Source organism: Acomys minous (genome assembly GCF_964271855.1).
Source record: "Acomys minous genome assembly, chromosome: 15".
NCBI classification, from domain to species: domain Eukaryota; kingdom Metazoa; phylum Chordata; class Mammalia; order Rodentia; family Muridae; genus Acomys; species Acomys minous.
In genome coordinates, this window is record NC_140497.1 from 63495339 (window position 1) to 63783696 (window position 288358).

Consider the following 288358-nt stretch of genomic DNA (forward strand, 5'->3'; position numbering starts at 1 on the left):
TTGTTTTGAAATATCTTTAAATTTTGTCCATAAATTAAAGAAAGAAAGAATAAAACAAAAGACAGTTGTAGATCACCAAGTTTGTTGTTTTGTTTGGTATTCATCTGTGGGTGTGATCCACTTTCCTTAGGAAAAAAAATTAAACTCCATTCATATGAACATCATTTCACTTGAGTGAAGAAAATTAAGTAGTTATAAAACTATGTCATAAACTAATATATTTAAAAGAAAAGACAAAAGGAAAACTCCCTGCATCTTTTAGTAGCAATTTCATCATGCTCTAAGGAAAAGATAGTTCTGGTCATGTACTTCAAAAGGAACAAAAATCAAAATTGTTGAATATTGGAAGAGTAATTTTTATTCCTCACAAAGGATTGAAATGTAGCATCTGTGGTTGGAGAGCTGTGGAATTCTTTCCAGGGATCTAACCTGTTAGGCTATATGAGGAGACAATATTATGAAGAGAACGGACTAGCTTGCTTGTGCTTTAATCTTATTAACAGATCATTTTATCAAACAACAACTTCTAACTAATCTGTCAATAATTATAATACAGATGACAGTCAGACAATTTTCCCTAGTTAGGTGGAATTATTTGATATAACAGAATTTTGCCTTTAAGATATCAAAGGACATTGAAGACACTTATTTGATTCTTTTTTAGAATGTGGTGCAACTATATAAATTGTATAAATAAAATACTCATGTTTAAATGTGATGGATCAGTAGTCACAGAATGATTTACAATAGTTTAAGAACAGTTACTATAATAATCATACAGACTACTTTAGAAGAGTCCATCTCAATGATAAGCAGATAAATTTAGCATTAAGTGACTGAATTCCTATAATATCCTCAATGATGAGATTGTAGGAGTTTCATTCTGGAAGGTAAATTGAAGACAGCTACTTAATCCTCCAACTGATATACCGTTACTTAAAAAATATTAGGTAAAGTTCTCTAGAAGAGAAGCAATAGAATGCACATATATGTATTATAAAAATATTGATTATATTATGTACTTAAAAAGTACTGTGTTGTCCAAGAGAGGCCATCTACTCATTGGAGTCACAGGATGCATCAATAGTCTCCAAGTTTAGTCTACGAAGCTGATGCGTCAGTAATGCATGTAGCATTTAGAACTCTGGAAGCTTCCTGTAGTGGGTAGTATTAAAACTATGTTTGGGAGTCAAAGAAGCAAGGGTCTCATATACTCAAGATTATCAGTATCTTCAGTATGTACACATTCAAAATGAGTTAGAAGTGGATAGAGTACAGAGGCCACTGTAGCTATGGTAGAAAGGAGATAGTCTACAACTTGAGCTAGCAGCAGAAATTGACAGTCATCAATAATTTAATATTTTTATCAGATATGCAAAATGAAAACTTAATGAGACATGAAGATTTTCTTCAAGCTTGCAGTTTAGCTATTAAGACTACATCTGTGGCAAGTTCATATCTTCTGTGAGGGCCGGAGAGGGCCTTGCATTAAGCCTAAGGTGATGCCTGAGAGTTAGTGTGGGAGATAGGTTCCTGGTAATGGCAGGACTGTGACATACCTACTAATAACTTTTCAGTCATGTAGTGGAGCTGGCCCAAGCGAGAGGCCATATTGCAAGTGGAGGAGCTACAAAAGTGGGGCTGGACAAGATATTTGTAGACCAGATTATGCCAGCACAAGGCACAGATACTGTGATACTGAATAGTCAGTTTCAGGATTATGAATTTACCCTGACATGTTTTGATCTTCTTTGTTGTCATGATACTGTCTTTCCTTACTATCCTTTTTTTCCTTTTGAAATTGTGATATTTATATTGTACATGCATGCACATGTGTGTGTGCATATGCATGTGGTTTTCATTTCACTGAATCTTTTTTTTTACTTTATTAATTTATTCTTGTTACATCTCAATGGTTATCCCATCCCTTGTATCCTCCCATTCCTCCCTCCCTCCCATTTTCCCCTTATTCCCCTCCCCTATGACTGTTCCTGAGGGGGATTTCCTCCCCCTCTATATGTTCATAGGGTATCAAGTCTCTTCTTGGTAACCTACTGTCCTTCCTCTGAGTGCCACCAGGTCTCCCCCTCCAGGGGACATGGTCAAAGGTGAGGCACCAGAGTATGTGAGAAAGTAATATCCCACTCTCCACTCTACTGTGGAGAGTGTTCTGTCCATTGTCTAGATCTGGGTAGGGGTTTAAGGTTTACCGCCTGTATTGTCCTTGGCTGGTGCCTTAGTTTGAGCAGGACCCCCTGGGCCCAAATCTGCCTATCATAATGTTCTACTTGTAGGGAGAATGGCAAAGTAGAAGGGTCCAGAGGGTCCTAGAAGCCTACAAGTAGAACATTTCACTGAATCTTACAGAGATTGTTTTGAATCTCTGCAGCAGGTTACCAGGATCAGACCTGATAGGCTGTGTTCATAGGGTGGAGGAGGAGGTGCCATTCTGTCACATTCCTAGGGATGGGAAATAGTGTTAGAGAGAGATAGAGGGGGGAATGGGAGGATACAAGTGAGGGGATAACAATTGAGATTCAATCTGAATAAATCAATGAAATAATAAAAAAAAGAAAGGACTACGGAATTTGAGATTTTTATCAATCTAAGCACTCTTAAGAATCTGAACTCTTAGACATTGACATTATGTGTTATTTAAAGTTTGCTTTATGAAATTAACACGAGACTCTAGGGGCCAGTGGAATATTACAACATTGTGGTCAAAGAAAATCAGTTGAGCACCAGCATTCATTTATCTCTGTGTTGCCCTGTATGGCGTGACAGGTACCTCACTGACTCATGATGGGTGATAGCTGTTACGAAGTCCTCAGCCAAATGAACTCTTACTTTCTTAAGTTGCTTTTTTTTTTTCAGGAATTTTGTCATGACAATTAGCAAAGTAACCAACACACCACCCTTTGGCTTTTAATCATTGTACATGGCTCCACCAATCTTCTTACTGTTATGTTCTTATTTTGGACCAAATTGGACTAGCCGTAGGAGAGGAAGCCAGATGTTACCTCAGTGTAACAGCTAAATGTGAACAATGGTGAATAGCAAAAATTTCGATTCTCCTATCACTCTGGTATTCGAAAGAAGTAACCATGGTTATGGCCATGGGATGAGGAGGCGTGAGTGTCATGCTTTGAGTATAAATCAAATTCCAAAAAACTGTGTGCATATAGCCCCAGCAATGTAATAAACAAATATAAATCATTTTATTAATTGCAATCTTTGGGACTTTAGAACATTACACATTCACAAAATTTACTGTAATTATTTCTATTTATTTGTTATTTTTGTTATTTGTTTTTCCTGAGTGCAGAAATTTAGGTAGGATATTACTCTAACTGTGGCTCATTTTTATATATTTGGCCCTTAGCAGTTATTCTTGAATAATACCACACACTGTGTGCCTCAGTCTTTCAAGTCTATTTATTTCTAATTTTTATTTCTCATAGGATACGTTATATGTTTAAATTCCAGAATTTCTGTTGTGGAAACTAAAGGAATCAACATAGCTTATACTTGATATGTTTCTTTCCATTGAGACTTCAAAATACCTCTTTTTTTGGTCGAAGAGTACTTAATTAAGTTGAATCTGGACTGCTTATTGATCCAGGGACATACATTTTTATAGGAGTGGTAGGCATCAACCTGCTGTCTTTCTTTTGTGTATCTGAATATGAATATTAATTTACACCATTTCTATAGGCTTATGTCTTATTATCTTATTACTCTGATATTATATTGAATTCACAATTTCCTCAATGTACCCCCCCTTTCCACCTGTTTTGCAGACATGTGACGGAAACAGTTCTGAAGCTGCCATAGGCATTCTCGATGCAGTGACAATTTACATTTCTTCAAAGAAAGCGTACACAGGTGGGATAATTCACAGACCCTTGACTAGTAAGATACACCCATGGGTATGTAGTAATTCAAATAACAGTCACAGGGAAAATAAAACTTCACTTTTGAATTAAAGGTAACTAGTCTACATGTTTTGAAATTTTTAATCAGGTATTTACCTTTTAATTAAAATAGAACAGTAAACTTTGATTATTACCAAATATTTGTTACTCCCAGGTATAATTCACACACCCATAGCACAGTAATTCTCCATTTTTCTATAATTTAAATATCATTTTTACTGTGTTGATCCTCCCTATCCATGAGCATGGGGCATCTTTCCATCTTCTGATATCTTCTTCAATTTCTTTTTTTTCAGAGACTTGAAGTTTTTTTTTAATCCAGGCATTTTATTTGCTTCGTTAGAGTTACACCAAGATACTTTAAATTATTTGTCGCTATTGTGGGTATTGTTTTCTAATTTCTTTTTTAGCCTGTTTGTCATTTGTATACAGGACGATTTTTTTTTAGTTAATTTTGTATCTAGCCATTTTCATAAAAGTGTTTATTAGATGTAGGAGTTCTCTAGTAGAATTCCGAGGTCACTTATGTATACTATCATCATCTACAAATAGCAATACTTTGATTTCTTCTTTTCTGGATTTTTATCCCCTGATCTCCTTTAGCTGGCTTATTGTTCTGGCTAGTCCTTTGAGTACCATATTGAAGATACATGGAGATGGTGGACAGCTTTGTGTATTTTCTGATTTTAGTGGAATTGCTCTAAGTTTCTCTCTATTTGACTTGATGTTGGATATAGGCTTGCTGTATGTTGCCTGTATTGTGTTTTGGGATGTGCGTCACAACCCTGCAGAACTTTGGCTCCAGCTTCTGAGGCATCATTATTTTTAGAACCATACTAATTTTTTTCTGAATATATGAGCAATCAAATAGCATCTTTATATTTTGTTGTAATTTTATTATCAAAATTGTAAACCAATTAAAATTTATTATACTAAAATATTGATATGTATGTTGGGGAGTTGGTCTGGTACTCTCTATACTTACTGCTAAATTCTGGGCCCCAAGATCTGCTTGCATCCTAGAAGAGTGCGTTGTCACATACTCTGAGCATTGTTGTGTGGACTTTGCTCCCCACTTATATCTAAGTGCTTCATAAAAAAAGCCTGACAGCCTGTAGCTGGAGCTTCCGTACTTAAGCTTGAGGGCTGAGGTAGGGACGATGGAGGAGAGAAGAAAGGAGAAGATTTGACAGAGTACTTCAAACTGAGGAGTTGACCTGACAGACCAGAAACAGCCCTAGCAGGTTCAATATGGAAAAGAACTTGGGGCGTGTGTCTGTAAGAAGCCAGAGTAGCTTAAAAAAATAATATAAAGTACATCTGCTAGTTATTGAACATAGAGCTTATTAATACTAATACAATAAGTCTCTCTCTCATTTACTTGGTAGGTAGAGTGGGTGGCTAAATTCCCCCAGATATAAATTAGCCTTTGCATATGTATAAATGGCTGATATTTAATGAATAATGATCTTTTAAAATATAATGTGAGCCAGGCACGGTGGCGCACGCCTTTTATCCCAGCACTCGGGAGGCAGAGGCAGGCGGATTGCTGTGAGTTCTAGGCCAGCCTGGTCTACAAAGCGAGTCCAGGACAGCCAAGGCTACACAGAGAGACCCTGTCTCGAAAAACAAACAAACAAAAACAAAACAAAACAAAAAATATAATGTGGCAATATATATGCATATACACATTTAAATGTACATAGTTACATGTTAGACACACCACATTTGAGATACAAAAATAAAATGGCAACAAATTGTGAAGATATAGAAATCTAGATCAATGGATGAGGAGGGCTAGGAAAGCATAAAGAGCAGTAACAGTACTCTAAAACCCATCAATTTGTACAGGGAATTGTTATTAATATTTTGAAACTAAAACAGTAGTATTTATTTATTATGTTTATTATAAAGATATTCAAGCTTCTATTAAATGTTCTGAATATTTAACATTAATCACATATAAACTAATAATAATAATATAAAGAAATAAAATGTTTAGCATCTTAAGAAACACATGAGCTCATAATAAGTTAATATAATTAACATTTATCATTCTCATTTCATCATTATGGTAATTTCATATAAATAAATTTACTCCCAAGTAATATTTCAATGATTAAATGACTTGGTTACAAGATTACATAATTCCATAACCATTGAGCATAGAACTCATGAAAACATACTTGTAATATATTTACTTATAAAATATATTTACTTATAAAAAATTGAAAATATTTAGATTGAAGTGTAGGGCTTCTGCAAGATGCAGCTATTCCACTCCTTGAAATATACCCAGAAGATGCTCCAGCACACAACAAGAAAATTTGTTCAACCATATTCATAGCAGCCTTATTCATAATAGTCAGAACATGGAAACAGCATAAATGCCCCTCAGTAGAAAAATGGATAAAGAAACTGTGGTACATTTACACTATGGAATACTACTCAGCTATTAAAAACAAGGAATTTCTGAAATTTGTGGACAAATGGATTGAGCTAGAAATGATCATAATGAGTGAGTTAACCCAGAAGCAGAAAGACTCAAATGGTATATACTCACTTATATCTGCATACTAACCCAAGGGGCATGTCCCATGAAAGTCTTCACTAACCAGGAAACTGGAACAGAGGGGAGGACATCCTATTGGGACTCTAAATGAGAGAAGCATGGGAGAATGGCAAAGTTGAAGGATCCAGAGGATCCTAGAATCTTACAAAAAGAACATTATGATAGACAGATTTGGGCCCAGGGGTCCCGCTGAAACTATGGCACAAGCCAAGGACAATACAGGTGGTAAACTTCAAACCCCTACCTGGATCTAGCCAATGGACAGGACATTCTCCACAGTTGAGTGGAGAGTGGGGTATGACTTTCACACATACTCTGGTGCCTCATATTTGACCAAGTCCCCTGAATGAGGAGACCTGGTGGCCTCAGAGGAAGGATAGCAGGCCACCAAGAAGAGACTTGATACCCTATGAGCATATATAGGGGAAGGAAGTCCCCCTCAGTCACAGTCATAGGGGAGGGGAGTAAGGGCAAAATGGGAGGGAGAGAGGAATGGGAGGATACAAGGGAGGGGATAACCGTCGAGATGTAATATGAATACATTAATAAAATTAAAAATATATTTAGACTGAAGTTCTATGAAAATTCTCAAAACAAGCAAAACCAAAAAGAATTATAAAAAATTAAAATGGTTCCTTGGGCTATAAGAAATTTGAATTAATATGGTATTTTTTATTTCTATGACTAATGCAATATTTGCAGAGTACTCTTTCCATATTGACCCCCAAAATGAAGCATTTAGTTACATGAGTAATGAAAGGGATGGGCATTTCAAATAGTATTCCCAATATGATACAGCTAATAATGGGACAGAGCAATTTTGGTCATATGTATACAGTAAACTTGGTTTTTTATATCAAGCATGTCCAGTTTTAGTCCACATTTTATGATAATTTAAAATATAAATACTATCTATATTATAATTACTGTCTACGTTTTAAACTCTTCTATTATAATTTAACTTTTAGTCGCAGCAAACCTAACATTCCAATTTTGCCCTTGTTCTATAACATGCGTTCAGACATCAAATTCTATGAGAAAGACAGTGTAGGAAATGTCACCTTCATAGAGAGTAATAATAAATAAATCCTGAGGTTCAGAAGGTGTGGATGAAATCCTTTCATGCTGAAACCTTCAGCCACAGCTGGATGGACTTGGGATCTTTCCCATCGATGCCTGTGTGCTGGCTGATCTGCTTTATATAGTAAACTCCTGAATTTGCCTTGAACCTTGTATTCTCAGTTCTGCTTCCTTATCCGTACAAGAACATTTTAATTTCCCTTGAGAACTAAGGTTTCTGAATTCTGCTCCAAGTTTTCAGGTGGGAAAAGAGGAATGGAAGCATAAAAGAAGCTTGTTTTTTATCTCACGCCATATTTGGTGTAATTCTGGAGTAATAGTGGATGGAATTGCTAGGTTTATGTTCAAGGTTGAATAGAAATTTTCTTCTCTCCTGTTCACTTTGCTCATTAGAAAGTTTTTCAATTTCTCTTTCTCCCATACAAATTGCTCATTAGACAACCTAACTTTCTACAGTCTCATACCAGCTAAATTTCTATCCTACTAGGACTTCGATTCTCAGTGTTTGCACAAGGGAAAAATATACTCACATAGCTGAATAGAGTCAAATAACTATGTTTTTTTTCGAATAAAGGGTGACAATTTTTTAGTAAGTGTCCGTTTTTAATTATTACACACCTATATTGTTAGTTATGCTTGTGACAAGCGTCACTTTTTAGTGATATCATGCTTCTTATAATCAATGTTATATATTTTTTGTGATTAATTCAGTAACTACACATTCTTAAAATTTAAAGTGTTTATATAATAGTTTTGGAGAGTATAATAAAAATAAATGTAATAGTTGATAGTATTTTGGTGTAGGAGAATTTGAAATGTAGTAGGTTAGGTACTTTACTAAAAATACAAAATTATTCAGTTACAAAATGTTGAGGACAATGAAGCTTAATTCAAATATAACTTATCCTAAATTATCTATTCTAATATATTGAAGATATATGTGTTTTTATTCAATAGACTGTATGATAAACACTGTTTATGAATTATATCATTTTTGTGAAGTTATTAGGAATGATGAAAATACATATTTTATTAGTCATAGTGAATGAATAAGGGGCCCATGATATTTTACATATACATTTATATTATTACACATATATACAATAAACTACTTACAGCAAGAAGAACCAGGAAACAATCAGGAATTATTTATATATGTTACATTCATATCATTTTGTCTATTTGTATTGGGCAGCCTTGAAGAAAACATCTTTCTTGTCTTGGTGAGTCTACAACTCTGAATGTAGATCAATATCTATCATATCTCATCTCTATCAACCTAAGCACTTCTATCTACACCTAAAAACATCTTAACCCCTAAACAACTAAGCTTAATTGTAAATTTAAATTTTCTGTTCTTCAACTCCATCAGAGACTTGAGAAAAAAATAAAATTAATTATCCAATTAAACAGAAAGTACAAGTTAACAGTTCCAAAATTAGAAAATGACAGAGACAGTTTGCTGTCTAGAGAGTCACCCAAAACTCTCTAAAATGTTAAAGCCCACTGGAAGAGAACTTTTAAAGACAAAAAAGAAATTACCTGACACAGAACCATATTAATTGAAGCTTAGTTATTTGTTTGTTTGTTGTTGTTTTACTATGATGTTGTGCATATATTTTGATAAAAAGAATGTGAATATTCAAAAGTCCTACTACTGACATTTCAATTTGTTCCTCAGAGCATTCAATTCTCCTTATCTTTTATTAGTTTCAGGGGTGTTTGCTTACTTCCCTATCTAAACTCAACACTTCTTTCTCACTTCATTGTTAATTCAGTGGTCTACTTAAACTGTTCTGCCCATCTTGTGTATTTGAATGAACATTATTCTCATTTTTTGATATCATAGACATTTGTGCACAGCTGTTACAAAAGAGCCTATGGTTGTGCAAACGTGTACCCTGTATAAAAGAGAATATGAATATCACCTTTATTTTGTGGCTTTCTTTCCCAATTTAGTTTTGTCTTCCCAAACCAAATCTTGTGCTAAAATCTAGATTATAATAAAATGTGTACTGTATGTGGTATCAATGTTACTAGCTTACTAAAATTTTCTAGCATAAAAACCTGTCAGACAATTATTTGGAGGTATAAAGAAGTTATAAAATTTGGTGCTATATATTCTCTAGATGACTATGGACTATTAAAAGGCTGTAAGATACACTAAGTATGGCGTTCTCCTAATATAATATCCATAGCACCAACATCTTCCCTAAAATAGAAGAAGTCAGGAAAACACAAGTAATTTCTATTTTAACAGTAACGGGTGCCATTTGCTTAAGGAAACATAATAAAAATGATTGCAGAGAATACTAATAACTATTTTTTGAACACTTAATACGTGGGATATAAGAAATTTTATTCCTGTGTGATATAAAAAGCCTGATGAAATCAAGTGCTGCTCAATGTGAGCAGGAGAGAGGCAGGTTAAAGACATGGGAAGAAGGACCATGGTTCCTTTGAGACTATCCTGCTTCTCCATCATGAGTTCATGGATATCTAGATATGAGACAGCATTTCTCTCAAAAAGGATAAGAAAAAAGACCAAATTAGTGTAAAAATTTAATTAGAAACAAGAAAACTCTTTATACTGAAGCTAGTTAGTCTTAAAGTTTGTTAGGACCTATTAGAGCCTAGCTGTTCCTTTTTCCATTGCTGTATAGTGTTGAATGGTTTTCTACAAGAAAACAGTGGATATGATCAAAACATACGGCTTACAATTCTCAAAGGACTAATAACATGTGTTTTTAAAAAGTGTATGAAAACCAAAGGCTTCAGATCATTTTTTAAATTTAGAGATTTATGTCTTTATATATTCTTATTCTTTCTGACTCCTCTACCTATGGGAAAATATTCTGGTAAGAAAATAGTGCATCAGCATACAAATTTTTCTTTGCAATATTGGGGCATTAGAACTCTGCTATAAATGGAAATAGGTTTTCTGTGGAGCATCTAGCTAGACGCAAAGATCTTGTTAACTGAAGAGAGAAAAAAAAAACCCTGACATGCATGGCATTCCATTTGCTAAAGCATTCACCTATATTTTCCTGCTGTGAGATTAAGTAAAAAGGAGAAAAGAAGCTTCACCTCTGAGCCTTAGGATCTATAAAAACCTTCTCTTTTCCCCAGTATCTAAAAGTCATGCAAATGTGTGTTTTTGAAGATTAGCATGAACAAAAATTTGAACATCCCTAAGATGATCATTGCAATGCTGGCTTTCAATTTTCTCCATGGATTGTCCTAAGAAAATATCACAAAAAATAAAGGAAAAAATAATGTCACAGAGATGAATCATAGCTAATAAGAGATTAAAATTTCAACTTAGTTCTCATTATGTCCTATTTCAGCAGTATATTCTTAGTAGTGTTATCTATATTTCACTGGCACTTAGCATGAGGGTATTTACGTACTGGAGATATGTTATCAAAGATAATCAAAAGCCATTTCTCCTGAAATGCTGTTTTAATGGCCTTTTCTCTTACTATAAGAGGTATGAGTGAAGAACTAATTTCGTGTGAAGTGAACAGTTTCACTTTGGCTCATGAATACCTTAGGAGACTGAAAGTACAAGGTAAGGACAGTGATATCAGCTTGGCTTCAATGGCAGGATAGTCCATGGGACAGTACAGAGGACCAATTTCTGCACCATCACATAGTAAAAGAATTCTAAGTAGAGGTAAGTAGAGATTAGAGGGAGCAAAGTGCTCTATGAAAGTTAGCATCCTGAGAAGTCATCCTGCACACAAGTCATCGGTGCCTCCAAATGAGCAAATCATCCTTTTTTTTCTCCTTTATTAATTTATTCTTGTTACATCTCAATGGTTATCCCATCCCTTGTATCCTCCCATTCTTCCCTCCCTCCTATTTTCCCCTTATTCCCCTCCCCTATGACTGTTCCTGAGGGGGATTACCTACCCCTGTATATGGTCATATGCTGCAAATCATCCCTTAACAGGCCCATTCATCTCTCAAATACCTCTCCCCCCAGAAAAAAAAAAAAGAGTAACTAATAGCAGTGTGGGTTTTAGTCAGAACAAGTGACTGCACACAGCAAGGAAAACAGAATAAGAAGTATGTGTTAACTTATGTTGCCTATGACTAGAGTAAAGAACTACTCTTTCAATACAATATAAAAATAAGCTATACTCACGTTCTCGTTTTTCTTCTGTCTGTGTGTTTATCATTGAATCCATTTTCATCTTCAGATCTTGAACAGATTTTTTTATTTCTTCCATCTGGTTGTTTGCATTTTCCTGAAATTTGTCCAGTTCCACTCTATGTGCTTCTTTTATGTCTCTCACCTGTTTGGGTTCCTGCATTTGATTACGAATTTTATTTGTATTTATTTTATTTGTTTTATTTATTTATTTATTTATTTATTTATTTATTTATTTATTTATTTTATTTGTTTCCTCCATTATCATCCTCATTACCAAGGCACTCAGAGGAAGGACAGCAGATTACCAGGAATTTTATTTGTATTTATTTTATTTGTTTTATTTATTTATTTATTTATTTATTTATTTATTTATTTATTTATTTTATTTTATTTGTTTCCTCCATTATCATCCTCATTACCAAGGCACTCAGAGGAAGGACAGCAGATTACCAGGAAGAGACAGGATACCCTATGAGCATATACAGGGGCAGGAAATCCCCCTCAGGAACTGTCATAGGGGAGGGGAATAAGGGGAAAATGGGAGCGAGGGAAGAATGGGAGGAGACAAGGGATGGGATAACCATTGAGATGTAACAAGAACAAATTAATAAAATAATATATATCTTGGAAAAAATAAACTATACTAAAAGTGATACTTTAATCTTTTGAACAGAAAGAGCCGATTACTTAGGTTGTATAACAATACACAGAACTCTCAGAAAATGAGATGGGGAAATATCCCAACAAAAACTGAGATCCAATGAACTTTAAGGAAGCCTATAGTTTGATTTGTCATCTGCTCTTGCTTCTAAGGTCCCAGATACATACCTTCATCTCCTCCACTAAGAATCAGGCTCAGCAGTTGTGATGCTGTCACTTTCTTCTACCTCATTTATTCAGTTATTTTGAGAGGTGATAATTTCCACAAGGAGGAAGACAAATGACTGTCACATGTCCATTACAAAAAGAATAAAATAAAATAAAGCAGAAAGAAAATATATTTTGTTTGAAGAAATGAATAGATTTTGGAAAGTTTCTATTCTATTTGGACATAAGCCACAGAACATTCTTTTTTACAAATGCCCATAGAAAACAATGACAGTGTGAAATGTATGTCTATTCGCAGATCCAAAAATTCTCCAAACAAGGTAATATTTTTAATCAAGAACTGTAATTCTTTCTCTGTGAATATTTCATTGAAAATAATCAGCCATTAATAATGGCATCATCCGTAACCATTGTAAGTCGTGCAACCTCATTCCTAAAGATACAAGTTTAAACAAGCATACATATTTTGGTATATGATCATAAAAAGATCTTTAAAAACTATCTAGTTCATGTATGAAAGATATGTGTAAGCAGCTCCTGCTGGGATCTTGTCAAGAGCCTCTTTATGTGGCAACACAGCTCATTAGCCTGGATATAAGAGTATGGGAATATGTTTTGCAATATGAAAGGTGAGTCAGGGAATGATCTAGGATCCCTGATATTTGCTGTTTGTTGCCTTATATATAAAGGAAACAACAAATCAAGGAAGAAAGGGTTCATTTGTATTAGATTTCCATCATTTTGAGGAAATCAAAGCATAAACTTAAGCAGCCATCACATCACATCTACAGTCAAGTGTGGGCTTGGATCATTTTAAAGCCTACTTTATTTGGGGTTACATTAATGTTTCTACCTTCCTTTCACCCACCTACCTTAAATAGAAGAAAAAGGGGGTAAATAGGGACAGTGGGAGCAGACCATTTTAGACCCAATTCCTTAGGGTGATTTCACTCTTTGTCATCAGGATTTCAACATCAAAAATAGCAACAGGAACAGCAGCTACAGGAGCAACCACAGAGTCAGTAACTTCTTCGAAGTGTCTTCCTCTCTAGGAGGTTCTCAATGTTAACAGCCAAGCAAGGAAAAGTGACGCAAAACCACAGCCCCCAGTTTTGGCTCCATATTTATCTCCTTTCAGAGTCTAAGCCAGAATGTTTATAACTGGCAAAGACTTTGTCCCCACATGAGTCAGTTCTCTTTCTAGAGGACAAACATCATGTACTGTGTCACAACTCTGTTTCTAGTGGGATGATGTCACATACACTCACACAAGTCTGTTTCACATCCCACATTTGGGTTCAAGACAAAAACATTTACATCTTCTAGAGACAAGAGCAGAGAGAAAAAAGTGCACATGCATTTGTTTTCTGCATGCTCAGCAAGAATTGTTCACTCCTACACAGCAGAACTGGTTTGGAAATTTGTACAGTATCTCTAGTTTTCATGGAGAAGAACAATCACGGTAATTTAAAAATAAATATTGACAATTTAAACATTCCTTTCATTTCTAACACTATTAGACTTTCAATTTGTAACTACATTAGCATGAAAACGATGGTTAAAATATGCCAAGTAAAGACATTGATTCTAAATAAATATTTTGAGATCAGGTATGTAGACTCCTCTAGAGCACCTCTTATTGTACAAGATTGTTTTAGCTATTCTAGGTTTTTTGTTTTTCCATATGAAGTTCAGAATTGAACTTTCAATGTCTTTAAAAAATTGTGTAGGTGTTTTGATAGGGATTGCATTGAATCTGTAGATTGCTTTTGGTAGGATGGCCTTTTTTACTATGTTAATTCTCCCGATCCATGAGCAAGGAAGATCATTCCATCTTCTCATGTCATCTTCAATCTATTTCTTTAGAAAATTTTTTCAAACAACAAGTCCTTCACTTGCTTAGTTAGAGTAACTCCTAAGTATTTTATATTGCTTGTGGCTAATGTGAAGGGTGTGATTTTCCTAATTTCTTCCTCTGCAAGCTTGTCATTTGTATATAGGAAGGCTAGAGACTTTTTTGAGTTAATTTTGTATCTAGCCAATTTGCTGAAGGTGTTTATCAGCCGTAGGAGTTCTCTGGTGGAATTTTGAGGGTCACTTATGTAGACTATCATATCATCTGCAAATAGGGATAATTTGACTCCCTCCTTTCCCATTTGAATACCCTTGATCTCCTTTTGTTGTCTTATTGCTCTGGCTAGAAATTCGAGTACTATATTGAAGAGATATGGAGAGAGTGGGCAGCCTTGCCTTGTTCCTGATTTTAGAGGAATTTCCTTGAGTATCTCACCATTTACTTTGATTTTGGCTATTGGCTTCCTATATATAGCCTTTATTATGTTGAGGAAAGTGCCTTGTATTCCCGATCTCTCTAAAACTTTAAACATGAATCGGTGTTGGATTTTATCAAATGCTTTCTCTGCATCTAAAGAGATGATCATGTGGTTTTTTATTTTCAGTTTGTTTATATGGTGGATTACATTGATGGATTTCCATATATTAAACCATCCCTGCATGCCTGGAATGAAGCCTACTTGGTCATGATGAATGATATCTTTGATGTGTTCTTGTATTCGTTTTGGAAGTATTTTATTTAGTATTTTTGCATTGATGCTCATAAGAGAAATTGGTCTGAAATTCTCTTTCTTTGTTGAGTCTTTGTGAGGTTTAGGTATCAATGAGACTATGGCCTCATAGAATGAATTTGGTAATGTTCCATCCCTTTCTAATTCCTTCCAAACTGAAAGTCTTCTATTTTCCTACTACTTAAATACACTGTGTCAGAAACTTCAACACTGCCTGTGGTTTTATATATTCTAAACAGAAAGAATGCCTTACTTTCTAAGAATATCCATATCAGTATATAACTCGAGGTTATTTTTTAATTTATTGCCAATTATGTTATTAAAACAACAAATGTCTAAACAAGGAAATAGCAGTTGGCATAATTTTAACTCTATATTTCATTTACAGTTTATTAGGATGGTTATACTCATGTATTCACTAGCTTTAGTGAGCCCTGGAAACCAGATACATGTGCCATTATAGCAGACAAGAGGGCATATTGGAGGAAGGGAGGCAGGGCAAACTATGATTGAGATGTGCTATATGAAAGTAAAACCTGTTTTCAATATTCAAAATAGAGAGAGGAAGAGGACAAATTAAAAACGTAGAAGATAGGATAATTCTTCCATAACATCAAGGAGTTCTAGCTGTGGTTCGGCTCTCTAAATATGAAAAGTGAATTCCGTGATAAAATGTTGGAACTTTAGTAAATAGATCAAATGTGTCACAATAGACCATGGTGCTATTGGAAGTGAGATACATTCATTTCAAAAGCCAGGAGTCACTGAGGTAGAAATCACTGGAATCGTAGGTTTCCTTGAGCATTTCTCTTACTTTCTGAGACAGGGACGTATATGAATATGAAGGGTTGTTTTAGGTAGGTCAGTTTTTTTTTTTACCATCACCTGTTTTGTCAAATATACTATGAATGGTTTGCAGAAGTTATCCCTTGTTGGTATTTAGAAAACCCAAGCCAAGCAGTCAATTAAACATGGAAACTCATTTATGCCCTGGCATTGGGAAAAAAAAAAACCTTCATTCAGGAGGCTGCCAATATTTAAAGTAACAATTATGACTTCAAAAGAAACAAAAAATTTTACTTTTCAAATAAACGCCTAAATAGAAATGTGCCTACAGGGTTTACAGAGCAGGAGACAGATCTGGTACCAGGGGATGAATCTCTGTTTACCGTATTCACATGGCCAGAGCTCAGAGAACCTTTAGGGAACTGGACTAGGCACAGCTTCCCAGTGTGCTTGGTCTAAATGCTCCCTGTTTTTTGTTAATGGGGAACTTCACTTAATGTCTTTAGCTCAATTGTTTTTTAAATCAAATGAAAACAGTATAACATATATAGCTTACAAAAATATTCACTTGTGTATATTTAATAGTAAAACTTATCTTTTAAGGAGTTAATCTTAAATATCATGACGTTACATTTTTGAAAATTAAAAACAAATCGTAAATAAAATACTTACCAATATGGATCACTTTCTATTTAAACATATTGGGCTTTATCTATACAATCTTTAATTGTCAGATCAATAGTGCAAGGTGGCTATTAATGCAAAAATGTTATGAAATAAATGTTGCATCTAAAATGATTAAATCATTTGCATATATAAGTCTATAAAATGCTAGACAGGGAACACTTTAACATTATAAAGTCCACTAATACTATGTTCCCCTTCTGTCTATCATTATGATGTTCTTCTCTTCCCTAAAAGATCTCTTTGTAAGTAAACCATGCTAACAGCAACTCATATATACAAGATTTCTTAAGGTTTACTCTAATAAATTTCCCCTTTAAAAAAAAAGCACAATTAGGAGCCTCCATATGGGAAAATAAGCACACATTTTAAAAAATTATTTATTCTTTTAAATAATTTAAAATGTTCTAACCTTAAATATCTTTTAAGCAGGAACATATGCCTTGGGCAAGTTATCAAAGTGTCGCAGGCAGATTTTGAATCCTAATACTTGGTAAATTGTTTTCCTGAGTAAAGTTGCCCAGCTAGGGTAATGACAATTTGTCAGAACTTTCTCTAAGAAGTTAGACAGTAGAGCAAACGCCATAATAATTTCAGCTGAATGCATGTTAGATTCATTAAGTATAATAGTCCTTGAATTTATAGGTGCTAGAATATATATATATATATATATATATATATATATATATATATATATATATATATATATGATCAAGACTTAAAACTCCATTTCTCCAATGCCTATATTTTTTTTTGCACAATCTCTGGTATATCTTCGAATGTGATTTATAATCCTGTTGTCTTTCAGAAGAAATTTCTCGTATATAGATAACTATAACAATATTTATAACAATATTTGTACCCACAGATATAATATGTAAGAGTTATATGAATATCATGTGCTAAAGTTAGAACTAGAAGAAGTGAACACAGAATATGTTACTGTTTCTATAATTTTTTTTGTTCTTTGTATACCATGGAAAACCAACAAATGTATTTTGTTAAGAAAAAATACTTGTTGAATTCCTTCATCTTCATGTAGATTGCTTCATAGTTAGATGGGATTATTTACTCAACTACATTCATAGTAGTTTTAGTGGTAATAGCCAGAATCTGGAAACAATCTAGATGTCCCTCAGTCTAAGAATGGATAAAGAAACTGTAGTACATTTATGTAAGCAAATTGATGGACTAGAAATGATTATCCTGAATGAAGTAACCCAGACCCAGAAAACAAGCATGGTATATAATCACTTAGAAGTGGATATTTGCCCAAAAAGATCTCCTCTGAGAGACTCATCTCATCAGGGGAATGGCCAGATAGTGGGACTCAAAACTGGACTCTGTGCAGAGTGATGAGAGTTGGAGGAAAGAGTTTGTGGATGGAAGGTCCAAGAGTAAGCAGGAGCTCCACTGGGATGTTCTCAAGGCCTACAGGTCCTGCACAAACTGTTGCACCAGCAAATGACAATACATGCAAACATCCAAGACCCCCTGTTCAGATTCAGCCAATGGACAGCTGATTCTCCACATTGGGTCAGGGGTGGGGTGACTTCTGCTGAACCTCTGACATTCAATTTGGTCACCATGATTTGGTCATTGCCTCTAGGCAAGATGGCCTTGACGGCACACAGAGGAAGAGGATACAGGCTATCCTGAAGAGACCTAATAGGCTGTGGCCAAGCAGTGGGATAGGAGTAAGAGGTCTAGGGGAAGGGAATAGGGCAAAAGAGGAAGGGAGGGTGGGAACAGGAAGATAAGGGTATGCAGTTAACAATCGGGATGTAATATGAATACATTATAATTAAATTAAAAAGTGGCCCACTCAAAAAAAGTTTATGCTAAATTACAAATTGTTCCATAATATATGGTTCATCTAACCATTTGTGGTCTGCTAGGCTTTGGGTAACATTATCTACACTGATATCCTTCTTACAGCCAGAACTATAATGACTTCATATTATAAATAATTTATTTGCATATTATTCTTAGTTCAAGAGCTGTTTCTGTTATTCAGCTTCTCTATTAAACTTTCTTTCTATGGTATTGTTCATAGAGGCATTCTGTTTAATCTATCCTTTATTCTAAGAAAGAAAGAGGCAAAAAAACAGTATTAGCTGTTACATACTATTTTAAATTACTTAAAATATTACAGTGTATATCGAAGGTTACCACAATAGCTACTTTTTCTACATACAATATAATTTTGTAAGTCTTCCAGTGCACATTTTGTGGCTTACAATGACCTTGTACAAAATGATTTTTTCCTTGGAAAAATAAAATTTAACAAAAATTCTACACTGAGGTAGCAAACCACAAATATATTTCTATATTAGAAATGTCCACACAAACATTTGACATTTTTTACTTGACATAATTCATATAATGTTTTCATTATTAAGTTATAGATTTTTTTAAAATCATAGTAAGAAAAACAAATAATATGATGCATAAGAGAGGAACAAAAGTTATAGCAAACAACAAAACTTTTATCCCAAACAATGTGGATAGTGAGGAAGAACACCCGAGTTTGTCTAAACTTCACACATGCACTTTGGAATGCATATATCCACATTCATACCCACATACATTACAATATACATACAGAATAAAAATAAATCTGTCATAGGAAAACTTAATATTTGAACTTAAAATGCTTTATAAAGCTGGCTATTTGACCATATTTACCCCAGACAACGCTGTAGCACAAATTACAAAGTCAATTACATAAAAACTGAGTTAAAGTAATTTTACAATGGAACTATTCTTCAGATCAAAATAAGAGTACATTTATTATCAAATGAGTACTATTGGGTGATCTGTTATTTTGCATTTTTGGACTTAGAATAGACAACATCAAAATCATTGTCGTGAAAAATGATCATCAGACTAGTGAGAAAATTACTAATGATTCAAAAATGTTGGTAGATAAAGTCATCATGTGTCTGTAATCTTAATCTCTGTTCAGAGACCACCTATGAAATATAACACAATTTTTATATCAGTCTATACATCCTAATTTTTATCCTAATGTTTTATATGTTTGAAATTTATGAATTGCCTTACTTATTATTGAATAGTTATACCTAAAAGAATATAAATGAATTCTTCAGTATTTCTGTACTGTTTATTTCTGTGTTCAGTGACAGTCCTTGAATGTCTCACAACAGCAGATGGTAAGGGACAATGTTGGTTAAGGTGTCATGCTTGCAATGCCTGGTGGCATCCTCTACAAATCAAGATTTCAAGATTACATGTCACTCCTGATACTCTGAGACCTTATGGTACTCAAAGTTCCATGAAATTTAAAAGAAGTCATCCATGTAATGACACCAGCCTGGTGTTATTAATATCATATATTGTAGGATGGAATTTTCCACTCAAGCATTCTGAACTGGAGTCCACCTGGTAGTACTCTGACCTCTACCAGATGTATCTGGTGCAAAGTTACATGTTAGCTTCTAAAATTGTTGGCCTGTTTATTTCTCTCACAGGGCAAAATAGGGCAGTGAATCCTGCTAATACTTGCAATGTTGATTTGCTCTACCACAGGTCCCTTGAGAGGCTCAACCCTTCTAATAGACTGCTAAATGTTGAAATTGAGAAAGCATTTATTCCAAGTTTGTTCACTCTGACTTGTGAAATAATTCACCAAATTGTTATATAAACATAATATTAGAACTATTGTTAATTTTATATTTCTTTTCTGGAACAGTCTTGAGAGTTCTTACCTGTTCCTCATCACTATTGTTAATGGTCCACTTTCAGTCTTGCATTGTATGCTTTATGATATACACAGTCGTACCACTAACAACAACAACAACAGCAACAACAAGAAACTATTGTAGAGTTTCCCTTATTTTTGTAAAAGTAATTATCTATTTCATCATTAAGAATATACTATAATTGCATCTTTTTCCCTTCAGCTGTCTTTCTCTATACCCTTCCATACTCTCCCTCTTCCTTAATAGCATGAAAGGAAAAAGGCCCCTGACTCTGCCTGAGAATATTTCAATCCATCCCTAGTCTGAGTCAAGAAACTCTATTGGAATCTTATAAGAAGACACAATTCCACTGTTCGCATTAAGAAAGAATCCTGTAGCTGGGCGTGGTGGTGCATGCCTTTAATCCCAGGGCTCTGGAGGCAGAGGCAGGCGGATCGCTGTGAGTTCGAGGCCAGCCTCTTCTACAAAGTGAGTCCAGGATAGTCAAGGCCACACAGAGAAACCCTATCTTGAAAAACCAAAAAAGAAAAAAAAAAAAAGAAAAAAAAAAAAAAAGGAAGAAAGAATCATGCTTTATCACTTCAGTCATTTGAAAGGCCAAGAAATAGGGTGGAAGATGGAGAGTGAATGGAGAAAAAATGAGATCAAAATTATACCAATAGAATCCTGAAGTGAAAAAGGCTGAAAATAATCAAGATTTAAAGTCATCCTTATTATTAAGTAGCTACTGTGTTTTTTTTCCACAGGTTTTAGTTTTCTACTTAATAGTGTAACTCAGTTTTACACCTATACACTCTCTCTCTCTCTCTCTCTCTCTCTCTCTCTCTCATTTATCTATTTATTTAATTTTGAGACATGGATTCTCTGCGTTGTGCAAGCTGTCCTGGAATTCACTCTGTAGACCAGATTGGCCTCGAACTCACAGAGATCTACCTGCCTTGGCTCCTGAGTGCTGCCATTAAAGGCATGAACCACCATTGCCCAGCTCATTTTCCTATCATTTTGAAAAATTGATGGAGGTCTTGTTTTTTGTTTGTTTGTTTTGCTTTGTGGCTTAATATTTTAGTTCTTAACACAATGTCATTGTGTGGTATTTGCTTAAATCATGGCTGTTAAATGAAGAGTAGCATTGTACATGTTAGACATTTTCCAAAAGAGCTAAAGCTCAAATCTGAGACTACATGAGACATGACCTGTAAATATCTACAAACATCAGTCACTTTCTCCTAGGGTGCCTGACAATTGTGTTCAATATTTCATTCTAGAGAACAAAATCTATTTGCTTTTTATGATGATACATACTTTGTTATTTTTACATATTTTCATGCCATTTTCTACTTTTATTATACTTATATTGATCAAATTAAATCTATTCTGACAATGAATTATTTTGTGCTTTAAAAAAAGGTGTCTGCCTTGTCTCAAAAAAACCAAAAACAAATAAAAAAGGTGTGTCTATATATATGCCTTACAGTATGTAAAGCCTATCCATGTAAGTATTTAAAATAATCTAGGAGAAGCATTATACTAAAATATTACCTCCAAGATATTTGTCCATCTTGACATTTAAATTATTTTATAAAATTTAAGCCAAAAATTAAGATAAGCATACAAATCTGCTGCTACATGATTTGCCATGGCAAAAGTAATTTTAGCGTGCCACTTATAATGTGATATTTAATACTCAAGGCCAATGAGGAAACATATAAATTTATGTTGGATTGCATATTGTACTTCTATCTGACACTCATGAAATCTTCCAACTGGCCTGTAATATCTAATGGGTATGAATAGTAGCCAGAATATTTTTTCAGTATTAAACTATTAATATATAATATAACCTAAACATATCTATAGGCAGGGGATAAACTAGAAAAAAATCACTGCTTTAACACATTCATCATATTGCAAATTTACTTCTCACTACACTGTATTCATTTATGGGTGTTTATGTGTGAACTTGCATGTGCACACACACATGTATGCACAAGACATGTGCTGTTTAGAAGACAACTTCTAGGAATCAGTTTTTTATGTGTGTCATATAGGTCTTAGGCATGTAACTTAATTTTTTAAGTTCAGCATATGAGCCTTCTCATGGAACCAAATATTGTTCATTCTGAAAGAGTTGCAAGCTATATAATTTATAACTTATAACAATGAAACCTTATATCACAATGCAAATGAAAGATATCCTCTAGAAAAGCAGTTGTATTACATGAAAAAAAGATCATGACATTGTAAATATATAAACAAATAGATTGCTAATTTTATACAAAATGAGAGAAGTGGCTGGGGTTGTCTGTGAAAGACATATACAAGATAAAACCTTTCAATGGTGCATTTTTCCAAAGCTCCACATCAGATAAGGAAATATTGGCAGTCTATGGCTGCTAGAAAGAATCTGCCTTCTTCAGAGACACAGACTCTTCTAGGGTTTCCAGTGAATGACCTTGTACTCACAGACGTTGGAGCAGCACTAAATGAACTCATGTATTACAAAACACATGAAGACATGGAAACATATTGGAGAAAGTGTTCAAGAGGATTGGAGGAGGAGGTAGGTAATACCTGTGATTATAATCATGATATATGGCTATGAAATTAACAAAGAATAAGTAAATAAAAGGAAAGACGATAGGAGAAGCTTTAAAATTCAGTAAGAAGTCATTTCCAGTTCTGAAACTATGAAATATTTCTGACATATAGCAATTTTAGTGAAAGTTGAAGAATTTGAAAAACATCCCACTACTATTTGACAACCTTGAAGAATGAACTCTATTATCTATCCTACCTTGGTGAATACAAAGTTCTGACCCTAAATTACTTTCTATCATAACTTACATTTATCAACATAAAATTATCTTTTTAGACCTTAAAACAATTTTCTTAAGTCCTAAACAAATTAGGCTTAACTGCAAGAGTATAACTACCTAGTATTTAACCCCATCAGAGAATTGAAAATGATACATAGTATATAAATTACCAGGAAGTACAGAGCAAGCAGCTTCCAAAACTATGGAAATGACAGAAACAACTGGTCACCTTGACAGTCACCGAAGATTCCGCTATAATGTTGGAGCATCCATCTCTTCAGCCTACCGGCCCAGAATATCTGATAGATTTTTTTTGTAAAGCAGGAATTATGAAGGACAGAGCTTGGCAATTGATGTTCTTTGTGTCCTGCTTGGCCACAGCTTGGCAAGCATATTATCAGTAGTTGAATCAAGGGTAGTTTCTTGCCCTGTGGCAGGCAGCTTGGCACATTTGAGGCAAACTCCATAGAGAGGTTCTTTGATGCTTTCCTTGAAGTAGTATTAGGATGCTACCATGAGCTCATATGTGTCATTGTTAAAAAGCCTTTTTGTTATTAAAACAACTGTAGAGGAATGCTAATTGAGAACATGGCTGTTCAGGCAAGAGATCCAAAGATCTTCTAGGTTTCTGTGATCCAGCTGGAATACAAACACACCTTTAATGTAGGAGCCAGAAGCAAATAGATCCAAGTTCAAGGCCAGCCTGGTATAGAGCAAGTATCAGGTAAAAAAAACTTTAGGTCCAGGCATGGTGGTACATATATTTAATCCCAAATGAAGGTAAAGTTAGTTTGTAAAGGAAGTACCCATGTTTGAAAGTGATATCTAATTGATTGGCAGAGAAGATTTGACAGAATAATATATGCACAACTCTCATGATAAGAGAGAGAGGAAATGCAAACTACATAAAAAGCAGTTTTACAGAGGGAAGGCAGTTTTACTAGAACAGTGACTGAGGGGCAGGCTGTGAAGAGAAAACTCAGGTGAAGAAGGAGTCATCAAAGAACTGAGAAGAGGCCAGAAGTTTAGAGCAGATTGATGAGTTAGTTTGAGGCCAAGCAGAGCAATTCCAGGCTGAGAGAGAGAAGTCAGATTAAATAAGTCAGCTAGGAGAAAAGTTTGAACCAGAACAGTTGAGTTGAACAAGCCAGCCCAGAGCTCAGGAAGAACAAGTAAGGGTGATTGGATTAATCAGTAAGTCTCAGAGCCTGAAAACTTTCTAAGCCTAGGTTAGATTTTTACAAAGACTAGAGCTTCCAGGACTAGGCCTCAGCCAGCAGAAGGAGAAAGTGAGCCTCCCAGATGACAATTGATACAGAAGAATAAAATTACTTCTACAAACATGCTTAAATGCCATATTCTATGGATTTCTGAGATTGTTGGAGACCATTTATTTATCACAGTATATTTGAACAGTCAAAGGTTACTTGTCTCTAGCTACTAACTTAGAAAACACCTATAATTACTAGACTAGTACCCAATAAAACCACAAGTTTGATTGAATTAGCATTAATTTACATTTATTAATTATCCTAAACAGTTTATGATCATAACTTTTTTTTAATTTTTATTAATTTATTCTTGTTACATCTCAATGGTTATCCCATCCCTTGTATCCTCCCATTCTTCCCTCCCTCCCATTTTCCCCTTATTCCCCTCCCCTATGACTATTCCTGAGGGGGATTACCTCCCCCTGTATATGCTCATAGGGTATCAAGTCTCTTCTTGGTAACCTGCTATCCTTCCTCTGAGTGCCACCAGGTCTGCCCCTCCATGGGACATGGTCAAATATGAGGCACCAGAGTTCATGTGAAAGTCATACCCCACTCTCCACTCAACTGTGGAGAATGTTCTGTCCATTGGCTAGATCTGCGTAGGATTATAACATGATGTTGCATTTTTAAGGATCACATAAGTACAATACCTTAAAAGTGTTAATACATAGTATATTGCAATCAAAATATAACCTTTATTTTGGATCAATATAAAAAGATTTATAAGAGTAGATTTAAAAATGTACCATTTTATATTATTCCTATGTCTTTTCTATATGCTCCTTTCTTATTTTTATACCTTCTCCACTCTTTTCCCCTAGAACTACTTAGGAGAGAAAGGAGGATAGAGGAAAGAAAAAGAGGGAAGAAATCTATGAATCTAACCTCCTATACTTTGTTTCTTTTCTGACGGAGACCATTAATAACATGCAACCAACATACCTAAAACAAAGATAAACATCCATCAACCGCTAAATGTCTAAAAACCACTCACTCCACATCTTAAGAATGAGAGTTATTCTCTGAAAATTGAATCTTGCTGTTTTGGGGGACACAGTTTCCTTTTGGGGGGCCCAAGAAATTAGAAAAGGGTCAAATCTTAAGAATTCTCACTGTAACATTTGCTGTCCAGTCTCTATATACTGTGAAAGTGGAGGCTTAACTGACATCCTGATTGGAACAGTCTCTGAAGCTAGACCATCTTAGCTAGCCATTTTGAAGTTGTTCTGCACGCAGATTTTTGAGGAAACAATTATTGAGACAGTCTGTGAGTCTAAATCCCTGATCAGCTCATGTTGTCTTCTCTGGTGTCTGGTCTTTTCTCTTCAGATGTTTCATGTGTTTATTATATTCCTTAGGTGGATGCTTTATTCTCCTGGAAAGATAAAAACAAAACTGTGCGCCAGCCTTAAGGGGGAGGGGCTTTCTTTTCCTTGGCAGATTATATCTTATCTAGGGCAATAGAAAAAGTATTATCTCTCAATTGAAACAAAAAACACATTTTGAAAATTTGAAATTAATTATAGATTTAAGTATATTTATTTTTAGATTATAAGAACATTGACTTTGAATTTCAGCTTGGCTTTTGCAAGTGACTTTAACATTTAAATCATAATAATTCTTATGTGCTTGTCTTTTCCTCTCAAGTGTTGGGATAAAAGGCATGTGGCCTCCAAGTGCTGGGATTAAAAATGTGAGCCACTACCACCCAGTTCAATGTAACTCTAAATTTAGAAAACAACTGACTTATAGAGCTCTGCCTGTCTCTGCTCGGAATAAAGTCATGGACTACCACAGCCCTGCTCAAATATTTTATCTTATCTTCAGACTATTCCAACTCTTAAGAGATTTACAAAACAAGTTTGAACTGCAAATACCCTTTGAATTTACTTACAACATTTTAAGTCTTTTAACTTCGTTTTCTTATACCAAACAACAAAAATATCCTTTTTATTTTGGAAGAAAACTCAAACCCTTTTGTCCAAAATGGTGTGGTCTACATGACAATCTTTAATCTAACATTCCAACAAGGAATTAAGACACATGGCTTATGAAATTCCATTTTTCATTTCACACCAGGAAGGCTAGTGTGACATTGGTAAATTATCATTAGACAATATTAATTTTTATGCTTAGTTGAACTTATTAAATGCAGGACAGTTGGTACCTTTGAAAGACCAACATATTTCATGTAACCTGAACAGTATGTGAATGTTCTTGATAATATCTTTTAATATTTTTTCAGAAGCATTTTTTATTTTATGCTTTTTTTCTGAAATTGGAGGAATGGTAATCTCTGGTTTCCATTGCCAGAACAAATCACACACCCATAATTTCATGGCTATATAAAGCCATATATAGCTTTAATTTTCCTATTTGGCCTTGTGGCCAAATACACTCAACCTATCTTGCATTTTGTTTTATCAGAGAAAAAGTGTACTCTTCTCCTTTTTCCAAACCTACTTTACTTGAGGTTCTTTAATGCATATACCTCACTTCCAACCCACCTACCCTAGATGGGAGAAAAATAGGTTAATGCAAACAGAAGTAGTTCCTTGAACTACTTGAATTGAGTTGAATTCAGTTCCTTGGAGCAATTCCCCTGGCATAGTCAGCAGGATTTCAGCTGACTTGCAGTTCCTCCAAAGTTGCTTCTGAAACCTGGAACAGCAGTCAGAGCCTGGAGCCTTGAAGCCTTCGCTGGGGCAGTTCTCTCTAGGAGAGTCCTGAAATGGGGCAATGAACAGCCAAACAATACCAAGACTCAAAAAGCCCCCAGCCTCCTGTTTTGGGCATACATACCCAAAATCCTCTCAGAGTCTGTACTAGGATGTCTTTCAGCTGGCAAAAACCAAGCCCCCCGCCATGAAGCGGTTCACCTTCTAGGTGGATAAAAATCACCTGTTCTCTCACAAGTATGTTCCACATCCTATACTTGGAATAAAAACAAAAACATGTTTACAGTCACTACAAAAAAGTTTCAATCACTAGAAGATGAATATTTACCTCCTGAAGAGGCCAATTTAGATGTCAATATTTAGGTAAAATTGTTACATCTGCTCCTCTGTTTACTAAACATGAACTTTCTTTTATTTTTAATTTTTATTTTTTAATATATTTTATTAATTTATTCATATTACATCTCAATTGTTATCCCATCCCTTGTATCATCCCATTCCTCTCTCTTTCCCATTTTCTTTTACTCTCCTCCCCTATGACTGTGACTGAGAGGGACCTCCTCCCCCTTATATGCTCATAGGGTATCAAGTCTTTTCTCGGTAGCCTGCTATCCTTCCTCTGAGTGCCACCAGGTCTCCTCATCCAGGGGACATGGTCAAATATAGGTAACCAGAGGGTTCCACAAACTTACAAGAAGAGCTTATGACAGGCAGATCTGGGCCCAGGGGTTCTGCTCAAACTATGGCACTAGCCAAGAACAATATGTGCAGTAAACTTCAAACCCCATCAAGATCTAGCCAATGGACAGGACATTCTCCACAGCTGAGTGGAGAGTGGGGTCTGACTTTAAACCTGAAATTCCAATGTCATTTATTTGTAGTCTCAGCTTCAGTCTATGATCATTTATAGCAGTTTACCAGAATAGTTGTTTTAAGGTCCCTTCTGAATTATTTGTACTATTTACTGAAGCTATTCTTTCCTTGATTACATACAGAGCATGTTTTTAACCACCGGCATTGAATTTTTAATTGCTCTGTGGATGATTGTTTTTCCTGATACCAATGGAACAACTGAATAAAAATTGAAATGGGGGCCTGCAGGAGCTCCGAGGCAGCATATGCAGACTACAAAGGGTTACCCGGTCTATCCCTTGTTGATATGCATTAGTCAAATGCCAGACTTTACCATACCTTTTGTATGTTCCAGAAGGCTGGGACCTACTTTGTGAATTATTTCCTATGGTGTGCATTCATCATGTGATTGCTTCCTTAAATCTTCTCAAATCTAATATGTTAATGAGACTCCGTTTAAGTTCTCCATAATCTTAGGGGTACTTATTTTTTCCTGGTATGTCTTGTATAGTAACTGGGTAAACTAAGATTGGTTTTCTAATAACCTTGGGCAGCCCCCTTTCAACCTCATTATTTCATGGCATCATAGGCTCTTATGTAAGGTCTTTTTAAGGCTTGTCTTAATTCCTCTGTAAACTCTGTCTAAGGCTTGCAATTTATTAACAGACTTTACATTTTCTTTTTCCTGTACTTCTGAAGCATTTTCCTTTGAGTGGGTACAGAAAGCAACTGTCCCTATAAAGGATAAAATATAAAATGCCAAAATAGTAATAATCATAATCACTATTGAGACAATCATAGTTAAGCCATTTAACTTTTCATGTTCTGTTTCTATTTTCAAGTCATCTAAAGCAACACTATACAGGTTTCTAGTATCTTCTAGTATGGTCCTTCTGACCTGTAGATCTGTAATGCTCTCCTTGAAGAGTTTCCCCATGAATTACCAAATCAGATGGCTTCACAGATGGTCTGCAGCTGGAGCGATCTCTCTGTTCATGGGGTCTTGCCATGTATTGGAATCTCAAAATGTTGTTATAAAAAAGTGAAAATCCCAAACATTTCATTTTACCAATAAAGGTTCAGGAACCAGGCAGGTGCTGAGATAAAAGCCTACTAGCTCAGAAATGCAAAGAAAGCACCCAGCTGACCTTCCTACTCCACTGACATCCCAGAAGGAAAAATAGCCTTCTCCTTCTCCACACTTTTAAATACCGTTCAGGTCAATGTTCCTATCTGTTTAATTCCAGTGAGCTGTTTGCTTGCTCTGCCTCTTGACCTAGGGTTAACTTTATCCTTTTATTTATTTATTTTTTCATTTTTTATTATTTATTTACTTTATTAATTTATTCAGATTACATCTTAATTGTTATCCCATCACTTGTATCATCCTACTCCTCCCTCCCTCCAGTTTTCACCCTATTTAATCCTGTTTACAGAAAGCTCTTGGATTAAAGGTATGTGACAGGGCTGAAGCATACCACAAGTATTTATTTACAATTAACAGAAAGCCCTTCTGTTAAAGTTGTGTGTTAGGGCTGAATCAACCAAACAAGAAAGAGTTTTTATTTTGGGGTTTGTGTGTGTGTATGTGTGTTTGTTTGTTTTTTAATTCTCAGTCTTAGGGTACACAATGGTATAAAATATTCTGCAACAGAAGGGAGATTTACTCATAATTAAAGACCAAAAATGTAAAAATAAAAATAAAAACTTTGAATTCAGGTAGCATTCAGTAAAACATTCTTTCTTTAGTATATGGAATATACTCCTGTATGTCTGTTTCATAAACATAATACATTCAGTTACTGAAAACAAATATTGATAATATCTATTTCTATAAATTTGTCTATTTTTTCACATGATATACTGGTATGCTGTATATATATATATATATATATATATATATATATATATATATTAGAATAGGAAACAAATATAGATAATGGCATGAGTATAGATAAATGTTTATCAGTGTGTACAAAATTTAAGTTATATACCTTGAACTTACCTATTTTGATTACATTTATTCAGGTCTCATTTAAATATGTGTATTTCTTTTTTAAGGTGATTATTGTTTTACTGAAAAATCGATGTCTAGGTATTTTATAATTGCTTTAATTTTGTTAAAATATGAATACTGTTTTGGAAATATTATTAATTATAAAAGATACAAGAAGTTGAGTGTAATTTTAAAATAAAGGTTTTTGTATAAAAACAATAAATATAAACAAGTATTTAAATGCTTGTACGTTCCCTGAAGTCAAATGCATGCTTCTGCTCTGTCCTACATTTCCTATTTACATTTGACTTTTTTTGCTTGTTTGTTAGGTTAGATTTTTCAACCATTACTTCTCTGTGTAGCCTTGGCTGTCCTTGACAGGCTTTGTAGACTAGGCTAATGTCAAACTCACATAGATCCACCTGTTTCTGCCTCCCTGAGTGCTGGGATTTCAGGTGTGTGCTACCATGCCCAGCTATACTTTAATATTGTACCTATTAGTCTTGACATGGCTTACATGAGAGGCAAATGTTTGTACTGTTTTAAATTTAACACCGCAATGTAATTGAGAAAATCATTTCAATCACCATTGTATTAAAAACTTCTGTAAGCTCTATAGCTGTTCTTTCTACAGATAAATTTAAAATATTTTATTTACCCCCTCCTCACAGTGAAGAAAATACAAGTTGGAAAGGAATGGAAGGTAAAATACACAATATCATCACATATGAAACACAAGTCATGTTATTTTGTGTTACAGAAACAATCCAACTGAAATGTTACAATATTACATTCATGAATCATTACTTTTTTTTTCTGCTTAGAGCCACAGACCAAAAACTTAGAATATTGTTTAAGTCTTTACTTTTGCCATTTTTATAGTCCTCGTTCAGTTATTCTAGCTTTTTATGGTGTATTTTTTGAATCTACATTATTACTTCTTTTTTCAATGATCATCTCTGCTTGCTTAGGGTATCTTTTTGAGAAACGTTTTGTTTCAATATTCTCCTTAATACTGTCCAGTTTCTCCTGTATCTTATCATAGTAAAACTGAAATAAAATAAACCCACTATCACTTCATTACTAAACATTATTTCATTTTATTTGTCTCCCCTTTTCCCAATGAATGCTTACATAACCGCAATGATTTAGATTGTACATGGCCCGTGCATGCTTTCTTTTGCTCCATTAGTTGTAATATCTCATCGAATACAGGAAGGACTAAACTTTCACTACTTATTCTTTGTGTTTCAAAGAAAGTTCTTGGGTAGGAAGCCTAATCATATTCTGAACTTGAAACAAAGTGTTCTGTATTTTGCTGAGGCCAGAACTGTTACATGGAAATAGGAGGTATGAGGTGTTGGCACCTGAAATTCAAGAAGAGTTTTCTGTAGTCATATACATAATATATTTGTAGAACTATTACAGTTAGATTAACTATTTTAGTTAGATTAACACCATTTGTTGAAGAAGCTATCATTTTTCCATTATATCGTTTTGGCTTCTTTGTCAAACATCAAGTGTTCATAGGTGTGTGGGTTTATTTCAGGGTTTTAGATTCAATTCCATTGATTAACCAGTGTGTTCCTATGCCAATACCATGATTGGTTTTTTTTGTTTGTTTTTGTTTTACTGTTCCTCTGTAATACAGCTTGAAATCAGAGATGGAGATACCTCTGAAAGTTCTTTTATTGTATAAGATTGTAATGCCCAGACCAAAGTCCACCCAAGGAGGTGACATGGGCCTGGCCCATGGAGATCAGCGAAGCCTCTGTCTAAATACCCTACATACCCTATGCACTCTCCAAGGATGCCACTTTTGAGGACTGGTAGTCAATAACTGATAATAACCTAGTTGGCAGGCCAAGTTAAGACAGACACAGTCTATTATACTGGGGGTCCCTGAGGTGGAGTCGACAAGACCAGAGCAAAAGAACTCGGGTTCCCACTGAGTCACAAAACCAACAACAAAAGGGCGAATACGTAGGAGGAAGGAGACCTACTGTAAGATTCTAATCGGGAGAATCTATATCAGGACACCAAATGAAAGAAACAGAGACCGGGTGGATGCAAAAATCAAGACGTTTATTGTTCCAGTACGCTGGGGTCAGCCTCCATACAGGAGTGAGGCGACCCTGAACAGAAGAATTTTAGGGTTTTTATAGTGTGAGGCTGGGCAGATTTTGGTCACAGTTCCTGGAGGGGAGGAGTAGGTGAAGCTGTGGAAACTTCACAGTTCCTTAGGCAGGTTGGGTGGAGACTGAGTCTCCTGGGAAGTTGTTTTATCTCAGCTAATCGCTCCAGTGGAGTTTCTGGAAACTGCTAACAGGTTTAGTTTATGGCAGTGTGTGGCCATTCCCAGAAGGCAGGAAGAAGTGGAAGTCACCTGGAAGACGAGTTCTTACAGAACATTCACAGACCATGGCATTAATTGCAGAATATAGATTACATATAGAATATGGCATTAATTTTGCCCCTACACTGCCTTGAGTAGGAACAAGGCTCACCTGGCAACATGCATGCAGAAAGAAGCCTTCATGTAGAGGGGGGCTGAGACCTACCTGGACCTGCCTGGGCATGCCCAGAGACTGATTCACCAGAGTCTGGTGATGTCACATTGGGAACCAAGGAGGATAAGCCTCAGCTGCAGCTTGCAGTTTGGAAGCAAATGGGACCCTGGGAGGGAGCATATAAAGGCATATCCTATTTCAGCAATAGATGAGTCTGCTTTTTCCTCTTGCATGAAAGAGAGAGAGAGAGAGAGAGAGAGAGAGAGAGAGAGAGAGAGAGAGAGAGAGATTGTTTTTAGCTCTTCTGTTTTTTTGTCTTGTTTTGTTTTGTTTCATATGAAGTTGAGAATTGCTCTTTCAAAGTCTGTAAACTATTTTGTGGGCATTTTGCATTGAATCAATAGATGGCTTTGGTAAGATGGCCATTTTTACTATGTTAATCCTACTGATCCATGAGCATAGAGGATCTTTCCATCTTCTGATATCTTCTTCAATTTCTTTCTTCAGAGACTTGAACTTTTTATCATAAAGGTTGTTCCCTTGCTTGGTTAGAGCTGTCTTTGAGTCTGCTAACTACCACTGGGTCACATTCTCCTAGCTGGGATGCTGTGTCACTCTCAGGTAGGAGAGGATATGCTTAGTCCTGCAGTGACTTGAGATACCAGGATGGATTGGTACCAATTGAGGACCTTCTGGTCTCTGGAAGAAGGAGAAGAGGGAATTTGAGTAGTGGGGTGAAGGGGGTAGGACTTGGAGGAGAGGAGGGAGGGAGCTCAGATTGAAATGTAAAGTGATTAAGTAAATAAAAAAGGGGAGGGAAAAAAGAATTACTAATTTCATTTTTCTCAGTACTCATGTTACATCATGTGACTGTATGTTTAATTCACACTGAACACTTTTCCTCCCTTGCATATTTCCTCCCTTATTCTCCTGATCTTACAAAAACAAACAAACAAACCCAAAATCAGATATTCAGACCACACACTAGGTAATCCTTCTTGTAAGCTACAGGTATAATTGGGTCCATTACACATTTATGTGTCTCTACCAAAGCACATGTTTTATAAAATTCTAAACATTATTCGAGTATTTCACCTTTAAATTCCATAAGAATATCACCTCATTATGCTGTCTAGAATATGAATATTAGACAGTGGGTCAATGTTATTTAAATTAGTAATGATTACTAAGACTTTGTAATTTTATAAAACATTTTGTTTGATTTGCATCTCATAGCAGTAATGAAGAAAAGAGATAATGAATCAACATTTTGTGTATATTTAGTACTAAAATTATAAAGAAATTGGTCTGAAATGAATGCAGAGTTATGAGATAATCTCTGAAGTGTCATAAATGATGACATCATGGAAAAAGCCAATATATAAAGTTAAGTGGAATTGCAAATAAATATGGATCATGATTTTTAAAAGACTGAGATATTTAAAGTCTATCTGGGGCTCTATGTGAGTCCACAATACAGTTTATGGCCATCTGTTCATTTCTCACTTTATTCCTAGGCTATCAATAGATTACAGCTAGGAGTTACTACTTCTATATGAATCTTAGTATGAAAGCTTTACATAATTAAAAATGATAGAACTGGGACAGAATGCTAAACACAAACAGAAGGATAAAGAGACATCTGGCATAATTAACAGTGAATAAACCAGGTTTAACTAGCCTGAGTACAAAGAACACTGAAGCATCATGAAAAAAAATTGTTCAGAGATAATTCTTCTGATATATAACTTAAAATATTTATCTTAAAATGTTTCTATTCAATTGCATCTTTATTAATTGGGACATTTCCATAAAATGAGGCATTTGGTTTTTAAATTTTGTCAGCCCCTGCTGTTTATTTCTCAGTTGAAGGCATAATCCTCTGAGTGTGACACTGAAATTGGCTTATGGAGAGATGATTATAATGTATATTCAGAGAATTGTGACTTCAGGTGAGAAATAAGCAGCAGGAACAGATGAACTCTTACCAACAGAAAACTATTTTCATGTAAATATCCCCACAGTGATAGAAAGATGAGGAAGAGAATTACTAAACACAGAGAGCTTACAAAAATATTATTTCACATTGATTGGATTTCCATGTTTCCTGTAGAAGAACAATCACAAGGATTTTAGAAATGTATTCATGTGCACCTATAAATACCATTACATGACTTCCCCAAGAGAAATTATACTCACTTATATCTATTACTTGGTGAAGCCGACTAACAGATGACATACCAGGAGTGTTGTTCGTACAAAACAGAGGTAGATGCATTTCTATAGATTAAAAATATAGAATTTGAGAAAAACAGTGATTCAGAAAAGGAGATGCTTGATATATACGTGAATGACATATATGCATAGACTTGATATTTTGTAGAACCCTGGTATATTTTAAGAAGGAGAAAACAACAAATAGAAGGCTTAGTCATCTCATCAAAGTATCGTTGCATATGCTGTGCAAATTAAGACAATGAGCAATCTATGCAGAATAGAGCATAATAATGGCAACCATTGAAAAACAATCTTTTTTAATTTGAAAATAAATGGTTTATTATACAATACATTCTAATAACTGCTTCCTCATTCTTAATATCTTGCAAATCCTCCCATTTCCCTGCCCTGACAATTCCTTTTTGTATTTAGAAAACAAAGAAGAAAATGATAAAAAGAATAAAATAGCATAACCACACAACCCCTTAATACATACACAAAGTAAATAAAAATAAGAATACAAAATAATAAACTACAACACAAAAGCAAAATAAAAAAAATTTAAAAGCCCAATAAAATGATATGAGATTAAAAAAAAATCAACAGAAATAGCATTGAGTTTATTTTGTTATGGGCATCTACAGCTGGGCGTGGAAGTTATGCTTACATGTGATTAATATACCCCCAGACTCCATTGGAGAATATTGATTTTCTTTTTCAAGCGGATGTCATTTTGAGATATTTTCTTGTTTAAGAATGGGAACAGGTTTCTATTTTCTAGTCGAGCCCTGAGTCCCTACCTTGCTTAAAACTTTGAAGGCCCTGTTCATGTTGCTACAGTCTTTGAGAGTTCATTTTTGCATTAGTCCTTATGGCTCTGGAAGACACTGTTTATTTGGTACCCTTTAATTGTATGGTTTTTATAAACTTTCCACTTCATCTTCAATATAACTCCCTTCTCCCTGATAGGAGATGTTTAATGTAGACATCCCACTTAGGAATGGGTGCTCAAAAGTCTTTCACACTGCACATTATTCAGTTGTGGACCTCTGTGTTAATTCTCATCTATTGGAATAAGATCCCTCTCTGATGTTTACTGAGCAAGGTCCTGCTTTAAGGATATAGTAGAATGTCATTAGGAGTCATTTTTTCTTGCAATATTCCTTTATAATTAAAATAGAATTTGATTTTCTCCTATACCAATGGTCTATCTTGTATCAGGTCCTTAGTCACCAGAGCAGGGCCAATCATTGGTCCTGCCTCATGCGGTGGAATTGAATCCTATCAGAAACCAGTTATTTACTTCTCTCACAGTTTGCTTCTATTGCACCAGCGTATAATCCAGAGTGGTGACAATTGCAGGTAGCAGGTTTTATAGCAAGGCTGCTGGCCATATTCTAGAATTATGAACACTAGTCAGTAGGGAAAGTTGTAGTCAGTCACCAGCTAGGCTATTCCATTTTAAATATTATATGTAATTATTGCTTTCTTTTTTTTTAATTTTAATTAATCTTTGCCTTTTTAAAAAATTTTTTCTCCTTTATTAATTTATTCTTGTTACATCTCAATGGTTATCCCATCCCTTGTATCCTCCCATTCTTCCCTCCCTCCCATTTTCCCCTTATTCTTCTCCCCTATGACTGTTCCTGAGGGGGATTATCTCCCCCTGTATATGCTCATAGGGTATCAAGTCTCTTCTTGGTAACCTGCTGTCCTTCCTCTGAGTGCCACCAGGTCTCCCCCTCCAGGGGACATGGTCAAAGGTGAGGCACCAGAGTATGTGAGAAAGTCATACCCCACTCTCCACTCTACTGTGGAGAGTGTTCTGTCCATTGTCTAGATCTGGGTAGGGGTTTAAGGTTTACTGCCTGTATTGTCCTTGGCTGGTGCCTTAGTTTGAGCAGGACCCCTGTGCCCAAATCTGCCTATCATAATGTTCTACTTGTAGGCTTCTAGGACCCTCTGGATCCTTCTACTTTGCCATTCTCCCATGATTCTCTCATCTAGAGTCCCACTAGAATGTCCTCCCCTCTGTCTCAGTTTCCTGGTAAGTGAAGGCTTTCGTGGGACATGCCCCTTGGGCTAATATGCAGATATAAGTGAGTATATACCATTTGAGTCTTTCTGCTTCTGGGTTAACTCACTCATTATGATCATTTCTAGCTCAATCCATTTATCCACAAATTTCGGGAATTCCTTGTTTTTAATAGCTGAGTAGTATTCCATAGTGTATATGTACCACAGTTTCTTTATCCATTCTTCTACTGAGGGACACTTAGGCTGTTTCCAAGTTCTGGCTATTATGAATAAGGCTGCTATGAACATGGTTGAGCAAATTCTCTTGTTGTGTGCTGGAGCATCTTCTGGGTGTATTCCAAGGAGTGGACTAGCTGGGTCTTGAGGAAGCCCTATTCCCATTTTTCTGAGATAGCAATAGAACATAACTATCAGTTTGTGAACAGCAAGAAAAAAGCCTTAGAACTGGCTTGCATTACTTGGAGGATTTCATAGGGCCTCTTTGGGCAACCACTTAATATACTAAATGTAATCAATTCTTTGGAAGGGAGTGTAGGAAGAAGTTTGTATTTTTCTTTCGATATTAATCAATACAGTAAATTATTAAGAGACTAGTTTCCTTTAGCCCGATAGTTCCTCAATAACTGACACAGAGAGACTATGACTTATTTTTATAGACTATAAGCACGGTGATGGGCAGATTCTGAGCTACCCTAATCCTAATACCCCTAAAATTCACATAAAAACCATTTCTGATGCCCCCAAGGCAGCGTCTGTGACACCAGTCTGTTTCTATAGCCATGTGCACAGCTATCCTCCCAGAGTACACAAACACCTATGTCTGCTTCCTGTTTCCTGGCAAAAGGTCATTCTCTCTTTCCTTCCCAGAGATCCTTTCTCCCTACCAGGAAGTCCTGCCTTCCACTTTCTGTCCTTCTGCCCAGCTGATTGGCCAATCAGTTCCTTATTGACAACTGCTACATCCATACAAGACATTCCTCCACGCTTGAGGTTTCACTGGATATTGAAAGATGCTTATTGGGACCATGTCTTCCCCATTATTTCATGACTTTATGTCAATTTCTTTTATATATGTATTATTTTAAGAATAATAAAACTAAACAGAGACACAAAACTAAACAGAGAATTCCTAACAAAGGAATATCAAGTGACCAAGAAACACTTAAAGAAATGCTCAATGCCTCTAGTCATCAGGGAAATGTAATCAAAATGAATTATGAGATTTCATCTTACACCTATCAGAATGGCTAAGATAAAAAAACTCAAGCATACATTGGCAATGATCTGGAAAGAGGGAAACACTCCTCCATTCCTTCCTGGTAGGAGTGCAAACTTGTACAATCACTTTAGAAATTAATCTGGCAATTTCTAAGGCAATTGGGAAAGGTGTTCCCACAAGAGCCAGTATAACACTAACTGGGAATGTACCTGAAAGTTGCTCCACGACACAAGAACACGTGTTCAACTACATTCATAACAGTCAGAATCTGGAAACAACCTAGATGACTCTCAGCCGATGAATGGATAAAGAAACCATGGTCCATTTACACAATTAAAACAGCTATTAAAAAGAAGGAATTCTTTAAATTTGCAGGCAAATGGATAGAACTAGAAAGATCATCTTGAGTGAAGTAACCCAGACCCATAAAGACATGATGGTATACACTCATGTATAAGCATATATTAGCCACATAATACAGGATAACCACACAATACACAGACCTAAGGAAGCTAATAACAAGGAGGACCCTAAGGAGAATGCATAATTATCATTCAGAAGGGCAAATAGAATAGACACCAGAAGTGCTTTAAGAGAAAGAATAGGAAGGGAAACGACCATAAAGTTCTTCTGAGAGACCTCACCCAGCAGTGGATTGAAGCAGATGCTGAGACTCACAGCCAAACTTTGGGGTGGGACACAGGGATTTTTATGGAAAAGTTGGGGTGGGCAGAGGGGACAGGAGCTCCAGAAGGAGTCCAATGGATTCAACAAATCTAGTCAGATGGGGGCGGTGCTGCAGAGACTGATGCAGCAACCAAGGACCATGCACAGTAAGAACCTAGACTCTGCTCAGATGTAGTCGATGGGCAGCACAATCTCCTCGTGGGGCTCACAATATGGGGAGTAAGGACATCCATCTGACATGTGTGGTGCCCACACTTTTTTTTTTGTAAACATTTTTATTGTGTTTATATTTAACATATACATTTTTTTAATTTTTTCTCCTTTATTAATTTATTCTTGTTACATCTCAATAGTTATCCCATCCCTTGTATCCTCCCATTCTTCCCTCCCTCCCATTTTCTCCTTATTCTTCTCCCCTATGACTGTTCCTGAGGGGGATTACCTCCCCCTGTATATGCCCACACTTTGATCACCTCCTCCTGGTGGTACAGCCTTGCCAGGCCACAGAAGAAGAGGATACAGCAAGTCCAGGTGAGACTTGATAGGCTAAGTTCAGATGATAGGGGAGGAGGGCTTCCCCTTTCTGAGGACTATGGAATGGGGGAGGGGGGATAAGGGAGTGAGGGTAGGACTGGTGGAGCATGGATGGAGGAGGCTACAAATGAGATATAAGTGAACAAATTGAAAATTAAAAAAAAAAAAAGAAGCTTCTTCTCCAGTAAAAAGGATCCTGTAACTTTTCAACTAGCCCTCCTGTAACTTGTCCCTTCCCACATTCCTCTTTATTACTCCCTTTTGTGCCCCTCCCTTGTTAATCCTACATTATCAGTTTCCCTGCCCCCTCTCTCTGTGGCTAGCGTTACCGTCTCATCAGCAAGAACGACGCTGCACACACAAACAGGATCCTTCTGCAGTAAAGCTTTAATGCCTCTTGAGAGGAAGAGCATAAGCTTACAACACAAAAAACGGAGACAGAGAGAGCAAACAGCAGAAACCCCTCCCTTATATAGGAAACTGTCCTCCGCTTAGGACGTGTCAGTCCCCGATTGGCTGTTGCTCATCGGGCGAGATGATGCCACGGGAGAGGCAGAGCACAACGAGTGGAAAATCCCTTCGCACATGCGCAGATTAGTTGTTTGTCAGCATGGGACACAGGATGTCAGCGCCATCTTGTAATGGCGAATGTGGGCGCGGCTTCCCACATCTCCCCCTTTTCTTTTTATTAAGAAGCAATAAGACACCCAATAGGGAGAGTGGAGACAGAGGTCAAATCCCCAAGCAAAATATCAGGCCTGCATACACAACTCTCCCCTAAGCTCTTCACTCGGAGAGGTCATAGCCTGGCCCTGTGCCGTTTTTCTGGGGGAAGGACACTGGGGCACGCAACCTTCATGCAAGATGACATGCCTCCCTAGAATTAGCTCATTTATGCCGCAGAGCCATTCTACTGCAATGCTTCGCTATGCAACTCTCCAGGACTGCTGAAGCTTACTCACTCTACCTCGTGCAATGAGATGAGACTCTGAGGGTGCAAGAGCTGAGCAGCCAGCGACTTATTGCTTAAGCATGGTTAACCATATATCAGGGGAGGTCCCAGACTCTAAAGCAGCAAGTGCTTGGGTGATAACCACCTTGTCTCTTCTTGTTTGAGCCCTGAGTTTACAGACCAACCATAGGGTCAACACTAATCCACAGCAGATTACAGCTCAAAACAACCCAACCCCAACCCATTCTTTAAAGAAGAAGGCTGAGGATATCCACGACAAGAATCCCTCAGTAAGTGACAGATCCAGCCGTGGGGAATTGACTTGAATGATAGGAGTCCGCAATTCTCTTAAGGTCTGTTCAAACTCCGCTGTCCAGTTCTGTAAAATAAACTGAGAGAGACTCTTTGACAGATTAGCTTCTTTAGTGAAATTTTCATATTGAACCGAGGTAACACATAATCCAGGGAATTTTTGTTCACAGCCCAGTTGGGCCAGTTAAAACCACTTGTTGGCGCCGGACCGTCCAGCGGAAATAAGAAGCCAACAACCAGACTTCTTCTCGAGATCTTTACTCAGGATTAAGCTCAGTGGGAATGGCCCCGAAGAAGGGAAGGGCCAAACTTAAGTACAACTCAAGGGCCAATCAGCTCATGCCAGGTGTCACCTCCTCATAGGTCCGCGTCAGAGCAGGACTGCGCATCATCAGATCACCAGTTACCCTTGCACAGCCTTTTGCCATATAAGGACTTGTTTATCTTAGAGAGCGCTCGCCGTCGGGATGGCGGAAACCTGCGCCTTGTTAAGGCATGGCACATCACAGCTCTCCACAGTCCCCCCTGTTTTATTTTGTAAGAGCAGGATGAAACGGGTGAGAGTAGAGGTCTGATCTCCAGAGGGCACTGATGTATGACCATCCATAACCCAGGTTATTCACCTTGATCATGTGCGGAACCAGCCCTGAAGTTTGGCCACTGATGTACAACAGAACTCAGCTAGGGGCTCGGCCCCAGCCTAGCTCTGGACCCGACCGACACCTTTTTCTGGAGGTGGGATTTTGGGTGTCAGCCCACATGCAATCAGACGTGCTCTCCAGGAAGCCATTAACTGCAAACAATGTGCCTCCTGTGCAGTGCTTTGCCTTGCACCCCGAACGTGACGAGGATCAGGACTTAAAGGCCGCCAGCCAAGCCTGAGGGGACTGTCCAGCCTCAATAGCATAGAAGGCTTGTGCAATTAGGGCACGGTCTCTGTTTCGGGATATGACCAAGCACCGAAGGAACACAAGGCAGAGGAAGCTGATAATCAGAAGGGCCATAGCTAAAGCCCCGATACCTGCCCACTCCTTAAGATGATGCATAGCTTGTTGAATCCAAGAGGCAAGGCCTTCAGCGGTGGTAATGTCCACTGGAGTGGAATTCACAGTGACAATGGCGAGGCGCAGATCTCTTAGGGTATGTTCAAACTCTGCGGACCAGTTCCCCTGGAGATAAGCTGAAAGACTCTTAGACAAATTAGCAGCACGTGTAAAATTGTTATATGGCACAGATGTAATGCATAACCCTGACATTTCCATTTGCATCCGAGCTGAACCACCTGTTAGAAGTTTCAAAAAAGTCAGATGTATTCCAGCTGAAAGTAGCATTACCAAATGCTCCTCCATTAATCATGGCCATTGGTGTTGGCATCCTCAAACACTGGGAAGGTGGCACGAGCCTGTTTCCAAACCTCTGGGCACAGAGACTGATAGTTCCCCTGTGGTGCTGATAAAGGTGAAGTGTCCGCATAAGGCGGCGGTGCCAGTTCCGAGGCACACCAAGATGGCGGATTATCTCGTTCGGGCATGGCCTCTTCCGCCTTCTTCCTCCTCGTACCCTCCTCATGCTATTTCTACGCGAGCGACTCCATTTTTAGCATGAGTCTCTCAAGTCTTTAGTTTTCAGCAGCCCTTTCTGAGTCACCCTGATCAGACATGACGAAGAGTTTCCCACTTTTAAAGGGTCTCAGAACGTCCCCCGCTTTACCGCGGACTGAAAAACTTGTCTAATTGTAGTCTGTGAAATCTGAGCATAAGCTCCCCAATGGTAATTTACCTGATTTGCAGTAAATTGACCTTGACCTGTTAGCAAATCAAAGGTCCAATCCCTCTGTTCAGGGGTAAGTGCAAGGACATTGGCCCGAGCCTGTGTTTGAGCGGCCTCAAACCACAGGGCTCTCCATTCCATATATTGGCCCATATCTGGAAGTGCGGTCTTGGCCACCATCTGCCAATCAGAAGGAGTTAGGGTACCAGTGCCAATTCTTTCTAACATTACCAGGGTGAAATTTGCATTAACCCCATATTTGCGAACAGATTCAGCCAAGTCCTTTATTAGATTGAACTACACTGGTGCATGGACTCGACCCCCATTCTCTGTTTCAAACACAGGAAAAAAATTATGTAATTTTTTACGAATCTTTTCCAGCCAGAAGGAAAATCCAGACTGCAGTTCGTAGGGTGGAGGACCAGTGGGTACCACCCTGCGAGATAAATTGAGGGAGGGTTGTTTATTACCCTCTCGTTCGTCTAGGTGGTATCTCTCTTCCTCATACCTGACTGCCTCTTCCTCTAATTCGGCTTCTTCCTCCGAATCAGGAGTCTCATTGTCAGAGGAATTAAAGCTTGTAGAGCTATCAATATTCAATGCCTCAAGATCCTTTAAAGGATAAAACCTTTGCGATATTTTTCTCGGTGGTAAACTAGGTCCTGAGGGGGGTTGCACTCCTTTTACAGGAGGGTCCTGAGCTTTTTTCTTTTTACGGGCATTCTTCTTCCCGCCCGCTTTTTTCTTTTTACGGGCATTCTTCTTCCCGCCCGCTTTTTTCTTTTTACGGGCATTCTTCTTCCAGCCCGCACCCAACCTCTCACTACGTTCGGTTTCTGACATGCTATCCTGAACTTCTAGGGCGACCTGTCCTTCATCTACTGCCCTCTTGACAATTACGGCAGTAAACATTACAGCTAGAATCAGCCCAAGAATTTCAGAAATATGCATACCTCTCCGAACTTACCAACCCTGCAGTTCTGAATCCTCCCTGTAGTCAGGGGCTCTCCGAAGGTGCTGACGATGGTGTGGTCTTCCCGGGTTTCGGCACCATATGTGGCTAGTGTTACCGTCTCGCCAGCAAGAACGACGCTGCACACACAAACAGGATCCTTCTGCAGTAAAGCTTTAATGCCTCTTGAGAGGAAGAGCATAAGCTTACAACACGAAAAACGGAGACAGAGAGAGCAAACAGCAGAAACCCCTCCCTTATATAGGAAACTGTCCTCCGCTTAGGACGTGTCAGTCCCCGATTGGCTGTTGCTCATCGGGCGAGATGATGCCACGGGAGAGGCAGAGCACAACGAGTGGAAAATCCCTTCGCATATGCGCAGATTAGTTGTTTGTCAGCATGGGACACAGGATGTCAGCGCCATCTTGTAATGGCGAATGTGGGCGCGGCTTCCCACATCTCTCCAAAACAATATATTCCTCGGGACTTAGGCCCCTCTACAGTTACTCATTACTCTATATCCTATATTTGTGCTTATACAGATTGTAGCATGCATATCTAAAGCTTAACAGGTAACAGACTATATATAAGAGAAAATAAACAATATTGTCTTCAGTGATCTGGGTTCCTTCAGGATTTTTTCCTAGTTCTATCCAGATACTTATGATTTTTATAATTTTGTTTCTTTTATCAGATGTATAGTATTCCATTGTGTAAATGTGTCACATTTTCCTTATCAATTTATCTGTTGTTGGACATCTAGGGTGTTTCCATTTTTTCTTGCTATTTTGAATAGAGCATCAGTGAACACATATGAGCAAATGCCTTTATAATAGAATGTAAGGATCTTTGGTATATGCCTACAAGCAGTATAGCTAGATCTTGAGATAGATCTATTCAACACTCTCCTAAGAAATCACTAGAAAGATTTTCATAGTGGCTGTACACATTTTTGACCTCCACCAGTAATGAATGATTGTTCTTACCCCAAATCCTCATCAGCTTGAGCTTTATTTGTATTTAATGAAGCCTCTCTAGAGTTTTATTTAGTGGGTCTCTGGATCTAGAAGAAGGTACTGGGCCTCTTGGTGAAGCACAGCTTTTCCTGACTCTGCAACATGTGGTGGGGCAGCGGGGCCTTGATCTTGGAGTCATGGAACTGCTTGACAGCTAGCCTGCAGCCCTTGCCAGATGCACTCTCCTCAACCTTCATGGTCTGGATGGAGTGCCCACGGGCGCGGTGCTGGGCACCCATGTTCTGGTAGCATTGTGTGACTGGCGAGAGAGGTGGTTAAGTCCCGGTACTCTCGGTACATGTTGTGTGTGCCACTGTGGGAATCGCAGCACAGCCAGATGTTCATGTTCTTTACACGAAGCGGTGATTTCTGAAACACCTGCCCGCAGTACCCTATCTCCCCAGACAACTTCTTCATCTTCTTTACCTGTGACATGAAATACCAGAGGCGGGACTTGGCCACCACATGTTTGGGCGCAAAGGTGCGCACTCGGTACAGAGGTGGCATATGGCACTTCAGGGTGGGCGAGCAGTGTCCCACCACCTTGTACTCCTGAATCGTGCCCGACGCCTTCATGGCGATCTATCCTGCTTTGCCACCACTCACAAAAGGAGGTCGAGCTTCATTTTGTATATTGACATTAACCATTTTGACTTGTATAAGATGAAATATTAAGTAGTTTTTACTTGGATTTCCCTGATGATGAATGATGTTGGAAAATTTTTAAGTGATTCTCAGACATTTGTGTTTCATTATTTGAAAATTTCCTGCTTAGTTTTATTTACATTTTTACTGTAATTATATTTTCTTGATGTCTTTTTCCTTTTTAAAAAGATATTTATATATGTTATATATTAACTTTCTAACATACTTGTAATTGATAAGACATTTTCCAGTTCTGTATCCTGATCCTTAGTCTAAATGCTGCCATTATCACACAGGTGCCTTTCAATTCCTTGAGGCCTCACTTATTAATTGCTGCTCCTAGTGCCTCTGATTTCATTGCCTTATTCAGAAGGCTTTGTGTGTGTGTGAGTGGTGTGTGTGTGTGTGTGTGTGTGTGTGTGTGTGTGTGTGTTTGTCTTTCACTTCTCCCAGATTCCGAGTATCCATCTTCACTCTTATGCTGAAGTTCTTGATCCATTTATAGTTGATGAATCTCTCTGTACCCCGTTTGACCAGAACCACTTGTTGAAGTTGCTATCTTTATCCAGTGTTCATGTTTGAATTCTTTGTCAAAAATCAGATTTCTATAGGAGAGTAGACATATGTCTAAATTTTCTTTAGATTCTATTGACCATTGTGTCTATATTTAGACAATACCAAGCAGATTGTATTATTGAAAGGTTTGTAGTACAGCATGAAATTAGGAATGATAATGCCTTTGACAGTTCTTTTATTATTGAGACTCTTTTTTTTAACCTATTCTGTATATTTGTGTTTATATATAACACTTAAAATTACCATTTTAAGCTCTATGAAGAATTTTGTGGACTTTTTATGGGGATTATGTTGAATCCCTATATTGATGTTGGAAGGTGACTAATGTTAGTCTATTAATCCTATTGATCCATGAGCATGGGAGATCTTTCTGTATTATTATATCTCCTTTAAATTCTACCTTAAAGGTCTTAAAGTCTTTACCATACACTCTATCTCTTGTTTCATTAGAGTTATACCAAGATATTATTAATGCTTTGTGAAATGTATTGTTTTTTGGATTTCTTTCTTACTCCATTTGTTAGATGCATATAAGAAAGCTACTGCTTTTTTGCATGTTAACTTGGTGTTCTGTTGAACTTGTTGAACTGTTCTACACTTGTTGAAAGTGTAGAAACTTCAGTTGTAGAAGCTTGCTGGTGAGGATTTTAGGGTACTTTATGTATAAAATCATGGAATATGCAAATCAAGACATCTTGATTTTTTATTTTTCTACTTATATCCCATTGATTGTGTTATCACTCTAGCTAAGACTGAAGTAGCATATTAAAAGTGTATAGAGAAAGTGGACATCATTGTTTTATTCCTGATTTTAGTGGAAATAATTCAAATTTATCTTCCTTTTGGTTGATGTTGACTATCACCATACTGTAAGTTGCCTTTATTATGTTTAGGTATGTCCCTGTAGCTCTAGTCACTTCTGTCTTTTACTAATAAAAGGATGTTGGCTTTGAGATGGTCATCTGATATTGGACTTTTAGTCTGCTTATTTATTGAATACATTTTTCAGTTTATGTATTTTGAACAATGCCAACATCTATTGGAAGAAGCCTTCTTGATCATGGTGGATAAACTTTTATATACTATGGATAAAGGTTGGAAATCATTTTTTGAGAATTTTGCATTTATATTCATGAGATATTGCTCTGTAATTTCCTATGTTTTAGATATCAAGGTAACCATGCCCTCATAAAAGGAATCATACAATGATCCTTCATCTTCTATTTTGCGGAATGGTTGTGGGAGTGTTGACTGGTAGAATTCTGTACTGACTAAAATCTGTACCTGAGTGTTTTAGGTTACAAAGCTTTTAATTACTGCTTCTCTTTGAGTGGGGCCTACAAGTGTATTTTTATTGCTTACATGTTCTTGATTTAACTTTGGTAGGCCTTATATATCAGTAAATGTATCCATTTCTTTTCAGTTATCCAGTTTAGTGTAGTATGGGTTCTTTTACCATATCTTTATAAATGAGTATGTCTTCCGTGTCTACTGTGCTATCTTACAGTTTGGCTCTTATTTTATTAATTTGTATTTTCTGTGTCTTTTAGTTAATTTAGCTAAGAGTTTTGGGTTTTTTCTTAAGAAACAACATTTTTTTTTTTTAATACATTTTTATTAATTTATACATATTACATCTCAGTTGTTAGCCCATCCCATGTATCCTCCCATCCCTCCCTTCCTCCCACTTCCCCCCCCTACTCCCCTCCCCTATGTCTGTGTCTGAGGGGGATCTCCTCCCCCTGAATATGCTCATACGGTATCAAGTCTCTCCTTGGTGACCTATTATCTTTCCTCTGAGTGCCACCAGGCATCTCCATCCAAGGGATATGATCAAATATGGGGCACCAGAGTTTGTGTGAGAGTTAGATCTTCTTCTCCACTCAACAGTGGAGAATGTCCATCGGCTAGTCCGGGTAGGGGTTCAAGGTTTTTACTGCCTATTTTTTCCTTGGCTGTTGCCACAGTTTGCGGAGGACCCCAGGGCCCAGACTCGCCTGTAGTTTTCCAGGACCCACTGGATCCTTCCATTTCCTCTTTCTCCCAGGCTTCTCACACCTAAAGATTCAATAGGATGTCCTCCCCTCTTACCCATTATTCTGGTAGGTACAGTTTTTCATGGGGACGTACACCTTGGGCTAGTGTCTCGATATAAGTGAGTATATACCATTTAGCTCTTTTTGCTTCTGTGTGAACTCACTCATTATGACAATTTCTAGTTCAATCCATTTGTCCACAAATTTTGGAAATTCCTTGTTTTTAATAGCTGAGTAGTATTCCATAGTGTAAATGTACCACAGTTTCTTTATCCATTCTTCTGTTGAGGGACACGTAGGTTGTTTCCAAGTTCTGGCTATTATGAATAAGGCAGCTATGAACATGGTTGAGCATATGTCCCTGTTGTGTGGTAGTACATCCTCTGGGTATATTCCAAGGAGTGGAATAGCTGGGTCTTGAGGAAGCCCTATTCCCATTTTTCTGAGAAAGCACCAGATAGCTTTCCAAAGTGGTTGTACTAGTTTGCATTCCCACCAGCAATGCAGGAGTGTTCCTCTTTCTCCACACCCTCGCCAGCATGAGGTGTCAGTTGAGTTATTGATCTTAGCCATTCTGATGGGTGTAAGATGGAATCTCAGTGTCGTTTTGATTTGCATTTCTCTGATGACTAAGGAGGTCGAGCATTTCTTTAAGTGTTTCTCAGCCATTTGATATTCCTCTGTTGAGAATTCTCTGTTTAGCTCTGCGCCCCATTTCTCTATTGGGTTATTTGGTTTGGTGGTGTTTAATTTCTTAAGTTCTTTATATATTTTGGATATTAGACCTTTGTCAGATGAAGAGTCGGTGATGATCTTTTCCCAGTCTGTAGGCTGTCGCTTTGTTCTCTTGACAGTGTCACCAGCCTTACAGAAGCTTCTCAGCCTCATGAGGTCCCATTTATTAATTGTTGATGTTAAGGCCTGGGCTGTTGGTGTTCTGTTCAGGAAGTTGTCTCCTGTGCCTATGAGTTCCAGACTCTTCCCCACTTTTTCCTCTAACTGGGTTAATGTCTGTGGTTTTAAGTTGAGGTCTTTAATCCACTTGGACTTGAGTTTTGTGCATGGTGACAAATAGGGGTCTAATTGCATTTTTCTACATGTAGACATCCAGTTAGACCAGCACCATTTGTTGAAGATGCTGTCGTTTTTCCATTGAATGGATTTGGCTTCTTTGTCGAAAATCAGGTGAGCAAATGTGTGTGGATTCATCTCTGGGTCTTCAGTTCGATTCCATTGATCCACTAGCCTATTGCTGTGCCAGTACCATGCTGTTTTAATTACTGTTGCTCTATAGTACAGCTTGAGATCAGGTATGGAGATTCCTCCAGCGGATCTTTTATTGTAAAGGATTGTTTTTGCTATTCTGGGCTTTTTGTTTCTCCATATGAAGTTGAGAATTGTTCTTTCAATATCTACAAAATATTTAGTAGGTATTCTGATAGGGATTGCATTGAATCTGTAAATTGCTTTTGGTAAGATGGCCATTTTTACTATGTTGATTCTTCCAATCCACGAACATGGTAGATCCCGCCATCTTCTGATGTCATTTTCAATCTCTTTCTTCAGAGGTTTAAAGTTTTTTTCAAATAAATCCTTCACTTGCTTGGTTAGGGTTATTCCTAGATATTTTATATTGCTTGTGGCTATCGTGAAGGGAGTAATTTTTCTAATTTCTTCCTCTGCCTGTTTGTCATTTGTATATAGGAAAGCTACTGACTTTTTTGAGTTTATTTTGTATCCTGCCAATTTGCTGAAGGTGTTTATCAGCTGTAGGAGTTCTCTGGTGGAATTTTGGGGGTCACTTATATACACTATCATATCATCTGCAAATAGGGATAATTTTACTTCTTCCTTTCCCATTTGGATCCCCTTGATCTCCTTTTGATGTCTTATTGCTCTGGCTAGAACTTCAAGAACTATATTAAAGAGGTATGGGGAAAGTGGGCAGCCTTGTCTGGTCCCTGATTTTAGAGGGATTTCCTTGAGTATCTCTCCATTTAATTTAATGTTGGCTATTGGTTTGCTATATATAGCCTTTATTGTGTTTAGAAAAGTGCCTTGTATTCCCGATCTCTCCAGAACTTTAAACATAAATGGGTGTTGGATTTTGTCAAATGCTTTTTCTGCATCTAAAGAGATGATCATATGGTTTTTCTCTTTCAGTTTGTTTATATGGTGGATTACATTGATGGATTTCCGTATGTTAAACCATCCCTGCATTCCTGGAATGAAGCCTACCTGGTCATGGTGAATGATGTCTTTGATATGCTGTTGTATTCGCTTTGCGAGTATTTTGTTGAGTATTTTTGCATCAATGTTCATAAGAGAAATTGGTCTGAAATTCTCTTTTTTTGTTGGGTCTTTGTGGGGTTTAGGTATCAATGTGACTGTGGCCTCATAAAAGGAGTTTGGTAATATTCCATCCATTTCTATCTTTCGGAATAGCTTGAATAGTATCGGTATTAGCTCCTCTTTGAAGGACTGGTAGAATTCTGCGCTGAAACCATCTGGCCCTGGGCTTTTTTTGGTTGGAAGACTATCAATGGTTGCTTCTATTTCTATAGGCGAAATAGGGCTATTTAATTTGTTTATCTGGTCTTGGTTCAATTTTGGTAAATGGAATCGGTCGAGAAATTTGTCCATTTCCCTTAAATTTTCAAATTTTGTGGCATAAATGTCTTTGAAGTAGGTCCTTACGATTCTTTGTATTTCTTCGGTGTCTGTTGTTATGTCTCCCTTTTCATTTCTGATTTTGTTAATTTGGATAGCTTTTCTTTGTCTTTTAGTTAGATTGGCTAACGGTTTGTCTATCTTGTTAATTTTCTCAAAGAACCAGCTCTTGGTTTTGTTGATTCTTTGGATTGTTGTCTTTGTTTCTAATTTATTGATTTCAGCTCTGAGTTTGATTATTTCCAGGCGTCTACTCCTCTTGGGTGTTTCTGCTTCTTTTTTTTCTAGGGCTTCCAGATGTGTTGTTAGGTTGTTTATGTGGGATGACTCCATTTTCTTTTTAAAGGCACTTAGTGCTATGAATTTTCCTCTTAGCACTGCTTTCAATGTGTCCCACAAATTTGGGTATGTTGTTCCATCATTTTCATTGAATTTCAGGAAGTCTTTTATTTCTTCCCTTATTTCTTCCGTGACCCATGTGTCATTAAGTAGAAAGTTGTTTAGTTTCCACGTGTTGGTATGCTTTTTGTTATTTCTATTGTTGTTGAAGTCCAGCCTTAGACCATGGTGATCTGATAAGATACAAGGTATTATTTCAATCTTCTTGTATCTGTTGAGGTTTGCTTCGTGACCAACTATGTGATCAATTTTAGAGAACGTTCCATGGGGTGCTGAGAAAAAGGTATACTCCTTTGCGTTTGGGTGGAAAGTTCTGTAGATATCTGTTAGATCCATTTGATTCATGACATTGGTTAATGAAGTTATTTCCCGGCTTAGTTTTGAAATCAAAGTCCTATCCTTGAGTGAAAGTGGGGTGTTGAAGTCTCCCACTATTAATGTGTGGGTATCGATGAATGGGGCAAGCTTTGTTAATAACTCTTTTACAAATGTCGGAGCCCTTGTATTCGGAGCATAGATGTTCAAAATCGTGATGTTTTCCTGGTTGACTTTACCTTTGACAAGTATGAAGTGACCATCCTTGTCCCTTTTGACTAATTTTGGTTGAAAGTCTATTTTATTAGATATTAGAATAGCTACCCCAGCTTGTTTCTTGTGACCATTTGCTTGGAATATTTTTCCCCAACCTTTCACTCTGAGGCAATGTCTGTCCTTGTGGTTGAGATGTAGAAACAACATTTTTATATTGATTATTTGTATAGTTATATTTGTTTTTTTTTATCTTTTATTTCAGTCTTTAGTTTAATTATTCTATGCCACCTACTGTTTGTTATGTGTTATTTCTTCTTCTTCTTCTTCTTCTTCTTCTTCTTCTTCTTCTTCTTCTTCTTCTTTTTCTTCTTCATAAAAGTGTCTTTTATTCAGAAGACATAGTTATCTTGAAGGCTTATTGTCTTCATCTGCTCACCTAGGTCTAGCTATGGAAGCTCCTAGCCTCATACAATATAATCTAGACTGAGAATGTTTTCAGCTTCTGTTTTCTGATGAAGAAGCTAACCCTTTCTAGTTCTTCCTGAAATCTGGCTGGCTGGTTCAACATAGCTGTTCTAGATCAAACTCCTCTCCAATCTGAATAACACAAATTGGCTTCTCAAAGCTTCTAGATGAATTGCTCTGCTTGAGCTCAAACTAACTCTAGAAATCCGTTTTAATCCTTCTAAATCTTTGGTTCATTCTGTCTTCACTTGTGTCTAGCTTGTCCTCTCTTCAACTTGTCTCTGTAAAATTCTCCCCTCCTCTCTTTCTCCTCACCACTTTCTCCCTGTCACCACCCCTCCCTAACCTCCCACCCCCCACTGCTGTTCTCCTAAGTCCTCTCTCTTTCCTCTGTCCTCTTGTAAGAGTTTGACATATTCTATTCTGTCAAGTCATTCTTTGCTTTATCACTGCCTATCAATTATATATTATTTTCAAACATTGCTGCATCTTTCTACGAACTAATTTTACCTTCATTATTTAGGATTAAACATGTTTGTTAAGGACATGTCTGCATTCCAGTTAGATCTCATGGACATATAAGGTCTTTGCTTGTGATCAGAACAGCCAGCCATGTTGCTGGATAAAAATTCCTATATACTTCCTTTTTTAAAAAGAGCTTTTAGTTGATACTGATCTAAACGTCTTCAAAAATATCTGAGACATTGTTTATTTCTGTAACGAAATGGAAGAATAGATATTTCAGGAAAAAATGATGTTATTTTTCTTTTAAATAAAGAGATTTTAGGTGTGTTGTTTTGTTATTAAAATTTGATATCTCAAACTTTTCCAAAAAATATATAGTCTAATGGTGGTATGACGTTGCCTCATAGAGCTACCCTCATTATAATTTATAGGTTTGATAGCATTGTTTTCCTTATTACTAGATTCTAAGAAGTATTTCTTAATTCATGTCTTGTCCTAATTTTATTCAGCACTGTAATGTTTAATCCAAGACTTTGTACACCTTTTCTTGTTTCTGTTCTTGTTGATATCCAGCTTAAATAATGATGGTAAATGAGGATGCAACACATCATATCTATTTTCTTATATCTGGGGGTATAAGCCTTGCATTGTGGGCTAGTACATGGTTAGTTTTGGAGGTTTTATTAGCTTGGCAAAAGGTATGTTATTTGGGTTTGGGGAAAGTGTTTGTAAGTATTTAATAGGTTGTTTTGATTGATGATGTTATTTAACTTCAACATTTCTTATTAGGTTTGGTTGAAAAGAACTGTTTACCAGGGTATGAAAATTACTCACCATCACAAGGTGATAGTAACTTGGTTACCCGGTATATGGAAAATAATGTTTAGTGTTGTAATACTCCTTTAATGAGTATTTCCAACCTTCCCTATCTCTTCTGATTAGTTTTAGGTCTATTTTATCAGATATTTAAATACTATACGTTCCTGCTTTTTGCTGGGAATATCTCTTTCCATCCTTTTATCCTGAGGTAATGTGTATACTTTATGGTAAAGTGTGTTTTTTGGATTCAGCATAAAAATAGATCGTATGCTCTAATCTATTCTATTTGTTTTTTTCTTTTTATTGGGGTTTTAGGATATTAATATTAAGAGTTATTGTCTAGGGGTTTATTGATTCCTGTTATTTGTTGTTATGGTATGTTTTCCTCCTTTTTTGATTTGTCCATCTGTGATTAATTATGCCTTTCATTTTGGGGGGTTTGGGTAACTTTCTTAAATTGAACATTTTTTTCTAGCATTTCTGCAGAATTGGATTGGTAGACCAATGCATTTAAACTTGGTTTATTTATAAAGATTTTATCACCATCTATTGTGATTAATATTTTTACTCAGTGTGTAGTTTGAGATGACATCTGTGATCTCTTGTGAATGGCTTTTAGGTGCTGTTGGGATGGTGAGTGCTATTTTAATAGTTAGCCTTTATATGATATTTGATATTTTTCACTTACAGATTTTATTATTTTTCTGTACATTTATTGTCTTGATTATATATGTTATAAAGATTTTCTTTTCTCACTGTACCTATTTGGTGTTCTGTATGGCTTTAAGGTTAGGGAACATGTTTTTGTATGATTTTGTTGAAAAAAATTATCTGTGTCTTTGTCCTAGGTTTCTTCTCCTTCCTCTACTCTTCTTATTTATGCAGATTTGCTGCACATCTTAAACCTCATTTTAAGGATCCAATGTTTTCTTTGAGTGAATTATTCATTTCTTCTACTTTTTCTCCAGTGACTATGGTTATTTCTTGTGTTGAATTCTGCTGGGGAGACTTACCTTTCAGGCCCTTGTTGAGTTCCTAAATATTTAATTTTCAGTTCTACTGCAGTTTGTGTTTCTTTAATGAATATTTTTTTTTGGTAAAGACTACTTTTATGTCATTCATATATTGTTTTCTTTTTTCCATTTCTTGGTACTCCTTTCAAATGCCCTGTTTCATTCCACTATTTGTGTTTTGTACATATTTTTATTAAATAATTTTTTCATATCCTCTTTAATGTCCTTGTGCTGGAATTCTTATACTTTCTTGTTTTGTGGTTTAGTTATGTGACAATCTTCATGGCCTTTTTAGTTAGTTATGTGACAATCCTCATGGACTTTTTAGTTAGTTTCCTTGTTGTTAATGTTTGTGACATTTGTGTTGGTGTCTAGGCATCTGAAATATAGATGATTGCAGTAATTTTATCTGTTTATAAATCTTGTCTCTGTTGAGTGTCTGATTTATCTCTTTGTTTCTGGTACCATCTCTGGACATTAGGAAAGTGTGTTGGCTACAGGTTGCCCAGTACACAGTGTTTCTGAAGGTTAGTAGGTATTAGAAGTGAACCTTGGGGTTCACCACCACCAAGGGGTGGGATACCATTCGAGCTAGAGGTGTGGTGTTATGATGGGCTCCTGCTAGTATATTGTAGTAAGACAAAGAATAATCTGGAGAGACAGAGAGAAAAGAGCTGAAGAAATCATGGGTACCTGCCAACTGTTGGAGCCTCCAGTGAATAGAGTTGATGTAGGATAGCACCAGCAACTAGTTCATCACAGGATTTATGTGGGAATGGAGATATCATGATGGAGGACAGGAAAACAACGAGAATCACCTACCTCAGCCCCACCATACCAGTATGACCACTTGGCATTTCATGGATAAAGCGTTTCTCAGCATTGGTAGATTACACGATGTAGAATGGGCTGCAAGGGATTGGCAAGACAGCTAGAGCCAGGAAGAGAGCCAAACCTACAGCAGAGTACAGCAGAGTCCTCAGGTCACGGAAGTAGGACTGGAGAAGAAAACCTATGAGAAGATGGCTACCTGCCTGAGTAGAATCAATAAAATGTGAGACACAAAATATAAAGACAATTTTAACTTGTTATATTTTAGTTTGTATATAACATCTTCAGAAAATATAAAAGCAAGGAGCTTCAGTATTGTTAATAAATGTGAAACATCACTACTCCCTGGCTAAATCCATTGTTGTTTGATTTGAACCCAAAGGTTAAATTCAAACATTAAACTTTGATAATTATTACAATGAAATGCCATGGGTTAGATTCTAATTTAGAATCTAAGAACATAACACTTAAAACCAGTCTTCTGTTCTTGTGTTCTACACACATGTCAGATAGAATAGTTAAATAGATTTTCCAAAGAGTTTTGGAAGCAAAGGTAGAGAGAATATACACACCCTAGATTCAAGATCTACTCATTCTTCCACCCCTGGCTTATTTGGTTTATAAAATCAATACAATATTGAAAAATAATAAATTCTAAAAGAAATTGAAAGAAAGCACATTATAAAGGTGTAGAGGAGACAAAGAAGAGTGTGATCTGCATATTCAGTGCTTCAATAAAAATATTCTCTGTACTCTTATATTTTTGGTTGTGAACCTAGCCTTTTAAGGCTGTGAAATCAATTTGGCTCTGGCACTCTCTTAGAGAACTGAGAATAATGCTACCTCAAGATCCAGCTATACAACTCCTTGGCAAATACCTGAAAGATGTACCACCATAAAGCCAGGACATTTGATCAACTATGTTCATAACAGCCTTATTTGTAATAGCCAGAACCTGAAAACAACATAGATGTCCTTCAATTGAAGAATGGATAAACAACATAGATGTCCTTCAATTGAAGAATGGATAAAGAAACTATGGTACATTTAAACAATAAAATACTACTCATCTATCAAAAACAAGGAAATCTCAAAATTTGCAGGCAAATGGATGGAACTAGAAACAATTTTCCTAAGTGAGGTAACCCAGACCTGAAAATATGGACATGGTATATACTCATTTATAATTTACTATAGCCCAACATAGATGTCCTCTGAGAGAGTCCACCCAATGGTGGATTAGGACCAATACTGGGACTGGTAGCTGGACTCTGGGCAAAGCGCTGTGAGTTGTATGGAAGAATTAGAGGATGTAAGGATGGTGGGGGCATTGTTAGGAGTTTCACAAAGAGACTATCAAGGCAGGAGGATATGGACCCAGGGGACCCTGCACAAACTGATGCACAAAGTACCTTGCAAGCAGGGAACCTATATTCTGCATTCAGACAGAGTCGACGGACAACCCATTCTCCATGTGGGGAAGTGGGGGCTAGATCAGGAGACTGCCTCTGACATGAACTCTGCTGCCTGTGAGAGAGGCCTCTGTTCCTTGGCAGAGAGGCCCTGTGGAAACACAGTGGAAGGGGATGCAGCCTATCCATATGAGACCTGATAGGCAGTGGTCAAAAGGTGGGGGAGGAGGATCCCACCTCTCAGAGTTCTAGGGGAGAGGAATAGGGCAGAAGAGGGAGGGTGGGTGGGAACAGGAAGATAAGAGCCAGGGGAATACAATCAGGATGTAATGTGAATAAAGTATAATTTAAAATTGAAAAAAAAACTCTTTAAATGGATTGAAAAGAAAACGAAACAGGAGAAAATTAGCTGGACTCAATGATAAAGGCTAGAAAGAGATATTGTACAATACAATGTATTTTGTGCTGAATTAAACGCAACCCAATGGTGGCTTTGGAAATAATATGTGTCTAACGTTTTGTCTTATCATTATGATGTCTTTAATACTACTGTTGAGTAATCAGGGAGTACATTATGGACAAATCTACATGTGTACTGATCATTGAGAAGCTAAATCTGGTCTAAAGGATTACAAAACTATAATAACAGTGAAGATTATGACATCATTACTGTTTTGAGAACATGAAACAGAATAAATAGTCATATCTTTGACATCCATATCTGAACTATAGTTTATATTTTAACAAAATAAACAATACAATAAATTTTCCACATACTTGATTTAATTCAGGGACTTTGTCTTAACCTTGTTAAAAATAGAAATACAATCCTATGGAAAACATTGTTTACATTTTATCTTTAAAACAACAACAAAGTAAAGCCAAAGCATAAAAATGCTAAAATGTGGAGAGCCACAGATCGCAGCACCCCCTGCTGCTTCCTCAGCCCAATGCGCCCTTGAGTGAGCCCCTTATGCACATGCCTGAAGGCATAGTGTGAGGTGGCGTGATCCACACGCACTAACCAAGAGCGACAACGTGGCAGTCTCTGATAGGACCAGGCACACTAGAAAGGTTCTGTGGGAGCTTTTCCCGGGGTCACTCCAGTAGTCAAGGTTCCTGAATAAACTGTTGCAAGAAGAGTTCCTGGTGTTGGTGTCTTTCCTGCTGGTCGGGGGTGGCATCGGCACTAAAATGTAATTCATGATAAAAATTCTACATATTTTAAAATCTATGTTTTGCTTTAAATATTGCAGACAAATTCCTGAATCTTTTATTTAGTATACTTTTAAGGTCATATAAAGTTTCATGAATAGAATTGAGTGGGTTAGGGTTATTTTGAGAGGATCTTTCATACCCAGAACCTGCAGAAGAGTACAGAAGTTATCATGTTTTCTTTGATGCTAGCTGAGCACTCCCAAAATATGATTCTCTCTCTTTATAACTCACACCAACTTGGTCTTGATATAATCAATAGATTGACTATCATATAATCCAGGATATCTCTCTGTTTCTATCTAATTCTTTCAATCTGTTTCTTTGTCTATCTTAGATTATAAAATTGCAGTAATTAACCTTTGTGAATGTAATACATTTGGAATATGGCAGTTGGAAATAAAAATAAAAGCTTAGAAAATAAAAGCCTTGGATGTCATGATATTTACCTGACTTCATGAGGACCAGTAAGGCAATCAATGTTGGAACCTTGTTTACTCTTCAAGTTCTGCTTTTCACATAGGCAGTTTCGCACATTCCTTTGGGTTATATAATATAATAGTAGAAGCATAGAACTGAATTTTATACATCTACTCCTGGGATTAGCAATAGTGCTTTTAAACAAGAAACTTATGCATTTCACAGTCAATAAATATCGTTGTGGTAATTTCTGTGTTGACATTATAATGAAATTTATTGTATTCATAAAAGCATACACAGTATAATATATCCAAATATTTTAATACATTAATATTTATATATAATTACTATTTGTTTATTATATGTCAGAATTACTCAGGTTAAACTGTCTCTTGGTATACAGAATTTCTGGTTCATTATAACCTAATGTGGAACAACTTGACATACAGTCTAGCCTTGATGGAAATTCCCTTACATAGTGCATGAGAATGTATGTACAGCTGTTGTGGCTTTTCCCACAGTTCTTTCTTCTCACCTAATTATCTGAAGAGTTTTGAAATCTTGACGAATGAATACTAAAAAAGATTAAATGTAGACTTATGAATTTCCTATATTTTTCAACATAATGAGAAAATAAAAACCATCCTTTTTTAGAATGAGGCTATTAGAACATAAATCATGCTTCTATCAGCCTGTAGTCAAGGACATAAAGTGGCTACAAACATGACTAATAACCTTTTTTCTGAGAAGTGATTATTTATGCTGTCATTACCACCTCTGTTTCTAACTCAGTCCCCTTCATTCAAAGTAAAAGTAACTACTGGCAGTCACATTTTCTGTATTTTTAGCAGCATGTGAAGGAAGAACTGAGTCTTGTTTCTCTAACTGCTCCAAAAGTGGACAAATGACACTTAATATCCAAGTTTTCTACCTTTTACTCGATAAAGCAGTCCACTTTCCAATTCTATAGATTCTCCATTGCTTTTAAACTAAACAAACTCATCTTGGTTATATGAAAATGTTTCTTATCATTGATAATTAGTAGATATAAATAATTTGAATGTGAAGATTAAAGGGTCTTTAGAGTATAAATTATATAGTTATGTCTTGTGCTAACAGTATGTAAGCATTTTGCAGGTAAAATATGTAGAGATTTTGGTAGAATAAAGGTAGCAGATTTTTCTAAGATCAAGTTTTCATATTATTTAGCATTAATATGAATCAGAATTGTCCTATTACTCATATATTTTAAATCCCTTCAAAGAACCTATTTATAACTATTATCTCATTGGTCTTATAAAGTACTAACACATTGGACAGTGGCATTAGATGTACAATATAGTGTTTACAGATTCCTGTGACATAGATCACATTGCATTTGGGGCTGAAATCAACAATTCATTGTTTATCTTTTTTGTTATTTTAGACACATGCTTCTCTAGTATAGACATTGAACTGCACGAAGGAGAGATTTAGATTTCTGCTCTAAATAAATATATGTCCCCCATTATTCATAAAATATTTAACTGATAAAATAAATGGGATTTTTGCATCTTTCTGGAGAAGAATGAACTTTTTAAGTATTTTGCTTCCCTGTCAGAATTCTGTGAAAGAATACTAGAAACACAATTTAAGATCAGCTACTTTAAGAACACATTGTAAGACCATAAAAACAGATCCATAACCTCAAATTATGTTAACTGTACATTAAGGGAAATGCACAAATCGCAAGATATAATGAAATGTCAGTGTTTGAGTCTTCTCTCTTCAGGTTTAATACCCAGTCTCTTGTGATTTCACATAAAATGTTCTAGCATCTCACCTTATTGCTAGGAAGAACAATTGATTGGCTTACAATATTTATTAGAACATTACTCATGAACATTAGCACCAAACTGGAAGCAGATAATGCTTCCTTTACACAAGTGTGACAAGCTTATGTAAGTAAAATGTACAGGTGCTGATATAAATATAAGTGTGACTCAAACTCCTGAACATCTTTGCTTTATGCACATTTACCAGAAAAAAAAAACTTTAGAGGTATGTATATTCCATTAGTTTTTTTTTTTAAACTTAGTTGTGGCGGCTGAGCCATCGTGGTACCGAGTCGAGGGCAAGGGACTGCGGATTTAACTCATACACACACACACACACACACACACACACACACACACACACACACACACTAACACAGCCGGTCCTTCGTGCTAAGAGAGCAGCAGCAGCAGCAGCAGCCGTGGCAGTGGTTTATTCTCCTCTCCAGAGTTCCAAAGAGCCTTCTTATAGGCAGCCAAACAAGAATCCTCCTCCCAGGTGAAATCCCTCAAGAGGTAATCACACATAGGAGGAAAAGTCTCAAGGAAGGGAGGGGTGCATTCTCAGAGCAGTAAACATGACTAGCTAACCAAGATAAACACAGACCTGGAAGCTGCTAGAAACAGGACATGAAACAGCAAGACAGGCAGGTAGGCCAGTTGGGCCTGGTTCCTACACTTAGTGTCATTTTGATAAATTTTCAATAAGAGGTAACAAAAAAGGAGTAAAAGAGGAAGTTTTCCATGTATAAATTAAGAGGGTAAAATAACACTTGAAGTATTGACAAGTGGCTGCACCATAAATACAACACTGTTATCTCTGTATATCAGCCTTATTAGAGTCACGTGCACATACTTCAGCTCCCAGCTACTTACATCAGTTTTCTAGGTGTCTTGGGCAAGGTTCTATAAATTTGTTACAAAAACAAACCTGATTTTTCCACATTGTTTGCTTCTAATCATTCTGCCATTCAATAAGAAGAAATCTTCCCCATTGCAATAATATCCTTTTTGACTATACATTTCCCAAGCAAGTGAAAACCACCAACTTTCCCTTTCTATTGTCCAAAAGGGATCAGGACCACACAAAGAACTGAGTATGGTAATGTGTGCTGACAGAACAGTCTTCAAAGTTGTTCTGACTTTCTTTTGAACATTATAATGTGATTACTATGACTTATCTTCAATATAATATAACTCAAAACTCAAATAACAGGTACTCCTGCAATGATAATTTCAATATATGAAAATCAGAACTGGCTGTGTCAAATTTTACCATCATTTAATCTAAGAATAGCTTCACTATTCAAGTATTTGTGTAAGAGTAAAATAATTGGACATGAAATGCTTACACATAGTATTTGTGCAATACTGTTATATAATTTGGCCCAACAATCTCACTTTTCTTTCTCTCTTTCTTTCATCTAATAGCATGTTAAATGTGTTAATTTTTGTTTTAATTACCTACTTGTTTGTTATTGCTCACTATCCCTAAGGTAGTCCATCTTCCACAACGGTTGTATTTACTCTTCTTAACTTAAATCACACTATGTAGTAGAGACAGGTATTCTATAATTCAACCAAAGTTGAACCTCAGTTGTAAAAATCAACCTAAGTCATTAAAATTATTATTAATAAATACTAAATTGTTAATAAAATTATTAGTAATAAATAAGTAGGGACTCGGTCAGGATGCTTTTTTGCTCATTTAGAATAGAGCAATGAATAATATGAAGGTTCTTCCTTTAGATTTAATACTCATATATAATATTCATAATAGGTTTATCAAATTAGAAGTATCTTCCCTTTTAGAAGACACACATAAGTGTGGAAGAAGGAAGTCAGGAAGAAGAATTATGAAAGTAGGATATGAATAAGATAGAAGTGGATGAGCAGGAAGTCAATATACAGAAACTACTCACAGGAAGTGAATAAGCAGGAAATGGGTAGGCAGGAAGTGAATAAGCAGGAAGTTGGCAAGCAGTCGATGAGGAGCAAGTGATTTTGATAACATGATGGATTCGTTATATGTATCTGCCTTGAAAGTAACATTTCAAGATGTTCATGTTTTACCAAGGACTGTCTTTTTAGGTTATTCATGTCTATCAAACATCATTCAGGTTGGTTTGTGAGGCTTCCTGTTGCTTCCTCAGGGAAGACTGATGTAATATCTCACATTTTTGGCAGAATATTTTTATAAAATTATTCCTCCACTTTGATACGGCAGCATCAACAAAATAATATCCAAGTTAAAGTAACTAGTCGTCATTTTATAACATACAGTACTCTACATTACTAAAGAAAAGTTATTCCATTGGTTGACTGCACAAATAGTTTTGTTTCCTTCTCATTCCATATGATGGCATATACCTACGGTTATTTTGAACTTCAGTATGATGCACTCATTTTCGTTTGCCTTTCTGTATTTGATGAGGCCTATTTGATATCAAGACTACCCAAGCCAAAGTGATTACAATCAATTCAAAAGATGTGTTTTGATTGCGATAAATAGATCAAATGTCATTAACATTGAAGCCAGAGCACTGAGTCTACTATTATTTCTTCATTTACTTTTTATAGGATTTTAAACATTCAGGTTAATCATAATTAAACACACCCATAAAGACATAGCTTCATGGGAATAAAATGTAAGAAATAATGAAAATTTATAATAATGAAACCATATACTGTTATAAGAGAGGAAGAAAATAGCTATCTGAAGAAGACAACATGAATCTGTCATACATTTGCTGCTAAAGCCTTTTACAAGTGTCTCCCATAAGCCCATCTCTCACCCTTAACATCTTAAATTTATCATTCCTTTTCATTCTCTTAGCTTGAATTTTAATAGATAACGTGAATTAATATGCATATCTGTGAGAATCTTCTGGAAAAATATTAAAATATATAATTCTTGCTTTATGTATAGAAAGTCAAAATTTCTCTCATATTAAAATTTATGACTATTTACAAAACAAAGTTCACTTAAATAATATATCTTATAATTACATTAAAAAGGAAATGATTTTCTTTTTTTAATTTTTAAATTTTATTTTATTAATTTATTCTTATTACATCTCAATGACTATCCCATCCCTTGTATCCTCCCATTCCTCCCTCCCTCCCATTTTCCCCTTACTCCCCTCCCCTATGACTGTGACTGAGGGGGACTTTAAATTTTTAGTACCATATCTGAATTTTAACAGAGAAGCAAACGCTGTTGGAATTTATATGGTTTAGTCAGCTGAAGATGTAAGTGAATCATATTGAAAATCTCTAATATACACTCACATTGATGCTTCAAATTTTTCTTAATTCTTATATTGATGTATCCATGCATATGATCACACATAAGTTCTATTTAAATACTATTTTGTTTCAAGTTTATAATATTACAAGTTAAAAAATACCTTTTTGGTTCAAGGCATATTTCTAAACTTGGTTCTATTTTATGTACCTTTTTGAAATGGAAAATTACGTAAATGTGAAAAATTTTTAATGTGTAGAAATGTAAGAAAGTTTGTTCTGTATGCTGTGTTAAGATAGATTGTCTGTAAAATGTTATGAAAACATGACCATCTTTTCAATAACTTCTGTAAGATTCTCAGAATTATAAAAGTGCTGGATAGACTGTTAACCGCAAGCACAGGAAAAGAGCAAATGTCCATGTCATGTCCTTTATCTTCAATAAAATATTTCCTTCATGCTCAGGAATGTATTTCATAATAGAAATTATTTCTCTTTCCTGAAACACTTCAGCATAAACTCACTGCTCCAAAGTTAAACAGCAAGAGCCTCACTGGGCTCAAAGACATGCCGTTGTCTGCCTTGTGGTTCTAGCTCACATCACACCCTCTGTCATTTCCTTGGATTCCATTTCCACAGTGGTATATATACCTCACCATTCAGCCCTGAACCCCAGCTTTTTTTTTTCTTCTTCAAAGTCCACTTTACACAAGTAATTCTGACTTTTCTTGGAAATCACACATTAATCATTAATTATTTAGGGAACTGTCCCCATTAAACATTACTAAATACATCCATTCATTACACACGTCACAGATCTTTATCTCTTTTGTGTTAAGTACATCAACTAGTGGTTTTCACTTATTTGCATATTTTGTTTAAGTTCTTCCTACTCTCCTGTCAATATGAGAATATAAACTTTTATAGTTTTGAGTACTAGAGAATTGTTCAATAAAATTAATTAATGAAACAGGTTAAACCTGATTTTAATATAGGTGGATCCCCCCTCTCTCTCTGTATGTGTGTGTATGTATGATGAATCAGAGACCATTATATTTACACAAAATGTTTTTCATTAAAGAAATTAAAAGTACAAGTTAATAAAGGAAAATAGTTTAGCTAGTTGAATAGCATCTCTAGGAAATACTGTGTTACTGCTTTCATAGCTGAGAAATTTATTGTGTTTTCAATGCCAAAATATAAAACATAAAAGGACAAAAATTATTCTACAGCTCTCAGGATGTGATTCCATTGATAAAGTGCTTGCCTACAAGTTCAATTCCAAGAATTACATGTAACATGTTCAGAGATTAAAGATCATCCTCAGCTATGATGAATTAAAGAATATAATTAAGGAAAAAGAGAAACAAGCAAATAAATAAAAATAAAAACATTATACACCAAATAACTTGCACACAAATATAATCTCCATACATACAAATCTATAAATTAACATCCAGAAGGCAGATAAATAGGCAATATATAAAAGAAGTACATTTATTTTTATCATGATAGTACTGTGGATTTTCATTTAATATCAAAGAAAAGTTTTCCAGCCTTCATACTGCATTACTTGTAGCTTGTTTCTCCAACAATGAGAAACATAATTTTAATCATTTCCAAAACATTTACATACTTGTTTTTGCTTGTATGCACACAAAATAGCTCAGGGCATACCATTGCATGTGCTGCAGAAACAAATATACTACCTAGAGTTTTCAATATGTTATATGTTCATTTCATATAGTACATGCATACACACTGTATCTGCCACATAGATTATTTAATTTCTTTTATAATTTAATGCTATTGTTAAAGAAAATTGCACCATTTCATGGCATGTAAAGATTAATGTAAGCATGGTAAATAATGTTATTGTTTTCTTATTTGATTGTAAGTCATAATATTGCAGGGGTAAGGACAGATCCATTTCCTCAGCAGCTCAATATCTTGTAAATTTTTCCCTCATACATTTTTCACTATTGCTGTTATATAAACATGCAATGAGACAGAAGAATTATCATTAATTCAGTTGCTTAATAGAATATTTTAGAAGTTTTACATGTGCAGAATAATAAGCTTTAGCTATTCAAAACAACGTCAATCAATATTTCATCAATTCAATTTAATTCTTTTCTTCAAAGTGGTTTGCAGTTCTTTTTAACAATGTAGTTTCTGCATTACCCAACTCATTCTATGAGGCCACAGTTACCTTTATACCTACACCACACAAAACCTAAAAAAGAAAGAATATGTCAGCCCAATTTCACTTATGAACAGTGATCCAAAAATACTCAATAAAATATTCACCAACTGAATCCAAGAACACATCAAAACTATGACCAAATACGCTTCATCCTAGGCATGCAGGGGTGGTTCAGTATATGGAAATCTATCACTGCAATCCACCATATAAACAAACTAAAAGAAAAAAACCTCACATGATCCTCTCCTTCGATGCTGAAAAAGCATTTGACAAAATCCAAGTTCATGTTAAAAGTCTTAGAAATAACAGGGATACAAGGCCCATACCTAATAAAGAGTGTGTTTGGTACTTTTTGTTATAGGGGAAAAAAAAAACAATGAAGCTTCTGAATTAACCCAAATACCTACATGGTGCAAAGATCTATATATGTGTATAGTGTAATTAGTCATGTTAGAGCCGAATTATGTTTCTCAAATTTACTTTATAAAGCCTTAACAACAATAATCTTAGAGTGTGCTGTACATTATGTCCTTCTAGAAATCTCCTACTTTGAATGCAATAACATTATGAGTATATGCTTTTAAGAGATAATGAGCTCGCAAAGCTGTCTTCCTGGGATGGGATTAAATGCATTTGTAAAAAGAGGTCTGTAAAGAAAAAATTCGATGATTTTACATGTATTTTTCTAAAAAATAAAATTTTGCTCAAATGCACATTTACTAATGATGATAAATGAAGACAATTATGTTTCACTCTTCAAAACAAGCTATAAAGTGAGTCTCTTCAGATAAACAAAAACAAAGTGTGTATTTACAAAGAATCATTCTCAACTCACTATCATTTAAATAGTTGGCCTTTGGGAAAATTTATTGGGGACAGCCTCTGTTTATTATTTGACTTCAGTATTGACAGGGTCTTACAGCTTCACCTGTAGAGATTTTGCAACCAGATTTGAGGTGCAATTTTAGTCAACAAAACCCAAATATTATGAATCTTTGTCCTGAATCTGAAGAAGCTAATTTGTCTCTCACATTGCTTTAATTCCAGCATTTTAAACTGCTTTTGCTTATGTACAAAATTAGTTACACAAATTAGACTAAAGGGAAAGACAATTAATTTATCTGTGTCTAATGCTAGTACTCCTTGACAATGCTAATTTAGATCACCTCAAACCTAAAGACAGCCTAGAAGTAAATAAGCAATTACTTTCCAATTGCTGACAAATACAGTAATCACTTAGCCACTGGCAAAGTTTACTTAAGTGGAAGAGTGGGCTGTGCAAGGCATACTTTCATAGTCTAGAAATCTGAGTTCTTTAAAATATAGTAAGGCTTTATTCTATTGCCATGATATTGATACTTTGATTTACCGTATATAATTTATAGAAGAAAACATATAAAGAAAATGACATTAAATATTGTGCTGGCTTGGTTTTTGTCAGCTTAATACATGTGTAGTCATTTTGGAAGAAGGAATCTCAATTGAGAAAATATACCACCAAATTGGCCAGGAATGGCCATAGATGAAGGTTAAGACTCAAAAGGAGTAAAACTTCAAGATTAAATGAGTCACATAGAAAGGCTAGCCTTGTTAATTCTTGGTATATACGGATGAGGTTCTAGGAGAGATTATTGGTGATGGCATACCAGGTGCAATGGATAATTTGAAACTGTCAGATGACCACCAAGGACTTTAAGCCTGAGCCTAAATGATCTGCTGTGTATACTATGGCTGAGAGATCCAGAGAAATGTGAATGACCTTGCACTTTGGCTTCTAGAAGATTGTACTCAGAGCAATTTCCAGACATTAGACAATGAATTATTTAACTTTTTAATTTTTTTTGTTGTTGATTTGTGATGGTGCCCTGGTTTTATTTTTTGGGGAAAGAAAACATTTAACTTATTTTTTATTTATTAGAGTACACAAATAAGAAACTTTAAAATTTTAGTGAGAATTTCGATTATTAGCAAGACTGGATACTTTACAGAGACTTAGAAGTTTTTGAGTTTTGGGATGTTTGGGGAGATTTTGGACTTTTAGAGAGATGCTGAATATTTTAAAGAGACTGGTTTTAAGGAGCAAGGTATTTTAAAGTTATGCATGTTTTATATTGAATGAACAAGAGTAGAAAATGTATGGTTTAACAGTGATGCATTTGTATGCCAAGTTGACTAGGAGTCAATAGAGTTGGCTAAGTTTATCTCAATTTGACACAATCTGGAGCCATTTTGAAAGAGTAGACCTCAACAGAGAAACTGCCTCCAACCAGGATGGCCATGAGCAAGCCTGTGATGCATTTATTTAATTGATGTATCCTGGGTAGAAGGTCAAACTCATTGTGGGTGGGGCTGCCCCTTGCCTGTTGGTCCTAAATACAATAAAAAATACAGCCCCAATGAGTCATGGGGCACAAGACACTAATCACTGCCCCTCATGGCTTCTGCTTCAGCTGCTACCTCTAGAGTTCTGACAAGACTACCTTTGATAATGAATTGTTGTTTGGATGTAGAAATGGAACAAGTCCACTTATATCTAAGTTGCTTTGTGTGGCGCCCACGCCACCGTGGTGGTACCGAGTCGAGGGTGAGGGAGTGGGGATTTAACTCACGTACACACACACACACACACACACACACACACACACACACACACACACACACACAATAACACAGCGGGTCCTTCGTGCTAAGAGAGCAGCAGCAACAGCAGCAGCCCTGGCAGTGGTTTACTATTCCTCCAAAGTTTGAAAGAGCCTTCTTATAGGCAGCAAAACAGGAATCCTCCTCCCAGGTGAAATCCCTCAAGAGGTGATTGCACACAGGAGGACAAGTCTCGAGGAGGGGTAGGGAACGTTCTCAGAGCAGTAAACATGACTAGCTAACCAAGCTAAACACAGACACAGAAGCTGCTGGAAACAGGACATGAAACAGCAAGACAGGCAGGCAGCACAGTCGGGCCTGGTTCCTACAGCTTTGGTTGTTGTGTTTTATCACAGATAGAAATCTAGTTAAGAAATATAGTATTTTGAGTAAAAAAAGCAAATTAAATTTTATAATACATGAAATAGAGTGAATGCAAGCAAGGAGCAGAACCGTTCTTAGGTCTAGGTAGGCAATATCACTTACTTTTATGCTACCTTTACCTTCTTTTACCTATATGTGTAGAAAAAGCTTTAGAAACTCTAGAGGAATTTTTCAGTAACATAGATTTTAGTATGATCTGGATTCAATATGGGCACAACCTTAATACACACCTTAAATCCCAAATAATGCAGGTAAAGTATGTTTGTAGCAAGGAGATTCTTTGAAAGTTATGTCTAACTGAGAGGCAGACAAATCAGAGAAAAATTTGTCTGAAAAGGATATTCCAAAATCTCATGAGAAGAGTGAGGAAAACAGAGGGAACTGAGGAAAGAGTAGCTCAGAGTGAGAAGGAGAGAGAGGAGGAGGAAATTTTACCAGGAGAGTTTTGCACGGAAAGGTTGAAGATGTAACAATCTAGATACAGATGAAGACAGAAAACACAGAATGAGAAGAAGATGGAAGAATAGAACAGACTGATAGAGTAGAGTAATTCACTTGGAAACTGAGAGAAGCCAGTAGGAATCAGCTTGGAGAGGAGTTTGAGCCAGAACAGTTGAGATGAACCAGCCAGCCATAATCCAGAAAGAACAGGAAAGGTGGTGTTAATCAGCAGGAAGTCTCAGAGGTAGGGAAACATTCTAGGCCTAGATTAGATTGTGCAGAGGCTAGAAGCTTTCCATGCTAGGCCTAATTTAACAGACAAAGGCAGCAACCCTCTGGGATGAAAATTACACAAGAAAAAAGGTCACATTTACAAGAAACACCATCTTTGAAGACAAGTTTCTGTCTGGGAAACAAAGCTTTCCTGTCAGTAGTACTGATGAGAAGAAGAAGAAGAAGAAGAAGAAGAAGAAGAAGAAGAAGAAGAAGAAGAAGAAGAGAAGGAGGAGGAGGAAAAGTAAGGAGGAGGAGAAGGAAAAGGAAAAGAAGAAGGAAAATGAGGAAGAAGAAAAGTATTTTTATTATACTTTATTATAGATTTCATAAAATGAAATACTAACAAGGACTACAAACACTGGCAAGTTTTTTGGTTAAATACCCATGAACTATTAATTCTATTGGAACAAAAATTTATAAATTCTTATAGCATATTTTTATAATTATGATACTTTTAATGAACTTCAAATATAAACATGGAAATTTTTTAATCCAGTGAACTATTATTCTATGCCTCAAAACCATCACTTTTCACTTCAAGAGAAAACTTAACAAAATTCATGCAAGTATAAAAATAATACCATAATTTACAACTTTCCTAGTTGTTTTGTGATACCTTTTTGCTACTACTTTTCCACTTTTTTACATATACTTGTTATATTATTACACATATGTACAGTAAACTACATACAGCAAGAAGAACCATAAAGCAATCAAGAATTATATAGATGTTACATTCCTAGTGTTTTGGCTATTTGTATTTGGCAGCCTTGAAGAAAACATCATTCCTATCTTGGTGAATCTAAAATCTGAATGCAAATCAATATTTATCAAATAAATCTTTTAAGTTAATAATCATGGGTATTTATATTTGTGAATCCTAAAATATAAATGTTATTTTTTCTAATATAATCATGGGTATATCTATATCTAGGGATGAGACCTAAACTAAAATGCTATTTTTTCTTATTGAAGAAAGTACATATTTTTAGTTTAGAGTAGTACTGAAACTTAACATGTTCCTAGTTTCGTTTTGCTTTTCCATGCCCTAGTGTTAATTGATATTTGAATGATCGAAGATTTGGTGGTTTTCAGAGAATGAAGGAATAATTGGATGGGTAAATGGAATGTATAGCATCTAGGAGGTCCTGGGGAAGGGAATCCATATTCAGAAAATATTGTATGAAAAAAATTAGTTTTAAATAAGACAAAAATTATATTAAGGCAAACCATATTAGAGAGAAAGATCCATCATATACATGGTTTATGCAATTTAAATCTGCTTAAACCTTCTGTAAAATATCCACTTTTAGAGTAGAAGAAATCTGAAACCAGGTTTGATTACTATAACTTTCCTCAGCATAACCGGTGGATAGCAAATCACACTGATGTGTTGAAGTCATTTGTTTCCTTTTGCTTATTTCTTAACCTGTCTAAAACACCAATGTAAATTATTACCTAAGACTTACATTTTTCTAAGTCAGTCTGTGCTTGCCATATAACTGTGGATAATGTATTTTCCATTGGCTAGATCAGAGTAATGGTGGTGCCCCATATTTGACCACCTCCCCTTGGTGGGGAGGCCTGGTGGTACTCAAAGAAAGAATAAGCAGGCTACCAAGATGAGACTTGATAGCCTATAACCATATAGTGGGGGAGGAGGTTCCCCTCAGTCATAGACCTAGGGGAGGAGAATAGGGTGAAAATGGAGAAGGAGGGAGGAATGAGAGGATATAAATGATGGGATAACAATTGAGTTGTAATCTGAATAAATTAATAAAATTTAAAAAATAAAACAAACAAAAACAAACAATCAAAAAAAGACTTACATTTGGCATTGATGTCAGTTCCCATATAAAATGACCTGCAATGTATTTTAATAACTGAACTATTAAATTTGACTTATACAACTTGTTTTCAGTAAATAATATTTATTACACTGTACAGTATAGATATCATATGTATTATATTTGAAGTTATAATGATTTTTCTATAATCTTAGTACAAATTTAAGTTTCCAGATAGCCTATTATATCTATAATTAAAGGAGCATGTGAATGTTGAAAAACAGATATAGAGAACCAAACTACATATATTTGTAGTTATATGTATATAATTATACTTGCCTATATATATGTGTGTAGATACATGTGAATATATAGAATACATATCATTACATTTATACATATAGTTTTATGTATAGAATTAGCTTCACATATATAATTATAAATTCATATAACTATAAATTAAGCTACTCAAAATTGCTGAGTATTTACTCCTTACCCTGTTAATTAAGCAATATGTGTAAATCATCTTTTTTCATCACTGTCATAAAGGTTTAAATTAACTTCTAGAATATTTGTATTTTTTATATTTCTACCAGTACTGTTATGTTAATTGCACTGCTACTGTGGTATGAACATTGGATCTGTAGCATTAAATTTACACATAGAAATACACCATTAGTTAATAGGGTGATATCATTTGTGTTAGATAAGATTATTTAATGCCTTGTGTCATGATGTCTAGTCTGTCCTCAGAACTGTACCTGATGATCACAATAGAAAATAAATAGCATTCTACAATTGGTGTCTAATGAGCTTGACTGACATAAGAAAATAAAGCTGACTGACTTGCCTGTGGTTTGCTAGTGGCAATGTATTTGCAGCTCTTGATTTGAGATTTACTTTTGGATTTCCTATTTTTCTATCCTTGAAAGGGTGACTGATCTATTTCAATTCCACAATAAAATGCCTCAGAGTTTTGCAAATATTGATATAATTTTCTTAAGGAAATTTCTGATCTTTCCCCACAAAAACAAACTGAACTCTTGACCCAAACCTGCTGCTAAGGAATTATAGGTTCTTACATGAGAACAAGTTGTACTCTTTTACTTTACAATAAAAATGTCTTTCAAGATTTATTCCTGTTACAAGTGTATGCTTAATTATGTTGAGTCTCAGAGTTTTGAAATTATAGTAAAAATTATAGCCCGTCAGTCCTGTCCAGGATGAACACAAGGAATGTTTGAATACATTTGGGCTTTCGTCTTGGCTCTTGTTTTGTCCTGTTTGACTCTCCTCTCTTGGAAGCTTGTTCCTTTATTAATAGTAGGAGAGTGGATCTTGGGGAGAGGAGAGGTAGGGTCAAGTTGGGATGGGTGGATGAAAGGGAAACTGTGGTTGGGGTGTATTGTTTTCTGGGGGTAAATCTTCCCCCAGAAGATTCAATATTCAAGATTCAATATTGAATATAAATATTCAATAAAACAAAGAAACCAAAATTGACAATGAAAAAATTTATATTATTAGTTTCTTGATAGAAAATATTTTATTACATTTTACTTAATATACCTTTTAAATGATCAATTGTTTTTATAGCTCCACATAGTTTTCATGAAGACGCAGAATTACACACATATTTTCTTTAAAAGCTAGGGGTTGATTCCAGACCTTGAGCAAAGCATGTAGGCATGTATTTAGTCAGTTTCTTTTTCCCACTAGGTATATTAAGATGTATTTGTTCTGAGTACAATGGCCATCTTCACAATATTAATTCCACTAATATATAAGCAATAGCTGCAGTTAATGTATTCAGTAAAGTAGCAGAATACAATACTAATGTATAAAACTAGTAATTTTCTTATATGAGAATCACAACTTTATTGAGAAAGAAATTAGGGAAAATTCTACTGAAAAGACTATAAGATATACATACTGGAATAAGCCTAGCCAAATCAAAGTGAAAGAATTATACATTTAAAAATTTAAATCACTGAACAAAGGAATTACAAAAGATACCCAACAATGGAAAGATAGCTTTTTTTTTTACAGAACTTTATGACTCTTAGGTGTTCACATTTAAAAAAGTAATATCTCTTTGATAAGTACATTTAATACAATCTAATACAACCAATATACAAATTTGAGTTTCATTTTAAAACACAAATAGTCTGGTAATGGAACTTTACTCTGTAAAAACTTGTTGAAACTTGTATGGATAAAGTTTTAATTTGGGGTGTTTGAGGATGCATTATAATTTCTTGCGTGTGTGTGTGTGTGTATGTGTGTGTGTGTGTGTGTTAACATTATATTTTAGGTATTCTCTACAGGATATTAAGTGAATATATAATTAAAATATAGATAATATTTTAAAGAGCTCAAATAATGTGAATACATGAGTCATCAGTATTTCTCTTGAATCTATAACTGGAGATATTTAAACAATGTATAAAAATCATTCAGTCTATATATAAAGATATTTCACATGTATATCCTGACTGTGGGTTTAAAATATTTAAATTGTATTTTTGAAAAAAATTTTCAAAATCAAAATGAATTTCAAAAAAATTATGAGAATTAAGTCAAATTCATATATTCCTGAACGTTTGATGTTAAAATGCTTATTTTTTATTAATTACACATTTTTATTTTTTACATATACATTTATATTAATATATAATAGACTACCTATAGCAAGAAGAACCATAACACCTCAGGAATTATCTAAAAGTTTCATTCTTAGTGTTTTGGCTATATTTATTTGACAGCTTTGAAGAAAACATCTTTCCTATCTTGGTGCCTGTAAATTTCTGAATGTAAATTAATCTCCATCATGTCTTGTCATTATCAACTTAAAACATCTATTTAGACCTAAAAATATCTTAACCCCTAAATAACTAAGCTTTATTGTAAAACTAAGCTATCTGTTCTTCAACTCCATCAGAGACTTGTGAAGGAAGAAACATGATTACCTGAGTTGCCATGAGTGCAGGTTAGTAGCTTTCCAAATGAGAAGATGACAGAGACAGTTTGCTCCCCGAATAGTAGCCCAAAACTCTGTATAACATTGGAGCATCTTCTTCAGCCTTCTGGTCCAAAATATCTGACAGAGGTATTGGTGAGGAGGGAACTATTGAGGACTTGTTTACCCTGTCTTGGCAGAGTTTGACTGTCAACACTACATGCATCCAAGCCTACCTTTTTTTTTTCAGGCAGAATTCTGTCTGTGGCAGAAGTGAGGACATTTTGCCCAGTGGCTTTTTTGGCACATTTGAAGCCATCTCCATAAGGAGGTTCTTTGATGCTAATCATCATCTTTGAGGTAGGCTGGGTGTTGCTAGGATTTCACCTGTAATAAAAACATTTTTAAATTTCATATTCTGCATGTGTCTGAGGTTTTTAAAGACCTTGTCTAACTATCCTACCTTGGCTTTCTATAGAATCATATCTATCTGCTCAATTTCTATAATACAATTAACAATCAAAATAATCTGGTTATCGATTAAATACTTTCATAAACATAAGTAATGTTCAACAGATATGCAAATGTTTCTTATCCATATATCCATATAAATTGTATATTTTTAAGAATGAAAATATTTATTGGTTGTTTTCCATTTGTTTAGCTCTGCAGAATATTATAAACACTTGTTGCTAAAAACAACTTAATAAATGACTCAGATAGAAGAAAGTTGAAAAGTTTGTATGCAATAATACTTTCTTGGCACATATCACAGCTCTGTGTAGTTACTGCCAATTTAAAAAATTATTGCACATCAGTATCTTGTGTTCTCTCTTATAAAGTTAAGGTAATTATATTATACAACTTATAGAATGCTTTGGAGTTTTATATATATAATCTATGTTAATGTTCTGAGTTAAACTGGTCATTTGAAATGAATCAATACATTAAATTAATTTATATTTTAGGTAAGTGTAGAATACTTATATGAATATGAAAGTCTATAAGTTATCATTTATTTTATTACTTAGCAGAATGAAGTCACATCTATTCAATATTAAAACTGTATCTATAATACCTATATGAATTAAGTGTTGGTTAAAATGATATAGAGTGATAGACATCTATTTGATAAAATCCAAATTGTCCTTGGGAGCAATATTAGAATCCAGTTATAAGAAACCTCACCATCTTAACCTGAAAATCTGGAATTGCACTTTTGTGGATATTACCACCTGTGGAGTTAAGTAAAATGAGACAGAAAATCTAGGCAGCAAAATAAAAGAGATTCAGGATTATCCTTTCTACAAAATGGAATTGACTTAGAATATCTTGCATGGTTTCCCAGCTCAGATTATGGTTATATAGTAATTCTATGAGATTGCTGTTTTCCACTCTTAAGAACAGATGTTAACATCATCTACATAAAAAATAAATGAATTCAAATATGAGTTCCTTAAAACTGAAAGACAAGTGTAGTTGGACATGCTGTTGTCCATATCGAAGGAACAACGAAATCATGAACTGCAAAATATGAAGAGCTTGGATAACTCCATATGTGGAATTTCAAAATCATGAAGATCCCATGAGCACTCACTATGTTTATTTTACATGTTTGGCAAATTATTTGGACTTCATTTTTTTTTACCATGTAAGAATAAAATGCAGAGAGCATAAAAAGCCACTCTGTATGGAAGAAGAAATATCTAGAATAAGGCAGGTTTTATAAATGCATATTCTCTCCCCTGCTTTAAGAAATCTATCACAATTGGAATTCTCAACTGTTATCAGTATTTCTCTTTTTTCCTTTCACTGAAAATATATTATTTTTCTTAAATCGTGTACTACGATATGGTTTCCCCTTCCTCTGCTCATCCCAGCTGCTGCCTCTTCCCTTGACATCCTAATCCACCCCTTTCTGTAGCTCATCAGAAAGTAATCAACAATATAAGAGATTAATATTATAATAAATTTAACACAATATACAATAAAACAAAGCAAAAACTTACACATTGGAATTGGAAAAATTAAGAAACAAGGATAATGTCACAAAGTAGGCATAAAAAACAGAGCCACTGATTTGCACACTCAAAAATCCAGTAAAAAAAAAACTGAATTGGAAACCATGATATTCTTATAAATAATGTGTATGACAAAAAGAAGTAAAACTATATAAATAAAATAAAAATAAAAATAATAGCAGTATAAAACTCAAAATTAGGAAAACACCATGGCACATTATGAAACAAGGAATAGTAGTATGAAATATAAAAATAGGAAAACACCATGGCACATTATGAAACAGGGAACATCCAAAAAATGTGCTCTTGAGTTCATTTTCTGTTGGACACATACTACAAGCCGTGCAGCCTACCCTAAAGACTAGTTTGTTTTCTCAGCAAGACTCATTTGGAGAAAACTATGTTTTCACTTAGAGTGATTATCAATTACAGATTGCTTCTGGTTTGGGGATGAGGGCATATGTCCACTTTTCCTTTTATCTCCAGTATCCCATCTTGTCCAGGCCCACGCAGGTTCCCTGCATGCTATCACAGTCCTTTCTAAATTCTTAAATGTTTTGATCATTTTGATTCAGAGGGTCATATTTTCATGATGTTGTCCATCTCCTCTGGCTCTTACACTCTTTCCACTTCCTCTTCTTCTGGATTTTTAAAGGCCTAATAGGTGGAATTTAGTGGAGACTTGCCATTTAGGACTGAGTGTTCCAAGGTTTCTTATGCTCACTGGCAGGTAATTTTCAGCAAGTCCTTTGAATCAAGCAGTGGTGAGAGAGGGAGCAAGAAGAAACTTAGACAGTTTACATGGATGAGTTTGACAATTGATACACATTATATTTTTCTCAGTTTATTGCTAGAAATTATGTGCAACTGATAGATATGTAGAAAATATATGAAGATAGTTTGCACATTGATAAACAGCTAACAATTTATTAAACACATGGTATGTTTTCAGAGATAGATGGCAGATATAATTTCTTTCCAATACATGCTCTTCCATTATTTCCAACCATCCTTCTTTTAAATATTAAATATTGAGAATAGTGCAGAGTAGGATATTTATAGCATTTCTATATCTGAAATATGGTTACAAAAATAAAGTGATTGGAATCCAGTAAACATTTCATTACTTCAAAGCTTATAATAGAGAATCAAATAATGAGAAAACATGGTACTTATTAATTAACCTATCTAGGTAAATAGTAAAACCTTGAAAGACTATATACTCAGTGTTTGGTAGCTTTCTTTGAAACAGTCCATGTCGGCTTATTATAGAAGAAATACTTTATATCTTTCAAGTGATTAGAAATTCTCAAATCTATGCTGCATTGTGGCTCAAACGACTAAGAAAAAATAATACATAGTCTTTATCTGGAGTTAACAGTTGACATGCAGAAAAAATGAATTCATTTTATTTTCAATTCAAAGGTCAAAGACAGAAAACCCTCAAATCCCAGAACAACTGAGTAATTTTAGTTTCAACTGGCATAATGTGTCCTAAAAGGTCATGCTGTGTTTTCATAATGAGTGCAGACACAATCACTTCTGCCATGTTTGGAGTTAGGTCAATAGAAACACTATAGTTGTTATTCTTAAAGAAGTTGGTCAATGAATAAAAATCATCAGACAATTTATAATATTATAGATCAACAAATAATATACTATATATCCAAAGCTACTCTAAATTAAATATCAGCTTACTATGCCCCAAGTACCATTATTAGCATTTTAATATGGCAATGTGTTTTATTCTGTTGAATATTTTAAAATGCACTACATTATTATCTACATCATGCCAATATACTTGGGAATATTTCTAACATGCCTTCATGAGGAGAATACTTTTTACCATATTCACATAAATTGACTCTCCATTTTCTTGCTTCTCATTATGAATGACAATAGATTTCCCATAACCCAAGCTACAAGTAATATGATTGCTTCTTCAATTCCATGTAAGCACTTGCAATTATGTGTACATACTCAGACAGACACACAGACAAAGACACACATACACAAACACCAAAAGAACACAGAATAGCATAGCATAGCATAGCATAGAACAGAATAGAATAGAGATCCAAATTCATCTCTATTAAGAGACTAAATTTGGAAAACTTACCTTGTGTTAGTTTCATAATAGTCTGGTAAAAAGGTAAATATTAATTTCCAGCAATCTTATTAGCATATGATTAGATAGCAATGTAGACAAATAGATGGGGTTATTACATAGTTCTATATTTGTGGTAGCTGTGTGGCTGACCCAAAATATCCTTCAAATATAGTTTGATTATGTATTACATTTTTTCACATAACTTAAGAGCTCAAAGAGGTCATTTCTTCCTATGTCAACAATTTGAGCTACAATCTTGAATGTATTTGTTCATGGTTTCAAAGACATGCAAGGGATTTTTCCAGGGAGCTATGTGGGAATGAGGGAATGTTAAAAAATTAATTGAATTAAAAAGCCACTTAAACATTATGAGCATATGGAAGCATAGCATGGTGGATTAGGTTCTGGAAGCCACAAAATTTATAAGCTTTTGGTCTCAGACTTGCTGTGTCATTGGGAGTAACTTATATATCTAATGTAAATTATAGATTTTAGGTTTCAAAAATTGAAAATAGTAGTAACTAGTTGAAAGACATATTTGACAGAATAAAATGCATTGCCATATTAAAATGCTAATAGTGGTACTTGGGGCATGGTAAGCATCAATATAGGATTATCATTACATCATGTATATATTTTCAAAAATTGTAAACACTTGCAACATCCAGGGCTTGGTTTTAGCTAGCAGGCCACCGAAGATAATAGGATAAAAGGTAATAAGAAAAGTGAAAGGTAGTATAATGTATGATATAAATATATTTAATTTTTGTAAATTTAATTTGGATGTCTTATTGAATACAACAAATTCAGGAATAATTTCTGTATTTTTGAATCCTTATGACTAGTATGATGAAGATAAATCAGGTACCACTGAGGTTCAGAATATGCTTGAAGAGAGAAAGGTATGAAAGTACAATATACTTCATGGTTTAGAAAGCTCTTCTTAGAAAATTGACAAAGAATGAAAATTGTAAAGAAAGGTTGATAAGTAAAAATTTTATATTTCAAAGAGTGAGCACTTTTTATATAGGGAACCAAAGTACATGAGACCTAAGGAGGGCTCTCAGGTGTCTCCTCTGAAACATCGTTGGAGAGCACACTTGAAATAAGAAAAAACAATGAACAGAATCCTAATGAAAATGAGATTGCCTTTGGAATTAAAGGATTTCTAGTTTCCATATTAAGATATTTTTATAATTTTGAGTAAATTACTCAGTAGCTCTCTCAAGTTAAGCCACTTATTTAAAATTTATTCTGTGAATACTTTGTGCTGTTACTGTAGAGATAAAAAGAGGAAAAATACTTAATAAAGTTTTCTTATTTTTAAAGAATTTTAATGGTATGTTCACCCAACAACATGATATTTCATTACTTTAGCATATGGCATACTGAAGCTGTGTTAATATTTGATTGTGTCATGGTTCTTCTTGCTATAGGTAGTTTATTGTTTATGTTTATAATAATGTAAATGTATATTAAAAATGAAAAATTTTAATAAAAAATTAGAAATTGATTAAAAAAAGAAGTCTATCTGAGAGTGCAGGGTGGTCTGAGGAAATCCCTACAGGATTACAATTGATAAGGGGAAAGTGTAGCTAATGGGCACACATGAGGGTAAAATGTCTTAACTGTAAAGAATGTTGACAGTTTTGTTTACAGTTCTCAGTGGATGTCTGAGAAAAGAAATAAAGCCAGTCTAATACTAAACAACAACAACAACAACAGTCTAAAACTGCAAAATAGAGGAAATGGTTGGTTGTATCCAAAGATTTTCAACAATAAAGCTCTCTCTCTCTCTCTCTCTCTCTCTCTCTCTCTCTCTCTCTCTCTCTCTCTCTCTCCTCTCTCTCTCTCACTCTCCCTCCTCTTCATTCAAGATTAATATGTGTTTTTCTTTTTTTCCTTTTCATTAACTCCTTTTTATTTAATTAATTTATTCAGATTATAACTCTATTGTTATCCCACTACTTGCATCCTCCCATTCCTCCCTCCCTCCAACTTTCACCCTATTCCCCTCCCCTAGGTCTAAAACCAAAGGGAACCTCCTCCCCCACTATATGGTCATAGGCTATCAAATCTCATCTTATTAGCCTGCTTATTCTTTCTTTGAGTGCCATCAGGCCTTCCCACCAAGGGGAGTTGGTCAAATAGAGTCACCAGAATTCATGTCAGAGTCAGTCCCTGTTTTCCACATAAATATGGAGAATGTCCTGTCCATTTCGTAGATCAGAGTAGTGGTTCAATGTTTACAACTTGTATTGTCCTTGGTTAGTGCAATAGTTTGCACTGGGCCCTGATCCACCTATCACAATGTTCTTCTTGTAGGTTTCTAAGACGCTCTGGATCTTTTTATTTCCCCATCTCCTATATTTCTCTTTCCTAGAATCTCAGTAGGATGTCCTCACATCTATGCCAATATCCTGGTAAGTGAAGACTTTCGTGGGACATGCCTTTTTGGGCTAGTGACCAATTATAAATGAGTATATACTATGTGGGTCTTTCTGCTTCTGGGTTAATCACTCAGTATGATCATTTCTAGTTCTATTCATTTTCCATGAATTTTGGGATTTCCTTGTTTTTAATAGCTGAGTAGTATTCCATAGTGTAAATGTACCACAGCTTCTTTATCAGTTCTTCATCTGAAAGACATTTAGGATGTTTCTAGGTTCTGGCTATTATGAATAAAGCTGCTATGAACATGGTTGAGTATATGTCCTTATTGTGTGGTATGCAACCATTTTTTTAAAACTTTAGTATAAGCAAGTTATGCCATGCAGGGATGGCCCTTTAGCTGCAGTAGAAAAAGAACTCCAAGCAGAGAACATTTTAATACATACAATGTCAATGTAATGATTCTTCTGCAATAATATCCTTGTTGAACTCACATTAGGATATATTTGATTATTTAGCATATGTTTATTTCTAACTATTAATGAATTATTTATACCTATTTTAGATTGTATACTTTGAAAAATGTTACGCTTGATATCTTAACCTTAGGATGTGGCCCTACTTTCAAATAAATAGCACCAAACCTAAAATAATAAGAAACACACACTACAAAGGAAAGAAAGCCAAACATTAGGGGAAACTTCAAAAGTATGTATGACAAGGAAGAGTCTTTAGACCGAGCAGAGGTTGCACATCCCTATTGACAGCTTGATTTAGAGTTTCAGTTTCCAAAGTGTGATGTCTTAGCAATCCCTGGAAATTAACGTAATTTGTGAAGCTCTTTTCAGAATACGTGGCATTGTCTCATTGATGATATGGGCATGAAAATAGTGCAGTTCCACAGAGAACAACTGGGTCATGAAAGTCTCCTGGTAAAGGTAAACCTCTCCTTCAAGCCACGTTTCTTCATATTCATGCAGTGTCCTCCCTACTAAGATGCATCACAAATCAGCCACTCCAGAGGTCATCTGAGAACTTTCTTTTGATTTGCATAAATATCTCTACTTTCAATTCAAAATTAGATTTGTATAGTAAGACCCTTGTTAACTAAATATGTTATAGAATTTTGTACTTTGCATGCTGAATTCTCTGATCTAGGAAAAAATAAAGCTATAAAAACAAAATATCTCAAAAGTAAAAGACCAAAGCTCACTTTTGGAACTATTAATTTTAAAATGCATAAAAGAGAAATTATACTAATGTGGGGATAAATACCATCTATTATATATTTTAAATACCATAATGACATGAAATATAAATAATATTTTCAATAAACATCTTCTGAATGAAGAGACAATGTAAGCTATCACTCTTGTACCTCTATCTATGTTACTTTTTTAGAAATGCAAAGTGAAGACTCAATGAAATAAATCCAATTTCCAAACAAATTCATAGATACCAAATAATATGTGGCAGTTCAGTGTTATTGGGATATGTACCATTTCTGCTATGTAACAATGGATTCTGGTTGTATAAAAAAAGAAAAATAAAATGCCCACTACAGGAGGAAATGGAAACAATATTATGTGTGATATTTTTATGTCATGTTCATTTATAGTGTTGCTATGCTTCTTAATGAATCAAATTGGTTTGCATCTACAATGTACCAAATCTCACAACAATAATAATATGAAGACAGATATTATAAATTTACCATTTTGAATAAATCAAAGATATGCAAGAGTAGTACTTTTTCACTTTGTATGGTTTAATTTTTAGCATAATCATTATGGCTGGTGCTCATACACTTAAATAATCACCACATACATATTAGGTTCATATTCAATAGATTAGATTGAAATACCCATTACTAATCAATCAAAAAGGGCATTTTTTTTCAACTTGACCTAATCTTTCCAGTGAAATGTGAAAAACAAAAAGGTCAAATGTCACCTGAAGAAAAGTTTTTCACTTTGATCTTTTTCCTCTTCCTCAGTAAGTATGTCTTACTCATGACCACGGTATTACAGAAAAAAAAAAACTGAACAGAACATTGATTGCAAGACATCATCAGGATGTTTCCTATGTGCAGTGGCTAGGCAGGAAATTTTCATTTCATACACCATTTGAGCCTAGCCGCAGTGATTTCACAAAAGTCAGTAGGCTTTGAAAAGTTAATGATGAAGAAAAGCATTTGTTTTTGTTACTTTGAGAAAGTGATGGTTTAAAACTTGAATCTTTGTAAGTTAGTTAGCCATGACAAAGTATAATTTTTCTCATTATTTTACTCAATAAGCCTTACCCACAAAATCATATAATAAGAAAAAAACTCTAAAATAATAACAAAATTATATCAAGACTAAAATATTTAAGATATGTGATATGTAATTATACACTAATTAGCTCAAAATACGAGAATATTTTACACAGAAGCTACTCAGCATACAATGTTTTGATTCATTACCTTTTACTTCACTATGGTACTGAACATTTAAAACAAAATCAACAAAATTGTACTTATGATCCTGAGGTATGGTTGTTGAGTTGCTGAGTACAGTTGTTGGGTACAGTTGGATATTTGTTTGCACTGCTGTGGGCAGGGTCACCACATCCTAAATCTTAGTTATGTCATCATGATTGTAAAAATCATCACTCTCTGGAGTACCTGGTAACTGAACTAGGATAGGTATTAGGTGTTGGGTGGTGGAGTAAAGTATTTTGATCCTAATTAATAAAAACCCATCCCACCTGGGCAGGGCAGATGAGATAGGTGTGGTTAAGGGTCCTAAGGAGGAGAGAGAGAGGAATCCTGGAAAGAAGAAGAAAGACTGCCACAAGGAAGAAGGAGAAAGACCTGAGGAGAAGAAGAAGGCTGCATATGTTAGATGAAAGAGAAGCATATGGCTAGCATGGATGGATAATATGGCCCAGATGAAGAACAGTAGCAAGTATTTGGGATTATGGATGGGAGGTAGCGTGATAGAAATTGGTAGACGCAGATGACATGAGACTGAGACAGAGATCCCAATACCTGCCCCACTATGGGAAGAAGTTTAGAGGATTAATGTCTATCCAGGCCCAGATTAGTTAAGGCTATTTTAAAATATAGCAAGTGTCAGTGTCTTGATTGATCGCTAGCTGGACGTAGTAATAATATTGATAATACTACTAATATAAATAATTTAAAAACAATAATTATGTTTTTTGAACTCTGTTTTCCCCCAAGGTAGTGTTGGTTTATCATCACACAAATAACTACAAGCCTAGGTAAAATTTTAGTCTCCTTATAGCTATATAAGAGTATAGTCATGGAATGCTTTCAAGTAAACACAACATTACTTTCACAATTATTATCTGAACCCTTAAGATATTTCTTTCTCTTTTTTATGCATTTAACTAAAACATAATTGCACCATCATCACTCTTCTCTTTCCTCTTCCCAGCCTTTCTTATGTCTCTTCTCTTCAACTGTTTACACATTCCCCCACTCTCAAATTTATGCCTTTTTCTTTATTCTCCCTCCCTCCCTCCCTCTCTCCCTCCCTCTCTCTCCCCCCTCCTCTCTCTCTCTCTCTCTCTCTCTCTCTCTCTCTCTCTCTCTCTCTCTCTCTCTCTCTCTCTCTCTCTCTCTCTCTCTCTCTCTCTCTCTCTCTCTCTCTCTCTCTCTCTCTCCCTCTGTGTGTGTGTGTGTGTGTGTGTGTGTGTGTGTGTGTGTGTGTTTGGTGTGTGTCTGTCTGTATGTATGTATGTATTAACTGATATAAAAATAAATGTACTAGGTACATTTTTAATGTTTATGTTTACATCATCTCAGGGCTTACTACTATGTATTGGGTAACTAATTAGGGCTTCTCCCTGGGGGGGGTCTAACCCTCCTTCACTCAGCTGTGATTAGTTGCCTCTAGTTGTATGTCTAAGGATAGGACCCACTGATGTTATCCTTCCTTCATGTTAGAGTATCTATTGATGTTGCCAAAATTCTGCTCTTACTTATGTGGCCATTTCTAGGACAGACTGTTTCTCAACAAATGTGCTGGGTTTTTTTTGGTTTACAATTCTTCCAGCTACATTTCTGTATTGTTTACAGAGCCAAAGATAAAAAAAACTCTGATCTGCATTATAGACTTTTGTCAACCTGTTGCCTGTTTGCTGGACCTGGGATCTGAGGACCCAAAAGAATGGGGCTGACTACAGTATAATGTTGTAAACAACCTTACTTCACTTTTTGGTGTACTTTTATACACACATGAGCATAGAGAACAATGGATCAAGGGATGTAGTTTGAGTTCACAAAAGCACATGCAATAATAATCTAGGGAATAAAATGCTCCTGAGGTAAAAGGCCCTCTATCTTTTCTCTTGGAGCTTTTTTCACATTTCCCCAAGATACTGTTGACAGTGCATCATTCTCTGGACAGTGTTCCTCCAGGGAATGTAGGCACCAAGGTTATGCAAACTATAATTCTTTGATTGTTGATTGTATCGACTTGTGTGTGTGTGTGTGTGTGTGTGTGTGTGTGTGTGTGTGTGTGGTGGTTTCCATTTTCAATACAAAGAAACTTCTTTGATAACAGGTGCTAGCTACACTTATCTGTAGATATAAAAATAAAACATAGAGTATGGTCAGGAAGTTGGCTAGTTTTCCAGTACAGGCTTGATTTTCCTTCTGTATAATTTATAAAGCTGTTAGTTATGAATGTGTGATTACCACTTATGACGTCTCTGTTGCCTTTCCGTGATAGTAATTGCTGAGATTCATAGGTGTGCCAGCTGGGTGGTGCTATTAATTTCTTCTATCCCTTAAAGCTTACATAGTATTTCCGGGTACTATAGTAGCTAGACCTCAAGAAGGACAGTTTTGGGTTATTTCCAGCATGGATAACTTGAGTTCCTCATCCTAATTGTTCTGTGCTTTCAGAAATGAAGGTTTATCTTCCATCTCTTAGAGGCAATCAAGTGCAACAGCACTAACCTATATTATTCTGGAAGGCACTTGGGCTACCTTAATCAACCATTCTAAATGAGTTTTCTGGTGTCTGGACAGCCCAAAAAACACAACTTCAGATACATACATTTGCATATTATATATAATTTTAGTTAGATATAAACTAATATATTTCTTTAAGGCTCTATCACACATTATTCTGTTTTTCTTAAACAGTACTTAAGTGTGTTGCTTTTTGTATTGCCATTATCCAGTAATATGCTGAAGGACAGTTTGGATATTTCTATTTCCTAATTATTGTGGACACAATGGGAATGAACATTGCTGATCAAATATTGGTGGGATAAGAGCCGGAGTCCTTTGGGCAAATGTCAAGTAATGGTATATATTAGTTATTTAATAATTTTAAGTTTACAATTTTGAAAACTCTGCATAATGATTTCTAGAATAGCCTTACTAAATTTCAATTACACCAACAGTGAATGAGGTTCTCCTTTCCTTAACACCTTGTTAGCATTTGTTGTCTGTTTTTTTGGGTTTTTGTTTTGTTGTAAATATTATTTATTCTGAGTTAGGTGAGATGAATTATCAGAGTTGTTTCAGTTTACATTTCCCTAATTGTTAAGGATAATGAATGTTTTGGGGCATTTCTTTGTAATTTTTATATCTTCTATTGAAAACTTTTAGCTTACATCTTCAGAAACACACGACACACACACACACACACACACAGACATTTTATTGAAAATGTATTTAATGGTATTTCCCATAAATGGCTGAATAAAGAACGTATAACATGTTTTAACATAAATTTGTTATTTAGTTTGTGACATTTTTCAATTAGAGAAATACAAAATCTTCTATATGGAAGGATATAACATGCATGGTGTTTTAAACACACTTTGAATTTATTTTTAGTGCATTGATATACAGATATCATTATATATGCTTTGCCACATGCCCATCACAAGAAAGTCACTGAATTCATATTACTTCGACAGGATTTTATTGAGAATTAATAAATAACAAACAAGGGCACTTTGAGAAGAACATCAATTCAAGAAAAGATGGCTGGCCTTTCAAAGGGCAAAATTATGTTAATATTTAATAACCTACTTAAAGTGAAGGACTTATATATCTAATTCAACAGAAATAAATTTTATGCAGAGAGACATAGTGCAATATTGTTGACCGTGATGAAAATAAAAGGCGTATTTTAAGTTCTTAATATGCAGGGCATGCATGATGACTCATTACACAGAGAAAATTATTACTGTCCATTAAAGAATTAGCTTGCACACAAATGGAAAAGTTGATTAGTGCACATCAAAGTAGCTGATTTCTAAAATTACAAAATTAATGAATGTATGAAATATTTAATTTCACACATAAATATCTGTGAAGAGAAATTAATTGTTTTATACAATAAAAGTCATTTGTTTTGCATGTAGTCTCCACTATTAAATCTGAATTCATGCTATACTTCTGATGAAATTCATTCATATCAATTTACAGCAAAGATTAAATATTTAAATTGATTTGTGAAGACTGATTTTAATGGGGATATTTACATAGATATAGATATATTACTACTAATGGTTGCGTTTTTTCTTTTACATTTTAGAAAATCTTATTTTCAGGAAGAGGAATCAATTATCTTCAGTTTATTTGGTAGAAATATATAGACAAACAATGAGACATACTGGCTAGGTTTAAGTCAGTTAGAAGGTTAACAAAATAATAGAAAATAATAGAACATGTTTTTTATAGAAGCATGCCATAATATATAATAGAATAGAATAAAAACATAAGAATTCAATGTTTTTAGTTTTCATAATGCAATGCATGTATCTGGGCCTACTACCATATGCCATCATAAAGTTAATATTCTAAAAATGTTGTATCAAGGTTTAATGTGAATTTTTTATGGCAAAGCTATTTATTTGTAATATTTCTATATAATCACACTCAATAAAATAGAAATATCCTCATACTCACATCATTTACAACATTAACTTTTGCTTCCACAAATTAACACTAATTCTATGTTCTGTAAAATAATAATAAAATGTTGATAGAAATGATATGAGGCAGCATAAGCCAACAGCTTGAAGTAATGATCACATATACAAATATAGATACACATATGCACTGTATAATCATATAGTCATGCACACATTAATAGATGTAAATATATGTATAATATTAAGAATAATATACAGAGATTATATTATGGACATTTTCCTTCTTTTTATTAATTTATTCAGATTATATCTCAATTGTTATCCCATCTCTTGTATCCTACCGTTCCTCCCTCCCTCCCACTTTCACCCTGTTCCCCTCCTCTAGATCTATGACCAAGGAGGACCTCCTCCCCCACTATATGGTCAGAGGCTATCAAGTCTCATCTTAGTAGCTTGCCTGTTCTTTCTTTGAGTGCCATCAGGCCACCCCACCAAGAGGAAGTGGTCAAATATGGGGCACCAGAGTTCATGTCAGAGTCAGTCCCTGCTCTCCGCATAAGTGTGGAGAATGTCCTGTCCATTGGGTGAATCAGTGTAGGGGTTCGATGTCTACTACTTGTATTGTCTTTGGTTAGTGCAGTAGTTTGAGCAGATACCCCAGGCCCTGTTCTACCCATCACGATGTTCTTCTTCTTTTTTTTTTTTTTTTTTTTTTTTTTTTTGGTTTTTCGAGACAGGGTCTCTCTATGTTCGCCTTGGCTGTCCTGGACTCACTTTGTAGACCAGGCTGGCCTTGAACTCACAGCGATCCACCTGCCTCTGCCTCCCGAGTGCTGGGATTAAAGGCATGCGCCACCACGCCCGGCTCACGATGTTCTTCTTGTTGGACATTTTCTTAGCGGTTCAAGGCTAAGTAACCTGCATGATTAGATGGCTCACTTGATATGATTTGGGAATCAGTTGCTCACTTTGTGTCATGTTTATTTTATCAGACAATTAGATTCTTTTGCATACTGATGAAGATGAGGCTTTTGTGCTATCTCATCCCACCTCATGACATTACCTTGTGAAATTAATTGATTCCAATGTTTTCATTGTGAGTGGGTATAAAAATGTGGAATTCATAGATACATTATACATTACTATGTGTAATTTTTTAAAAAATATAACAAATTTATTTATAATCTTAAACAAAATATGAGTCATAAAAGTGTTCATTTAATTGAAAACTTTTGAACACCTGCATGAAACTTAAGCTTGAAAATCTGCTTATAACCATTGCACTGAAATGTAAGTTACTTTTCAGTTAACAGAGTGTTATGCTCTACTGTTCCTAGTAACATCATGTAGATGGAAAAACAACTATTAGATGGACTCTGTATACAGTATACCAGCAATAATCCATTCATGAAGTATTTTTATACAGAATGAAAAAATAATAACTTAATTTAGCCAAATACTGTGATTCTTTACTGTTTTTGATATAGTATCTATATGCTTTTGTCCTTTATAAACTATAACTCTAAGGGACATTTCAGATGATGTGCAGAAGGAAATGGTATTATTCTCCAAGGCTATTTCAATGAAGGTCTGTTTCCATAACAAGCAAGGCTAAAAGTAAATGATGAAATTGTACATATTAAATTTTTAAAAATTTATTTATTGATTCAATTCATATCCAGAATGCAGCCTCCCAGCTCCTCTCCTGGTTCCACCCTAAGCTCTTTCCCCTTCCTCCACCTCTTCTCCTTAGAGAAGGGTACCCCTTCCCCTTATCAACCTACCCCAGAACATCAGCTCACATCAGGACTGAGCACATTCTCTTCTCCTGAGGCCAGGACCATGGGGCCTCACAGAGACTTAAGCACCAGCCAAAGAGCAGACATAGTCTGGACCTAGACTCCTGCACTTACGTAAATGATGGGCAGCATGGTCTTCATGGGGGTCCCTTAGCAAGTGAAGTGGGAGCTGGTTCTTACATGGTCTCTGTTGCCCACTTTTCAACCATTTTTAAAGATTGAAATAAATTTAATTGATACATGGGGGACCCCATTAAACAGAGACAATATTTGTTGGCCTGGTTCTCACTAAAGTGACACTGGGAGGTCTTCCAGAGGAGAATGGAATTGAACAGTATGATTCCAATGAAAGCACCAGGATTACAGGAAACATGACCACCATGGGCTGGCATGGGAATTCTAGTCACAGGATGAGGGAATAACAGATTCCATAATTCATGCTTCTTGTAGCTTTCTAGGTCTGAGTACCCAACAAGAAGTCAGGAAGCAATAAGCAAAGATAACAGGCAGCCAGAGGCCAGGGGCAAGAAGTCAAGATCAAAACTGAATAATTTTAAATATCTTTTTGTTTTAAAAGAAAATCAGTTAGTTGGGCATGGTAATGCAAGCCTGTAATCCTAGCAATCACAGAGGCAGAGGTAGCTGGATCTCTGTGAGTTTGAGGCCAGCCTGGTCTAGAAAGGAAGTCCAGGACAGCTAAGAATATACAAAGAAACCCTGTCTCAAAAAATAAAACAAACACGCAAACAAAATCAATGAATGAAAAATGTTTAAAGTTAATATTTAAACATTTAAAATATGAAATTTTGTCTTCATTTGTTTTACTTTGGTTTTAAATGTTCAAATTTGGCAGAAATATAAAAAAATCAGATTGAAAGATACTTCTGTCAGTAAAGGACATGAAGTTGATTCCCAAATCCGTTTAAAAATACCCAGGCTGCTGACACAACCTTGAAATCCAAGGCTGGGGAGACAGAAAGGTGAAGATTCCTGCTTTACACTGTACATACAGTTGCTACTCCCACCAGCAATGAGAGTATTTCTGTTTCTCCACATCCTTGCCAGCATGTGCTGTCACTTGAGGTTTTGATCTTAGCCATTCTAATATGTTTAAGATGGAATCAGAGAGTCATTTTGATTTGCATTTCCCTGATGGCTAAAGACCTTGAGCATTTTTTTAAGTGCTTCTTGTCCATTCAATATTCTTCTGTTGAGAATTCTGTTTAGGTCTGTACCCCATTTTTAATTGGATTATTTTGTTTGTTGGTATTTAAATCTTGAATTATATATATATATATATATATATATATATATATATATATGTATATATGTATATATATATGTGTGTGTGTGTGTGTGTGTGTGTGTGTGTGTAAGTATACATATATATGTTAATATATTGGGTATTATACCGCTGTTGGGTGTAGGGTTGATGAAGATCTGTTTGCAGTCTGTGGCCTGTCATTTCGTTTTAATGACCATGTGTTTTGCTTCACAGAAGCTTTTCAGTTTCATGAAATCTACTTATAATTCTTGCTCTTAGAGCATGAGCTGTTGGTGTTCTGTTCAGGAAATTGTATCCTGTGCCAACGAATCCAAGTCTCTTTTGCACTTTCTCTTCTAATAGATTTAATATGTCTGGTTTTCTGTTAAGGTCTTTGATCCACTTGGACATGAGTTTTGTGCAGGATGATAAATATGGTTCTAGCTGCATTTTTCTACATGTAGACATCCAGTAACTCCAGCACCATTTGTCGAAGATGCTATCTTTTTCTATTGTATGGTTTTGGCTTCTTTGTCAATAAGAAGGTGTGTGGGTTTATTTCTGGTTGTTTGATTAGATTCCATTGATCTACCAGTCTGTTTCTGTGCCAGTACCAGGTAGTTTTTACTACTGTTGCTTTAAAGCACACCTTGAGATCATGGATGGAGATGCCTCCAGAAGATCTTTTATTGTACTGGATTGTCTTAGATATTCTGGGTTTCTAAGCAGAAGCTGAATATCACAGCCAAACTTTGGGCAGAGGGCAGGGAGACATATGAAATAGTGAGAGGAGGTGATAGAAGTGACTGGAGGGGAGAAGAACTCCACAAGAAGACCAACTCGGGCAACAAATCTGGGCCCAGGGAGGCCCTGAGGAGTCTGATGCACCAAACAAGGTCCATGCATTGATAGGACCTCCGCCTACGCTCAAATGCAGCCAATAGGCAGCTCAGTCTCTATTGCGGTCCCCTAGTATGAGGAGCAGGGGCTGCCCCTGCCATGGACTCTGTTGGCCTCTCTTTGATCAATTCCCCCTAATGGGGTGTCTTACCCGGCCACAGAGGAAGAGGATGCAGGCAGTCCAGATGAAACTTACTGGGCTGTGGTCAGTTGATCGGGGAGAATGGATTCCCTTCTCTGAGGACTAGGGTAGGAGCATAGGGGAAAGAGGGAAGGAGGTTAGGACTTGGAGGAGAAAAGGAAAGTGGCTACAATTTGGATTTGAAGTGAATAAATCTGTTTCAGCAAAGGGTGTACCATGTGACACACCATAGCGTCCATGGAGAGATGCTATTTCACATTATTCTTATGTTATTTTTTACAATCACTTTTTTATTTAAAAAAAATTCTTTTTGGTTTTTTGGTTGGTGGAGTTGCAAGGATGGAGGGCCAAAATGGAGGGATGAAGATATTAATGGGTTTGGGAACACATGGTGTGAAACTCAAAAAGAATCAACAAAAATTACAGAAAACAAACAAACAAACAAAAAAGCCCCAGCATCCATTGCTCTGTGCTCATTTGCCATAAAATAAAACTATATAGTTAGATTGTAAACACAGAACAATGTTTTTTAAAACATGTATCTCAAGTGCACATTTTATATTCACTTTAGAGATAATAAAATGTTGTATTTTTTTAAGAATTTGATTGATTTAACTTTGGCTACTCTGCGGTGATAGATTTGTGCTGATTTCTGAGACAAAATTACTTCTTTTTCCATGAATATTGAGTAAAACATTGGAGAGTAATGTCTGATGTACTCGAATGTAAATGAAGCATGGCTTGGTTTGGGTTTAAAATGCTCAGAGCTAAAATGGAAAATGAAATAACTGGTTTGAAAATTCAGCTTTATTAACTTACAACATAGGCCTGGTTTTGAAAAATGAACTTCAAAAGGCTTAGTGTAGGCACATATACACAAATACATTAACAGAAATAGGTTATATATGCATATATAATAAACATAGTAAAAAGAGAATGATGTCTATTGTAAGAATTAGAGAGATCAACTAGATGTGATCAAGTTCTATAATTTGCAGAAATTGTTTGCCCCAGTATAGTTTGTTTCTCATGAAACATAAGTGTATCTCCTTTCTAAAAAGTGTATTTCTTCATTATTGGCTTGAATGACTTATATTATAGGACTGAAGTTTCATGTCATTTTAAGTTAACAAACATATATCTGCTTTAAAGGAAAACGAGAACAGAAAAGGAGATAGAACCATGGCACAAGCAACAGAGGAAACTGGAAAAGAAATGCATTCATCTCAATACATTTTGTCAAAATAAATTAAATGATGTTTCTTTTCTTGTTTGTTTCATGGGAAAACGTTATTCTAAAAATTATTATAGAAAATCATGGTACCAGGACTATATTACCACCAGCATGTACAAGTCCCTGAAGTAACACTCAGAATGAATTGAAAAAAAAAACCTTGCATTTACAAAAATACATTGTTTTTGTTTGTTTGTTTGTTTTTAAAAGTAATTTTAATTGCACGCCTTTAATCTCAACACTTGGGAGGTAGAGGCAGGCGGATTGCTGTGAGTTTGAGGCCAGCCTGATCTACAAAGTGAGTACAGGTCAGCCAAGGCTACACAGAGAAACCATGTCTAGAAGAACAAACAAACAAACAAACAAACAACAAACAACAAACAAAAATAAAACAACAACAACAACAAAAATAACAGATTACATCTCAATTGTTATCCCCTCATTTGTATCTTCCCTTTCTGCTTTCCCTCCTTCTTTCACCCTATTCCTCTCCCTTACTTCTGTGACAGAAGGGGACCTCCTCCCCTACCATATAATCACAGCCTATAAGGGCTAACATTGGTAGCCTGCTTACCCTTCATCTGAGTGCCACCAGGTCCTCCCACCAAGGGGGAGTGGTCAAATAAGGGGCACCAGCGTTTACGTGGGAGTCAGTCCCTGCTCTCTACATAACTGAGGAGAATGAGCTGTTCATTGGTGAGATCTGGACGGGAGTTCTAGGTTTACCGCATGCACTGTCCTTGGTTGGTACAGTAGCTTGAGTAGAATCTGGGTCCAGATTCGCCAGACTTAATGGTCCTCTTGTAGGTTTCTAAGACCCTCTGGATCCTCCTATTTTCCCATTCTTCCTTACCGCTCTCATCTGGAATGCTAATAGTAATTCCCAGTATCTTTCCCAATCTCCTGCTAAGTGAAGACTATTACGGGACATCCCTGTTGGGCTAGTGTCCAATTATAAGTGAGTATATACTATGTGTATCTTTCTGGATCTGGGTTAACTCACTCAGGATGATCATTTCTAGTTCTATTTAATGTAGTACTCAATACTCTGTGTGTGTGTGTGTGTGTGTGTGTGTGTGTGTGTGTGTGTGTTTTCAATTCACACATAATATTCATTATATTATATAATAAAAGGAGGCAAGGTTTTGGCTGAAATCAATGTATCACAAACTCCAGTATTGAGGAGAACAGCAATTTTTGCTTATTTTAAACTTTTTAATGATCATCTCCCCAATGTTTTTCAAAACAGCTGTTTCTCCCGGAGACTGAGGCTCATGCCAAGTTAAAATGCTAATGTTAGGCCATGTGCTCAGGCATTAAGTGTGTCTAATTTCCAAGCTGAGAGATCTTGGCAGATATTCCTCTCTCTGAATAAACTTATATAGGAGCAGACTTAGAATAATGGAGAGAAGGAAGTATCCAACCACTTCCTCCAGCTTGTGAGGGCCTTACTGACCAGCGATACAATGATCTTATCAATAATCTTAAATTAGTTAATCTTTATTGCCATACTTAACCTAAATTGCCAGTTTTATGTAACAAAATTAGATCATAGAAAAGGGTATAAATAAAAGGATAAATATAAATGCCCACAGTACTGAGATGACATAAGTGAAGTTATGAAAATAAAAAAGTTTTTAGTTATGTTCAAGTTTTTTCATTGGAATAACTTATAATATCCATAATAATCCTTATAAAAATGAGTTTTTTCACTTTCATAAAATTCTTTGAAATATATGTGAAATTTGTGCATCTATGTTAGAGTTTGTTATTGGTAGAGATTTATATTGGTATAGATTAATTTCTATAGAATTATATAGCCAACTTAAAGTTTACCTTTTTGAACTAAGTCCAGTACTCCAACCACTTATTTAATGGTTTCTACAAAAAATTGCACTAGATATCTTGTATCTAAACATATTCTGTTTATCTAATGTTGATTGTTTCCTCATTTTGAGAAATCCATAAATCAATACTGTGTGACATAGTACATTTGATACGCTGTATATTCTTTAATTAGGGAAATATATAGAGTCACTATATATGTGCCTTCTTCTTTGCACATAGATTCTTATTTCAGTAGAGTAAATACTAGAAATGGAGTTATTCCATAAGGTTAATAAAAGAAAATAAAACCAAAAGAATAATCATAAGAGTGGAACTAGGTGGAAAGAGGAAAGATTCAGAGATGAATTGAGAGAAACCAAGGATAAAAGAATTTGAAATATTCTGGATTAAGAAAAGAACGGCTTCATACACAAAACACAGCTGCACCAGGGACTCAGGGAACATAGTGGAATAGTTGGTTGGCATAAAGTTTGTAAGAGCCACAAGATTAGGGAGTTTGCTGTGAGATCAAATCTCCTAGTAATGTCAGAATTTACATTCATGAAGACTCAAATATGACTTATGAAACATGAGTGTGCACTGAGCAAAGACAACAATAGACTTGCTAATGTAAAGAGTGGCAAAGTAGGAGATTTGAACCCTGTGCGAAGAACTGCCGGAAACTAAGTAATGCTGAGAGCAGGAGAAATAGTCTCCTCCAGGGGAAAGCATACAAGTTATTTATCATGAAAACATACAAGTAATATTATGTATATTAAGCAGGCTATATTTCCAAATATATGCATAAGCCTAAAATGTATGCATGCAATAGCAATTAATAAAAAAGAACACGATATAAAAAGAAAGATAAAAGAGAGTTTAGAGACAGCAAAGTTAGGGGTAAATGTACTTATAATCTCAAAATTTTTAAAACACTAAAAAAAATGAAATGTATATTATTTGAAATGTCCATAGTGTAGTCCTGATGCATAAGAATTTCTCAAATATAGTTTTTTTCTGAGACTTAGTAGATACATAATCTTAAAATAAAAAATATATTACAACTAAAGATTTCATCAACTTTAAATATGTTTTTGAAGGAACTGCAAGCATACTGTCGTAGTACACTCAAAGTTCACTGTAATTTCAATTTATTCTAAGTAGTTCCTGGAAAATTGATAATTATGAGCAATGGCATTGTGTTCTATGAATACAGTGATAAAACAGAGTGCTTCTCTATTCTATGATGCCTGGTATTCGCACATGTAAAATTTCAAGGACTCTGATTTACATGATTTATTTTCGAATATATCATAGTCATTATTTGCTCATAATATAAAATTTGCTATTATATTTGAATTTTATGTCATTTTCATGCTGTATTTCAGCAGAATTCTTAACGTTTTATACATGTTATCTACAATCCCATCCCACCTAGGGCATCAAAGCACTAGGGGGTCATCCTAGAACATCATCCCATAATGAACCGGCTCATACCAAAGCAGGACAATCTTTGTTGGCATGAGGTCTCATTTTATAAATGGAGAACGTTTTGTTTCAATTGCACTTTTCAAATAAAATTTCACAAGTTTTTTTTTTTCTTATAGCTTTGAGAAAGTTGCCCAGTGTGTTGTGTGGGTCAGCTGTGAAACTGAATTTATCATGGGGCTGTGAATAGGAGCCAAATGTAGATTCTTGTACATGCAACTTGTTTGAGAAGGTTTTTTTCACTAGTAACATTTGCATGATGAATTTATGGACTCCAGCTTTACCAGCTTGATTGAACACATTGCATTTTGCTAAGAACAGCATGTCAGCTAGCACAGTCAGCATCCATATACATCTGGGAAATCTGCAACTGTTAGAACTGTGCCATGAGACGGAAGGCAAAAAAAAGCTGTGCTGGCTGTCAGTTAGATGTCTCCTTACATATCTTGTCTCTGGGTGATGAATGAAAAATATTGTTAATATTCAATGTGATATTTCATATTACTCTTTAATTATTTTATTATCATAATAGTAAAGAGATAGGTTAAGGAAAGATACCTAACTATAAAAACATGAAAGAAACAAAAAAAAACTTATCTAAAATATATTGGGCAAAGCTGCTTAATTTTTTATTTTTCTCACATGAAAGTCATGCATTTCACAGAGATTTTTAGTTTTTTTGTCATCTGTAAGAGACTTGAAGTTTTTCTCAAGAATATGTAAATAAAATATTTGTAATTAACCTCACTTAATCTGGAGTAACCTCAGTCTGGTGCTGAGAAGTCTAAATATTTTTCCATAGGTAATTTTAATTTAAAATTAAAATAATTTATTTTCCATATAACTTAAATATAGTAGTTATTTCTAAATATTTAACATGATGATCTGGCCTGCTATTTCAAATTTTTATGGACTGCACTTTATGGAAATGAGTTTTTAAAATAAATCTAAGCCCAATTGTCATCACACTGGAAATTGTAACAAAACATGTTAAAGCAAATAAGAAAATTGTATGATAAAGCTAGCAGTCAAGTATCTCTTGCCTGTTAAGGAAATGGATCCGCTTTCCTTTCCTACTAAGAAGTAAATGAGATTGTCTTCCCACAGAACTGGATAAGTTATTTAAATAGATATTTGTAGTATTGATGTGGTTGTCATGACACTAATGATTGTATTGCTAGAAATCTCAATGTGCACATATGAAGTCATTTCCCTTTCATTCCTTAACATCAATGGCTTGTCCTAATATTTTAGCGGTGGTGTGTTCAGGTTAGAGTTCAGAAGATGGGGAAATGAGACGTAGTAAACCTGTGAGAGGCACAATGCTAAGTGATAGCATGGAATTTCAAGTTGCAGGTATGCCACTGTCATACATAGTCATAACCATGTGAAACATGCTTTGTAGTTAAAGAATTTTATTTTGTTAAGTTAGATTTGGGTATTTTTAACATTTTAATTTATTCAGATTACATCCTGATTATTATCCCCTCCTTTGTATCTTCCTGTCCCCACCTGCCCTCCCACTTCTGCCCTATTCTCCTCTCCTAGACTCTGACAAAAGGGGACTTCCTACCTGACCATATGTCCACAGCCTATCAGGTCTGATCTGGATAGCCTGCTTTTTGTTCCTCTATGAACCTGGTCCACTGTGCCTCCCCACCAAGGGGGAAGTGATGACATCAGGGTCATCAGAGTTCATATCAGAGGCGTTTCCCACTCTCCCCACAACAGTGGAGAATGAATTTGTCCATTGGCTATATCTGAACAGGGGGTCTAGGTTTACTGCATGCATTGTCCTTGGTTGTTGCAACAGTTTGTGCAGCGACCCGCAGGGTCCGGATCTGCTGGCCTTGATGATCTCCTTGTGGGGCTCCTGAATGTCCTGGGTCCTTCCTTTTCCCTCCTGCATTCTCTGATACCACTCTCAGTGCTCAACCCAGAGTTCAGCAGTGAGCCTAGAATCTATCATGGACATAGTTAACAATTTTCTGATTGGATATATGGCACACTCAAGTTGAAATGCATACCTGGCAGTGTCACTGGTGCGATAAACTTGTACCTAGACAAGTTAAAAACCTACTAGAAAGCCTACTACTATTATTTTGCTAAATGAACACAGTATTAAACTGACTCCTAATGACTTAGTACTGTACCCTTAGACTAGTACATCTCTTGGCCTTCCTCAGGTAAGGTTTCTCTTTCGAATAGACGACAATTAACACAGAGACACACAAGTGGTCAAGGTCCAGAGAATAAAATATTGCAGGAAAATCTCCACGTTAAGTGGAACATCCACACAAAACACGCTTCTCCTAAGCCTCAGGCAACATTATGGAAGAGGAGGTAGAAAAGAGGAAAGACCCAGAGTTGGTGGATAACTTCAAGAAAACCTTAGATATGTTTAAATTTTTTGTTTGTTTATTTTTAATTCGGTTGCGCATATTAAGTGCCAAGCATTTGAGTCAACGTGCACAAGACACGTGCAGGCTCCAGCAGACTAAATCCTAACACGCAGATAGTAAACAAGCACAAGGTGATGGGAAATGTAGGTCTGGGTTTCTTTAAAGGTCTCAGTTTCTATTTTGTTGACCTTCCTCAAATGAAAGCCATACATTTAGAATTATATGGACATGTCCAAATGTACTTGATAGTTTAGAAAAAATAGAAAATACACAGTTGAGTGGGTAATAAGGAGTTTGGAGGCTGATCCGGTATGAGGTGGAAATGCCTTGAATATAATCAACATACCAGCATCTGATTATTCAAATAACAAAACTGAGAAGAAAGTAAGCTTTTTAAAAATCCATTAAATGTAGGTTTCTTTTCATTTGTTCTCTATCATTTCAGTTTAAAGGTTGACTTTCTTTTATTTTGCTGTTGTGTCTGTGGCCTATCTTGTTTCAGGTTCTTGGGCCCTCCAGAAGTGTTGGGGGTCAGTTCCGTCTTATAGAATGGGCTTCCAATTCAATCAGATACTCATTGGTTAGTTTCATAAACTTTGTGCCACCATAAGACACATGAGAAAGGAGTGGGAGAGATGAAGGGAAAGATTGAGCCTTGGTTTCTTGCTTGGTGCGTAGGTTTGACTACACGTTTCTTTCCCAATAAAATTTTTTTCCTGTTGCCCCAACATTGTTGTGATGTAATATTATTGAATTTATTTAAACTCTTCCCACGAATAATATTATTCTTAACTCTTCATCATAGATACCACCTAATCTTTGTATCCGCTGCAATGTTCAGAATGGGATAGAAGTTATGCTGGGATATTTCTGGTTTGAGGTTGTAAGAGACTGACATCTTCGGTTATTGTCTCTCAGAACCTCTGCTTCTTTTACACAGTACTCATACATGGGTGGAGAACACGTATGACTCTCCAGATATATCAATAGCCATGACACCAGACTGTATCCCAGGTCAGTCCCAGGAGTGCACTGATTTTGAAATGATCCAGATGTATCTCCATGTCCTCAGGTTACTCCTCTGGTATGGAGATAAACTTCCTAGGAAGCCATCCTCAATCTGAGAAGTTATGAACAAGATAAATTGTTTCTATATTAAGCCACTGTTGATATAATAATTATTGAGGTAGAGATGTTTAATGAAAATAACCATTAATGTAGTCAGAGAAAATGTCATGCTCAGTTTCACTCTGTTGTAGAAAATGTATTCGAAGAAGAAAGGTAGAAAGATCACAGGCAGGTGAGAGGGAGAGGAAGGAAAAGACAGTCGGAGAGAGGAAGAGAAAGAACAAGAGAACAGTTAGTTTCCGTTTTTGTCTCAATTGAAAAAAAACACATACTTTTGTTGCTGTAGTGCTCAGGCCCATTTGTATCTGTGATAATATTTACCTTTTTACTTGATAAAAGTTCCTATGAACATGAGTTCCTCTTAGGAATGGGGGACATACTACTGCATTTTCTATACCTACAGAATAGATGGGATGCACTGAGCTACACTTTCCCATATTTTCCTTCTGTTCTTTGTCCTCCTTCTTCACAGAAGGGACCTCTCTCCACCTTCTTATACTTCTAATCATAACTTTGTGATTTTTCTGATGTAATTTTTAACAAAAGTTTCGTGGACATGAATGATGCTATAGATTTTGAAGTCCCCTAATCTCCATTTGATATCTTCAAGTGCAATTTATTTTCTTTGTTGCATTTATTAATCTTTTCAGTCAATAACTTATAAATTAAATAAATTATATATATATTATAATGATTGAAACACTAAATAATTATTGACTATTTGTTTAATTCATAGAATTTTGGCTTCTTTATTTTTCTGTGTTTTGTGTCTAAGGTTGGGGCCCTATGAAAATTCTCTCCTGCCATATCAATATGTCTATTGTTGTTTCTCATATAGAAAGAAATCATGTGTGGTAATATAAATGTAGCCACCCACCTCAGGAAAATTGAGGTTATAGAATTTGGAGCAGAACCTACAATAATCACTTTATAAACTCAACATGTTTCTTACACCATATTCTAAATATTTAACATTTATTCAAACATAAATGAGCTCTGACACATAAAAAAGAAAAAAGTCTCTTTGCAGCAGAAGAAAACTAGCATATACAAGAAGGAAAAAAAGGTTAAAGGGACAGAAGATTAAAACCTCCTGGAATCCGTTCGGCAGGACGGGTCCTTAGGTGTCTCAGTTCCACGAGCTGGTCCAGTCCTTTCCTCTCTCCCGCGCCTTCTTCCTATCTCCTTCTACCTCTTGTTCTTCTCTCCCCCACCTTCCCAGTCATATGCAAAGGGCGGTCCCTTCTCCCTTCGAGGGTCAATTAGGAAAACAATAGCCACAGTGGGGTTCCTAGGTAGGCTTCCTGAATTCCAAGCCCAGGAAGGCTCCAAACAGTCTCTCACAAGGTATTCATGGTGTGCCCTAAGGGTAAAGCCCGCCAAGACTGCTTCCACCTGCGACAAAGCTTAATCTATCCCACAATCAACTGTTCAAAATGAGGAGAAAAGGTGACCAAGAGTTACCCAAACCCAACCAATCTATTCACAATTAACAGCTACACCTAACGCTTAGTATATATTATGGATCAGGGAGCAGGAAGCGTAAGAGCAGGTGGAACAGGATGTGTCATTATGAGAAGATTTTCTAGAAATGTTAGAGAAGCTGCACCCACTAGTTCTCAACAATATGAGTGTCTATACAAGACCTGACTAACCATGACACTAAAAGACAGAGTTGAAATAATATTAAATAGTATATCAGAAGCTCATATTAAATATTGAGTAGATGTAGGTTTTGTTTCTTTTGTTATTTTTGTTTAAATTATATTTTCTACATTAATATAATATTAAAGTAGGATAAAAGATTACTATGTTTCAAGCATTTATGTTTGTTTATATTTCTTACATTAGACAAATTATAAATTATTGAATATAATAATAAATAACAATATTTATATACAAGTAGTACCAAAGACTCATTTGCTTTTTCATATTCAGGGGAGGGAATAAATGACTTTAAATATTCATAAATTCTCATAATAAAATGATGTTCTACAAGGCAACTTCAAGGGTTTCCTGAAAGGGCTTGTTTATAGTAGGCAAATATATCATGGGTTCTTATGAATATTCAAAACATCATCAAGAGATGCAGCTCTAAGTTTGTGTTGTTCAGCTGATTTTGTCACATAGGATTTCAGGAGCAGACTTTTGATGGGGGAAACGGAGACAGAAATTTGTAGAGAGTTCCTGGATAAGGAAGTATGAGCTGTTGAAAAATGCAGATTGTGGCAGAGAGAGGCTGTGAGGTGCAGAATGATAATCATGAGTGACTCAGATGATTCTAGGACAAACTCCATACTCAGGAGAGACTTTCAGGGTGTCTCAAGCTCGGGTATCAGAGCTGTATCTTGATATCCCATCAGACTTGTGTTCAAGCAAAATGGAAAAACTGACTTCTAGAGTTCCCTGTGTTTGTGGTTAACACCTGGATGAATGGTACATATACTTATGGCCCTATCACGTACATATCAATAGGTGAGGTAATGCTGTTTTGAAATCCCCATAGAGAAAGCAAGGGATGCGTGCACACACACACACACACACACACACACACACACACACACACACATGAGAGGGGAGAGAGGGGGGGGGCAACTGAAATACCTGAATCTAAGGTTAAGTTATGTATGACAAATAAAATCCATCACATGAACTGAAAAAAGGGCCATGTAAATATATTTGGCAAAAACCAAAAAATACTTAAAATCAAAATTGAAAAAAAATTTATCATCTGGTTGTTTTTCTTACAAGATGTGTACAAAATGAAAAGCAATGTAATACAGATCAATGAAGAGGTTTCCTTTTCCAGTGAGGGTTCTAGTGATGTACTACACTGTAATTAACAGAGATTCTGGGAAAGACTCTATCAGTTCCAGGCAATGTAAGTCCAAAGCTGGGAAGTGAAAACTGTTTGAGCTGATTGATTTCTCATGGATCACAACACGCTGAAGTTCCTTTCATTATGCAAATTAATAAAATTTCAACTATACAAAATGTATACTATTCACTGATGATTAATTAACCTTCCTCTGCATATCTACTAAAAGTTCAGGTTATGCATTTCCTTCAGATTTTTAACCCCCAGATGGAAAGAAACAAATATACATGTACAAATACTGCCATTTGCATTGCAGGATTCAATCCTAAATTGAGAAAAACTGTAAAGATGCTCTGAAGAGTTGCTTGACATTGAACACAGTTAATATATAACTTTTGATGCCTAAAATTTTGGGGGACATGATGGATTTGATTGTTTTAGAAATGGCATAGGTTAAACCAGGTATCATTTCCTGCCAGGCGTGGTGGCACACACCTTTAATCCCAGCACTCAGGGAGGTACACGTAGGGGGATCTTTGTGAGTTTGAGGCCAGTATGGTCTACAAACTGAGTCGCCGACAGCCAAGGCTATACAGAGAAATCCAATCTCAAAAAAACAAAACCAACCAACCAAACAAAACAACAAGTATCATTGATTTATTTGAGGTATACTGATCTGTAACTGAGAAAACTAAAAATAAATAACAGAAGATTCTTTGTCCAAATAAGTACTTGCTAAGAATCCATAATACATTCAACAGTTTATCAAAAAAACCTTTCTCCATCAACACAAAGATTAAGTGCCTCAAAATGATAATTAGAGAAAGACTTGCATTGCAATGCTCCATATTGACAATATACTTACCGACTTTGCACGCTACTCTAGACCAACTTTAGTGGGAAGCATATTTGTGGCCAATCCTATGCAATCTTTCTAGCAAATTGTTCCTCCAAGAATATGATGTTCAATGTGTACCCCTGTCAAAATAACAATGCCTCAAATCATGTAGACATATAAAAAATGTAGTTTTTTTCAGGTTGTCAAAAGAAAAAATTTTGACTATGAAATGGTACTCATGTACTAAACAATAAGTTAATTACTTTATATGACAACTTTAATGAGAAAGCTAAAAATAGATAAGGATGCATCACATAATGTAATGCAATTTATTTCATATATATATGTATAACTTGATTCCATAAGCCTTAGTGAAGCAATTATCTTTTCAGCAATCCAAAGTGTCATGGAGCAAGATCTCTAGCAGGAAAAATATATCAAAATACACACACACAGACAGACACACACACACACACACACACGTGTGCACACACTACTCTATATGCACAGAACATCAAACTTATCAGACATCTATGCTGACAATTCTTCAGGTAAGTCTAGGATTTAATATTATCCCCAGCAAGTTTGCCTGAATAAGGTCACAAGTGAAAACTATAAGAGGTAGGTGTCAAATATCTCCTTGAGACGTTGTTTGGCCTCCTTTGTAGCCCTTAACTGTCACACAACACTCAGTCTCAAGATGACCTCAAGAAAATTAAACAGATTGAAACTATTATTTCAATCACTCAATCTAAATGAAAACATACTTATGCCAATTATTTGCTGCTTGAAGGAAACTGTGAGCAATGCTGCCCAGGATTGCATTCATTTGTTATTAAATTTCCTTGTAGTATTCTTGTGAAATGAATTCGTGTGCATCCTGTGTATTTTTCGGGTGGTTGAAACCTCACAGTACTATGAATAACACACTCAAATAAAAGCCTAATCTCCTGGGCCTCTGGTGTAGTATACAGATTTGTGACTCTGTACAATAATGATATTATGCAATCTTTTTTAATGATTTTTTTATATTTTTAAATTAATTTATTCATATTGCATCTCGATTGTTAGCCCTTCCCCTGTTTCCTCCCATTCTTCCCTCCCTCTCACTTCCCCCTTTCTCCCCTCCCCTATGTCTGTGATTGAGGGAGACCTCCTCCCCCTATATATGCTCTTAGAGTATCGAGTCTCTTCTTGGTAACTTGCTATCCTTCCTCTGAGTGCCGCCAGGCCTCCCCATCCAGGGGACGTGGTCAGAAAAGGGGCACCAGAGTTCGTGTGAGAGTGAGAACTCACTCTCCACTCAACGGTGGAGAATATCATGTTTGTCAGCTAGGTCTTGGTAGGGGTTCGATGTTTACTGCCTATATTCTCCTTGGCTGGTGCCTTAGTTTGAGGAGGACCCCAGGGCCCAGATCTGCCTGTCATAAAGTTCTTCTTGTAGGTTCCAGGACCCTGTGGTCCTACTATTTCTCCATTCTTCCATGCTACTCTCGCCTAAAGTCTCAATAGGATGTCCTCTCCTCTGACCCACTTTCTTGGTAAGTAAAGTTTTTCATGCGACGTATCCCTTGGACTAGTGTTTTGATATAAGTGAGTATACATCGTTTGTCTCTTTTTGCTTCTGGGTGAACTCACTCATTATGATAATTTCTAGATCAATCCATTTGTCCAAAAATTTCGAGAATTCCTTGTTTTTAATAGCTGAGTAGTATTCCATAGTGTAAATGTACCACAGTTTCTTAGTCCATTCTTCTACTGAGGGACACTTAGGCTGTTTCCATGTTCTGGCTATTATGTATAAAGCAGCTATGAACATGGTTGAGCATGTGTCCCTGTTGTGTGGTAGGGCATTTTCTGGGTATATTCCAAGGAGTGGGATAGCTGGGTTTGAGGAAGCCCTATTCCCATTTTTCTGAGAAAGTGCCAGATAGCTTTCCAAAGTGGTTGTACTAGTTTGCATTCTCACCAGCAATGAAGGAGTGTTCCTCTCTCTCCACATCCTCACCAACATCTGGTGTCATTTGATCTTAGCCATTCTGATGGGTGTAAGATGGTATCTCAGTTTCATTTTGATTTGCATTTCTCTGATGACTAACAAGGATGAGCATTTCTTTAAGTGTTTCTCGGCCACTTGATATTCCTCTGTTGAAAATTCTCTGTTAAGTTCCAAGCCCCATTTCGCAATTGGGTTGTTTGGTTTTGTGGTGTTTAATTTCTTGAGTTCTTTATATATTTTGTATATTAAACCTTTGTCAGATGAAGGGTTGGTGAAGATCTTTTCCCAGTCTGTAGGCTGTCGTTTTGTTCTCTTGACAGTGTCTCCTGCCTCACAGAAGCTTCTCAGCCTCATGAGATCCCATTTATTAATTGTTGACATTATGGCCTGGGCTGTTGTTGTACTGTTCAGGAAGTTGTTTCCTGTGCCTATGTGCCCCAGGCTCTTCCCCACTTTTTCCTCTAACTGAATTAATGTCTCCGGTTTTAAGTTGAGGTCTTTAATCCACTTGGACTTGAGTTTTGTGCATGGTGACAAATAAGGGTCTAATTGCATTTTTCTACATGTAGACTTCCAGTTAGACCAGCACCATTTGTTGAAGATGCTATCATTTTTCCATTGAATACATTTGGCTTCTTTGTCAAAAATAAAGTGAGCAAATGTGTGTGGATTCATCTCTGGGTCTTTAATTCAATTCCATTGATTCACCAGCCTATTGCTTTGCCAGTACCATGCTGTTTTAATTATTGTTGCTCTGTAGTACAGCTTGAGATCAGGTATGGAGATTCCTCCGGAGGATCTTTTATTGTATAGGATTGTTTTTGCTATTCTGGGTTTTTTATTTTTCCATATGAATTTGATTATTGATCTTTCAATATCTTCAAAATATTTTGTAGGTATTTTGATAGGGATTGCATTGAATCTGTAACTTGCTTTTGGTAAGATGGCCATTTTTACTCTGTTGATTCTCCCGATCCACAAACAAGGTAAATCCCTCCATCTTCTGATGTCATCTTCAATCTCTTTCTTCAGAGGTTTGATGTTTTTTTTTAATAAGTCCTTCACTTGCTTGGTTAGAGTTACTCCTAGATATTTTATATTGTTTGTGGTTATCATGAAGGGAGTAGTTTTCCTAATTTCTTCCTCTGTCTGTCATTTGCAGACAGAAAAGCTACTGACTTTTTTGAGTTTATTTTGTATCCTACCAATTTGCTAAAGGTGTTTATCAGCTGTAGGAGTTCTCTGGTAGAATTTTGGGGGTCACTTATATACACTATCATATCATATGCAAATAGGGATAATTTGACTTCTTCCTTTCCCATTTGGATCCCCATGATCTCCTTTTGATGTCTTATTGCTCTGGCTAGAACTTCAAGAACTATATTGAAGAGATATGGGGACAGAGGGCAGCCTTGTCTGGTTCCTGATTTTAGAGGGATTTCCTTGAGTATCTCTCCATTTAATTTAATGTTGGCTGTTGGTTTGTTGTATATAGCCTTTATTATGTTTAAATAGGTGCTTTGTATTCCCCATCTCTCCAGAACTTTAAACATAAATGGGTGTTGGATTTTGTCAAATGCTTTTTCTGCATCTAAAGAGATGATCATGTGGTTTTTCTCTTTCAGTTTGTTTATATGATGGATTACATTGATGGATTTCCATATGTTAAACCATCTCTGCATGCCTGGAATGAATTCTACCTGGTCATGGTGAATGATGTCTTTGATATGTTGTTGTATTTGCTTTGTGAGTATTTTGTTGAGTATTTTTGCATCAATGTCCATAAGAGAAATTGGTCTGAAATTCTCTTTTTTTATTGGGTCTTTGTGAGGTTTAGGTATCAATGTGACTATGGCCTCATAGACAGAATTTGTTAATATTCCATCCACCTCTATCTTTTGGAATAGCTTGAATAGTATCAGTATTAGCTCCTCCCTGAAGGACTGGTAGAATTCTGTGCTGAAGCCATCTGGCCCTGGGCCTTTTTTGGTTGGGAGACTATCAATGGTTGCTTCTATTTCTATAGGTGAAATAGGGCTATTTAATTTGTTTATCTGGTCTTGGTTCAATTTTGGCAAATGGAATCGGTTGAGAAATTTGTCCATTTCCCTTAAATTTTCGAATTTTGTGGCATAAATGCCTTTAAAGTAGGTTCTTACGATTCTTTGTATTTCTTCAGTGTCTGTTATTATGGCTCCCTTTTCATTTCTGATTTTGTTAATTTGGATAGTGTTTCTCTGTCTTTTAGTTAGATTGGCTAACGGTTTGTCTATCTTGTTAATTTTCTCAAAGGACCAGCTCTTGGTTTTGTTGATTTTTGGATTGTTCTCTTTGTTTCTAATATATTGATTTCAGCCCTGAATTTGATTATTTCCAGGCGTCTACTCCTCTTGGGTGTTTCTGCTTCTTTTTTTTCTAGAGCTTCCAGATGTGTTGTTAAGTTGTTTATGTGGGATCATCCCATTTTCTTTTTAAAGGCACTTAGTGTTATGAATTTTCCTCTTAGCACTGCTTTCAATGTGTCCCACAAATTTGGGTATGTTGTTCCATCATTTTCATTGAATTTCAGGAAGTCTTTAATTTCTTCCCTTATTTCTTCCATGACCCATGTGCTATGAAGTAGAAAGTTGTTTAGTTTCAACGTGTTAGTATGCTTTTTGTTCTTTCTGTTGTTGTTGAAGTCCAGACTTAGATCATGGTGATCTGATAAGATACAAGGTATTATTTCAATCTTCTTGTATCTGTTGAGGTTTGCTTCATGACCAACTATGTGATCAATTTTAGAGAACGTTCCGTGGGGTGCTGAGAAAAAGGTATAATCCTTTGCATTTGGGTGGAAAGTTCTGTAGATATCTGTTAGATCCATTTGATTCATGACATTGGTTAATGAGGTTATTTCCTGGCTTAGTTTTTGAATCAACTACCTATCCTTGAGTGTAAGTAGGGTGTGAAGTCTCCCACTATTAATGTGTGGGTATCGATGAGTGGGGTAAGCTTTGTTAATAACTCTTTTACAAATGTGGGAGTCCTTTTATTTGGAGCTTAGATGTTCAAAATCGTGATGTCTTCTTGGTTGACTTTACCTTTGACGAGTACGAAGTGTCCATCCTCATCTCTTCTGATTAATTTTGGTTGAAAGTCTATTTTATTAGATATTAGAATGGCTACCACAGCTTGTTTCTCATGACCATTTGCTTGGAATATTTTTCCCCAACCTTTTACTCTGAGGCAATGTCTGTCCTTGTGGTTGAGATGTGTTTCTTGAATGCAGAAGAATGTTGGGTCATGTTTATGCATCCACTCCGTTAGTCTGTGTCTTTTAATTGGAGAATTGGGACCATTGACGTTGAGAGATATTAATGACCAGTGATTGGTAAGTCCCTTCATTTTTGGTATTTGTAACAGTTGAGATTTTGTGAGGTTGTTATTTTGCAATGGTATAGTTACCTATTTCCTATGTAGTTCTGGTTGTAGTTTGACCAATTGGGGTGGAGTTTTTCTTCTAGTAACTTCTGTAAAGCCGGATTTGTGGCTAGGTAGTGTTTGAATTTGTTTTTGTCATGGAATATCTTGTCTTCTCCATCAATGGTTATTGATAATTTTGCTGGATATAGTAGTCTTTCCTGGTATCTGTGTTCTCTTAGGGTTTGCAAAACCTCTGTCCAGGCCTTTCTGGCTTTCATGGTCTCTGCTGAGAAGTCAGGAGTAATTCTGATAGGTTTGCCTTCATATGTTACTCTGCCTTTTCCTCTTGCCGCTTTTAATATTTTTTCCTTGTTCTGTATATTTTGTGTTGTTATTATTATGTGGCGGGAAGATTTTCTTTTCAGGTCTATTCTATTTGATGTTCTGTAGGCCTCTTGTATGTTCATATGCATCTCCTTTTTCAAATTGGGGAAATTTTCTTCTATTATTCTATTAAAGATATTTTCTGGACTGTGGAGTCAGTTGCCTTCAATCTCTATTATTCTCAAGTTTTGTCTTTTCATGTTGTCTTTTATTTCTTGAATGCTCTGTGTCAGGAACTTTTCCAATTTAGCATTTCCCTGGATGGTTGTTTCCAGTTCTATGATTGTATCTTCAAGTCCCAAGATTCTTTCTTCCATTTCTTGCAATCTGTTAGATAAGGCCCCCTCTGAGATGCTTGCTTTCTTCTCTGATGCCTCTTGATCACGTTTTTCTTCTGTGTGTTCCTGTATCATAGCTTCCATTTTTATCTTCATGTCTTGGGCTGTTTTAATGATTTCCTTCATCTGATTATTTATATTTTTCTGAAACTCTTCAAGTGCCTCTTCATGTGACTTTTAACTCTTCAGCCCTCTTGTTTGCCTCCTCCTGCATTTGTTTACAGATTTTATTTGTTTCTTCCATTATCATCTTCTTTACTAAGGACTTGAGGACATTTTCTTGATTACCCATTGCTGATAGGTTCTCCAGATTATTTTCATTGGGAATGTTGGGATCTGGAGATGCCAAATTGTTTTGGTTTTTGTTAGCGTTCTTTCACTGTCTTCTTGTTATTTTGATGGCTCTGTTGTTGGAAGGTATTTTATAGTGACCTTCACTGGCTGAGAGTGGTTCATTGATGACTGATTATAGGTCAGGTGCTCTTGCCTGTGGGGATCAGGGAGTATTTCTGTGGATCAGGTAGGTGATCCAGTTTCACTCCTGGTGATTTTCCTCTGCACCATGGGCTCCAGGCTGAGTCAGCCAAAGTAGATATCTGTTTGGACTTTACTGCTATAATTCAGATCAGCAGTTTTGGGACCTAGAATAAGGTCTGCACACAAACGTTCTGGTTATGTAGGTTGATCCCAGCTGCCTGTCCTTCTTGTGGCTTTGTAGTCAAGACCCCAGGTAGATCAGATCTTCTGGGGGTGTAGCTGTCTTTTAGCTCTGTCTTTATATCCTGTAGAAGTGTCCAAACTCTCCCAGAACTATATGCCTGAAGAGACCAAGGTCGCTCTTGGTCAGCAATTAGACACTGCAAGCAAGACCTACGTTTCGTCTCCTGATAACGTGAGAGTGCCTGCCTTGCTCAGACCAGAAGCCCCAGCTAGGGGCTTCTCATTCGTGGAGTGCAGGGCCAGTTCCTTGCGGCTGGGTAGGAACACTATGGTTGCAGAGCTCTGGCGGTCGCCCGCAGAACCAGATCTTCCTGCCAGGCTATGATGCTCCACTAACGCTCTAGGTCAGCAAGTAGACACTGCACACATGACCCACCCACGTCTCATCTCCTGATAATGTGAGAGTGCCTGCCTTGCTCGGGCCAAGAGCCCCGGCTAGGCTCTCTCGTTCGGGGAGTACAGGGACAGTGCCTTGCGGCTGGGCAGAGCTGTGGCGGAAGCCTGTGGAACCAGATCTTCACGCCGGGGGTATCGCTCTAGGCAAGACCCACGTCTCCCGATAGGTCTGTGGAAGCAGTCCAAGCTGATTTCTCACTGTCTCTGTTTGCAGGCTCAGTCCGCTGTGATCAGTGTTAGGTTGGGCCCCAGATGGCCAGCGAGCTGCAGTCCCACTTTAGCTTTCTCTGTTGGGTCCCACCGCCTGTGGTTCCACTTGGCCTAGGCGGGTGACTTCTGCAGTTTGGGATGGTGTGGAAGGAGGAATCCTAGGGCAGATTCACCCTCTTCACTGAGACTCCTCTGGCTGTGGACTCCGGAAAATCCCCTCCCCAAACAGCGAGTCTGTGCTTTATATGCAGGCTGCAGTTTGCATGTGGATTCTGTTCCAGAGTTTGGGGAGTGCATTTAGCTTGTCCCAGGGGGTAGGCCCCCTGTTTGGTATGCTGCCTTTGGGGTCCCACTCACCCACAGTTCTCAAAGTTCAGCAATCTGTTGCTTCATTTATGTCCCTGTTCTCCTCAGAGTAGATCAGATACATGGCTTATTGGTCAGCGCAATCTTGGAAGCCCATATTATGCAATCTTAAACATAATTTTATTTTTCTGTAAATAAGCTATGTGATCATTTAATGTACTATTTTTGCCTATAGCTTAACATGCTTTTAGTGATTTTTTTATTCTCTTAATTATTGAAAAAATTAATATTATGTCTTTTATATTTTGTTTCATTATAATAATATTTTAAGGACAATACATGCAGTAAATATTGAAACCCTACTCAGATCTAGACAAGGGACTGGACATTATCCACAGTTGTGTGGAGAGTGGGGACTGGCTGACATGAACTCTGTTGCTTATATTTGACCAGTTCCCCTTGGTGGGGAGGCCTGGTGGCACTCAGAGAAAAAAAAAATAGGAAGGCAACCAAGATGAGACTTGACAGGCTATGACCACATGGTGGGGGAGGAGGTGCCATTCCATCTCAGACCTAGGAGAGGGGAATAGGGTGAAAGAGGGGAGGGAGGGAGGAACTGGAGGAGACAAGCAAGGGGGTAACAATTGAGATGTTAATAAAAAAGAAATGAAATTTTCTTTCTAAACTCAATTTCATATCTGAAAACTGAAACAAAGCATACCTCATCCATCAGAGAAATTAATAGAGTTGGTGTTTTGTTTTGTCCATAACTGGTCTTGACTTTTCTTACATTTTTAATCCTATAAGTGTTCAAACTTTGTAGAAACTTTGCCTTTTTGAAAATAGTAAATGTTCAGTATGGAGGATAGTGATTTTTAAATAATTATGAAATAACTGAAAAGAGAAATTTAAAAAACACTTTTGAGCAGATTCTCTAGAAAGTATATAACCATTAACATTAATTAACTATTAGCTTCATTAATGCCTTCAACCTTCATATCTTTTATTTGGAAGATGGTGATGTCACTCAAAACAACCTTACTGGGTTTGCTGAAAGATTTGTTTATAATGATGCTGTAAATGGTGTGAGATCCAAAGTTAAGATACTGACTTTCATACATTTAGCTCAACTGGTACTATGCTTGTGACAGGTAGGATGTTGATTCTGTCTAATAAAAGAGTAAACCTATGACCATATTAAGGCATAAAAATACATGGAAGCAGATCCTTAGAGGCAATAGACCCCAACCTACTCTCTGAATATTCAAACCATGAGAGCACCAATGAAGCACATTATCTTATTATACCCAAAAGTCTCTCACCAGATTATGTGAAAGGATAGATACCTAAAATATTATTTGGACTCAAGTGTTCCACTCTGATCCTTGTATGGCTGTGTGGAAAATAAGCTTATTTGAACAAATAACAAGATAAATGTGGCCCAGGGACATGAACTCCGGTGCCCCATATTTGACCATTTCCTAATGGTGGGGAAGCCTTGTGGCATTCAAAGAAAGAATAGGCAGCTACCAAGATGAGACTTGATAGCCTATGACCATATAGAGGGGGAGGAGGTCCCTCTTGGTCACCCACATAGGGGAGGGGAATAGGGTGAAAGCAGGAGGGAGGGAGGAACGGGAGGATACAAGGGATGGAAGAACAATTGAGGTGTAATCTGAGTAAATTAATTTTTTAAAAAGTCAAAAAAAATGTGGTCCAGAGACCATGTGTTTTCTTTTTTATTATTATTTTTTATTTTAATAATTTATTCTTTTTTTTACTTTATTAATTTATTCTTGTTACATCTCAATGGTTATCCCATCCCTTGTATCCTCCCATTCTTCCCTCCCTCCCATTTTCCCCTTATTCCCCTCCCCTATGACTGTTCCTGAGGGGGATTACCTCCCCCTGTATATGTTCATAGGGTATCAAGTCTCTTCTTGATAACCTGCTGTCCTTCCTCTGAGTGCCACCAGGTCTCCCCCTCCAGGGGACATGGTCAAAGTTGAGGCACCAGAGTATGTGAGAAAGTAATATCCCACTCTCCACTCTACTGTGGAGAGTGTTCTGTCCATTGTCTAGATCTGGGTAGGGGTTTAAGGTTTACCGCCAGTATTGCAGCCTTATTCATAATAGCCAGAACATGGAAACAGCCTAAGTGTCCATCAGTAGAAGAATGGATAAAGAAACTGTGGTACATATACACTATTGAATACTATTCAGCTATTAAAAACAAGGAATTCCCGAAATTTGTGGATAAATGGATTGAGCTAGAAATGATCATAATGAGTGAGTTAACCCAGAAGCAGAAAGACTCAAATGGTATATACTCACTTATATCTGCATACTAGCCCAAGGGGCATGTCCCACAAAAGCCTTCACTTACCAGGAAACTGGGAAAGAGGGGAGGACATCCTATTGGGACTCTAGATGAGAGAAGCATGGGAGAATAGCAAAGTAGAAGGATCCAGAGGGTCCTAGAAGCCTACAAGTAGAACATTATGATAGGCAGATTTGGGCCCAGGGGTCCCGCTCAAACTAAGGCACCAGCCAAAGACCGTGTGTTTTCAATTTCCTTCTTGTGACAAAGTGGGGTTGCCTTAGCTAGCAACTAAAGAAAATTCCTGCCAATGCATTAATACCTGTTTGGGTAGAATCTGAAAAGGACTTGTACATTTTATCTTTGTCTGTCTCAACAATAAATACAGGACTAAAAAGTGTATTTGTCTTAATAGTTTTCTTACTATATTTAGTTTCACAACACCAGCTATGACTTATCCATTTACACCATAAGCCCTTGTTTAATGCTATGGAAACACATTTGTCTATTTCTATAGTCAGTAAAACTAACTCCTTTTCAAGCAGAAGCCATTTTGATGTTTTCATAGAATTTATGTTAGGTAGCATGATAAATGGATAATACGTGATCTTTGTTGAACCTTTTCAATGTTAGTATCTCCTGTCATTAAAAAGCATAAAATGTAATTCAAAAAATCAATTTTTCCTATGCTACTTGTAGGTTCCTAGGACCCTCTGGATCTTTCTATTTCCCCATTCTCCCATGCTTCTCTCATCTAGAGTCCCAATAGGATGTCTTCCTGTCTGTCCCTCTTTCCTGATAAGTGAAGACATTCATGGGACATGCATCTTGGGCTAGTGTCCAGATATAAATGAGTATATACCATTTGACTCTTTCTGCTTCTGGATGAGGCCTGGTGGCACTCAGATGAAGGACAGCAGGCTACCAAGAAGAGACTTGATACCCTATGAGCATATACAGGGGGAAGAGGTCCCCCTCAGTCAGTCATAGGGGAGGTGAGTAAGGGGAAAATGGGAGGGAGAGAGGAATGGGAGGATACAAGGGATGGGATAACAATTGAGATGTAATATGAATAAATTAATAAAATATATTAAAAATAAATAAATAAAGGGTATTGGATATTTGAAAGAAAAAATTTTTCTATGTTATAAATTCTAGTAGGGTTTCCATCATTTTATTTGTTTTGGACTTTATTGTATTCATATGTGTTTGTTAAAAAGTGATTATTGAATATGTCTTTCATCAGAAGAATTAAAACTTACTCCCTCTACATCTGTACTATGACTTAGCACTTACTTGTTTACCACTTCATATTGAATGGATGCTTCCGGAAAGTAAGAAATGTACCTAATATTTAATTTTATACCCCAATATCAGTACAAAATATTTCCATAGAAAATACTTGGTATATTTTCTCTTCTAATTGAATAAACTGCAAAGGAAATCAGAAAAAAAAATGGTCCTCATAAAATTTTATCTGGAAGTAAAATGTGCCCAGGAAGTTATCCCATGACTGCACACACAGTTTTGCTAAAATTATAATAAAGGGAACAAGTGTATTATACAAAAATATGCAGTGTAGCAGATGGCTGCTTTATGCATCACATTACTCACTTGATAACTTGGTGTAGAGAAATATATTTGATCATAAATTAATTAAAAATTTCCATGTCTTCATTTGACCTCGTAAACTAAAAAATTAAATGAATTACACAAAAGTAATTCAGGAATTATTATTCTCTTCTATGATGATGTTTTATTAAAAGATCAGTCACCTTAAAATACAGTGCCATTAACAGCACATAATAGACATTGGAAAAAGCAGGTAAAATATCTATATATCAAATATAAGTCAAGGATAAAATGTAACTTTCAATTTAAAAATAACATAAACATTGTTTATCAAAATTGACTCCAGAAATGTTTGTAAAACATAATGAGAATTTTAATTTTTGTTGGATATATTACGAAGAATATAATTTAGTAAAGATTATAAAAATTATCTCCAAGTAGTAATTATGATGCCTTGTATCTGAATCAAGTTTACATACATTAAAAACATTTAAATTTTAATGTAATGTCATCCTAATACTTCTTTTTTTACATATAGAAACTAATTTATTTAGACCATAGAAGATGTAACTTATATTTCCCTAAGGAGTGTGGAATTGTTTCATACACATATAAAAATCACTCTTTTTCAAATAGAGTTTTATCATAAATAAAACTTCTGACATGCCTTAGATTTTTAAAAAATTACCTAACAGATCCCATGGGCTCTGTTAATGAGTATCTTTTTTTCATTTTTATTGTTTTATTTAGATTTTATTCTTAAATTTATTATTATTATTTATTCAAATAACATCCCAATTATAATCCCCTCACTCTTATCTTCCTGTTCCCACCCTATGCTTCCTTTTCTATTCTATTCCCCTCCCTATGACCTCTGACAGGTGGGGTCCTCTTCTCCCACTGGCTGACCACAGCCTATCAGGTCTCATCTGGGTGGTTAGCCTGCATCCTCTTTCTCTTTTCCCATAGGACCTCTCCTCTAAGGGGCAGTGATCAAATCGAGGGAACCGGAGTTCTTCTCAGAGGCAGTCATACATACATATCCCCATGTGGAGAATTAGCTGTCCATTGGCCACATCTGTTCAGGTGGCCTAGGTCCTCTGCTTGCCATGTCCCTGGTTGGTTCATCAGTTTCTACAGGCTGCCCTGTTCAAGATTCCCCACCCATGATAATCTCCTTGTGGAGCTCCTGACAATTCCCCCCACCACACCCTCATCTTTCCATCACCCAACTCTTGCATAAAATTCGCAGCTCTTAGTCTAGAGTCTGGCTGCTAGTCCCAGTATCTGTCTTGATCCCCCACTGATTAGAGTTTTTCAAAGGACATCTATATTGGGATGATATTCACTTATAAGTGAGTATATACCATGTGTTTCTTTCTGGGTCTGGGTTACCTCACTGAGGATGATCATTTCTAGTTCCATCCATTTGCCTGCAAATTTCAAGATGTCCTTGTTTTTGATAGCTGAATAATTTTCCGTTGTATAAATGTGCCAGAGTTTCTTTATCCATTCTTCGGTTGAGGGACATCTAGGTTGTTTCCAGATTCTGGCTATTATGACTATAGCTGCTATCATTGTTGTATAGTAGAGCATCTTTTGAGTATAGGCTCAGGAATGGAATAGCTGGGTCTTTAGGTAGCACTGGTGCCAAAATTCTGAAAAAACACCAGATTGATTTCCTAACTGGTTGTACAAATTCACACTCCCACCAGCAATGGAGGAGTGTTCCCCTATCTCTGCATCCTTGTCAGCATGTGCTGCCACTTGAGTTTTTTGATCTTAGTCATTAGGATAGGTGTAAGATGGAATCTCAGAGTTGTTTTGATCAGCATTTCCCTGATGACTAGGAATGTTAAGCATTTCTTTGTTTCTCAGACATTTGATATTCCTCTGTTGAGAATTCTCTGCTTAGCTCTTTAACCCATTCTTTAACTGGGTTATTTGGTTTGGTAGCGGTTAATTTCTTCAGTTCTTTATATATTTTGGATATTAACCCTCTTGAGATGCAATATTACCTCAAGGGCTTGTAGTGGTGGTGGGACTGTTGATTTCTGGTGGTATCAAATGGTTCTGGGAATTGTTGCTTGTGTTCTTGTGCTGACCTCTTCCAATTGTGATGTCTCTGGTGTTAGCTGGTTTGGTGCCCTCTGATGGTCAGACAGTATGAGGGTATATAGAGGCAATGAGGATTCAGGCCCATGTCTTACTCACTTCTGCTGAGATCACTGTCTCCTTAGCTCCCTGTTTATGACCCAGGAAAGTGAGGTAGCTCAGTTTAGCTCGCTGTCTATGTTGGCTCCCTGACTGTGAACCAGGTAAGCCGGGGAGCAAGTGGAAGCAGAGATTTGAGGATGGGCTTGTAGCATGTACATATGAACAACACTAAATGTATTTGGTGTATTGGTAAGAATTTTAAAATGTTTATTTTATTACACATGTATAAAACAAACTACATACATCAGGGAGAACCATGTGACAATCATGAGTTCTATGATTGTTACATTCATAGTGGTTTGGCTATTTGTACTTTTCCAGCTTGAAGTAAATGTTTTTCTGGTCTTGTTGGGTCTAAATTTCTGAATGAAATTCAATATCTATCCTATCTTAACTCTAATAACTTAACTCCTTTATCTTGAGCTAAAAAGATCTTATCCCCTAACCAATTAAAGTTGATTGTAAAACTATACTATCTGAACTTCAATGCCCCTCAGAGACTTGAGAACGAATAAAACTTAAATTATTGAGTGAACAAGCACTGTAGGTTAGCAGTTTCCAAAATGAACAAATTGATTTAGACAGTTTACTGCCTGAAAAGCCACTCAACACTCTCGATAATGTTGGAGCCTAATCTTCAGCTTTCTGGCCCAATATCTCTGCCAGACTTATTTACAAGGCAGGAACTATTGAAGACTTGCTTACCCTGTCTTGGCAGGGTGTGGCCATCAACTCTGCCTGCATCTAAGCTGCCCATTTTTAGGCAGAAATCTGTTTGTTGCAGGAACGATGACATTTTTGCCTAGTGGTTGGTTTTCCACAATTTAAGCCATCTCCATAAGGAGTCCTTTTGATGCTCATCGTCTTCTTTGAAGTTGCCTAGGTGTTGTCAAGAGTTAATTTGTCTTGTTGTCAAAGAAATTTATGATTATAACAGCATCTTTAAATGCCATATTCTGTGTGTCTCTGAGGCTTTTGAAGACCTTATTTAACTATTTTACCACACATATCAATAGAGTCAAAGCTATCTCTTACACTTAGATATATATTCTTGTGCTGAAATCTGACAAGTATTTGACATGCCCACGTTTTGTATCAATATACTAAATTCTGTATCAATGACTTAGACATAACCTTCATTATGAGTAACAATTAAGGTCTTGAGTTAAGGTGTTGGTTCAGTCTAACTTTTGTTCTATCCTTCCTCTATGTTCCTATGTCTCCCTTTCTTTATTTTCAGCTACCTCCTTATCTATATATGCACAGTGAAGGAAAAGAGAGATGTCCCTGACTTTCACCTAGTTTTTTCTCTGTATAAGATCAATAATGACTATGACCACCTCCTGATGAGAATAAGCACTTGTAGACAAGGAGAGCAAACAGAAACCTATACGACCCACTCCTCTTACAGGGAATGGGGAGTTGTTCTCTTATGGTTTCTTCAGGTGCAATTGGGGTGAATAATACCTTGGAAGGGACCCAAAAAATGAGAGAAAATGGTTAAGCAAGCCAGGGATTGCATATGTGGTCCAGTTCCTAAATGTTGAAATATTGAGAGATTACAATCTTAAAAGGAATTGAGATGGTGGTCCAAATTGGATCAGAAGTTTTGTACAATGTTGTCCGGGAAGCTGTCCGAATCTGTGTCACCCGGGGCTGGAGCTAGGAGGATGCAGCATGTCAGAGTCCATACTGAGAAGAATGAATCTTGTCAGGTCTGATCCAGAATCAGTGTCTGGTTATTTTTTTCTGAAAATGTAATTTCTCATGAGCATTATACGGTTCTAATATTATAATTGTATGAGGTGTGCGGGATGCACAGAACAATCAAAGCTAGTTTTCTGCTCATTGTAAGAGTCGACGTAAGGCATCTGCAATCTTTCTTCATGCTGTACCAAGAGTGGCCTAAATATTTAAAAGGTACTAATTTGTTGGAGCATGTTACTGGGTATGTATGAGAAGGTGCATTGGGGAAATGTGGGATAAACATAATCATGTTCATTTGTATACCTGTTTGAAAATTTCAGCAGCAAATTTTAAACAAGAATGGAAATAAAATAAACAAAAAAGGAAATAAATGACAAGTACTGGGGATAAGAGGCTTTAAAAGAAATATTATATGAATTCCCATAAAACAAGAACTGAAAGCTGATTAAAGGTAAAATTAACATAAAATGCTGAACATGAACTAAAAATAAGAAAGTAATTGACAACCTAATTCAGTGAGTAAAGGTAATTTTTGTTAAGCCTTATCTTTTGATTCCTGTTTATGGAACCCACGTGGTGCAAGGAGATAACCAGTTTCTATAGGTTTACCTTTGACTTGGACACAGTGTTTGTTCATATGCAAAATCTCTCTCTCTCTCTCTCTCTCTCTCTCTCTCTCTCTCTCTCTCTCTCTCTCTCTCACACACACACACACACACACACACACACACACATACACACACACACACACACAAATACATAAATAATACTTAAAAACTATTTACTGTTTTGAAATTTTAAATTCGTTTGACAAATAGTGAGAGTGAGCATACAGAAATCTAGGAATATCAGAAATTGTCAAAATTTGCATTATAGTGTACATCCTAAAAGATATCAAATAGCTTTTTAGTATTATTGCCTTAATTAAAAATTAATATACATTTGATTACACGTAAATTTTGCTTTCAAAATAATTCACAATTTTGTGACTGAAATCATGAAAATATTCTTCACTGATAAATATTTACATGTTCACCATTTATAAATTTAGATATATTTAGAAGATAATTAATTGCTAATATAAACACTCATTTCTGTTTCTTATAACTTTCCCATATATTTATTGATGGTGACATATTTATTTACATATCCAAAGAACTTTAATAGGAAAAAAATCATTTTAGGTTGTTTTATGTGCTCTGTATTTTCTTCATATATTTTAAATTTTCATTGTTGAGACTGTAATACATCACACCATTTTATCTTTTAGATTGATTGATCCTTTCATCATAATGGACCGTTCTTCTTTATTCCTGATGCCAGTTTTTCCTCTGAAGTTTTCTTTTGATGATCCATCAAATTTTATATACCCTTATAGCCTTCGTATTCCTTCTTCCAGATGGATGGTGTAATAAGCCCCAGATTTATAGTCTCGTTTCAAATGACACAAAAACAAATTCCATATCTACAGTAAGAGTGTCAGACGGTGGGTAGCTGAGAGTGTAGAATAACTCCTGACAAAATAAACGAAAAAGAAAAAAAAAAAGAAAAAAAGAAAAAAAAAGCTAAAACTAAAAGCTTATATCTTTGAATACCTTATGCTTCATTTGTATGTGTATGAACACGTGTATTCAGATTGTGTGTTTGTGTGTGTGTGTGTGTGTGTGTGTGTGTGTGTGTGTGTGTGTGTGTGCCTGTGTTCAGTCTCATAGAAATCCAGAAGGTGACTTACTTAATTGCTCTCCAACTTATTTTTCTGGACAGGTTATTTTACTTAACCAGAATAATTTTAAATCAGTTTAAATGGTAGTCAGCAAGTCCTACTGAGCAATCCTCTTGCCAGTCTGCCCTCAGTACTGGCAATGCACGTATGTTCTCCTCTATACACTTCTTCTACATGGAACTAGTGAGAACAAACTTAGGTCTTTATGCTAGTTTGGCCCTTTCCTGACTAAGCCTTCTCCCTAGACCACTTATCATTGTTTTTCTAATTAAATTATTTCTTTAGATCAATGGAGTCATAGTCCCCAAAGCAAATAATTGATATAACATATTAGACTAATAGTCAACTTTTATGCGCAAGAAAAAGCATCACAATTATGCAAATTATTAAGAGTCACTTGAAATTGAATTATCTACTGCAAAAAGTGTTAAGATTTTTTTCATAATTTAATGGATCTTTTATTCTCCCCACACCATTTATTTTAAGTGATCTGATTGCTAGGCAATAGCACTAAAAGATGGAAAAGAAAAATGACATATGCTATGAAAAAGCACATATGTGAACCATTTATTTTTAGAACAAATTAAGTTGTAAATATACAAATGGGACAAAGAATAGAATAAAATTGCATGATACAATATCCTGTTAGTTTCGTACGTCAACTTGCCTGCAGTCAGTCATATGAGGGAATTGGTAAAGCATAGTCTGTGTCAGGAGGAATGTTTCTATATAAGACTGTGATGTACGTCATTATCTGAAAGTAGTGAGATCATCCTACAGGTTGTATAGAATAATAAAGTTGAAGGAGAAATCTTGATCTTCCTACTCATGCCCTCCCTTCACGATGAATGCGAAAGTGTGTTTTTTGTCTCCTGAGACATAAAACTACATGTTAGTTTCCATTTATTTTATTTTTTTGCAGTTTAGGGAGGAGGATTTATTTCATATCACAGCTCCTAAATCACACTCCATCAGAGATGGAAGTCAGAAGAATAACAGAATAAAGAGACTGGAGGTAAAAAAACTGAAGCTGAGACCTTGTAGGAACACTGCCTAATGGTATGCGCCCTAGGGCTTGTTGAGTCTGCTTTCTTATAAAACTCCAGACCTTCTGCCCTGGAGTGACACAGCTTAGAGTTGGATATCATCTCTCACGTCAATAATTGTTCAAAAGATGTCCTACAACCCTGCCTCCAGTGATCTGAAGGAGGCATTTTCTCATCTGAGTTTCCTCTTCCTATATAATGCTTGCCTGTGTCGAATTAACAGCATCAATACCCACCATAACAAAAGTAAGCAACTGGTACCCTATGGTATACTACATTTTAGGCTATTATATATTCTTTGTCCTTTTAATGTAGCTATGTGCCACAATACTGGGGGTTGTAGGAACTGTCAGGCCATTCTACATTTTTTGGACTTGTTATTGTTGCCTTATACATTCCTCTGGCCTCTGTAATTCAGACCTTTGTTTCTCTGATTCTCCAGTCAGCAGACAGTCTGATTTCTAGAGGCTTCTGAAAGCCACCGTTCATGTCCCCGAAACTTAGCTAAGTATACCAGGATATCTGAAGTCTTTTCCATATGACAACTAAAGCTCTAGTAACATAGCAATAAAAATAAAAAGCAAACCATCCATGTTCATATTCATATATGACTGTAAACATCATGTATCCATTTTCAAATTAGAGTAAGTATAAAGATAGAAATCTGGAAAGAGGCCATGAGAAGGACGATTTCTTAAGGAAGTAAGTAGTACCACAGTATAATGGAGATACCAGCAAAACAGAAAAGACTGGAAAATTTTAAGCAGGGTGAAGGTGTAGTGGTAAAACAAATGGGTGGGGGTGGATTAACAAAAATAAAAAGGGGATAAAATAGCAATATAGAAAGCTACTATCTTTTAAACATATATATGTGTATACATCCATAGATACATGCATACATACATATGGTGAGGATATATTTAACAAGTCTGAAGGGAGGTATCATGGATTTTAAAGCTAGTGTTAGAATCATGGGTTATTAACTAAAAGTACTAGTGTAGAGTGAGATACCTTAGTATTAGTTACTAGGTAGGGCCTCTCCAGAGGCTCCCTAACACTACGGATTCTCATCATTTTTGTTGCTTCTTCACGAAGATACTGCTGCTAAAGACATCACATTCTTTGAGTAGATCATATACAGGGATGAATTTGAATCCAGTCTTCCCTGCTGGTTAAACCCCATAGTCTCCAAAGGTGCTAAGACATATGGATTAATTTTTGCAGTCATAACCATACAGTGATAAGGATAACCAGTTGCTGATTGAATTTGAGAACAGAGCCATGGGAAGGAATCTGCATCTAGTGATGAAAACCTGGTCAAGAACTCATGGCAGAGAGACAATAAGAGCCAAGGTGGCAGTTCAATGTTGATTAAAAAACTAACAGCATCAAACATTTTCCTACATGTTTAGGTTAACAGCTTTAGACATATGCTGCTGTTAGCTTTAATAAGAACAGCCTTTTCAGTGAATACAGACTCATGGCTGAAGAAAGTGCCAAGGACAGGTAATTTCTAGGTGTCTCTCTCCGAAATAAGGAGCTTAAGCTGTTTCTTTTTTATTTTTTTTAAATACATTTTGAGATTACATCCTGATTGTTATCCCCTCACTTGTATCTTCTCATTGCCCACCCCAAATCTTTCATCCTATTCTTCTCCCCTAGATGTCTGACAGAAGAGGACCTCTTCCCCCACCATATGACTACAGCCATACATCAGGTCTCATTCAGATACCCTGCTCCCCCTTCCTCTGAGTGGCCCAAGGCCTCCCCAAATGGTCAAATAGGAAGCACCAGATTCATGTCAGAGGCAGTCCCTGCTCTCTCCACAACTGTAGAGCTGTCCATTGGTTAGATCTGAACAGGGGGTCTGGTTTTACTGCATGGATTGTCCTTTATTGGTACATAAATTTGTGGAGGCCTCCTTGGTCCAGATCTGTCAGCCTTAATGTTGGGCTTCTTGTTGGGCTCCTGGACCCTCTAGGTATTTTTTCCTCCATATTTTCCATAAACTTCTCACCTGGAGCCCAATAGTGAGCAAGCATCTGTCCTGATCCTCCACTGAGTGAAGACTCTCAAACTAGATAAGACTGCCCACTCTCTTCATATCTTCTACATAGTACTTGAAGTTATACCAGAGCACTAAGACAACAGGAGGAGATTAAGGGAATCCATGTCTGAAGGGAAGAAGTCAAACTATCCCTATTTGCAGATGATTTGATAGTGTACATAAGGAACCCCCAAAATTCCACCAGAGAACTCCTACAACTGATAAACACCTTCAGCTACTTTCTTATTTTCAGGGAACACTGCAGAAGGGAAGGCAGAAAGGGTTGTGAAATGCCATCCTCTGTCAAGACACAGATATTGCCATCAGGAACTCACTGGAGCTCTCTGTGTACATAAAAATAAACCCATCAACAGTCAAGCATGGATGAGAAAGTGGTTCTAGAGAACCTACACCTCACTGCCTAACTAATATATCCAGGGAGGGGAACATAATTGTTTTTATGTATACTCACTGATGACCTCAGCATGCACCAAGGAAAAGTTCTAATAAAATCATCTTAGTTATTCTTCTACTGCAAAGAAGAGACAACAACACTGTGATCAAGACAACTTGTAATAGGAAACATTTAATCTTGTGACTTGAGTTCATGAACATAATGGCAGGGAGCCCAGCATGGGAAGAAGAGGCAGCCATGATGAGCGAGCAGTAGCTGATATTTTATACCTGATTTCAGGTTTCTGCCAGAGGCACAGAGAGAGGAGGGGTAGGGAGGGAGAGAGGAGAGAGATGCAGGGAGGAAGAATTCTTTAAACCATAAAGTACCTGCCAGTGACTGATAACCTCCAAAAAGGCCATACATCCTGTCCCCAAATCGTTCCATCCAACATGAGCCTATGGGGACTATTCTTACTCATAGTCCTGGATATTCCAGGAAAAACTAAATGGATCTCAAAGCAAGTCAAAAGTCATAATTCTGGCAAAAAGCACCAAGAGAAATGAGACTGAGTGCCAATGGTTGGAGGGAGATTTAAGAGGATAGAGCGAGACTAATCAGAAAACCATATATAAAGGAATCATTGTCAAATTCTAGGGCTAATCAATAAAAATAGGATATGCAATGTAAAAGAACATTCTTTGCATTTCTTATTTGTTGTTGCAGTGGTCAGATGAAGTACCACAATTAGGGGATTATATTACAGAAATACAGATCAAACAAATTAAAGTACAGGAAGATAGAATTAATGTTTTTACAGTGTATGACACAGTCACTTAATAAAAATTACGTTAGAGACCTATTTCTAATTTTATTAATGTAAAAAATAAAGATGTAGAAAATGTTATTCCAATATTGTGCATGATAGAATGAACTAGGTTTTGCTGGCCATTGCAATCAAATACACAATTAATAACACGAATTGTTTGGATAGTAATATTCTTAACAAGAGGAGTATATATTATATCTAAGGTACTATGCGAATACACAGTTTGAAACCTCAGTGTGAGGTAACACTTCAAGTATTTCCAGTTAAAATTAGAGATTCAACAAATACCTAAACAAAAAATTAGATATGATATAGAAAGTCATTTTCTAAGCACATATCTGACCGCATATTTCCTAGTTCCGCAAGCTCCCATCATAAAACACTGCATACAGTAGGGCTTCTGGTAAGATATCATTTCACTGTTCTGAATCAAGGTGTAGCTCTAGCTCTGTGGCTTTAGCTTACCACTGCCTTCTTGTACTCATATGATTCTTCCATTTGTATAAGGATGTGGCCAAATATGGAGCACCAGACTTCATGTGAAAGGCAGTCCCCACTCTCCACTCAATTGTGGAGAACGTCCTGTCCATTGGCTAGATCTGGATATGGGTTCGAGAGGAAGGATAACAGGCTACCAAGAAGAGATTTGACCAGATAGAGGAGGAGGAGGTCCTCCTCAGTCACACACATAGGGGAGGGGAATTGGGTGAAAGTGAGAGGGAGGGAGGAATGGGACGATAGAAGGGATGGGATAACAATTAAGATGTAATATGAATAAATTCATAAAAAATTTTTCAATGCAAAAAAGATGTTTTTATTATTCTAATTATATTTGACAACAAGACAAGTAAACTCCTGGCAACACATTATAGCCTTTTAAAGTTAAATAGCCTACTGATCATTGTATTGTATTTCTACAAAAGGATAATGATATAATGTAAGAACATATAAATAATGTAGTGTAATGTAAATGTTATATTATGTATTACAAATGAAATTATATATAATTAGTATATAATCAATAAGAATATAATACAAATAAATATGATATAAATAAAAATAACATGAATACAAAGTACAACAGTGTATTTTTCATCTTCAAATATAGTTAATTTTCACTGGCAGCAAAATCATTTTTGTATTTTATACCGCTTTCATCTAAGATTAATGAGAATTTGTTTCTCTGGTGATTTTAGTTTTGCTTTGGACCATGGAAAACTATCCAACCATAAACACAAAAACCAGAATGATGTAAGCCACACAAAGTCACCTTTTGACATGAATGGATTCTTTTTTGTGAAAGATTAAAATTGAAATTTATCAGATATTATTTTCCTTTTTTTCTAGCATTTTGCTGTCCAGGTAGTTGTTTCAAAATAATATACATATAAAGATTAAAGAGGATAAAACATCTAAGAAATCACATTTTTATTGCCAAAGAAACTGTATTTCCTGCATTGCTGAATGCATTTGTAGAAATTCAGTGCAATGCTGCAGGAAGATTTACCTTGTGAAGACTAAGTCAGAATAAAAGGATAAGGTACATTGAACAAGTAGTGACTTGTTCAAAATACATGTTCCTGGAATAATATTGCTGAAATAGCAGATATCTGTTAAATCAACCTTAAGAGACATCAAATGAGGCAGTCTTGAAATAACAGTGTCAACTTCCATAAAATAAAAGCACTACTTAAACAATCCATTTTAATCAACCCATTTATAGTAATATTTAACACTGAACACAGCCTAAGAATCACACACACACACACACACTACACACACACACACACACACACACACACACACACAATATTACTCTAAACCAGCTTTTCATTTATTATCACATCTTTTGTTAAGAATAAATTGAAACTTAGAATAGTTTTAAATAATTAGAAACTAGAAGATACCTGTATGTTAATGCCTAACTATGTTGTTCATATGTTTAGCCAATAATTTTTATGAGAACGTGAATTGCCCAGTCTTTTTAACATCTTTCTAAGATTAAAATCATATATTTCTCAGTCCAACAAGTGAAGATGATAGAAAAAAAAAAAGCAAATATTCTCTATAGTTATGGGCTTCCCACTGTCTGAGCTGTAGGAGAAGCTAGGAACTTCCTCCTTGTTAGCTATTCTTCAATCAACTGACCATTGGGAATAATTTTAATTAAGTTAATAGAGAATCATAAAAATATGTTTTGCTACCCGTATTAATTAATACCACTATTATTGTGAAACCATTCATTATTTAACGTACACATAAAATATGTGTGTACATTTAAAATTAAGTTATTGTTTTTTCTACCCCGAAAAGCAAACTGTCACACACATTCAATATTTTCGATCTTTTAAGCTTCATGAAACACAAGTAATGTGATTTTGTCTTGATGATTGATTAAAGTCATATATTAAATATTTCAGGTCACTTTATTTAAAAAAAAACACAGCATAGATACTGGGACTGGGACTTGCAAGCAGACTGTGGGTTGAGCCCTGAGAGTTTTATGGAAGAGGAGTGGGATGGAAGGACCCTGAGGGGTCAGGAGCTCCACAGGGAGACCATCAAGGCCAGAGGATCTGGAGCCAGCTGGGCCTGCACAAACTAATGGATAGCTCATTCTCCATGTGTGAGTGTGTGAGTGTGTGTGTGTGTGTGTGTGTGTGTGTGTAGGAACAGGAACTGCCTCTGACATGAACTCTGGTGCCTGCACTTCCCATTGGCAGGGCAGCCTTGCAGGTACACAGAGGAAAGAGATGCATGCTTCCCTGATGAGACCTGATAGACCCTGATCTGACAGAGGAGGAGGAGGGTCCCTCTCTATCAGATGTCTGGGGGAGGGGAATAGGGCAGAAGAGGGAGGGAGGAAACGGGAAGATTGGAGAGAAGGTATAACAATCAGGAAGTAATGTGAATAAATTATAATAAATAAAATGAAAAAGTATCAAACTGAAAAAACAATCAGTTCAATTACTCTCAGTTTTGCAAGAACATTTTTCATTTTTTTATTAATTTATTCTTGTTACATCTCAATTGTTACCCCATCCCTTGTATCTTCCCATTCCTTCCTCCCTCCCATTTTCCCCTTACTCCCCTCCCCTATGACTGTGACTGAGGGGGACCTCCTCCCTCTTTATATGCTCATAAGGTATCAAGTCTCTTCTTGGTAGCCTCCTATCTTTCCTGAGAGAGGAAACTCCTTCATTGCTGGTGGGATTGCAATAACTTTTGAATTCCTTCTTTTGAGATCTAAAGATAGGAGTGTTCCAAGTCCCATTTGCTCTATCTATAATTTTACTTAGAAATATTTTGTCTAACTCTATGACTCTGAATAAACACCTTTTATGGCTATAGTCTCCATCTATTTCTTATGATCATTTTTATCATACATTTACATAACACAATTATAAGTTTCTCTGAATATATAAAATTTGTTTGGTTTTGATTTTAATATAACCATATACTAAAGAACTACAAGTAACTACTGAATGCAGAGAATGAGAGAAATAATCATTGTCAGGGAAGAACATACCAACAATATAGTGTGATTATTATTATTTTAACAGATAGAAATGGAGCAGCATTCCCAATGAAGTGTTTACCAGACACCCATGCCAGTAAATTTTCACAGTGTATTGTGAGAAGAGAAGACACACAAAGATTTCAAAGCTTAAAAGACACTGTCATTCAGTAAAATTTGGAAAATTGCACTAGGGACCAAGAGGAAGAGAAAGAAAAGCAATAGACTTGTTTTGTTTTGATGCACAACATGAGACATGTCCAAATTGATATAAAATCAGATAATAAAAGGAAGCAGCAAAAGTAAATATGATATCTCAGAAAGCTGTACAGCTGTAAAGAAAATAGCTTCATGAGACAAAACAAATAAAAGCTGAAACATTGTCAGGAAGCAACTTCAGAAGTCACTGTTTCCCTTAGAACTGGAGAATCATCACTAAGCTTTTGTTTTTCACATTGAAACTTACATACAATTCTAAAATACAGCAATAAAATGAAGTGGTCTCATTCAAGGAAGTTACAAAGTAGCTCCTTCCCAAAGTGCTGCATGGGGCAAAATAAGCAACATGTTTTCCTAGATAAAAGACTAAAAATGGGAGAGGAGAGAGGGAATAGAAAGTGCATTCCTTGATAGTGGAGGAACACAGGCATGATCAATTGTAACAGGGCACAGGTGAGAATATCTAAGAAAAATGGTTATCAGAATTCTATACTGTGGCACTATTACACTTTGCATTTGATCATCTTCTAGAGGAGGCAAAAATCACTTTTTCATGTGCTTTCACCCATATAAATGCATATCACAATTATTATTATATTTAGCTACACATGAAAATTTTGGCATATTTAAGGATTTTAGCTATACATTAAGGTACATTTATACTATCAGGTAAGGATTTTTCTACTTTGTAGAGGAATTAGTCTATAGCTTTATCACTTGAAATCTAGAAATATGTCCTACTTTGATAACTCAGAATATCACCATAGTTGTTTAATAAAGTAGATTATGGTATCGCCAGAGTGACTCTACTGAATGAAGATTAACTGTTGATTCATTAATCATCAATAAGCTATTGAATTGCATATTCATTTATACTTACCAAAAGATGCCTAGTAAGGTTGACCAAAAATTTTCACTTCCACTTAAAAATATTTTTAAAGGACACAATGTAACACAATTATTTTCCACTACATAATTATTAGAAAAAAACAGTATATATGGTTAATTGGAAATAAATTTTAAAGCATGCAGATAAATGTATCTCAAATCAGCGTCAAGTAATATTATTAAGTACAAGAGGTGCCTGAAGTAGAAGCTGTCATCTTTCAAATGTAATTTCTAGTTTCTAAATGTTTTTTATATGTGTGTATTTATTTGGGAATGATGGTACACAAAATCCATAAACTAGGAAGCAGACCATTTGAGAATAAAACAAGGCTTTAAGGGATAGCATGAGAGGGGTTAACAAGAACATATGATGGACGTGCAAGTGTAGATAAATGTCAGGATGGGAGGGGACAGGCAGCAAATAGTGTCAAGAAGCTGTGAAAGAAGCCTGAGTTATGAGAACCAGTTAAAACTAAATTTGCATAGATTTGCCTTAAAATACTATAGAGAACTTTGTGTGCTAATTTATAAAGTCAGTTTTTAAATGGAAATTATATGTAAATCATCTACAAATAAAATACTGGTATACTTTGTTATTTTAAGTTTCAATTTTTTTTATATTTGAGATTATAAGTATATCATTTACTACTTATTTTTTTCTTTCTTAAATCTCTTCCTCATACCTTTACTTTCTTTCTTTCAAATCTCTGATGAGATTTGTATCTATTTACCTCTACTTAACCATCATCTGTCTTTCATCATAGATATGAATGAAATATATGCATACATGTGCATGTGTGAGCACACATATATATGTATGTGTATATATATCTTATATAAGTACAACTTGCTCAGTCTGTATGCTACTTTTATGTTTGTATTCAAGTCTTGTCATTTAGTGTTTTGAAAGGAATTTGTGTGATCTCTCCTGAGGAAGGCTATTTTCCTCCAACTTTCAGAATTCCCTATTTGTCTATAGTTTTTTTGTGTAGTATTCAGGTCTTTCTCCTGCAGTTCACGCACACACACACACACACACACACACACACACACACACACACACACCACTTGAATTTCTATTGTTGTTATCTTTGTTCATTATAGTTTATGGGTTAGCTTCTGATACTTCTAGAAGATATAATCTTATGACAAATATTCTATTAGTCTGGAACAATATTTCTGTTCCCCTTTTCGATGCTCTCTCTGAGCCTTATTTGTAGGAGCTATACTGTTGATATATTTTGGGTACTAGAGTCCAAAACTATGCTTTTTGTTCTGTACTGATGTTGTTACAATTATTTTCATATAATTGTGTTTATTTCTCAGTTTCCTTCTTAACTGGGCTATCACCCAAATATTTCAGACTCTATTATATTTTATCAAGCCGTACAGCACAATATTGATTAGTTAATTAATTTGGTTTCCTCTAAGCTAATCTGCTTTCTGGCCAGTGTAAATCCAAGAGACATTTTCACTTTGAGTCTTCCTGTTCCAGCTCCTCTCTCTGCTCTCTCTTGGACCTTTGCCCATGGCTGAATCTCCTCTTCTGCCTCTTCATCCCCTGGCTGGCAGAAAGTCCAGGCCTATTCTCTGCTCAGCTATTAGTTGTAAGCTGCTTGATTGACACGACACAGGATAGGGAACAGTGTTTATACAATATTGAGACAGAAGATTCTCAGAGCAAGGATTTTTAACAGATATGCGTAGTACAAAAATCAGCTTTTTAATTAGAAAATAACCTTATGCCTACAATCTTCATCTGTCTGTTATTTTCTAAACACTGGGTGAGGACTAATTTATCTGTGAAATCGGAATAGGTATGTAGAATATAGCTGTGGCTTATGCTGGTGTAGTCAATGTGTGTGATATAGTAGGTTTTACTCTAGGATCTCAGGGTAGTTGACTATGTTTCCAATAATGTGTACGATCCCCCTGTTCTTGAATGGCTCCTAAGTTCAATCATGGAGTTGTTTACTGTCAATATATGTGTGATACTATTGCATCTGTATGGTTATTTTTGCCAGGCTGATCTCTTTCATAGGCATTACAGCCGGATTGAAGGCCCATTCTGAGATATAACCCATACCTTATTTAATACCATGTCCAAGAACATGAGATTAAATAGGTCTACGGCCTTAGCAGAAAACATACTATTATCTCTTTAAAGGACTATAGTAATAAATGACTTCAAATAACATTGCTATACTCACAAATCAGTGCATCTCTCATCCTTATAAGAAAAACTTCTTTCTGTAGATGGTAATTAACACAGAGACCTACAACTGGACATTGGAGGTAGGTCTGCTGGTTGCTTTTCTGTTTTGGAATCCAGTGGGTACCTTCTAGTACCAGGAAATCCAGTTCTCACAGAAAAAACATTTTGTTTATTTCCAGCATAGGGTTCTCTGACCCCTGAGTCTGTGTGTATAGTATCAAGAGCAATAAGAAATCACCTTTAGCACATGGATCAAAAACAAAGCACAATATCCTATAATAGCTATGTTTCCCTTGAAAATCCCTGACCAACAACACTTCTCAAGGTTCCTGAGCCTTAAGAGGAGTAGTGTGAAAAGGACCCATCCAGGTCTTAAGGAGACAGATTCATTCCAAATTAGTATAATTGTGACTTCTGAAATAAAGCGAAATACAATATCAGATGTGAGGGGCTAGACAGTTCTGAAATTTTCCTCAACTTCTGTATTCCCTGAGCCAGTAAAATATTTCCCTACATGATAGAAGTAAGAAAACCTGTGGCTTACCAGTAACTAAATTGTAATAAAGTGACTGATGTTGGTACAAAGCCAAGTAATTTTCATTCTAGTCACACGTGCACACACCTGATGAAACTGTCTGTAATAAGTAAGAGGGGAAATACTATTCCTTATTAATTTTATTTCAGAAAACAAACATTTTTGAAATATTAGAATCATTTAACACATTTTTTCAAAATTCCATGAACAAGTACTCTGTAGTTATAAGAATTTGACCCCACTTTTATCCCAATTCTCAATCACTCCAACTCTCTCTGGGATCCTTAACGTGTGTGTGTGTGTGTGTGTGTGTGTGTGTGTGTGTGTGTGTGTGTGTGCGCGCATGCATAATATCCTTGATAACAAATGGTAACATTGATGTATGTGATTATATATAATACATACATATGTGCAATATGTGATATCCTTTATCATATGCCATACTGAATCCATGTAAGGAGGCTAATATATACACGCATTCCTTAGGACTGATATTTGAATAAGATATTAGATTGTAAGCATTTGTAAAGAAAACAATTTTACTCTGAAGATGTGGAACAAGGTAGGAGAGGGAGAGAAGAGAGAAATGAAAGTGGAGATCAGATCTGTGGAGAGTGGGAGCAAGAGAAAAGAGGGCCTGCAAGGAGAAGAAAAATTATGGGCAGGCTCATCTCTGTGACAAGCTGGGGATCTGAGGCACAGCAGGCTTCTGGGAGCATATGGGGGTAATTTTAGCTGGCACTCCTAGTAGCAAGAGTCATGGAGACTGAAGAGAATATCCTCTTGGTAGACAGAACTCCTAGTGGAGGAAGGAGATCACCAACTCACCCACAGAATCTTGCCTGTAAGTTGTGCAGGGATGAAAACAGAGCAAAGATTGACAGATTGTCCAACCAAAGCCTGGCCCAACCTGAGACCCACCCCATTGTTTCCGAGCAGGAACCAAGCATAGCTGTCCTATGAGAGGCTACATGCAGCAACTATCAGAACAGATGGCGAGACTCACAGCCAAACATTCTGTGAAGCATAGAGAGTCTTGTGGAAAAGTGGAAGGAAAGACAGAATGACCTGGAGGGGAAAGGAGCTCCAGCAGAGGACGAACACTGTCAACTAACCAGGGCCAAGAGAGGCTTTTGGACACTGAAGCACCAACCAAGGACCATACAAGCAAGGGAGGACCTAAACCCTCTACATAGGTGCAGCAGATGGGCAGCTTGGACTTCATGTAGGTGCCTTGGTAAGGGTGGCAGAGACAGTCTCTGACATGGACTCTGTTACCTGCTATTTGGTCACTTTCTCCTGGTAGGGCAGCCTTGTCAGGCCACAGGAGAAGAGGATGTACTCAGTATGAGGCAATTTAATGTTCTGGGGTGGGTTTGGTGGGTGGGGCTCCCCTTTTCTGAGGGGAGAAGGGATAGGGTAAAGAGAGGGAGGGGTAGTTCCAGAAGGAGAGGAGGGAAAGGGTTACAATTAAGATGTAAAGTGAATAAGTAAATTATTAATCAGTAATGATTTTTACACTCCTTAGCTGGCACTGAATACATATATTCCTTCCTATAGGTTTGAGACTATTTATTATATCCTATCCCTTCTGGCATTTGAAGTGGAGTGATCATGGTGCAGGTCTTGGTTAGGAAACTATACTATTGAGACTTCATGAGTGCATGGTCCCTTTCAAAATACACTATGTCACAGTGTGCATCCTGATCTGCTGGCTCTTAATCTGCCCCTTCTACTGAGGTGTTCACAGAGCAGGGTTGTGTAAGAGTTGTGTTAGAGATGTATCAATTGGAGATCATCACTCTCTTATGCTTCCTATTTGAATTTTGATCATTTGTGGATCTTTGAATTTACTCACATATTTAAAAAGGAAGATTCTTTTTTAGATTTTTTAAAAACATATTTTAATTTTTATATATACATTCATACTATTACACATCTATAAAATGAACTACATACAACAAGAAGAACCACTAAACAACCAGGAATTATACTAATGTTACATTAATTTTGTTTTGGCTTATTACACATCTATAAAATGAACTACATACAACAAGAAGAACCACTAAACAACCAGGAATTATACTAATGTTACATTAATTTTGTTTTGGCTATTTCCATTTGGCAACCTTGAAAAAACATCTTTCCTGTCTTGGTGACTCTAAAATTCTGACTTAATAGGCTGAGTTCAGATGTTAGGGGAGGGGGGCTCCCCTTTCTGAAGACTAAAGCAGGTTGGGAGAGGGTATGAGGAAGGAAGGAGAAATTAGGAGGGAACGAGCGAGGGGGGGATACAAGAATTTAAAAGGCAGGTCACTTACATTGCTAATCCCACTATATGGGAATAGCTCTGATTCTGGCTGAGACATGAATATCTCGGCATAGACCGTGCTTCTTGTTGGCTACAGAACCCCTAGGAATTATTACTAGACATCATTCTTCATATAGCAAGAATGAAGATTTATAGATGTCTTCTTTTCTGCTCAAACAAAGAACAGAAAACCAGCCTTAATTGTTATGAGCATCACATCCACCTATACATTTATAATTTCAGGACGGTATAATGATCATGAGAAATTATACGCTTCCAGAACAAAAGAACCACATATTGACATTGAATCAGACCTGACAGGATTCATTCCTCACAGCATGCTGGACACTGACATCCCATATCCTTCATGTTCCAGCAACAGATGCTTCAATTGCTGTTTGTCATCTGAACAAGACAGCTCCCAGGACACATTCAAAGAAAACTTGCAATCCTAACTGGTCCAGTATTTCAGACTGTCCCACACAGGACTCTAATTAAGCCTGGAATTTCTCAAAATTTAGAAACTGGATAACAAATGTTATTCCTAGCTTCTTTAACCATTTCCCCCAATTTCATTTGGGACCCTAGTCCCAAATCAGGAGAAACTTTTAGATAATAATACCCCTTTCCCTTTAAAAAGAATCAGGTAGATTTTTGGTTGTTTTACTGGACTATAGCGGGTTATTATCAATTGGAGTTGATTACAAGTTATTATTGGTCTTATTTTAGAGAAAACAAGGTTAGACTTAGAGATATCTCTCTTTTCCTTTATCATACATTCTTAGGTTTTGAGATAGGGGTTGAAAACAAAGGGAGAGTATAGGGAGAACGTATAACAAAAAGTAGATTAGTGAATCTACTCCTCAACTTCTCACAAGAATATTTTTAATTCACTGGTATAGAATTTTGTATATAGAAGCAATATAAGTTTAAATTTAGATGCAGCAGTATACAATTGAATTGTAAGATCATTCTTCACACACACACACACACACACACACACATATTTCTACTACAATATGAGGTTTTGTACCCATATAACTCAATTATAATATAAGGCTTACTTCCAATATTTTGAAAGTGCTTCTGAATGTTATTTAGGATAAATAAGTTATACAAGTTGTTAATTAGCCAAATGATGGTTATATCAATTACTAGTCTACATTTATCACAAGAATATACATTTTAGGTGTAACAGATAGATATAATTCTATAGTAAGATAAGCTAAAACAGTTAGATAAAGTCTTATAAAACTTCATGGACATACAGAATATGACATTTAAATACTTTTTTTTTTATTATTTTAAAGATTCACTGACAATGAGACAGGTTATCTCCTGGGAACACCCAGTTTACCTCAAAGAGGATGGTGACCATCCTTATGGAGTTGGCATCAAATGTGGCAAACAAGCCACTGGGCAAAATGTCCTTATTTCTACCATAGACAGAATTCTGCTTTAAAAAGGGCAAGCTTGGATGCAAGCCGAGTCATGAGCCAAACTCTGCCAAGACAGGGTAAGCAAGTCCTCAATAGTTCCTGTCTCACAAATGTGTCTGTCAAATATATTGGACCAGAAGGCGAAGATGATGCTTCAACATTATAGAGAGCTTTGGGTGACTATTCAGGTAGCAAACTGTCTCTGTTATCTTCTTATTTGGAAAGTTGCTAACCTGCACTCCCAATACACTCGAGTAATCAGTTTTATTCCTTCTCAAGTCTCTGAATGAAGCTTACAATGAAGCTAACCAGGAGAATGGGATAGAAGTGAGGACATCCTGTTGGGCCTCTAGGTGAGAGAAGTAGGGAATAATGGGGAAATAGAAGGATCCAGGGGGTCCTAGAAACCTACAGGAAGAACATCATGATGGGCGTATCAGGGCCCAGGGGTTCTGCTCAAACCAACCAAGGACAATACATGCAATAAGCATCGAACTCCTACTCAGATCTGGGCAATGGATAGGACATTCTTACAGCTGAGTGGAGAGTAGTTACTGACTTTGACATGAACTCTGATGCCCCATATTTGACCATTTCCCCTTGGTGGGGAGGCCTGGTGGCACTCAGAGAAAGGATAATCAGGCTACCAAGATGAGACTTGATATGCTATGACCACATAATGGGGGAGGAGGTCCCCCTCAGTCTTAGATTAGGGTTGGGGAATAGAATGAAATAGGGAAGGAGGGAAGAATGGGAGGGTACAAGGGATGGGATAACAATTTAGATGTAATCTGAATAAATTAATTAAAATTTTAAAATTAAAAATAGATATTTTTAGGTCTAGATAGGTGTTTCAAGTTGGTAATGACAAGATGTGATGGACATTGATTTACATTCAGAATTTTAGGTGTACCAAGATAAGAAAGATGTTTTTTTAAGGCTGTCAAATATAAATAGCTGAAACACTAAGAATGTAACACTTATATAATTCCTGATTGTGTCATGATTCTTATTGCTATAGGTAGTTTATTGTATATATGTGTAAAAATATAAACATATATGTAAAAATAAAAAATGTTTAAATTTTAAAAAGAAAGAAAGAAAAAGGAAATTCTGAATATAAATCAGTATCTATCATATTTTTTCTCATCAACTTAAAACATCTATCTAGACCTAAAAATACCCTAGGCTTCAAATGTTGCAAATCAGCCACTGGAAATGTCCTTGTATTGGCCACTGCAGAACTCTACCTAAAAATGAACAAGCTTGAATGCAGGCAGAGTTGATGGCCAAGCTCTGCCAAGACAGGGTAAGCAAGTCCTCAATAGTTCCTGCCTCACAATTACATCTCTCTGATATACTGGCCAGAAAGCTGAAGATGAGTTTTGGGTGACTGTTCATCCAGCAAACTGTCTCTGTCATTTTTTTTTCACTTTGAAAGCTGTAACCGTACACTTCTATTTACTAGGTAATTAATTTTATTCCTTCTCAAGTCTCTGATGGAGTTGAAGACGCTATAGTTTAGTTTTACAATTAAGATTCTTTGATATTTGGTGAGAGCTATACCTATCCTTCTATAAAAAGATAGGTATTTGGAATATAACCAGAGGATTATTGTTTTAGAAAAAAATATGAACTAGAAGAAAGATGGCATCTTCAACAAATGATGGTAGAAAAACTGGGTTCCTACATATGGAATATCTATCACTTTACAAAACAGTAATTTCCAAAGGCAGAAGAAATAGCTCAACTTTTAGGGGCACTTGCTTCTTTTCTGAAAATCCATACTTTTTTCCTCAAATGGTGGCTAAGAAACAACCATACCTTCAAGCCAAGGAATTTGACACACTTTCTGGCTTCTCTGAGCACTACAAAAATATCACACATGGACATAAATGGTGGCAAAGCACCCTTACACATAAAGTCAAATTAGGATCTCTGAAAGACTTTAAAACAAATATCAGCTCCAAATGGATCAAACCCCTCAAATCGAAACTCTGAAACTTCTAGGGAAAAAAGTAAAAAAAAAACAAAAACAAAAAAAACAAAAAAAGGGAGGAGAACTCTCCAAGACATAGGTGCTACAAAAGACTTCCTGTGTGGAATGCCAATTCCTCAAGAATAATGGTCCAGAGCATATAGACTATAGAATATTGTAAAATTAAAATGCTTCTTGGCAGCAAAGAAAACAAGTAATGAAGAAGTCACCGAAAAGGGAGAAAGTTGTTGCCAGCTATAAATCTGACAGATAATTAATATCCAGAATATACAGACAACTCAGAAAAGAAAGAGTAATGAAAGCAAATGACTTGCCTATGGATCTGAACAAAGAGGTCATGGAAGAAAATAATGTGGTTACAAAATACCCTTAAAAGTGCTTGACATGGTGATGTACATTAAAACTACATTGAAATTTCATCTCACAGCTGTTAACATGAGTATGATCATAAAGCTATACTCACCAATTAGTGCACCACCCAGCCCTATCAGAAAAGCTTCTTCTTGCTGTAGTTGGTAATTAACATAGAAAACTGGAATAAGGGAAACCCTCGCTCTAACCATTAAATAGATCTACCGTTATGAGCGCTCTGTACTACCACTGGGCATATGTCCAAAAGACTCAATTCCTATAACAGAGATGCCTGCTGGATTATGTCATTGCATCTCTAGTCACAATAGCTAGGAAATGGAAGCAGTCAGATATGTATTAATTAACGAGTTGAGATGAAAGTATAAATGTAGATATGTAATTGTACTCAGCCAAAAAGAAGAAGTGGCTAGGAAATTTGTATGAAACGTCCACATACATGGAACTGGAAAGTATTACACTGAGTGAGGTAACCCGCATCCTGAAAGAGAAATGGAATATAGGAATTCTTATTTGTGGATCCTCTAGCAAGTCTTTCATTTTGAGTACATTCTGGGTGTTTTCAGAGAAACAACTGATAGGGAACTTGGTCAAATAAATTGACATCAATCTTATTCAATGTGCTTGTCCACTGAGAATCTTCTGAGCATATGAGGACAAGGTAAGATTCCCAGGGAATCGTAGGTTCAGATAGTACTTATATGTCAAAAGAAACTGCCACCACCACTAGAAAATGCTCTAGTTATGATTTCTGAATGATGGCTATGGTTTTAAAGAAAAAAGAGTGATGAGGCGATGTTTATGAAGTCTCTACACCTCCATGATTCCAGCGCTCTCTAGAGGATTCCATAATTTGAATAAAAATCTTGCTCATTTCACTTCCAACTGCCTGTCAGTTGTCAGTTTGAAAAAATAGCTATATGTGTATATTTATTTCTGTTCTTTCTGTGAAAAATGATTGAATTTTCACAAGATGGTTAGTAATTGCCTAAGTTCCATGGAGACTAATAGTCAAGGTGCTGGCAGAAACAGGAACGTCTGGAAACAATTATTGAAGACATTTCCCAAAGTACCACTGTTATCCTCTGAAGATGAGAGGTGAAAAGAATTATTTATTGCCCTCATCAAAAAAACTTCAGTTTGATGAATAAACTGCTCTGCACAGCCTCACATGCATACAGCTTTCTTCCACCTTAGGTTTAGCCACTATAAACTCAGCTGTGTAAATTAGATAAAAAATTACTCTCTCCCATGAGCTGATGAGCAAGCCCTTCCACCAGGCAATCCCTCCTTCCCATGAATCTTCATGATTACTTGGAAAGTTAAATGTAGCTTACATATTCTCACTAAAATATACTGAATATTCTTACTACTTTGAAGGATTATTTAAAAATCAAGATAACAGCAGTAATGATCAAATGAGTGATAGAGAATTTATAAACACAGTTTTATGTTGATCTGTTGTGTGGGTGGATGTTAGGAATGGATGGAGATAAAGAGTGTAGCTATACATTTCTTTCAGGTATTATTAGGAGTTTATTGTTTTTTGTTTCTTTTCCTTTATTTATGTATTATAATTTATCTTACATTTCGATTGTGTCTTTCAGTTCCCACCCTCCCTGCCACTTCTGCCCTATTACCCTGCCCTAGACCTCTGTGGAAGGCTCCTTTCCCACCATCTAACCACAACCTATCATTTCTTAGCTGTGTACCCCCAGGGCCTCCCTACCAAGGGGAAGTGATCAAATCATGGGTACCAGAGTTCATGTTAGAGGCAGTCCCTACTCCCTCCCACAGTATTGGAAGGGATATCTTAATAGGGCACAGGGTGGTGGTCTAGATTTTCTGCATGCATTGCCCTTCCATGGTGCATGAGTATGTGCATGCCTGCATGGGTCCATATCCACAGGCCTTGAAGTGAACCTTCAAGGTCCTTCCATCCCCCATTCTTCCACAAGACTCTTCTTTCTTTCTTTCTTTCTTTCTTTCTTTCTTTCTTCTTTTCTTTTTCTTTTTTAATTTTTGAAAGTATTTTTACATGTGCATTTATATTTTACACATATATACAATAAACTACCTACAGCAAGAATAACCATGAAACACTCAGGAATTATATATATATGTATATATATATATATATATATATATATATATATATATATATATACATATATATGTTACAATAATTGTGTTTTGGCTGTTTGTATTTGGCAGCCTTAAAGAAAACATCTTTCCTATCTTAGTGAGTCTAAAATTATTAATATAAATCAATATCTATCATATCTCAATATCAACTTAAATTATCTATCTAGACATAAAAATATCTTAACCCCCAAACAACATAACTTATTGCAAAACTAAACAATCTGATCTTCAACCCCATCAGAGACATGAGAAGGAATAAAACTGATTACCTGAGTACACAGGGAGTGGAGTTTTAATAATTTGCTTGTGTAATGAATAAAAATTACAAATTATCAAATAAATATACCTCTAGATGCACTATTGGTTCACACACTGTCCCAGCACATGAAAATGAGCTATATGAAAAATGAAAGCAAGTTACATTAAAATATCTAATATCTATTAAACTATACTGTAGCTTATTACCAAATTTAGAGTGCTAAAATAAAAGTAACAAAATTAGTTTACCCTTAAAGCTTTGTTAATTATTCATGTTTATTTTCATTGGTTATATTGAGATTATGAACAACTTCTGTCACTTGTTCCTGGGTCTTTAACTATAAAATTTAACAATAAGTGCAAGACTGTGCTATAGAAAAAAAAAACAACAACAACAAATCAATCAACAGAGATGTTAAAATTTGGTGTATTTCAAAACTGCATGGGCTGACCATACAGTCTTGTTGGTAGAGTGCCTGCCAATCATGCAGGAGCCTCAGCTCCAAGGACACTTGGATAACTGATGTCTGCTTATAGGTTAAAAATAGTGCTATTTAATTACACACACAGGATCAAAAGTTGATGGACACTCTCAACCACACAGTAAATTCAAGACTTCCCTGGCATATGTGAGAATCTTTCAAAAAAGTTTCAAATTTGTAAGATTAACTAAATAAGTGTGTTCAGTTTCAGAAATGCACAGTTGCAAAGCCCTGCTCTCTCATCCTAAATGGATACAATATATTTGTTTAATGGGTTGTACAAAATGGTTTCCAATCTTATCTCATGATTTTTTAACTTTAATTTCTACTAATTGTTACTTTCAATGTTTCCTTGCTTCTTTTGGTCATGAACATTTTGCTTCCTACTTTTTTCATTAAAAGTTTATGTATGTTTCTTTATGTGTGCATGTGTGTTGACACATATCTATGCATGTATGAAAGAACTCGTGTGCATATATCCATGTGTATTTGGAGGCCAGAGGACAATCTCAGGAATCATTGTCAGGAACAAAGTCTGTCTCCTTTCAGACAGGATCTCTGCTTCACCTGGAACTCAAAGACTGTGCTGTTGTGATTGGCTAGCAAGCCCCACATGCCCTCTGTCTCCTTGATGGTGGAATTGTTAACTAGTGTTATTATGCCACACATTTCACTGTTGTTTTTGTTTATTGTTCAATATGTGTTTTAAGAAAAAAGCTGAGGTATTAAAACTTCAGAGGCAGATACTTTATCTACTGAGATATTCTTCCAGACAAGTATTTTACTGTTTGTTTTATAACACATTTATGACAGTGCTAGGCATGTTTATGAAATTTCTAAGAGTGCTAACTAAGTGGAATATATGTGGGTCTAGTCATAACTCTGGTTTGCAAATGTTTATCTTGCCAAAATTCTAACTGAAGGACATTTATATATGACTCATGGATTTGGGGTAGGATATACTGTTATAGTTACAATACTTATGTGTCTAATGTGAGATTATAAACTGCCCTATTTGAATGGAAATTTGATTTGTTTTTCTTGTTACTGAAGCTTGATTGTTTTCAGGTGAGGTATCTGGAGATGGTAGAAGAGGGATGAATCTAATTCAACGCTAAGCACAACGCATATTAATACGAAGCAGGCTAGTTAGGTCCTGGGACTGCACAGGCTTTATTAATATGAGGAATATATGACCTGGGTTCACCTGGAGGTTAGTATTGTGTGGTCAGGCTAGGGTCCAGAAGATTGAGAGTATCTGAAAGTATAGGTCGTATTATCTAGGCCAAGCTATGGAGACTAGGAACAATTTAGGTGGGTTTACTTGCCTGGTCCATTTTACTGCTCTGTATGACCTGACTAGATATGAATACTTGGAAAAGTGGTGACTGGCTAAGATCAGGAAAACTCACTAGGCTGGCTTGGAGAAAATAAGGCAAGACCAGGGCCAAGCTTAGAATATGGACATGATGAAAGCAGGTCTCCCCAGGGAGTCACATAGGATTGACACTAAGGTCAAAGTTGGAGGTTAAGACCAGAATAGAAAAGTGTAGGCCAGTACACAAGAAATGAAAGCTGGGTTAGGTAGGGGGAAGGTGGAGGATACAGATGGGTAAGTGTCAGGCTGACTCACTTGCGTTTGACCAGAAAATAGGATGGTGATCTGGGCTAGGCAAGGGGTTTGAATATGGTTCTCATAGAAGTTTTTATTAACAGATATTATTGTGATTTTACTATCATTAAATTTCACTTTATATATTTCGTGATCTAATTATTTTATTTATTAATTCATTGTTATTCATTGCATCCAGGAGTATTTCACATAATTAAAGGAGAGTCTGCATCTTTGGGGCCATTGTCCAACTTTCAGTGAAATATGCATTGAAGGATGCTGAGTTCTCAGTTCTCATTGTAAAGATAAAATTGCAGGACTTTAGATATACTTTAACTCCAAAGAAAGAGGATAATGTATTTTTGAGATTTGGTTAGTTTTTGCAAGAGGTTTGTTACAAAAAAAAGAAATATTTTCCAAGTACAAGTACTGTTTTCCCATCCAGTCATATAATATCTCTTTATTGCTATGTTCATACCATGATGTCATCTCTATGAAAGGACACCAAGGCTGTCATCATTGGAGCCAAGCAGGTACCAATGCCAGTGATTGGATCCCAAACCTATGATCATGCCCAGATTTCCTTTATTTATAAAGCATTCAATCGAGGGATTTTAATAAAATGATGGGACACACACTGACACAGAAGAAAGGGGAGAATAGGAAGAGACACAGGAAGATGCAGAAGAGACACAGCAACTTTTAAGCATATGGACAGGGTTAGTTAGAGTGGTTATTCACTCCAAAAGACATTAATACATTCATGTGTAAAAGCTTCTAAAATGTTTTCAGGAAGTGATAACCACACGGAGAACAGAAGAATCAGCACACATGCGGACGTCCATCTCTAAAGCAAGGATAAGGCAATGCAGAGCACGAAAATCAAGCATAAAAGAAATAATTCAACTTCAGTTGGCACTCAATTCTTTCTAGAAAAGACAAATACCTTCATGCATGTTAATCCATTTAGAGTACATGAATTTGTGACTTACATTCCTTTTCTACTTTTTAAAATATTTTTATTAATTTATTCAGATTACATCTCAACCATTATCCTCCCATTCCTCCTTCCCTCCCTCTCTCTCTCTTTCACCCTATTCCCCTCTCCTAGGTCTGTGACAGAAGGGGACCTCCTCCTGCGCCATATGGTCACAGCCTTTCAAATCTCATCCTGGTAGCCTGCCTATTCTTTCTCTGAGTGCCACCAGGTCTCCCCACCAAAGGGAAGTGGTCAAATATGGAGCACCAGAGTTCATGTTAGAGTCAGTGCCCACTCTCCACACAACTGTTGATAATGTCCTGTCCATTGGCTAGATCTTACTTTTCTTACCAAGAAACAGACAAATGGCTGTAACTAGAAAAGATTCTGAGTGATATAACCTAAACCAAGAAAGACCCGTATGGTATATACTCCTTTATAAGCAGATATTAGCCACATTAATACAGGATAACCTCAGTACAATACAGAGACCTAAAGAAGCTAAATGACAAATAGGATCCAAGGGAGGATGCCTAATTCTCATTCAGAAGGACAAATAGAATAGACAACAGAAGCATTTGAAGAGACAGAAGAGTACAGAAGCCTACCATAGAGGTCCTCTGAAAGACACCAACCAGCAGGGGATCAAAACAGATGCTGAAATTAATAGCCAAACTTTGAGGTGGAGCATAGGGAGGCTTAGAGAAGAGTTAGGAGATACAAACCCCCGGAGGGGACAGGAGAGCCACAAGGAGACCAATGGAACCAGCAAATCCAGGCTGAGGGGACAGTGATGCCGAGACTGATGCACCAACCAAAGACCATGCATGGTGAACACTTGGCCTGTTTGCTCAAATGTAGTCAATATGCAGCCCAGTATCCTTGTAGGTCCCATAATATGGAGAGGAGGAGCTACCTCTAGCATGGACTTTGGTGCCCACTTGTTGATCTCCCTGTCAGGGAAGACTTGCCAAGCCACAGAGGAAGAGGATACAGGCAGTCCAGATGAGAACTGATGGGCTGGGGTCAGATGATAGAGGATGTCTCCCCCTCTCTAAGGACTAGGAGAGAGAGTAGTTGTGGTGAGGAAGGGAGGGTTGGACTAGGAGGAGAGAAAAGGGGGGCTTACAATCAGGATATAAAGTGAATAAATAAAAATTTAAAAATTAAATAAAAAGAGAAAAAGAAACTAAGGCACAAAGAACTAGATGATTCCTCAAAAATATCACAGCTAGAAAGTGAGTAAACCAGTAATCTCAGAAAGAGTGGAGTCCTAGAACAACCTAGAATACCATAATGTTATGGGGCTGAAATGACAGACACTAAGACAACAGAGCATTTCTCTGATCTAAAGATTTTTAAATGTCAAAAATAATCCTGTTTTTCTCAACAAATTTCTTCTCCATATGTATATATGTATATGTTATTTATATGTATGTATGTCTATATATGCATATGTATATATTAAAAACAAATATTCTTTCTCATATACATATGTCTCTATATATGTGTATATTATTAAAACAAATATTTTGTTTCAGGGGAGCTGAAATAATAGTAATGTTGTAAAATAACTTTTTTTTTGTAAAATAACTTTTAATAGACTATCCAGCCTCATAAAAGAATTTTACAAATTTTAAGAGTACAATAAAGTGTCCTTTCCTGGTTCAGAAAATGTAAATATTTTAAAATGCTTTGAAGACACAATCTCTTTGTGAGTTAACTAAGCCCATAAATATGCAGAAAGAGTTATAGGCTGAGCCAGGAATGGTGGCACCCGCTTTTAATCCCAGTACTTGGGCGGCAGAGGCAGCGAGATCACTGATAGTTTGAGGCCAACCAGGTCTACAAAGTGACTCTAGGACACCCAAGGCTACACAAAGAAACCCTGTCTCAAAAATTAAAAAAATAAAGAAAACAGAACAAAAAGAGTTAGACTGTCAAAAAGAGATGTGTGTTTATTCAGTACTCCTTTCCTGCATACTAAAGTATGTCCCCTTAAAATACGGAAGAGGACATGACGATAAAGTACCATAATCCACCTGCAAAGCTTCTTTTTTTTTTCAAGGAAGCAATAGTAGAGCTGAGCAAAGCACATTACTGCATTTAGCATAATCATATGACTTCTTTTCTTTGGCTTCAGGAAACATATATCCTATATCTTCCTCAAACTGGCTTTCTAACATTTTGTGGTTCCCAATGCTACACATTATTCTGGAAACATTATATTGAGAAATAACATATGAGTGTCGAACCATAAAGGTTTAAATAAGCATTAGTAACTATAATTGGAAATAATCTGGTGAGAAAGAAAATGGGAGAGGAATCAAATAAGCATTAACATACTCAAACCCAACAACCTCATAGTCTTCATAAAATTTCTGTGTCTAACTAATGTAGAAAGTAGTATATGACTTTTTAACTTTAAAAGATATATGTAATATAGCTTACTTGAAAAGCAGTAATTTCCATAATTTTTCTGGTCCCCAATAATTATGCTGATATAAATGAAACCATTTTTGTTCAACTACAGATGTATGAACAAATAGAATTGGTTCCCATGAGTTCTGTTCTTTAATTTAGTAGACATATATGTGGCTATTGGTTTATTCTGGAACCAAATATTCAAGTTACAAAGACCTGGTAAAATGTTATTCAAAATGAAAACAATGTCATATAAAAATTTCAACAATACTCTCGATGATTATTATACATCATTTTATATTGTTTAAATTTTGCAAATGACTAAATGAAACTAATAGAATTGAATTCAATTCAATAATGTTTGAAAAACCTTCAATTTATCCTACTTGACAATTTGCCATTATAAAACCAAAAATCCTAATGAAATGTCAAATTATGGACATTAAGAAAAAAATAAGCTATATTGAGGCATCTAATTCCTTGGGAAGATTTTTTAAGTTAGTAAAAGGAAGACAAGAAAAAAGTAGTTTCACAGTGGATTAGTTGGGAAAACTTAAGAAAATCTTCTATTCCTAAGGCAGTTTTCATAGAACATCAGATGGTGCCCTTGACAAAGATTGACATCTACAATAGAGAATTATAGAGTGAGTAGAGATATTCAAGTCCAATAAATCACCGGGACCATATGGTACATTTCCAAGATTTCTGAAGAAAATAGTGTGAACTTTCATAGATGCAAAGGAAAAAGAACAGCAGGAAATTCAGACTTGACAGTAGCATCTGCTTTTAAAGCTTGCAAGATTCCTAATATGCTGCACAGGGAAATGTAAAGGACCAAATACAGAACTTCTTGAATACTGCCTGTGTTGAACTGCAATACTGAATCATCGCTCATATTTCTATGCACAAATTCTTTTTCTTCCTTTGATCTCTTTTTATAGTTATAGTTTTCTCCAATCTTTGCTGCTGTAGTTGTTTTTTCATAATCATATATTGCTTAATAAGCCTGTGATCAATATTTCCAAATATTAGAACTACAATTGTCAATTGTTAATTATTGTTAGTATTATGCCATTTCTTCCTTCTATATAAAATTTGTGCACATTTTTGTCTCTTGGTGTGGTTCTTTTTCACTCTCTGTCATTTTGTCTTTCTATTACTGTCTGTCGTCTGTCTTTCTCTGTGTGTTATAGTTCTGTTCTTACATAAAGATAAATTGTAGCAAACTTGACTTTACATTCAATTCATATTACTAAATTATGTCTCTCAACCATATTTCATTGGAATGTAATCAGGACTATCCAGGAACAAAGTTAATCTGAAATTTGAGATAACAAGAAAATAATTTGTTTACTTTACAATAAATTGTGCTATTCATTGCTTTATATGCTTGAGAAACGTAAAACCATGCACGTAGCCTTAAACTAAACCATACAGAATCTACTCTGATATCAGGAATCCTTTTGACTGTTAACTGTTACTACAGCAGTCAGCATTCTTCTGGTTCCATCCACAGCATGTAGATTTTTTTTTCTGATTTTACCCAAAAGCCTTGTTTTCTTTTTCATACCACATTTAGGTTTCTGATTTTGTTTTACTAATTTATAGTGTATGACTTTTCTTGAGTAACAATTAAGTTCATGCACATTTATTATCAAAACAAATAGACTTTCCCCACTGTTCTATTATTCATTTGCCTATCCTGTCCAACAGTTATTTACATGCACTACCCTAAACTTTTTGTGAAGTTTTCTCAGGTTCCTCTAACTAGTATGGTCATAGTCTCAAGTATTACTCATCAAATGAAATACACTTTTTCATGCATGAGCATGTCCAGACATAGTCATGAGATGAGTGAAAGAAATCGGTGTTAAAAATGCTACCCTTATATAGAAAATATTTACCAATTTATATTAATCATATGAAAATGGAAGCAATTAAATTGAATTATTTCCCGTTTATCAAGAGTGCTATTTAAATTCTCTTTTACTATTGTTTGTGTGGATATATGGTGTGTGTGTGTGTGTGTGTGTGTGTGTGTGTGTGTGTGTGGTCTCTCCTATCTCCTCTCTCTCTCTCTCTCTCTCTCTCTCTCTCTCTCTCTCTCTCTCTCTCTCTGTGTGTGTGTGTGTGTGTGTGTGTGTGTGTGTGTGTGTGTGTGTGTGGTCTCTCCTATCTCCTCTCTCTCTCTCTCTCTCTCTCTCTCTCTCTCTCTCTCTCTGTGTGTGTGTGTGTGTGTGTGTGTGTGTGTGTGTGTGTGTTTGTTGTGGATATGAGTATGGGTTGGGAAGTGTCTTTCCTGTACAAAAAAAAAGTCCTATAAAGGACTTTTGACAGTGTGTGCTCTCTTTTCATTATGATTTCTGATTATTGAACTCAGGTATCCTTGCTTACATAATAGATACTTACTTAGCCCTTAAGCCATCTCACGGGCCCCATTGTGACAATGTGAAATCATGGTCCAAGTAGTAAAGTTCTAACCAAGAGCTACAACTGATTTTTTATTATACTTCAAAGACCAACACATCACCATGACTTCTATACTCATATATATTTGTGCTCATTCTGAAGTTCTTCTTTTTTTTTTTCTTTCAAAGAATTTGAAAGCACAATGAAGGCTGCTGGAAAACAAAAGACATCAATAACCTTACTTAATGTTTACCTTGTGTGCCACAGTAACTACCTGATAGGCAAGATCTACCCAACTGTGCAATGAAGGCATGATTGCTCACGGAAGTAAATAACTTCCCTCCTAGTAAAATATGTCACTTGCTCCACAGGAAACAATTTGTGACTAATACTGTAAAGAAAGTCCAAACCCAACACTAGAGAATCCATAGATTCTTAGGAAAAAGTATTGATATTATTTTATGGTTTTATTGTCAAAATGTTTTCTCTCTAATTATATTTATGTCCATAGGTTTATTCTATTCTCAATCTTGGTTAGAGGAAGTTCTTATTGAATAGGTTAATGGTTGATATAGAGGCACATAACTGTTCAAAATGTTGAGAAGAAGCAACTATGAGAGTTCATTCATAAGTTAAACATCTGTATCTACGTTCCCACACATACCCAGAGCTCAGTGAACACAGGAGATGGAGTAGAAAAAAAAATAAGAGCCAGAGAACAGAGAGAAATGCTGTGCATGTCCAGAGACAGGACCTGACTGTTGAGCATGTGAATTCACAGAATTTGTAGTTACTGTCCAAGACTTTCCACAAGTGAAGCTAGTTAAAATTTTAGCATAAAAGGAGTAGTAGTCCATGATATGCTACTAGTGTTGGTTACTGCTGAAGTAGGAGGAGTCACTTTTCTCTGGAGGTGGTGCAGTCATTTATGGTTCCCACACCCCAATAGATGACCCTGCATGCATGCGCACATGCACACACACACACACACATTTGCACACACAGAGAGACACAGTGTACTAATTGAACTTAATGGAATATAAAAACTAAATACATAAAGCTAGAACAGTTGATCAGATATATTGCAGTGTTTAGGGCGTTGAAGAATAGATATATCCAAGATACATTGTGTACATGTATGAAATTTTAAAAGAAGGATAAAGCAAGACAAAAATGGAAACTAAGTCATCCCTTTATAATGAAAACACCGAACAATAGATATTTTCCTGCGAGTGAAGCACTTATTATTGTAGAAGAGCTATTGTTCCCAGGCCCAAACACTCCTGAAAACAACTGTTAGTACTGTAGAATTGTAATAAAATTTTCATCGAAATCTTAGAAGAAACGTGTATAACGTGTATGTTATAACAGCTCTCACTGCCTTATATAAAAGGAATTACTTTTTCTCCAATAAAATGCTATTTATCTCAATTTGAACCCATACTTTATCTGAAAGACTAACTCAAAACTGTGGGTTGTCCTGATTCTCTGTTGTCAATTTTCCTCCAACTACTTTCCTAAAATGTTTCCATTAAACCAGTAAATCAAAAACGCCTTAAGTTTTTACTCTTGAGTCTCCTTCCACCTTCCCAACCTGAGTCAGCTGCTATTACATCCATGCTATACTAATTTATCAAACTCTGATAGAATCCCAAGGTTGTATTCTTATGCAAGTCAATTAAACACTTGTTTATTATTGTCAAATGATAATTTCTGTATAAATTATTTTGGCATACTGAACGTTCTTGTCTATTAATTGCCAATTTATTTCTTTAATCTGCCTCAAAAATGTAATTGTGTATTAGCACATTGAATGCTATCAGAATGATTACAAGGGATGTCTAATCATGTCAGGAACAACTGATTCTAAAACCTGTGTCATTTTTCTACCTGGAATTTGTACTTGGAATAATGAAGGAAAACATAAAACAAAATTGTTAAAATGTACGTAAATAGTAAAATGTCATGTTACCTTGGTTTAATAATTGTTTACTTTTAAAGCATTTATGTATTTTTCTGTGTGTGTTTTATATTTCCAGGTCTGTTTCCCATTAGAGAGTAGAAACCTTAAGCACAAGTATGCATTTCAGATATTGTTATATAATGTTTTTTAATGTTATATATTAATTGGCATTTCAAAGTGAGTTCTAATCAATGTAATGAAGCTGTTGTGTAACATTGATCTATCAAATATAGGTTAGGAAGTGTAGGTGTGCATGTGTGTATGTATGAAAGAGAGAGCAACATTTGTTCAAGAGTGTATTTGTGCTACATAATTTTTTTATTATTCTGTAAAGACACTTCTTTTTCTTTGTACTGTGAAGTAACTATGTGCTAAATATTTCAAAACATTTCAAAGAACTCAGGCCTTAATTATCATCATCAAGTATATTTACAAATCCCATCATTTTGAACAATATGATGAGTCCTTACAGGTCCACTTTCTAAGGGAAATGGAAGCTATTATAGTAGAAAGAGCATGTTTATAAGATGAATAAGACAACCTTTCTTTGTTATCTTTATTTTTTTTTTAAGAACACAGAATACACCAAGCTGTCCAGCCTTCTCTCTCCAGGCAATCAGTATTACACTTTATGATTTCATATATGCAAATAAATAGCAAGCTATTTCCTGATGTCTTTGTTTCTAAGATGGAACAGAAGAATAACCCTATGGGTTCATTCTCTTTCCCAAATAATAAAATCAAAGACCAAATTCCTCTAAAGACGGGCCTGCTTCTTGCTCGAAATACAAACAGCCAATTGAAAACTGATATGAATGCCCCATTTACTGGGGTTTCAGAAATGTGTTTTAGAGCCACTGAAAAGGGGACTTTCATCCATCATAGCAGCTTTCTTAGCAATGGTTGAAATATATCAATTATGACTTTAGTTATTTCTACTCAGTCAGAGAAACAGGATTCGTTGGCCAAAATAACAGCTATTCTAGCCAGCCAAGATGTGGGAAGGATCTAATGGGACAGTGCGGGGAAACAGACTGATCCAGGCCATATGCTTTAATGTGAAAGCCTTGAAACTGATAGCACAGGAAATGAAGCACAAGTAGCATCAAAGACGTGTGAAAAGAAAGCATTTCCCCTGCCAACTTCCCCTGTGTGAGGAACAGTATTTTCAGAGAGTCTCAGCAAAGACTTCCTATCCAGATGTGATTAAAAAAAAAAAGTCAAGTAGGGCAAAGGATCTTTTAAGAAAGAATATTTTTTCAATATTCCATCTATTTTTAATAACAAAAAATGTATTTTCATAAAATAAGTTCGAGCTAAATATTTGAGTAACAACAAAAAAAATTAGGAAGCTAATAAGTAGAGGATCAAGACTCGTACAGCTTCTCATGACTCTTAGGCCAAGAATTTTGGCCACTATGCATTCGTAAGCAACATTTGAATCAGCTTCACAACTTAACAAAAATAGTAATTTAATTTTTTTTATTTTGTTTTGTTTTCCTTCAGTGTTATAACACTCTTGGGCATCACATTTACTTTCATTAGTAAAAGGACTACTATCCCATTTTGATTCGTCTTACTGTGCATTCAACAGTCTACAGTGACAATAGCTTTAGGCAAACTAGACACAAACTTCCAAATTGAACTTGTCTTGCACAGAACTAAGAGTCACTAACTTTTACATATTTAGACAGAGTCTGTTTTTAGACCACCTTTTAAAGTAATTGAACTTTTGAGTTTAGGGTTAATTTTAATATAAAAGGAAGAAGACTTTCACTTTCTTTCACTGTAATTAGGAAGACCAAGTACAGTTGTTCTTGGGCCATGTAGGGTTTGTTTCTGGCAGAAGCTATTGATCACTTCTGGCTCCCAACATCTTTATATTCACTGTGAAATATTTATGTTTTCATAGCATAGCATCCACAAGATAGAAATTTTCAAAAAGCATTTTGAGATCCAAGATATTTAGAAGAATCTCATGTGATTGCTATTCTTGACTGTCAACTTGACAACACCTGGAATTAAATATAATCCAGTCAGCTGCGTACACATATAATGGAGTTTTTCTTAATTAAATCATAGTGAATGAACAATGTTTTCACATACAATATGCATTTCAATCAGACTATGTTTCAAAAATAATTTTCAATTTTGATATTTGTTATGCAACCTAAAATTATGTATAGAGTGAGTGAATAATTAAATTAATTAACTACTAGAGGTAAGACATAAACAGAAAGAATGGAGAGGGAGGACTTTATATAGTGATGAGGCTGTGCTGTTTTTCTTACAATATGATCAGAGAAATAAGATATGGTTTCAAATGCACAAAGAGTCATACATGGGAAAAGGTTAGAAAGAAAGAAAGAAAGAAAGAAAGAAAGAAAGAAAGAAAGAAAGAAAGAAAAGAAAGAAAGAAAGAAAGAAAGAAAACCTTTCATGGAACTTAAATAAACATTTTAGAGCTAGATTAAACATTTCATTGGTAAGCTATGATTGAAAGAAATGAAAGAAATTTGTATATTTAATGTATTTAAGGATTACACAATGAGATTTGACATATGTAATTCTATTCCATATTTATTAGAAAATCTCAATATTTCTTTTTATGACTGTTCTAATTCATATATCTAAAAAGCTGAATGAATGTGTATGCTTTTCTTTCTCCTCATATCTGCCAATATATCTTTTCTAAAAGATAACTTTTTATAACAGCCATGATAACCTATAATATATTATCTCAAATGTTTTGACTTGAACTTTCTTGGTAGTTAAATAATGTTCCTTATATGGTGGTTGGACATATTGATAAGTTCTTTTGAAAAGTGTTTGAGAATAGTAAACACAGAAGAGAAATTTAGAGGCAGATTGTAAAATTAGTCATTTGCAGGTGGCAAAATAGAGAATACATTGTTAATTATCACATGTTGTGTTCCTGAAGTTTTACACATCATGGAAGGCGTAACATAGTTGTTAAATAGAAACGACCTCTTTAATTTCAAGAATTATGATGTTATGCTATCATTCTGTCAAATTATATTTTCCAGTCTCTGGGTTCTAAAGTTTGTTTCATTAGCAACTATTTCCAACATGATTCCAAAAATTAAAGAATCCTAGAATTTTTATATTTTTTTAATTCTAATCAATTTATTCCTCCTCTTCTGCTGCCTTTAACCCCTGACATAAAGCATTCTTTCTCTCTCTCAAATCCATGGTGTGTGTGTGTGTGTGTGTGTGTGTGTGTGTGTGTGTGTGTGTGTGTACATAAAACAACTTGATCTATCCTTGTACTTTTATCAACAAGGATGCTAAAACAAGAGCTGAACAAAAATGACACCAATTCACATGCTGCTGTGAAGGTACAAAACTCGGGGGTCCTCCAGCTTAGCAATCTAGAACTCAGCATTCTACAGCTTTTAGTAACCAACAGTATAAAGGATAAGTGTAAAGTATTATATTATCTAATCATTCACAGTGATATAAGACCTAACTATGAAATGTTATTGGCTGCAGTAACTGGTGTAAACATATTTTTTGTTTTGATCCCAAGTATTTGATGTGAAACAGACTGTGTAAGGGTGTGCAGTGTTTTTTCCTCTGAAAACAGACTTGTAAAAGAACAGATGATGCTTTTCCACTGGAAGAGGAATTACCTCTTGTGGGGACATGGTCATTGCCAACTGAGAAACATCCTAGTACAGGCTCTGAGAGGATATATACATGTGCCCAAAACAAGAGGCAGGGCTCTTTGGCCTTGGCTGTTCATCACTCCACTTCCAGATGCTCCGAGAGAGATCCACTCTCCACAGAAAAAGCTTAACTGCTCCGGTTCCAGCTGCTGCCCTGCGTTACAGAGGCTATAGTTGCAGTCACCTTAACTGAATTGCTAGTTTACTGTTTAATTGGTCTATTGGAATCCTGCCGACTATGTCAGTGAAATTGCTGCAAGGAACTGAGTCTAAAAAAGGTCTACTTCTAGACCTAAAAACATCTTAACCGCCAAACAACTAAGCTTGATTAAGTTTAGTTGTGAAACTAACCTATTTGGTCTTCAACCCCATCAGAGACTTGAGAAGGAATAAAATTAATTATCTGAGCCAACAGGAAGTGCAGGTTAGCAACTTCCAAACTGAAAAAAAAAATAGCAGAGACAATTTGCTGCCTGAACAGTCACCCCAAAACTCTCTATAATGTTGGAGCCTCATCTTCAGCCTTCTGGCCCAATATAGATGACAGTCATATTTGTGAGGCAGGAATTATTGAGTTGAACAACCTAACTAGTAGTATAACATTATAATTGGTATAATACTATTATTCTGATTAAAATCACATACTGGCTAGCATATTAAAAGAAAAAAACATCTTTTTTCTTTAATTCATTTTATTCCAAACACTCAATTTGGGAAAAGGTACATATAAGAAAAATCCTTTGTAATTTGAGTTAAGTGTAATGCTGCGCAGTGAGCTACACAGTCTTATTAATACCACCATGCCCTTTGCAATGAGAGGCCATCCAGAAATAATTATAAACACCTCTGCAGTTTTTATGAGATATATAATAATATAGAAAGTTCACTGACTCTAGGTTAAAATATATAGTTTATCTGTCATATATTCAGATGTATTTCTGTAGATTCATATATTCAACAATATATATTCTTCTTGACTGACATAAGTATAATTTATTTTCATAGACTTTCTTGAAATATTAATCATTTATAGTCACCATATTTTTCACCAATATTTGACACCAGTATTGTTTTTTAAATGTTTGAATATATGGACTGCTTCAGAATATAACACTAACTGTATTTAAAATAAAGTAAACTTTGCTGCTTTATGACATCTGTCAGGCATATCTGGACACGCCAAGGCTGATACACTTCAGCAGTGCCTTGGGTCAGTCTCATCTCTTCCTTGCAGTGCTTTCTGCTGCAGATATCACTATCACCTTTATTCTTCCTTCACCCAGCATCCCTCTGAGGTTCTTTTCTACTGAATTCAATTTTAAAAAGGAGTTACAACTCATGCTATTTAATATCGTTAGTTTTTAATGAACCAAATTTCCAAGAAGTGAATACAAAATATAAGCGCTTACTCCAAAAAGGGACCTTATTGTGAAACTAGTTCTAAATATGTCTGATCTTTAAATAGGTCAGATTATTAAACATATAAGCTATAATATGATATGAAAATTTTATGTCCAAATTAGTCAATCATGTAAAAAAGTTATAGAATTTCAGATCAAAGCAAACAGTGATTCTTCCACCATTATTCACAGAATAAAAAGTGTTTAGATATATTATATATAATTAAAGGTGGAGAATTACTGTACAGTTGTGAGCAAGTAGTAAATTAGACTACATAGGGATACAAGTATTTGAACAAAAAAAATGGCCAAAGAGTGATGCATAGTGCTTACAAGGAAAGCACACAAAATCATTTTAGCTAATGGCAGCTAAAATTGAGTGGAATTTGATAAGGCCCATCGAAGAAGATTGTCCTAATCAAGGTTTTATTCATGTAAATTTCTTAGATACTGATGTTTGCCAGTTAATATTAAATGATAAATAAATCAAGTTATGGCATGGCAAATGAATAATAAAAACATCATGTTCATTGAAAGAGTCATTTCTACTGTAAGGAAAAAATTCACATAGAATTATTTGTTAGGTCCATGAAATGTAGCATGACATGTTCAGGCCAAAAAAGCTTTTTCTCACACCCTGTTATCCATAAATTTCCACTATTCAGTTATGTCAAATTAACCAAAATCATTAGGTAAATACACATTATTAACATTAGAATTGAAAAAGGAATATTTTACAGATATTAAGAATATTCAAAGAAACATAAGGCTATATTTACAATGTTTCTGTTCCACTAACTAGAAAACCAAAAAAGGGGATGAATTTCTAGATGCTTTGACCTACCAAAATTCAAAATTCAATCAAGATACAATAAATAATTTAACAGATCCCCAAATACCAATAACAGAAAACTAATTTGGAAGAAGGAGAATCATCCTACCAAGAAATAAGACCCCATATTTACTGTCCACGGAAGAATGATCATTCTTGAAAGCAAATGTACATCAACCAAAGAGGAACTGATTAGAATACATATGTATGTCTGTGTGTTTGTATCTGTATACACACACACACACAGAGAGAGAGAGAGAGAGAGAGAGAGAGAGAGAGAGAGAGAGAGAGAGAGAGAGAGAGAGACTATGCTGTACAGTTTCTGAGCTACCCTAATCCTAGTACCTTGAAAAAACACATAAAAACCAACCACTTGCCAATCTGATCACTTCTGGGTGCGATCTGCTCCATTAGCCTATTGGTTCAGCCATGTGCCCAGACCATCTTTCTTTTCAGCCACATTGCTAGCTATTGTCACAGCATGAAGGAACACCACTGTCACTCTCTGAGTCTCCTGGGCAAACATTGCCCATCCCTCCTCAGTTCCCAGAGCTCCTTTCACTACCTATGAGGAAGTTCTGTCTTGCACTTCCTGTCCTTTTGGCCAGCTAATTGACCAATCAACTTTTAATTGACAGCTGCTATATTCATACAGGAAATTGCTATGCAATCCCCCCCTTTATTCTCATAAAGACCCCTTTACCTACATATTTATGTACAAATATATAATAAACTCCATACAGCAAGAACTATGAAACAATTGGGAAAATGATATATAAAAGTTATGTTCATAGTGTTTTGATTATTTATAGTATTTGGAGACCTAGAAGAAAACATCATCTTTCCTATCTTGGTGAGCCTACAATTCTGATCCTAAGTCAGTCTCTATCATATTTCATATCTATCAACCTATAAACACCTATCTAAACCAAAAAAAAAAAGATTTAACTCCTAAGCAACTATGCTGAATTGTAAAACAGTAACAGTCTGGTCTTCAACCCCATCAGAAGCTTGAGAAGGAATAAAATCATTTACCTGAGTAAACAGCATGCAAACAAGCAGCTTCCAAAAAAAAAAAATGACAGACAGTTCACTGCCTGTACAGCCATCCAAAAACTCTTTAAAGTTGGAGCATCATCTTTAGCCTTCGGGCTCAGTATATTTATCTGACAGACATATTTGTGAAACAGTAACTTACAAGGACTGTCTTACCTATGTCTTGACAGAGTTCAGCAGTCAACTCAGCCTGCCTCCAGGTTTGGCCATTTAGGCAGAATTCTGTCTGTTGTAGAAATAAAGGCACTTCTTTGCTTACGTGGATTGCTTGCCACATTTGAAGCCATCTCCATATGGACCTTCTCCAATGTTCATCATTGTTTTTGAGGTAGGGCTGAGAGTGGTGCCAGGAGCTGATATGTCACATTGTCAAAGAATCCTCAATTTAAAATACCATTTTCTGTAGGTCTCAGGTTTTTGAAGACCACATATTTATTCATTTTTACATAATCTATCTATCTATAGACTCTTATCTCTCTCTTAATTTTAGAATGTATATTCCTGTGCTAAATTACTTATCTGATATGACCTTGAGTTGATCATCTAACAATTAACTTGCATTATTTAATTATCATTAACAGTTTGTAATAGCAGTTTTAAAAATACTCAAAGTAAATCTTGTATTATAAATGGGTTGTATGCTATAATACCTTATACCAGAGTAGAAATGTGTGAGCTTGTGTGTGTGTGTGTGTGTGTGTGTGTGTGTGTGTGTGTGTGTGTGTGTGTATGTGTGTGTGTGTGTAACAAAGTAAACTTAAATTTCTATCAACAGATCAAAACTTATGCCAATGTATTAAAATAATCTTATTTAAATATAACAAAATACAGTAATCTAACTTTTGTCTTATTGTTCCTATAAGATATTTCTATATTGCACCTTCTTTCTTTTCAACCCATTTTCCTTACCTAAGAAAGAAAGATAGAGAAAAGAAAGAGAAAAAAGAGAAATCCCTGAATTCAACTTCATTTTCTCTCTCAATAAGACCATTAATAATTGTAACCAAACCCTTTAAAACAAGAAGCATCTATTATGCAAGAATAGAACTAAAATCTAGCCACCTCACCTTAATGAAAATGGGATGTCACTCCCTTGAGGTTGCTTCCTGCTGATTTGGGGGTGTAGGGTACCTTTTGGGGAGCCCAAAATAAAATTGGAAAAATGGTTAAGAAAGCTAGCAATAACATTTGTGGTCCTGCCTCTCAATGCAGAGAAATTCCAGGCTTAATAGAAGTGGTGCTGGGAGCAGGCCAAAATGCTGGACCAGTTGAGATAAGCAGCTTTCTTCAAAGCTGTTCTGGGAGCACGGTTTGATGAGGAACAACAACTGAAGCAGTGGAAGCTGAAGCATGGAGGATTCTGAAACAGATGTGTCAGCATCTCAGCATCCTGGAGGATGAATCCTGTCAGGACTGACCCAGCAACATCAGTGTCTGGTTCTTTGTTCTAAAAACATAATTTCCTCACAAGCATTTGGGAGTCCTAAAATTATAAATGTGCGAGATGCACAGATCAATTAATTCTGGATCTCTGCTCTTTGTATGAGCAGAAGAAAGACATCTATAAATCTTCATTCATGCCATATGAAGAATGGCATAGAATAACAAATCATAAGGATTCTGTAACCAGCAAGAAGCATTGGCTCGCATAGACATTCATGTCTGTGCATGTCTGAGAATTATCCCCACATAGTGGGAGTAAGCATTATAAGTTTCCTGGTTGTTCTGCAGTCTGAAGTCATGTAAGCATAGACTGATTTAATATAACAATATCTCTTTAACCTGGGCCTGTTCCAAATTTGACCTCTCTTAAAGACGGTGTATAATATTAACATTCCCATGAACATACAATCATTATCTACTGGAATAGAAACAAGACTGTATAGATCCAAATGAGCTCCTTTGAGCTCTAGGGCACTTGTTGCATGAGGCCAAACCATTACCTGCCTCCCATGAGTGCCTCATGTTTAAAGGGATAAGCCAGTTGCCCAGAGCAATAGAAAAGGCATTACTTTTTAAAGTCAACTTTAAATTTTAAGCATGCTCTGGGCATCTTGTGCTTGGGGTTTTATATTGGTGGCAGCAATTTTCATCCTGCCACTTTCTCCACATGGGATGGGCAGTTTTTCCTTTGTAGCCTTTATGTTTAGGGACCTAATTTAGGCTGGCATATGCTTTATCACTTATACAGTCCCCTGAGTCTCTTCACACCAGGCTTGACCACCTTCTGCCGCCTGTGATACTGTCTCACTCCTATATAAAGGGATAAGCTGACCTTTCAGAGCATCACAGCCACTCATGTAATAGCTTTGGGGTATGGGAGCCATGTCTTTGGCATGTTTATCTCCCAGCCTAACTTCAAATTCTTATATTAACAGAATTTCCCTCTTCGGCCTAAATGTTTATTGACACAGGTTTCCTGTGGGAGCCCCACATTCTAAGGAGACTGGTTGGCCTTTTAGGGTGGTGTGAGGTAAGTAAAGTATCTAACAAAAATGAATGGTACCATGTGGTTAAAATTTGAAGCTTGTGTAGTAACTTAATGGTACAAATTTATAGAAAAGGTATATTTTTCTTTTGTAAATAATTACTGAGATAGAAATAAATTAATCACTGCACTTCTTGATATCTGTAGTTTGCCCTTTGTGGAAGTCTATTTAATAGAACTGAATCTCAATCCTACTTCAATATTCAGTACACTACATAGGATGCTATACCTGACACCTTCTTCCTTCTTATCAAGTCTAACTGTTTCCACACTGAAGAAAACACATCCTTTGCCTTGTTCTTTCTTAATCTCTTATTTGCTGTTTTAAGGCAAACTTAATTAGGTGAGCTATACATCAAAAAGGGCTAGACTATAGAAATCCACTGTTATCCTTGTCTTCAATGCACTTTTGTTATTTATTTTTAAGTTTTATTACATTGATGAAGTGAGTGTGCACATGAGTGTGCTTGCATGTATGTATTTGTGAATGTGTGTGTGTGCATCAGTGCATGCATGTATGCATGCATGCATACACATATCTCGTGTGTCTGTGTGTGTGTGTGTGTGTGTGTGTGTGTGTGTGTGTATACTTATACTATAGTGCGCATGTGGTGGCGGTGGCCAGCAGATACCCAGCAGGCATTATTTTCTTTCTTCCAACTCAGATCCTTGGAACTTAACTCCTCTAGCTTAGAGGAAGGTGACTTTGATTCCTTAGCCACTACACTGGCCCTTACCAAGCCCTGGATTATCAGAGAAAGGTAGCCATGACTATCCGTTTCAACATGTAAATTCCAGACTCTGTTCGTGTGAGCTCTCCTATTTTTCAAATGAACACGAGAGACTAGCATCAAGAAGTGATATCCAGTTGTCAGCGACGAAAGACAGCTTTTCCAGTGATATTTATATAATGACTAACATCATCTTATTTGTCTGCTGTATTTAACAGCAAAAAAAGTACAGAACAAAATAGTGTATTGTATCTTGGAGCTCTATATTTTAATAATGTTTAAATGGTGGGAGGATAGAAAGCAAACAATGGAGAGAGAAGATGTGCAACGTCTTGCGTGGCCTCCTCTCAAACCTCAGGGTACAGTGTGAGGCACTGAAGTGGCTGCAGGGAGCTTTGATGAGGATAATTTACTTTCAGGCAAATGCTTCTTATTTAAATTAGATGTTCAATAAATCCAAAAGGCAGGCATATATTTTGAAAAAAAAATTAGATAGCACATTTTGTTCCCTTAGTAAACTCTTAGGAAATTTGGGGTTCACTTTCTATGGAAGAACCAATGTAATGGAAGCAAACATTATGATAAAATTCAGCATTTCTGAATTATGCCCCACGTATGTCTCCATAAATAACCTCCATTGATACTCCTTGAGTATCTCTGTGTTAAAAGGAAAAAAATATTTTAGGAAAAACAATTTTATTAAACTTTCATGTAACAGTTAATAAACGATTTCTCATGGAATTTATTTTAAATGACTCCCATACTACTGCCAGTGTATGTAAAAGCACTTTATATTGACTGCTTAGTAAAACAAAACAAATCCTCATAGGTGGCAAAGCCATTTCACTATCAATCTAAGTTTTTGAAATATAGCTACATTCCACTTAAATACTTCTGTCCACAAAAAATCTTTTCAAAAAAAAAAAAAAACTCTGAAAAATGAAAGGTTATGCAATAGTCAATATTCAAATGTTAGTTGTCTAATATTGGTTGATGTATTTACCCCTTAATCTTAGATGTTTGACATATAATTTGGGAATGCTGGCATTATATACCACAGGGGAATATTGAAAGAAAAATGGAAATAAAAGTTGAATTAAAATCAGAAATAAAATAAGTGTTCATTGTTTGCTCTTGTTTTAAATATCTGGTTAGGGCATAAATCATAAATTATTCATTATCTTTATGTAATAAGTGTATATCCATAGAAAACTAATGTATCTACAGCAAGGCAAATAACAACAAAATTAATTGCCCACAATTTCATGTCCACATATTATTTTGAAAACAAGCCACAATGAAAATCTGTATTCAGTGTTCCTATTCTAAGTAAACTGCATCCATGGAAATATATAAGCCATCAATTGCATTATGGGCACAAGGATGTTCCAGCTAATGAATCAACTCTAAAATAATATAAAATATTGATAAAGTTCAAAAATAATTGTAGTTGAGCCTAGCTGTACAAGATTGTAATTACAGAATTCAGTAGTCTAAGACTTGAAGATCACAAGTTCAAAGCTGCATGAACTTGGAATGGGTTCAAGACAATATTGGGAAATTGTTTAGTTTCTCATTAAATGAGATTCTATCTTAGAATAAAAACTTAAATTAAATGTAGCTGATAACCCTCTGTATTACAAAAGGTTTGTCTTTCTAACATTTGTGTCTCATATGGTAAGGTGCAAGTTTTAAGCCACAGTACTGAAAAAAAACTCAAGTTTTATAAATTCTTAGGTTTTTTTTTTCTGGTAGAAGAAAACCGAATATATGTATTATTACCAATAATAATTTGATGGTGCCTACAAAGTACTTGTTCCTGAAAAATGAAAAGAGGAATTACAAGATGGAAGAGCACAGTTACTATTGATGATAAGGTGCCTTATCAGTCAGTTTTCTATCACTGTGACAGACTAGCTATAACAAACAACTTAAAGAAGAGATTTGTTGAAGTTCATGATTTCAGAGGTTTTAGTTTAGAGTCTCTTGGTCACATTTCTGTTTACGTGTGGGGGAACAAAAGTGTTACGATCTCAGGAGCTTATGACAGAGGAGACTATTAAATTCATGATGTCCAATAAACAAACAGTGTGGAAGAGTGTGGCTAGGGAAAAAGTTATCCTCAAAAAGGCAAACTTCTGGTTCCATCATGTTTCACCTCTCAATAACAGCAGAAATTGAAAACCAAACTAACACATAATCCCTTGATGGAGGACAGTCTGTACCCAATCCACAAGAGCTGTTTTGAACATTGATTTGAACTACTCACAAATGAGACTGTCATATAAATAAAAATAGAAATTAACTTGTTTATAAATCAAATAATTTTATATTATATGCATTTGGTGATAATTTTCAGTATTTTGATTGTATACCTACTTGTGCATTTGATTAATGAGCCACATAAAAAATGTTGCAGTTGATATTTTAAAAATCACTTCTGGTGTAAAAGCGTAATATATATAGTTCTTGTTCAGTCCACGTGTGATCAATTTACATATCTTTGAAATTTAGAGACAAGTGGAAAATCATGACTCTGACTTGAAGGAGATAGAATAGGAAATTTTCTTCATACTTTCACTATCTATGGGTGTTTATGTGTACATTTCTTATTCTTTAGGTAGAAAACCACATTATATGAAATGTGACACTACTTTAAGCATGTTAATTATATTTCCCTAAAGTTAAGGTATCCTAAAATTCTCTGATAAAATAAGAAACAAGATTTCTGGCATTTACTCGACTATGAACAATTGTCTTTTGAAGAACTTGAATAATTACTAATATTGACTAATATCAACCCTCTTAATATCATTGTGTGAAAGAAAACTCACAGATAATCTCTAATTACTAAAATCTCATTTTTAAAATATTTGAAACACATTTGTAACCATTGTTGATTATGAATATTTATGAAGTTAGTGAAAACACATACATTGAAATAATCAAGGCTAAACTTTAATTCTGTGTCTGTAAACATTTGGAATCATTCTTAAGCAATTAAATCTCCCTTTGAATTTACATTAGAGAAAATTATTGAAGTGCTACTATTTGGTTATGATAACATATGCATATTTTATCAATATATACAGACATACAGTGTTCAGAATATTCTTCAGACATGATTTAATAGGATTTATTTATGAAAAACAAAATACAAATCAATGTGAGGTACTGTCTGTTAAAAATCTTAAAGTCACTGGGAAATTTTCTGGAATTTCTGTGTCTAGCTAATTAAAGAAATATGAAAACCAAATTAACTGAAGTAATGGTAAGTGTATCAAGATGGTGAAATTATATAATTAAATATTCAAAAGACCCCTCAATCATTTTCTTGAATGTGCATAGTCAAGATAGAAAAAAAAATCTTAATTTATAAGAATAAATTAGATAAATTCAATTTTTGAATCCGGAAAATCAATATGAGATAGATTTCTTCACATGCATTTCCCTAATTGTAGTTATATGTAATAACCTATCAATTGAAGTCATACAGTATAATATTTGTAATCAATGAAACATTCATAATATAAGACCAGTAATACATTCAGTCTTTTTAAAAATGAAACAGAATATTATTTGGTATAAAGATGATGTGTGCTAATAATTTCATGAAATTAAAATAATTTATTTACTTAATTAACATTTGCATTACTTTATTAAAGATTACTTATAAAGCCTGATAAAGATTTTTCTTTGTGTCTGAATCACTTAAAGATTCGGCACTAAAAAACATGGTATAAGAGTTAAGTTATGATAGACAAAGGAAATGAAGAAAACTGTGAAACAATGCAAATAAGTAAAAGACTTTGTTAAATCTAATACTTCTAAAATGCTAATATAAGAGTTACCATTTTTCGATAACCCATTGCATTTTCATCTGATGGAAGAAAATACAAATCAAATTTTTGTACAATTTTCCTTGATATGAATGTTATTTTACTAAGCAGAGTAATAAGTGAGATTTCAAATGTAAGCATGTCATTTATTTCCCATCACGACTCTCTTTCCAATAGAGTTAGAACAGTATCAATTCATCGCTAACTGACGAAAATGCATACATCACAAAATGTTGATGAGAATGCACGAGGAACATCATCTAGAAAACCAGAACTCATGCAGATAGTATTAGGAAGATATAGCTTAAACACATAGCTTAGGAGGGAAGGAGAAAAGCTTCAGTAGTACATGGTGAAGCATGATTACTGCAAAAACAGTCACAATATGCACAGCAAAGTACCCAATGTGTGGAAGGCAATAAAAAAATGTATACCTAATGTCAACTTGGAAAAACCAAAAGCCATCTCAACGTCAGAAAGTTAGTATCAGTTTCAAGAAGCTTTGTGTCAGCATTTTAACAAACAGAAAAGAGAAAAAACAAAACCACAAAGCAACGAGTATTCTGCAAAGTTTCCTGGTCTACGCTTTGCACACTCAGAATGTTTTTTTTTTCATGACTGCAAAATAAGGAGCTTTGAAGAATTAAATGTAATACAAATAAGAAGAAAAATACTATTGTAAAGAGGAATACTGGGTGTTCGTAAAGCTAATTTCACAACAGGCAGAAACTTTGAAATGGCGCTGTGTAGCGGAATGTTAACATTAGAGAGACTCTTCTAGGACAGCGCAGAGAGAGAGCAACTGCAGAATTCCCGGGCAGATGTGAAGAGAAGCTTTCATACTGAGTTTTCCCCTTACATCATAGGATTGATTGGGGCTTAATTTAAATGACGTGCTATGACTAGCAATAGAGCCAGATCTCGTTTTAGAGACCAGACTCATAGTTGTTCATTTCCCCAAAATAAAATGATGAAGTGTTCCGAGGTTGAAAGAAAATACTCAGTGACCTTAAAAGTAAATGTTCTAGGAATATCGATAACATTAAAACAAATTAAATAAACATGGAAATGCTTCGAGAGTGAGAGCTGCTCTTCTCGAATGAAGCATGAACGGGAAGAGTAGGCATCGCAGAGAGTGGGGGTGCACCCCTGATTCACTCAGTAGCCATGCAATCACGAGAGAAGCAGTACCTGCCAGTTATATGGGAGGTGGATAGTCTGGAGGCTACTGCTGTCTTCAGGACAGGGCACTGTTACTTATGTAAACTTACATAACGCTAGTTATGCATTGTCTGTAGAAGATTTAGCCATCTAAACTTCCAGCATTCATAGTTCAGAGCCTATAAGGCATCACTGTTGGGGAAGAAGCTTCTACTCTAGTGGCTGATAGGACAGAGAAATAATTTTCTTAAGGGTCATGGCCCTGGGATATTGTTGATACCTCAATGGAGGGTCCATCCTATGCACGTATTTGCAGGACTAATTGGACTCAACAAGTTATAGAATAGTAGTAGTAGAAGTAGTAGTAGGAAGAAGAAGAAGAAGAAGAAGAAGAAGAAGAAGAAGAAGAAGAAGAAGAACAACAACAACAACAACAACAACAACAACAACAACAACAACAACAAGAACAAAAACAAGAACAAGAACAAGAACAACAAGAACAAGAACAACAAGAAGAATAGAAGAAACATGATGCTGAAAGAGAACTTCTTGTGTTGGGGAAGGAAGGTGAAAGTGGGATTAAGACATTGAAGTGTGAGTGTGTGTGTGTGTGTGTGTGTGTGTGTGTGTGTGTGTGTGTATGCATGTCTGTGTGTAAAGCATTAATTCAGAATTCAGCATAAGGTAGATCTTAGATCATACACATATTTTTTTCAGAAAAATTATGCAATAAAATATTCATAAAGTTAAAATATAGTAAGATTTAAAATAGTGAGACTTTGCTATCTCTCCTTATATGTTATCCTTTACCAAGCTGTGATGCATGAAAAAGTCCTTCATTAGAAGCCATGAAGACACTGACCCTATGCTATTGGAATTGCCAGCCTACAGGCCTGTATCAATAGCATTCTGTATTTAAAAGTAATTGTTGTTAATGTACAGTGTTATACACATTGAACCAAGCCATTACAAGCAATTTATTTGTTCCCTTTGGTAATTTGTTTATAAAATATAGATAAAATTTGCAGTCATAATCACACAGCAATATCTAAGCATACAAACAGTTACAAAAAGTAGGTTTTTCATGGTTATCAGTCTCTATTCTTTATATGCTGGAAATCTTTTGTGAATTCATATATGTACTTACTGGATGATTTTTAAAAATATTTTTACCTTTTATCCCAGATCTTTCCTCTCTAGCTTTCACACTACATTCATCTCACTTCCTGGAGAGTAGGTTATTTATTACCTCTCTGCTGTACAGCAAGAGTTTACTCAGAAAGCAATTGTAAAACTCTTGGAGCTATATTGCATTATTTGCTTATAAGTATGTCACAGAATATGTTTAGCTTTGTGTATTTATAACAAAATATCTGACATAATAAAGGGAGAAAAATTATTTTTGCCATGGCTTCAGAAATTCAGCTCAGCATATTACTAGGGTGTTGTAGAACAACCACATAATATACAATAAGCTATTTAGAACTGTTGCAGGATCAGGGACAGAGAATTAGCCTCTCAGGAAACATGCATGATAACTCTTTCCCCTAAATTTCGAATCACACCACTTTATTAATCTCTATTAAAAATTCCAAGGTCAAATCAATATTCAATCAGAGGCCTCATGATATATATCTCTGGAATCAACCAGTTGGTGCTCAAAACTATTTTATTCATGTATGCAGTATTTCTTGGTTTGTTCAAGATGACTCTTGGTCTTAATCATCATGTATCTTGAGTGCAATTTTTGATTAGTATAACAGAGTATATGCCACCCATAGTAAACTTTTGTAATTTTATAAAATATCTTGAAATATTATATACAATTATTGTTTATTAAATAAATCAAACCAAATATTTTACAAGTTACTGTTTAATTTTATTAAAGATAATTGGTAGCATTCTAGATAACATAGTTAAATCAACACTAGTTTATTTAACAAGGAATAATTTGATCAAATATATGTATTCTGTGTAAAAAATCAAATTTCATAATACTGAAACTAAAGTCATTAGTTTTATTAGAAATTTGTAAGTCATAAAATGGCCATATTAATATATTATAAATTCTTAATACACACTGTCAATAAAATCTATTTTGTGATTAAAATGAATATTAGTATTTAATTAACAACAAATATTTCAAGGTGTATAAGGAAAAAAAGTTCAAATGTATCTAAAGAAAATAATATATATATAATTAAGGTTTGGACGAACAAAAATGTATAATTTACTTCAAAGTGAATAACTCAAGCTAAATATCAATACATATAATAACAAAAGTAAAAATAACAATAGAGTTAACATTTTACATGCATGTTTTGACCCAGTCAATGAAATTATACTTACCAATAGTTTAAAGTCATAAAAAGAGCAATGTCAATAAAAGTTATGTTTTATTCATTTAGTACTGTGACAAGATAGTAATGATTTGGGATATTTAATTGTATACTGCCTCTTATAATCAGCATGTATAACTGAGCAACAGACATGATGTCTTTTTTCATACCAATTATTTTTTAAATTGATTGCAGATATTTAGAAAATGTAGAATAGCTAAGTCCTCTTTTCCACAATGATCCGTAAGCCTTGGGTGAAAGAGCTGGATTGTAGCCCTTGGGACCTTGGTCAACAACTTTTCATTTTGATATGTTGTGGTTTTCTGTCATAGTCTCCATCTGTTGCAAAGAGAAGTTTCCTTGATTTTTGTATGAGGACTACATTTTACATGTATGTAGAAGGAGAAATATTTAGAATGTAGTTAGGGATCGTTCTGAGACTTGATAAATTGGTAGGTGTAGGCTATCCTGTATGGTTCATAATTTCACCAGCCTCGGGTACAGGGACATGCTTCCAATATCAGGCATGATTTCTCCCTTGTTGAGGTGGTCTTAAGTCGACTTTACTGCCAAGCTAGGTGTACCCATAAAATTATCCATCTGTGATGTCTTTGTTGTGGTTTGAAGGCATCATAGCACCTCACCCAAATTCTTGTAAGTAGGCTTAATAAAACTAGTAGTTCTTTTTTCAATTTGGACTTCAATGTTTTCCTTCTTTGGTGAATTTTTTGTTCCTTTCTTTTTGGAGAGAAAATAGACATTTACTAAATTCACCTCAGAAATAATGTCCCACAATACTTGAGTATGGATAAAAGTCACAGCTATGCCTTGTATACTGAGATGATAGGTTATCTCACTAACATGAAAACTCAGATATACTGGGCCATAAGACTGAAGGTGATTCTCCAACGTTATAGAGAGTTTTGGGTGACTGCTCAGGTACCAAACTGTGTCTGCCATCTTCTCATTTGGGAAGCAGCTAACCTGCATCCTCTGTATACTCAGGTAATTAATATTATCTCTTCTCTAATCTCAGATGAAGCTGAAGACCAGGTAATTTAGTTTTACAATCAAACTTAGTTGTTTAGGGTTTAATATTGTTTTAGGTCTTGATAGATATTTTAAGTTGATAATGATGAGATACGATAGATATTGGTTACATTCAGTATTTTAGACACACCATGATTGAAAAGACCTTTTTTTCAAGGTTGCCAAATACAAATATTCAAAACACTAAGAATATAGCATTTATATAATTCCTGATTGCTTCATGGTTATTCTTGCTGTAGGTAGTTTATTGTGTATGTGTATGTGTAATAATATAAATGTATGTGTAAAATATTAGTAAAAAAATAAAAACACAAATTTGGATTCCCAGAACCCATTTAGAGCTAGATGACATAGACTATGTCTGTCTTTCCAGTGCTATAGAAAGAAGGTATTTGATTTGTTGGTGTTTAATTTACCCAGTTGAGAAATGGGGCTCAGAACTAAACAGATAATTCTCAACAAAGGAATATCAAATGTCTGAGAAACATTAAAGAAATGCTCAATGTCTTTAGTCATCAGAGAAATGCAAATCAAAACGACTCTGAGATTCCATCTTACAACCATCTGAATGGCTAAGATCAAAAATTCAAGTGACACCATATGCTGGCAAGGATGTGGAGAAAGAGGAACACTCCTTTACTGCTGGTGAGAATACAAACTTGTACAACCACTTTGGAAATCTATCTGGCACTTTCTCAAGACCCAGCTATTCCACTCCTTGGAATACACCAAGAAAATGCTCCACCACACAACAGGGACATATGCTCAACCATGTTCATAGCAGCCTTATTCATAATAGCCAGAACCTGGGAACAGCCTAAATACTCCTCGGTGGAAGAATGAATAAAGAACCTGTGGTATATTTACACTGTGGAATACTACTCAGCTATTAAAAACAAGGAAATCTCAAAGCTTGTGAACAAATGGATGGGATTAGAGATGATCATAATGAGTGAGTTAACCCAGAAGCAGAAAGACTCACATGGTATATACTTATTTATATTTGGACACTAGCCCAAAAGGCATGTCCCACAATCACCAGGAGATTGTGATATGTGAGGACATCCTACTGAGACTCTAAATAAGAGGGGGAAATAGAAAGACCCAGAGGGTCCTAGGAACCTCCAAGAAGAACATTATGATGAGTGGATCGGGGCCCAGGGGGGCCTGCTCAAACTATTGCACTAACCAAGGAAAACGCAAGAAATAAACATCGAACCTCTACTCTGATCTACCCAATGAACAGGACATTCTCCACATTTAAGTAGAGAGTAGAGACTGACTCTGACATAAACTCTAGTGCTCTCTATTTGACCACCTCCCCTTTGTGGGGAGGCCTGGTGGCACTCAAAAGAAGAATAAGCGGGCTACCAAGATGAGACTTGATAGCCTATGACCATATAGTGGAGAGAAGTTCCTCATGAGTCTTAGACCTAGGGGAGAGGAATAGGGTGAAAGTGGGAGGGAAGGAGGAATGGGAGGATACAAGTGATGGGATAACAATTGAATTGTAATCTGAGTTAATTAATAAAATAAAAAAGGGAAAAAGGAAAGATTGTATTTGAAAATCACTGTTGGTATTTGTAAAACCACTGGCCAATTAGCCTCAACAGACCCTAATTCTAACAAAATGTAAAGTGAAAACCTATGTCCAAGATTGTCTCCCTTGACCTCTACATGTGAATGAAGATGTGAGCTTACACACACACAGGCACACTCACATGCACAAGTGCACGCATGCACACACACACACACACACACACACACACACACACACACACACACACAAGAGGGAGAGACGCAGGTAGAGGAGAGGGAGGGGAGAGGAAAGGGGAGGAGAGGAGAGGAGAGTGATTCCATTGCTGAAATGTCCACCTGGTTTATCAGTACTTGCCAAAACCTATACCTGGATGTTAGGTTTGCGATGTTTGATGATTTGTCCTCATAAGCATTTCTTTCAGCAGCTACCTGATGTATTTGAATGAGGCCTTTGCTTACTTTTATTCAAAATGGAGCCTTGTAACTGGAGCTGTCTTAACTGCTGACTGTCGTATTATATCAACATTTCTGAATATCCAAGGCATTTCTTCTTTTTCTCTCTAATACTTTCTATTTTCTTCCTCTCAGTTACACTTCTCTTTAACATTCACTTGGAGACAGATTCTTCTTTATCATCTTATCCAGAATAAATATTGATTACTGATACAACAGAAGAAGGATTAACATTTTATTTTATTTTATTTTATTTTATTTTTACTTTATTAATTTATTCTTGTTACATCTCAATGGTTACCCCATCCCTTGTATCTTTCCATTCTTCACTCCCTCCCATTTTTCCCTTATTCCCCTCCCATATGACTGTTCCTGAGGGGGATTACCTCCCCCTGTATATATTCATAGGGTATCAAGTCTCTTCTTGGTAACCTGCTGTTCTTCCTCTGAGTGCCACCAAGTCTCCCCCTCCAGGAAACATGGTCAAAGTTGAGGCACCAGAGTATGTGAGAAAGTAATATCCCACTCTCCACTCTACTGTGGAGAGTGTTCTGTCCATTGTCTAGATCTGGGTAGGGGTTTAAGGTTTACCGCCTGTATTGTCCTTGGCTGGTGCCTTAGTTTGAGTGGGACCCCTGGGCCCAAATCTGCCTATCATAATGGTCTACTTGTAGGCTTCTAGGACCCTCTGGATCCTTCTACTTTGCTATTCTCCCATGCTTCTCTCATCTAGAGTCCCACTAGAATGTCCTTCCCTCTGTCTCAGTTTCCTGGTAAGTGAAGGCTTTCGTGGGACATGCCCCTTGGGCTAATATGCAGATATAAGTGAGTATATACCATTTGAGTCTTTCTGCTTCTGGGTTAACTCACTCATTATGATCATTTCTAGCTCAATCCATTTGTCCACAATTTTAGGAATTCCTTGTTTTTAATAGCTGAATAGTATTCCATAGTGTAGATGTACCACAGTTTCTTTATCCATTCTTCTACTGATGGATACTTAGGCTGTTTCCATGTTCTGGCTAATATGAATAAGTCTGCTATGAACATGATTGAGCAAATTTTCTTGTTGTGTGCTGGAGTATCTTCTGGGTATATTCCAAGGAGTGGAATAGCTGGGTCTTGAGGAAGCCCTATTCCCATTTTTCTGAGATAGCACCAGATAGATTTCCAAAGTGGTTGTACTAGTTTGCATTCCCACCAGCAATGAAGGAGTGTTCCTCTGTCCCCACATCCTCGCCAGCATGTGGTGTCGCTTGAATTTTTTATCTTAGCCATTCTGATGGGTGTAAGATGGAATCTCAGAGTTGTTTTGATTTTCATTTCCCTGATGATTAAGGAGGTTGAGCATTTATTTAAGTGTTTCTCAGCCATTTGATATTCCTCTGTTGAGAATTCTCTGTTTGGTTCCAAGCCCCATTTCTCAATTGGGTTATTTGGTTTGGTGGTGTTTAATTTCTTGAGCTCTTTATATATTTTGGATATTTGACCTTTGTCAGATGTAGGGTTGGTGAAGATCTTTTCCCAGTTTGTAGGCTGTCACTTTGTTCTCTTGACAGTGTCTCCTGCCTTACAGAAGCTTCTCAGCCTCATGAGGTCCCATTTATTAATTGTTGACATTAATGTCTGGGCTGTTGGTGTTCTGTTCAGGAAGTTGTCTCCTGTGCCACTATGTTCCAGGCTCTTCCCCACTTTTTCTTCTAAGTGACTTAGTGTCTCTGGTTTTATGTTGAGGTCTTTAATCCACTTGGATTTGAGTTTTGTACTAGGTGACAAATATGGGTCCAGCTGCATTTTTTTACACATAGACATCCAGTTAGACCAGCACCATTTGTTGAAGATGCTATCCCTTTTCCATCGAATGGGTTTGGCTTCTTTGTCGAAAATCAAGTGACCATATGTGTGTGGATTCATATCTGGGTCTTCGATTCGATTCCACTGATCAACCAGCCTGTTGCTGTGCCAGTACCATGCTGTTTTAATTACTATTGCTTTATAGTACAGCTTGAGATCAGGTCTGGAGACTCCTCCGCAGCACCTTTTATTGTACAAGATTGTTTTAGCTATTCTGGGTTTTTTGTTTTTCCATATGAAGTTCAGAATTGAACTTTCAATGTCTTTAAAAAATTGTGTAGGTATTTTGATAGGGATTGCATTGAATCTGTAGATTGCTTTTGGTAGGATGGCCATTTTTATTATGTTAATTCTCCTGATCCATGAGCAAGGAAGATCATTCCATCTAGGTTTTCATCTAATGGTATAATTCATAATTTATATGTCTTTGAGAGATTTCTTATTTGAGCCATATAAATTGGCTTTAGGATAGCAGCAAGTTCTGCCCAGTAGAGGCCCAGGCTGAACAATTTGGCTGCCATCTGAGCACGACTCCAGTGCTTTGAGTTCGTCCACCTCAACATCTACTTCATCAATGAGGTGCTGGAGTGAGTGGAGGAGCCATCCCAAAGAACTAGATGTAATTACTGAACAGAACCACTTCTAGACCCAGCAGCTGGTGCTCAGCATGTAGCCTGCCACTGCTTGCATTGCTAAGAGACATAGAGCATGGGTCTATTATTTGGAACACTGACATATGATTAATAAACATCTACAATTTATAAAGTGTTTGTACTTTGAGAATGAAAAGTACTTAAGAAAGTTTTTCTAATACCTAGTATTTCAACTAAAGAAATAATTTCAAAAAAAGTTAATTAATGATCTTAAACAATAATCTTCACTACTAAAAACACTATGAGGAATAAGAGAGTTAATTTCCAATGGAAATAACAAATATATTACATAAAATATAAATATATTTTACATATATAAATATTTCTTGTATATCTCTATACTTCTGTTTTTTCTTTCTGCTTATTCTCCCAGTATAACCTGAGACTAATAAGGTATACAAAATTAATTGCAAGACTTTTAGTCGAAAAGGCATTTCCAATCCTTAATGTTTAAAACTTCAAGGAATTGTATCTTCCTAGGATAAATTACAGAAGCAATTATTGGTGTGGAGATGTAACTCTTTATTATTTCAGGTTCTCAACATGTTTGCTTCTGGGAATGAAGTACATATTTGTGTTGCTCAGATCCCCACTACACTGCACCTCAGCAGTAGCACTGTTTTGAATAATCAGTATTTATTCAGATATTACCATTAATGGGATTCTCTTTTATGTGGATAAATTTAAATCTGATTCTAAGTGTCATCTTTATTATTTTACATACTAAAAATGTAAAATAAAAAGCTATTATTTTTTTAAAATTTAAAACAAAAATAATGGTACACTCATTAAAACATGTGCTTACTATATATTTAGCCAAAAGCCATTAAATTGCAACAAAATTGAACAGGATAGGAATACAAAGTCAACTGCAAACAAAATCTAGGAAGAGAAGGGCAAGCACTTTCACTCTATATTGTTAGAAACAATTGATATCTATAAAGCATATGGAATTGGTCCCTGAGACTTGATTTTCTTTGCCCAATTGCTTGGGTAGCAAAGAGTGAGATTTGATTGCTGATTGGGTCAATCAGTCTAGATGCTAGGATGACCTAATAACCAAGCCAATCATTTACTGTCCAGTTATGTTTGATTACTATTGTGACTCAGATATTCATCTCATAAACCTACCCAGGGCTTAGATCTCAGTTTGTAAGTGATTGCTGTGATCACCCACATAGAAATCTTTGACTATTCAGTTTTAGGAAAAGATGTGTGTGACTACAATGAGGAACAGGGAAAAACCGATAGTTTCAATAGCCACAGATGGCTATGTTGTATCGATATTTCTATTTTCAGTGTGAATGATCTTAGCATTGTTCAAATTTCTAAACTACAAGATGACAATCTCAACATTCTCCTTGACATTTTTTTTCTTAGCTGACCAAATTCAGTTGCCTGAGGAGGAGCCAGTTCATTTCACTGTGTACAGATAAAGTCTGAGTTCTGTAAGATAGGGAAGTGATTTTATTTAACTGAATATCATTATACACCAAATTGGGTATTTGTTTAATTAAAATGTGCCCAAGGAAATGTTGCACAACTTTAGTATGATTCTGTTTGCTGTTATATTTCAGCAACTGTGGAATATAAAGCAGCTTAAGGCTTACTTACTATTTCAGATAATGATGCTTCGTATTTCCCAAAGGTAGTTTAAGACTGACTTTTTTCTTCTTGCAAGAGATACTTAGAGAAATTATGTAAAATATTTAATAATAACTGAATTTTCAGGTGGTGCATGTCTACATTGAAAATACTTTTTTTTGGATTCCTAAGATCATATTACATGCTGTATCTACTATATATTGAAACTCATGTCCAATTTATAAACATCATCCAGTCTCATACCAATTTTGTTACCTTTCACTGCAAAATAATGAACTTCTAAATATAGATATTTTGTCAAGTGTACTGAAATATTTAATTTTCAACTACCTTCTCTCTAGAAAAAATATTCTGATAGCTGAAACAATATAGATCATATGCACTTTTAAAGTGAGTCATGTTAAAATTTAAGAATGTCTACTCTATTAATTAACTTGAAGTGAATTTAATCCTATTGTGTTTAAGGATTAATGTTTTCTAAAAGAAGGTATTGGGGATAGGGGATGTTTTATTCAATAAAGTGCCTGGTACACATATATGAGGACAAGTTCAAATCCCTAGGCCCCACATAAAAGTTATGTGAAGATATGACACATATCTTCAGCAACAGTACTTCAAAGGCATAAAGACAGACAGTTCAGCAAATCTTACTGACTAGCCAGTCTATACAGTCAGTGGGATCAGAGGTCAGTCATTGACTCTGTCTCACAAAACTACATGTGGAGAGAATAAGGATGGCATCCCCTAGCCGACACTGACACATGCACACATATATGCACACATGCACACAGATATCAGGAATGCACAGTCATACGGACACTACAAATGAAAAGATAAAAGAAAAAATATTGATTTGGCTTTTGTTTAGATATGGAGCAAGGAATGAGTCACAGAGAAATGACAAAGCTCTCTCAAGTCTATGACTCCTTCTGGATTTTTTTTTTCTTTTGAATCAAGTGCTGGAGTATTAGTTATGTCCTCAGGCAACAGAAAATTTTACTTTGTCAACTGTTTTTTTGTTTGTTTATCTTCATGAGAACAGAACTTAGGGATCTGCTCCATAGCCAGCCTATGGGGACCATGCTCAGGAAATAGACAAGACAAATCCAGAGTGAATTCAAAGAAACCGAGGTTATTGGATTCCTTTCAGTAAGCCATCAATATTCTGAGAATTCTTTGACAGAGTGTTGACACTCAAAATCTGCAATTGCTTTGCTGGAGGTGCTATCTCAGATAAGAATTTAGGAAATATTTACTTTATCACATTAGACCTTATACACAGAAGTTGTCTTCCTCCATTTTTATTAATAAGAAAGAACACTTGAGACTGGGCAATTGGTAACAAAGTAAAATTTAATTTTTCACCATCCTGAAAGCCAGAAAATTTGCAGGCTGGATTGCTAACAGGTCAGTGATTTTATTTTGCTCCTGAGCCGGGGTAGTTAAATGCTGCATTCTTCAATTGAAGAAGTATTTCACTATCCATTTTATGTAATAAAAACATAGGGAGAGGGGGGGAGAGAGAGGGAGATGGAGAATGGGAGAGAAAGGGAGTGAGGGAAGGAGAGAGAGAGAAAGAGAGAGAGAGAGAGAGAGAGAGAGAGAGAGAGAGAGAGAGAGAGAGAGAGAGAGAGAGAGACTTAAAATTACTTCTTTGGGAATTTCATGCCTGTTTATAATACATTCTGTTTATACTGTACCTATATCCATATCGCTTCTCCCACACTTATCTGTCAATCTCTTCTCTGTTTATTTCCCAAAAGCATGTCTTTGGGTTTTATATGTGACTCTGCTTGTTTAATGAGGGCCTCCTATGTGTCCTTTGTATTGGGACTATTCATTGAAACTGTTAGGTTACCAGTGAACACACAACCAAAGTTTCTTCCTTTCATGACTCTAATCTACAGTAAACTATTTAGCAGTGAACGTCCGGGCCCTCAGAGTGTCTTTTCCAGTCTTGTTTAGTTGTTAATGTGACTATACTTGTACAGAGTGAGTGAAGTCACCCATGATTGCTGAGAAGTAGTGATTACAATAGCTATTGTTTTCACAGGTTTTTCCTTTAGGTTCCAGCTCTTATAAATTTCTGCCCCCTTTTTTTATAATATTACCTGAAGCCATGGGATGGTACAAAAATATTTAGAGCTGAGTAATCACCTGACATTTATTCTCAGCACCCTGTCCAGGTACTAATAACTGTCTTCAAAGGAATTCACTGTACTGAGAACATTAGTTCTATGAACACAAATGTAGTATATTTAGAAGGTATGTTTGTGCTTTGTCAAACTTATATCAACAACAAAATGAAGTTATGCCTGAATACTAGGAGTTTTGAACCCTTGGATTTTTGTGTGGGCTTATAGTACCAGGTATAGATTTATGTGTATGGAGTGGGCCTCGAATCCAAACACAAAGTAATTGTTATCAGATACAAGTCATGCCAGAATTGCATGTTGGAAGATCTTGACTGCCAATTTGGTATCAAATGTTTGTATTGTTCATAGCTGGCTAAGACAACTGATACTTTTAATTGTTTATAATATTCTATGACACATTTTGGCTCTGTAAAAGCTAGATAGTGTGAGAAGACTTTCAGCTTGATTTCTAAATATCCTGCAACTAAATTGAGTATTTTCTTATCAATAAGGTTGTATCATATAGTTAGCTGTACAACAAAAGGCAATATAGCTAGGGTTGTTGCTCAGGAGCAGAACCCTTGTCTAGCATAATATTTTCAAATTCTAGTATTTCCAGAAAAACAACAAAACTAAAAAGAAAACCATCACCATTTTTTTCAAGCCTGGGCTTATCTGTGTTGGTTTGGCTGTCCTGGACTCACTTTGTAGACCATGAAGGCTTTGAACGTATAGAGATCTGCTTCTCTCTGCCTCCCAGAGTGCTCGCGTTAAAGACATGCACCACCATGCCAGGCTTCCAAAATTGTATTAAGGAATTAAACAACTTCATATGTGGAGTACCCTAATGGCCTAGTCACATTTCTAACACTCCCAGTAATTACTACTGCATCATGACTGATTTTTATTATGAATTTTATTATGAGACAAGCACTCAAACCATGACAGACCCTTACCTAGAGTGGCACAAGAAGGTCAAGTGTGTGCTGTTCTCCATAGACCATACATTTAGAGAAATCTTTTATAAAAATTAACATGGTATTGACTAAACATAAAATGTCTATCTGAGTACTACTGATGGATTGCAGCTACAGTCACTATGGGAGGGAGGGGAGAATGGGACAAACAGTCTTAAAAGGATGTCCGCGTATTATTATGTCTCAGCAAGTGTCCTCTGACTCTACTTGATCTGAGCTGGAAAGATGATGAGAAGTTATGTAATCATATGTTCTCATATGTTCTCAGATGTGCTGTGAGTGTGTGTAAAATCACAGCACATATAATCATTTCATATTCACTTTGTCATAGATCAAAGAAGCTAGTAATAACAGTCATACATAGATAGAAATAAGCAAATTTCAAATTATTTGAAAAAAATTCTGAAATTCAATAAATTTCCTGTTGTATGATAAACGTGGGGTATAAATAAACAATGTAATAATGACAGCTACCAGACATTTTGAGCATATTTCAGTATTTTTTTCTCAATGGTATGCACTCTGTCTTCATTTCCTGATCTCTGTTCTTATTTAAGCCTCAGATTAAAATACTTATTAAATGAACCTTAAAAGAAGATGCCGGCCATTATACATAAGATAAAGTAGAGAGCACAGATCTCCGTCAACACAAAATCTTTCCACCTTCTCTTCAAAACACTGCTCTATTCCCAATGAGAACTCTGATACAATGACCTAATACATTTTCCAAGTGAATTCATTTGTCTTGTGTGTACTAGTTGTACATGTCTACACTTTGTCTTCCACAGTGGTTTTTTTCTAGTTTTGTTTTGCTTTGGGATGGTTTTGTTTTCATCATAAGATAGAACCAAGTGGACAGGAGTCTCACAAGGAAAAGAGCTATTCCATCTCTTAAGCACTTCTCTAAAATTCTCTACCAAATGAATAAACAATGTAAACAATGTTCTCTCTTAATTAAACTATCAAGTCACATAAATCTTGCTGTGAATGTTTTATTAGCTTACTAAATTAAGAGTTAAATATAGAGACAAAGAACTGTCATGAAACAAAAGTTTACTGAAAAGATTTTTTAAAAAATAAATAAAAGAGGAGGTTGCTTTAAAAATTACTTGGCCTGTCTACATTTGTATGGATGCATTCCAAATGAAGTAATATTCTTATGGCTCAGCTTAATTTATTTCTAAAGACTTGTTTATTAACATAGCAATTAATTTGTTCTTAGTTGCTAACCAAGCAAGTCATAGTCCTGCCAACACAGACTATATATTAAAGATGAAATTAAAAAATAAAACACAGCTCTAAGACGTTCTGTAAAGAGGATGAGAATTCAACAGTGGTGAGTGTTAGTATTTTACAAAATTAAATGCCTTTGAAAGTTACTGACCTTCTGTCTTTTATGTATTGTTTCATGCAGTCCTCTTAAACATTCTTTTTGGAAACTACTGTTATAAACTTAAAATGATGTGAAGCTTTAAGAACAGGTTTTATTTGAATCCTTGGTCTAATTTCCTATGCTATAAAATCAAAAAGAAAAGAAAGAAAGAATGAAAGAATGAAAGAAAGAGAGTGAGAGAGAGAGAGAGAAGAAGAAGAAGAAGAAGAAGAAGAAGAAGAAGAAGAAGAAGAAGAAGAAGAAGAAGAAGAAAGGAAGGGAGAAAGAAAGAAAGAAAGAAAGAAAGAAAGAAAGAAAGAAAGAAAGAAAGAAATCCAATGTGGCTAATATAGTTTTGGAACCAAAGCAAAAAATACGGTTTTATTTTTGTCTCTAAGCTATATAAATTTAATATGACTGAATATGATTACTTTGATTTTCTGTCTGTGCATGTTCATGTGTGTGGAGTCTTCCTCAATCATTGTACACCTTAACTTTGAAACAGAATTTCTCACATATTCTGAAGTACAATGGAACACTTTCAAACGAAAGGTGAACTTTCTTAATTGTTGCAAGCTTTCCTGGAATTAACGCTTTTATTAAAATAATTTGAGATATTATCCTCCAGCCTGCAGTGGCTCCTAGAGAAATGGAAACCTACCCTTCTTCTATTTTAAGTTTAAAAAGATTCTTTAATGAAAGAGCTATTACTGAGTAAACAAGGAAAACATATGTGAAAACCATGAAAACTGCATCTACATCTGTACATCTGGGTCCTCTGTTGATCAGAATGCCCTTTGGTGGATAAATATCTTGGATGCAAAAATCTCTTGTCCCTGTTTCATTAAAAACTAACCATTGAGATGTAACAAGAATAAATTAATAAAAAATTAAAAACTAATTCATCAGGCCATTTTCCCAAATATGTACACAAGTCAAAATTCTACATCCTTAAAATACCTTGGATTTGCTCTAATACCAATATATTATTATTTTGAGCACTACTTTTAGTCTTCTTTTTCTTGATGTTAAGGGGAATAAATATTTTTAAAAGAATGGAAATAGTTGCCATAACTTCATGAATGTATGAACCACCTCATAAGTACAAAGGTTTAAATGCACAATAATGACCCATTGTGCTATTTTGATCCCATTAGGACAATCCACTCTAATCTTCTCTGGGGTGAATGGTTTTTTATAATTGTCTTCCTTTGCTAGCTAAACCTATATTTAAACTGTCATTCGATTGATTTTTTTTTCCTTCATGAACACTCAAGATTCTAAGAAAAACCTTGACCTAGAAACAAAACAGTTATTGTTTCCGTGACATTGTGATTAATTGTATTGCTATAATAATTTGACTAAGAATGTATGTCAATTCTTCTAAATTTTTCTTCTTTGACCAACAGTCTAACAATTTGCATGCTTTTATGTTATTTTTGTGAGATTATTGTGTGTTTTACATTAAATTTTTTGCAATCCCAAGAAACATATAGCTTGCATTCTTCCTTTTCATAATTATAAGGCCCATTTTATCTTTATGAGTGCCCCAGGAGACCAGGAGAGGAAGAATTATTTTTTTTCTTTTTTTTCTCCTTTATAAATTTATTCTTGTTACATCTCAATGGTTATCCCATCCCTTGTATCCTCCCATTCTTTCCTCCCTCTCATTTCCCCCTTATTCCCCTCTCCTATGACTGTTCCTGAGGGGGATTACCTCCCCCTGTATATGTTCATAGGGCATCAAGTTTCTTCTTGGTAACCTGCTGTCCTTCCTCTGAGTGCCACCAGGTCTCCCCCTCCAGGGGACATGGTCAAAGGTGAGGTACCAGAGTATGGGAGAAAGTCATATCCCACTCTCCACTCTACTGTGGAGAGTGTTCTGTCCATTGTCTAGATCTGGGTAGGGGTTTAAGGTTTACCACCTGTATTGTCCTTGGCTGATGCCTTAGTTTGAGTGGGACCCCTGGGCCCAAATCTGCCTATCATAATGTTCTACTTATAGGCTTCTAGGACCCTCTGGATCCTTCTACTTTGCCATTCTCTCATGATTCTCTCATCTAGAGTCCCACTAGAATGTCCTTCCCTCTGTCTCAGTTTCCTGGTAAGTGAAGGCTTTTGTGGGACATGCCCCTTGGGCTAATAAGCAGATATAAGTGAGTATATACCATTTGAGTCTTTCTGCTTCTGGGTTAAGAAGAATTATTTTCCAAATGACAAACATATTTGATTATCCTGTTTGGGTCATTTATAACCTCTTCCTGGTTATATGCCCATATTATCTATCAGGGAAATGCAAATCAAAACAACTCTGAGATTCCATCTTACACCCATCAGGATGGCTAAGATCAAAAATTCAAGCGACACCACATGCTGGCAAGGATGTGGGGACAGAGGAAAACTCCTTCATTGCTGGTGGGAATGCAAACTAGTACAACCACTTTGGAACTCTATCTGGTGCTATCTCAGAAAAATGGGAATAGGGCTTCCTCAAGACCCAGCTATTCCACTTCTTGGAATATACCCAGAAGATGCTCCAGCACACAACAAGAAAATTTGCTCAACCATGTTCATAGCAGCCTTATTCATAATAGCCAGAACATGGAAACAGCCTAAGTGTCCCTCAATAGAAGAATGGATAAAGAAACTGTGGTACATATACACTATTAAATTATATTCAGCTATTAAAAACAAGGAATTCCCGAAATTTGTGGATAAATGGATTGAGCTAGAAATGATCATAATGAGTGAAGAAGAATTATTTTCAAAATGACAAATATATTTGATTATCCTGTTTGGGTCATTTATAACCTCTTCCTGATTATATGCCCATATTATCTATCAATAACTCAAGCCTTACTAATTACATTATTAATTACTATAGTTGGTATCAAGTAGTTAATTGCTTACTTGCTAAAACATGTGAGATCTTTATAGATAACCTGTTGTTATTGTGTAATGTCCATTTTCCTCTGAATTACATTTGTTTCAACTTGCTTTTTTTAGAACTTTACATTAAAGAAAAGGAAAAAATGGGAAACATCAAAATGATTCACATCAGTATATTTTCATTCTTTTAAAAATATTTTACATATACATTTATGTTAGTACACATATACATAATAAACTACCTACAGCAAGAAGAACCATGAAACACTCAAGAATTTTATCTGTGTTACATTCATAGTGTTTTGGCTATTTGTATTTGGCAGCCTTGAAGAAAACATCTTTCCTGTCTTTGTGTGTCTAAAATTCTGAATGTGAATCAATATCTATCATATTTCATCGTTATCAACTTGAAACATCTATCTAGACCTACAACCATCTTTATTTTCATGGTCTCTCCTTGGATTTCAATACTTACAGAACCCAGAAATATGTGGAACTCTGCTGGATAAGGTTGAAGTCTGACCTCTCCAGGTAGCCACTTAGTGCTCTGTATATGAAGGCAGACCCCTGTTTCTTTGCAGCGTTCTCATTCCACTTAATCTGGTAACCCCAGATTTTGTAAGGAGCATCACATAGCACTCAGGGAAGCTCACAACCCTGACCCATTCCTGAAAAGGAACATGACCAGCAAGCACAGGGAATTCCTGAAAATACCCTGTTCAACGTTGAGAAGATCTTCGCCTCCAGCACATGACATTTAATTGTACCCAGAAGTCGTGCCCTCACATATACCATAATTAAGTTCTGTGTTCTCCTTGTGATGTGATCCCCCAACCTGCATTACTGCATGTAAATGAGCTACTGTACCACACTATCTGTAAATTCAGTATTCCTGCACCCTTATACATAGATATTGGTAGTATTGGTAAGACTAATTTTGTTAGAATAGTAGATCTATGTTGTTTAGGTACTTAATGAAAGTGACCATATTAGTAAGAGAGAACTGCCTTTCCATAGAGGATGAAGACTGCTGGTAATTATGAGAAGCAAACTACAAGTGAAGAGAGTATAGTGAAGCTTATTCACACAAATAGATTCCTAGAGAGCTTAAGGAAGTAAAAATTTATCGCTCTCACTGGAAGGAAGGAAAGGGATTAAAAACAGAGATTATGAATTAACATTTGGCATTGGGGCCAATATTTGATTGCAGTCAAGAAATTTATTCTACCTCTTTCAATAAGACTATAAATGGTTGTGCTCAGAACATAATATTGGGGTTCTGAGGGTTCTATGATTGGAAAATACAGGTTTGAGTATATGAATCATATCTGTCTACCAAGGAAAAACTATTTGATGAAGGTGGTAGTGTGTGCTACCATAAGTCATTCACAGGCAGTCTAATTAACATAAGATAATTCTAAAAAAAACATGAAACACACTTACTTAATATTCTCAGATAGAGATGCTGGAGATAAAGCATCAGTTCTGAACAGGCACATATATCTCCCTATGTCTTATCTATAAAGAAAGTTTACATATTTAATTAGAAAACTCCAAGCATTATTGAAGCCCATCAAAGGCCTCATTGGACAACTCAATATACCCTGGGCTGAGGCCTGGTTGACTAGAAGCAAGAAACGCTTCTAACCATTAACTGCATTCTTTTCCTAAATTTGAAAATCAATTTAACAAATTAGCCTTGCAAGAAAAGTAATAAATACACTTGTGAAATAATGAGCACTTACCATATTAAGTTGTCATTGGTCACCTGAAATCTATAGCTATATTGAGAAATAGATGTGTGGGTTGTAAATGTGAAATAGTGTCTGCTAAAGGCAAAGATTCTAATTAGCTTATCATAGCTGTTATAATTTTCTTACTTTGATCATTTTTGTCATATATTTCTACTAGAAAAGTACAATGTCTTGTCCATGGTTATAGTTTATAAAAGAAATATAATATTTTCATTTTGTGGGGAACAACTGTAGCTGAAAAAAAAAACATAGTAGCCACAAACAAAGAATAATTAAATGAGGAATAAAGTAAATTTCCCACACATATCTTCTAGTTCCTTTCATTTCCTTAGATTCTCTCAAAACTCTGAGTTATATTAGAATTTGCATTGGTTGAGTATTAGGAAGTCTTAAATGTTTCTGTCATTTTAAAGTACCTTTCTTTCCCTGATGACTAAGGAGGTTGAGCATTTATTTAAGTGTTTCTCAGCCATTTGATATTCCTCTATTGAGAATTCTGTTTAGTTCCAAGCTCCATTTCTCAATTGGGTTATTTGGTTTGGTGGTATTTAATTTCTTGAGTTCCTTATGTATTTTGGATATTAGACCTTTGTCAGATGTAGGGTTGGTGAAGATCTTTTCCCAGTCTGTAGGCTGTCACTTTGTTCTCTTGACAGTGTCTCCTGCCTTACAGAAGCTTCTCAGCCTCATGAGGTCCCATTTATTAATTGTTAACATTAAGGCCTGGGCTGTTGGTGTTCTGTTCTGGAAGTTGTCTCCTGTGCTAATATGTTCCAGGCTCTTCCCCACTTTTTCTTCTAGCCAATGGGCAGAACATTCTCCACAGTTGAGTGGAGAGTGGGGTAAGACTTTCACACATACTCTGGTGCCTCATATTTGACCAGTCCCCTGGAGGGAGAGACCTGGTGGCACTCAGAGGAAGGATAGCAGGCTACGAAGAAGAGACTTGATACCCTATGAGCATATACAGGGGGAGGAGGTCCCCCTCAGGAACAGTCATAGGGGAGGGGAATAAGGGGAAAATGTGAGGGAGGGAAGAATAGGAGGATACAAGGAATGGGATAACCATTGAGATGTAACAAGAATAAATTAATAAAAAATTAAAAAAAATAAAGTACCTTCCTGTGGCTGTTAACCCTTTAATATGTCATTATTATAGCAAAAGTTTAGAATTTGTTTCTATTTTTACCAACCTCTAGTATTTGAATTAGTTTTGATAAAATTTTGGTTGAGAACTCTTAGTAGTAAAAATGTTTTTCTCATTTGGTTTATTTTCTTTTTCTGTATTTCACATAGAGTCATAGTAACTTAAAACTTCACAGATATTGGTGTTTTGTATATCCTCACATTATTCAAAATTTACTGTTCTAAACCAGTCACTGGGCAAAATGTCTTGTTTCTACCACAGACAGAATTCTGCCTAAAAATGGACAAACTTGAATGTTGACAGAGTCAATGGCTAAACTCTACAGAGACAGCGTTAACAAGTCCTTGATAGTTTCTGCCTCACAGGTATGTCTGTCAGACATACTGGGCCAGAAGGCTGAAAATGATGCTCCAATATTATAGAGAATTTGGGGTAACTCTTAAGGCAGCAAACTGTCTCTGTCATCATCTCCTTTGGAAAGCTACTAAGCTGCACTCCCTGTATACTCAGGTAATTAATTTTATTCCTCCTCAAATCTCTGAGGGGGTTGAAAACCAGATAGTTTAGTTTTACAATTAAGCTTAGTTGTTAGGAGTTAAGATGCTTTTAGGTAGAGATAGATGTTTTAAGTGGATAATGATATGATATATATTGATTTACATTCAGAATTTTAGACTCACCATGATAAGATGATTTCTTCAAGGCTGCCAAACACAAATAGGCAAAACAAAAGGAATATAACATGTATAAAATTCTTGATTGTTATGGTTCTTCTAGCTATAGGTAGTTTATTGTATATACGTGTACTCACATAAGTGTGTCCTGGCAAGGCTTCTACCCTAGGGGAAATTGATCAATAAGTGAGTGCCAGAGTCCACATCAGAGGTAACCCCAAATCCCCATATTAAGTGACCCACAAGGAGATTGTGCTACCTGTGGACAACATCTGAACAGGGGGTCTAGGTCCTCAGCATGCATGGTGCAGTGCCTCCCTTCCTGCCTGAATCTGTCCCACCCGCTGCCCAGATTTGTTGGCCCCATGGGTTTCCTTGTGGAGCTTCTGTCACCCCCAGGCCTTCTATCCTCCAACTCTTTCATAAGACACTCTGCACTCCACCCCGAAGTTTGGCTATGACTCTCAGCATCTGCTTTGATCCTCTGTTCAATGGACTCTTTCAGAGGACTTTTATGGTGGGCTCCCCTCCTGTTCCTTCTCTTCAGCTGCTTCTGGTGTCTACTTTACTTTTCCTTCTGAATGAGAATTAAGCATTTGTCCTAGAGCCCTCCTTGTTATTTAGCTTCTTTAGGTCTGTGTATTTAACTCAGATGCAGAACACAGGCATGGTATGTGGTATAAGTGGATATGAGCCACTCTTAATATTGTTTCACTCCTATTCTAACTTTCAAGCACTTAAAATTATTTTAAATAGTGTTCATTCATAGACATAATTTGCTCAGATCAAAGTTTTCTTCTAGTACCTTATTTCGTCCTACCACTTTTCCAAACTCATATGTGTCTCACTTTTTTTCAACCACCCGTGACATCTATTTACTGCTGCTGTATGTGCATTGGGGAGACCTACAGGTGTGAGATTATCCTCCCAGGTCACGTTCCTTAACAAAAGAGATTCTCCTTTCCAAAGAAGCTACCTTTTACCAAGAGCTCCTCAGCTAAGGAGTGGAGAAACTTCATGAATCTTTCCTTCATCTACGCTGGGATTTTGGTTTCTCTGATTGTGTGAAAGATTTGTAAATGAAATCCTATCTCCTGTAAGCTTGTGTGTGCAACTGTGTGGTCTTGTCTAGCAAACACTTTTCACTAGAAATGTCTTTTACTTCAGGTTCTTATAGAACTTTCTACTTTTATTGTAGAATAATGACTTTTATTCTATAAAAGGGGGGTGTGAAAAAGCTCAATGCCAACATATCAGCCCAAATATGTTTATCAATGAGGTCGCAACTAAAACTTTCGGTTTCTTTGGCACTATTTCTACATTTTTTAAATAATGTTCCTCCCTCTACCCATGGATTTGCCCATCTCTTGGTTTCTTTCAATTGTATGGCCTGTTTTTAATCAATTGTTATTACATAGATATATTTATACAAATAAAGCCTTCTAAGTATAACCTGTTTACTCTGTATAATGTTGCTTGTATACGTGGTTTCATTGTTGACCACTATATTATTGGGTGCTTACTTGGTGTGTTTTTCCCTAGGGAAGATCTCAGCATTCCTTAGAAGGATTTAGATCTTACATGCTTTTCCCTGTCCACTTTGGCATGAACATGGTGCTGTCCCTGTTCAGCTGATATTTGGGTAGTCATACTAGTGAGATTTCATGAGTATTGACTTCTGAGATTACCAGGAGACACACTTATCAAACTCCTTGGTCTTTTGAGTGTCATATTGCTCTGGCCTCTGTCTCCCAATGTTTCCTTTGATAAATATATTCACTTGGACTTGGATCCACTACTCAGTAGTCTCCTCTGTCTGTTAAAAAGAAGAGTTTACTGGGTGAAAGGTGAGAACTGAACTTATCAATGGGTATAATAAAACATGCTTATATTGTAGTTAGAGAGTATGCTGGTTGGTTTAATAATGTGGTACTTGTATGTTTTCCTCAAATATCTGTGACTTTACTAGCAAAGAGTAGTTTTCCAGTACCAGGATGGATTCTCTCTTGATTGGGTCTTATATCCAATCACAGAGAGCTGATGATTGTTGCCAATGTAGGGCCCACTACTGTACACTTAGGGTTGTTGTGCGATGGTCATTGTTGATGGGGTTAATTGGTGTCATAATTGAGTAGAACTGTTGATTGCCTGCCTGCATGCTTGCACTGTACCTTCTGGTACCATGAACTAGTATGCAAGGAGAAAGCAGTCTGGTCAGTTCCAGAAGGGGTTTCTGGAATCTGTTTCTATAGTGCATAAACAGTCTCAATTTCTATTAATTAACAGTAAATAAAAAACTGTAACTGGTAGAAAACCTTAAGCAATAATATTTATGTAGAGTATAAATCTGTATAATGCATATCATAAAAGTCCAATAAAAATTTCTGACTTGCCAGGACCTAAAAATCAGCAGTCAATTAAATCAATAGCCAATGGACAGATTTCACCTTCAGTTTCATATTCATATTCAGTATCATATATGATGTGTCAAACAAATTTATTACATAATGTCAAATTATGTAGGCACTTAGCCACATTCTTTGTTTTATGTTTTCTATGAAAATGAGACAATGCTGATTTTAGTGATAAAGAAATTCACATAGCTCTGCTATTGAATTATATGTATTATCCTCATATAACAGGGTTGGCATGCCACTAACAGGCACACAATTTCCTTAGAGATTTCCAAATGAAAGACCTGACTTGTAATTACATATACCTTTGACTTCTAGCAGGCCTGTCATTGTGAATGAGCACATTTCCCTTTGTTATCAGATTTATTATCTCTTTTCCTTATCTACATTTACTGGTAATACTAATATTATACAGAGATAAAGTATTTTAATCCCTTCATGAAGATTTACATAATATATCCAACAGTGTTCTGAGTTTTCTGAGGGAACTGCAGTATTCAATATCTCTTGTTATTAAAATGTTTTTCATCGTTCTGAGTTTTTCCTCTTGACTTTTGTTTCCCTTATCACTTAGATATTATTCTTTTTCTTTGTTTATTTTACAGTCATATCATTTGATCCCATACCTCATTGCCTCTTGTTTGATCAAATATTCAGTATTTTATTAGACTCAGATGCTTTTTATGAGAATTCATTTCTTATTTATAATTATGTTATTTCCATATTATCTATTTAGTGTCTTTTCATATCATGGCTAATTCAAACAAGCAAAGCCAAAAAACAAACAAACAAACAAAAAAAACAAAACAAACAACAAAAAAAAACAAAAAAAATCACCTTACAGTTGTTTATCATAGATTCTGCTATAATATAAAATCAACAAGAAAAAATCTAAAAATTAAAATATGTTCTCAGTTTTATTATTAGAAAAAAAAAGTAAATATTTTCCAGGATCCTTATTGTCTGGTTCATTTATACAGGGGTAATTATCAAAACTGACTTTCCATAAAATTTTCATAATAAAAGTGAATCAAGGGTGACAATAGAAGAATGGAGATGATCAGGGAACTTATGCTAATCATTTCTTGTTTATCTAAATATATTAATCATATGTTCAAAATTGGTTCCAAAATACATTTTTCCGAAGGACATTGTTGATGTTCCATAAAAATCTACTGTAATTAGGTTTCATATTGACTAAGCTATATTCTGTGAAATTCTTTAGTGATTGTTAATTCAATTTCATAGTTTTTTATATATTAGAAATACTGTATCTTTTGCATTCAATCTAATATTATTAGCATAACAAAAAAGACATGTCCGCTTTATGCAGATATATACTATTAATAGTTCTAAAAGTTTCAAATATTTAGTGCCCATCAATCTACTGACTTTATGTCCACCTTCTTCCTATATATTACATTTGTAGAATGAGCAGGAGAGAGTTACAATGACCAATCAAAATGCATATCACCATCAAGTGAAGCAGAAATGACTTCAAGTAAGTTATAATAATATTCTTGTGACATTAGCATTATCCCACTTGCTTTTACTGCCAGATTTCTAATACGATAATCCACACTTTCACATAGAAACACAAAACTTCATATGCTCCATTTCTGTGAAGTATGCACAATTACTTCTTGCCCTATCGTATGCCAATTTCTATTCTCTTAACCAATGTACTTTCTCATTTGGAAGCACAAGGAAGAAAGTGTGGCAACATTGAACACGGTGAAACACTTATATGTATATCCTGAAAAAAAGACAAAAAGAGGAGGGCTTCTTTTATCAGGTAGAGATAAAAAAAATTTATGACTTTTTACTGCCTTCCTATTTAATTATCATTTGGTCTTTGTTTCAGTGCTCCAACCCATAATGTCCTTATCTTAATAATGCTGATGATTTTTATTGGTTACTCATGCCTGTTACAGTTATTAATTTAGTATTAAATTTAAAACAATTCTTCATATAATGGGGAATATGCGAAATACTAGAGGCAGATACACACCATGTTAACACATGAAGTTATATTCACTCAATATCAGCTCTCTCTTTATCCCTGAAAATCTTATGGGAAGGTTCAGCCAATGTCTGGCCCAACCTGAGACCTACCCAACAGGAGAGAGCCAACCCTTGACACTATTAATGATACTATGCTATGCTCAACGACAGGAGCATAGCATACCTGCCCCCTGAGAGGCTACACCGAGTACCAAATTCAAACAGATGGGGAGACTCATATCCATACATTGGGTGAAGCATAGGGAGCTTTGTGGAAAATAGCGGGGTGAATAGAAGGACCTGGAGGAGACAGGACCTCCACAAGAAGACCAACTGAGCCAGCTAACAATGGCCCAGAGGGGACAATGAAGCACCAACCGAGAACTAGGAATAGGTTGAACCTAGGCCCCCTACAGATGTGTAGCAGATGGGCAGCTCAGGCTTCATATGGCTCCATTAGTAAGGGGAGCAGAGAATGTCTTTGACATGGACTCTGTTTCCAGCTTTTTGATCACTTCTTCCCAGCGCTCCCCGCCTCAGGACTGCCTCTCCAGGCCACAAAGGAAAAGGAAATGTTCAGTCCTGATGGGACTTGATGATCTTGGGTAGACTGGTGACGGGGCGGGGGGGGGTCACCTTTTCTTAGGAATAGGGGAAGGGATGGGGAGAAGAGGGAGAAAGGATGAGTCCAGGAGGAGTAGAGGGAGGTAGCCAAGATATGAATGTAAAGTAAATAAATAATGTATTTTTAAAAGATGTGAAGTTACTACGCTATTATGGTACTTTATTTATTTATTTACTACTTCGTGGCAATATTCATTTATGAGTCATTTTTTTAAATCACACCCTCATGATATATCTTAAAGTGTAAATGTTGCCTTGCTTGGAATTTGGTTTAAATGCAGGGGCATAGACAACTTTCTTTAACACTACCCTTTATAAACCTAGTGATATTTTAATCTCTTCAAATATTTGAATCTTTTACCATCTAGATAGCTCTTATTTTTATATGATTTATTATATAAAGTGTAGAATTTCAAATCAAAACACAGCATTCTTTGTTAGTGTTATTTCCCACTTACTATACAGAAAAATATATTTGCTATAATCTTGCCATTGTATTTGTAGTGTTGTTTGGGGAATATTAAAGTTTTTATATTTACATCACACATATGAGATGAGATTATCAACCATTTAATCTTTATAATTACAATGAGCCAGACATGGAATAAATCAATCAAAAATGTCGTTGTGCTTTAGTATCCATGTAGCTTTGACTTTGAAAATCTTACTAAATTATGTGGCATTGTTAGTTCTTATCCAACTGTGAAGGAATTAGTTTGAATGATAATGATTGTTTTTCATGAAATTAATTAAATCCATCTTGAGAAAAGTGAATCATAACAAGACTGGATTATATAAGTTTTCTTACTTTTGTAAGTTTCAACATAAGTTGTAACCAACAGATCCACATAAAAATGACAATCATACAAAACGTGAAATTATTACTCTCATTCTTTTAAACCTCTACTCTGTTTCGTGATTGTCTTTCTCATGTGAAAACCTTATTTTTATAGATCTCTATGAAATTTTGGTGGCTTTTGTTTAATAATAACTAAGCTGTTCAATGTCTATTCACAAACATAGTTCAGAGCTTCAGTCTCAAAGCTCTACTGAAAATATATGCATTCCAGTAAAGTGAAGGAAAAAAATAAACATTCAAGACTAAATGCACTCACAATTCTATGTTTTATACTAAATGACACCCAAGTTGTACTTTGTAGGAACTCACTTTTTTCTATAAAATAATTAAAAAATTAAGGCATCTTTGTCCATACTTTTTCTTTTCAAGTTTGCAAAAATAGAGTGAAGAAGAGATAGAATCAATTTTTCATTTACCTCTTTTGAGCTATGTTAAGGGAATCTTTCTCAAGAATAAAAGTTGGTAGTCATATAAAGTATTCATACTTTACTGTAAATACATCAATAGGACCAAGGTCCATAGGAAAGAACATCTCAGGTCTACCATTAAATTAAAGGTGAATGTTTTGAATTTTAGCTAGCTGGGAAATTATGGATTTTAGGATTGTATTTTTCAAAATGGTAATAATTTGTATGCTTTATTTTCCAAGGATGTTTTTTGGCAAGAAGCATTGTGTAATAAATATATATTTTCTGAATACTTAGTGATGATATTACTTTCTATTAAAGCTGTAACTGAAATTTTCTTTGCAAAGGCTATCAACCCAAAAGGACAAACTACACAAAGGCATGAAATGAGCTATATACAAATTCTGGTGGAAATCAGTACATAAATAAATGAATTATCTAGTCAATTAATTTGTGTATATTTGAGAAGGTACACAACAAATCTAAGTAATTATTCTAGTGGGAGATAATTTTATAAAGGTGTTATATAGTCAGACACTTGAATATAGACAAGAGGTAGCCAGGATAAGTATCCCAAAATCCATACCATAGGGGGGAAAAGTAAGTGAGGGTGCCATTACACATGAAAGTTTTTTTGAAATGGTAGTAGTGTTCTAATACATAGATTGTTTTCACTTTATTTTAATTAATTCTAATGGTTTATATATCTAAAATGATTAAAGCTTTTTCTAGGCAAGGACAGTATGCTTTTTTAAGGAAAAAATAGGTTTATTGCATAGAGGCTGATATACCACAATCATTTACAAAGTTAAAAAGTGCTGGGCACCAGCCCTGGTTATGGAAAGGTCCTGCAGAGAAGAGTGAGTTAGGTGTGGGGGTCTGGGAATCTTGTATCCTGATTGACTGGCAGTTAACGTGTTTCTTTCTTTATACAGAACTCAGCAGACAGGGATAGATGCATGTTGGTCCAAACCATAGATTATTTCATTTTGAACCCTAGACACGTGTTTTTACTTTCTCTTGGGCATAAGTTGAGTCATCATTGATAAACCATGACACAGCAGAATGCCATTGAAATGGTGCTTAAGCCGGGCGGTGGTGGCGCACTCCATTAATCCCAGCACTTGGGAGGCAGAGGCAGGTGGATTGTTGTGAGTTCGAGGCCAGCCTGGTCTACAAAGTGAGTCCAGGACAGTCAAGGCCACAAAGAGAGACTCTGTCTCGAAAAACAAAACAAAACAAAACAAAATGTTAAGCTGCTGTTTCTTTCAGGGGCATTCCAGAAGTGAGAAGGTTGGTACTGTTTTTCACTTAGTTTGCAAACATATCCAATTGTGGTTGTCAATCTTTGCTGGTTTTGCTGTGTGTGTGTGTGTGTGTGTGTGTGTGTGTGTGTGTGTGGTTGTGTGTGTGTGTCTGTGTGTGTGTTTACTCTGTTGAGTCAGTCAAGAGGAATTCCTGAAGGATATTTAAGAGCAAGAGCCTGATATCCATGAACTCTAGGAAACTGGAATGGACAAAGACAGAAAGAAGAACCATATAAAGCTACTACTGAAAACTGCAAGTCAAAATCCCTCTTTGTCAAATAAAATCCTAAAGCCATCTGCAGTGGAAACTTAGGAAGAGCTTACGTTATGATTTGCCTTTTGAGAACTTTCAGTTCTAACCATGAAAACACAGAATACAATATGAAGCTTGGGTAGAATATTTCAAGTGCACACCAAGGAGTTCTACAATTTCACTCTTATGATTTCAATTTCTAAGGTCTGAGGATTTCTCAGATATAGTGATTTTAAACCAGATTTTTACAATGTGTAACAACCCAATACATTCCTTAAAAGAAAGTTTGAAGGCTGCATTAACTCTTTCAGTAGAGTAATTTCTCCTATGGTACCTCAGTGACCTGAAGAAAATATACATTTTCTATATTTCACAGACTTCAATTTGAACATCGTAGGCCAAGGGATATTTTAGCTCCTTCAGAAATCATTTATGTAAAATTGTTCCAGAAGTTTTCCTTTTTATTATAGCTCTTTTAAAATTCCAGGAACCAAACACCAACTCTGCAGCATCGTTTTTGTTCAGAAGTAGTCTTGACCTTCTTTTTAATTTTTTGTTTCTAATTATGATATTTAGAATATATAACATATCTTAGAAAAAGTCTATGTTAAATTAAATAATTGCGTCTAACCAGCACAAAGATTTTAATATATGTGATAAAGTCTAACAAAATGACTTATGATTTAGTACCAATATTTATTTTCATATTTGAATAACAATAACCAAAATCATGGCCGAAGTACAGGCAAAGATCACATTTAAATTACAGGGAATTGTTTTTATTTGGCAACATGGTGAAGGTAAATGAGGAGTAGGAGAAAGCAGAAGATGATGAGGAAGAGGAAGTAGATGTTGTTTTTCTAATCCAATGCAGTTTGTGCTTTCCTGGAATACAATAGCAAACCCTTTATGTGTCATCGTGTCTGATGAGTTTCTATAACAGAGCATGAATTTTGATTAAAGTTTGTGTTTTCTTGACCTTACTGATGAAATGGAATTTTTTAAAGCATAAGGACGTTTTGCATTGTTACCCTCTAATCCACAGAAATTTCCTGACATATAATCAAATATTGTGCAGTTCTGTATATGATCCAAAAATGATTAAAACAATAATGGATGATTATCATTTTTAACAGTTATTGCATGATAGGTTACATTAGACAGGTTTCTTGGTAGAAAAAGAGCTGAAAAAATATGACTTTCTAGAGTGACTTTCAGGCAGTGTTCCAGCTATTACTACAATGATTATATACCCATCTACCTATGGAAAGTCCAAAAGGCTTAGATGTCTTAGATGTTTTAGAGCAACAAATACTCTCTCTCTCTTTCTCTCTCTCTCACTCTCTCCCCCCTCTCCCCTCTTTTCTCTCTCTCTGCCTCTATCCCTCCCTCCCTCACCCCATGTCTTTTTCTCTTGCTCTCTCTCGACACACATAAACATACAACAGAATACTCATACTAGTGGTAATGGAGATTTCTCTACCTTTCTTGCACCCATTATTTGAAATAGAGATTAACTAATTTCTGAACTCATGGGACACATCACCATTTTAAAATTCAAGGATTTATACTAGTTTAACTGAAGAGCCAGACATGTATAGTGCTGCCACTTCTTTTGTAGAAGGTCACTCGATTTGGATTTGCCTGAAGTCTCCCAATATTCTGTACTATTCTCATAAATCTACATTTCAACATCTTGTGTATGTACTTCCCAATACGGAATCTCTTAAAGAATTGTGATCTCTATTCCACAATGTCCTCATTTTGCACACAATGCACAGTTTGTTTCAGGATCCAACAATGCATACAGGGTAGTAACATGTAAATGCACTTTCAGTGTACAGGACATGAAAATTCAATGCATTTTGTTTGAGTAGAATCCTATCATATTCAACTTGTGTCCTGCTGCCAATACCAGAGTTTACCCACCAACAACTTGACCACTCTCTCAAGCATACCTGGATTCTGATACTCAACTCTAGACCAACTCAACACCCATATTCTGATTCTCCTTTGCATTAATTCCTCATTCGTTGTTTCTGGAAGGAGAAAGAAAACAACATGGAGAAAGAGGAGAGGAGAGGAGAGGAGAGGAGTGGGAAGAATAGAATGAGGTGAAGAATGGAAGAATAAGAAGTAAATGGCATGTGTTAGTTTGATCTTGTATTATCCATAACCTTGTAGTTTGAACTCTACTGTAAAATTTCATGTAGATAAAATAAAGACCCAAATGTAGCTTGGTTTTAAGTGAGCTCTATGTAGGCAAAAAAAAAAAAAAAAAAAAAAACTTTATCAAACTCTTCACTAACTTTTGGCAGAGATGTAGTTATCAGGATTGTGTATCACCAATAGATAGTTCCAAAGAATATTCACCATTAACTAAGACTTTCACGGATAATGGCCTGGATGCTTGTTAAATATCTTCTAGTCTTTGCCTTCAGTTTTGTAAATTAGCCACAAATTCAGATTCTACTTTATAGTATTTACTCATGTGATACCTCCAAACAACAACAACAACAACAAAAAACAACAACAATAACAAAAAACCATGTAACCATGTCAAAGAGCAGTAATGATAAGCATAGTGAAATAATTATAGATAAGCCAAATGAAATAGTTATCCTGAACATTTAAAATAGCATCTATTTAAAGGGCTATTGGATCAAATGATAATTTCTTTTAAAAAATAATTTTGTACTTTTTCTACTTTTGGTATGAATGCAGGACCATTAAATGTTATTCTGTAATGGAAATGACAGGTCATAAGTAAATTGGAGGAAGGCTTTTATCCACTCATGTGCAGATAGTAGTTGCACCTGCTCCAACACTGCTATAAATCCCTACAAAAAAAATTCCTATTAGGAGGAAATCACAGCACATTCCCATTCAATGTGTTGAGATGCACCCATGGGCTTTTATGCAGACAACATTGAGCCATCTTAGATTGCAGCTCTAAGGCCAGTGTGAGATCACAACTAGTTCAATTTATGTTAACCCAATGTGTGTGTATACAATATCTTCTCTTTATTTATATTCTTTACACTGTACTCTTTATTTTTTCTTATTATATTAATGAACCCTATTATATTACCTTCAGAAATAAACTCTTGATTCTAATCTTTGTTTTAAAAAAAGCACTAATATGTCATGTCTAGATGTACCAATGCTAATATATTTCTGAAACTTTCAATATTTATTTTCACTTAATGTAAATGAATACACTTGTAATATGTACTTTCATTCTACCTCCATAATTAATTGATGTAAGGAGTTGAATATTGACCACTACATGTGTTACCTTCCCAATGTTCTTTGTGTTTTTCTTTTAGTAGTACTGAGCATTGAACTTTATTTATTTATCACTAAGATATGTATGCAGTCTGTAAACTTGGGATCTACTACTGATCTTCTGTGTGGCTGCTATTCTAGGGCTAAATCCCTCCTCCTGTTTCCAAATTAGTTACCTTCCTGTCTAATTTTCCATGACTACATTTTCCCCCTTCTTCCCTGATGTATTATATATAAGATTCACTTAATGCGAAACTGTATGATAACAAAGGAATACAGTGTGTTACATGTTGACTATCTTCAAGATTATGTAGCTATTTGGAATGATACCTCTTCATATATTCCAGAATGAATGATGCTCATATCGCTAGACCTTAAAAGGATCAGAATTTAACTGTCACCATGCACAATGCAAAGCAAATGACACTTTGTGGGATAAAGATTGTATACAATTCATGTAACAGGAGAATCTGTGCTTACTATATAAAAATATATCAATTAATCTAAATAAAACAATCTCCAACAGAACAATAAATAAAATACTTGTGTAGATGTTTAATCAATCAAGATATTGGTTTTATTAATATTTTTATTTGATTTTAGTATAATGTACTCACATTACACCCCAATTGTAATACCCTTGATCTTATTTTCTTATTCCCACCCTCCCTCCTTCTTCTGCCCTAATCCCCTCCCCTAGTCTGGGCATTGTAAGTAACAAACTTAAATTACTTTAGAGTATGGGGTTCTTACTTTAAAAGACATGAGCAAAGCATCTATTTGAGATCATACCCAGAAAAAACATTAATGTACACAACTATGAAAGCAAAGAAATGATCAACTACTATTTGAAATTTTAAAAAGTATTTCAAAAACACTGGCTATATGTAAACCTTTTACAGTGAATTATCATAGTGAGAAGATACCTAAAAAACATGTAACAAATATCTCAACAATGATGGGCAACTAGGAATGTTAAAAAAAAAATACCAGTATTCACAACAGTATATGTTTAAGTCTCTTAAAATGCCCCTCAACAGTAAGATAAATTTTGATACAATTAAATAGTTGACAGAGAAGCACTAAAGAAAGTGAATTGTTATGGCTATACACAGCAGTATACATGTTTTTTTTAATTGTAAGGTTAAAGATAAAATTGTATGATTTAACTAAATCAGGAAATAATTTATTATACAAGTCTTTAACTTCCTTAGAAGGAATTACCAAAGTGTATATTTTATTTTGAAGTTCACAGCAAGTTGACTGCTATAAAGCTGAGGAAAGGATTGGGGAACAGGAATTGGAGAATGGGAAAGAGAGTGAAATGTTTTTTACTTGATTTATTGTCTGTTCTTTCAGGCAGGTTTGCAATAAAAGATTTGACTTTACAGAGAGACCCAATATGGCGGTGCTGACCATGCACAGTGTCTAATAGGCAGGATGGAACCTAGGGACCAGGCTGGGAGATACAGACTGGATGACCTGGAGAACCCTTGAAGAGAGAGGTCCACAGAGTGCAGAGCACAGGTGGGTCTGGCCTCAGGCCATACAACTGGTCTACAGAGGATGGGTGCACAGTTGCCAGAGACTGGCCGCATACCCTCTCACAAGCTGCATTTGTGTTCTATATCTCAGATTCTGTATCCGGGACTGGACTGTAGGTGGTAAAACATCAGCATCAGGATCGGCTGGCCCAGAAGAGAACCTAGGAGAACAGGTGGATCTAACATCAAACCACCCTTCCAGTCCATAGAAAGGCCCAGGATCCTATGGCAGCAGGCAGGGTCTCCAAAGCCCAGTGCAATCTCTCTCTCTCTCTCTCTCTCTCTCTCTCTCTCTCTCTCTCTCTCTCTCTCTCTCTCTCTCTCACACACACACACACACACACACACACACACACACACACACACACACTGCACTGTAGGCTACAGAATACCAGCATCAGTGTCTGCTGACCCAGGGGGAGCCCAAAGAGTGGCTCTTACACTTATCAGAATGACTAAGATAAAAAATTCAAGGTATAGCCCATGCTGACAAAGAAGTGGAGAAAGGAGGCCACGCCTCCATTGCTGGTGGTAATGCAGATTTATACAACTACTTTGGAAATAAATTTGGTGCTTTCTCAGAAAATTTTGCATAGGGCTACCTTACCACTTAGCTATACCAATCCTGGGCATATACCAGAAAAATGCTTCACCATACAGCAAGGATATTTGTTCAACTATGTTCATAGCAGCTTTATTCATAATAGCCAGAATCTAGAAACAATCTAGATGTCCCTTAACTGACATTAAAGAAACTGTGGTATGATTACACAATGGAATATTACTCCGCTAATAAAATAAGGAAATCTTGAAATTTGTACACAAATGGATGAAACAGAAAACAATCATCCTGAGTGAAGGAACCCAGACCCAGGAAAACACACATACTATATACTCACTCATAAGTTGATGTTAGCCCACCATGTATGTCTTCTGAGAGACTCAGTCTGGTGGAGATTGGGACAGATAACTGGACTTGAAAACATAAATAATTTTTAAAAGAATACTTTAAAAGGAATCACATTTATTTTCTATCTAGATGTAATTGTGAAATTTATTGTACAGTAAAATCCAGATCAAAGAATTGGTCCAGTCAAGACAGTACAGTACGCTTTGAAATAAGAGAGGTAACCATTCCAACCATATTCAGTGTTGTAGATACAGCTACAGTAATTAGCTGCCCAGTATAAAGTGGTAGGCAGTAAGAACATACATACAAGTAGCACTATATGAACTCAACTGATTATATTTGGAATGTTTTGTATATACAAATACTGGAATGCATGTAATAACAATTAGTGAAAAAGGAGGCCATGAATTTGAAGGATGTAAGAAAGAGTTCATACAAGGGAAAAGGAAAGAAGAAATGTGATTATCTTACAATCTCAAAAAGAAACAAATATATAAAAAATCAAAGGCCACTAGATAATTTTTAATACTTTAGTTTAGTCAGATTACAACTCAGTTGTAATCCCATCACTTGTATCACACATTCCTCCCTCCCTCCCTCTTTCAACATATTCCCCTTCCCCCTATGACAGAGAGGATCTCCTACCCCACTATATGGTCATAGGCTATCAAGTCTCATCTTGGTAGCCTGCCTATTCTTTCTTTGAGTGCCACCCAGCCTCCCCATCAAGCAGAAGTGACCAAATATAGGGCACCAGAGTTCATGTCCAAGTCAGTCCCCGATCTCCACATAACTGTGAAGAATGTCCTGTCCATTACCTAGATCTAAGTAGGGGTTCGATGTTTGCTGATAGTATTGTCCTTGGTTAGTGAGGCAGTTTAAGCAAAACCCCCTGGACCCATCCCTCCATCATGATGTTCTTCTTGTAGGTTTCTAGGACACTCTGGATCCTTATGTTTCCCCATTCTCCTACATTTCTCAATTAGCATATTCCTAAGTGAGAGTAACAGCATAAGGCAGTTATAATAATCAATCATTATATTTGAGTATCATTTTCGTTATCTTTTAGTCAGACGATGCGTGCAGTGCAGAGACTAAGAGGAATGGAAGTACCTAAGGTACATATCAAGCAAGTTTTAGATATGTTATCACAAGTTTTTTCTTTTTTTTCCACATACATATATTGAAAATTCTATTGAATTCCTACTAGCTGCAATGCATTATCTAAGACAATAGTGTGAAGAGACTGAATATGAGAAGGGAATATCAAAAGTTAGTAAGGAAAGAAGCTGCCAGGTATGGTTGCACACTCCTTTAATGCTAGCATTCAGGGAGGCAGAGGCAAGCAGAGTGTAGTGAGTTCCAGGCCAGCCTGGTCTACAAAGGGAGTCCAGGACAGCCAAGGCTACACAAAGAAACCCTGTATTCTAATAATAATAAAGAGGAGGAGGAGAGGAGGAAGAGAAGGAGAAGGAGGAGGAGGAGGAGGAGGAGGAGGAGGAGGAGGAAGAAGAAGAAGAAGAAGAAGAAGAAGAAGAAGAAGAAGAAGAAGAAGAAGAAGAAAAGAACAGAACAAGAAGGAAAGCAGTTAAAAAGGCAGCTAGAAAATTTCATAGAGACATATTGATAAATTACAGACTATAATGTGGTAGAACACTAACATGAAAAAAATGGGACTGGCTGATCAATTGAAATCCTCAAATGCCACAAGCACCACAGTTGCTGCCTGAATATCAAAGAGTAACAGCAGCCAAATGATGATTAAAGATAAGAATTCTTTGTGAGATATAATGTGTATTGGCCAGTCTATGTCTAGGGACTGGTGAAAATATCTGGTAGTCAGTCTGGTATTCTGAGGAAAAAAGGAACTGTGTCATTTATATGTATACGAGGTTCTTCTTTTGAATGTAAATATATAATATATAGTCACATTATATGTATTAGGAGATAGATTTTCCTACCAAAAATTTAGAGAAAATAACTTCTTCAGGTTTGCTAAACAAAACTTTATGCATATGACTGGACACAAAATAATGTAATTAAATATATATCATCTCAATCAAATAATTTTCCTATAGAGATGATATATGCTTAACAATTTTATAAATTAGATATTTAATTGTGTTGAATCTGTATATTAAAAGCTTTTCCATTGCTTATTTTATTGGTGATTCTGTCTTATGAATTTTTTAAATGAAGTAAATGGTTTTCATAAAAAAGTAAAACCATCTGTTATTTTACTCAAACTATTTATAGTGTTATAAATGTACTCTTTTTTGTCTAAGGTTAACTGTATTCATGATAATTTAGCTGTAAATTTACCTTTCCTTCACCTTATCAAATTTCTGAGGCAGTAAATAATTATGTTGCCTCATTCAACTCAATTATATAAGGACAAGAAATTCAAAGAGCATCTTTCCATTTCTGACATATATTTTAATATAAAATTTTCTCAATTACACAACTTCCTCACTCTGGGATATTTTCTTCCTTAAGAGCTGCTTGATTAAAATCTTGATTGAAAACATGATCAGTGTTTTCCCTATTTTTAGGGAAACACTTCCTAAACAGAGTGTTTAGGAAAACACTCTGTAATATGTTTCATTGTAAGATTATCTTTTTAATCATTCATATTTTTTAATGGTTTCATTTCTTCAGTCAGCTTCCTCTTACCTAACTCACCTCCATGTACTTGTGTTGCTAAGGTGTTTAAAATAAGGCTGTTGGCAACGGGGATGGTCTTCAAAAATAAAGTCTAAAATGAAACTGTGAATACTGACGAGTAACTAGAAATGTTTCAGGAGTTCATCTTGTCAATGTGTGCTGAACGGGGAATACTCAGAAAAAAATTTAAACCGGTATAAGGTACATGGCATAGACACCTGTACCAGGTCATGAGGGGCAATAGGATGCTATCTATAAGGACACTTAGCTAAGTTGTCTAGTCTAATGGGATATGCATTAAAGAAAGAAATGGTAGTTACAGGAAATATCATCGATTTAAAGGAAAACAGGAATGTGCATTGGTATTCTAGCCTCAATGAATGAATTCTGTTTTCTTTCGGAAGGGTATTGAAGTCTTTACCTCCCTTTCATCAACAGCATATGCAGCAAGCTGTTTCCTCCAAGCTGCCCTTTCTTTCTACCTCTAAGCCACCACAACATCTGTGTCTGGTCTCTCCAAACTGCTAAATTCCACCACCAGAGGCTGTAGTCTCTCTTTTTCCAGTTCTCTTATTCATCTGCCTCTGAGTCCTAGACCATGTCCTTCTGCATGTGAAACAAGTCAGGGTCTGATCAGCTGGCAAAAGTAACGCTCCTCGGTAGGCAGTTATCATCAGTGGACAAACGAAAGCCCAAACTAAAATCTCACATATGGCAGTGAAACAAAAACATCCACATAACATAACTGAGTTTACAAAGAAACCAAAACTTCCCTACAAAATTTATCAGTAATAACTGTGAGTATTTAAATAAAATAGAATCATTAATGGATGTACAGGAAGCTAAAGATGCCTGTTAAGACTATCTCTTGACATAATGGTACATCTGATTTATTTCTCTGGAGTAGAATGGTTTTGACTTAAAGGATGTGCATTGATAAGGCAGTATCTTAATCTTTCCAGAAAGAACTCTATGGATATTTTCCCAGGTTTTAGAAAAAGCATAAGTCAATATTTGAAAAAAATTTGAGGCATATGTATTTCATATTCTTGTTTAATGAGTTGTTCATTTGATAGACTTATCTGAGACACACAAGAAGACTGGGGACCAATCTAGATCACAGGCAGTTCACTGGGTCTCCAGAAACATCTTTTCACTTCAGCAATCATGTATGTTTAGCAATGATGGATTTATCTTACCCATAATATTAACTTAAATTAGGTCCTAGGCTCATAGAATAAGAGTTGTTATAGAGAAAATGGCCCCACAGAAGGCTCTTATTATAACCATTATACCATTACTTAATGTAGTCTATTAATATTAAAAGTTAAGGTGGGTTATAGGTTGTGTTTCTATAAGGCTTTGATAGTCTGGTGCTTATGGCCATTGTAAAAAATTATTCACAAATGTCTCCTCTAAATTGAATGAATTGGGGCATATGATATGATATGAGCTACATATAAGTATAAGCAAGTAGGAATACTGAATACTACATTATGAAAGGTCATGCTGTCTTAGGGCTATTTTAACCCAGTCCTTGACAGTATGTTGAAACAGACATAGCAAGAAGAAAGCAAAAAGAAAAGAAAAAGGGATTACAAACAGAAAAAAATATCACAATGACTTAGGATGGATAATATCATGAACTTCAAGTCTTAGTCTTGGAAAATACAACAAATAGACAAGGGGACCTGGCTTATATTGGGGCAAAATCACTGTATATTGTTGGTCTGTTAATCATACATGAGGAAAATAATTGACAATTATGCTTCCATTGTTGCTGATAAGTAGATGTGTTAGAATTAGTGATGTGAACATTGTGAATAGGCAGATCAAATATACATTAGTGAATTGATAAAACCCTGGTGGTTACAGGCATTGTTAATGTTCACCTAAAGGACAGATCAAATACATGTGATTTCTCATGTTTCTTTCTTTTCTAAAAAGATTTATTTCTCTGTGTTTGTGTGAGTGCCTATGTGTGTTTAAATGCTGACCCAGACCAGAAGAGGGCATTGGAACCCCTGAGACTAGCTTTACAGCTAGTTATGAGCTTCCAAATGAGTAGGGTGAACAAAACCTAGGTTCTCTATAAGAGCATGAAGTATTGTGAAATATTGAGGCATGTCTCTAAACTGTGACTTCTCATATTTAAAAGGACATGATAGTTGAATGTTATATTGGCTTTTAGAAAATACCCATCACTTACTCATAACACTTCAGTAATCTTTTTGTTTGACAGGTTATAAGTCTATCCTCTGTGAATAGGTCTCAGAAAATAAACTTTTACCACAGGTCCAGGGTACGGGGTAAGATAGTAAGACTTCCAGACCTCACTCCCTTGTGGACCTTATTATTTGAATGTATTTGAGACTTTCATACACATATATGATGGATTTTGATCAAATTCATTTCTACTCCATCCTTTCCAACATGTCCCATCCCTATCCCCTAAATTTCCCTCCAGACTTCGTGTTTATAGTTTTCAAACCTCTGAGCCAACTTTTTGCTTTCAGAATAAGTATAGTGTAAATGGGTTGTATATCAGAGAAGTATTCCTGATAACACTTGACATGCTTCTCCCTCCAGAAGCCATCCGCTGCCAATCACCTGTCCATTAGGGGTAGGATTTTGGCTAACCACACAGCTCTCTCTTTGAGAGTCAGTAAATTACTATGAATAAGTTCAGAAAAAGAAATATACATATTACAGATATCTTTAATAATTTTTAATCTTTTAAATTCTTTGATCTTTATGTTTCTGGTATAGTTTATTTTTATAATCATGGAATATGCAAAATTCTATACAATTATTAATTTTAATTAATTTATTCAGATTATAGTCTCAATTGTTATCAACTTGCTTGTCTACTCCCATTCCTCCCTCCCTCTTTCACCCTATTCCCCTCCCTTAGGTCTGTGACAGAAAGGGACCTCCTCCCCTACCATATAGTCACAACCCATTAAGTCTCATCTTGATATCCTTTCTATTCTTTCTCTGAGTGCTACAAAACCTAGCCACCAAGGGGAAGTAGTCAAATATGGGGCACCAGATTTCATGTCAGAGTCAGTCCCTGATCTCCACACAACTGTGGATAATGTTATGGCCCTTGGCTAAATCTGAGTAGGGGTTCATTATTTACTGTATGTATCGTCCATGGATAGTGCAGTAGCTTGTGCAGACTACCCTGAGTCCAGATGTGCCCATCATGATGTTCTTCTTGTAGATTTCTAGGACCTTCTGGATCCTTCTATTTCCCCATTCTCCCATACTTCTCTCACTTAGAGTCCCAATAGGAGGTCGCCACATCTATCTCAATCTCTTGGTAAGTGGAGACTTTCAGGAGACATCCCTGTTAGGCTAGTGTCCAATTATAAATGAGTATATATCATGTGAGTCTTTCTGAATCTGGGTTAACTCAGTATGATCATTTCTAGTTCCATCCATTTGCCCACAAATTTGAGGATTTCCATGTTCTTAATAGCTGAGAAGTATTCCATAGTGTAAATGTACCACAGTTATTTTATCCATTCTTTGACTGAGGGGCATTTAGGTTGTTTCCATGTTCTGGTTATTATAAATAAGGCTGCTATGAACGTGGTTGAACATATGTCCTTGTGTGGTGGAGCACCTTCTGGGTATATTCCAGGGAGTGAAATAGCTGGATCTTGAGGAAGCCCTATTCCCTGTTTTCTGAGAAAATGCCAAATTGATTTCCAAAGTGGTTGTACAAGGAATGTATCCCTTTCTCCACATCCTCCCCAGCATGTGTTGTCACTAGAGTTTTTTATCTTGGCCATTTTTATGGATGTAAGATGGAATCTCAGACTCGTTTTGATTTGTATTTCTCTGATGACTAAAGACGTTGAGCATTTCTTTAAATGTTTCTCAGACATTTGATATTCCTTTGTTGAGAATTCTCTGTTTAGTTCTGAGCCCTATTTCTTAATTGAATTATTTGGTTTTGTGGTGTTTAATTTCTTGAGCTGCTTATATAGTTTGGATATTAGACCTTTGTCAGATGTAGGGTTGGTGAAGATCTTTTCCCAGTCTGTAGGCTGTCACTTTGTTCTGTTGACGGTGTCACCTGCCTTACAGAAGCTTCTCAGACTCATGAGGTCCCATTTATTAATTGTTGACCTTAAAGCCTGGCCTGCTCAAGTTCTGTTCAGGAAGTTGTCTCCTGTACAAATAAGTGCTGGGCTCTTCTCCACTTTTTCTTTTAACAAATTTAGTGTCTCCTGTTTTATGTTGAGGTCTTTTTTCCATTTGGACTTGAGTGTTGTGCATAGTGAGAAATATAGGGCTACTTGTATTTTTCTACATGTAGACATCCAGTTAGACCAGCACCATTTGTTGAAGATAATATCCTTTTTCCATTAAGTAGAATTGCCTTCTTTGTCAAAAATCAAGTGTCCATATGTGTGTGGATTTATTTCTGCATCTTTGATTCAATTCCATGGATCAGCTGGCCTATTGCTTTGCCAGTACCATGCTGTTTTAATTACTGTTGTTCTATAGTACAGCTTGAGATCAGGTATCACGATTTCTCTGGAGAATATTTTATTATACAGCGTTCTTTTAGCTGTTCTGGTTTTTTTGTTTTTCCATATGAAGTTGAGAATTGATCTTTCAATGTCTTTAAAATTTTGTGTAGGTATTTTGATTGGGATTGCATTGAATCTATAAACTGTTTTTAGTGGAATAGCCATTTCCACTATGTTAATTCTCCTGATCCATGATAAAGAGAGATCTTTCCATCTTCTGATGTCATCTTCAATCTCCTTGTTCAGAGATTTGAAGTTTTTTTTTTTTTGAAAAAAGCCTTTCACGTGCTTGGTTAAGGTTATTCCTAGAAATTTTATATTGCTTGCAATTATTAATTTATGTTCCCAATTACCACTTGAAAACTGAAAGAGACATTCCTTAGAAGGAATTTTCAGGCACTTAAAGTATTCAAGAGTCAAATTTTAATATGGATAAAATAATAAAATATCTAAACACATGGATAATTCACTAAAATTCTGATGCATTGTTTTTGGCAGGTCAGAATGATTATTATTTATGTGCTTATGCTAATTTTAATCTTAAAATACTCTCATTGCTTTGCCATGTTTTTGTCTACTATTTCATTATTTAAACTAACTTTATTTGTTTGTATTTACTGTCTCAAAATAAAATACAAAAATGTGAAAGAATCATGACATAGAAACCATTCATTGGTAAATATTGAAATTAATAATTTTCCTCAAGAACATAAATAAAAAGCCTACATATTATGAAGATAATTTTTATGATTTCAACTAAGCAGAATAATTAGAAAATTAACATCAGGTTATAGTTTTCATGTTTAATATTATATTTTTTCTTGGCTTAATGTTTTAATGTTAAATATAACAATCTTCCAGGAACAGAGAGGATTACAAAGGAGTTCCTTGTACTCAAGGAACAAGCAGTGAATATTTGTCTATATTTCAACTGAACCCATTACTTCCTTTCTCTCTGCTTACATATCTCATTATTTGTCTTTTCTACAAGTTTTTAAATCTATCTTGTACAATGAAAAATTTTGTAGTGCTAAATCATAAGTATTCTTCAGTATTATGCAACACTATAAGTAAAATCAGCTATATAAAGTTCAATTGTACTTCAACCTGTTTTCATATTTAGATTTATTTCACCTACTATATTATTATTTATATTTCCTTGATAATTTATAAATCTCTCTCTACCTCTTTTTTGTTTTGTTTTGTTTTTCCTCTCTCTACCTCTTTTTGTCCATCTATAATCTATCTATTCAAAATTATACACACACACAAATATACACATATAGTCATATTAATATGATAAACTTTAAGAAATTAAATAAATTGACCAAAGAAAATTTTGCCCAGATTCTCTTAATCATATTATAGGATGATGCTATAAGCATGTCATATAAAATAATACAATTACTGTGCCTGAGGGTGACTTCCTCCCCCTTTATATGCTCATAGGGTATCAAGTCTCTTCTTGGTAGCCTTCTACCCTTCCTCTGAGTCCCCCTCAGTCACAGTCATAGGGGAGGGGAGTAAGGGGAAAATGGAGGAAGGGAAGAATGAGAGGACACAAGGGATGGGATAACCATTGAGATGTACCAAGAATAAATTAATGAAAAAAAATATTATTAACTTTGGAACAAGAAAAAAAGACTGTTAATTTAAAATATGATCTTACTCTTTTAAAATTGACATTTTACTTCTATACCTTTGCACTTAAATATTTAAATACTTTATATCAACTTAAGCAAAATGAATATGGTAGAAGGAAGGACAAAATGTTCATTTATTAAAACAATATTGTAAAAATGCATCATTTTGGAAGAAAGAACACACAAGGATATTTTATTTCAGCAAAAATAAATTGATGTTTTATTCATATTATTTTTAAAAATAATAATACAATTAAATATTTCTTATAATAAAAGCTTCAGGTCTGCACAGGGCAAAGGCATGATTACATCAGGCATCCTAATGTTCCTTGCTTTGTGCTTTCTCCTTCCCAGCTTGCAGGCTGTGTTGTCATAATGACATATTTCATGACTTTATAAAACTTCCAGTAAGAAATGAGACAATGTGTTCTTCATGCCCACGAGAAGGTACATCATAATTTATAAGTCATATAACCATACCTAAACTAAAAGCATTTATCAGAGAGAAACATATAAATTGTTATTGACCATAATAAACATAAAACAAAATTATGATTTTTATATGTTCCACATACCATTCCCTCTGAGTGTCTCTTAAACAACATATCAGTTCTTCTAAACTACTTAAACATTTTTATGTGTTTATACAACCATAGAAACTATTTTATCATATTTTACAATATATTTATAAATTTATATAATTTACTACTATATGTCTTTCCTTTCTTAGAATGAAAACAATACCTAAAAGAATTTGCATATGTAGAAACATCTTTCTTTATTACTTAACCGGATGCATGATATTAGAAGAACATATTTTGGCTGGAGAGATGGCTCAGAGGTTAAGAGCACTGGCTGCTCTTCCAAATGGTCCTGAGTTCAATTCCCAGCAGCCACATGGTGGCTCACAACCATCTATAATGAAATCTGGTTCCCTTTTCTGGCATGCAGGGGTCCATGCAGGTAGAGCATTGTGTACATAATAAATAAATAAATACTTTTTTAAAAAAAGAACATATTTTTTGAAATGGAAAGGATAAAATAAAATGAATAAACAAAAAGAGAATAAAGAATAAGAAGGAAATCAGGAAGAAGGTAAAAGAAGAGTAAAGAGATAGAAGAAGACAAAATGAAAAGAAAGAATGAAGGAATGAAGGAAAGAGGGAGCGAGTAAAGGAATGACAGAGGAAGGGAATATGAGAAAGGGGATATGGATCAGAGGAAGGAAAGAGGCACCAAGAGAAAAAGAGGTGTCAACAATTAAGGATGGGTTTTATGACATTAGAATTTATTCTATGAACCTGTACCATGAACGTCTCAGATTAAGTCTGTCAGCAATTATTAACTACAAGCCACAAAGTTTATAGCAATATTTAAATCAGTTTCAGAAATCTGAGAATCTATATGTGTGCTTCTGGCCATTGCCCTCCCTTTAGTTTTACTGAAATCTTGAGAAGAAACTTCTTCCAAGTTTACTCATGCACTTTTTGACAAGCTTTCTATTTCTTGCCATGACAACTTTACCACAGGATTGCTTATAATATGACAAGTGGGTCCCACTAAGTATGTAATCAGAGAAAAGATAAAAACAAGGAAAAAGCCACAGTGATTGTTATACTCTAGTTTCAGAAGTGATGAACTATCATATCTGTCATATTTTACAATTGTCATAGAAAAATCATGTATGGTATCATAGGCCAATATCTGAAGTAGTGACTGTCAAGGCAAAAAAAAAAAAAAAAAAAAAAAAAAAAAAAAAAAAACTTTGGAAACAATACCAGAGGCTTAAAAAAATGTAATTCGTTCTCTCCCTTGGGATGAGCCTTCCCAGTCAACATTTCCAATTACAACAATAAATGAATTTCATTATTCCATAAGCTCAATGTCTAGAATCTGGTCATTTAATTCAGAGCTAAATAAAATGTAATTTATTGAAGTATTCAGCTTATTACTCTAGGAACTGGAGAGATAGCATACACATGCTACACATAAAATTAGGTTTAAGATTATTTTCAAGAACAAATCCATCCCAAAGGGTAGAAGTCAGAGAAAAAGGAATATTATTCAGCCATTGAACTTTTCTGTTTTATATTTCTTAATTTCCATTGTATGCATTTGTATGCATGATATATATGTATGGACAGATGGTACTAGGATGGATGCAGAAGTCAGAGAATAATTTTCTGGAGTAGGTTTTCTCCTCATTCTTACATGGATTCTGTAGAAAGAAATCAAAGTCATCATTCTGTGTGCCAAGTAAGTGAACCCACTGTGCTGTCTCACCTGCCACCAGGTTTATTAGAAACAGACAAATAAACATTTTGGTTATCTAATGTGTAAAAGCTGAATTTCAACTTCAAACCATCAGGTATACTCCTTAGGTAGCAGAGAGAACTTTGTGTTCACAGGTAGGACTAGCTGAACCAGAAATATTAAACCCACAGAGTTTTTCCTTCACAGGAAGGGATACATAAACAGTTATCTGACCAGAATGCTGATAGTAGGCATGGCTAATTGCCTGGTGACCTTTGAACTATGTATATAAGACTCCATGAATCCTCCCCAGACCCTTGTCACAAGCTTGTTATTCCCAGTCAGTTTATAGAACCTATTTTTTGACAGATGATGTCACATGTACATTATACAGTTTCCATGTTATTATTATGTCCAACCTTTATTTAACTTATAAAAATACTTAACATCAAGAAACAAAGTAACTCAGACAAGAATATTATATTATAGACTTGGGAAATTTATTTATTTTTTATTGAGATTAATATTATCTTCTATACTCACATTGCATGTGTATTTCATCAAATAACGTAAATATATAATTTGTTTTGTTTCATTTACAGTGTTAGAAATTCAAAAATATTCTCATTATATTTGTTTGTTTGGTTTTTTTTGTTTGTTTTTGTTTTTTTGGTTTTTTTTTTTTTTTGCTTGTTTGTTTTTTTTTTAGGTTTCTGGAGACAGGTTTCTCTGTCTGACAGTCCTGGCTATCCTGGACTCATTTTTGTAGACCAGGCTGGCCTCAAACTCACAGTGATCCCCCTGCCTCTGCCTCTTGAGTGCTGGGATTAAAGGCGTGCACTACCATGCCTGGCACTTATTATATTTGTACTTTTTAATGTAATTATCTATTTAAAAGAAACAAAGCTTAATTACTAATTAGCACTCAGACCTGGTGTTGATTCAAATGTTTTCATATGGCAAGGTTTATTAACTTTTCACAAAACACATGTGATGCGATTTCAAGAATACAATGAGGGAAAGAATTACAAATAGATTCTGACTCAAATGGCAGGTTTAGTGTTGAAATTGCTAACTTGTCTTGGATAGCACTATAAATTTACATGACATGTAATATGAAATGGTGTTTCTTACCTGTCTATAAAAGTAATAAAATTGTTCAGGAACTTATGTAATTTTAAGTATAAATACCAAGCAGATAGTTGTATTTCATATTGTGGCTTTAAACAAACCAATAGGGAAAGCAACCTTTCTAAACTTTTCTAGCAATAGTAATATAATATCTACATTTTACTATACAAGCTACTATTAACACTGAATACAAAAAAAGTGAAAGATGAGAATTCCATGTTCACCCAAGAAATCAATAAGACTTGATCACAAAAATAAATGTTTTGATGAGAATACGTGATGTTTTATTTGTTCTTATCCTGTTAGAAAAGCAAAATAAAACTGTTCATGTGCCCATTGTGACAGTTTACACATTACAACCCTTGTGAACATGAGACACATGAAAAAAATGTTAAACTAATCAAATCCACTGCATACCAGGTAATATTAATTGTTTGAGGCATAGGGATGCGAATCAACAGAAAAAGAATATATAAGATGGTTGCTTTTTGTTACATAGCCATATCTGAAAAGATCTCCAAAAGTTTTGACTGTAGGCAAGTCTCTGGGGACATTTTCTTGATCCATGATTGATGTAGAAGGATGCAGACCATTGTGGGTGGTGCCTCCCCTTGATAGAAGATGATGAGCCATAAACTAAATTAGCCAGCACAAGCCTATGAACAGGTGTCCTCCATTACTTCTTTAAATTTTGCCTCCAGATTATTGTCCTGCTTCAGTCTCTGCCCTGACTTCCCTCATTTATGACCTGTGGACTGAGAGTTACAAACTGAAATGAATACTTCTGCAACTAAATATTAGGTCATGCTGTTTTAGTACAGCCATAGAAACCCTAAGACGGGGCACAGAGGTTTGGAGCACTGGCTGTTCTTCCAAATGTCCAAAGTTCAATTCCCAGCAACCACACGTTGGCTCACAACCATCTCCAATGACATCGCGTGGCCTCTTATGGCCTGCAGCTGTAACATGCAAGCAGAACACTGTATGCATAATAAATAAATAAACACAAAAGAAACAGCCCAGAAATTTGAAACAAAACAAAGCAACCAAACACCCTAAGACAATGTGGCAATAAATAATCAAAATAAATTAAGCATCTTCAAAGTTTCATAGTCTATGAATTCAAAGAGGAGAATAGTAGTAAGGACATAGGAGAAGTTCTTGCTTTTAGAAAAATGTTACACTATCATATAGGTTAAAGTAATATTTTCTTCAAATGTTGAACATATTTATATAAAAATGAAGATTTGAAGAAATGTAGAAGATTATTATGTATGTTATAGTTTATTTAAAATTTTGTGTTATTTGCAAATTGAACATGAATTTTCCTATGGAAATATCTAAGGCTATATCTAATGATAGTATAACACTGTGGAATTTAGGAAGTCAATTCAAAATAAATAGGTATAATAGAATATTCTCCACTGTTCTGAAATTTATTTATAGCCTCAAATACATTGTATTAACTTATACATATCAAGTTCTAGAAATTATTAAATATTATAGAGTAGAATTAACAGAAACAGGAAAAGCATAACTCTATTGTGGTGAAACAAGCACTCTCAGATTTAAGTCACTAGCACATGATATGCCTTCTAGGAGAATACCATTCAATAGAGGGTCATACCATGACATCAATTAAGAAGGACCCTTTGACTATCTTCCTCTATAAGGCCCTTATGAAACTTTCAGGGAAAGAACATTCACAAAACAGCATTTTGGTCAGAGCTTCATGTAGTCATATAGGACTCTCAATATGGGAGACGACTTCAACTCACCTATAAAACCTTAATCCCAAAATTCATCTTGCCTGCAAGAAGTATAGGGATAAAGATGGAGATAAAATTGAAGGAATGGAAAACTATGACTGGGCCAACTTGTGACCAAGCCCAAGGAAAAAGCCAACCCCTGTCTCTACTCTGCCATGCTTGCAGAAGGAGCCTAGCATAACCATCTTCTGACAGACTTCATCTAGCAGCTGATGGAAAAAGAGACACACAGTAAGTTCTGTGGAAGGGTCAGAGGAAGGACAGAGGGAGCCAGAGCCCAAGAAGACCTACATAGTAAAGTAACCTGCACCTATGGGAGCTTACAGATACTGAACTACCAACCAAAGCATATACATAAACTGGACCTAGACACCCTACACATACATAGCAGATGTGCAGTTTGGTAATTGTGTGGGTTCCCTAACAACAGGAGTAGAGGCTGTCTCTGACTCTGTTGCCTGCTACTGGATCCATTTCCCCTAGCTGGGCTGCCTTGTCAGGCCACAGTGGGAGAAGATGCACATAATCCTGCTAAGACTTGAGGTGCCAAGGTTTATTGATACATTTTGGGGGCCTCCCTGTCTCTGAGAAGAAAGAAAGGTTGGATGGAAGGATGAAGACTTGAGGATGGGACTGGAAAGAAAGGAAGGAGAAAGCTGGGATCTCTCTGTAAATTGATTAAAATTTAAAAATATAAAAAATGTACTATTTCGAGAAATCTAGATAATAGAATCAGATATCATATAGATTTTCCTGTTTAAAATTTTAGTTTTTATTTTTTGTGAACTTTTAATTTTTCTGTAAAAAAATTATAGAAAACTTCTAATTAAAAAATTAAACTACAAGACCTTCTACATCATTTTCCAAGTATTTATTTTCCATTGCAAACTTATAATTTAAGAATATTACAGGTGGATCCAAGATGGAAGCACTGAACATATACCAAGTTTGATCAGCAGGACAGAAGTGACTGCACAGCTACCTATGTCAGAACTGACAAGTACAAAACACCAGCGCTGATGATTCCCACATGAAAGGGCTCTACACTGTATGGAGCATGGTTGAGTCGTACCTCAGGCCACCTGGCTAATCCACAGAAATTCTCTGGGACCATGTAGGCACAGAAATTGGCTCAAAGGACTAGCACCAGGCCTGGTGGGGTGCACAGAGTCTGAGCTCTTGTTTCAGATGGAGCTATGGGCTACAAAAAAAAAACCAGTGTCTGGGTCCTCTAGACCAAGAGAACCACAGAGTCTGGGATAAAAGTGGATTTGACCTCACATCACTCAGACAATCCCCAGAAAGTTCCTGGGTCCATGTAGATATAGGCGTGGGCTCAAATGACTAGCCTCAAGCCTGGTGAGGCATGGAGATTCTGAGCTCTGCGTCTCAAAGGGATCTGTAAGCAGAAAAACACCTATGACTGAGTCTCCCTGTTGAGAAGAGATACTACTAGGTGGAACACAGGTAGATCTGAGCTCAGGTCACCCAGCTGGTCCAAGGAAACTTCCCAGGTCTGATCTCAGGTCACCTGCCTGATCCACATGAAGAGTTTCTTGATTCCCACAGGTTAGAGGTCTCAAACTATAGCAATTCACCTACAAGTTGCTCTCCACAGCCAGTAAAGGACACCAGAAACTACCCCCCAAAGCCAGAGACAGCAAGATGGCTAAAAGCTTGCATAAAAACACAAAAAAACAAAAGCCAAAAATAACACGGCATCTCCAGAGCCCAGTTATCCCAAAGTAATCAGGCCTAGAAATTCTAACACATATGAGACACAAGAAAATGACCTTAAATATTTCCCAATGAAGATGATAATGGAAGAAACAAATAAAATCCATAAACAAGTACAGAAAGATAGAGCCAAACAGATTGAAGCACTTAGAGAGTCCACGACAGAGGTATAAAGACAGAAAATGAAGAAATTACTCAAAGAAATTCAGGAAAATGCAAACAATTAAGTGAACCAATAAAATGGTTCAGCATCTGAAAATGAAAATGGAAACAATAATAAAAGTACAAACTGAGGAAAGCCTGGAAAGAGAGAACTTAGAGTAGAAAACAGAAACTGCAGAGGTAAGCATCTCCAACAGAATACAAAAGATCGAGGAAAGAATCTTAAGTGCAGGAGATACCATGGAAGAATTTGATGCAACCATCAGAAAAAATGTTATATATAAAAAATTCCTGGCACAAAGCATCCAAGAAATCAAAGACATCATGAAAAAAACAAAACCTAATTGTAATAGGAATTGAGGAAAGAGAAGATGCCTGACTCCAAGGCCTAGGAAATATTTTTTAAAAAATCATAGACAAAAATCTTCCAGTATAAAAATGGAGAAGCCTATAAATAAACAAAGGGCCTACAGAACACCAAATAGAGTAGGACAGAAAAGAAAAACCTCCTGCCACATAATGATCAAAACACTAATTGTATAAAACAAATGAAAACCATTAAAAGCACCAAGGGAAAAAGGCCAAGTACAATACAATGTCAAACTAATCAAAATCAGACCCAACTTTTCAGCAGAGATAATAAAAGTCAGAAATGCCTAGGCACATGTCTTACAAATCCTGAGAGACCACAGGTGCCAATCTGGACTACTATACCCATCAAAACTTTAATAAACCATAGATGGATTTAAAAAAAGGTATTCCATGGCAGAAAGAAATTCAAATAATACCTATCCACAAAGGCAGCCCTACATAAGATATCAGAAGGAAAACTCCAAATTCATGGAGGCTAACTACATCCAGGAAAACACAAGAAATAGATAAATTCACTTTGGCAAAAAAAAAAAAAAAAATAGCCAAGCACATAAACACACTACCTCAACCAACACCACAATAAAAGGACCTTTCAGAGGACATCTATGTTGGGCTAATATACACTTATAAGTGAGTATATACCATGTATGTCTTTCTTGGTCTGTGTTACCTAACTCAAGATGTTCATTTCTAGTTACATTGATTTGCCTCTAAATTTCAAGACTTCCTTGTTTTTAATAGCTGAGTAGTATTCCCTTGTGTAAATGTACCACTGTATATTTATCCATTCTTAGGTTGAGGGGTATCTATGTTTGTCAGTGACAAACAAAGAAAGATAGTGGGACTTACTGAATGACTCTGGGTGGATTGCTGAGAATAGTATGGAAGAATGGGGGGATGGCAGGACCCACATGGTTCAGGAGCTCCACAAGGAGACCATCAAAGCTGGTGGATCTGGATTGAGGGGTGCCTACACAACTGTTGCACCAACCAAAGACAGTGCAAACAGTGACATAGATACCCTGTTCAGATCTAGTCAAGAACTTCTCATTCTCCTCAGTTGTGGGGAGAGCCATGACTGTCTCTGACACGAACTCTGATGCCCCCAGATTTGATTACTTCCCATTGGTCTGGAGGCTTGGTGGCACACAGAGGAAGGGGAAGCAAGCTATCTAGATGAGACCTGATAGGTGTGGTCATAAGGTAGGGGAGGAGATCCCATTCTGTCAGAAGTCTAAAGGAGGGATATAGGGCAGAAGTGGGAGAAAGAATTGGAATGATAGTTACAAGAGAGGGGACAATGTTCTGAATGTAATTTGAATAAATTATAAGAAATATAAATAAATAAATAAACAAACTGGCCTATCAGTCTTTGGCTATTAATCCCTCTCAATAGCAGTGGTCTCAACTGTTCAATAAAGAGACACAGATTAACAGAATGGATGAGTAGACAGCATCCAACAGTCCGCTACATACAAGTAAAACACCTCAGCCACAAAGATAAACATTACCTGAAAGTAAAGGGCTATAAGATCTTCCAAGCAAATGGACAGGGGAAGCAAGCTGGAGTAGCCATTTTAATATCTAGTTAAAATGACTTTCACCAGATTTGATCAAAAGAGATGAGGAAGAACACTTCATACTCATCAAAGGAAAATACAACCATGATAACAACACAATTCTGAACATCTATGCTTCAAATACAAGGGCACCCACATTTGTAAAAGAAAATTAATAAAGCGTAAACCACACATTGATCCCAGCACAATAATAGTTGGAGACTTTAACACTCTCCTCTCTCCAAAGGATAGGTCAAGAAAACAGACTCTAAACTAAGAAATAATGACACTAACTGATATCATGAACCAAATGGACCTAACATCTATGTACAGAACTTTTCACTCAAATACAAAAGATGATACCTCCTTCTGAGTACCTCACAGAATCTTCACCAAAATTGATCATATAGTAGGTCATGAAGCAAGCCTCACCAGATACAAGGAGATTTAAGGAATACCTTGTATTCTATCAGACCACAATGGACTAAAGCTGGACTTCAACAAAGAGATAAAGAGATAAACATAATTCTCGACAGAGGAACATTGAATGGTCAGGAAACACTTAAAGAAATGCTCAAGGTCCATAGTTACCAGGAAAATGCAATTCAAAATGACTCTGAGATTCAGTCTTACACTTACCAGGATGGCTAACAAACAAAAACTCAAATAACAGTATATGCTGGCAAGGGTGTAGAGAAAGAGGAACATTCCTACATTGATGGTAGAAGTACATACTTGTACAACTACTTTGAAAATCATTCTGGTGCTTTCTCAGAAAACTGGCAATAGTGCTACCTCAACACCAACCATGCTATTCCTGGGCATATACCCAAAAGATGTTCCAACATACAACAAAGACATTTGCTCAACTATGCTCATGACAAACTTATTTGTCATAAATAAGAATCTGAAAACAACCTGGGTACTCCTCAATCAAAGAATGGATAAAGAAACTTTGCTACATTTTAACAATGAAATACAACTCAGCTATTAAAAAACAAGGAATTCTTGAAATTTGCAGGCAAATGGATGGAACTAGAAATGACCATCTTGAGTGAGGTAACCCAGACCCAGAAAAACGTGCATTGTATGTACTCACTTATAAGTGGATATTAGCCAAACATAGATGTCCTCTGAGGTTTCCACCCAGCTGGGGATCGTGACAGATGCTGGAACTCACTGCTGGAATCCTGGCAGAGTGCTGAGAGTGGTATGGAAAAATGGAGGACGGAAAGACCCAGAGGATTCAGAAACCACACAAGGAGACCATCAAGGCTGGCAGTTCTAGACTCCTGGGTGCATGCACAAACTGTTGTGCCTACCAAGGTCAATTCATGCAGTAAACCTTAACCCCCTGTTCAGATCTAGCAATGGACAGCTCATCTTCCACAGTTGTAGGGAGAACAGAGACTACCTCTGACATGAAGTCTGATGCCCTGGATTTGTTCAATTCCCCTTGGTGAGGTGGCCTGGATGGCACATAGATGAAGGAGAAGCAGGCTATCCAAATGAGACTTGAAAGGCTGTGGTCATATGGTGGGGGAGGAGGTCCTGTTCTGTCATTGGTCTAGTGGAGGGGATTAGGGTGGTAAATAGGAGGGAGGGTGGGAATGGGAAGATAAAAGGGAGGGGATAGCAGTCCAGATGTAATATGAATACGTTATAATAAATTAAAACTTAATGAAAAGAATATTCCAGTGATAACATGTTTATAATTATTTCATTAACACATTGATTAATTATATATACTTTAATATTAAATTCAAATTATATATTTTTAATTCTTAAAACATCTCAACTCTTTTTTCAGAATATTTTAGATTTAACGATCTGTTGACCTTTGAAGCTACAATGTCATTCATATACATATTCATGTGTACATGTGCCTAAATAGATATAGATATATGGGCACATATATGAATATGTACTAAGTAATTTTACATACATTACACTAACAAACCCTAACTCAAATTAAGAGTAAGTGGCAAATATATTTTAATAAATATTGGAGTTTAATCTTCTTCCTTTGCATGGTATGTAAGTCCCAACAAATGTAATTTGTACTAATCATTCAGGCAACCAATTATATGCACCTGTGATATTCCACAGATTTAGAAATTTCTAATCAAAGGCAATTTTTGCTGGCATTATAGAGGAAAATAATGGGACAATGCAGTATATTTTAGCTGTGTTTTTAAATAAAGAATATGAGAAGATATCTTTGAGAGAGTGATGTCAATCATTAAATGCATGCTAATAGAGTTGCATAGGTCCTAGAAAAATCCTTTGTTATACATGGAAGGGTCCTGATTGTGCTGCGACAAAAGAATATTAATTAACTTGATTAAAGGATGTTTTTGGATGAATAAAAATTGTGCCATATGTTAACTGAATTGATGATATTAGTTTTTGTGATATTCACTACAAACACTCTTTTTAAACATATTCTTGGCTTCCAAAGTATACACTTCCAGTAAATTGCCAATGTTGTGGTTGATTGGAGTGGGAGTATTTTTTTCCAACTGTAATATTCATCAATGAAAACTGACATAAACCAAATATATAAATATGAATGAAGGATTACAGATCTATAAATTGGTTTACTACTGCCTTTAAATACAAGAAGAAATATAGAATCACTGAAGCATTTCACAGTATAATAGTAGGAATTCTGAGCTAGTAGAATAAATAGGCATTCACACACACAGAGAGATATGTATGTACATATATATTTTAATAATGAGTAATCAAAGTTGTCAATTGGATTAAAAAGACACAGATTAAAAAAATATCTATGAATTGCCTCCAGAATTGACTTGCATCTGTCTATGAACTGTAGCCGAATATGAGTGCAAGTTGTGTAGTCTGGGGACCTTGGGGGGAAAAAGTAAAGGGAATAGAGAAAGCTTGCATAGCAAACTAGCTCCAGTCTTCCTGAGCAGGTACACATTTTACAGCCATCTCAGCTTCCCGGCTTCAAACTGGGCGTCATATCATTGTTTCCTCATGTTCTGAGGCTTCTTGCTTCTTTGAATAAGTACCTACTGCTTTTTCTGTCTCTTCAGTCTGAAAACACTTTGTGGGTATGGTGGTTGGAAGACAAATGGCCCCCATAGAGTCCTTAGGGACAAGTGCATCTGGACAGGGAGGTATGGCCTCTTTGGAGGAAATGTGTCACTGTGGGTGTGCTTTGGGATTCCAACAGCACAAATCTCACTCAGTGCATCTCTCTTTTCTCTGTCTTCTTATGTACAACAGTCAGATACAATGTCAGCCTTTGTGCTTCCAAACACCCCACATGAAGATAAAGGACTAAACCGTAATCAAGCTCTAATTAAATGCTTTCTTGTTATAAGTATTACCATGGTCATGGTGTCTCTTCCTAGCAACAAAACACTGGCTAAGAGAGTGGAGCGACTATAAAACAATCACTTATATAAGCAAACCTAGTACGTAATAAGTTCCCTAAGTCCCCAACACACCTATCAGATTCTGTTCTAGATAACCTTAACCAAGCCAAGTTGTCATATCCTATATGACTCATGATGAAACCACTGATCAAAGTTTTATAAAAGGTAAATCACTGCATTTAATTAAAATATTAGAAAGAATGAAGGCATAGCAACACACTACATTTAGACTATATAATTTATATTAAATTAATTTTAATTCAAAGGGAAGAATATTTCATACTAAGAAATTATTTAATTTGGCCCATTTTTATTCTTTCTTCTTTTTTTTCTCCTTTATTAATTTATTCTTGTTATATCTCAATGGTTATCCCATCCCTTGTACCCTCCCATTCTTCCCTCCCTCCCATTTTCCCCTTATTCCCCTCCCCTATGACTGTGACTGAGGGGGATTACCTCCCCTTGTATATGCTCATAGGGTATCAAGTCTCTTCTTGGTAACCTGCTATCCTTCCTCTGAGTGCCTCCAGGTCTCCCCCTCCAGGGGACATGGTCAAAGGCCCATTTTTAAAATAAATATAGTTATTTGTATATTAGAAATATATTTTAAAATGTCGTTTATGCTATTTTCAGTGGGCTAGAACAAATTCTACTTGTGATTTTTTTTCCATAGCCATGTGTTCTGATCTTAATGTTAATACTTAAATTATTGGTCAGTAGGATAGAAGGGATCAAGAATAAGAGATATATCTTCCCTCAGGGAAGCAACAATTTGTCTAGGCCATCATTCTGAAGCCTACACTAGGCTAGGAGCAACTGAACAATGTGAGTACATTATCCAACTTTTAATATTTTGATGCCTTAGAAACTCTGCTGAAGGACAAGCATCATTTGGGATTCATTTGTCTAGAACAACCACATGAAATATTTCATGACTTTGATACATCAATGCATCTGTTCTTGACATTGTAGACTTTAACTTTCTTCCTGTCTGTTTGACCCTGCTTCTGTGCTTTAAAACAGCACACTTATTTCTGGAGGTAATTTGAGTATTTCCAATTTTTATGAAAAGAAATTTGAGCTTTGAACATTTGAAAGCTTCTCCTGTGTTAACATAATAAGGAGACTTCATTTCACTAATCTTCCTTAATGTTTTTGTACTCTTAAAATGTCTCATAAATACTAGCCTCTCTATATACTTAAAATTAGTATTTCTTGAATATTTTAGTGATTGTTGCTGTTTTCTCTGTCTTCACCATGTCTTTTGAATCTTTATCTAAATACAACTTGCCTTAAAAGAATAAATATTTTATTTTCAGTCATGTTTTTAAAAATACTATTCTTTGCAAATCTACTTGAGAATCAAAATTATCACTAAAAATGATCCATAAAAGTTTAATTTCCTTTCCACTTTTGTTGATGTTGCTGTTCTGATGGATTATTTTACATGGCCAAACCACATTTTACTAACTTCAATGCTTCTCCAACATATTTTAAGATAAATTACCTATTATATTCATTAAATTTTTCTGACTACTTTAACCCTATAACATTTCCACAAAAATTACATAAGCCAGCTCTGCTTTGCATCCACCTACAGACAAGCTGCTTGGGTTTGTTTGGGAGTGCAGCTACTCTACAGATAACTCTGAAGATAATTAACATCTATAGCATTGCTTTCCTCTACTCAGTAAGTTGGACTCATTTCATATATTTAGGCATTAAATTGCTAGTAATATTTTGTAGTTTTTTTATAGATGACTTTCATATCCTTTAAAGATACAGATACTTAAAGAGCTGTTATTTCATTACATTAAATTATATAAAATATTAGATGTTCATCTCTATATAATATAAAATATTTTATTACAGTGATTCAATTGTACAGACTTTGGGTTTATATATCGTTGCTAATATGCATATTTAATGGGTTTTTTATTCGATCACTTTTCCCTCTAATTGATAATGTCTTTATTTGATTTTTCTAGACATTTTATACATTGTTCTATTTCTGTATTATTTCAATGATACATAAGGCTAGCTCACTGATGAATAAAAATGAATAAAAATTTAAAAAATGAATATCTTTACTCTGGTATTAAAGGAATATTTCAGTGACTAACAAGCCACTGGGAAAAATATCCACATTTCTACCACAGACACAACTCTACCTACTAAAGGGCATACAGGTAGAGTCAATATCCAAACTCTGCCAAGACAGAGTAAGCAAGCCCACAACAGTTCCTGCCTCACAAATATGTCCGTAAGATATATTGGGCCAGAAGGCTGAAGAAGATGTTCCAACACAATAGAGTTTAGGGTGAGTCTTCAGGTAGAAAGCTGTCTCTGTCATTTCTTATTTGGAAAGCTACTAACCTGCACTCCCAGCATGCTCAGGTTATCAAGTTTCTTCCTTCTCAAGTCTCTGATGGACTTGAAGGTCAGGTAGCTTAGTTTTACAATGAAGCTTAGTTGTTTAAAGGTTAAGATGATTTTAGGTCTAGATAGATGTTTTAAGTTGATAATGACAAGATGTGATGGAGATTGATTTACATTCAGAATTTTAGATGCACCAAAATAGGAAAGATGTTTTCTTCAAGGTTTTCAAATACAAACAGCCAAAATACTAAGGATGTAACATTTAAATAATTCCTGATTGTGTCATAGTTATTCTTGCTATAGGTAGTGATTGTATATAAGTACAATAATATAAATATTTATGTAAAAATTAAAAAATGAAAAAGAAAACCTTATAAATAAAAGAGGTTTAAAATTAAAAAATAAATAATTAAAAAATAAACTTCAATTAAAAAAGAAAAGAAAATATACTGAAAAAATAATATCTTTGTGTTTCTGTTTATTAATACTCATTGTTAAATACTCACTAAATATTCTGCTTTCATAACACACAGCTTATCTACTCATGTGCTTGACATGCGTTCTATTATTTAATATCAACATATCTAATGGGAGTTTTTTTTTTCTGAAAAGCTATGTTAACCAAACTTTTGGCACACTGAAAATACCACCAAATTAACACCTCAAGGAAGCAGAATTCTCTCCTACTTGAATCACCAAGTATATAAATACACCTCTTCCTTGAGGCATGTGTTTAAAACCAGTTCCAAGTTTTCCTTCTGCGGGGCTGGAGAGATAGATCAGCAGTTAAGAGCACTGACTGCTCCTCCAGAGGTCCCACGTTAAACTCCCAGCAACAGCATGGTGGCTCACAACCACTATATTATGATCTGATGCCTTCTTCTGGCCTGCACAGGCAGAGCACTGTATGCATAATAATAAATAAATAAATCTTTAAAATAGTTTTCCTCCTGAATTCTGATTCAATTATCCCTTGTAATCATTATCACAAAAGGCTGCCCAGAGGGATGGAGAGTCTTAACTAAGCAGGTAAGAGCACTGATTGCAATACCAGCAGACTTAGGTTCAGTTCCAACACCCACATGGAGCACTTTAGAACCAATTTAACTCCAGTTCTAGGTAACCTGACATTTTCTTCTGGACTCTGCCCATTCCCAATCACACATAAATACATACACACACACACACACACACACACACACACACACACACACACACACACACAGAGAGAGATAGATAGATAGATAGATAGATATAAATAGATAGATATATAATTAAAATTAAGATAAGTCTTAAAATAATGTAAACTCCTTGGAATTTCCCTCTCTCATTTATATACTTTACTTGCTATTTAAGACTGAGCTTTAAGATATGCAGATAAAATTAGAGTACCTGTGACTTTCCACTTTATGAGGTTAAGAATTTCCTGTTTTCATTAAATGAATAGATATGAAATTAAGGTAAATATGTGCCTTCTTTACTCTGACAGGTTATAATTATATTTAATTTTCATTTATGGGAGAAGTAGATATTGGTCAATAGGTTTTTCTTACTTAGCATATCACTCTATTAGCATGTCAGTATTTTTTTTCTGGAGGTTTATAAGTTTGTTTATATTGATTTTCTAAAAATGTCAATTCTTTTAGCATAATTGTAACATTGTTGTCAAAAAATCATAATGTATGAAGCTAACACAACTCTCAAAATAACAGTTATGTACAATTTTGGTTTGTGTGTGTGTTTTTGTGTGTAGGTGTAATAATACTGTGCTTACATCATTTTTACCCAATTTTCTCCCATTTCCAACTTGTCCATGTATATTCCACTGTCTCTCAAATTATTGACCTCTTTTCTTTCATTACTATCTTATACACACGTATGCATGTATGTATGTGCACATATGTGTCTGGAATGATCTACTGAGTCCATTTATTTTTGCTTTTGCGTATATGTATATAGGGATGACTATATGTAATTTACTAACCTAACATGGATTTTTTTTCTCTGGAGAAGACTGAATCTTCTTCTCTTGGTAGACATCAATTTCCTGTATTTCTTTTTCTAAAATATATTTTATTAATTTATTCATATTATATCTCAATTGTTATCTCATCCCTTGTATCCTCCCTCCCTCCCATTTTCCCCTTACTCCCCTCCCCTATGAGAGTGACTGAGGAGGACCTCCTCCCCCTGTATATGCTCATAGGGTAGCAAGTCTCTTCTTGGTAGCCTGCTATCCTTCCTCGGAGTGCCACAGTGCCTACCCATCCAGGGGACATTGTCAATTATGGGGCGCCAGATCCCACTCTCCACTCAACTGTGAAGAATGTCCTGTCCATTGGCTAGATATGGATAGGGGTTCGAAGTTTACTGCATGTATTTTCCTTGGCTGGTGCCATAGTTTGAGCAGGATGCCTAGGCCTTCTTGTAGGTTTCTAGGATCCTCTGGATCCTCCTATTTCCCCATTCTCCCATGCTTCTCTCTCCTAGAATCCCAATAGGATGTCCTCCTCCCTATCCCACTTTCCTGAGCCTGTATTTCTTTATGTATGCATAGGCCTTGTGGCATTTCCTCCATACACATTTCCACGGCAAGTCTTACTGTTTTTGGTTAGGTCTCATTTATGCAATCACTCATATTTCAGCTCACTGCTCCACATAGAAGACACTATTTAAGAACAGATGTTTGGTCCTCTGGCTCTTGGAGAGTTACCACATACATTTCTGCAATTATCTGAAACTTAGATGTGGAGATACTGTTGTTGATGTGTCAATTGAGGTTGGGCACACTATGATCGACTGTGCTCTGAATTTCAACCAGTTGTGTGATGCTCCTCAAAAGGAAGATTTGATGAGGGGTCAGAGCTATACTTAAACATTGAGATTAGGGCAGGTAATACAGATGAAGGTGGGAGGTATACTTTTTAGGACACTGGTGGTAGGTAGTAGGTTCTCCTGTAGAATAGATAGCATCCACTAACCACAGGTCATTGACTGAATTTACAGCGTTAGTGTGAATTCTCTATTATTGAGTATGACTTGTCCAATTAGAGGGCTGCTCTTGCAAGTGCAACTATTGAACCCTGAGTATCTCTTGCCCTTGATAGTAATTGCTGGGAAAGACTCCTGATGGCTTTTCTCCCTCCACATGTTCCATAGCTGTGCTGGGTATTAGGAGTTCCGGTCCTCAGGGAGAAGGCTTGTAGGTGAGGTCAAGCTTCCACCAAGCCCTGTGCGTGAGGTGTGCAGTGTCATCAGCAATATTCCCAGGTTCAGTGAAGTACTTTTGTCTTTCAATTTTATATTTTTGATGGTGCCACACTTAATTATTTTATTGGACTTTATTGTTGAATTTTAAAGTACATTTTAAGTCACACTAACCAGTATAATATGTATCATTATTCTAAATATCTATCTTTATACCAAATACATAAATGTGTCTCTTAATTCTCATCAAAGTAGCTTCCTTCCATAGCTGACAAAGACCATTACCCCCAATCAATAACTGCTGCAAATGCTGGGTATATCTGATTGTGTGGTAACTAACACCAATTTATACATCTATAAATTAACTCCTATACTTAGGCTCTGAGTACATAGAGGAGGAGAGGGGAGAAAGATTATAAACCCAGAAGACAAGGAGTTCTGCTGCAAAATAGTACCTTATATATGACAGGGAAGCTATTTTTGAGATCTCAAAGATATGGTGGCCTAAACAAGACCTGAACAATGACAGCGTAAATTGACATAGAGCAGTAGGCAATTAGTGGCTGCTGAGGGACAAAGAATCAGTATTCTGAAGAAATAATGCCCCCACTAAGTAATAAAATGTCAAAAGGTCAGGCCCAAACACAAATAAATATTAGCAATGTTATATGCACACATCAGATATTTATAAATGTATGTATTTATACATTGGGTATATGTACAAAAAATAATTAAAGAGGAAAAGACCAGGCCACAGAGGAGAAGGATACATGGCAGCCCAGATGAAACTTGATAGGCTGAGGACGGTGACATATGGAGGTGACAAGAGAGGGGGCTACTAGAGGATGTAAAGTGAAAAAAATTAAAAAGATCTAGCCTTTGGACAGCTCATTCTCCAAGTTGCAGGGGTTGGGGTTGGAGGGTGGGCGTGGGGACCGCCTCTGACATGAACTCTGGTGCTACCTATTTTATCACTTCTCCTAGGTGGGGGAGCATGGTGGGCATACAGAGCAAGGGGAACCAGGCTATCAAGATGAATCCTGATAGGCTATAATGATATGGAGAGGGAGGAGGTCCTCTTCTGTTAGAAATCTAGGGGAGGGGAATACAGTGAAAGAGGGAAGGAAGGTGGGAATGGGAAGATACAAGTGAGGTGATAACATTTTGATTGTAATCTGAATAAATTATAATAAATTAAAATTTAGAAATAAACATTGAAAATAAAAAATTACAGGAAATAGGGGCATGGGAGGTATTGGAAGAATAAAGGGTGAAATGATGTAAATACTGTAGTCATATGTAAATGTGTCAAGCAATAAATACAATATAGAAAAATAAAATGATATTTAAAAATAAAGAAAACATATGTGTTTTGGAATTGAGAATTTTCTAGAAGACAAAAGAAATGTTCAATGTTTTCGTAATATGTTGTAACAGAGTATCCTTACAGAGAATGAAAACTTGGCATAACTAAATACTAAAAACATCTTGTGTCATCTACATACTTTGAGAAACATTTAATTCACTGTATCTTTGAAATTTGTTATTTTCTGATTTTTTTTATTAGTTCAGGTTCAGAAATTGTGAAAACAAAGTGTCTTTATCACCTCTGGCTCAAATTACTATATACTTCTGTGTATTGAATTTTTATCTCATATTTTTCTTGCACTCTGTAGTAGATTCTGGATATTTTCTCAATGTCTCATGGTGTGTGTGTGTGTGTGTGTGTGTGTGTGTGTGTGTGTGTGTGTGCGTGTGTGTGCGTGCGTGTGTAATGTGCTGTGTTACTTGGTATTGAATTGTGTGCATTATGAATTCTACGTAAGCACTCTACGACTTAGTGATCTAGCCTGGCCAGGCCTTTGAGCTTTTCACTATCCTGCCTCTCTATCTCTAAAAGCAGAAATTATAGCCCTGAGGTATCAAGGTCAGTATTAGTTATATATTCTTTAAATAAATTATTTTTCCTGTGAAACACTAAATATTTAGTCAACTTTTTAAATGATTTTTATCCCATGGTGTAAAGATCATTCAAGGAAGAACATCTCTGAAAGAAGTAGACAGTGTGCTCAGGATCTTTACAGGCTCAAGTGGAATCCTCTGAAGGCTCTGGTGAAGACCAGAAGAATAGAAAGGGTTGTTGTCTGAATGGGGGGGGCAGCCACAGGTTTGTGTTTTAAGATGCAAACAAAGAACAATACTTTTTTATTAGTCTTTCCTCTGCAAAAGGGTGAAGCTCACACTTCTCTACACTCAGGCTCAAATATAAACACTGTCGTTTATGTCTGTGTTTTCCTTAAGAACTTATCTATTAAGATGTGAATGTCATTGTTTGCATTCCTAATATATTTACTAAATGTTTTCACAGATCTGATAGCTTGAGATGCCATTCTGTTGCATATTTTTTTGAATAGTTGAAACTGTTTCTATCCACCACCCATTACCCATGCTCTCTGTGTGACATGTGTCTACATTGATATTTATAAATTACTTCTGAATGACTGGTACCTTTGGATCGATTTTTCCAGAAAGCAATAAGGGTCTTTCATGTTTGTTCCTTAGAAATGTTTCCATATTCTGCATTTGATGGATGATAAGATGAGTCAGCTGTGTACTGTCAGATAATGCCGCAGTCAAGATAGCTCTCTCTGTAACACTCATCTCTATGGATTTTGCACTATTTTATTCAAGTGTTCTAGATGAGTATTGCCACTGTATCTCTTCTTCATTGGCCTGCTGAATTCTGCTTTTCTCTACTTTAGCTAAGAAAATTACCCAGAAGGTCCTTCTCTCTGTTGATTTGTTCTTCACCGTTTAGCTTTTGTCTTTGACAAACTTAAATTTCTTTTATCTCTGAGGCCACTATTTGTAAAAATCTTGGCCACTAAGTATTTATAACACCATCACCTTTATGGTTCCTTAACCAAAATGTTTTTCACATTAATTGTTTTAGCTTTCCTTTTATCTTAGCAAAGGCATTTTCCAACTCAATGCAATTGTACCATTTCAAAGAAAAGAAATTGCTCCTGTTGCATTTGATTTCCTGAATTAAATAAAAATATGGTGTTCATAAAAATGATATGCATACTTTGTGACCAGTAATTCGCTATTATTTACATTAGTAATTCTGTTCTCAGTGATTACATATAAGAACATATTTTACATTTCACACTTTAGTCAAATTTAAAGTAGTAATCTAAAAAATTATATGACAATAGCTTTTCAGGCAAACCATTAGTAATGCCATCTTATACTGAATATATCTAGTTCATACTTTAATAATTAAAAAATATTTAGTTAGTGGTGGACAGATGGCATTTTTTCACTGAACCACAACAAATATGGCTTTTTCTTGGTTCACACACCCTATTTTGAACCAGTTTTATCAGCTTTGCAGCATTAGAGAATTCAAGATGCAATTATTCAAGATTGATAAATAACATATATTTGAATGTTATCTTCTGAAAATTAGTATAGACTACTGAATAATAAATATTCAGGAATATAAAAACCACTTCAGGAATCTAAATGAAGAAGCCGTATTATACTGACTCACTATAAAATATTCTTTCTTTCATTTTGTTTTTAATTTCATATTGCTTAATTACTTTATTTTCATAATTCTACAATGCTTCATTTCTATTTATTAGCTTTATTAAAATTGGCATATGAACAATTCCCATATCTGTGACAATGTGATCAGTGTAATCATGCACAGTGATATTATATCTATTAAAATAAGATTTATATTACTCTTATTAAAAGGAATTTAATTTGATATAATTTCTATAATTCCTCATTTTTAAATCATATCAATAAAATAGTCAACAGGGAAATAAAAGTCAAAACGACTCTGAGAGTCTTTCTTACACCCATAAAAAAAATGACTAAGATCAAAAACTGAAATAACAACACATGTTCACAAGGATGTGGAGAAAGGAAACACTCCTCCATTGCTGGTGGGAGTGCAAACTTGTACAATCGCTTTGGAAACCAATCTCATGTCTTCACAGAAAAGTGGGAATAGCTCTACCTGAAAACCCAGATGACTATTCCTGAGTACATCCACAATACTACTAGACACGTGTGCACCTCTGTTCATAGCGGCTTCATTCGGCATAGCCAGAATCTGGAAACAACTTAGATGTCCAGAAAAATGTATTTAAAAACTATGGTACATTTACACAATGGAATACTACTACAGCTATTAAAAACAAAGAAATTATGAAATTTGCAGGCAAATGGATGGGACTAGAAAAGATCATCCTGTGTGAGGTAACTAAGACCCAGAAAGAGACACATGGTATGTAGTCACTTATAAGTAGATTTAAACCATTTAGTACAGGATAAGGATACTTCAGTGGAAAGACCCAAATAAGATAAGCAAGGAGAATGATCCCAGAGAGAATGCTTAAATATCACTCAAAAGGGGAAATAGAATAGACAGTGATAATGGTTAAAGACAGGAACAAGGTAGGAAAGGGAGCACAGAGTTATGAAGGTGGGGATCAGATCTGGGGTTGGTGGGGCAGGGGGACAGAAGGCCTATAGAGAAAAGAAAAACTGTGGACAGGACCATCTCTATGACATTAGTCATGTTAGGCTCCTGTGAGGATATGAGAGGGACTGTAGCAGAGAGTCCTGGTAGCAGGAACCATAGAGACTGAAAAGGACCCACAGCTAATTAGACAAGTCTCCTAGTAGAGGGAGCAAAGCACCTACCAACTCACAAAAACTTTGACCCTAATTCACCCTACCCTCAAGATGTGCAGGGATAAAAATAGAGCAGATAGCATCTTCTTCTGCCTCTGGCCCAATATATATATGACAAACATATTTGTAGACAGGAACTATTGAGGACTTGATTACCCTCCTTTGGCAGAGTTTGCCTGTTAACTCTGCATCCCTGCTTGCCCGTTTTTAGGCAGAATCTGGAGGACATTTCGCCCAGTGGCTTGTTTGCTGTATTTGAAGCCATCTCCACAAGAGGGTTCTTTGATGCTCATCATCCTCTTTGAGTTAAGCCAGAAGGCTGAAGAAGATGCTCCAACATAATAGAGAGTTTTGTGTGAGTATTCTGGTAGAAAACTGTCTCTGTCATCATCTCATTTGGAAAGTTACTAACCTGCACTGCTGGCATACTGAGGTAACCAAGTTTATTCCTTCTCAAGTCTCTGAGGGAGTTGAAGACCAGGTAGCTTAGTTTTACAATGAAGCATAGTTGTTGAGGGGTTAAGATGTTTTTAGGTCTAGATAGATGTTTTAAGTTGACAATGACAAGATGTGATAGAGATTGATTTACATTCAGAATTTTAGATGCACCAAGATAGGAAAGATGTTTTCTTCAAGGCTGTCAAATACAAATAGCCAAAACACTAGGAATCTAACATCTATATAACTCCTGATTGTGTCATGGCTCTTCGTACTATAGGTAGTTTATTGTGTATATTTGTAATACTATAAATGTGTATGTAAAAATAAAAAATGTTTAAGAAAAATAGAGCAGAGGTTGCAGGAATGTCCAGCCAATACCTGGCCAAACCTAAGACCTACACCAAAGGAGAGAACCAAGCCCTGATACTCCTCACAACACTCTGATATGCTTACCAACAGGAGCCTAGCAGAGTTGTCCTCTGAGTAGCACCACCCAGCAGCACCTTGAAACATAAGCTAAGACTCACAACCAAACATTGGGCCATAGGTAGGGACTCTAATGAAAAAGTGTGTGGAGCGGGACTGAGGATAAAAAGACCTGGAGGTGACAGGACTTCATAAGACCAACTCAGTCAACTAACCAGGGCCCAGAGGGGCCTACTGAAATGGAAACACCAACCAAGAATTATACATGGACTGGACCTAAACCCTCTACAAAGATGTAGCCAATAGGAAGCTCAGGCTTAATCTGGGTCCTCTGGTAAAGGAAGTTGGGGCTGCCTCTGAGATGAACTCTCTTGCCAGATTATTGATCACTTAACCCTGCTGGAACTGCCTTGCCAGTCCACAAGAGAAGAGAACGTGCTCAGTCCTGATGCAACGTGATGAGATGGGATGGGTGGGGATGAGGACTTTCTTCTTCTGTGGAATAGCGAAGGGAGTTGGGGGAGAGTTATGGAGGATGGCATTCAGAGGTGAGGGTAATATGTAAATTAGTTTTAATAAGAAAGTTTAAGTAAAAGTACAACATATGAAAACATGGGAAAGAAAGAGCACATTTATATGGAGTGATGTTTCTGAAAATATTTGGCAATCATAATGCTAAACAACATCTTTGCATTTTGGTAAAATATAGCAAATTTTGAGAAATACTAGAAATGGGAAAAAAGTTGAAAAAACGGCAAACAAGTACATTAATAAACCCAATGTTATTGTCAATAAGGATTTCAAACAACACAACTACTTCCTACCTTTCTCATGTAGTCCTATCAATAGGTTTTTTTTTAATACACTGATCACTCATGATTTTTTTCTGAAATGCATATATAATCTGAAGATAAATAAATATAAGGACCTTTCCTTTGTTGGGCTTTCTCAACAAAATATTAACAATAATAATATTGTATTTATTTGTATTATTTCTAATTTGTTAAGATGAGTCCGACTTACATGCAATGATTTTACTGTGTCATTTTGACAATCTGAACTCCACAGATTTTTTTCCCCTTATAGTCTAGGAAACTAAAGTTATAAGTTAAATTTTCGTGAAATTTAAAATCTAAAAAAATATTCATATTGAGAATAAACAAGGCTGAAGTAGAGCCAGTATTTTTACATTTTGGACAATTATTCTTCAAAGTACTAGGTATCTCAGGTCATGGTGAAAGCAATTGTCCTGAGTTTCAAAAGTGATTACTGGATGTATTATATCATGCTTTATGCATCATGTTGGGTCTTCATTCTTGAGTATATATGTGAAGTAACTGTGTCCCCCATATAGGTAAGTTGTCACTGGAGTAGTGGCCAACACATTTGCATTCCATTTCACTTTGTTTTTAGGTTCTCTTTGACCCATGACTTCCTGGTTTTTGCAGTGCTTCCTATGCATGCAGAGGGATTCCAATCTGTCTTATATCCTTTTACATTTGCATAAAATGTCTCTCCCCACATGAAAACCACAGTATCAGAGCCAACATCAGACGAAGTCAAGTTGGTCTAACAAAAACCAATTATTACAAACAAATACAGATGGTTAGAACTTTGTGACATATTTCTCTTTCTATACTGCTTATAATGGTCTTTATTTATTATCAAGTCCCAAATCATACAGTGTTTGGCACCACCAGCAACTCTACAGGAGCACATTTTTGAAAAATCACTCTTCTGCATTGACTCTGGTGTAGGAACCAGGCCCAACTGGGCTGCCTGCCTGTCTTGCTGTTTCATGTCCTGTTTCTAGCAGCTTCCATGTCTGTGTTTATCTTTGTTAGCTAGTCATGTTTACTGCTCTGAGAACGCGCCCCTCCCCTCCTCGAGACTTGTCCTCCTATGTGCAATCACCTCTTGAGGGATTTCACCTGGGAGGAGGATTCCTGTTTTGCTGCCTATAAGAAGGCTCTTTGGAACTCTGGGAAAAGGAGAAGAATAAACCGCTGCCTCGGCTGCTGCTCTCTTAGCACGAAGGACCCGCTGTGTTAGTGTGTGTGTTAGTGTGTGTGTGTGTGTGTGTGTGTGTGTGTGTGTGTGTGTGTGTGTGTGTTAAATCCGTAGTCCCTCGCCCTCGACTTGGTACCGTGGTGGTGTGGGCGCCACATCTGGGTATACAAAATTTCATTCACGGTCTGATTAGTTTTAAAAATTCTTGACAAGTAGGTGTTTTGGAGTACTCTATACCATGCACTAATAAACTATTTCTTAAACAATTTGTAGCTGCTTTTAGAACAAAATCAGGAGAAACGTCTGTAGATAGCTATGTAGTTGCTGCTACAGAGAAGCAGTGTGAAGATACAGAGAATAATGAGATGGTTACAAATTCTGAATATTCCAGCACTTTGATGCGTTGACTATTTCAAAATATGAACTCAAGCTTTGTCCAGGAAAGGAACATATGGGATTCTATGACATCTAAAATGAAGCTTATTCTTTCAGTTTTACAAAGATAAGTTTTTTTTTATCACAAGAAAAGAAAGTATATTGCTAATGTTATATGTGCCTTTAGTGAAAGACATTCCACTAGAAAAATAGAGGTCTTGAATATAGTATGAACCATTAGAAGCATGAAATCTTGAAGTGGAATATTTGAAAGCATAAATTATCCTGAGAGGGAACTAATATATAAAATATATTGTTAACCTAAACAAATTAGTATCTTCATTCAGAAATGACCTTATAATATATCTCCTCTAAAATATATGATTCATAGAGAACTGTGACATACCATAATGCTTACCTTACCACTCATTATTTCTAAGGTTATAGTCAGATTTATGTTTTATAAAACAAGAAAGAAAGCATGCAGATGTGTGACAGATTAATTAGTGTAATAGCCAGGAAAGTATATCATTTTGCATGAACAAATACCTGGAATATAAATTAGCTTATAAACATCACTAATTCAGGGGGAAGAGTAAAATAAGGATTATTATGAACTATGATAAAGTATTGTACATCCATGCACTAAGTGGAAAATTTGGGTTCGGTATAGGATGAAGATTGATGGAGAGTTCTAACACAGTTACTATAAGATAAAAATACATACCTGAGGACAGTTAAACTCACTTTAATTGAAATTTTACAACTTTACAGAGTTTTACAACTTTAGACTTTTACAGAGTAAAATGTCTAAAGAGGGAAGATCTTTGAACTCTTCAATTACTTTATTATAGAAAACAAGTTTAGGCATTTCCAAAGCCCACATAAATGAGGTCTACCCTATAACTCCAGTTCTTACTGGACTATAACTTGCAGTCAGTAATATGCAAGGTGTAGCATCAACAATGGGCTGAGCCCTCACCCCATTGATCACCAATGAGAAAAATATGTTACAGTCCAGCCTTCAACTGGATCGTATGGAGGTGTTTCCTTAATTGAGATTCCTTTCTCAGTTTTTTTTATATCAAGTTGACATAAACCATCCAACATAATCAAGATTCCTCATTCCTGTTACTCTTTAAGTTGTTTTTAGAAAATATAATAAGAGAGTGATATTTAAACCCTTATACATTGTCTGTTAGAAAATTTAGTTGGCTCAGAGAATTAATTCAGTAAACATTTGTTACCAAGCCTGATATCCTAATTTCAGTACCTAATATTCATGTTATAAAATAAGAAATGACTCCCAGTAACTGCTCCCTAACTTCTGTGCATATGCCAAGCATAAGGGTAATCCCTCATTATAAAATTAATGAACAAAGGTAAATAATGAATAAATACATAAATAAATAAAAAGTGGAATGAATGGTCCAGTTCACAGGACTAGAACTGTCCCCAAATGACATACCAGTCAGATTATATAAATACACCAGATGTTGCTAAAGCACAACCATGACCAAGTTATATTTAGTTTTCTCAGCTGTTCTACCCTACCCAACTCTTAGAAATATATTTGCAGACTTAACCTTTTAAGTATATTAAGCTCAAGTTAACTAATCTGTATATTTAAGAACACTTTGCATTATGACTATCTCTTTTATTTGATCACTTTGTTCTGTCATAACAGTTACATTACTTAGTAACCAATGTGTTGAATGCTGGATCCTATCTATTTTTGTCAGTAGGAAAAGAGTAAACTATAATATGTTCAAAAGCATTTTTGTATTATTTTACCAAACTCCTTTAGAATTATAACACATTTACATGCACAGAGTAAAAGAAGGGTTGGCACCAAGGACACCCTTATTTAGTAAATTATAAACAAAATAAGTGCTTAATGAGATTACTTGAGTATACTGACCACGGAATAACACAGCTAGGAGGTATCAATGTCTAACATAAATAAAAATTTGCAAAGTTTCTTCTTGGTAGCCTGCAATCCTTCCACTGAGTGCCACCAGGTCTCCCCCTCCAGGGGACATGGTCAAAGGTGAGGCACCAGAGTTCCTGTGAAAGGCATACCCCACTCTCCACTCAACCGTGGAGAATGTCTTGTCCATTGGCTAGATCTGGGTAGGGGTTTGAAGTTTACGGCCTGTGTTGTCCTTGGCTGGTGCCATAGATTGAGCGGGACCCCTGAGACTTGATACTGTATGAGCATATACAGGAGGAGGAAGTCCCCCCAGGCACAGTCATAGGGGAGGGGAGTTAGGGGAAAATGGGAGTGGGAAAATGGGAAGGAGGGAAGAGTGGGAGGATACAAGGGATGGGATAACCATTGAGACGTAACAAGAATAAATTAATAAAAATTTTTTTTTAATTGCAAAGTTATATAGGACAATATATTTTAAATTACTATGGATGACGTATTTAATTTATGATGGTCACAATTTTCTATTCCTTTAGAAATACCAGAAAATTATGTATGCTTATTGAGACATCAACTACAAACAAGGACAAAGAGATTTTAATCTAGACAAAAAAAATTATATATTCTCCCCTACTATGATAATTCACATCTCTGCCTGAACTTACTTCTATTTTTTAAAATGTGGTTTTGTACATACATGTGCATATAGATATTTATATAAATAATATATTAAAATGAAAATTAACTTTTAAAATTGAAAATAGATTCTTCTCTCATACAATACATTCCTACCACAGTATCAGCCACCTTGACTACACATGCACATGTGTTATGGCGGTTCCTTGTTTCTATGGGATTCCTATCAGTGGTATCAGATATATTTCTGACTCTTTTTTTCTGCCTTGGGACATTTTCCTCCTGTTGATTTGCCTAGTTCTGCCTCACTATGAGGGCTTTCACATTGTCTTTCTGTATCATCTTTTGTCCTGTTTAGCTCTTGTGTCTTGGAGGCCTGCTGTTTTCTAAGAAGCAGATTGTAGAGGTGCAGATATAGGGGGTAAGGGCGGAAGAAGGGAGCTGGGAGGAATGGAAGGAGGAAAAATTGGCCAGGATTTTTATATTAGAGAAGAATCTATTTTCAATAAAAATTTATATAATACAATAATAAAAAAATACCCAAGATTGCTGAGTGGATTAGAAAACAGGATATATCATTTTTGCTGATTTTTAAAATAATACTTCAGTGGCAAAGACAGAAACTAATGGAGGTGGAAAATGTAACAAAAAAAATTGTTTTATAAAGACTGAATCAGAAAATAAATAGAGGTTGTTATAAATACATCAGACAAAGTAAACTTCAAACTTAAATGAATAGAAAGAATAAAGAATGCCATTCATACTCATCAGATGTATCAAGAAGACATTATAATTGTGCATGTAGACAAGCCAAGCTCAACTGTACCCTCTTTTGTAAAACATATGCTACTACACACACAGTCACAGGTTAGACCCAACATAACAATAAGAGCCTAATTCAATGCCCTATTTTTACCAATAGACAGATAAAATTGAGTTTACCCTTTTTTCATTTTAAAATAAATGTGATGCAGTGTATAAAGTTGTATTTCTTAATTATAAAGAAAATCATCAAATATTCACTGCTTCTTTTAGATAGATACTCAGTTTCAGAATGGACTAAGTTATTTTCCCCTTTTCCCATACATTAACAAATTATATATTTCATGTGATTTTCTAAAACATACAATTATTTTAAAATATCTTCTTACTTGGGGGGAAAAGACACCTTTGTTGATATTGAAACTGAAATCTAAAAATTGCAAAAATTTCTACAAGGAGTACTTGGTACTCAAAGATGTAATCACAGTATAGACAGCCCTCCTTTAAGAATAAATACTTCCACTGATCTTTATAAACAAGCTGATGGTAAATTATCAATTCCATCAACACTTTGTATTAGACATTACACGTTATAATTCATTTGTCATGTGTTCCTAAAGAAAGTGTTAACAACTCACCTGTTCAAACTCAGTGTTCTAAGTAATTACGTTTGCCAAAGTAGTAAAATGAAAGAAAGAAAGAAAGAAAGAAAGAAAGAAAGAAAGAAAGAAAGAAAGAAAAGAAGATACAGTATTCACTGGCAAGTTAACATAGCCATCTATCGCCTTTCTTGAAGAGAGGGAAAGTGTCTGTTGTCAACATCATCTTCTCTATTGTGTCTCTACATAAATACTATTTTTCATTAAGAAGAAAGAGGTAAAAAACACATCCAAGTGTGCCTTTAAAGCAGTGGGATTAGAGCTAATCATTTAAGCATTGTTGAAATAAACACTGTTAAAACGGACAATTTAGCAAACTGTGAATAGAATAAATTTATCCTTTTCCATTCTCATATTCATAAAAGTGGACTACATGGAAAACTCATTTTTCAAAACAGTATGTAATTCAAAGTGGTTATAATGGCCACATGCTCCTGTAGTCAAGCCTCTGTGTTGGAGGAAAAGAAATGTTCCTGACTTCGTGACAATACCTGTCCACACACTAAGGCCTTCCTAGTAAGAAGATATAAGTACAATATAAAAATATTTCATAAATGAAAACAAACCAACTCAAGAGGGTTTAGAGATTGATTTTTTAAAAAATCAAATAAAAATAATTTTAAGCGATGTTAATCAACAAGCTGTTTTCAACCAATAAAATACATCTCAATATCTCAATACAGTTCTGCTGATTTTTTGCCATCTCTGATGTGTATTTTATGTGCACAGCCTTTACTAAACCAGACATAGAGGTAAGTGATTGTTCAAGGTCAAGCTAAGGACTCTACTGAAACTTTTGTTTCTCCAGTAATTGTGAATCACTTCTGCCTCTGAATTCCCCAAACACTTTTGATCTTTCCCATTCACTTGCAAATTAATCATGCAAGGCAGGAGAGCATTTATTTAAATCATACTTCTCTAATTTAATTTGCTTGTGTGTTTTGTTTCACCAAATAGACTATTAAGCTCCCAGATGTCAATGAGTTGTCTCTTTCTTTTGTGAAGATTATCCTATGTATCATGCTACATATTTTGTACTGTATGATCTAGTTTCACCTCAGCTTAACACTAGGATGCACAGCACCATTATTTTTTTCTTGATTTACCCCAACCTGCTTTTCCTAAAAGACTTATAGCTGTAACAAATTTTAACTAACGATTCTCTTTAGAATATTCATAATTTCTTAATTACTGAGTCTCAATTTCTTCAGAAAAAAAAGGGCAAACTATCAGATTTACTAAGGTTATATAACTTACAAAGAAATGTATAACTTACAAAGAAAATATTATGTAATTTTGTATTTTTTTAGCATCTCTTTTTATTCCCTATATATTTTGAGGTAAAAGCTCAACTATCACTTCCCCTATGGTGTGTGCACCATTTAAAATGTCCTTCATCATGCTCTGCTAGAGGCCACTCACGTAGACTTCTGTACATCACATAATGTCTGTTGTTTATAATGTGTGGTTATTGTATGTGTTCCCTTTCTGCTCTGATGACTTTTCTGGCAAGTACTCCATTAAATCTCTGTCATTTTGCCATGTGTTTGGCACATTAAAGAGTATACAACTAATACTTAAAGAATTCCTGAAGTTTAGGGTTTTTTTATTTTTATTTTTGCATATATATCTATTCATTTACCTACATCTAAGGCAGTCACTGAGAATTTCAGGGTTTTTTTTAAGTTAAATGTATAAAATGGTGTAGTGAATCATAATAGCTATACCCAATAGTCTTAGGCATTTGAATTCTTGGTCAGCATTTGGTAGTTTTGTTTGGAGGCGCTTAGGAGGTGTGGCCTTTTGGAGGCAACACACCATTGGTCATTAATGTGGAATTTCAGAGTAAAGACTCACAGCATTTCTAATTTCCGCTGCCTTTTTGCCTGCTTGAGGTTCAATATGTAATCTCTCAGGCAGATGTTCAAGTCACCATGACTACTGCTTCCCTGCCAGGAAGGGATCTTTCCCCTCTGGAACCATAAAGCCAAATAAGCCTTTCCTTCTGTAGTTGCTTTGGTTGGACTGTTTTATCACAGCAATAGGAAAGCAACTGAACAGAAATTGTCACTAGAAGTCGAATACTGCCGTGAAGTAGCTGACCATGTTGTCTTTTGGAGAAGCATTGAAAATATTGGAGATTTAGACTAGAAGAGTGGTTGAACACTGTAAGCAGAACTTAAGGGCCCATCCTAATAGGAGCTTAGAAGAAAGTTCTAAGGGCAATATTGACTATGGAGACCCACTTAAAGAGGCTTTAGAGGGGAGAAAAATTAGCAATTGAGATAAAGGCTGATTTTTTATACTTTGAGAGAGAATGTGGCTGTTCTTTTTTTAAAAAAATATTTTAATTAATTACAATAAATATATACACATATATAGATAGTAGACATAAACACACATATCTATATATATCTATATCTATATCTATATATCTATATCTATATATATATATATATATATATATATATATATATATATATATGTATATGTATGACATCTGCACTCCTACTTTAACACCCGTAAGGATCTACAATATTGCTTTCCATCCATCTTCCTTACCTTTCTTCCTCCTGGTTCATGAACCATGCAAGATATCTCAGATAATGAAATAATTATTTTTGAAAGAATCATTTAGAAGCAATGATTTGATTTAACATCCATCAAACATTCTGGAAGAAAAAGCCCTACTCCACTATCTCTAAAGTACACTCTCCTTGTGCAATAATATTGTTGGTTTGAACTCATATGACAGATAAATTTTATTAAATGCTCAGCATTGGTGTAAATGTAAAATGATGCAAGATCCACTACAATGAACATGTTAAAAATGACAAAAAGGCTTTCACCATATTCCCCTCCCCTAGGTCTATGACCAAGGGGGACCTCCTCTCCCACTATATGGTCATAGGCTACCAAGTCTCATCTTGGTAGCCTGCTTATTCTTTCTTTGAGTGCTACCAGGCCTCCCCACCAAGGGGAGGTGACCAAATATGGAGCACCAGAGCTCATGTCAAACTGTGGAGAATGGTCTGTCTATTGGCTAGATCAGAATAAGGGTTCGATGTTTACTATTGTACTGTCCTTGGTTAGTGCAATAGTTTGAGCACAACACACTGGGCCCCAATCTGCCCATGACAATGTTCTTCTTATAGGTTTCTAGGACCCTGGGTCCTTCTATTTCCTCATCTCCTATATTTCTCTTACCTAGAATCTCAATAGGATGTCCTCACATCTATCCCAATCTCCTGGTAAGTGAAGACTTTTGTGGGATGTGCCTTTTGGGCTAGTGCCTAATAATAAGTGAATATATACCTTGTGAGTCTTTCTACTTCTGGGTTAACTCACACATTATGATAATTTCTAGTCCCATCCATTTGTCCACAAATTTTGGGCTTTCCTTGTTTTTAATAGCAGAGTAGTATTCCATAGTATAAATGTACCACAGTTTCTTTATCTATTCTTCAACTGAGGGGTATTTAGGTTGTTTCCAGGTTCTAGCTATTATGAATAAGGCTGCTATGAACATGGTTGGGCATATGCCGTTGGTGTGTGGTGGAGCATTTTCTGGGTATATTCCAAGGAGTGGAATAGCTGGGTCTTGAGGAAGCCCTATTCCCAGTATTCTGAGAAAATGCCAGATACATTTCCAAAGTGATTGTACCAGTTTCCATTCCCACCAGCAATGAAGGAGTGTTCCTCTTTCCCCACATCCTTGCCAGCATGTAATGTCACTTGAATTTTTTATCTTAGCCATTCTGATGAGTGTAAGATGGAATCTCAGTCATTTTGATTTGTGTTTTTATGATGATTGAAGACATTGAGCATTTCTTTAGTTGTTTCTCAGCCATTCGATATTCCTCTGTTGAGAATTCTCTGTTTAGTCCTGAGTCCCATTTATCAATTGGGTTATTGGGTTTGGTGGTGTTTACTTTCTTGAGTTCTTTATAAATTTTGGATATTAGACCTTTGTCAGATGTAGGGTTGGTGAAGATCTTTTCCCTACTGGGCTGTTGCTTTGTTTTGTTGACAGTGTCTCCTGCCTTACAGAAGCTTGTCAGCCTCATGAGGTCCCATTTATTAATTGTTGACCTTAAGGCCTGGGGCTGTTGGTGTTCTGTTCAGGAAGTTGTCTCCTAGGCTAATGTGTTCCAGGCTCTTCCCCAATTTTCTTCTAACTCATTTAGTGTCCCTGGTTTTATGTTGAGGTCTTTAATCCACTTGGACTTCAGTTTTTTGGATAGTGATAAATATAAGGCTACCTGCATTTTTCTACATGTGGACATCCAGTTAGACTAGCACCATTTGTTGAATGTGCTATCCTTTTTCTATTGAATAGATGTGGAATCTTTGTCAGAAATCAAGTGACCATATGTGTGCAGATTCATTTCTGGGTCTTCAATTCAATTCCATTCATCAACCAGCCTATTGCTGTGCCAGTATCATGCTGTTTTAATTACTGTGGTTCCATAGTACAGCTTGAGATCAGGTATGGAAATTCCTCCAGAGGGTCTTTCATTGTTTAGGATTGTTTTTGCTGTTCTGGGTTTTTTGTTTTTCTATGTGAAGTTGAGAATTGATCTTTCAACGTCTTTAAAATATTGTGTAGGTGTTTTTCACAGGGATTGCATTGAATCTTTAAATTGCATTTGGTAAGATGGCCATTTTTATTATGTTAATTCTTCTAATCCATGAACAAGGGAGATACCTCCATCTTCTGATGTCGTCTTCAATCTCTTTCTTCAGAGATTTAAAGGTTTTTTCAAACAAGTCTTTCACTTGCTTGGTTAGAGTTACTCCTAGATATTCTATATTGCTTATGGCTATCGTGAAGGGTGTAGTTTTCCTAATTTCTTCCTCTGCATGTTTGTCGTTTGTATATAGGAAGGATACTGACTTTTTTGAGTTAATTTTGTATCCAGTCATTTTGCTGAAGGTGTTTATCAGTGTAGGAGTTCTCTGGTAGAACTTTGGGGGTCACTTATGTACACTATCATATCATCTGCAAATAGGGATAGTTTGACTTCCACCTTTCCCATTCTGATCCCCTTGATCTTCTTTTGATGTCTTCTTGCTCTGGCTAGAACTTCAAGAGCTATATCGAAGCAATATGGAGAAAGTGGGCAGTGGTTGCTCTTCTGGTTATGCCCTTATAACTTGCCTGAGGCTAAATTTAAATATAATTGACGATTTAAAAGAGAAAAAGTCAAATCAGCCTAATTTTGACTCTGTACCGTGGTATTAGGCATCACTGTTATAAAGAACTACACTGAAAAAGAGCAAATGAGACAAAAAGAAACACAAAATGTACAGTTTGGAGAGAAAAAAGACACTGGTATGGTAATATTACATCCAAAAGATGAAAAAGAGACTGCTAGAGAATATTTCCAATAAGAAGAGATATGATCTGTATTGGAATAAAGGAAAGGATTTTCCCAGAGCAAGACACCACCCAACTAACCTTCCAACTTCTGAAAGAGAACGTAACATTTTTTTTTTCATCCTGGAAGTTGAGTTTAATAGAAATCTACTATTAAAGTGGTTCACCAAGCCCAGGATCCATTCCAAGCTGTTAATTAAATATATCAATGTCATCTGTGTAATACTTCCTTTTCAGTCAGAGCAGAGTATGGGTACTTGGTTGGGTCTTCCATGGTTTCTTAGGCCAAGCAATGTGTAGAAGAAGAACACTGTTTTGAAGGCCAGGAAAGAGCAAGAGATCATATGAGGCCATTGTGTTAAACTGTGTAAGTGAACCCTACATTTCAATGGGGACCCCAAGATGTTCAAGATGTCAGAGCTGTGGAAATGAATCAAGAAAAGTTGAATACAGAGAGTGGATTACAGATGAACAAAGAGAAGAATGTTACAGGAAGAAAAGATGGAAGGGGAAACTCATATATACGTTTTGACAATGGACATGAAGTTAAGGGAATTGGCAACTGATTTGATTAGTTTCCATGTTGTTTTGGTTGAGTATTTTCTCACTATCTTTCCAACTTTGAAATGATAATGCATATTCTGGATCCTTGTAGGTGGAAGTACACAACTTATTTTTCTCTTTATTTATTTTTATTTTTATTTTTTGCATCAGGTTACACTTAAGAGATCACCTTGAGCCTTAGAAGAAACTTTCAATTTTAAAATGGTGTTGGGATTATAAAATATTATATATAGTTTTGAAGTTTTGGAAGTTGTTCTAAATGCATTTTGCATTATGAAATGGCCATGAGACTTATTGAGGCAGGGAGTGGAATGTGGTGATTTGAATGAAATATGTCCCTCATAGTCTCAGGCATTTGAATACTTGGTTCCCATTAACTGGTTCTGTTTGGAGAGGCTTAGGACATTTGGTCTTGTTGGGAAAGTATTTCATGGGGAAGGACTTTGAGAGTTTAAAATCTGATATTTCTTGTGTGAACATTCTGCCTCCTACCTACAGTTAACAATGTGGAAGCTCGCAACTACCATGCCTATCACTCTCCGATGATGACAGACTATTATCTCTGTGGAACCATAAGCCTAAGTAAACACTTTCTTGTATAGGTTGCCTTGGTCACAATGTTTTTATCAATGCAATAGAAATATCAATTAACAGATATGGTGAGTTGTCTCTTGGAATAATTTAATATATTCTCAAATAACTTACTCATTGAAATAACCCCAAATTTGTAATTGATGGACATCTGAGAGAGTTAGTCTGCATGGAAATTAAGAAAGTATGGGAATTCTCCCTAAACACTAGCAACTTTCAGAAATTGCTGCGATTGGCCACTTTCTAAGGATAAAAATTGTAAAGATTCACCTTCAGAGTGATAGCACTTTATATCTGTAAACAAACATTCCTATGTCTTAAAAGCAGGTTAGACAAATAGGTGCTTTCCTAAAAGGAGAAGAAAAATATTTCCCTCTTCTGAAAAATTGGCTTTGTGACCTATGATGAAGAGACTGAACTTAATGTTTTACTAAATTTAGTTACCAGTCAGGTTTGAGTCTCTTCTGATGCTTAGTGAGGAAAGGACAGAAAGAATGGTGTCAGGGAATATGGAGTCTACAGGGGAAGATAACATGAGTGAAGAAATATACCTTTGCTGTATATTAAATAAATATACAAGTAATAAAAATGTCTATCTGGCTGTTGAATCAATATGAGGTGAGTCATGGGATATTCTGGGACTTTTGTAGTTTTCCTTTCTATAGGATTGAAGATTAGTAACTGAAAACAGGAAAGAAAAATAAACACTGTGAAGTAAGTTCACACTTGAACCTAGCAAATATCAGAATGTGAGAACATACACTAGAAACTGGGAATCAAATTTCAAGTCTAATGAACACAGTGCCTATGATAGCTTCCTTTTTGATATGTATTGCTAGCAAGTCTGCCTTCAATTTTAAAGCAGTGAGGTTGTTTTGTTTTGCTTTGTTTTATTTTCAAGCTTGATACCACAGTTTCTAAGCAGCGCATTTTCACTCAGCCCATTTGGTCTTTCCATTCTTCTTTCCTGGTGCTTCTATTTTCATAATTATCTCATACTGTCTTTCCTCGTAGTACTATTTCACTTATGGCTTAACCTGCACAATTCTTCCCAGGGGTTATTTATGCTGCTGAATGGACTCCACTGTTTTCTATATCCCCAGTTTAACTTGAGGTCAATATGCATACTTATGTGCATATGCAATACATTTGGGACTACAATTCTCTGGTTAATTTTTCTGTTGTTTTCAATATGTTATACTACTCTATTTTTAAAACAGATAACTCAATGACTTCAATTACTTTCTATTCCAAAGTAGTAACTAACTGAAACTTTGCTGGATTTGCTTAAAAATTTATGGCTTGAATGACTTTTAGTGTTTAAAGATTTTACAAAGGTTTAACTTAAAATAAATACACTTTAAACATTTAAGTAGTCTTGGGATAATATGAAGTCAGATGAGCTCCTACCACACAAGAACAATTTTTGTGATAGGTTCTGGAGTAACTGGTCACAATATTACCCAATGATATACAGAGGATTAACTTACTCAAAAGACCAAAAAGAAAAAGAAAAGAAAAAAAGGAGAAATACACAAATTTGATATTTAAATTAAAAAGGTACACAACAAATTCTTATCCAGAAACTCATTTAAGAGCTCTTCCTCTTCACACTGGCTACTTTAGCTTCTTGCCAGATTTTACTGTTCAGTAACATAGTCATCCATCTCACTGTCTCTCAGCTGCCTCCTTTCTCTAAATAGGACACGTTTCTAATAGCACTGACTTTTAGACGTTTGTTCTCATCCCCATCCCAGCATTCCCCAGGCCTGCCAGCTGAACATATGAGAAATGAGGACCTGTTTCTGTGGATGGAAATGCAGATGCACACTCTGGAGCCTTGCATACGAGAATCTCATAACCAAATAGGGAATTAAACATGCAAACAAGTAAGTGCAAAAAGATCATGAAATCAGTCACCTCTGATTGATTTCAGAGATTATCAGGGGACTAACTTACAAAATATGGACATGATATGCAATGTTGAATTAGGGGCATAATCATTAAAAAGTGATCTTAATAAGTATAACTAAATGTATATCTTCGAATATGTACTATGTTCTTACCACTGTTATAAATTATTTCAAATGATTAAATTATGAGTAACATACAGAACCATAATTCATAGTTAGTCTGACTTTATATTAATGTAATTCCTGCTAATGGTCCCTTAATTATTATATTATATTTAAAATAATGTGTTTATTTTTATTTTCAAAAATGTTTGGTGTCTAATAAACATAGAAAACTCTTTCATTTATTTATTCCTTTGGGAGATTTTTGTTTTATTCCTTTCTGTGACTATTTACCACTCTTCTAAATTATTTCCATTGACTAAAATATAAGTAACTTTCAGGACCATAATTAAGCATAATGAAGCATCGCTTAACTACTAAAACAAGTCCACTGATGACGAGTATGAAAAGGGTTCCTTTCTTTAGAGTCTCACTTAAGAGTTCCTCTAAAACACAAGGAATAGGAGAGGTAACAAACACATTATGGAGGATTACATTTGGATTTAAAGTAAGCCAGAGGCTTGAGTGTTAAAGTCTTGATTCGCATACCATGGTGCTACAGGGAGATGGGAAGGGTTGTACGTGATGGGGTTTATTGGATGGTTTTAGACCATTGGAATTTCTAACATTTTTCTCTCTATCATTTCATGTCATGAGGTTAAAGATTTTGCAATATGATACAATTCTTCCCTGACATGTTGGTTCACCACAAGCCCACAGCAGCAGCCAGACCAGTAAATCGTCGACTGGAATATCTGTGTCCCTGCACAAAAACAAGCTTCTCCTTGTCACATGTTGATGACAATGGGCATCCACGACAGTGATAGGAAGCAGCCTATCAGTCTGTAATAAGACAGTAGAAAGAGCATATACAGGAACAAAAACATGTAAATGAACAGTGACAGCTCCGAATTTGCAAAATATAAAGGCATACGCTTTTAGCAATGCCATAGACAATTTCGTACTGAAAAATAAAGACACTGGTGAAGGATCTGAGAAACTCAGACTCAGTTATAAATATCTGACAGATTCTTCTGAAGAAAGACCTACAATGATGATGGAATAGGGAAGGATAGCTGGGTTCTACATGTTAAAATGGTTTCAAGTACTAATGGGTTAAACCAGACAAATTTACAGAGATGATGAATAAGAAAAATGAAGGAAAATGAGGAACAATGAAGAAGTGCCTAAGGAATCCTAAAACTAGAAGAGAAAAAAAAACATAGCAGAGATTATTGATTTAGGTTAGTTGGGTGCATTTGGGTGACCTCGCTGTGGGAATAAAAGAAAGCAGTGGACTGTGGCAATGTTGGGATAGGCCTTTGGCTGCCCTCTTTCAGGCATCATTGCCTTGCGCTGCAATACTTCTAATGAGCTTGAAAGTGGTCCCGTACACTTTTTTCAAGGTTATGATTGTTTATATGCCTGTCATCCAGTCTCCTGCTGGTGGATGGATAGCCTGGGTCTATGTCCTGTGGGCTGGTCCAAGCGTTGCCTGCCTCTGGATGAGAACTGATGGACCTGGGAAAAAAGGTCTCAAGGGTCCGTCTTTTGTTCAGGAGCAGCTAGAGCATTTTAGGTTGAGACCTGGGCACTAGGCCAAGTTCCCATCTCACTGGGGATTAACATTGAGCTAGCAGCAATGGCGGAGCAGGCCCCAGGTCCCAGGAATGGCAAACATGAGAGTGAGCAAGTCCCAAGCACACTAACCTAACTTTTTATATATATATATATATATATATAACTTGCACAGTAGGGAGGGATTACGAGGGTAAATGTGTCTGATTTGCTAGTGTTAAGATTGGAAAGATAGTTTATCTACATACAGAGGTACAGTATCTCATTTATAGTCAGTAACACTGGGTACTATCTCTAGAAGGAGAAAATGCTACTTAATTATCTTACGGGGAAGGGGATAATTCTTAGGTCGTTTGCTGGAGGCTAGGGTGGTGTACAGCATTGGGTGGTATACTTCCAGAAATTCCCTAGGCTTGTGGAAGAAGCTCCTTATCAGGAAAAGGTCGGGTCTATGAGAGCTAAGTGAAGCTCTTTACAAGATCTGCCGTTAAGCAGATCAGGTGGACTAGGAACCCACTAAGGAAAGGGAGTCTGTCTTCATAGGCCAAGCACAAAATGGCTCTCCAGAGAAAACAGACTTAAGCCTCACTCAGCAAAGTCCTCATATGCTCAGCACCTGGTTTTCTGCCAGTCACACCATCATTCTAGAAAGCACCAGTCCTCTGTGGAATGGTTTTGATGAGTGTCTTTGAAGGAGGTAGAATAACATTTACAGATGGAAAGTTCAACAGTGTAAAAGTTGCACTTTGAACACATCAAAGGAATAATCAATGGGCTTTTAGCTAGAGAGTTTTCAGATCTGTACAGCACAACATGCTATACTGATTAAAAAATAAATGCATGTAAACAAATTTACAACTTTGTAAAAATATTAACTTGTTTTAATCTCAGAATGAATATTGTTAATGAATGTAGGTAATGGACTTTTAAAAGAGCTCTCATCCCCAATTATCTCCCATGTATTAAGAAGGTATATCTGACCTTCCTACATACAACACACATATGCATATGTTCATGTTTTAACAGCATCTGGGTACTGCAAATTGTAGCTGTCTTCAAATAATTTACTACATAGTTATTACATATTTACCAAATAATTTTAGACTGTTGTGAATCTTACACAAATATTCTGTCCTCTCTTCTTAAAAAACAATCCTGAGATACCACTAATAAAACAGCCTTATTTGTGTTTTGACTTATATTTATTCTCGGATGAGGAGGTGGAATTTGTTTCAAAAATCACTTGTATCATTTTGTTGTTCTTTCATATTGTGAGAGTAATTTGTGGTGGTTTGAATGGGGCTGGCTCCACAGCCTCATATATTTCATTACTTGGTTCCCAGGTGCTAGAACTGTTTGTGAAGGATTAGGAGGTGTGTCCTTGTTGGTGGAGGTGTTCAACTGGCTTGGTGGTGGTCACTGTGATTTCTGCACCCTGCATATTCTTAGTGTCCCTCATTTGCTTGGCGATTGTAGATCCATATGTGAGCTCTTGCTTCCTGCCTGCCTGCCTGCCTGCCTGTCTGCCTGCCTGTCTGCCTGTCTGCCTGCCTGCCTGCCTGCCTGTCTGCCTGCCTGTCTGCCTGCCTGCCTGTCTGCCTGCCTGCCTGCTTGTTGCCGTGCTCCTCACCACGATGATCTATGATTTTAGAATTGCATACAATGTGTACTGACCAATCTCACTACCTGTACTCTTCTGTAACCACAACACCCATAAGTATGCACTCCCTTTCATTCATGTCTGTTTCTCACATTCTTGTCCATTAGTTTTGTGTCCTAACCCACTCTGTGTAATCAGAGTCATCTTTTCAATTTGTGGAGTTAGAGCTATCAAGTCTGGTGGGCTTAGAACTGGATACACAAATAAAAACAACGATTTTCCTTATCTCCTATACCACAGATAGACAATGGTTTAGAAGTGAAAGTTAAAGTGCCATGATCACCTATCCTTCCCATGCCTAACTGAAGTGGAAGTTTCTAGTTTCTTTAAACACTCCAGTTGTATCAAAAGATGTTTTGCTGGAAGCTGTCTTGTAAGAGATCATGTGATGTTTTGCTGAAAGCCATCTTGTACAAGGGGAGTGGTTCTTGCAGGTGCAAAAAAAAAATCCTCATGTGGACTCTGAGATTATAAACAGAAGTCCACAGAAAATAAGAATGGTTTTGCATTGCTCAACCTTTCAAAAGTTTACATCACTTTGCTAGTCTTTGCTTCTCAGAAAGAAAAATTCTCTGGCTGAGTCTGGCTGCTTCCCCAGACTCCTGCCGATTTGGTGGAACATTGTTGTTGCTGCTGGATAGTGTCATCCCTTCTGGCTATTGATTTGTGTAACTGTTTGATGTTTGCTATTGGACTGGAGTACTTGTATCCTGTACCAGATTGGAATTGGCCCAAGGAACTGCATCTAAAAATGTCTACATCCCATGCCCTATTAACCTTTGTTCTCTCCTACCTCTGATCAGTGAGTTGGAAGGGAGGTAGAAAATATTTAAAACCCTAAGTAAAAGGAAAGTTTTGAAACATCTAAGCTACATATAACTATTGTAAAAAATCAGTCTCATGTTTCCTCAGTGCAGGTAACCAGTGTGGTTCTGAGTTAATGAATGTATGGGCAATATTCACTTTAGAGGATGGTATTTCACAGCCTTTTATTCTGTATTGTGGCCCCTATAAACTACCACACAACTCTTCCATGTTCTCTGAGCCTTCAAGATGGTGGTGGTATAAATGTCTTGTTTAAGACTGATTACACAAGCATCGATTCTTCCTAGCATCTTGGGCAACCACAATTTTATTCATGTATGACGCATTATTGTAATGAGAGTCTTTGATAATTAAAGTTGAGAACATATTTTGTGTTTGGTTTAACCTCATGATTTAGAAGATGCTTTGATGCTGTATCAACATAGGTATGCAATAATAATAAGCTATATCCAAGTCTAAGACATCCAATGGCCAAGGGTATTAGCAAGACCTACAGTCCCTGACATGACTCCTGCCCTTCTCCAGACTATGGGCGAGGATAAGGCCTCGAATCCAACTAGAGGGCAGTTGCATATCTCCCCAGTGATCATGCCAATTTATGCTAACACTCTCTTCAGTTTTATCAAGAAGATCTTGTTTAGGATTTGCAAATGAAACACATTCTGCTAGTTAATTTAGATAAATAAAAGTCTATGAAAATTTCATAAACTAATAATTGCCGAGAGTTCTCATTCTTTAGAGAGTCAGTGTTTGGCTATGGGAACAAAGAAAATTAACAAAACTAATTTGCAAATACAAATGAGATTTATGAAAATAAGCCATGAAGCAATTTTACAAGAGAAAATAGTCTATTACTAGGCTTTTTTGTTGCGTTTCCTAACCAAAAAAAAAAAAGATTTTGGTAAGAGCCAAACATTTAGGCATAATATTTTTTTCTCTGAAAAATTTAGACTAGCATTTTTAATCATCAGTACCAAGACTACAATATCTTAAAGGAGTTAGGAGATGGAAGAGAATACTTAAATTTAGGTGAAATACTTAAGACTATTTGCAGAAGCAAAGAAGTCTCAAGCAGCTATATCAGTAGATAAATAAAAAGGGAGACAATATATAGGTACATAGATAGATAGATAGATAGATAGATAAATAGATAGATAGATAGATAGATAGATAGATAGATAGATGGAGATTCCAATGCTTGTAACAATTCTTGAAATTTGTGTCACTGGATTCCTTTGGACAACAGGAGACAGCTAGATCACTGAGGTGTCTCTTTCTGCCCAGCTAATAGTTCCTTCTTATGGAAGCCCAGAAAGTGGCCTTGTTAGTCTTGAGAATGTCTTGTTTCATGTTCAATCTGAGACTGCCTCTCCATCCTTATGAAAGTATGTTGACTCATAGAAATAGCTACAGAGAATTATTTCCTAAATTCTTTACCTCATTAAGCCTAGAAATATCATGTCATTAATTGCCATAAGGTGGAATACTCTAATTTAATATCTAATATATCATAAAAATGCACTAAAACCATAAATGTCTTCAAAGGGGAAATGTATTCATTAAATTAGTTTAGCATTGGATCTCTAACAACTTACAGAAAAACTTACTGGCTTAAAAAAAAAAAGAAATTAAATTATACTTCTAGATTCCTTCCAAAGGTTAGAAGTCATGAAACCATGACTCTCACAAGACTTGCGCAAACCTTCCAAATACTGTAAAAGGAAATATTCTTTTTTTGTTTTCTGGATTTTAGAAACTTTCTAAATACCTGCTTTCCTTTTCTATATCACCTTTCGTTTTCTATCTTAAATACTTACAGTTATTTTCTATTTTTCCTGTGGCTTTCACGTTTATGCAATTTTTAGGTGAATGATTTCTGTTAGAATGACCTGTGACAGTCACTCATGCACAGGCTTCATGGAGGGCCACAGGAGTACAATTCCTTGTCCTAGTGATGGAAGCTTGACCAGGTTTCCCAAATCGGGAAAGAGAGGGTATTTTACTGAATTAACATTCTGTTCTGAGCAATTATAATAGACATTTACTCAGATTTGTGATGCAAAATCATCTCTTACCTGTGATATTTAACTTATTCTATCTAGGATGAAATGTTATATGTGTATAAAACTCAGAATATTTGAACATATCCTACATAACTTCCTGAAATATCTTCTCTGGTTATAGAAAATCAAATATGTACAACACTTTTTGAATCCATTTAAAATAAGTCAATTACTGGTTTAATTAAAGACAATAAGAGCAAGCAATCACACAGTATGTAATGTTCTGTATGTTTCATAAATATCGTTCCAAGAAACTTCTGAACATTTTAACTGAACTTAACATTCTGATTCTATGTGGTTTATTACTTACGTTAGTATGTTGTGTCTATGTAAGGACATGCATGGAGATAAATCTAATCGGTTTTAACTTGGAATACACTGGAATAGGTACCATATGGATTTAGAGGTTACAGTCGCTGAGGTAAAGAAAAAAAAAAGCATGTGTTATCAACAGAAAAATAACTTGAGAGTGTGTCAGCAGAGATTAAGCAGGGGTATTGTATAGGGTCTGCTTAGTATGTGTAAACAGAAGAAGTACAGATATGTAACCAAATGAAAACAAATTAAGTACCCATAGAAAGAATCTATATACAGTGCACAATGTCCAGTGGAGGCGTAATGTTCATGGTAAGTCACATTTCTGTCAAAACAGGCTAGGAGACTATCTGTGTCTTAGCACACAAGATCTATTTACAAGAATGGTTTGTTCTCCCGACCACCACACTCGGTGGCTTCTAGGATCATTTCCATGATTTTCTCACATGTATTCTTGACTTGAGCTTGGATGTGTGACGTCAATCCTGACACTCCATGAGCTTGAATTCATGAGACCAGCCTCCCGAAGTCACTGCTAATCCCTTGGCATGTTACTTCTCTTACTGGAATTATCACATCCCTGACCACACCATGGAAGCAATAGTACTATCAATGTACAGGTAGAACAAAATAGGAGAGTGTCTTTCCTATTCTCCATGATTAGAATATGTTTAAAACCCCAAAATCTTGTGCCCGGATCTTGACACACAGCACTTCAATTAAATATTTTTCTCTACTTTCTATAGTCTTCTTCTTCTTTTTTTTTTTTTTTTTTTTTTTTAATTTCCTTCCTTGGATTGAGACAGGAGAATAAAAAATGAATGGTCTGCTGAAACTCAGTTTGTCTTCTCTATGACAGGCCAGGCTTTATTATTCACACACTTACCATTTATGCTGGAGGAGTTCTTCTTCCCTGTGGAGCTCTCCCCAGGGACCTGCAGATTTCCATACAAGGAGATAACTATGAAGATTCCTCAACAACTTAACACATGTGTGTACAGGCATCTATGAATGAGAAGGGACAGCTTAACTAGATGTGAAATCTATACATATTGACAAAGCATGTCATTTTTTTAGTACCAGGGTTTCACAGGCACCAAATATCTCAACAAGCACAGTAACATTTGAGTAATGACTGTAATTCACCTGAAGCTGAAAATTCAGACAACCAGATATCAAGTTTATCTAGTGATGATGGGAAATTTTTGATCCAATGTAAAAAAGATATTATATCCTTTTTCATCCATGTATCTGGAAGGTAAATATAAAAAAAAAAGATGTTCTAGCAGATATTAGGCATATATGTATCTGTATGGAAAACAAAGAAATTAAATTTCCTCTCAATGCGTCAGCTTTGGGGCTTGGGACATTTTGTGATCATCTTGCATCATGTGTATATCTGCAGACAGACTTCCAGTTAGCTCTGTAGGGGAAAGACTTTGCAAAGATCAGTTTCTGTCAGTAACACATTTCTACAAAGCCTTTTCCCACCTGCCATCGTTTCTAGACTCTCTGCTGCAGAAAGCATTCTGTTCATTTAAACTGAGCAGAAAGTTTCTCTCATACACGAATTTAAAATATATAAAGTGTCGGAGATAACATCATTTTTCATTGTTCATAGATGAGAAAATATGCTTTGAAAGCATATGAGTGCGACTAACTCACTGTCAAGCCTTAATATTTTATGTGCCAAATTTGGACATAGCTTGTGTGATAAAAAGTTATGAAACAATCAAAGATTACTAGGGCGTATCATTTTGTTAATCATTCTTAAATCTAACAAAATATTTTATATGGCAAAGTAACATTAAAAGTTTGGGGATGACAGAGCTTTTCTTTTAGATGTGTAATTTTTGGCATTTTCACTAACATGCCATTTTAAAATGTTTTTTTCATAAGCAAGGAAGAAACTAGTTTTCAATCTAAAATATATTAAAATTGCTTGCATTTTTATTGAAATGTATTTTAAAAGAAAATGTATTTTCTACTCTTATTTCACATTTTGTTATATGTATCATATGGTATATGTCTAGTTATCTGTATTCTAAATGTTTTAAAAAACAAATTAAATTGTAGATATTGGTGAAAAAAAGAAAATTATTTAATTTTATGAGTGATTTCTGTCACAATATCTTCAGATTATAAACATGGCAGATGTTAGTAAAACTCATTTCGCAGTATTGCCTGCTTCAATATGATATATTTTGTTATTTATTGGGGGAATCTATCTAGAATGAGATATATGTGAAATAGTAGCAGTTTCTTCAGTTTGTTAATGCAGAAATGCAAGGAAAATGAAGCAACTATGTGAAACGAATAAGTATTATTAGAAAAGAAAGTGTATGAATTGAGTAAATGTGTTCTGTTTTCATACCATGGGGACATTTTGCCAAATATGATTTATGATGTAATCTGTGTTGTTAGTTCAGTCTCTCATTATAGAGAAAGCATAAACTGACATGTTATTTTATACCTACTTTCAAGAATAATGCATTCCTTTTAATCCTGTATCCCCCAAGGCTTCATATTCACAGAGTTGGCTCCCTTATATTTTAGCCCTTTTTTTTTTTCAAATCATCAGGTCATGCGTGATAAATATTGCAGTAGACGCTGAATAAAAGCAGAGCTAAGACAAGCAGGCAGGTGGTCAGGCAAAAATAGATGGCTAGATGAAAGAAATCCTCAGCATGCCCTTGTAGTACTGGGCCCCCATGAACATTTAGAGAAACTAAGGCACAATACAGAAACTGCTCATTCCCCCTGTATATTTTCATATCTCTATATTTTAATACTAAATCTTCACAACCCTTAATTTTAATGCAATTTTTAAACAAAAACATCAATATCACAAATAAAGAATTTGCTGTTTCTATAAAAATTTAAGTGGATGTGAGGTAAAGGCTATTTATCTCAACATGAGAAATGTACAACCAACAATGCAGTTAATGAGCCAGCAGTGTTCACTGGAAAGAAAGATATAAAACCTCACAGGATTGAAAGTTATTTGCTCACAATATTCTTTTGACCATTGAAAGTCAACTTTCTGGAATCTATTGTTGCTCATGAGACACAAGTTCAGTACACTTCACTTGTAAGCACATCAGTGAATTCTGTCTTTGATGATTACAGGTTTACTTGAAAAATAATTACAATTTTCTGTTAGTCATTTTTGACATAAATATATGCTTTTTAAAATATTTTATTACATTTCTTTATTCTTTTATTTCTTTTCTTTTTCTTTTCTTTTTTTTTTTTTTTTTTTTTTTTTTTTTTTTTTTTTTTTTTTGAGTCAGGGTTTCCCTGTGTAGCTTTGGCTGTCCTAGACTCCCTTTGGCAGATCAGGCTGGCCTCGAACTCACAGAGATCCACCTGCCTCTGTTTCCTGAGTGCTGGGATTAAAGGGGTGCACCACCAAAGCCCAGCCATAAAACTATTCTTAAAAGCATAAATATCCAGGTGAAATAAAATTTAGGCTCTCATTTTCAATAAAGATATAACAAGATAGGAAGACTTCCTGAAGAAAACTATTAGCAATTGAATGAATCTCTGATATTGGGTATGACATTTAACACATCATGAACATAATCTCTACCTGTTTTGTAAGCCAATTTAATTAGGAGCTATATTACAATAATACAAAAATTTTTACAAGAGTACTTTGCAAGTTTATTTAACCCATATAACCATCTATCACATACTTAAAATACTGTGAATATTTTAAGTTTCCCATACATGACTTCTTTTCATTCCTATTGTATTACTTGATGTTGAAACATATCATTAGTTTTCTATAAAAGCCAATGTCCTGTGTATGATAGTAACCCATTTTCAAGGATGTTAGGAATCTTCTCCAGTCATGAAACAGAAGGAAAAACATTGAAAATTGTTATTTAGAGTACAAACATAATTGTAATTCTTCCCCTCCTTTAAGATTAAGTATGTCTAGGCTGACTGTATCCTCTTCCTCTGTGACCTGGCAAGGCCATCCTGACAGGGGGAAGTGATCAATGAGTAGGCACCAGACTCCATGTCAGAAGTCGTCCTTACTCCCCGTACAGTGGGACCCACAAGGAAACTGTGCTGCTTATTTACTACTCCGATCGGTGGGTCTAGGTCCTCAGTGTGCATGGTCATTAGTTGGTATATGTGATAGGCCGGTGTCATATGATATGGTAGGAGGGCTCCTCCATTTTGAGGACTAGGAAAGGGGGGGAAAGGGAGGGAGGGTAAGACTGGGAGGGGATGAGTGAAGAGGCTATAATAGAGATGTAAAGTGAACAATTAAAGTAAAAAATTTTCAAAAAGAGAACAAACCAGAAAAAAAAAAAACTAAGTATGTCATAACAGTATTATAACATCAAGGTGTCTTGTTATAGATTCTGGCAGGTGAAGAAATGCCAAAAATCATATTGAATGAGACCCATTCACATGGAAGCTAGGGCTTTGGAAAATGATTTAAATGAAGATGAGCTCCATGCATGTGGGAGTTTATGTGTTTGGACATCATGTGGTTGAAGATGACATGACTCCTTCAGCACTACAGTATTTCCCATATGTGAGCTTCCCTTCAGGAATGTTGTTTCTTTTTAAAAATATATTTTATTAATTTATTCATATTACATCTCAATTGTTATCCCATCCCTTGTATCCTCCCATTCCTCCCTCCCTCCCATTTTCCCCTTGCTCCCTTCCCCTATGACTGTGACTGATGGGGACCTCTTCCCCCTGTATATGCTCATAGGATATCAAGTCTTTTTTTGGTAGCCTGCTATACTTCCTCTGAGTGCTACCAGGCCTCCCCATCGATGGGATGTGGTCAAATATGGGGCACCAGAGTTCATGTGAAAGTCAGTCCCCACCCTCCACTCAACTGTGGAGAATGTCCTGTCCATTGGCTAGATCTGGGTAGTGGCTCAAAGTTTACTGCAAGTATTGTCCATGGCTGTTGCCATAGTTTGAGCAAAACTCCTGGGCTCAGATCTGCCCATCATTATATTCTTCTTGTAGGTTTCTAGGACCCTCTGGATCCTTCTATTTCCCCATTCTCCCATGCTTCTTTCATCTAAAGTCCCAACAGGATGTCCTCCCCTCTGAACCACTTTCTTGGTAAGTGAAGACTTTCATGGGACATGCCCCTTGGGCTAGTGTCCAGATATAAGTGAGTATATACCATTTGATTCTTTCTGCTTCTGGGTTAACTCACTCATTATGATCATTTCTAGTTCAATCCATTTGTCCACAAATTTCGAGAATTCCTTGTTTTTACTACTAGTTGAGTAGTATTCCATATTGTAAATGTACCAAACCAAATAACTCAACTCAATTAAGAAATGGGACACAGAACTAAACAGAGAATTCTCAACAGAGAAATATCGAATGGCTGAGAAACACTTAAAGAAATGCTCAACGTCATTAGTCGTCAGAGAAATGCAAATCAAAATGACTCTGACATTCCATCTTACACCCATCAGAATGGCTAAGATCAAAAATTCAAGTGACACCACATGCTGGTGAGGATGTGGAGAAAGAGGAACACCCCTTCATTGCTGGTGGGAATGCAAACTTGTACAACCACTTTGGAAATCTATTCGGCACTTTCTCAGAAAAAATGGGAATAGGGCTTCCTCAAGACCCAGCTATTCCACTCCTTGGAATATACCCAGAAATTCTCCACCACACAAGAACACATGCTCAACCTTGTTCATAGCAGCCCTATTCATAATCGTCAGAACATGGAAACAGAATAAGTGTCCCTCAGTAGAAGAATGGATAAGGAAGGTTCTTTCTAAGACAGAATCTATTAAAATAAAGAAGCACATATATTACAATGTACATAAGTAACAGCTCATTTGTCTCCTTCAGAAAATTGCACATTCATATAACAGAAGGACATGGAATCATCAAATACTTTGCCACCCCACCACATCATGTTTCTGGCATTCATACAAATTTCTCCGTATTTATAGGTACAAATATTTAAGATCACTCATTAGAATTATCTCAATGTCACTAAACAACCAAATAATTTGTTTTTATATGAATGAGATATTAATAATACATAAAAATATTCCTTCTTCAGTAATTTCCAGAAAACCATAATAAATAGAATCTATAGAGATATAAATAGAGATGGGGAAAATTTATTTTATACATCTATTTCACATTTCCTTGTAGGAAGGACAATTATGTGATATTTGTAGCAAATAGGAAGGCTGGAGACTATGAGTAAGTGGATTTTGTGATCTTGATCCCACGTGCAGTCTGGAGCCATAGCAATGTCTCTTTTATGGTACCTTATCCTTTGCTGTTGAGACTGTCCACTGATTGGATGAGCTTCACACACATACTCAGGGAGATCTGCTTTATTCAGCTTATTAATTTTAAAACAATGTTATACATAAAGATATTTCCCAGCAAAATATAGTTCTGTTCCTGAAAGTGTAGTTGCACTCCATAGCCTAGAAAATTGGGATCATGAAAGTAACTAATGAATATATCAAGCTATAAAAATCCTTCACAAAACATCCAGAGACAAGCATTTTTCATTTATTGACTAAACACTTAACCGATATTACAGAGTAGTATCTCAAATACTCATCAGCCAGGAGATACACAAAATTCATAACATATCCATCCAACATATGAAGTGCGTATAATGGTAAACAGAGAGATGGTCCTAACTATAAGTAAAACAAAGATTTTGCATACAAGAAAACAGGATAAGGATATATTCTAATGCATTTATACACATAGAAAAAATCTAAAATCCAACCAAAATGTACACAATTATTTATGCCCAGAGTTGGAGTCCACATCTCAATTTTAGGACATCTCACTCCTGTAAACAGAGCCCTGGGTTCAAACATAGGGGATATGAACATGATCTTGAGTCTCATGGTGAGCAAGTGAGCATATGATTTTGTTGGTACCAAGAAAACACAATGGAGGCCAGCTAATAATTCATGAGAAAAAGCTTGTGTAAGTAGATAAATAACAGCAAGCCAGTGGTGAAGAGTGTGACTGTTTCTAACACAGCTCACATTACATTTTTTTTATACTTTAAAACATATGCATGCTCCATAATAGTAGAAAATTATGAATAAGTTATAGAAAATTATACCTCCTAAGTGTTCTAGGGCATTTTATTTCTTTCAAGATGCATTCATTTTCTTTTCATGTGTTTGTAAAAAGTAATTTATGCACATACTATGAATAGATAACTTTAGGCATAATTTGAAATATAAAAAGTTCTCAAATGTCTTCATTTGTTGGTACAGTTTTAAACATTTTAAGTATTTATTTAAAATGCATTGTAAGTTTTATATTTTAAATGGGTCAAATAATTTTGCCATGTGTATATGTGTTTTGTCCAGTTACATGAAGTTTATTAAGAATTAATTCAACATTGCTATTCTAGTTTAGTAAATGCTTAGGTATGTAAAATATGTAAGTAATTATTATCTAAGTTGTGTGAGTTTAGTCACACAATTTAAAAAATTAGCTATGCCATGCAAATATAAATTAGATTCATTCATCTGAGATTGTAAATAACTAAAAAAGTAATTATGTATTAGTTTTTTATTGTTTTAGCACATTTTCAAAATTGAGGTACTTCCATTTTACTTTTACATAGAAAATGTCCACAGTTCATAAATTTATAGCCTATAGAAAAACAAACACCAAAAATAATCTGAGTGATTTTTATTCCTTAAAAAATACTTTATTCACCAATTTGAGACAGAATTTATATTCATATTCAGTGAAATATTTTGCATGTGGAATGAGTCTATCCATGTGTCTACAAAAAATATGCATGCAACATATGAAAACATGTATCAATATTTTGTAAAAAAAATTTAACAATATCTTAACTGTTGGTAAATACATTTTATTTAAGTAATCAAAATTAATGTTTTAGTACACAACTATATAAATAATATAGTATATCACAGATAATAATACCATAAAGGGAAGTATATAGAATTAAGAATTACTACATTTTCAAAACTTGGATTACAATTCTTGATTTTTAAGAAAATGCAATAAACATCATCTCAAAACAGGAAAAGAAAAAACATTTTGAAGCGTAGACGTTTTTCAACTTATAGAATCAGATGAGACAATTATCTAACCTGTTTGTAATTTAGCAGAGAACTATTAATATCTTCAGTTTTCTTGATTATTTTTCCTGAAATATATGGTGGTTAAAAAAAAATGGAAGACATCACATTATAAAAGAAGTGACAAATATACAAAAAGAGAAAATGACTGTGTAGATTAGATTTTAACATGCTATCAGTCATTTCAAATGTTTTCTGTCCAAAGTGTCAGTATTTATGAATGTAAGAAAAATTGAATGAAAAATAAGTTACATTTCTGTAACTTTCTGTCAAAATGTGGGTAATACAGTATCATGTTTTTCAAACTAGTGTTTAAATGTTGATAATATGCAAATTTCATCCAAGAGCATCCCAAAGTAGTGAAGAATATTTGACCTTTCAGACATCATCTATGATTTATGAACACTAAGAATTGTTTATTATATTTTGTAAGGCAAATAGCAAATTTGACTTTTACATTAATATTTTTGTGATTTTAAAAAAGATAATATTTCTAAAGATACTTTGTACTGCTTTAAATTGATCAAACCTCTTTTGTAGGAATTTCTTACATACAATGTTGTGCAAACTTGCTTATCTTCTTCCTTTTAATACAGCAGCCACTCCTAATATTACTGTACATTGCTGATGAGCATATAATCCCTTTGATAGAGCTTAACTTTTATATTAAACTCAAAACATATTGCAAATGAAAAAAACAGAAGTCAAAATTGATATGACATTGATAATTTCATATAGGTTATAACATGATAAGTACATGCTTAGAGGCTTTTTAAAAAGTCAATCATTCAGTTTACTAGAGGAATTATTTACCTGTTTCAGATTAAAATCTTATCAGTGGAAGCCAATGATTCTCTGAACTCTTTTTTTTTTACATTTTTTTCTATTAAAAATTTTTAATTTTATTAATTTATTCAGATAACAACTCAGTTGTTATCCCATCACTTTTATCCTCCCATTTGTCCTTCCCTCCCGCTTTCACTCTACTTCCCTCCCCTAGGTCTAAGACCAAGGGGGAACTCCTCCCCGATTATATGGTCATAGGCTATCAAGTCTCATCTTGCTAGCCTGCTTATCCTTTGAATGCCATCAGGCCTCCCCACCAAGAGGAGGTGTTCAAATATTTGTGTGCTCTTGGGATGCTTTGCCTCCTATTGTGTTGTCTTATCCAGCCTTAATACGAACGCTTTTGCCTTGTCTTGTATTTTGTTTTCTCATATTTTGTTGTTGTCTCTTGGAAGCCTGCTTTCATTTCTAAAGGTAAATAGAGGGAAAGTAGATCTGTGGAAAGGGGAAAGTGGGGAAAGCTGGGGGAGTGGTGGTAGAGAAAACAGTGTTCAGAATATATTGTATGAGTAAAATTTTTATATAAAAACCCATGGCACAGAATGAGCTTCAGTCAGAAAATACCCTAGGATATAGCCAGTGACAATGGAGTGTGTTTCAACGTGGATATTCCTAAGATTCCCCACATAAGTCCTCATGGAGTCTAACAGGATTGAATTTAAGGATGATTGATCCTCTTCAATGCTCCGCAAGCCAATACATAGTAGCATAAGAGTGCACATTAGCTAGGTGTGTCTTCCCAATCCATACTTGCTCAAGCCACACAACTTAGGAACAGCATACTCTTTCAGTGAATTTTCCCTAGATAACTCGCTCAAGCATGTATCTCTATGCTTAGGACTATCCAGGAGCCACAATAACAATTTTTTTGTTGCCATTGAATTGCAAGCAACAAACTTTTTCCAATCAAAACTCAATACCAAATTTAAAATCTTCATAGCTGATCTGAAATCCACCACATTTTGCAATCAGGTAAAAGAATAAATCCATGTGTCTTAATTAGGGTTTCTACTGCTACAACAAAAATCCCATAATCATAAATCAAAATGGGGAGGAAAGTGTTTATTTTGCTTATATTTCAAGATCATAGTTCATCGTTGGAGGAAGTCAGGACAGGACCTGAAACAGGGCTAGAACTTGGAGCAGAAGCTGATGCAGAGGCCAATGAAGGGTACTACTTACAGTCTTACTACCCAGGGTTCACTCATCCTGCTTTCCTATAGAACCCAGAACCCAGGCATGGCACCATCCACCATGGGCTGGCCCCTCCTCCAATGATTACTAAATGAGAAAATGCCTTACAGCTGGCTCTCATGGAGGCATTTCCTCATCTAAGACTCCTTCTTCAATGAAGACTCTAACTTATGTCAAGATGACACACCATACACACACACACACACACACACACACACACACACACACACACACACACACACCATCCAGTACACTATGCAGCAAAGAATATTCTCAAAAAGATTTACAAAAACAGCAGAATAGAAAGATTAACTTATAAATATTAGTAGCTATTCTATATACTAATAGCAAACATGATAAAAATGAGAGATAATGGAATAGACCACTCACAATAACCTAAACACACACACACACACACACACACACAGAGAGAGAGAGAGAGAGAGAGAGAGAGAGAGAGAGAGAGAGAGAGAGAGAGAGAACTTACTAAGCACATGAAATCCTTCTGCAAAGCTACACTTCTGAAGACATTATGAAAAACAGAAGATAGGAAGATTTTCAATGTTCGTGGTTTGGTAGAGATATTACTGAAATGATAATTTATCAAATCAATGTATAGGTTGAATTCAACATCAAACAAAACTCTAGGAAAATCTTCACCAAAATACACACACACACACACACACACACACACACACACACACACACACTGACACCCCACAAGCCAACCAAAAAGCAAAACCACCAAATCTAAAGTACTTATGGAAGTGCCAAGGACCTTTGTTAAAATTATTTTTGTATAGCTGCTTATAGACTTTTGCAATTCAAAGTAATCCTGAGCTAAAAGAATAGTGCTGGAAGAATTACCACATAATAAATATATTATATATTAATTATATTATATTACAAATCTATAGTAATGGAATGCACGATACTTGCATGAAAGCAAAAAGTATGTTAATGGAGTGGGATGAAAGGTCCTAGACAGAATCTCTAATCATGTGTGCTTTGACATGCTAGGATGTCGAATACTCATAGCTGCCGAAATGGATGTAAAGCATCCTCAGTAGATATAAAATTATATCAGCAGAAAGTGCCTTATACTCTACAAATATCAGCTACTCCTGCCTGGTGAAGGCATATATCCCATAAGAGAACTTACTATGGCAATTTCCTTGAATCAAGGTAGTTTATATGGTTTTGTAACATGCATCATTATATCCACAGGTAAGTATAATTCTCAACCCTCACCAAAGAAGGTTCCATTTGCAGCAAATGCAGGCTCCTACAGGCATCCAGTGTTGGTCAAAGTGTAGTGACAGTGTGAAGTACAGCCAACATTGGCATACCTACAATGCAACTCCTAAGGCCAAGCACCAGAAAACATGTAAAAATCCAGGAAGATTTTAATAGTCAGAGCACCAGTAAGTCTGCTGCACAGCAATGTCTAATAACCACACAAGTCAACATGCTAGTGTGGATTGGGGACATTTCACAAGCCCACAGGACCATATGAAGAGCTGCACAAATTGATGGCTTGTGGAAGAAGAAACAATTTTCCACAGGGATAAGCCCTTAGGTAGGTTTACTATCACAAATGGTCAACCCTAAACACATATTCATGTAGGATAGATTAAGCTTTGTCGCAGGTGGAAGCAGTCTTGGCGGGCTTTACCCTTAGGGCACACCATGAATACCTTGTGAGAGACTGTTTGGAGCCTTCCTGGGCTTGGAATTCAGGAAGCCTACCTAGGAACCCCACCGTGGCTATTGTTTTCCTAATTGACCCTCGAAGGGAGAAGGGACCGCCCTTTGCATATGACTGGGAAGAGGTAGAAGGAGAGAAGGAGAAGGCGCGGAGAGAGAGGAAAGGACCGGACCAGCTCGTGGGACTGAGACACCTAAGGACCCGTCCTGCCGAACGGATTCCAAGAGGTTTTAATCTTCTGTCCCTTTAACCTTTTTTTCCTTCTTGTATATGCTAGTTGGGTTGTATAATAAAGTTTAATTGTTAATAAACTGAGCCAACATCTGGCGCCCAACGTGGGGCCCGATGGGTTCCACAATCCCTAATGATATGAGGGAAGATTCAGTATTCCAAGGGATAGAAATGTTGTTTCTGGGTATTGGCAAAATTGCAACTGCTGTTGCAAAACTCTTTCCTGCATTATACTTAGAGGGAATTCTTTGTTTTCTCATTGTCCTTTTATTACAATATTTCATGCTTAGAAGGATTAGAAGACAGGCTAATGGTATAGAAAAGCCGGAAGGGTCAGTAAGTTCTATCCTTTTGGAAAAGATTGCAGATTTGACTGGACAGATAGAAAGGCTGAGGTATAAAAATGAAGGGATGGGAAAACGGATAGAATTTTTGGCATTTGGTAGTGATGAAGGACAGAAAATAGAGAGACCGGAAAGCCAAAAAAATCAGGAAGAGTCAATAAGCTCTATCCTTTTGGAAAGAATTACTGACTTGACTGAACAAATAGACAAAATACAGAGAAAAGTGGAAGGGCTGGAAAAGCAGAAGGCACCTTTGGTTAAAAAGGGTGGAGAAGGTCAGAAACCAGAGGCAAAGGAAGCCAGACCGACCAAAAGGTCTTTGGAAGTAAATGTACCAGTGGAGGATACTTCCACAGTCACCCAGGCACCTTCAGCTTTTCCAGTCACTGTAAGACATGTAATCGAGCCAAATGGTGCTGAGGGTCATGACGAAATAGCCTGGTGTCCTGTAGACATGATGGATTTAAAACATTTTAAGGAATCCGTCATCAGATATGGTATGCATTCTAACTTCATTAAACAAATGTTAAACAGCTGGGCCTATCAGAATAGACTTGTTCCCCAAGATTGGAAAAATTTAGTTTCAGCGGTATTGGAAGCAGCACAACAGTTACAGTGGTTATCATGGTGGCGAACAGAGGCTATAAAAATAGAACAAGAAAATATCGCACAGGGAATAAATATTAATAGAGATCAGTTACTTGGTGATGGACCATATACTAACATGAGAGAGCAAATTCAAGCTGACGATAGAGTGATTGAACAATGTCGTAAGGCAGCCTTGAGAGCTTGGGAGCTGGTAGAGGAACCTGGAAAAACAACTATTTCTTTTACTAAGGTGTTCCAAGGACCTCTGGAGCCCTTTACAGAATTTTTACAGAGATTAGGATCTGCTATGGATAAGGCGATGCCAGATTCTGATAACAAAAAGGCATTAAAACTTATCATGGCTTATGAAAATGCAAATGCTGAATGTAAGAAGGTGCTTAGACCGTTAAAAAAAAGAGGCGCTCCATTAGATGACTGGGTAAAGAAGACAGTTAATATCAACTCTCAGGAATATCAGAATAATATTGTGGGACAAGCTTTAGTCAGAGAGCCCAGATATCATAATACTCGGTGCTTTAATTGCGGTCAAATCGGTCATGTGCAAAGAAACTGTAGAAATAGAAGGCGCACTAACCCAAGAGAAAACATAACTCATAGAAAATAACAGGGGGGTTCTGGTTATGATGGTAATGAGGTACCAAGACTCCCAGGGTACTGTAGTCGCTGTGGAAAAGGGAAACACTGGGCTCGAGATTGTCAATCTAAGCGAGATGTGCAAGGCAATATCTTGCCGACGGAAACGACAGGAGGGGGCCATCGGCTCGGGCCCCCGTAAACAATGCCAGCCGAATTCCTTTGGCCAGTCAGGAAGTGACAAACCCGCAGGAAAACGGGAACTGAGTGTTAGCGATCTAATGCATGCTACTGAAGGCAGTGCAGCCTTGGATCTGGCTTCAAATATGTCTCTTACCCTAACTCCTCAGGTTGAATGTTACAAATTAAATACTGGTGTTTTTGGACCTTTGCCTTCAGGCACAGTAGGATTGGTTCTGAGAAGAAGCGGGCTGACTTCTCAAGGTTTTATTGTACATCCTGGTATTATAGATGGAGATTCTAAAGGGGAAATAAAAATCTTGGTATGTGTAAAAAAGGAGATAAAAATTGATGCCGGGGATAGGATTGCTCAACTCCTACTGTTTCCTTACATTAAGGGCAAAGCCACTCCAGTGAAAAGGACTGGTGCGTTTGGGAGCACAGGGACCCGTGTGTTCTGACAAACAGTAATTAATGATCAGAGACCTAAATTAATTATACAATTGAATGGTATTAAAATAGAAGGCTTGGTAGACAGTGGAGCTGATGTCTCCATCATTTGCCAGAAGTCTTGGAACCAAACTTGGCCACTTAAGAAGGTTTATACGGAAATTGTAGGAATTGACAAGTTATCTCAAATAAAACAAAGTGTACAGTGGCTTGAGTGTGTGGGACCAGATGGACAGATAGGGAGGCTGAAACCCTATGTGGCTGACATTCCTATAAATCTATGGGGAAGAGACCTTTTACAGCAATGGGGTACTCAAATAATTATTCCTGCAAATACTGAGATAAAGAAGGTTAAAACAATGGGTGAATTGGTATGCGCTTCTAGGAAAGAGATTAATGTAAGTGATCAGAGGCGACCACCAGCTATGCCCATTGTCCAACCTCAGAATTCTTCAGATTTAGAGTGTCAAAATTTATAAGAGGGGCCACTGCTGAGATACCAACCGCCTTGCCCCTAAAATGGATTTCAAACAGACCTGTATGGCAAGAGCAGTGGCCCTTAACAAAAGAAAAGTTACAGGCGCTTCACAGTTTAGTGCAAGAGCAGCTGGAGGCTCAACACATCGAAGAATCTTCCAGCCCCTGGAATTCCCCTGTGTTTGTGGTAAGAAAGAAATCAGGTGGTTGGAGAATGATAACAGATTTGAGGGCCATAAACAAGGTGATTCAACCCATGGGTTCGCTTCAACCTGGAATTCCTTTGCCTTCCTTATTACCTCGGTCTTGGCATATAATTACAATTGATTTAAAAGATTGTTTTTTTTACCATACCTCTACACGAGAAGGACAGGGAAAGGTTTGCTTTCTCAGTACCTACCCTGAACAGTAATTCTCCAATGAAAAGATATCATTGGAAGGTACTTCCACAGGGAATGTTAAATAGCCCAACTTTATGCCAGTATTTTGTACAACAACCTTTAGAAATACTTCGTAAGCTGTTTCCTCAATCTATCATATACCATTACATTGATGATATTCTGCTAGCTGATTCTGATCCTAGTATTGTAGAAAAAATGTTTCAGGAAGCACAAAGAATTCTGCCATGCTGAGGATTACAGATTGCGGTGAAAAAAATACAAAGAGGAGATTCAATTACCTATTTAGGCTATAAAATAACTGAACAAAAAATTCGACCACAAAAGGTACAGATCCGTAGAGATCAATTACAAACTCTTAATGACTTTCAGAGATTATTGGGCGATATTACCTGGTTAAGGCCTACAATCGGGTTAGCTACCTATGAGTTAAGTAACTTGTTTCAGATTTTACAAGGGGATTCGGATTTAAACAGTCCTAGGTGTTTAACTGCTGAAACAGAAAAAGAGTTAATTCTGGTGGAACAAAAACTTCAAAAGACATATGTGGATAGAATTGATCCTAAACTTGGTTGCATTTTGGTTATTTTGCCTTCAAAACATTCTCCTACTGGGCTTCTCATACAAAGGGAAGACCGGATTATAGAATGGATATTCCTGCCAAATAAACAAAGCAAAAAATTAAAAACATATATAGAGAAAATTTCTAAATTGATTACAAAGGGAAAAATAAGGTTGCGTCAACTGTCAAGGATGGACCCGGCGGAAATTGTAGTGCCTCTTACTGATTCTAAGATTATGTCACTATGGGTAATTAATAAAAATTGACAAAAAGCTTGTAGTAATTATTTGGGAGACATTAACAATAGATACCCAAAAAGCAAACGTATACTGTTTATAAAAAAAACTAATTGGATCCTTCCAAATATTGTAAAGAGGTCACCAATCTCAGGGGCACCCACCTTTTTCACTGATACAAATAAATCAGGTATGGCTGGTTATAAGTCTGAGAAAATGACCAAGGTGATTAAAAGCCCATTTACATCAGTTCAAAAATCAAAATTATATGCTATCCTTATGGTTTTGTTAGATTTTCCTGAACCTCTTAATATAATTACTGACTCTCAATATGCTAAAAAGGTTGTTTTACATATAGAAACTGCTGAATTTACTCCTGATAACACAAAATTGACTACTTTATTTATAGAGCTGCAACAGGTCATCAGAAGCAGAAATTATCCCTTGTATATTACTCATATTCGATCCCATACAGGTTTACCAGGTCCATTGACACAAGAAAATGAAGAGATCGACAAATTATTGATAGGTAATGTATTCAAAGCCTCCAAATTTCACAAAAAAACATCATGTTAATAGTAAGGGGTTGAAGAAAAGATTTTCTATCACTTGGCAACAAGCTAGAGAAATAATTAATAAATGTCCTACATGTTCCTTATATAGTCAACTACCATTACCTGCTGGAATTAACCCTAGAGGTAACAAAAGGAATGAAATTTGACAGATGGATGTGTTTCATTTTACAAAATTTGGAAAAATGAGATATGTGCATCATACCATTGATACCTATTCAGGTTTTCAATGGGCAACTGCCTTAAGTTCTGAAAGGGCTGACTGTGTGATTACTCATTTACTAGAAATAATGGCATTTATGGGAATACCTACACAAATTAAGACTGACAATGCTCCTGCATATGTGTCCCTTAAGATGAAAAACTTCTTTATGTATTATAATATAAAACATGTTACTGGTATACCTCACAATCCCACAGGACAAACAGTTGTGAAAAGAGCTAATCGTACCTTAAAAGAAATGCTTATTAAACAAAAGGGAAGGGTAAAGACACCCAGGGATCAATTAAATAATGCTTTGTTGACTCTAAATTTTCTTAATGTGAATGATGAAGGGACGTCAGCTGCGGAGAGACATTGGATAATAAAAAAAACTGAGAAATTGGGGCAACCAATATTCTTCAAGAACTTAAAAAGTATAAAATGGAAACCTGCAGTAGTTTTGAGATGGGGTCGTGGGTATGCGTATGTTTCCACAGGGAGTGAAAATATATGGCTACCAACTAAACTTATAAAGATTAGATCTGACCATATAACAAGTGAATCTTAAGAACTACCTGGTTCTTAACAGCTTGACATTGTTCCTTACAGCTTGGAGAACTAATGCCCTCTTCTGTCCTATTGGTGTATATGCAGATAGAGCCCTGTATTTACAAAAAGCAGGACAATGCTGAAGACAACAGACAACATGGGTGATTTAACCCCAAAAACATGCCTCTGGCACCTCGAGCAAGATGCCTCAAATGATATTCCCTTAAAAATTATATATGTACTAACATACCTGTACTAATGATTTATAAAGTCTGCTTACTTTCAGAGCAAAAAACAGGACAATTATGAAGATCGAACTTCTGCCTCTGGCACTACTACTTCTTCCAGAAATTGCATGCATATTAACAATAAATCGGCTAGCCAAAAGGATCGATCCCAAAAGGACTGAACAAAAAACAGCTAACTTTTCCAGCGCTTGGCCAATATATTATTTTTCTTGGGTACCCGAAAAATATTTTTCTCTTAAACACCATCAAGTAATTTTGAGAACACGACGCCCCCATTCCCAGTAGGTGGGATGTGTGTTTTTGGTGGGTTACCAATGCTCATCTTTGCCTAACGGGGTTATTTACAATTAATAAAAGTTCATTTGGGGATTTCTTTCTTCTATCTTTCTTTCTCTCTTACTTTCTATCCCTTTTAATATTAAGAAAAAGGGGGGAAGGAAGGGAGGATACAGGATTGTAGAATAAAAGGTAGATTATTAAATCTACTAACTTAAAAAATTCTACATTGGTATTGTAGATTGATGGAAATTTAAGACTTCTGATTGACGGAAATTTAAGACTTCAACTTTTGCTTCACATTGATATGAACTTAAATTGTATATTCCATTCATTTTTGCCTTATGTATTGTATGTTATATGTTGACAAAATATTGTATATTGTATGTCAGAAATTTACGTTCTTTTTGTTCAATGTTTATTTGATGTATTATTCATGTACCACTAATGTCTTATAAAAAACTGTTTGGAATCATCGGGGATAAAAGTTGGTATTTAGTTACGTAGAAATCCTATTAGATACTCACTTTGTTATAGAGCAGGTTTGTTTAATAGCTTGTCTATGTCTTCAAAGGAATAGATTGATAACTGTAAGAATAGATAGATTTGCTCTTCAAACTCTTCAGAGATCCACAGAATATGGCATTTAATGATGAGGGCTTTCCTGACAGAGAGAGACATCCGCTCCTGGCCGCCTCTCCATTTACATCATTGAAGATGGGGGCTTCAAGAGACGCTGGTGACAGAATGGTCACTAGACGAAAAAACTGCTCTGCTACTGCTCTTATCTCTACGGCTGATGACAGGCTGACTGTCTACAACGATCAACAATGATGCTGGAAAGATGACTGTCCAGCTTTAAAGAGAACAGATGGACCAGACCGTCGGATTTCCTGCTTCAAAAAGCAGTTCATTGGATGTTTTGGGCCGAAAGGCTGAAGACTGATTGCCCCAATGAAGGAGAGAATTCAGTGACTATCCAGGCAGTCTGCTCTCTCTGTACTCTGCAACTTGGAAGTTGCCTGCCAACAAAAGCAGTTCGTTGGATGTTTTGGGCCGAAAGGCTAAAGACTGATTGCCCCAATGAAGAAGAGAATTCGGTGACTATCCAAGCAGTCTGCTCTCTCTGTACTCTGCAACTTGGAAGTTGCCTGCCAGCACTTCCTTTATTAGATAGATTTTCCTTCTTGGGTCTCTGATGGGATTGAAGACTAGATAGCCACAGTGTTACTAGAAGCTTTAGTAGATTAATAATTACAATTTCTCAGGAAAAAAAAGGACTCTCTTTGATAGGATAGTGGTATACTTTCCCTTAGGTTAACAAGTATAAAAGGACTTTGTTATGTTCTTGATTCCTGATGAGTATGTATATATGTATATATGTATATATGTGTATATAGTTCTTAATTTTTTAGAGAGAAGGGTGAGGTGTAGGATAGATTAAGCTTTGTCGCAGGTGGAAGCAGTCTTGGCGGGCTTTACCCTTAGGGCACACCATGAATACCTTGTGAGAGACTGTTTGGAGCCTTCCTGGGCTTGGAATTCAGGAAGCCTACCTAGGAACCCCACCGTGGCTATTGTTTTCCTAATTGACCCTCGAAGGGAGAAGGGACCGCCCTTTGCATATGACTGGGAAGAGGTAGAAGGAGAGAAGGAGAAGGCGCGGAGAGAGAGGAAAGGACCGGACCAGCTCGTGGGACTGAGACACCTAAGGACCCGTCCTGCCGAACGGATTCCAAGAGGTTTTAATCTTCTGTCCCTTTAACCTTTTTTTCCTTCTTGTATATGCTAGTTGGGTTGTATAATAAAGTTTAATTGTTAATAAACTGAGCCAACATATTCATCATGCAAATCTCAAAGCCCTCAAAGACACTGACATACACTTACTTATGTATGCACGTGCACCAGGGAATTAGTTTGGGAGGGAGGGTAGGAGACATGGAATGAGTTACAGGGGGTATGTGAGAGTTTGTAATGATGGAAACAAAGTATTCATATCAAAAATAGTTAGCTACAAAATTTAAAGGGTGAGGTGTTCTCTAAATTGCTTCAAATATGTTTTTGAAAAATTATATTTCCCTTAAGATATTTATCTCTAATATTTTGACTCAATTATAAACTATCCAGACATGTCTAACCAATATGAAATAAGGTTTTATCGTGCTGAAAATCATTTTGGTCAAGCATGTGTATGTAAAGAAGACCCAGTTTGGCTCTTGCTGATAGAGGTGAGAGCTATAGCTAGTAACACACAGGACAGGGGCCTCATCACAAGACATTTGTTTTTTGTTTTTTTTCAGAACTAACTGTTGAAAATCTATGAATACTGAATGTGGATTTCTTCAGATGCCCTTTATCAGACACTTACAGTGGTATGAGGATCATGAAATATAATCTGTTGGATCAGTTTCAAATATTCAAGATTTATATTTGTAAATCCACAGAAACTATGTCTGTAAGGACAGACACAAAAGTAGATGCACAAGGTTTCTATGACAATTGCTAACTGAACACATTAATTTGATGTTGTTGACTCATTTCAAATTATGGATCAGATTTTCTATTGCTTGAGTCTTTAAATTACCAAACCAGCAGAGGTTGGCATAGCTTTGACAACATAAATTTTATATCTGTGAATTTAAAATAATTATTTAATTCCAATTTAATTAATTCACCTGATCTCCAGCCTGGCTGATGCTGTCCTTCTATTTTCTACTTCTCCAGTCTCCACTACACTTCAGAATCAATCTGGATTCAACACTCACTGTTTCCCCTTGGTACTATTGTCAGTAATAATATCTCTATTTTATACAGTTACTATGATTAATCAAACAAATAACCCAGCACTAATTAACCTATTACCAACTATTAAATACTGAATTTACTGTTTTATAGATACTAAAGTCAAATTGCCTAAATTCAAGTCCAACTTTGTTCCACCTTATTTACATGGATTAAGCTATTTTGTGTTTTTCTCCAGGTATAAAATGCAAATAGTTGTATTATATATCTCATGCAGTTATGGTGGGCATAAAGAAAACAATCTTTCTTTAAAATAAAAGCCTTACATGTCAAAACAGTATTCTTAGTTTGAAAATAATTTTAATCAATTAAAATCATGTTTTCTGTTGTGTTTCTTTCATACTCAGCAGAATACATATCACTGTCCAGTAATCTAAGTATAGGCCTGCTGTCTCTTAAAGTACTGCTACTGTCTGGGGTGGAGGGCATGCTAGACATGTATATCGGATCATTTTCACAACCTGGAAGATTACTGCACGATAGTGATGTGTTCTTAGTCTAAAGTGTTCTTTAGAATGCCTACCATAATTTGCTGTAAGTATCTTGTATTGAAGTTGGATACACTTTTTTTTTCTTTCTTTTTCTTAAATAATTTATTCAGGTTACATCACAATTGTTATCTCCTCTGTTGTATTTTCTCATTCCCCCCTCCTCCTCTCCTTTACCCTATTCCCCCTTTTTTAAACCTCTGACAGAAGGGGACTTTCTCCACCACCATGTGATCACAGCCTATCAGTTCTCATCTGGATAGCTTGCTTCTCCTCCTTCTATATGCCACTGGGACTCCTCAACAAGAGAATGTGGTCAAAAAGGGGGCACCAGAGTTCATGTCAGAGGCAGTCCCCACTCTCTCCGCAACCATGGAGAATAAGATGTCCACACATTTCAACTAGTATACTCATTGTAATTTGTAATTTGTCCATAACTCTAAATGTTAATGGGGGTGAGTTTGTTTAATGGCTACAAAGTGTATGCAAACAAACTGAAGGATGGAAAATAGACAACTTTAATATTGTCTGTGGTAAGAAGTTTTCAGAAATAGCCTTCTCTAATGTCTTGTAATCCTCACACATTTAAGAAATCTACCTATTTTTTTGTGTGTGTCTTTTATTTAGTTTAAATCAATCAGTCAACACAGTATATGTTATCACATAGCTCCCATGATTTGGTTAAGAAAATGCTGGGTTAGATCTCTCGTAGCCTACTTGCTTATTTCTATATTGAATTTCATGCTTTAATGGAGCAAGTTCTTATACTGGAAAAGTCCATTTGGCAATGAGAAATAGCAGATGGTCTAAAACCACCATGAAAACCAATAGACACATAATGTGGTGGATGTCTATTTCCAGGTAGTCACTGAGATGACAGATGCTCAGCCAATACCTTGATTTTAGCCAGTTAGAGTCCCTGAAGTCAAGAATCAATAGAAGGTTTCTTTGATGCCTGAATCTAAAAAAAAAAAAAAAAAAGTGTATATGTTTTGGAACCTGAATTTTTACATTTCTTATGCATAAAAGAATAATAAACAGCATTTTAACCATAAATGATATCAAAATTCCATAAAAGAATCAATCTGATAACTTTAGATTAAATTAACCTCAAAAATTAAAAACAAATATTGTATTTTGATTTGTTCTGTTGCTTTTAAGGTTTTGTTTGATTGTTTTATCTTTTTTTCCCTCCCTGCCTTCCTTTCACATTCTTCCTTTTAACTAGAAAAATATGATTTTCTTAGGAATATTCCTGATGCATAGAGCATGATGTTTCAAGGTGATTTCAGATCACTCTTCACCATAGTTCATGTGTAGCCCCTATACACAGTGTGTCTGTCAATCTATATGGTCAGCTATATACTAGTATAACAAAATACCCCTGATTCCTAACTCAAAAGAAAGCTCAGACATTAACATATTTCAGTCTATTTTCACTTGGCCTGTTGCTTTAGAATATTTGATGCATTCTATCACCCAGGCAGAGTAGGCCTGGGAAGCAAATGTTTACATAAACATGGGTTAGGTTGCAAATGCTGCCTTCAAGGTGCATTCTCAAAGATCAGTCCCTGCTAGAACATGCCACTCTCTACAGATTACCCTGGATTCTAGCGGACTCATGGGCAGGAAACAAAGCTTGCTGTTAATATAGTTAATAACCAAGGAAAACCACTTTACAATATATAATAAATTTTTAATTTAACAACATGTATTACCTAAGATAGGAAATAAATAGTTCAGGGCAGATGAGGAGAGGGAAAGGAGTCATGATAAGGCAAGATGGCACTGAGGACATACTGTAGGAACAGACTGATGGAGCATAAAGTCCCCAAGGTGTCACCAGATTGAATACAGGAAGAAGACAAAGCAAAAACAGAAAATTTCCTCTGGGTACAAGGCAGGAGAGAACCCTGCATTAGAAGCTGTCATTTCGATGACACCATGAAAGACTATCTTTATACCTTTGAAACATGCAATTTCCTCTACAGCGTTAGAAATTAAGTTAGCAGGTAGGACACCTGAGCAGCCTTGGGCTTGGATCTATCTCCACCTTCTTCTTACCAGCATGGCCTATCTGGGACACATAGAGAAAACCAACAGAGGTGAGTTGGACATGGACCACAATCCACATTATATGCCATCCCAGAGAAGCTTGTGTGACACTCAAGTGTCTTTGGGATTAGATCTCTCTCCGCCCACTCGCCAGCAGTCTGGCCTATCCAGGACACTGCCAGGGAAACAGCAGCGGTGACCTTGGGACACCTGAGAAGTTTTGGGCTTGGATCTCTCTACACCTAGTCCTCTCTGGCCTGGCCCATCTGGGACAAAGAGAGCAAACCACCAAAGGTGAGTCAGGTACTGGACACATCCTGCATTATCTGCTATCCCAAAGAGGCCTGTGGGACACCAAAGAAGTTTGGGGAATGGATCTATTTCCATCTGCTTCTCACTGGATTGGCCAATCTGGCTTACAGAGGTGAGTCAGGTACAAGCCATAACCCACATTGTCTGCCATACAAAAGAGGCCTGAGGGGTACCCAAGCAGAGCAGCCTTTGGCTTGGAGCCATCAGACTGGTCCTGTCCTGACTGACTCAACTGGGACACAGACAACAAACCCAGCAGAGCTACGCTGTGCACAGACTCCAATCCCATTTGTCTTCTACCCTGAGGAGGCCTCTGGGGAGCCCTAAAATTCAGCCTTGGGCTTGGAGAACTCTGTGACTATTTCCAAATTGCTTAGCCACCTAGGACACAAAGATCAACCTCATTGGAAGAACCTGCAGGCCTACTAACACTAGAGACAACCAGGTGACTAGAGAGCGGGGGTCAGGATGAGGAGGAGGGGAGTTGCTACAGAGACTGATGCCCCAACCAAGGGCCATGCATGGTGAGGACCTAGGCCCTCTGCTTAGCTGTAGAAGATAAGCAGCACAGTCTCCTTGTGGGTCCCATCATATGGGGAGTAGGGGCTACTCCTGACATGGGCTCTGGTGCCTACTTATGCATCACTTCCCCCTACTGGGGCCACCTTGCCAGGCCACAGAGGAAGAGGATACAGACAATCCAGATGAGACTTGATAGGCTGAGGTCAGATAATAAGGGAAGATGACTCCCACTTTCTGAGGTCTTTTGAGGGAGGAGGAAGGAAAATGAAGGGCAACTGGGACCAGGAGACAAGGAAGGAGAGAGATACAATTGGAAATATATATATATATATATTCCAAGCATATAACTCTTAACACCTGGTATTGAAAACGTCACTTTCTAAAATTTAATAGCCATTTGAAGCTAGTTTAATCCTGCACTTGTAGTTGCCTTTGGGTTTTGCTGCAGCAATGAGCACTAATGAATTTGGACTCTTTAGGCAATCCACTTCCCAATGTAGTTTTGGTTTTTCTGAATTATAGAAAAGGCTATCTTACTCATAACTTCAGCTAAAACTGATCACTTTTATATAAAATATAACTGAAATTACTCAGATAATTTAAATATGCATGGTCCCTTAATTTCTATACAAAATGTTAAAATTATTTTGATACCTTTAAAATATTTCCATCTCTTAGATTCAATCACTTATTAAAAATTGTAGTTCAAAATTACTGAATTTATATTTATATATTTCCCAGTAGGTAGCTGATACAAACACATTTCATTTTTAAACATATATTTGGGAAATCATATCTTCACAATCCTCAAACTTTTATCATTTTTTTCCTCTTACTTTGTACATTTTAAAGATCAAATGTAACTATACCTTTTCTTTCTTCCCTCCAAATCTTCCCATATAACCCTTGACCCTCTCCTTCAAATTAATTCATGGACCATTTTTTATGATTTGTTATTGCATGCATATATATGTACACACACACATATAACTGGATATAATGTGTTGAATCCACATGATTTTATTTATATTTATTGAAACAGTAAACTTACAATAAAGTTGTCCCATTTGTAGATAATAATTTAAGTTTAGGTCAAGTGAATATCCATATCAAATTATAGTGAGACACAGTTTTAGGTGTCTCCTATGGGAGAAAGATCCAGGTGGTTTTAGAGAGGGTGGAGGGCCTAACACCAGTTGAACTTGGCACTGTCTTACAGACTGAGATCCAGAATTTCGTCTAAAGGACAAAGGAGAAATGTCAGATGAGCACTGGGCTAATCTCTGCTTCATCAAGCACAACAGTGAGGAAGCTTCTCCTGCCACTGTGCTTTCTTTTCTATGATGGGCTGTATTCCACTGTGAAAGAAAATAAGCCCTTTGCCTTTAGGTTCCCGTTTGTCATATAGTTCGTCATGGAGATTAAGCAAGTTTAAATACAAATAGATTCTCCATTTTAAAATTATTTTTGTCACTATCTCACTATTTGGCTGTAGCTGGAGGAGAGAGAGCTTCTCTCATAATGACATTTATCTCTGACTCTGATTTTTGAAGTCTGACACTAATGGCTTACACCACCATAATCAGCCTTGAGTCTAAATTTTTGTTTTTCACTTTAAAAGCATTTATACAAATAATCTGAAAGTATATGAACAATGAAAACACTCACAATACTTGATTACAAATTTATATTCCTTCTTTAATTTATCAGTTAGCCCTACATTTACTAAACTTTGAAAAAGGCTGTGTCTATTTATATGTATTATATGTATGTACATAGTTTGTATGTGTGCTTAACATGTTCTGATTAGTTAGTTTGTTAGATTTTTGTGTAAAAAAATTTACAATAAATACTTAAAACAGACATTGTTCTGAACTGAAGCAGAAAATTCTCAATTAAGGCACAACTGTCTTAATTACCACTCTGTAAAATTTAATCATAGTATTCACAGGGTGGCATAACAAAGTACACTGGATGGATTTTAAAACAGGAATGTGGTTGGGGAAGATCTTTTCCCAGTCTGCAGACTGTTCTGCTGAAAGTGCCCTTTGCCTTCTAGAAGCTTTTCAGTTTCATGAGATCCTATTTATTAATTATTGAACTTTGAGCCTGAGCTCTGAGTTAGCACTCTGTTCAAGAAGCTCAAGAGTCTTTTTCACTTTTTCTTCTAACAGATTTAGTGTCTGGCTTTATGTTGAGGACTCTAATCCACTTGGGCTTTAGTTTTTAACAAAGTAATAAATAACATATCTATTTGCATTTTTCTGCATGTAAGATTTGTTGAAGGTGCTATTTTTTTCTATTGTATAGTTTGGCTTCTTTGTCAAAAGTCAAGCGTGGATAGGTGTGTGGATTTATTTCTATTCTTCAAATTGATTCCATTGATCCACCTGTCTGTTTCTATGTCAGAATCATGCAATTTTTATTACTGTTTCTCTATAGTACATCTTGAGATCAAGGGTGGTGATACTTCCAGAAGATCTTTCATTATATAGGATTGTCTTAGCTATTCAGGGTTCTTTGCTTTCTCATATGAAGTTGAGACTTGTTCTTTAAAAACCTGTAAAGAATTGTGTTGGCATTTTGATGGAAACTGCATTGAATCTGTACATTATTTTTGGTAAGATGGCCATTTTTACTATATAAATCCTACAGATCCATGAACATGGACCATATTTCCATTTCTTTCTTCAGAGACTTGAAATTTTTTTCATAAAAGTCTTACACTTACTTGGTTATAGTTATACAAGGATACTTTATGGTTTTTGTGGCTCTTGTCAAGGGTGTTTCCTAATTTCTTTCTCAGCCTGTTTGTCTTTTGTATACAGGAGGGCTACTGCTTATTTTGAGTTGATTTTTTTTACCCAGCCACTTTGCTAAAAGCATTTGTCAGCTGTAGGAGTTCCTAGGTAGAGTTTTTGGAGTCTCTTATGTATCAACCCTACATCTGACAGAGAGCTAATATCCAAAATATATAAAGACATCAAGAAGTTAAACAACACCAAACCAAATGAACCAATTAAAAAGGGGGTACAGAACTAAACAGAAAATTCCCAACAGAAAAATATGGAATGGCTGAGAAACACACACACACACAAAAAAAGGTCAAAATCCCTAGTCGTCAGGGAAATTCAAATCAAAAGAACTATGAGATTCCATTGATTCCATTTAGCACCTACCAGAATGGCTAAGATAAAATATTCCAGAGACATGATATGCTGGCGAGGATGTGGGAAAAGGGGAACACTCCTTCTTTGCTGATGGGAGTGCAAAGTTGTACAACCACTCACTTTGGAAATCAATCTGGTGCTTCCTCAGAAAACTGAGAATAAGTCTGCCTCAGGACCCTGCTATACCACATGTGGGCATATCCCCAAAAGATGTTCCACCATAATGCAAGGACATTGGCTCAACTGTGTTCATATCATCTTTTTTTCTTCATAATAGTCATAATCTGGAAACAATGTAGATGTCCTTCAACTGAAGAATAAATAAAGAAGCCGTGGAACATTTACTCAATAGAATACTACTCAGCTGTTAAAAATTAGGAAATCTTGAAATTTGCTAGCAAATGGATGGAACTAGAAACGATCATCCTGAGTGAGGTAACCCAGACCCAGAAAGACACACATGTATATACTCACTTATATGTAGGCATTAGCCACATAATAAGGGATAGCCACACTACAGTACACAGACCTAAAGTAGCTAAATAACAAGGAAGACCCTGGGAGAATACTTAATTTTCATTCATAAGGGCAAATAGAAGAGACACTAGAAGAGTTGAAAAGAAGGAACAAGACAGGATCCTATCATAGAGGTCCTCTGAAATACTCCACCCAGCAAGACATCCAAGCAATTGCTGAGACTCTCAGACAAACTTTGGGGTGTAGCGCAGGGTGTCTTAAGGAAGAGTTGGGGAATAGAAGAACCTGGTGCGGACAGAAGCTCTGAGAGCAGACCAGTGCTGCCAACTTCTCCAGGCAGAGGAGGGAGGTATTGCCAAGACTGATGCGGCAACCAAGGACCATGCATGGTGAGGACCTAGACCCTCTGCTGAGATGTAGTAAATCAATAGCACACTTTCTTTGTTGGTCCCATAATAGGAGACATGCACTCTGGTGCCCACCTATGTATCACTTCCCCCTGGTTGAGTAGCCTTGCCAGGCCACAGAGGAAGAGGTTACAGACAGTCCAGATGAGACACGATAGGGACTTAAAAGAGACATGATAGCCAGATGTTAGGGGAGGAGGGCTTTCCATTTCTGAGTAGTAGAATAGGTTGGAGGGGGATGATGAAGCGAAGGTAGGGCAGAGAGGTGATGAGAAAGGGGGCTACAATGCACATATTTTTAAAAACAAAATTAAATAAAATAAAAATAAATACAGTAGAAAAATAAAAGCAGAAATATATTATCATGGCATTCTATCATCTGGGAGTTCAGCTTCATTGTGCCAACATGCTATATTTTCAACCCTCATTTCTGTGGGGTCAGTAAATGCTACAAAGAAAATAAAAATTAACAGGCACCATAACACACTTTCTGTGTTTTTTTTTTTAATTTTATTAATTTAGTCATATTACATCTCAATGGTTATCCCCTCCCTTGTATCCTCCCATTCCTCCCTCCCTCCCATTTTCCCCTTACTCCCCTCCCTTATTGTATGATTGTACAATTCATTATATTGACCCCTTTAAATATATTCTGTGAGTAAGAAGGTGCCATTGGTACTTTCCTAGATACATGAAGTAAGTGAGGTGCTGCAGAGGTCCTTCGGCCCTAATTCTAATATCTTCATTCTCAAGAATGTAGTTATTTCAGGGAACTGTAAAAGGCTTACAACTTCTACAGATAAAAACCAAACCCATAATAGCAAAGAACTGGGTTGCTGTTAATGCCAGGAAAATACCATTTCATTCTCTTGCCTTTCAGCTACATGATATTTAGAAAAAAGGAAACAGTGCCAATATAGGTATAATTAATGTACCTGCAGGTAGCAAAATTTCTCATTGGGAATTTTAAAATCGGCATAATATTAAGGTTCTGAAACATGAATGATTATTATATGAACTTAGTTCCCAAGATTACTAAGGAATAAACAAGGTCTAAGAGTTTTAAAAGATATTCAATAAAGGACACTGTTGAACAAGTAACTACATTTTAAAGAGCTCATCCAAATTTAAGCCCAGTGTTTACCAAGACAAGCAGAATAAATGTGGTCTTCTGTATGTGAACACCAGTCCAATCCTTGAATATTACACACCTCCCGTAACTGGGAATAAGCAACTTAATAATCTTTTACATTTTCAGGATTTTTCTCAACTTTTACTAAGATATTTAAATATTCATGATACTACATTTTAATGTATGATTTATATTCATTCATATATATTATATATAAGTACATTAGAGAACTGAGTGTTACATAGTCTCTAAGGGAAGATTTCCTTTAGGATTCATAGAAATAATTGACATCTTAATTTCAAGAGTAGTAAAAGTCCTGACATCAAACTTACCAAAAACAGTCTGACAGCAAATGGCTTTTAGTGTTCCTTTATTGTAACCTTATATTGAACTTAAATGTAAATTGTAAACATATCCTTTATTCTACGAATGTAATTTTCATCTCAGAAGCTTACTGAGGAATACTCTCACCCTCTTTTGTACTTTCTGAACTCTTGCTTGCTGCTTCAAGTCTACAGTTCTGGCTCAAAACTCCTGTCCAAGATGATTGTTTCAAACTGCCTTCTCTTTCCATGAGGGGATTCTTTGCTGCTCATCAACTTCTTTGAGGTAGGCTGTGTGTTGCCAGGAGTTAACGTGTCTAATTGTCAATGAATTTTAAAGTAATAAAAATATTTTTAAATGCCATATTCTGCATGTATTTGGGGTTTTGAAGACCCTGTCTTTCTATAGAGTCATATCTATCTGCTGTACCTAAGAGGAATATTTTTGTGATAAAAGTAGACTAGCAATTGTCATAACCATTACTTAATCTACTAACATAATTTGTATAACTTATTTCTCCTAAGCAGCTTGATAGCACTTTCAAAGCATTGGAAGTAAATCTTGTATTTTGAGTTCTTTGGATACAATAACTCATATTAGAGTAGAAATATATATATAGTGTGAAGAATAACCTTACACTTGAAATCTATACCTCTGTATCTAGAACTTATTTATATCTATATACACAATTATATATCAGTAAATTAAAAAATATCTTGTGAGTGACAATTGAGGCATTAAGTTGAAGAATATATCCACTAATATAATTTTTTTCCTATCTTCCCTGTACATTTCTATATTCCCCCTTCTTTCTTTTCAACCACTTTCTCCAAACAGGATGTCAACTTCCAGTACGCTGCAAGGAATGCATCCTGTCAGGTCTGATCCAATGTCAGTGTCTGGTTCTTATGTTCTGAAAGCATATAATTTCTCACAAGCATTATACAGTCCTAAAGTAATAAATGTATAAAGGTGTGGGTGATGCATGGAACAATTAAGGCTGGATTTCTGCTCTTTGTATGAGCAGAAAAAGAAGGCATATGTAAATCTTCATTCACGTTCTATGAAGAATGACATTTAATAGTAATTCATAGGGGTTCTGTAGTCAACCAGGATCATTGTCTACACCTAGACATTCATGTTTCAGCCAGTCTCAGATCTAGTCTCATATGGCTTCAAATGTGGCAAACTAGCCACTAGGCCAAAAGTCCTCATTTCCACCATGGATAGAATTCTGACTAAAAAAAGGGCAAGCTTGGATGCAGGCAGAGTTGACAGTCAAACTCTGCCAAGACAGGGTAAGCAAGTCCTCAGTAGTTCCTGGGTCACAAATATGTCTGTCATATATATTGGTCCAATTGGCCCAAAAGGCTGAATAAGATGCCCCAACATTATAGAGAGTTTTGGGTGACTATTCAGGTAGAAAACTGTGTCTATCATCTTGTCATTTGGAAAGCTACTAACCTGCACTCCTAGCATACTCAGATAATCAAGTTTACTCCTCAAGTCTCTGAGGAAGTTGAAGCCCAGGTAGCTTAGTTTTAAAATGAAGTTTAATTGTTTAGGAGTTAAGATGTTTTTAGGTATTCTAAGTTGATAATGACAATATGTGATGGAGATTGATTTACATTCAGAAATTTAGATGCACCAAGATAGGAAAGACAGCCTCATGGGCTTTCCCATGCATACTTTGATGTGACTATTGGTGTCATCCATGTCCACCTCATATTTAAACACTTATCTTTGTAAGTTGTTATGAATATAGGTTCATATTCATAAAGAGACACAACCTTACAGAAAATTTCCCAGTCCTCTGGCTCCTACAATTTTTCTATCCCATTTTTTGAAATGTTCTCTGAGCTTTAGGTATGGGATTGTTGTTTTAATGAAGAGATACTTGACAATTTCAAAGTTTCATGCCTATCATTGAACAAAAGATACAATTATTGCTAGAAAATCATATTTCAGCTTGTAGCCTTAGAATCTTTGCCTTTTTGTCTTTAGGTGTGTCTGTCTCCTTCCACCCCCTTCTCACTCTCTAACACACACATGCACAGTGGCTACAAAGAGAATGTAAGTCTATTCTTGAGAAAATTTTTCATATTTTCATAAATGAACAATTTTTGTACTATTCTTTACTTCTTCAGATGCATTTCCTCAAAGAAATGACACCAGTTACTGAATTATTCACACAGGTAATATTAACAAAAACAAATAGTTGTCTTTGTAAAAGTTGCTCTAAGAGTCACTAGGGTTTGCCATAGATATTATGGATGAAATGCTGAGATTAGGGTACCAATATTACTGGGCTCTGAAGACTCTCCTAATAACTCAGACATGGGTTATGATCTCATCATGGTAACTGGGAAAATATGATAGGAAATATAGAAAATATTAATACACAGCAGACTAAATTTTTATGACTCAAATATAGGTATTTTGGCTTCACCTCTTATTTTTTTCTCATAATAAAATAGAAGGATACACTTCTAAATATATTTGATTGCTCAGTTTTTTTAATTTACTTCTGTGTATGTTTCTACAGCCCAATAATTTATGACATAGAAAAACTAGAATAAATGAGAAAATAAATTAAATACTACACAGGTTTGCACATAGTCTATTTCTTCAAGTCTATCGATCAAAAAGCATTATTGTTTCTATTATTGCATATTTAACAATAAAACTAAACATTGCCAATAAAACTTCACATTATATCCATGATATGACTAATCTTTAGAGATGGTATAGTATGTACCTAGGAAAAAAATGAAATGTCTGTTACATTTAAAGGTCTCAGTATGCTTTTAATAATTTAAAATTTTTACAATCCATAAAGAAGTTCTAGGTTGTGGCTCACGCCTGTAATCCCAGCACTTGGGAAACAGAGATAGGTAGATCTCTGTGAATTCAAGGCCAGATTGGCTTACAGAGTAAGTCCAGGATAGCCAAGGCTACACAGAGAAACCCTGTCTCAGAAAAAAAAAACCTCAGAATCATAAAACTAATTTATAGAGGTGTCAAAACTGAGCAGTGAAGACTTGATACCCTATGAGCATATACAGGGGGAGGAAGTCCCCGTCAGTCAGAGTCATAGGGGAGGGGAGTAGGGGGAAAGCAGGAGGGAGAGAAGATTGGGAGGATACAAGGGATGGGCTAACAATTTAGGTGTAATATGAATAAATTAATAAAATACTTTTAAAAATTGACCATTGAATTTGTATGATCTTATAGACCATTGTCTTTTTTATAAGGGATACCCTTCTTAATAATTTATTATTGTTAATTATAGTAGTTCATACCATATCCCAACTTTCTACAGGCAGGGGTATGATGATCAGAGTTGAAGGTCATCCTGGAGATCAGAGTGAGTCTTGAGTCTAACCTGGGCTATATGAGATACTGTCTCAAAAAGGAGTCTGCTGATAAGAATACCCTACTGATGTGCTTGTACAAAAATGTTTCTCTATTACTTGTTAAATTCTTTAATCTTATATATTGTAATCTACTGAGAAATCACCTACAGTATGATGTAGTCAGTGGTATAAGCAACAATGGAGGGCAGTATGGCATTAAATCGTAATTGCTGTGAGAAACGTCGTTTCCCTACAGTGAGATCTCTGTAACAGGCTTTGGAAGTTTAAATTCCGTGAGATTAATGACAGGTGTAGGATAGATTTGTTGTTAATACTTTCACAATGCTTTGTTCAATTTTCAAAGAAAATATGTTGTTAAACTACCACAGTGATTCAAACAATTATCCATGCAATTTACATACCTATTTCAATATATCATGAACTGACTTTTATTATATTAATATCAAGTTTTATTTTAAATAATAAGCCAGATATTTTATGCCTTTTCCTGACTATTGACAATAAAATTTAATTAATAAAGAGATAATAAGTTATACACCTAAGTAGATATTTATGTTTGCAAAGTGTATTGCATAAGTATTGTAAAGTACAGCCTGTTTAATTGGCTTTTGGGTACAACGTCATTTATTTTTCATAATGCAAATATATGAACAAAATTGTTATTCACAGGCAAGTTTTAAAACACAATTCATGGGATATAATATAGACTTCAGACAAATTCTTCTAAGATGGTTTTGGCAAAATAGAGTCATTATTTATGTAATAATAAAATTGAATATGGTTTCAAACTGATTATAAAAAAGCCCTTTAATATTATATCCTGGCTTACAATACAGGTGACACTTTTACAAACAAGAAAAAAGCAAAATGTTAAAGAAGTGTCTAAAGAGATGGTTTCGCAGTTAAAAGCACTTGCTGTTCTTCCAAAGGAAGGGGGTCAACCCAACACTCAAATATAGTAGCACACAAACACTAGCTACTGCATTGCAGAGGGAGGAGATGCTCATTTCTAACCTCTGCCTCTACACATGTGTGAATCTCACATTCTGTACATATATACCTATAAACAGAATATGTTTTAAAATTAAATAATAAACATTTGCCTGTTGCCAGTGTTATATAAATTGATAATCAGAGGCATGGATTCCTTTTCCACGTGTTCCTTTTCCATGTGTTCCTTTTCCACGGATTCCAGGTTTGTTTTCTTTTCTCTGAATTAGGTGTTTTGAAACTGAAAAAGTTAATTATGTAGAAGTACTGAAAAAACTAATAAATATAAATCATTCAAGATTTCTTCTAGTATCAATTTTTTAAAAGTTTGGTGTATTTTATCCTGTTATAGCCAAAATTTAAATTTCTGAATTTTAATAAGAAACCCTGCATGGAGAAAAATAAACATGTATATAAGTAACTGATATTTTACATATTTGCATATATGTATATATTTTTCCAGGGACATTTACAGAAAGAGAGAAAATCCTTCACTTAATAAAGTCTTTGACAATTTTATGGGATATTACATTTAGTAAAAATAAGAGCATTTAATTCTTTTCTTCTTCTTACACTTCAGTAGTCTTTCTTGTCTTTTATAACATATAGAAACAGAAGCAAGAAGGAAAGAGAAAGAAGAGAGAAGTAGAAGAAAGGATGTAAGGAAGTAAAGAAGAAAAGAAAGAAAATCAAAAAGGAAGGAAGGAAGAAAAGTGGGAGGAAGTGAGTGAAAGAAGAAGGGAAGAGAGGTAGTCTTTTTCTGCAAATAGTCAAAATATAAAACTAACTTTAATGACATTCATACCATTTCTAAAATATATGATTATCATTATCTGATTCAATATGAATCAAATGATTACATTGATTATACTAAATTTTTCTTTGAATCCCATTAGTATCATTGCTTCATTTTTTTACATTGCCTTATTGACAACAGTAGAACTTTTGCTTTAGTCAGAACTTAAATCCTATTTCTAAATAAATAGCTTTTAAAGCTTACCAAATTTTATAGTCCATTTTTGTTTTGTTTTAAGTCTGTGCTTTTTTAAAAATATATTTTATTAATTTATTCATATTACATCTCAATTGTTATCCCATCCTTTGTATCCTCCCACTCTTCCCTCCCTCCCTCCCATTTTCCCCTTACTCTCCTCCCCTATGAATATGCTCATAGGGTATCAAGTCTCTTCTTTGTAGTCTGCTATCCTTCCTCTGAGTGCCACCAGGCCTCCCCATCTATGGGATCTGGTCAAATATAAGGCACCAGAGTTCATGTGAAAGTTAGACCCCACTCTCCACTCAACTGTGAGGAATGTCCTGTCCATTGGCTAGATCTGGGTAGGGGTTCGAAGTTTACTGTACATATTGTCTTTGGCTGCTGCCATAGTTTGAGCAGGACCCCGGGGCCCAGATCCGCCCATCATAATGTTCAA

General features: G+C 35.7%; 1 pseudogene across 1 annotated transcript; it reads right to left on the reverse strand.

Moving 5' to 3' along the window:
- Window positions 1-44223: 44223 nt before the first annotated feature.
- LOC311584825 (large ribosomal subunit protein eL20-like) lies at window positions 44224-44752 on the reverse strand (annotated as a pseudogene). The gene has a single exon. The product of its transcript is annotated as a large ribosomal subunit protein eL20-like (transcript).
- Window positions 44753-288358: the final 243606 nt, after the last annotated feature.